General features: G+C 43.4%; 40 protein-coding genes and 3 long non-coding RNA genes across 95 annotated transcripts in view; 23 read left to right on the plus strand and 20 right to left on the minus strand.

Annotated features, from left to right (window-relative positions):
* The first annotated feature begins 4850 nt into the window (after positions 1 to 4850).
* Positions 4851 to 8190, plus strand: ppp1r27a (protein phosphatase 1, regulatory subunit 27a). The gene is made up of 3 exons (XM_088357714.1): positions 4851 to 6915; positions 6992 to 7142; positions 7428 to 8190. The coding sequence occupies exons 1-3, from the start codon at positions 6513 to 6515 to the stop codon at positions 7546 to 7548; spliced, it is 675 nt and encodes a 224-aa protein (XP_088213840.1). The 5' UTR covers positions 4851 to 6512; the 3' UTR covers positions 7549 to 8190.
* A 506-nt stretch (positions 8191 to 8696) lies between these two features.
* Positions 8697 to 10850, plus strand: mcrip1 (MAPK regulated corepressor interacting protein 1). Its single transcript, XM_088357692.1, has 5 exons — positions 8697 to 8843; positions 9375 to 9439; positions 9540 to 9658; positions 9986 to 10090; positions 10167 to 10850. The coding sequence occupies exons 2-5, from the start codon at positions 9432 to 9434 to the stop codon at positions 10229 to 10231; spliced, it is 297 nt and encodes a 98-aa protein (XP_088213818.1). The 5' UTR covers positions 8697 to 8843; positions 9375 to 9431; the 3' UTR covers positions 10232 to 10850.
* A 656-nt stretch (positions 10851 to 11506) lies between these two features.
* On the plus strand, positions 11507 to 14344 carry alyref (Aly/REF export factor). 2 transcript variants are annotated; one of them, XM_088357689.1, is made up of 6 exons: positions 11507 to 11881; positions 13186 to 13338; positions 13412 to 13559; positions 13646 to 13709; positions 13787 to 13967; positions 14055 to 14344. In XM_088357689.1, the coding sequence occupies exons 1-6, from the start codon at positions 11645 to 11647 to the stop codon at positions 14067 to 14069; spliced, it is 798 nt and encodes a 265-aa protein (XP_088213815.1). In that variant the 5' UTR covers positions 11507 to 11644; the 3' UTR covers positions 14070 to 14344. The 2 variants fall into 2 exon arrangements, with proteins under 2 accessions (XP_088213815.1, XP_088213816.1); XM_088357690.1 differs by lacking the exon at positions 11507 to 11881 and adding an exon at positions 11888 to 12818.
* Positions 14345 to 14833: 489 nt separating this feature from the next.
* On the plus strand, positions 14834 to 22106 carry arhgdia (Rho GDP dissociation inhibitor alpha). Its single transcript, XM_088357691.1, has 6 exons — positions 14834 to 15000; positions 20048 to 20243; positions 20347 to 20430; positions 20770 to 20846; positions 20913 to 20976; positions 21044 to 22106. The coding sequence occupies exons 2-6, from the start codon at positions 20054 to 20056 to the stop codon at positions 21244 to 21246; spliced, it is 618 nt and encodes a 205-aa protein (XP_088213817.1). The 5' UTR covers positions 14834 to 15000; positions 20048 to 20053; the 3' UTR covers positions 21247 to 22106.
* Positions 22107 to 22133: 27 nt separating this feature from the next.
* cdr2l (cerebellar degeneration-related protein 2-like) lies at positions 22134 to 25963 on the minus strand. The gene is made up of 5 exons (XM_088357688.1): positions 25639 to 25963; positions 24078 to 24190; positions 23847 to 23995; positions 23436 to 23600; positions 22134 to 23192 (listed from the first exon to the last, which is right to left on the minus strand). The coding sequence occupies exons 1-5, from the start codon at positions 25715 to 25717 to the stop codon at positions 22322 to 22324; spliced, it is 1377 nt and encodes a 458-aa protein (XP_088213814.1). The 5' UTR covers positions 25718 to 25963; the 3' UTR covers positions 22134 to 22321.
* A 13302-nt stretch (positions 25964 to 39265) lies between these two features.
* Positions 39266 to 46523, minus strand: recql5 (RecQ helicase-like 5). Its single transcript, XM_088358332.1, has 18 exons — positions 46366 to 46523; positions 46084 to 46205; positions 45490 to 46005; positions 45253 to 45349; positions 45067 to 45178; positions 44823 to 44985; positions 44639 to 44721; positions 42391 to 42603; positions 42238 to 42331; positions 41867 to 41903; positions 41731 to 41789; positions 41420 to 41490; positions 41214 to 41301; positions 40980 to 41132; positions 40349 to 40918; positions 40101 to 40286; positions 39943 to 40015; positions 39266 to 39809 (listed from the first exon to the last, which is right to left on the minus strand). Exons 1-18 carry the CDS (start codon positions 46475 to 46477, stop codon positions 39679 to 39681), a joined length of 2880 nt encoding a protein of 959 aa, XP_088214458.1. The 5' UTR covers positions 46478 to 46523; the 3' UTR covers positions 39266 to 39678.
* LOC148384266 (uncharacterized) lies at positions 42208 to 44627 on the plus strand. Its single transcript, XR_015853452.1, has 4 exons — positions 42208 to 43253; positions 43320 to 43427; positions 43626 to 43744; positions 43819 to 44627. It is a non-coding gene; the product is annotated as an uncharacterized LOC148384266 (long non-coding RNA).
* Positions 46524 to 46817: 294 nt separating the features above from the next.
* LOC148384267 (uncharacterized) lies at positions 46818 to 50238 on the minus strand. Its single transcript, XM_088358704.1, has 10 exons — positions 50118 to 50238; positions 49723 to 49834; positions 48962 to 49063; positions 48542 to 48643; positions 48337 to 48468; positions 48122 to 48259; positions 48008 to 48056; positions 47886 to 47912; positions 47771 to 47797; positions 46818 to 47679 (listed from the first exon to the last, which is right to left on the minus strand). The coding sequence occupies exons 2-10, from the start codon at positions 49780 to 49782 to the stop codon at positions 47120 to 47122; spliced, it is 1197 nt and encodes a 398-aa protein (XP_088214830.1). The 5' UTR covers positions 49783 to 49834; positions 50118 to 50238; the 3' UTR covers positions 46818 to 47119.
* Positions 50239 to 50479: 241 nt separating this feature from the next.
* Positions 50480 to 56168, minus strand: LOC148384268 (uncharacterized). Its single transcript, XM_088357935.1, has 5 exons — positions 55779 to 56168; positions 55129 to 55238; positions 53253 to 53345; positions 52815 to 52985; positions 50480 to 51413 (listed from the first exon to the last, which is right to left on the minus strand). Exons 1-5 carry the CDS (start codon positions 55927 to 55929, stop codon positions 51231 to 51233), a joined length of 708 nt encoding a protein of 235 aa, XP_088214061.1. The 5' UTR covers positions 55930 to 56168; the 3' UTR covers positions 50480 to 51230.
* Positions 56169 to 56623: 455 nt separating this feature from the next.
* xylt2 (xylosyltransferase II) lies at positions 56624 to 64635 on the plus strand. Its single transcript, XM_088357250.1, has 10 exons — positions 56624 to 56837; positions 58913 to 59435; positions 59526 to 59701; positions 60369 to 60571; positions 60893 to 60973; positions 61197 to 61413; positions 61586 to 61762; positions 61836 to 62288; positions 62377 to 62710; positions 63033 to 64635. The coding sequence occupies exons 1-10, from the start codon at positions 56706 to 56708 to the stop codon at positions 63353 to 63355; spliced, it is 2619 nt and encodes an 872-aa protein (XP_088213376.1). The 5' UTR covers positions 56624 to 56705; the 3' UTR covers positions 63356 to 64635.
* A 276-nt stretch (positions 64636 to 64911) lies between these two features.
* Positions 64912 to 75179, plus strand: LOC148384270 (ras-related protein Rab-37). Of its 3 annotated transcripts, XM_088357253.1 has the most exons (11): positions 64912 to 64970; positions 65982 to 66158; positions 67517 to 67583; positions 69480 to 69590; positions 71873 to 71914; positions 72558 to 72624; positions 72770 to 72822; positions 73105 to 73170; positions 73783 to 73839; positions 73969 to 74045; positions 74161 to 75179. In XM_088357253.1, exons 4-11 carry the CDS (start codon positions 69483 to 69485, stop codon positions 74264 to 74266), a joined length of 576 nt encoding a protein of 191 aa, XP_088213379.1. In that variant the 5' UTR covers positions 64912 to 64970; positions 65982 to 66158; positions 67517 to 67583; positions 69480 to 69482; the 3' UTR covers positions 74267 to 75179. The 3 variants fall into 3 exon arrangements, with proteins under 3 accessions (XP_088213379.1, XP_088213380.1, XP_088213378.1); XM_088357254.1 differs by lacking the exons at positions 64912 to 64970; positions 65982 to 66158; positions 67517 to 67583 and adding an exon at positions 68188 to 68330; XM_088357252.1 differs by lacking the exons at positions 64912 to 64970; positions 65982 to 66158; positions 67517 to 67583 and adding an exon at positions 68337 to 68774.
* An 852-nt stretch (positions 75180 to 76031) lies between these two features.
* Positions 76032 to 89796, plus strand: nherf1b (NHERF family PDZ scaffold protein 1b). Its single transcript, XM_088357251.1, has 6 exons — positions 76032 to 76920; positions 84753 to 84923; positions 85570 to 85723; positions 87192 to 87235; positions 88312 to 88419; positions 88499 to 89796. Exons 1-6 carry the CDS (start codon positions 76378 to 76380, stop codon positions 88634 to 88636), a joined length of 1158 nt encoding a protein of 385 aa, XP_088213377.1. The 5' UTR covers positions 76032 to 76377; the 3' UTR covers positions 88637 to 89796.
* Positions 89797 to 90025: 229 nt separating this feature from the next.
* Positions 90026 to 105878, plus strand: atp2a1 (ATPase sarcoplasmic/endoplasmic reticulum Ca2+ transporting 1). Of its 7 annotated transcripts, none has more exons than XM_088358394.1 (29): positions 90026 to 90099; positions 91057 to 91396; positions 92468 to 92617; positions 94614 to 95029; positions 95698 to 95820; positions 95910 to 96046; positions 96332 to 96349; positions 96595 to 96677; positions 97692 to 97796; positions 98368 to 98506; positions 98583 to 98663; positions 98723 to 98808; positions 98876 to 99031; positions 99108 to 99249; positions 99322 to 99488; positions 99572 to 99660; positions 99725 to 99827; positions 99893 to 100024; positions 100094 to 100216; positions 100294 to 100512; positions 100689 to 100800; positions 100879 to 101102; positions 101201 to 101421; positions 101490 to 101692; positions 101761 to 101846; positions 101948 to 102081; positions 102204 to 102321; positions 102402 to 102519; positions 105732 to 105877. In XM_088358394.1, the coding sequence occupies exons 6-29, from the start codon at positions 95929 to 95931 to the stop codon at positions 105749 to 105751; spliced, it is 2997 nt and encodes a 998-aa protein (XP_088214520.1). In that variant the 5' UTR covers positions 90026 to 90099; positions 91057 to 91396; positions 92468 to 92617; positions 94614 to 95029; positions 95698 to 95820; positions 95910 to 95928; the 3' UTR covers positions 105752 to 105877. The 7 variants fall into 7 exon arrangements, with proteins under 7 accessions (XP_088214520.1, XP_088214521.1, XP_088214523.1 ...); XM_088358395.1 differs by having other exon boundaries at positions 94818 to 95029; XM_088358397.1 differs by having other exon boundaries at positions 91057 to 91202; positions 91324 to 91396; positions 92468 to 95029.
* On the minus strand, positions 103630 to 108115 carry rabep2 (rabaptin, RAB GTPase binding effector protein 2). Its single transcript, XM_088358411.1, has 12 exons — positions 107892 to 108115; positions 107011 to 107166; positions 106747 to 106817; positions 106346 to 106684; positions 106157 to 106252; positions 105993 to 106091; positions 105743 to 105850; positions 105194 to 105275; positions 105062 to 105073; positions 104800 to 104954; positions 104613 to 104729; positions 103630 to 104548 (listed from the first exon to the last, which is right to left on the minus strand). The coding sequence occupies exons 1-12, from the start codon at positions 107935 to 107937 to the stop codon at positions 104444 to 104446; spliced, it is 1386 nt and encodes a 461-aa protein (XP_088214537.1). The 5' UTR covers positions 107938 to 108115; the 3' UTR covers positions 103630 to 104443.
* A 355-nt stretch (positions 108116 to 108470) lies between these two features.
* Positions 108471 to 111857, minus strand: LOC148384274 (uncharacterized). The gene is made up of 12 exons (XM_088358401.1): positions 111617 to 111857; positions 111125 to 111236; positions 110920 to 111013; positions 110758 to 110812; positions 110554 to 110694; positions 110315 to 110475; positions 110063 to 110161; positions 109835 to 109980; positions 109561 to 109732; positions 109358 to 109470; positions 109130 to 109214; positions 108471 to 109039 (listed from the first exon to the last, which is right to left on the minus strand). The coding sequence occupies exons 1-12, from the start codon at positions 111732 to 111734 to the stop codon at positions 108983 to 108985; spliced, it is 1353 nt and encodes a 450-aa protein (XP_088214527.1). The 5' UTR covers positions 111735 to 111857; the 3' UTR covers positions 108471 to 108982.
* A 154-nt stretch (positions 111858 to 112011) lies between these two features.
* On the minus strand, positions 112012 to 122970 carry nudt9 (nudix (nucleoside diphosphate linked moiety X)-type motif 9). 5 transcript variants are annotated; one of them, XM_088358406.1, is made up of 10 exons: positions 122591 to 122608; positions 121787 to 121872; positions 118438 to 118592; positions 113904 to 114179; positions 113742 to 113831; positions 113563 to 113649; positions 113347 to 113458; positions 113097 to 113243; positions 112845 to 112929; positions 112012 to 112737 (listed from the first exon to the last, which is right to left on the minus strand). In XM_088358406.1, exons 4-10 carry the CDS (start codon positions 114080 to 114082, stop codon positions 112592 to 112594), a joined length of 846 nt encoding a protein of 281 aa, XP_088214532.1. In that variant the 5' UTR covers positions 114083 to 114179; positions 118438 to 118592; positions 121787 to 121872; positions 122591 to 122608; the 3' UTR covers positions 112012 to 112591. The 5 variants fall into 5 exon arrangements, with proteins under 5 accessions (XP_088214532.1, XP_088214533.1, XP_088214531.1 ...); XM_088358407.1 differs by having other exon boundaries at positions 118443 to 118592; positions 121787 to 122970; XM_088358405.1 differs by having other exon boundaries at positions 121787 to 122970.
* mapk3 (mitogen-activated protein kinase 3) lies at positions 115031 to 121445 on the plus strand. The gene is made up of 9 exons (XM_088358402.1): positions 115031 to 115498; positions 116760 to 116942; positions 117026 to 117215; positions 117514 to 117630; positions 117697 to 117811; positions 117885 to 118016; positions 118127 to 118236; positions 118477 to 118605; positions 118669 to 121445. Exons 1-8 carry the CDS (start codon positions 115281 to 115283, stop codon positions 118594 to 118596), a joined length of 1185 nt encoding a protein of 394 aa, XP_088214528.1. The 5' UTR covers positions 115031 to 115280; the 3' UTR covers positions 118597 to 118605; positions 118669 to 121445.
* gdpd3a (glycerophosphodiester phosphodiesterase domain containing 3a) lies at positions 122356 to 126158 on the plus strand. 2 transcript variants are annotated; one of them, XM_088358408.1, is made up of 10 exons: positions 122356 to 122782; positions 122953 to 122995; positions 123162 to 123297; positions 123404 to 123449; positions 123548 to 123666; positions 123923 to 124012; positions 124084 to 124217; positions 124300 to 124359; positions 124519 to 124570; positions 125080 to 126158. In XM_088358408.1, exons 1-10 carry the CDS (start codon positions 122644 to 122646, stop codon positions 125248 to 125250), a joined length of 990 nt encoding a protein of 329 aa, XP_088214534.1. In that variant the 5' UTR covers positions 122356 to 122643; the 3' UTR covers positions 125251 to 126158. The 2 variants fall into 2 exon arrangements, with proteins under 2 accessions (XP_088214534.1, XP_088214535.1); XM_088358409.1 differs by having other exon boundaries at positions 122707 to 122782; positions 123167 to 123297.
* Positions 126159 to 126597: 439 nt separating this feature from the next.
* ypel3 (yippee-like 3) lies at positions 126598 to 129949 on the plus strand. The gene is made up of 5 exons (XM_088358410.1): positions 126598 to 126926; positions 127642 to 127760; positions 128114 to 128157; positions 128598 to 128706; positions 128804 to 129949. The coding sequence occupies exons 2-5, from the start codon at positions 127644 to 127646 to the stop codon at positions 128891 to 128893; spliced, it is 360 nt and encodes a 119-aa protein (XP_088214536.1). The 5' UTR covers positions 126598 to 126926; positions 127642 to 127643; the 3' UTR covers positions 128894 to 129949.
* Positions 129950 to 130601: 652 nt separating this feature from the next.
* atp6v0ca (ATPase H+ transporting V0 subunit ca) lies at positions 130602 to 133361 on the plus strand. The gene is made up of 3 exons (XM_088358460.1): positions 130602 to 130844; positions 131839 to 132022; positions 132248 to 133361. The coding sequence occupies exons 1-3, from the start codon at positions 130769 to 130771 to the stop codon at positions 132450 to 132452; spliced, it is 465 nt and encodes a 154-aa protein (XP_088214586.1). The 5' UTR covers positions 130602 to 130768; the 3' UTR covers positions 132453 to 133361.
* A 410-nt stretch (positions 133362 to 133771) lies between these two features.
* spsb3a (splA/ryanodine receptor domain and SOCS box containing 3a) lies at positions 133772 to 137013 on the plus strand. Its single transcript, XM_088358697.1, has 7 exons — positions 133772 to 133949; positions 134366 to 134560; positions 134646 to 134820; positions 134883 to 135070; positions 135155 to 135257; positions 135375 to 135500; positions 135587 to 137013. The coding sequence occupies exons 2-7, from the start codon at positions 134435 to 134437 to the stop codon at positions 135976 to 135978; spliced, it is 1110 nt and encodes a 369-aa protein (XP_088214823.1). The 5' UTR covers positions 133772 to 133949; positions 134366 to 134434; the 3' UTR covers positions 135979 to 137013.
* A 421-nt stretch (positions 137014 to 137434) lies between these two features.
* On the plus strand, positions 137435 to 146636 carry mrps34 (mitochondrial ribosomal protein S34). 2 transcript variants are annotated; one of them, XM_088358752.1, is made up of 4 exons: positions 137435 to 137559; positions 145525 to 145853; positions 145954 to 145996; positions 146218 to 146636. In XM_088358752.1, exons 1-4 carry the CDS (start codon positions 137538 to 137540, stop codon positions 146514 to 146516), a joined length of 693 nt encoding a protein of 230 aa, XP_088214878.1. In that variant the 5' UTR covers positions 137435 to 137537; the 3' UTR covers positions 146517 to 146636. The 2 variants fall into 2 exon arrangements, with proteins under 2 accessions (XP_088214878.1, XP_088214879.1); XM_088358753.1 differs by lacking the exon at positions 137435 to 137559 and adding an exon at positions 145230 to 145388.
* An 879-nt stretch (positions 146637 to 147515) lies between these two features.
* On the plus strand, positions 147516 to 152686 carry LOC148384282 (uncharacterized). Of its 5 annotated transcripts, none has more exons than XM_088358664.1 (8): positions 147516 to 147764; positions 147905 to 147962; positions 148043 to 148786; positions 148885 to 150086; positions 150152 to 151178; positions 151260 to 151335; positions 151496 to 151565; positions 151818 to 152686. In XM_088358664.1, exons 5-8 carry the CDS (start codon positions 151152 to 151154, stop codon positions 151975 to 151977), a joined length of 333 nt encoding a protein of 110 aa, XP_088214790.1. In that variant the 5' UTR covers positions 147516 to 147764; positions 147905 to 147962; positions 148043 to 148786; positions 148885 to 150086; positions 150152 to 151151; the 3' UTR covers positions 151978 to 152686. The 5 variants fall into 5 exon arrangements, 1 of the variants encoding a protein (XP_088214790.1); XR_015853519.1 differs by having other exon boundaries at positions 147517 to 147764; positions 148043 to 148204; positions 148388 to 148786; positions 150152 to 151335; XR_015853518.1 differs by having other exon boundaries at positions 147517 to 147725; positions 150152 to 151335.
* Positions 152687 to 157375: 4689 nt separating this feature from the next.
* LOC148384283 (uncharacterized) lies at positions 157376 to 165118 on the minus strand. Of its 9 annotated transcripts, none has more exons than XR_015853501.1 (9): positions 163059 to 165118; positions 162861 to 162918; positions 162619 to 162780; positions 162312 to 162434; positions 162036 to 162146; positions 160677 to 161937; positions 159374 to 160611; positions 158501 to 159303; positions 157376 to 158248 (listed from the first exon to the last, which is right to left on the minus strand). XR_015853501.1 is itself a non-coding variant. In XM_088358487.1 (9 exons), exons 5-9 carry the CDS (start codon positions 159555 to 159557, stop codon positions 158229 to 158231), a joined length of 291 nt encoding a protein of 96 aa, XP_088214613.1. In that variant the 5' UTR covers positions 159558 to 160611; positions 160677 to 161937; positions 162036 to 162780; positions 162861 to 162918; positions 163059 to 165118; the 3' UTR covers positions 157376 to 158228. The 9 variants fall into 9 exon arrangements, 1 of the variants encoding a protein (XP_088214613.1); XM_088358487.1 differs by having other exon boundaries at positions 158501 to 158570; positions 159206 to 159303; positions 159374 to 159449; positions 159531 to 160611; positions 162036 to 162780; XR_015853497.1 differs by having other exon boundaries at positions 157878 to 158248; positions 162695 to 162780.
* On the plus strand, positions 164526 to 166765 carry nme3 (NME/NM23 nucleoside diphosphate kinase 3). Of its 2 annotated transcripts, none has more exons than XM_088358486.1 (5): positions 164526 to 164724; positions 165483 to 165613; positions 165686 to 165787; positions 166006 to 166118; positions 166193 to 166765. In XM_088358486.1, the coding sequence occupies exons 1-5, from the start codon at positions 164688 to 164690 to the stop codon at positions 166305 to 166307; spliced, it is 498 nt and encodes a 165-aa protein (XP_088214612.1). In that variant the 5' UTR covers positions 164526 to 164687; the 3' UTR covers positions 166308 to 166765. The 2 variants fall into 2 exon arrangements, with proteins under 2 accessions (XP_088214612.1, XP_088214611.1); XM_088358485.1 differs by lacking the exon at positions 164526 to 164724 and adding an exon at positions 164828 to 164982.
* A 46-nt stretch (positions 166766 to 166811) lies between these two features.
* mapk8ip3 (mitogen-activated protein kinase 8 interacting protein 3) lies at positions 166812 to 203747 on the minus strand. Of its 12 annotated transcripts, XM_088358468.1 has the most exons (36): positions 199724 to 203747; positions 178776 to 178948; positions 178296 to 178707; positions 177829 to 178098; positions 177273 to 177393; positions 177051 to 177121; positions 176898 to 176980; positions 176507 to 176530; positions 176182 to 176329; positions 175168 to 175402; positions 175006 to 175105; positions 174820 to 174938; positions 174449 to 174460; positions 173676 to 173733; positions 173410 to 173562; positions 173267 to 173324; positions 173037 to 173188; positions 172747 to 172803; positions 172494 to 172664; positions 172084 to 172243; positions 171883 to 171933; positions 171639 to 171731; positions 171277 to 171432; positions 170961 to 171126; positions 170684 to 170881; positions 170399 to 170582; positions 170206 to 170325; positions 170053 to 170133; positions 169912 to 169979; positions 169695 to 169843; positions 169452 to 169623; positions 169271 to 169384; positions 168894 to 168932; positions 168185 to 168349; positions 167750 to 167896; positions 166812 to 167682 (listed from the first exon to the last, which is right to left on the minus strand). In XM_088358468.1, the coding sequence occupies exons 3-36, from the start codon at positions 178329 to 178331 to the stop codon at positions 167558 to 167560; spliced, it is 4056 nt and encodes a 1351-aa protein (XP_088214594.1). In that variant the 5' UTR covers positions 178332 to 178707; positions 178776 to 178948; positions 199724 to 203747; the 3' UTR covers positions 166812 to 167557. The 12 variants fall into 12 exon arrangements, with proteins under 12 accessions (XP_088214594.1, XP_088214597.1, XP_088214593.1 ...); XM_088358471.1 differs by having other exon boundaries at positions 172084 to 172210; positions 178296 to 178948; XM_088358467.1 differs by having other exon boundaries at positions 178296 to 178948.
* jpt2 (Jupiter microtubule associated homolog 2) lies at positions 180058 to 183547 on the minus strand. Its single transcript, XM_088358483.1, has 5 exons — positions 183363 to 183547; positions 182375 to 182526; positions 181782 to 181933; positions 181571 to 181607; positions 180058 to 181378 (listed from the first exon to the last, which is right to left on the minus strand). The coding sequence occupies exons 1-5, from the start codon at positions 183416 to 183418 to the stop codon at positions 181047 to 181049; spliced, it is 729 nt and encodes a 242-aa protein (XP_088214609.1). The 5' UTR covers positions 183419 to 183547; the 3' UTR covers positions 180058 to 181046.
* cramp1 (cramped chromatin regulator 1) lies at positions 184090 to 206164 on the plus strand. Of its 2 annotated transcripts, none has more exons than XM_088358481.1 (20): positions 184090 to 184224; positions 185883 to 186232; positions 199737 to 199939; positions 200009 to 200162; positions 200388 to 200471; positions 200672 to 200720; positions 200785 to 200870; positions 201141 to 201264; positions 201363 to 201444; positions 201534 to 202445; positions 202526 to 202703; positions 202815 to 202993; positions 203064 to 203135; positions 203201 to 203282; positions 203375 to 203476; positions 203603 to 203745; positions 203865 to 204051; positions 204129 to 204296; positions 204404 to 204549; positions 204619 to 206164. In XM_088358481.1, exons 2-20 carry the CDS (start codon positions 185884 to 185886, stop codon positions 204730 to 204732), a joined length of 3414 nt encoding a protein of 1137 aa, XP_088214607.1. In that variant the 5' UTR covers positions 184090 to 184224; position 185883; the 3' UTR covers positions 204733 to 206164. The 2 variants fall into 2 exon arrangements, with proteins under 2 accessions (XP_088214607.1, XP_088214606.1); XM_088358480.1 differs by lacking the exon at positions 184090 to 184224 and adding an exon at positions 185275 to 185502.
* Positions 206165 to 206344: 180 nt separating this feature from the next.
* Positions 206345 to 208798, minus strand: dhrs7b (dehydrogenase/reductase (SDR family) member 7B). The gene is made up of 7 exons (XM_088358482.1): positions 208697 to 208798; positions 207978 to 208134; positions 207767 to 207885; positions 207438 to 207648; positions 207221 to 207313; positions 206975 to 207127; positions 206345 to 206853 (listed from the first exon to the last, which is right to left on the minus strand). Exons 2-7 carry the CDS (start codon positions 208129 to 208131, stop codon positions 206648 to 206650), a joined length of 936 nt encoding a protein of 311 aa, XP_088214608.1. The 5' UTR covers positions 208132 to 208134; positions 208697 to 208798; the 3' UTR covers positions 206345 to 206647.
* Positions 208799 to 209492: 694 nt separating this feature from the next.
* tmem11 (transmembrane protein 11) lies at positions 209493 to 211945 on the minus strand. The gene is made up of 2 exons (XM_088358484.1): positions 211792 to 211945; positions 209493 to 210441 (listed from the first exon to the last, which is right to left on the minus strand). The coding sequence occupies exons 1-2, from the start codon at positions 211878 to 211880 to the stop codon at positions 209925 to 209927; spliced, it is 606 nt and encodes a 201-aa protein (XP_088214610.1). The 5' UTR covers positions 211881 to 211945; the 3' UTR covers positions 209493 to 209924.
* Positions 211946 to 212155: 210 nt separating this feature from the next.
* Positions 212156 to 214244, minus strand: natd1 (protein NATD1). The gene is made up of 3 exons (XM_088358497.1): positions 214018 to 214244; positions 213451 to 213569; positions 212156 to 213382 (listed from the first exon to the last, which is right to left on the minus strand). The coding sequence occupies exons 1-3, from the start codon at positions 214115 to 214117 to the stop codon at positions 213266 to 213268; spliced, it is 336 nt and encodes a 111-aa protein (XP_088214623.1). The 5' UTR covers positions 214118 to 214244; the 3' UTR covers positions 212156 to 213265.
* A 505-nt stretch (positions 214245 to 214749) lies between these two features.
* Positions 214750 to 220011, plus strand: LOC148384291 (uncharacterized). 2 transcript variants are annotated; one of them, XM_088358496.1, is made up of 10 exons: positions 214750 to 215115; positions 215420 to 215480; positions 215848 to 216355; positions 216437 to 216540; positions 216621 to 216719; positions 216853 to 219087; positions 219163 to 219384; positions 219489 to 219564; positions 219683 to 219768; positions 219851 to 220011. In XM_088358496.1, exons 1-10 carry the CDS (start codon positions 215096 to 215098, stop codon positions 219899 to 219901), a joined length of 3462 nt encoding a protein of 1153 aa, XP_088214622.1. In that variant the 5' UTR covers positions 214750 to 215095; the 3' UTR covers positions 219902 to 220011. The 2 variants fall into 2 exon arrangements, with proteins under 2 accessions (XP_088214622.1, XP_088214621.1); XM_088358495.1 differs by having other exon boundaries at positions 216853 to 219384.
* Positions 220012 to 220373: 362 nt separating this feature from the next.
* Positions 220374 to 221438, minus strand: LOC148384292 (uncharacterized). The gene is made up of 3 exons (XR_015853504.1): positions 221358 to 221438; positions 221097 to 221212; positions 220374 to 220484 (listed from the first exon to the last, which is right to left on the minus strand). It is a non-coding gene; the product is annotated as an uncharacterized LOC148384292 (long non-coding RNA).
* Positions 221439 to 222228: 790 nt separating this feature from the next.
* kcnj12b (potassium inwardly rectifying channel subfamily J member 12b) lies at positions 222229 to 226969 on the plus strand. The gene is made up of 2 exons (XM_088358174.1): positions 222229 to 222707; positions 224579 to 226969. The coding sequence occupies exon 2, from the start codon at positions 224667 to 224669 to the stop codon at positions 225945 to 225947; it is 1281 nt and encodes a 426-aa protein (XP_088214300.1). The 5' UTR covers positions 222229 to 222707; positions 224579 to 224666; the 3' UTR covers positions 225948 to 226969.
* On the minus strand, positions 223776 to 225695 carry LOC148384294 (uncharacterized). Its single transcript, XR_015853431.1, has 2 exons — positions 225615 to 225695; positions 223776 to 225503 (listed from the first exon to the last, which is right to left on the minus strand). It is a non-coding gene; the product is annotated as an uncharacterized LOC148384294 (long non-coding RNA).
* Positions 226970 to 229114: 2145 nt separating the features above from the next.
* On the minus strand, positions 229115 to 232100 carry tufm (Tu translation elongation factor, mitochondrial). Its single transcript, XM_088358173.1, has 10 exons — positions 232014 to 232100; positions 231478 to 231524; positions 231246 to 231384; positions 230987 to 231153; positions 230655 to 230924; positions 230442 to 230574; positions 230157 to 230261; positions 229867 to 230018; positions 229639 to 229758; positions 229115 to 229511 (listed from the first exon to the last, which is right to left on the minus strand). The coding sequence occupies exons 1-10, from the start codon at positions 232048 to 232050 to the stop codon at positions 229344 to 229346; spliced, it is 1338 nt and encodes a 445-aa protein (XP_088214299.1). The 5' UTR covers positions 232051 to 232100; the 3' UTR covers positions 229115 to 229343.
* A 432-nt stretch (positions 232101 to 232532) lies between these two features.
* hspbp1 (HSPA (heat shock 70kDa) binding protein, cytoplasmic cochaperone 1) lies at positions 232533 to 234786 on the plus strand. The gene is made up of 8 exons (XM_088357356.1): positions 232533 to 232704; positions 232985 to 233108; positions 233195 to 233396; positions 233473 to 233697; positions 233768 to 233923; positions 233982 to 234078; positions 234166 to 234277; positions 234375 to 234786. Exons 2-8 carry the CDS (start codon positions 232989 to 232991, stop codon positions 234453 to 234455), a joined length of 993 nt encoding a protein of 330 aa, XP_088213482.1. The 5' UTR covers positions 232533 to 232704; positions 232985 to 232988; the 3' UTR covers positions 234456 to 234786.
* Positions 234623 to 236942, minus strand: tmem86b (transmembrane protein 86B). Of its 6 annotated transcripts, XM_088357363.1 has the most exons (5): positions 236681 to 236942; positions 236542 to 236593; positions 235620 to 235704; positions 235308 to 235551; positions 234623 to 235223 (listed from the first exon to the last, which is right to left on the minus strand). In XM_088357363.1, the coding sequence occupies exons 3-5, from the start codon at positions 235668 to 235670 to the stop codon at positions 234772 to 234774; spliced, it is 747 nt and encodes a 248-aa protein (XP_088213489.1). In that variant the 5' UTR covers positions 235671 to 235704; positions 236542 to 236593; positions 236681 to 236942; the 3' UTR covers positions 234623 to 234771. The 6 variants fall into 6 exon arrangements, with proteins under 6 accessions (XP_088213489.1, XP_088213487.1, XP_088213486.1 ...); XM_088357361.1 differs by lacking the exon at positions 236542 to 236593 and having other exon boundaries at positions 235620 to 235700; XM_088357360.1 differs by lacking the exon at positions 236542 to 236593.
* On the plus strand, positions 236508 to 238144 carry aspdh (aspartate dehydrogenase domain containing). Of its 2 annotated transcripts, XM_088357357.1 has the most exons (8): positions 236508 to 236625; positions 236699 to 236793; positions 236898 to 237042; positions 237130 to 237214; positions 237284 to 237433; positions 237491 to 237714; positions 237785 to 237924; positions 238037 to 238144. In XM_088357357.1, exons 2-8 carry the CDS (start codon positions 236739 to 236741, stop codon positions 238072 to 238074), a joined length of 837 nt encoding a protein of 278 aa, XP_088213483.1. In that variant the 5' UTR covers positions 236508 to 236625; positions 236699 to 236738; the 3' UTR covers positions 238075 to 238144. The 2 variants fall into 2 exon arrangements, with proteins under 2 accessions (XP_088213483.1, XP_088213484.1); XM_088357358.1 differs by lacking the exon at positions 236508 to 236625 and having other exon boundaries at positions 236669 to 236793.
* Positions 238145 to 238146: 2 nt separating this feature from the next.
* On the minus strand, positions 238147 to 242743 carry gys1 (glycogen synthase 1 (muscle)). The gene is made up of 15 exons (XM_088357354.1): positions 242625 to 242743; positions 242373 to 242554; positions 241620 to 241811; positions 241360 to 241545; positions 241116 to 241260; positions 240891 to 241008; positions 240684 to 240804; positions 240509 to 240615; positions 240337 to 240396; positions 240066 to 240258; positions 239870 to 239996; positions 239705 to 239800; positions 239482 to 239645; positions 239334 to 239414; positions 238147 to 239252 (listed from the first exon to the last, which is right to left on the minus strand). The coding sequence occupies exons 1-15, from the start codon at positions 242740 to 242742 to the stop codon at positions 239004 to 239006; spliced, it is 2139 nt and encodes a 712-aa protein (XP_088213480.1). The 5' UTR covers position 242743; the 3' UTR covers positions 238147 to 239003.
* Positions 242744 to 246172: 3429 nt separating this feature from the next.
* znhit1 (zinc finger, HIT-type containing 1) lies at positions 246173 to 247126 on the minus strand. The gene has a single exon (XM_088357366.1). It carries the CDS (start codon positions 247028 to 247030, stop codon positions 246560 to 246562), a length of 471 nt encoding a protein of 156 aa, XP_088213492.1. The 5' UTR covers positions 247031 to 247126; the 3' UTR covers positions 246173 to 246559.
* pold1 (polymerase (DNA directed), delta 1, catalytic subunit) lies at positions 246608 to 254685 on the plus strand. Of its 2 annotated transcripts, XM_088357353.1 has the most exons (28): positions 246689 to 246721; positions 247280 to 247446; positions 248047 to 248241; positions 248324 to 248437; positions 248505 to 248645; positions 248729 to 248854; positions 248965 to 249133; positions 249238 to 249352; positions 249410 to 249539; positions 249630 to 249796; positions 249874 to 249978; positions 250045 to 250185; positions 250272 to 250382; positions 250441 to 250632; positions 250699 to 250787; positions 250868 to 250984; positions 251063 to 251176; positions 251259 to 251406; positions 251795 to 251890; positions 251959 to 252096; positions 252220 to 252395; positions 253264 to 253416; positions 253621 to 253723; positions 253800 to 253932; positions 254016 to 254129; positions 254210 to 254262; positions 254325 to 254422; positions 254485 to 254685. In XM_088357353.1, exons 3-28 carry the CDS (start codon positions 248055 to 248057, stop codon positions 254570 to 254572), a joined length of 3318 nt encoding a protein of 1105 aa, XP_088213479.1. In that variant the 5' UTR covers positions 246689 to 246721; positions 247280 to 247446; positions 248047 to 248054; the 3' UTR covers positions 254573 to 254685. The 2 variants fall into 2 exon arrangements, with proteins under 2 accessions (XP_088213478.1, XP_088213479.1); XM_088357352.1 differs by lacking the exon at positions 247280 to 247446 and having other exon boundaries at positions 246608 to 246721.
* An 86-nt stretch (positions 254686 to 254771) lies between these two features.
* Positions 254772 to 256055, minus strand: part of ep300b (EP300 lysine acetyltransferase b) — a 19008-nt gene continuing 17724 nt past the window's right edge. For all 5 annotated transcript variants that reach the window (XM_088356897.1, XM_088356898.1, XM_088356895.1 and 2 more), the window contains exon 30: positions 254772 to 256055. This exon is cut by the window's right edge and continues 3531 nt beyond it. The gene's annotated coding sequence lies outside the window, so the exon portion shown is untranslated.

The raw sequence follows: 256055 nt of genomic DNA on the forward strand, positions 1-256055 counted from the left end.
TATTTTTTTATTATATTTATATCATTAGATATTTATATAATATATTTATATTTTTTTAAATATATTTAAAAATATATATTTTTTAAAAAATGTGAATGGCCATATTTGGTGACTGTACTTCAATATCATTGTGCCCTAAGTTTGATTTTGAATTTCGAGTCAATTTTTTGGACACTGTTTATAACTTGAATGTAAATAATATATGTTATAAATTTAAATTCAAACTCAAATGGCACACATACAGTATGCAGTGCTTCCACACGAAAGGACATTTTCACCATGGCAACACGGAACAACACGACTCCCTTTCAAAAGGAACATTGCAGCTCATCTTCACTTTGCTTAAGACTAAACCACAACGCTTTCTCTAATAATAATTAGTATGAAAAATCGACCCACCTTATTGTCAAGCGTAATTGTTGCATAAAATACTCGCATAAATTGTTTTTTATATTTCATTATAGCTCGGCTTGTGTAAGAAGTGAATCCAAAAGAATGTGTCTTCTCTTCAGTTTGTTGTTTTACTGTTGCTATAGTAACAGTTTTGTTATATTCCAGTCAAAAGTCTCTCAAAAGTCACAGTTGTTTATAAAATAGTTGTACTGTGCTTTGGAAACAACAAAAAGCAGCAGTGACATTATCTTTTCATCCCAGTGTGTGCGTTTGCTTGTTTGGTTGCTGGGCTGTAGTTATTGTTTTCTTTATTGCAGAGCAAAAAAAAAAGGCTTTAAAATTAATTGAATTATCATTGAACTCTAAATTGTCTGCAGGTGTAAATGTGAGTGGGAATGGTTTGTCTTTCGTGCCCTGCAATTTGGCTGGCGACCATTTTCTCTCTTACCCAAAGACAGCTGGTATAATGAATAAATGACCTTTAATGAGGAAAAGGCGATTCAAAAGTAATTGTTGGCAGCAAACCTAGCCAACTTTTTATTCTGAGTTATTGTACAGGGAGAAAAAGGGTGAGGGCAAAAAGAAAATTTTACTTTTGTCTGACTCCTCCTGTGTCTTGCGCCTTATTTCAATGTTGCCGCTCACATCCACTTAGCGTTGTAATCTGTCTGCCCGGGGTGACAGTCAAATCCTGCAGTTCATGTGTTCTCTTCCTCTTCTAAATCACATTTTTTCCTTCCAGTGGCTCCTATTCATATTAACCTTGTAGTCAAAGTTTCCTTGAATAAGATATTTATATATTTTTTTTCATTATATATATTTATATTTATTTTTTTTATTGTCATTTAGGAATATAAGAAATATTTTTTATACAATACAAAGTCAAAGTTTTCTTTAATAAAATATTTATATATTTTTATTATATTTATTTTTTATTGTCATTTAGGAATATAAGAAATATTTTTTTAATACAATACAGTAGTGTATTGTATAACAGCTTAGGAAAAAAGTTGTTCCTCCGCCTGCTGATCCTGCTCCAGATGCTCCATCGCCTCCTGCCTGAAGGGAAAGGATGGATGGTGTATGTGGAGTGGCTTTCTATAGCTTTAATTCAAGAGAATTATTTATGTTTAGTTTGACAGTAACCTTTAGTTGAGAGTGTCAATACCGAGCTTGAAGCCTTTTTGTAGACTATTTACTTATCTGATATTGTTGTGTCCGCCTTGTCAAGTCAAAGCAAAATATCCAATCAACTGCTCAAAAATCACGTAAATTGGGTCACCCCATACCTCAATGCTGCCATTTTATTTGTTAAAAACACCAAAAAATGTTTCCTTGAATCCAGATTCTCCTCTGATATTTTAATAAACACCCCCCTGATGAGAGAACGGCGTGACAGTCCACGTCAACACCAGCAGGGGACAAGTGGAGGTTTGTGCTCTGACACACACTTCCGGCAATGCTCACTTTCATGTTCTGCATTACGGAACAATGAGCATGTCCCCTTTCAGTTTGTGCCCTTACAGCAATGCCGTGATGATTCTAACCTACAGAGAGAGTGCCTGCAGAGATTGGTAAGCTTCTTGACATATTCAATATTTATATGTATGGCGTGGCAAAGAATTATAGTGATCAAAGTCTCCTTGAAGCATTTTCAACTAAGTGCAATAAATAGAATATCTGCAACTTGTTCCCTGCAGCCTGAGTTAATTATAAAAGTAGTGATTAGGTGACCATTTGATCACTTTTTTTTTTATGGCACAACCCATACACAATGCATGTCTGTGTGCAACTGACTATGATTCCTGTTTGGTTGGACAAGAGTGCTGACAGCAAAGAGCTCTGAAGAAGAAACATCAATCACAGCGCCCCATTGGACCATCCAAATTTGACAGTGTCAATGTTACTGCCACGGTCACCATCCATCACTCTGTGCCGTGTTACACAGTTCTTAAAAAATAGATGAGAAATATATTTTTACTAAAGTTGACCTGTTACAGCTGAGAACAGCTGGACATAGAATAGACGGCACAAGTATGGCCGTGCATGGAGAAAGCAAAAAAAAAAAAAGGATCAAACCACATATGCAACAATTGCAATACAGTTTCCAGTTTTCCTTCATAGCTATTTTATCATGTACCTCTGTTCTATTCTGATACAATGTGGCTCCAAGCGTCCTAACCCCCCCCCCCTCATTTTTTGTTAATCTGTAGCACCCCTCAGTGGAAATCTCTGCATCTTGCAGGATCATGATGAAATTGAGGCAATCTCATAAAACACGAATGAGAATTGCCTCATGATTAAATTCTAATGAAAAGTTGCCTGTTTTTTACGTTAGAATTTAAGGAGGATTTATTATATCTTATCTTATATTTATAATTTAACAAATGTATGTCCCTTGTAGCAATTTCAAACTGTTTGTTGATATATTAATTTGATGGCAGTGGCTCCTCAATGAAATTCCAAGACAAACCCATCTTCTTAAATTTTTTCATGGAAATGTGTTGCTTAAAAAAATCTATTATTATTATTATTATTATTATTGACTAATGAAAAACTTCCACAAATCTTTGCGGGATAGTGTGATGTGACCATGAAGGAACCCATAAATAATAATAATAAAAAAATAATAATAATTTGAAATTATCAATCTGAATTAAATAGTAAGAGTATTAATCTTAACCATGATGTTCTCACAGGGAAGTAGACACTGAAGTTTAGTGCCATCAGTCATTTTATTTTGGGAAATCACAAGACCTCACAGCAAAAAAAAAATAAAAAATGGAGACGGGGGGCGTCGGTGTGTCACGAGAAAAGATGATCGATGATGACGTAAGACGTTCATGTGCCCTCAGAGGCTATTAAGACTTCTCTTAAAGGAAGACTGAGACTAAATGCCTCTGCATGGTACTAAATAAGGCAAGCGACTTGACTCTGCACACACCATAGTATGAATGATACAACAGTCTTCTGACCCCTCTTTATTTCAGCCCATATGCTGTTCATGTCTTCACCGTGAAACCCAACCCAGGCGTCACCTCTTTCTGGCGCACCACTCCTAAATTGCCACTAGCTGATGGGATAATATTAGCGTATTGACCCCTGTGAAATGCACTCAGGGAATATCTTCTCTTGACTTGGCCTTATGGGGACAAATCTGTTGTCTTAAGATACTGCTCAGTAATGGGGTCATCATTTGGACTTAGCCATTAACACAATGAAAAAGTTATTTATTATTATTATTATTATATTTATTTATTTTTATTATTTATTTTTATTATTATTATTATTATTTATTTAAGTTATTACTAGCTATATCTTGTAATCCAGTTTGGAGCTTTGAAAGGTGCATCAGTACATAACTATTGACTTTATTTAAAAAAAATATTTTTAAAAAAGTTACATTTTGTGAGTACACCTGATTCAGGTCAAGCATATATTATTGCATAAGCACTAATTCAATAACCTTGTCTACACTTTGTTGCCCGACTGTTTAAGGTGATTGTTGAGCCGGGTTATAATTGACATTTGCGCCGTGAAACACACACGCTATTGTGTAATCAGGCATCATGAGGCATAACCTTTCGCCCCCGCTTTGGCATCTTTTTCCACGGATGCAGTTTTGGGCCTGTGTAACCTCATCCTCACACAAGCAGTGAGTGAGAGCTGCGATACTCCCGTTCAAATGCGTGTTAATTCTCAGTCCCCCCGTTCCGGACAGCTGCTGTATCCGTTCCTGCCTTTACTTATTTGCAAGGAAGCTTGATTCAAAGTTGGATAACACTGATTGATTACGTCCATCCAGAGACACCTTGCAAGGACTCCTAAAGTGACTCTTGTGGGACATTTGTAGAAATTGTTTTATTAGATGCTTTAATGTCAAAACATTGGCAAGTTTTTGTGTGTTTATGAGCAGATATGCACGTGAGAGTTCAAAGCGTCCACTTTCTTTGCCAACTTGGCATTAAGAGATTTATTTCTCTCTCTCTCTCTTAGTGGTGCTTACAGGCCACCATAGATGATGCTGGAAATGGTGGTTATTTTTTTATTCTTTTAAATGTTATGCACAGATGATATTAAATCAAAAAAGGAAGCTCCAGGCTGTCATCTGAAAACATATTTATGTTAAAATATACAGTACAATACAAAGGAATTGACTTTGCCGTTCCAATACTTTTGGAGAGGACTGTGCCTTATACATGATCTTCATTCTCTTTATACTTAGAACTTTTTTAGAGCCTCCATAAAAAAGGGGACTTGTGTTACACCCAAAGACTGTTTTGAATTTGATCACTACTTGTATTGGTAACATGCTATGAACGAGCATGCTTGCGACACAGTTTTTTATTTTTAGGGAATGAAGTCACCGAACTATTCACCTTGGGTCATGAGAGTCACTCGTGAAATGCATCACTACATATACTCATTTTGGTAAGGGAGGTGAGTGTGACTTTTTTTTTTTGTGGCTACATGTATTTTACGGTCTAAAATATTACTATAGTAGCTGCATGACTGAAATATAATTTAATCTTGAAAATAGCAATTCTCATATATGTAGTTAGTAGCGGGGTACTAGCAATTACGCAACACTTCCTCATTCTGTATAACTGATTGAATTAAGATTTGCCAAAATTCTAATGTCATATTTCCATGAGACTAAAAATAATATAACTGGTAACTGAATCATAATCTCCTGAAGTGGAGCAGGTATCCCTGGCATGGAATACTGAGAAGTGGCCAGTGCTACTTAAATCCATGGCCTTGACACAAATGTGTCTCTTTTAATGTGTCAAGCCACGAAAGAAAGATTAAAATTCACAAAGCAGAGCCAACGGCCACAAAGGTAAACATCAAAATTATTGGAGACAAAGGGCGGCTGGCGGTGTTAGGTGCATCCGAATGTCAACTGTGACTTCTTGGTAATTTGCACCCCCAAACAGCAGGTGGGAGGTAGGGCACCCTGAACCTATGTATAGAAAGCCGATGGAACGTGTGAGACCTCCATTTGGCACATGACCAGGAGGAGGTTTAACACCGGGATGTAGCAAACAAACATTTTCCAGGTTTCTTCTTGCAGTCAAGGTAGTGTTTTGGGAAGTCAGTGAGAATCAGGGACACCCTTGCAGAACCATATAAGAGGTGCTGAAATCTGAGAAGGCCTCCTTCTCAAGCTGTGGAAATTCCAATTGTTGAAGCTTCTGTTCAGTCTGCACGGAATTAGTCTCCACATTTATCACCTTGCCACAAAACATTTATGGAAATCTTCTGAGTAGTTTTAATAGCCCAAGCATCTAAACATTGCCTTCTGAGATTTTTGGTGGCGGTGCGAGATCATCTCCTGCTGTGATGAGAATCCTTTGAGAGCAGATAAGTTACAGTGGTTGTCAACACCATTTTGAAGTAGATTAAAGTTCCAAATGGTTCTTCTTCTTTTAAACCAGTTATGACCAGCTGATCAGCGAGTCTCGGGACAGCTGGTGCCACCATCTCCATGTTGCAACACGATTCACACGTTCAGAATGTATTTGTTGACCAAATGTTAGCCCGATCATTTTTGTAATATTTAATTATGTAAGGAAATGTAATATTTTGGAGAGCCTGAGAAAATATAAAAAGATGAACCCCATTTTGATCCGTTTGTTTTTAAGATGGTTATACGTCTTTTGCAAGACTTCCAAGGAACATCACGGCAGTAAACATTTTTATGAGCAAGACGTGTGTGCAATTTCATTGGTCAAGTGACTTCACATTGGGTGGAGTTGGACAAGGGCTTCTCATTTTCACGTTGAAGTCATTGGATATTAGACCCAGAAATAGCTCAACAGAAGCTATATAGCTGACCTTGCACAGCTCGCGCCATCTTTCTGCCTTCAAAACTTCCAGTGGAACGAGCCCAGAATTACAACGAGAAAAAAGAAGATCACACAACCTAACCGGGGAATACGGACTAAAGACAATAATGATAAAATAACTTTTATCATACTGAGCAGGTTGGACCCAGGTGGAAGGATCCAAGGACGAAGGAACAAAAAGGATATTTTTTTTTCTGATTTTTTTGTTGTTGTTTGAGCTTTTATATTCTCTCTGCTGTGCTGACAGCATAAAAGAAGACTACAGGAATGAAGTACAACTACCACGTGCCAGTGTCAACGTACACCCGGCATTCTCAATACATCCCAACTTACCACACACCTTCACATTATGCATCCAGTCACTACACACCATCGTACACATCGACATCAAAATACACCCCAACCCAGTATAGTAGTACACATTACACCCCGTCATACTACACACCCTCCTACAATTCTACATCAACATACATCCCATCCCGCTACAGCTCAACGCAGAGTACCCAAAGAGAAAATCCTGCTCCTGTGAGACCTATCATACCTGCTAAGAGGACTGTGCACTTTCCTAATGACATCATCTTCCAGGATGTTGTTAGACGAGGGGAATTGGCGCAAATTGGTCGCTTCATCAGATCGAGGAAGGTTCGTGTGGATACGCTCTTCCCATCAGGTGAGCATGAAAACGATCATCGGTTGGTGAGGGGGATGCAATGATGAGATGGTTTCATGGAGTGTGTGTGGTGCAGGTATGGCGGCGATACATGAAGCGGTGCTGACGGGGAATCTGGAAGTGGTGACGCTGCTGGTCAAGTTTGGTGCTGATGTTAATCAGAGGGATGAGGAAGGCTGGACACCTCTTCATATGGCCTGCAGTGATGGATATCCCGAGATTGCAAGGTAAAACACGTTTTCCTTTTTTATCCTGTGAATTAGCAATTAAAAAGTGATAAATCAAAAAATAATGAAAAAAAAACAAGGTAACGGATAGATGGACAGATGGACAGATTCTTATTTTTATATTGAATTTTGCCTCAAATAAAAAAAAATAATACGTATATTTTGTATGTGTACAAATAAAAAGAACTAAATAATTAACATCACATATGAAATAAAAAGTAAAACATAAATAAAAGTGACAGGGAATTGTTTCCTACAGTGTCTAAAATTGTAAACCCCACACAGCTATCTCCTTGCGCTGGGAGCCAACAAAGAGGCAGAAAATGAGAACGGAGAGAAACCGGCCGACCTCATTGACCCCGACTGCACAGCGTTGTCTAAACTCTTCGAGGCTGGCTGCGTGTAATTAGGCACTTCTTAGTCATAGGAGTGAAGCTTGGAAAATAGTTAATTATTTTCCAAAGGGGTTTTACACAGAACTTGCTACTGATGACAATGAGAATTTGTCATCTTTTTTTTAAATATATCATTTGGGAGCTGCAGCTGTTCTCTAATGAATCACTTTTTTATTTCAATTTCTGTGTTTCTGTTCTGCTGTTAGTAGGTGGCTGACAGTAACTCCCTTTTCCGTTTAACCTTACCAGTATAACGCAATGTCCAAAATGTATCACTGAATGGAAATATTACGAGTTATGTCATGGTGTAAGCACTTTTTGTGAATTACTTCCAGTGTTCTTGAAATTAATTTAAAATGGGGGATTTGAGATGTTTGTCTTCCATTCAGTCGAGGTTTATTTGTGTAAATTCTAGCTGCTGGGCAGAAAGAGGAGCATCAAAATGATAAATTATTACTTCAGTCAGGAAAATCTTGATGCTCTTCATCTACTGCTGTACAATTTCCCCATTATATATAAGTATATTTTTGTCATAAAGACTATGCTGAATAAAACAATGTCAGCAAGGAAAGTCTTATCATTTTCTCCTCAATAATTATTTTTGTACGTTTTCATAAACAAAGATTTTTTTAATAAACATATAAATGTCAGAATTTGTGTTTGTTTCAAATATTTTGTGTGGGGGGTGTATACATATATATATGAATATATATATACTGTATATGTATGGTACGCCTAAGTGTGGCAGTGATTCACTCACCGCTAGAGGGAGACAGCATACTGCTAGTGTTACTGGTAATACCCTTTGAGTATTATTGCAAGATATTACAAGACATTATGTGTGGACCTACCTATTTTGCATCGGCATATTGGAGGATGATGCAGTATATTTGTGTTTGGTAAACATGTTTAAGAGTAAAGTAAATCAACTCAAAATTAAAAAACAGTACAGGATACAAATTATGACGGTAGAATGTGTAATACAAAAAAATAATACAACAAAATGTGTAGATAAATTAAGAATATGCCATTTTTTCTGTTTTGCTGTAAAATCGTGGTTTAAGTGGCCTATTTTACATTGGAGTCACAGTGATTAATCGCTAAAACTATTTTTCCTAGATACTGCAATTCTGCGCCGATACAGTAAGCGGCAGTATGCAGCACATTTGCGTCAAAAACCCAAACAGAGGACGAAGAAGAGCACTTCCGTGTTTTTTACCGGAAATGATTGGTTGGCATTGGCAACGTTTTAGCTAAATCTAGCGTCGTATACAGCATAAAGAAACCTAAAGAAATATTTTTAAAGGTTTGTATTTGAGATTTTCTTTGTTTCATACAAACATACATGCAATCTTGTAATAATTAAATATAGTCCTCATATTGATAAACAATTTGGCTTTCGAAGCTAACGTTACGTCAAGACAATTAACAGCTAGCAATGCGGGCTAATGTTAGCTGAATTTATTGTGTCAGCAAATCTGCAGCGGTTGTTGTCCCCGAGTAATTTAAGGGCGACATACTTAATTAATTGCTACGAATGTTTAACAACCAGTCCAAAGTATGAACTACGTTCTATTGTAGTTTTGGTTGCGTTGGCTGATAGTAAATCTGAATCAAGGAAAGTCCAAATGTAAACAAAGCTCCTTTGTTTACTCAATTTTGCTGACGTATGTCGTGTCTTTGCCACAGAGTTTATACCGCCAACTCAGCATCAACAGTTTTTATATTAATTTAAATATGATCGTTTCTGTTAAATGGCACAGATGGTACGGTTTTGTTTTGTTGTTGCCATTGTGTTTTGACGTTTTACTAAAATTTGGGGACTTGGAAACTGCAGAATTCCTCAAGGATACTCGCCACAGAGCAGTGAGGGGAGAGCAGTATTGTAAACAGGATGACAAGGTAAATTGTGCATTATTCCAACTCGTACAAATACATCAGATTAGTGCATCAGTTCATATTGTTTTTGTTGTTCTGACGTGGTTGTCTCAAATTTCTACAGCTCATCTGCTCCCAGAATGGTGAATAGTTACAAGCGGACTACAAGCCCCAGATCACCTACCAACTGCGGGGAGCTCTTCACCCCAGCACATGAGGAAAATGTGCGTTTTATTCATGATAGTAAGTATCAGTTCACACAGACCAAGTCTTGTTATTGTTCCATATTTATTGAATATTATTTCCATTCTAACTGTTATTTGCTTTTATTATTACCTCTTTTTTTTCCCTAGCCATATTATTTTTTATTATTTTATCTTACAAGAGCCTTTTTATTGTAAGAAAGCAGGGTGGGGTTGAGTATTTCTTTACAACATCTTGCAAATACATACTGGTGGAGTATGGTCGAACAACAAGCCAAGCAAGCTTGCACAACATAAGCATAAGGGTGTAACAGATTCTACCCCAAGGGTTTAAATTAATCAAGTTGTGTTTTTAATTGTTTCACAGCATGGCAGTTTGTGCTCAGAGAAATCAGATCAGCGCAGAACGCAGAGCGTAATGACCGTGGACCACAGGAATATGTTGAGAAGAATCCAAATCCTAACCTACACTGTAAGCATATGTGAAATCAAATGTCAGTCATCAGTAAAAGATTCATACTGACATTTTTCCTTTTGGTGATCATCAGCCTTCACGCCAGTGGACTTGACTGACCTCAAGAAACGTAACACACAGGACTCAAAGAAGTCTTAGTCCTCAAGATGGTCCGAGCACTTTTATCCTCCCCAAGCGTCATCATCGAGAACTTTTCCCCTGACATCCAAAGTCAGCCCTATTTGCCAGTCTGAGGCAGAATGCCAAACAATTTTCTGTGAACTTTGAACTACAGCAAGCCCTCATCTTTACACCCTAGAAGTGACGAAGAGTTCCACTTGTTAAAAATTTGTCGCGAATCATATTGAAGGCCACACAACTCCGCTAATCTATGAAAAAGGACGGATAACCTTTTCTCAGATTTTGTTGGCATCTGATGCTGAGGTACAAACTGTTCCATCGGACACAAAAGACTGCAGTCTTTACTACTACGTACACGATTCTGGGGGAAGATGATAAAGGGCTTTTCTGTTTTGTTTTATTGTTTTTGTAAAAAGGTAGTCGGCTAAATAAGGTGTAGCATGAAAGATGCGACGCATCGGATGCACACTTGAGCATATTTGAAAAGCCAAATGCTATGCCAACGATTTTAATCCGAAATTGTGTTTTCCCTGAAACAGGCTTCATTAAGAAAGCTCCCAAAGTATTCTCAATTGACTAACGCCTCTTCCAAAAGCCTTGCAACAAAATGTTGAATAAAAATAATTTTTACACTAAACCTTCTTGTATTCATCTACCATGGATATTGATGACATGTACTCTTTAGTGTACTAAATATCCCAAGGTCAGAATGCAACAAAATTGAAACCTTTCAGAAACAATCTGTGAATGTCATCTTTCCACATTGTATTTTCTGTTACCTAAATACAAACAAAATGAACTGAGGACATTGTTTAGAACATCTCAGCATTCCATAGCAATGCCCAGATACCATACAAATATCGCCCCTGGGACAATAAACAGAAAAGGAATGAAACAACACTTGTTTGCTTTGCAAATTTGGGAGAGAAATCTCTGATAATAAAGTTTAGATTTATCCTGTTGAAAATTGTTGCTTATTTCTAATGGTTTCTCTTATATCTCCAAGTCTTTACCCTTTTAAATACCCTCGCGAATTTTGTGTTGTTGTGTTTTTGGTTTGTTTTACTGCATGTTTCCCACATCCAAATTTTTCATGAGTATGAAATATTTTTAATGCAAAATTGTAATTTGACGCAATAAAAAACAAAAAAAGATATTCAAAACGTATTAAAAACAGGGGGGTTATTATAAAATATAATATTTGAGAAAACAGCAGTGCTCAAGGTCTGTGACGTAAGTACGTAGTTACGTATGTTGCGTGATGACGTAGGAGTAGCTGAACGGTTTTTTTAAACCCTTTGTGTTTCACTGAACCAGTCGGGTTCGGGCGCGAGAGAAGACAGACGGAGCAAGATTAGCAAGTTTAGGCCAGTGTACTTTTTTTAAAAAAAACAATTACTTTTTCAATTTAAGCTTTTTGAACTCAGCATTATGACCGACAAAATGGATATGTCTTTAGACGACATTATCAAACAGAACAGGCAGCAGAGAGGTGGTGGCAGGGGTGGAAGAGGCCGAGGCCGCGGAGGTTTTGGCGTCGGCCGAGGAGGCGTTGGGCGCCTTGGAATGAGCGGCGGAGGATTTGGAACCCGAGGCGGAGGATCCGGCCCCATGAGGAGCCGTCAAAACACGAATCGCGCTCGAGGCAGACCGACGCCATACAACAGGGTATGAGAATGGGCAGGAAAGGGGGAAAAACCTTGGGCAAACTTCGGAATGCCTGGGTAACATCCTTCTATACTCCAGCCAGCTTGCTAATCAACGAATAAAAGTGATTGCTAGCCGCCAAATTTCTCTCGACGGAGAGCTCTAAACACGAGCGGTTGAGCATTAAAGGAAATTGTATGCTTTATATGTCTGTCCTTTCCCGAACCAACCTTATGTTGCATTCCCCCACCCGCCCCAAGAAGAAGCCCCTTTTTGAAACGGCTAATGTGCTAGCCAACTTGGCCCCATTAGCTGCAGTTGGATCGTGGAAGGTCTTGGCGGCGCCATTTTGAATCTACTACCGCAGATTACATTTTTCCGGCCACCGCCTATATCTTTGCTTTTCATCGAGCGTCTTTGCGGCGGTGAGAGGAGACCCCCCCAAGAGAGAGCATCCACTATTTATTTTTTTCATCTCAGAAGAAGAAGCAATTTGTGAGAGATCACGATGTCCTTTGTCCGAGAATGGCAGACCGGCTCCATGTGAAGGCCTTTTTATTTTTTCAAGCGGTGTGGTGGATGGATCCGAGGACTTCACCGCACCTTTTCATAAAAGTGGCCTCCTGGTAGTTAAATAATCACCGGCCCATGTTTGCGTGCGTCTCTGAACGTACCAGACGAAGCCCAAGTCAAAATGGCGTGGTCTCAAAATGGACGCTCGGCTAAAGCTACGCTTCTGTAAACGCCGTAGCTGAGCTAATTTTCTATTCCATCTACATTCATCATGGACATTTGCCCCTACTTCAATTAAAGCCACTTCCTTGGGCTTAAATGAACTTTTGATCGGCCAAGAATGCTTGTTCATCGCGGGAGGCAAGGCTGTTTCAGCAGGAGACAAAGAAGATCAAGATCATTTCTGGAGAGCCTGTGGTGGAGGAAGCAGTGGGCTGCAATTGCTGTTAGTCTGGGTGGGCCAGTTGACCACCACTAAAAAAAAAAAGAAAAGAGAAAAAAAAGTGGTTGTTTGGAGAAATGTATTAAAAAAAAAAAAAAAGCACCAAACATCAGACTGAGCTAAATAATGCATGCATGACTGGCAGTGCCGCCCACATATACTTATTGATTACATCCTCCTGTAAGGATTGACATGCATTTCGTAATTGGGTGGGCATAATGGGCACCCTTTTGGGGAAGCGGAGCACCCTGGCCGTGTTGGAAGTGGAGCCTCTGCTTGCCCCAACGCCCAGCCATGTGGACTCTGTGATTGACAGAGAGGCAAGCGGATTCCTCAAGTCAGCAGGTGCGTTCTCTTTCGTCTGTTGCAGCCCAAACAACTTCCGGATAAATGGCAACACGACATGTTCGACAACGGCTACAGTGGATTCAACGGCGCAGCAGGTGGCGGCGCTGGTGTCGAAACCGGAGGGAAACTTCTTGTCTCCAATCTCGATTTTGGGGTTTCTGATGCCGATATTCAGGTGCAATTTCATGTTCTTTTGTGGGCAAATGAGGGATTATGGCATTTTTGCTCAAGTTTCCTTTGCTCTGTAGGAACTTTTTGCTGAGTTTGGTACACTGAAAAAGGCTGCAGTCCATTATGATCGTTCGGGAAGAAGCTTAGGGACTGCAGATGTTCACTTTGAAAGAAGGGCAGATGCGCTCAAGGCCATGAAACAGTACAATGGCATCCCGCTAGATGGTAAGTACTGCTCAAAGCCTTTGTTTTTTATTCAATGTTTATTTGCATGCTTATTTTACAAGTCTGATGATTGGTTATCTTTTCAGGGAGGCCCATGAACATTCAACTCGTCACATCACAGATTGATACTCAAAGGCGGCCAATGCAGGGGTAGGTGTCCTTATCAACAAACTGAGTCCCTAAAAGTTCCTGATGTTCATTAATTTTATTTTTTTTACCCCCCTAAGTATGAACAGAGGCGGTGGCATGAACAGGGGCCGCGGGGGCAACTTCGGTGGCATGCAGAGAGGAGGCCGCATTGGAGGTCGCGGCAACTTCAGAGGACGGGGTCGAGGAGGCCGAGGCGGTAGCAAGCAGCCGATATCAGCAGAAGAACTTGATGCCCAGTTAGACGCCTACAATGCAAGAGTGAGTCTGACTTTACTACTAATGTATATTAAAGGATTGCTTTTGTTTTTCAACTGTCTAATGGTTACTCTGGTTCTGTATTCTCAGATGGACACCAGCTAAGAAGTGTTGCAGTTCTCCTTGGTCATCCTTTTTTGTCCTGCACAGAAGGATGCTTGTTACGATAGTGCGAATTGTTTTACACATGGTTGTCCTGATGTGTTTGGTCGTCGCTCCAGCTTCTTAACTGCTCTGAAGTGTTTTTTACCATTCATTTTCTTTTCTTTTTGACAAAAGTGATTTTTGTCTGTAGGTTAAAAGTTGGAATTTCCAAGTTCATTCCTTAAAACTTGTAGTAAATGAAACTTATAATAAAACCTGCGGTGTATATTAATCAACCAATGTTTTGTATTGTTTTCTACATCTGCAGTGAATACTACAGGTGTTCAATTTTTTCTTTATTATTATTTTAGTCAGTCTGATCTGGAATGGAGGAAGATTACCCTCCAAATAAATGCTTGGGAGAGGCAAAGGTTACGCAGTGAAGTTAGAAAGCAAACTCTGTTCTACAGTTGTACCGCTAGGTGTCACTACGCAGCAAATAAGTACTAGAAGGTGAAAAGATTTCAATGTAAAGCAAACCACTTCCGGTTAAACCCAGACTCCTCATTGCTAGTCGGATCGTACGTCAAGATGTCCGCCATCTTGCCACAGTCACCTGTTCTTTCACAGTGGAAATGTGTTATGAAATAAGTAACGGCTCTGGGGGGGCAGTGTTATGGAAGTGCATGTTTTTAGAAGAAATCAGTCGCGTATCTTAATATTTCATGATACTAACTTTGCACACAAAATGTCAAGGGAGTCAAGTTTCAAGCATTGCAACCTCATTTTACCAAATTGAGTTGTGCTTTTATTTTGATAGCATTTCCCGGATGTTGTTATGCTTGTTAACGACAACTCTTTTTTTCCCGTGTGTCACTTGTCTTCCTCGCTTCAGTCGAGCTACTTTCGCCTCCCTGCGCAAGAGCCCGTTCAGTCCGTTAGAGGTTAAAAGGTAAGAATCTATACAACATTTGACAAACTAGTTACTAAGTCTCTTTGTCTTCCTATTATGCGGTGTTTGGTACAATCTGAAAGAAGTATATTGCAATGCAACCCGAAAAACCCCGAACTAGGATGAATATTTAGTTAAGCAAATAGCAACTTCCTCTTGCAGGGGTGTTTAAAGAAACAGTGGGTTTTTTTTAATATTATAGTCTAATTATGTTTTTATATGCTTCACTTTTTGTTAAATCTTGGTTTCGCGCTTCTGTGGCGTGGCTTGAAAATGGAAGAAGAAAAACTTTTTTCATTGCATTTCCGGGTGTAAAATCTGTTCCAACCGACGCTTGCGCGAAATCGCCCACATGTTGTCGATTATTCATATTTATCAGGGGCGTACTTCATGTAACAAGTGGTTGGAATAGTTCGTCCATGAATTTTATAAAGCTGACCACTTTTAATCAAAGTCCGATGTGGCCTTTTTGGAAGATTCCGTGCAACTTCCTGGATCTCAACTTTTTTTTTTTCCCCTCCACCCTCCCTTTCGTCCGAATGTATGAATTTCCATGCATGCAACATCAACACTTGAATCGGTTTTTGGCTGTGTGAAATCTCTCGTAAGCCAGTGTGAAAACATCACACCTGCTTGGATCAATTGTGCTCCAAGTGATTGTGGCTGATAGGTGATTATTCCAAATCCTCCCTTCTGTTTCTGTCTTGCTTCAGCTTTTAAGTGTTGACTTCACGTCACGCAGTATATTTTAGTTAGGTGTGCAGTATGCAAGTTGTCAACACAAATATCGACTTTGCATTTTATGACTAAATGGGTCTGCATGATTTTAAAATGCCTTCAAAGGCCTGCTTATTTTCCAATAAGGTGCATCACCTGACAATATTTAAATTATTCAGCAAACTATTGTAACCTACACTGTTGTCTCTCACGTAGCACGGATGTCAGCAGAGGTCCAAGTGCCCAATTCCAAAATAGATATCCAATTTTAGAATGTGCACTTTTCAAGTGACAAATACCTCCCTATGCCTGCATGCTCAAACTACCAAATTGTTATTACTAAAGTAATAAATACAAATAAGTAAATATTGCATACTGTTTTGTTGGTCTGGGCTTTCTCTTCCACCTGTTTTTTGAATTAGGTTAACCTAAGCATTGCTGCCACTTTTTATATAATGCGAAATCTCATTATGAAGAAATGCCTTGCAGTACTAGGCTGTAACCAGCAGAGGCACTGTTGATTATATCTTAACTGGTTTGCAGACTTAAAAAAAGAACAAGAGGATAACTTTGGAATGTTTAAAATCACAAAGAGCGAGTGGGTGGCTTTCGGGGTTGGTGGTGGATCACTTTATGGGAGGATTAATCCATGACCTTTCAGCTGGGCATCTCGCTATCCCATTCTGTCAGAACTTCCTGCCATTGCCTGTAGGGATTTCTCCGTGGCTATTTTTAACCTTTCTATTTGTTCTGGTCCTTCCTGTCAAAATCATGTCTGTAAGTTAAATATGTCTGATGTCCATATATGTCTGTTCGTAGACGATGAGATTTGGACTCTTGAGCCGATGAAATACCAAAAAACAAAAAAATCAACGGTTTAATCCCAGAGTCACTTTGCATTACCTTCTATAACAAGCTTGTATGTCTAGTACAAACATTTTCTTCTTCTCTTTTGACTGCATAACTTTTTTTTGTCATTGACCGGACATCCGTTGCATCAGTTCTTGCTGCAGCACTTCCTCATTATTTGATTTGTGTGCCAGTGCTATTTGTTCACATACGATAACATGAGCCTTTTTTGTCTGCATTATCAATGTAAAAACTCCTAACAGTCATTTAAGTTGTGTTATGCACATCGGTTGTAAGTTAAAGTAAATTTTGCAAATGTGGTTTAGCAGGGAGGAGGATGTGAATCATCAAGCTCCTGCCAGTTGCAGGTTTATGTAACTTGAAGTGGGGCGGCGGTCCAATAGTGTTGTGACATGGCAGAAATGTTAGCATGCTTGCTAGCCCTCATTTTCAACGGCACTCACTCGAGCTGAACAATCATTGAAATTCAAATGAACACTCTGGTGGAATGGAATCAAAATTTTCAAATTAATCCAACGATTTTGGCTGCAGTGTAACACGCCGTAAGGATCAAAACAACCACAGATGTCTGAAAGGGCAGCTTCAGAGGTGACGTGATGCTTCGGGCAGCTAAATGTCACCTCGGAATTGCTCTAACTATCACTTTGAGCCAAGTGCAGATCTGTCCCTATAAATGATCGCTTTATTATGTGCTTGAAGATGTTTACAGTATATTGTTATGTCGGCTGGGCAGATAATGCACGGATGTCCATAATGACACGTTTGTTTATTGGAGATGTTATGAAACTTAGCACAAGTCAACAATCAAACACACGAAAACAAATCTTGTTTTTGTGTACAAGCTAATTTTCATGACAACGTGGTAAAGACAATTATTGTTGGGCGGAAAATGTTGCGCAACATGCGCATTACCAACAGCTTGACGTTCATCCAAAAGTGACGCAAATACTGATCAGGGTGGCTCACAAGAAGTTGCAGGAATTTAAGGCATGTTCCGGCTGTTAAATACTGAAAATGTGCAATGAACTGAACTTTTTTGGGCTGAAATTCTGAACACAGCCTCATCCCTGGTTATGAGAGGGTGTGCACACTTGTGCAACCAGATGATCTCTTTTAATGTTGTAGGAAACCCCAAAATACAATTGTTTTTTTAATCGTCCAATCAATCGGTTACTGATATTGTATTCTGCCAAATATTGGCAATCGTTTATCAATATGGGTCAGGGTGATTGTACGCAGAGGGAGCGATCAGTGATCTCTGACACTAATAATTCCCATCAAGAGAATCCTCTTTAGCCTGGGAACTTCCCGATCACGTCGCTCAACGCTTCATTGGGCGTAATCCCATTTGCTGTAATCTCACTCTCTACGGTGCCATTGCAAATTTAACCTCCGCCCTAGAGTTATCATCTGTGGAGCGTGGCACAACACCATCCAGCATTTGTTTGGAAGATCTCATGACCTCTGAGTTGTGTCAGACGACGGAAAAATGAGCACAACACGTTGCCAATTAGACAAAATGTGTTGTCTGTGCAGAGTTAACCTGCAAGAATGTGGAGCATAATGATTGCCATGATGATATTGTTATTTATTTCACTTCTATGTTGACCTCAATTTACTGAGTCATGTTTTAGGAGTAACATAGGCCACAAGGTTCATTTTATGTAACATAGTAATTTTCTTAAAGGGCAAAATATGCCAATATCAACTAATGCAGTTTTTGTTTTATTTTTTTAACAGCAAGCATGTCTCACTATGTAATTATCTCAGTTTTTAATCTTTCCCACCAACCGCCGAGATAAGAGTTGGACTTGGCACCTCTAAGTAAGAATCAAGCTAGCCACAAGCATACTTTTGTCTGTTTTTCTGCAAGGAGCGAAAGAGCTCCATAAAATCCCTCTCAATATTATTCTGGGTCCTGCTTAAACAATTTCACGAGAAGCTATTTGAAACTGGAGTCGGATGATAAATAGTCTGGGAGAAAAACGTTTGCGGCAGTCGCTCATCATTCCTAAACTTCACTTTTGGGAAGATGTTAGATTTGTTCAGATTTAATAGTGTTCGCAATGTGATTAATCGAACCGGCCAATGTTGGCGTCAAAAAAAAAAAACATAATCCTATTGGAGGTCGTTCTAGTCTGGTATGTCGCACGTTGCTGCAGTGTAGACTCACTCAAGTGTAGCGGAAGTGCGAGAAGTCACCTCCTTACCAAAAAATACGACAGGCACTGTATTTTCCGGCCTGATTTTCCTGTCCCTTTGTCTCGCTCTACTTCAACAATAAACAGTCGAGCAGCCATTGCAGGCTCTTTTTTTTTTTTTCTTTTTTCAGAGGGCCCCATTTGGAAATGCTGGTCCTACTTGGCTAATACTGCATATTGCGCAACAGCCTTTCCGTTTGCTGCAATGTGATTTACAACCGTCAGCTCAGCGTTAAAATCTCAGGTGTTCTTCTGGCTGAGATTGGGTTGAATTCTGAGAGGCTGCAATGCAATGATGGAGGAATCGCAGCCAACAAGTGGCGACTTTGTTTGTAATGAGAAGTCTGGCGTCCAGCTGCCTCCTTCTTGCTCCAGGTGTTATGTTGGAATGGTTTCACCGCAAAGCATATGTACGCCTCATGTCGTCACCAGACGGCTATGTTATCTCCATTCCAATTTTATGAGCAGGCTTTTCAGAGTTTGTTTAGTTTCACCGTGAGAAAAGAAACGGACCAAGCTCGCAAAGCCGTCAACATATACGATATGCCACAGGTGTCAAACTCAAGGCCCGGGGAACCAGATACGGCCCACCACATCATTTTATGTGGCCCAAAATCAGGCAGTCATTTTGACGAGTCATTAATCAAGGCGAGTACTTGTGTGGCATCCCCAGCCAAGCACTTCTTTGTTCTGCTGTGGTGGGCTCTGCTCAGAGTCTCAGTGTGCTTGCTTCTAATGAGCGGTGACTGGTGTGAGCGTGCAGCTGGGCAATGATGCCCCCCCCCCCTCCCTAAATGTGTGTTTGTGTGAGTAAGAGAAGGAAATAGCAGCTCAACAGCCTGAGATAACATTGCACTTGACAGCCGTGCTGCCTTCTCAGAACCGTTTTTAAACTTGAGGTCATGACAAATAGTTTTGCTGTGATTTTTTTTGAAAGCCGTGACTGATTGAGTTTTGGCATGCTCTTGTCAAGCAGAATGTTAACACTCGCCATTTTGTTCTCTCTATGATCTAAACACAAAAAAAGTTCCAGTTTCTTTATTATAGTCAGTATACAACATAGCTGATTGCAAATTAATTGAAGGACCCTCAAGATTCTGCAAGCGGTCCTCCATGGGGTCCAGGAACCTCAATTTGAGAACCTCTGTCGTCTCTGCAATACACCATGTGGTGTTCAGACCAAAAATGGCCTTGTTTTTTTATCACTTCATTCCATTATGGACCCACCTAACCTCCCTCCCGCCTTTCCCTGGGACCAGCACAGCATGGCGGAGTCGGAACCTACTCCCGAACAGCTGGCCGCACTCGCCGCAGCCAACGAGGAGACGGACTCCACCGTCAACTACAAACCTCCGGCGCCCAAGAGCTTACAGGAGATCCAAGAACTGGATAAAAATGACGAGAGCCTGCGCAAGTACAAGGAGGCGTTACTGGGCAACACTTCTGTGAGCGCAGGTGGGGAATCAAAACAGGCACTTTTTTTTTTTTTGTCTGTTTCTATGTGTCCATCTATTTTATTGCTTTATTCGTGACTTGTCGGGAATGTCGTCTGTCTTAGATCCCAGCGCACCAAACATCCAGGTGACTCGAATGACTCTGGTATGTGATGCCGCACCAAACAATTTGGTGCTTGATCTGCAGGGTGAGTGTGTTTTATGAAGCAAATATTCTTAACTGGAAATTTGTCTGGAGCAAAAAAATATTCTGGACTTAAATGTATTTTGAAGTTTTCCTTGAAGTCTTCCCAAAAATGATTCATGGACTGACTGCTGAAGTGCAAGTTTCACTATACAGTGTGACGAAGAATGCCATCTAGTGGTCAACATCTTTACTACAACGTCACTGATGATGATAATAAAAAATGATCATGACGATAATCGTACAAAATAAATTTTAAATAATGCTTTACCAGGCTAACTTCAATCCAGAATAGTCAATTGGCTTTCTCACCCTGACTTATACTACTGTGTGTCCCTGCCAGGAGATCTGGAGAACTTCAAGAAGAACCCGTTTGTGTTGAAGGAGGGCGTGGAGTATAAAATCAAGGTCAACTTCAAGGTGAGAGCGCAACGCCGTGAAACGCCCGGCGTATGTTCGGTGCACTGATGCACGACGCCTTTGCAGGTTAACAAGGAGATCGTGTCGGGTTTGAAGTACACTCAGCAGTCATTCAGGAAAGGAGTTAGGGGTGAGCACACCGACTTGAAGAGTTAGATTGTATGGCGGTGCTAATCCGTTAACCACTCTCTGACCAGTTGACAAGTCGGACTACATGGTGGGAAGCTACGGGCCAAGACCTGACAAGGAGTACGAGTTCCTCACCACCTTGGAGGAGGCGCCCAAAGGCATGATGGCCCGCGGAACGTACACTATCAAGTCCAAGTTCACCGACGACGACAAACACGACCATCTGTCCTGGGAGTGGAGCCTCGCCATCAAGAAGGACTGGAAAGACTGACTCCTTTAAGACCACCTGAGAAGTAGTCGCCCTCTCCTCCTCCGCTTTCTTTCCTCTCTCTTGCTGTCATTCCATTGTTTCCGATTGAGGTCCTCTCCGTCCACCCTCGCTCTTACTTGAATTCGGTTTTCTGGGAAATGTTCAATTCCTGAAATGGAGATGAAAACATGCGCGATATTTTGGGTAGGAATCAAGTCGTTCCAAATTTTTTTCTATGATTATTTTCTTGCTCTACCCTTCAACCCTGTTATTTTTTTTAAATGTTTTTTTTTTATGATCACCGTATCTGCCTTGGGAAAGTACAGGAGCATCGCTGTATGTATGTGTTGAGTGTGTGGGGCCTCTGTACGGTCATTTTGCATCTTTGCTGGACACAGTTCTTGGACACAGCCCGACTAAAGCCTTTGAGCAGATTTGTCGTCTTGGGAAATTTTTGGGAATTTAGGTCACCGCTTTTTATTTCCCTGGTATGCTGTGGCAAAATGTCTGGTCCATCTCATGATGCTTTTTTTTTTTTTGCAACTTGTGGCCTCTTAACATGAACCCTCAGGACAAGTAGAAAAAAAAACTAACCAAGGATAAATTTGAATATTTTTTAGCATGTTTACAGGAGGCAAATATGCTTCCTGCTACTACTATTAATTATTCCCATCGCTGATCGGCCCCTCATATTCTAAATGCATACACTCAATTTATGTTAAGAAAAATCTCCCAGTAAACATTGGTAATGGCGAGCGGACCCAATTACATTGATAGGGAGTTGCAGCTTCATTCAGATCTTTCTGGTGTTTGGTTGGAGTTGCTCCATGCTGCCTGATGTAATGAGCTCCTGTGATAACATTAAAATGTTGAATTTAAAACATGTCCTCTTTACAGAAAACAAAAACTTGGTAAATGCTTTTATTTTTAAGGAACAGAAAATTTCATCATATTCACCACATCCATAGAATCTGCATTGTTTCCAAGTCAAACAAACGAGAAACTGTCAGAACTTAGTAGAAGCAAGGAAAAGTCAAGCATATTAGAAATGATCCATCTTCTCCTCATTTGTAGTGGCGAGTGAGCTGAAACATTTTCATTTGCCGCTTTTCCTACCCTTGGTGGCGGTCACATCGCTTTTGGTCTTCTGCAGGCGGGAGAAGATCTCCTTGAAGAGCGCTTTGTACTCGGGCGTGTTCTGACTCAGACGTTTATCCACTTGCTCCACCTGCCTGCTGATGCCCTCCAAGGCTTCTGGCGTTGATGGAGTGTCGGTGAGAGAGGGCGGGGAGGCGGCCGCCACCGCCCCCAAGGAGGCCATACTGTACTCTTTCAAGGAAGGGTCCCTGGAGACGGGGCGTGACGTCTGGACCTCGGCGTGGCACAGACTCTCCTCGTCGCGCCGACACTTTCCCAGCAGCTCTTCGTACTTCTCCAGCAAGGCGTGGTACTGCTCATCCACCTCGCTCAGGATGGACATGCCTCGTTTTCGACCCGACTGGCGTCTCCCCGGTGGATCTCGGACCGTGACGACGTTCAAGGCCGTGTCGCTGCAGCTTTTCCTCACGGGACCTCCCGGTTCTCCCGTTTCGCCTCCCGCATCCGGAATGGAGGTTTCATCCGGCGTGTCAGTCTCGGGGCCGTTGCCGAGCATCGACTCGATGCCGTCCTCTATCAGGCAGGCCCTGGACTTCCTCAGCTGCTGCATCTCTTGGAGCTCCGCCTCAAGCTCACGAACTCGGAGCTGGCAGCCCTCGGCTCCGAGCAGACGCTGCTCGAGGCGGTCGAACTCTTGCAGCACGGCGGCGCACTCCCGCTCGGCCCCCTCCCTCTTGGAGCGCTCGGCGGCCATGGCTGCACGCAGAGAGGTTACGATGTCCCTCAGGCGCTCGTTCTCCTCCTCTGCTGGTTCCCTCTCGGCGAGGTCCACGCTGCCGGGGTTTGCCAACAGGAAGCCATCCTCATACCTTCAAAAATGAAATTCAAATTTTACATTTACAAATATTTGTAGATTGAAATTTTATTAATGTAGAGTAAACCTCCTTTAAGGTTTGCAGTCGAGTCATGTGACTTTGCTGATTTATTTTATACGGTTTGAATATTTTGTTCTCTTTAATTTTGTGTAATTTCACTGTTGGCCACTAGACAGCGGCACACTATTATGCTTAGAACATGCAGTCATGACTGTCACTTCTGAAAGAAAATGTAACCTTGGTGCAGTGCAGAGTTCTTTGAGGCAAGGAAACGAGTGGACCGTCTTGCGGCGCTCCTTCTTCTCGCGAAGGACCCTCAGCTCCTCCAAGGTGCGTAGCTCCTCTACCCGACCTGTCAGACTGTCCACCTGACTCTGCAAGGTCTCCATCGTGCCAGTCAACCTGCACACGCAAACATGCAGAGAGCTTGTTATGTCATCAGTATGGGAGATTTTACTTCTCAGCATACCATGCTCGGAGCTATACAAAGATTTATTGTTACCCACTCAAGTAGCCGATTTAGAACGGCTCTATTTGCAAGCTTGATTCGTAGCCTTGAGCACAAGATTTCTCAGGAAGGTTCAGCTGGCTTATCGAGAATTCATGAAGTGATATTTTCAAAAGGTCAGGCTGGCGTGAGGTGCTCACCTGTCTATTTTCTGCTGTGATGCTTTGCTTTCCAGTACCAGCTTCTCATTGGTGATCTCCAACTCTCGGGCGGTCACATCCAGCTGTTCGTAAACCTTCGCGTGCTGCTCATTCATCTCCCGTAGCGTCTCCAGCTGCTTGGACAGGTACTGTGAAAATACATATTGAAAATCAGCTCAGACATCTGCAATGTGACCAGATTTTTTTTTTTAAAGCAGTTTTTTTGTGTACCTCTATTTCATGCACTTGCTCTTCATTGTTGATGTACATCTGCTGAAGGGAATCCTCCAACTCCTTGTTCCGCTCCAGCAAGGTTTTGCCGAGCTCCGCTGCCAAGTGTAAGTCTGATGGGAGGTGAGGAACCGGGCCGACGATAAACAGTGGGGAAATGGTGGATCCAGGAGAATGCAATTACAAGAAGATCAAATACACAAAGCTGCAGAGCACCTAATAAGGCTTTCCAATGTTGTTTATTTAGCTTATCCTGTGCAGGATCATGAGGGGGTGACACTGGTCACTCGGTACTTACAGTCAAGATGGATAATAGAAGCAAGCTCAAGTGTAATTAAATTGTCATCAAGACACTTGCTGAAGGACAAACAATTCATCCATCTGTTTTCTAGCACTTATCCTGATCTAGGTCACAGATGAATCCCATCCTATCTGATTTACAGTGAGAGGCTAGACTGGTCGCCAGCCAATCACATGGCATATGTAAAAAAAAAAATACTCACCTCCAAACTAGAGTATAAATAAAATGCATGTTTTTCAAATTTCATACTCAAAAAGGCCTTATTATCAAAAGTGTGAAGAGAACTTCACACACTAGGAGGTGTAAACGAGAAAGCGTGAGAGTTGTTGGTACATGAGCGCACATTATATCGTGCAAATTATATTAGGCTGGGAAATATGATGAAAACATTAACAGTAACAGCTGAGGTCCCAAGTGGCTGAAGCACTAATGAGCTTGTAAATTATGGAGCTTCCACTCATCAGCTCTATTTCTCATGGCTGCAGCATGCCCTGTTATGTCATTTCACACTGACGTGAAAATATAAGCCGAGCATGACTTGTCATCGTTGTGATGTTTTTAACGCTAGATTGGGCACAGTTCTACTGCTACCGTATTTTCTTGTTGTCCAGTTCAGATTTCTGCCACTGTTGACTTAAGCATAAGAATTAGCTCATATTGTTTGCATTTATCTATATACCACAAATAGTCAAATAATTTAAAATGCTCAAAATGATCTCATAGCACAAAACATTATATAAGAGCTGAGATCCTGGAGCAAATGCATGCATGACTACAGAATGGAGGTTGTGCAAGCAACAGCAAAGATACCAAGGTCTGGTCTGGACTGGTCTGGGGCTGCCTGGTGCCTAATCAGATCAAGCCAAAGGGGGGGCTTAATGATCTCAGACTTTAGTGGAGAAAAATACTGAAGTGGGATGTTCCTGGGTTGCAATGATGAGCCATAAAGCTGCTTTGGCGCTTTGGGTCAGCAGGTAATCAGGAGCTGGGGGTGATGCTGAGGCCAGCAGATCCAATGAAAGCCATCCATGGATTAATTAAACTCACATTTTGCATGCAATAATAATTCATTCGGAAATATTTGCGCTAACTAGCCTGCATGTCGAGCTCATAAAAATGACATGGTTGATTTATTTTGGGGAGAATTGCACAGAAATGCTTAAAATAATTGGCAGCATTGGAAGACAAGGCGGCTGCACACACAATATGATACATTTCCACCCCCGTCGTGAATCAATAACCACCTAGATCAAAGCTTACCTTGCTCCAAGTCATGCTGGTCGTACCACGGCTCCTCTTCCTCCGTGACAAACTCCTCCATCCTACCCGCACGGAGCATCGAGGCTAATTCACCCCGAGGCACCCCCGGAAGTGACAAACTTTAACCCTCCGCAAGGGCGTAAAAGCCTTTGGGGGGGGGGATGAGAAAAAAAAAAAGAGCGGTGCAATGATGGAGGAAGGCTTGGTCAATGAGTTGACAACAGTGGGCCTCGGTGATTCGAGAGAACAGTGGTGCTTCTCATGTGTTGGTACCACCGGGCTTTGATGAGCATCATGCACGTCTGCTCTTACCGTGCAGCTTGAGACGTTCAAGGCGCTTGGGAAATACGAAACGCCAAGGCCTCCTTTTGGAGAAACTTTCATTTACATTCACAGTAATGAAACATGCAAGCTAGTAAATTATAGCGTTTTTTTATTTAACGTAGTTGTATCGATCTGTTTATTGTAGGCGAGCTTGTCATACAATGGAAAACGTTTCTGGTAGGAAGGTCTAACGAGTGTTATTTTACATATTACTTACGTTAAGAATTTTAGCTATAAAATTGTTCAACAAGATGCCTGCTTGTTTTATTACATCCAACAAAATGCGAATTGTATTTTATGGCTTTTACGAGGAGTCTTGAACGTAGCACAATAGGGGGTGACGTCACCGTCAACATGACAGCGCAAACAGCAGCGCCCTCCTGCTCATTTTTATTGGTTAGTACCTTTTTTACGCACGGACAATGTATGATTTATTCATATAAAGGCCGGTCCGCAAAAATATTTCTGACACGTAACCGGTCCGTGATGCAAAAAAAGGTTGGGGACCACCGAGCTATTCACTTGTGAGCTGCTCGATAAAACCATATATGTTCATTTCAATACCAGCGAAGGTTCCATAGTATAGTGGTTAGTACTCTGGACTTTAACCCCTGCGACTCGGGTTCAAATCTCAGCAGAACCTTAAAATCTTTTATCATGGAAAAATTTGCAACACAATTGCTTGTGCGTTGCCCCATAAAACCATGTATGTTCCATGCAATTGGAGGAAGGGTTCCATAGTGTAGTGGTTAATGCGCTGACCTTAACCACCAGTGACTCAGGTTCGAATCCCAGTAGGATCTAGAATCTTTTATCATGTAAAGAGTTTTAACACAGTTGCATGTGTGCTACTCCATAAAACCACAAATGTTCCATGTAATAGTGGCGAGGGTTCCATAGTGTAGTGGTTAGTGCTATGGACATTAACACCAGCGACTCTGGTTCAAATCCCAGCATGACCCATAATATTTTATCATAGAAAGATTTGCAACACAGTTGCTCGTGCGCTGCCCCATAAAACCATTAATGTTCCATCTAATAGGAGAGAGGGTTCCATAGTGTAGTGGTTAATCCTCTGGACTTTACCCCCAGCGACTCGGGTTCACATCCCAGTAGGACCTAAAATATTTTATCATATAAAAATTTGCAACACAGTTGCTTGTGTGCTACTCCATAAACCCACATATGTTCCATGCAATAGGAGCGAGGCTTCCATAGTGTAGTTGTTAGTGCTCTGGACTTTAACCCCAGCGACCCCGGTTCAAATCCCAGATAACCCATAATATTTTATCAGGGAAAAATATGCAACACAGCTATGGTTAGGGTCAGGGTTAGAGCCAGAGTTAGAGCTAGTGCTAGGGTTAGGTTTAGTGTTAGGGTTTGTGTTAGGCTTAGGCTTGCTTTTGCTGTGCTGAGGCTTAGGGTTAGGCTTGCTCTTGCTGTGGTTAGGGTTAGGGTTAGGGTTTGTGTTAGGCTTAGGCTTGCTTTTGCTGTGCTGAGGCTTAGGGTTAGGCTTGCTCTTGCTGTGGTTAGGGTTAGGGTTAGGGTTTGTGTTAGGCTTAGGCTTGCTTTTGCTGTGCTGAGGCTGAGGCTTAGGGTTAGGCTTTCTCTTGCTGTGGTTAGGGTTAGGGTTAGGGTTTGTGTTAGGCTTAGGCTTGCTTTTGCTGTGCTGAGGCTTAGGGTTAGGCTTGCTCTTGCTGTGGTTAGGGTTAGGGTTAGGGTTTGTGTTAGGCTTAGGCTTGCTTTTGCTGTGCTGAGGCTGAGGCTTAGGGTTAGGCTTGCTCTTGCTGTGGTTAGGGTTAGGGTTAGGGTTTGTGTTAGGCTTAGGCTTGCTTTTGCTGTGCTGAGGCTGAGGCTTAGGGTTAGGCTTTCTCTTGCTGTGGTTAGGGTTAGGGTTAGGGTTTGTGTTAGGCTTAGGCTTGCTTTTGCTGTGCTGAGGCTTAGGGTTAGGCTTGCTCTTGCTGTGGTTAGGGTTAGGGTTAGGGTTTGTGTTAGGCTTAGGCTTGCTTTTGCTGTGCTGAGGCTGAGGCTTAGGGTTAGGCTTGCTCTTGCTGTGGTTAGGGTTAGGGTTAGGGTTTGTGTTAGGCTTAGGCTTGCTTTTGCTGTGCTGAGGCTGAGGCTTAGGGTTAGGCTTTCTCTTGCTGTGGTTAGGGTTAGGGTTAGGGTTTGTGTTAGGCTTAGGCTTGCTTTTGCTGTGCTGAGGCTTAGGGTTAGGCTTGCTCTTGCTGTGGTTAGGGTTAGGGTTAGGGTTTGTGTTAGGCTTAGGCTTGCTTTTGCTGTGCTGAGGCTTAGGGTTAGGCTTGCTCTTGCTGTGGTTAGGGTTAGGGTTAGGGTTTGTGTTAGGCTTAGGCTTGCTTTTGCTGTGCTGAGGCTGAGGCTTAGGGTTAGGCTTTCTCTTGCTGTGGTTAGGGTTAGGGTTAGGGTTTGTGTTAGGCTTAGGCTTGCTTTTGCTGTGCTGAGGCTTAGGGTTAGGCTTGCTCTTGCTGTGGTTAGGGTTAGGGTTAGGGTTTGTGTTAGGCTTAGGCTTGCTTTTGCTGTGCTGAGGCTGAGGCTTAGGGTTAGGCTTGCTCTTGCTGTGGTTAGGGTTAGGGTTAGGGTTTGTGTTAGGCTTAGGCTTGCTTTTGCTGTGCTGAGGCTTAGGGTTAGCTTGCTCTTGCTGTGGTTAGGGTTAGGGTTAGGGTTTGTGTTAGGCTTAGGCTTGCTTTTGCTGTGCTGAGGCTGAGGCTTAGGGTTAGGCTTGCTCTTGCTGTGGTTAGGGTTAGGGTTAGGGTTTGTGTTAGGCTTAGGCTTGCTTTTGCTGTGCTGAGGCTTAGGGTTAGGCTTGCTCTTGCTGTGGTTAGGGTTAGGGTTAGGGTTTGTGTTAGGCTTAGGCTTGCTTTTGCTGTGCTGAGGCTGAGGCTTAGGGTTAGGCTTGCTCTTGCTGTGGTTAGGGTTAGGGTTAGGGTTTGTGTTAGGCTTAGGCTTGCTTTTGCTGTGCTGAGGCTTAGGGTTAGCTTGCTCTTGCTGTGGTTAGGGTTAGGGTTAGGGTTTGTGTTAGGCTTAGGCTTGCTTTTGCTGTGCTGAGGCTGAGGCTTAGGGTTAGGCTTGCTCTTGCTGTGGTTAGGGTTAGGGTTAGGGTTTGTGTTAGGCTTAGGCTTGCTTTTGCTGTGCTGAGGCTGAGGCTTAGGGTTAGGCTTGCTCTTGCTGTGGTTAGGGTTAGGGTTAGGGTTTGTGTTAGGCTTAGGCTTGCTTTTGCTGTGCTGAGGCTTAGGGTTAGGCTTGCTCTTGCTGTGGTTAGGGTTAGGGTTAGGGTTTGTGTTAGGCTTAGGCTTGCTTTTGCTGTGCTGAGGCTTAGGGTTAGGCTTGCTCTTGCTGTGGTTAGGGTTAGGGTTAGGGTTTGTGTTAGGCTTAGGCTTGCTTTTGCTGTGCTGAGGCTGAGGCTTAGGGTTAGGCTTGCTCTTGCTGTGGTTAGGGTTAGGGTTAGGGTTTGTGTTAGGCTTAGGCTTGCTTTTGCTGTGCTGAGGCTGAGGCTTAGGGTTAGGCTTGCTCTTGCTGTGGTTAGGGTTAGGGTTTGTGTTAGGCTTAGGCTTGCTTTTGCTGTGCTGAGGCTTAGGGTTAGGCTTGCTCTTGCTGTGGTTAGGGTTAGGGTTAGGGTTTGTGTTAAGCTTAGGCTTGCTTTTGCTGTGCTGAGGCTTAGGGTTAGGCTTGCTCTTGCTGTGGTTAGGGTTAGGGTTAGGTTTTGTGTTAGGCTTAGGCTTGCTTTTGCTGTGCTGAGGCTTAGGGTTAGGCTTGCTCTTGCTGTGGTTAGGGTTAGGGTTAGGGTTTGTGTTAGGCTTAGGCTTGCTTTTGCCCTGCTGAGGCTTAGGGTTAGGCTTGCTCTTGCTGTGGTTAGGGTTAGGGTTAGGGTTTGTGTTAGGCTTAGGCTTGCTTTTGCTGTGCTGAGGCTGAGGCTTAGGGTTAGGCTTGCTCTTGCTGTGGTTAGGGTTAGGGTTAGGGTTTGTGTTAGGCTTAGGCTTGCTTTTGCTGTGCTGAGGCTGAGGCTTAGGGTTAGGCTTGCTCTTGCTGTGGTTAGGGTTAGGGTTAGGGTTTGTGTTAGGCTTAGGCTTGCTTTTGCTGTGCTGAGGCTGAGGCTTAGGGTTAGGCTTGCTCTTGCTGTGGTTAGGGTTAGGGTTAGGGTTTGTGTTAGGCTTAGGCTTGCTTTTGCTGTGCTGAGGCTTAGGGTTAGGCTTGCTCTTGCTGTGGTTAGGGTTAGGGTTAGGGTTTGTGTTAGGCTTAGGCTTGCTTTTGCTGTGCTGAGGCTTAGGGTTAGGCTTGCTCTTGCTGTGGTTAGGGTTAGGGTTAGGGTTTGTGTTAGGCTTAGGCTTGCTTTTGCTGTGCTGAGGCTTAGGGTTAGGCTTGCTCTTGCTGTGGTTAGGGTTAGGGTTAGGGTTTGTGTGAGGCTTAGGCTTGCTTTTGCTGTGCTGAGGCTGAGGCTTAGGGTTAGGCTTGCTCTTGCTGTGGTTAGGGTTAGGGTTAGGGTTTGTGTGAGGCTTAGGCTTGCTTTTGCTGTGCTGAGGCTGAGGCTTAGGGTTAGGCTTGCTCTTGCTGTGGTTAGGGTTAGGGTTAGGGTTTGTGTTAGGCTTAGGCTTGCTTTTGCTGTGCTGAGGCTTAGGGTTAGGCTTGCTCTTGCTGTGGTTAGGGTTAGGGTTAGGGTTTGTGTTAAGCTTAGGCTTGCTTTTGCTGTGCTGAGGCTTAGGGTTAGGCTTGCTCTTGCTGTGGTTAGGGTTAGGGTTAGGGTTTGTGTTAGGCTTAGGCTTGCTTTTGCTGTGCTGAGGCTTAGGGTTAGGCTTGCTCTTGCTGTGGTTAGGGTTAGGGTTAGGGTTTGTGTTAGGCTTAGGCTTGCTTTTGCTGTGCTGAGGCTGAGGCTTAGGGTTAGGCTTGCTCTGGCTGTGGTTAGGGTTAGGGTTAGGGTTTGTGTTAGGCTTAGGCTTGCTTTTGCTGTGCTGAGGCTTAGGGTTAGGTCCATAAAACCACATATGTTCCATGCAATAGCAGCGAGGGTTCCATAGTGTAGTGGTTAGTGCTCTGGCCATTAACCCCAGCCACCCCGGTTCAAATCCCAGATAACCCATAATATTTTATCATGTTAAAATTTGCAACTAACACAAACCCTAACCCTAACCACAGCAAGAGCAAGCCTAACCCTAAGCCTCAGCACAGCAAAAGCAAGCCTAAGCCTAACACAAACCCTAACCCTAACCCTAACCACAGCAAGAGCAAGCCTAACCCTAAGCCTCAGCCTCAGCACAGCAAAAGCAAGCCTAAGCCCAACACAAACCCTAACCCTAACCCTAACCACAGCAAGAGCAAGCCTAACCCTAAGCCTCAGCACAGCAAAAGCAAGCCTAAGCTTAACACAAACCCTAACCCTAACCCTAACCACAGCAAGAGCAAGCCTAACCCTAAGCCTCAGCACAGCAAAAGCAAGCCTAAGCCTAACACAAACCCTAACCCTAACCCTAACCACAGCAAGAGCAAGCCTAACCCTAAGCCTCAGCCTCAGCACAGCAAAAGCAAGCCTAAGCCTCACACAAACCCTAACCCTAACCCTAAGCACAGCAAGAGCAAGCCTAACCCTAAGCCTCAGCCTCAGCACAGCAAAAGCAAGCCTAAGCCTCACACAAACCCTAACCCTAACCCTAACCACAGCAAGAGCAAGCCTAACCCTAAGCCTCAGCACAGCAAAAGCAAGCCTAAGCCTAACACAAACCCTAACAGTAACCCTAACCCTAACCACAGCAAGCCTAACCCTAAGCCTCAGCACAGCAAAAGCAAGCCTAAGCCTAACACAAACCCTAACCCTAACCCTAACCACAGCAAGAGCAAGCCTAACCCTAAGCCTCAGCACAGCAAAAGCAAGCCTAAGCCTAACACAAACCCTAACCCTAACCCTAACCACAGCAAGAGCAAGCCTAACCCTAAGCCTCAGCCTCAGCACAGCAAAAGCAAGCCTAAGCCTAACACAAACCCTAACCCTAACCCTAACCACAGCAAGAGCAAGCCTAACCCTAAGCCTCAGCCTCAGCACAGCAAAAGCAAGCCTAAGCCTAACACAAACCCTAACCCTAACCCTAACCACAGCAAGAGCAAGCCTAACCCTAAGCCTCAGCCTCAGCACAGCAAAAGCAAGCCTAAGCCTAACACAAACCCTAACCCTAACCCTAACCACAGCAAGAGCAAGCCTAACCCTAAGCCTCAGCAGGGCAAAAGCAAGCCTAAGCCTAACACAAACCCTAACCCTAACCCTAACCACAGCAAGAGCAAGCCTAACCCTAAGCCTCAGCACAGCAAAAGCAAGTCTAAGCCTAACACAAAACCTAACCCTAACCCTAACCACAGCAAGAGCAAGCCTAACCCTAAGCCTCAGCACAGCAAAAGCAAGCCTAAGCTTAACACAAACCCTAACCCTAACCCTAACCACAGCAAGAGCAAGCCTAACCCTAAGCCTCAGCACAGCAAAAGCAAGCCTAAGCCTAACACAAACCCTAACCCTAACCCTAACCACAGCAAGAGCAAGCCTAACCCTAAGCCTCAGCCTCAGCACAGCAAAAGCAAGCCTAAGCCTAACACAAACCCTAACCCTAACCCTAACCACAGCAAGAGCAAGCCTAACCCTAAGCCTCAGCCTCAGCACAGCAAAAGCAAGCCTAAGCCTAACACAAACCCTAACCCTAACCCTAACCACAGCAAGAGCAAGCCTAACCCTAAGCCTCAGCACAGCAAAAGCAAGCCTAAGCCTAACACAAACCCTAACCCTAACCCTAACCACAGCAAGAGCAAGCCTAACCCTAAGCCTCAGCCTCAGCACAGCAAAAGCAAGCCTAAGCCCAACACAAACCCTAACCCTAACCCTAACCACAGCAAGAGCAAGCCTAACCCTAAGCCTCAGCCTCAGCACAGCAAAAGCAAGCCTAAGCCTAACACAAACCCTAACCCTAACCCTAACCACAGCAAGAGCAAGCCTAACCCTAAGCCTCAGCCTCAGCACAGCAAAAGCAAGCCTAAGCCTAACACAAACCCTAACCCTAACCCTAACCACAGCAAGAGCAAGCCTAACCCTAAGCCTCAGCCTCAGCACAGCAAAAGCAAGCCTAAGCCTAACACAAACCCTAACCCTAACCCTAACCACAGCAATAGCAAGCCTAACCCTAAGCCTCAGCACAGCAAAAGCAAGCCTAAACCTAACACAAACCCTAACCCTAACCCTAACCACAGCAAGCCTAACCCTAAGCCTCAGCCTCAGCACAGCAAAAGCAAGCCTAAGCCTAACACAAACCCTAACCCTAACCACAGCAAGAGCAAGCCTAACCCTAAGCCTCAGCACAGCAAAAGCAAGCCTAAGCCTAACACAAACCCTAACCCTAACCCTAACCACAGCAAGAGCAAGCCTAACCCTAAGCCTCAGCCTCAGCACAGCAAAAGCAAGCCTAAGCCTAACACAAACCCTAACCCTAACCCTAACCACAGCAATAGCAAGCCTAACCCTAAGCCTCAGCACAGCAAAAGCAAGCCTAAACCTAACACAAACCCTAACCCTAACCCTAACCACAGCAAGCCTAACCCTAAGCCTCAGCCTCAGCACAGCAAAAGCAAGCCTAAGCCTAACACAAACCCTAACCCTAACCACAGCAAGAGCAAGCCTAACCCTAAGCCTCAGCACAGCAAAAGCAAGCCTAAGCCTAACACAAACACTAACCCTAACCCTAACCACAGCAAGAGCAAGCCTAACCCTAAGCCTCAGCCTCAGCACAGCAAAAGCAAGCCTAAGCCCAACACAAACCCTAACCCTAACCCTAACCACAGCAAGAGCAAGCCTAACCCTAAGCCTCAGCCTCAGCACAGCAAAAGCAAGCCTAAGCCTAACACAAACCCTAACCCTAACCCTAACCACAGCAAGAGCAAGCCTAACCCTAAGCCTCAGCACAGCAAAAGCAAGCCTAAGCCTAACACAAACCCTAACCCTAACCACAGCAAGCCTAACCCTAAGCCTCAGCACAGCAAAAGCAAGCCTAAGCCTAACACAAACCCTAACCCTAACCCTAACCCTAACCACAGCAAGAGCAAGCCTAACCCTAAGCCTCAGCACAGCAAAAGCAAGCCTAAGCCTAACACAAACCCTAACCCTAACCCTAACCACAGCAAGAGCAAGCCTAACCCTAAGCCTCAGCACAGCAAAAGCAAGCCTAAGCCTCACACAAACCCTAACCCTAACCCTAACCACAGCAAGAGCAAGCCTAACCCTAAGCCTCAGCCTCACCACAGCAAAAGCAAGCCTAAGCCTAACACAAACCCTAACCCTAACCCTAACCACAGCAAGAGCAAGCCTAACCCTAAGCCTCAGCCTCAGCACAGCAAAAGCAAGCCTAAGCCTAACACAAACCCTAACCCTAACCCTAACCCTAACCACAGCAAGAGCAAGCCTAACCCTCAGCCTCAGCACAGCAAAAGCAAGCCTAAGCCTAACACAAACCCTAACCCTAACCCTAACCACAGCAAGAGCAAGCCTAACCCTAAGCCTCAGCCTCAGCACAGCAAAAGCAAGCCTAAGCCCAACACAAACCCTAACCCTAACCCTAACCACAGCAAGAGCAAGCCTAACCCTAAGCCTCAGCACAGCAAAAGCAAGCCTAAGCCTAACACAAACCCTAACCCTAACCCTAACCACAGCAAGAGCAAGCCTAACCCTAAGCCTCAGCCTCAGCACAGCAAAAGCAAGCCTAAGCCTAACACAAACCCTAACCCTAACCCTAACCACAGCAAGAGCAAGCCTAACCCTAAGCCTCAGCCTCAGCACAGCAAAAGCAAGCCTAAGCCTAACACAAACCCTAACCCTAACCACAGCAAGAGCAAGCCTAACCCTAAGCCTCAGCCTCAGCACAGCAAAAGCAAGCCTAAGCCTAACACAAACCCTAACCCTAACCCTAACCACAGCAAGAGCAAGCCTAACCCTAAGCCTCAGCAGGGCAAAAGCAAGCCTAAGCCTAACACAAACCCTAACCCTAACCCTAACCACAGCAAGAGCAAGCCTAACCCTAAGCCTCAGCACAGCAAAAGCAAGCCTAAGCCTAACACAAAACCTAACCCTAACCCTAACCACAGCAAGAGCAAGCCTAACCCTAAGCCTCAGCACAGCAAAAGCAAGCCTAAGCTTAACACAAACCCTAACCCTAACCCTAACCACAGCAAGAGCAAGCCTAACCCTAAGCCTCAGCACAGCAAAAGCAAGCCTAAGCCTAACACAAACCCTAACCCTAACCCTAACCACAGCAAGAGCAAGCCTAACCCTAAGCCTCAGCCTCAGCACAGCAAAAGCAAGCCTAAGCCTAACACAAACCCTAACCCTAACCCTAACCACAGCAAGAGCAAGCCTAACCCTAAGCCTCAGCCTCAGCACAGCAAAAGCAAGCCTAAGCCTAACACAAACCCTAACCCTAACCCTAACCACAGCAAGAGCAAGCCTAACCCTAAGCCTCAGCACAGCAAAAGCAAGCCTAAGCCTAACACAAACCCTAACCCTAACCCTAACCACAGCAAGAGCAAGCCTAACCCTAAGCCTCAGCCTCAGCACAGCAAAAGCAAGCCTAAGCCCAACACAAACCCTAACCCTAACCCTAACCACAGCAAGAGCAAGCCTAACCCTAAGCCTCAGCCTCAGCACAGCAAAAGCAAGCCTAAGCCTAACACAAACCCTAACCCTAACCCTAACCACAGCAAGAGCAAGCCTAACCCTAAGCCTCAGCCTCAGCACAGCAAAAGCAAGCCTAAGCCTAACACAAACCCTAACCCTAACCCTAACCACAGCAAGAGCAAGCCTAACCCTAAGCCTCAGCCTCAGCACAGCAAAAGCAAGCCTAAGCCTAACACAAACCCTAACCCTAACCCTAACCACAGCAATAGCAAGCCTAACCCTAAGCCTCAGCACAGCAAAAGCAAGCCTAAACCTAACACAAACCCTAACCCTAACCCTAACCACAGCAAGCCTAACCCTAAGCCTCAGCCTCAGCACAGCAAAAGCAAGCCTAAGCCTAACACAAACCCTAACCCTAACCACAGCAAGAGCAAGCCTAACCCTAAGCCTCAGCACAGCAAAAGCAAGCCTAAGCCTAACACAAACCCTAACCCTAACCCTAACCACAGCAAGAGCAAGCCTAACCCTAAGCCTCAGCCTCAGCACAGCAAAAGCAAGCCTAAGCCTAACACAAACCCTAACCCTAACCCTAACCACAGCAATAGCAAGCCTAACCCTAAGCCTCAGCACAGCAAAAGCAAGCCTAAACCTAACACAAACCCTAACCCTAACCCTAACCACAGCAAGCCTAACCCTAAGCCTCAGCCTCAGCACAGCAAAAGCAAGCCTAAGCCTAACACAAACCCTAACCCTAACCACAGCAAGAGCAAGCCTAACCCTAAGCCTCAGCACAGCAAAAGCAAGCCTAAGCCTAACACAAACACTAACCCTAACCCTAACCACAGCAAGAGCAAGCCTAACCCTAAGCCTCAGCCTCAGCACAGCAAAAGCAAGCCTAAGCCCAACACAAACCCTAACCCTAACCCTAACCACAGCAAGAGCAAGCCTAACCCTAAGCCTCAGCCTCAGCACAGCAAAAGCAAGCCTAAGCCTAACACAAACCCTAACCCTAACCCTAACCACAGCAAGAGCAAGCCTAACCCTAAGCCTCAGCACAGCAAAAGCAAGCCTAAGCCTAACACAAACCCTAACCCTAACCACAGCAAGCCTAACCCTAAGCCTCAGCACAGCAAAAGCAAGCCTAAGCCTAACACAAACCCTAACCCTAACCCTAACCCTAACCACAGCAAGAGCAAGCCTAACCCTAAGCCTCAGCACAGCAAAAGCAAGCCTAAGCCTAACACAAACCCTAACCCTAACCCTAACCACAGCAAGAGCAAGCCTAACCCTAAGCCTCAGCACAGCAAAAGCAAGCCTAAGCCTCACACAAACCCTAACCCTAACCCTAACCACAGCAAGAGCAAGCCTAACCCTAAGCCTCAGCCTCACCACAGCAAAAGCAAGCCTAAGCCTAACACAAACCCTAACCCTAACCCTAACCACAGCAAGAGCAAGCCTAACCCTAAGCCTCAGCCTCAGCACAGCAAAAGCAAGCCTAAGCCTAACACAAACCCTAACCCTAACCCTAACCCTAACCACAGCAAGAGCAAGCCTAACCCTCAGCCTCAGCACAGCAAAAGCAAGCCTAAGCCTAACACAAACCCTAACCCTAACCCTAACCACAGCAAGAGCAAGCCTAACCCTAAGCCTCAGCCTCAGCACAGCAAAAGCAAGCCTAAGCCCAACACAAACCCTAACCCTAACCCTAACCACAGCAAGAGCAAGCCTAACCCTAAGCCTCAGCACAGCAAAAGCAAGCCTAAGCCTAACACAAACCCTAACCCTAACCCTAACCACAGCAAGAGCAAGCCTAACCCTAAGCCTCAGCCTCAGCACAGCAAAAGCAAGCCTAAGCCTAACACAAACCCTAACCCTAACCCTAACCACAGCAAGAGCAAGCCTAACCCTAAGCCTCAGCCTCAGCACAGCAAAAGCAAGCCTAAGCCTAACACAAACCCTAACCCTAACCCTAACCACAGCAAGAGCAAGCCTAACCCTAAGCCTCAGCCTCAGCACAGCAAAAGCAAGCCTAAGCCTAACACAAACCCTAACCCTAACCCTAACCACAGCAAGAGCAAGCCTAACCCTAAGCCTCAGCACAGCAAAAGCAAGCCTAAGCCTAACACAAACCCTAACCCTAACCCTAACCACAGCAAGAGCAAGCCTAACCCTAAGCCTCAGCACAGCAAAAGCAAGCCTAAGCCCAACACAAACCCTAACCCTAACCCTAACCACAGCAAGAGCAAGCCTAACCCTAAGCCTCAGCACAGCAAAAGCAAGCCTAAGCCCAACACAAACCCTAACCCTAACCCTAACCACAGCAAGAGCAAGCCTAACCCTAAGCCTCAGCCTCAGCACAGCAAAAGCAAGCCTAAGCCTAACACAAACCCTAACCCTAACCCTAACCACAGCAAGAGCAAGCCTAACCCTAAGCCTCAGCCTCAGCACAGCAAAAGCAAGCCTAAGCCTAACACAAACCCTAACCCTAACCCTAACCACAGCAAGAGCAAGCCTAACCCTAAGCCTCAGCACAGCAAAAGCAAGCCTAAGCCTAACACAAACCCTAACCCTAACCCTAACCACAGCAAGAGAAAGCCTAACCCTAAGCCTCAGCCTCAGCACAGCAAAAGCAAGCCTAAGCCTAACACAAACCCTAACCCTAACCCTAACCACAGCAAGAGCAAGCCTAACCCTAAACCTCAGCCTCAGCACAGCAAAAGCAAGCCTAAGCCTAACACAAACCCTAACCCTAACCACAGCAAGAGCAAGCCTAACCCTAAGCCTCAGCACAGCAAAAGCAAGCCTAAGCCTAACACAAACCCTAACCCTAACTCTAACACTAAACCTAACCCTAGCACTAGCTCTAACTCTGTCTCTAACCCTGACCCTAACCATAGCTGTGTTGCAAATTTTTCCCTGATAAAATATTATGGGTTATCTGGGATTTGAACCGGGGTCGCTGGGGTTAAAGTCCAGAGCACTAACCACTACACTACGGAACCCTCGCTCTTACTCCATGGAACATATGTGGTTTTATGGAGTAGCACACTAGCAACTGTGTTAAAACTCTTTCCATGATAAAAGACTTTAGGTTCTGCTGGGATTTGAACCGAGGTCGCTGGGGCTAATGTCCAGAGCACTAACCACTACACTATGGAACCCTAACCCTAGCTCTAACCCTAGCACTAGCTAACACTAGCTCTAACCCTGACCCTAACCCTAGCTGTGTTGCAAATTTTTCCATGATAAAATATTATGGGTTATCTGGGATTTGAACCGGGGTCGCTGGGGTAAAAGTCCAGAGCACTAACCACTACACTATGGAACCCTAACCCTAACCATATCCTATTGCATGGAACATTTGTGGTTTTATGGAGTAGCACAACTGTGTTGCAAATCTTTCCATGATAAAATATTATGGGTCATGCTGAGATTTGAACGAGGGTCACTGGGGCTAATGTCCAGAGCACTAACCACTACTGTGCGGCTTGGTGGCCCGGGACCAAGTGACCCAGGGACCGGTACCAGTCCGCGGCCCAGTAGTTGGGGACATCCGGGTTAGTACATCGCTAGTTAGTGGTTAGTGCATGGTGAACCTAACATTATTTTAGCATCCATGTGGATAGCAAAATACAAAAAACACAGAGGTCTCCACTGTTCATATAACAACCACTTTTATACCCGAATTGTCAATCTGGACATTAACATGAACAAGTAAGCACTGAGGGGTGGCAATGCTCTTTGGCTTATCTCCATGTACAAAATATACAAAATATTTACAAATAAAAAAAGGTCCAAGAATGAATCAGTAATCAACAGAACATTTCTTCAATAGAAAATACTTTGAATGGTCTTCAACAATTGAATGCATTTCTGACACTTTTGAGCCAAAACAATAGCATTGTGTATAATTCATATCCATTTCTCCATTGGAGATTTAAGAGCAGAACATTATGGCTCGAACATTTGAAGCTGAACCTCGTCAGAAAGTGCGTTGAAGCATGAGGTTAAGTGAAAAAAAAACAAAACAAGGCACTAATAGAGAGAAATTCCATAAATCATTCTTTTCTTCATAGTCGTTGCTGATTAGCTGAGTTTTTACAGTAGTCCGGTCTTTTAAGATGTTTCCAGTCCGCTTCACTCTCGCAGCGTTTGACCTTGCAGAAGAAGTGCTTGATGAGAGACTTCGCCTCTGTTTTCACTGTGGGCCAACAGAGACAGATGAGAGGAAGCAAATGTCCATAAGTGGGATATTCATAAAGTTGCAAAAAGGCACAGGGGCTCCTTTGTTTATGACAAAAAAACAGTACAGTAATCATTAATAATCGTTTTACCTTGTCCCTTTTTAAGAGTCCCCCCCTCTGCAAGAAGGTGGGACAAATAGCGAGCGAAGGACTTGAAGAGGTCCTACCGACAAAAAAAAGGAGGAGTTAGCACAAAGTTCCTTTTAAGGAATCGTAGACTTGCTGAAGAACTTGCTCATCTGGCACACCTTGCTGGCAAACTTCCCCCGAGTGTAAAAAGGGTCCAAGTAGCGGACCACCACATCAGCCGCCTCTTTCAACGTCACAGTCTCCGTTGGCTCCTTTACGGTTCTCTTCCGCACGTTGCTCTTGTCCACCAGACGGCTTCGTTTTGCCGGAGGAGGCTCCTCTGGTATTGCTTCTTCAGCGTGGGCCTGTTTGGTAAAGTGAGATAATCAGAGTGGGACGAGCATTTTAAAACCTGACGGAGACGTACCTCTTGTGTCGCGGCTGCATTGTGCTCTTCTGTTGTGTTATGTCCGAGTGGATTCAGTTGTGACGTTTGTGCAGGCGTCCCTCCTTCATCACTGAATTCATCTATGACTATGACTCCAAGTCTGGTCTGTGCTGGCATCACATCCCCAATAACTGGCTCAATAGCACCACCTTCAGGAGAGATCTGCTGTGGGTCAAGGTCTTCATCTGAAATCACGATGCTGGTCTCTTGGCTTTCCTTAATTGTTTGAGACTTGGCAAAATAGTGAGAAATGCTGTGAGAATGTTTTGCAGCTTCCTCCAGCTTCTGCTGCTTCTTGCTCCAGGTTCTCTTTGTGGGGCTGCTCAAGGAGGCAGAGTCGGCGGAGTTTGTTCTCGCTCGGATGGATGACGTCACAGGCAATGGTTTGTCATATTTGCTGAGCAGACTCTGTTGAATCCCGCCAACTGAGCCACCGTTTGATGTTTCCTGGACAGACGCGTTGTCCACCGCCGAGCCTCTCGGCTGTTGTTTTTCAGCTAGTGGGTTGGACGAGCCACAATAACCTGCTCCAATTCTCTTTCGTTTCATCTGGAAGAATGGCAAGAAAATGATTATATGTGAATTCAGTGTGTGAGATGCTCCAACTCACTGAGTAGACTTCCGATGCAGATTTGAACCCATGCAGGTCTTCGGAAAAGGAAGTAGAAGGGGAGGCTTTGTCTTCCTGTGTTACCGTGGTCTCACAACCACCGATGCTCTTCTCCTCGTCTCCTCCGGCTGGTGCTTTCTTCAACTCAGACACCTTGATTGCAAAGTGATGTTTGTCAGTCTCGTCCAAACCTTGTTTTATAAAGCAACATAAGAATGTAGGTGTGCATAAAACCTTCTTCAGTATTGCCGCTTTGTACAAGTTAGACGACTTGCTTCTCTTGAACACCTCATGTTCTATATCCACAGCTAAAGACAGACCACTGCAGTGAAAAGAGGAATAATTCAATATCATTAATAAATTTATAATATTGCTTTTTTTTTTTTAACTGAACTTCAAACAAACCATAAAAATAGGGCAACAACACAAAACATATTTACCCAAAAGAGTCGTCTGCCCCCTGGTGGCCATACAGTGCCTCTTGCAAGAGTGTCAGGCAGTGCTCTCTAGCCTGAAATGCAATTTACATGACTGAATATTGTCCTTGAACAGAAGGCTGAACATTAAAAAAAAAAATACACATAATAGTTACATGCCCCAAAAAGCAGTGGACGACTAAAAGACAGTTGTATTTCTATTTGGCTACATTTGTTTGCAATCTCTATCTCTCAACTTCCGACACATGAGTCACTGAATTCCAGCAACGATGCTAATTAATGCCATAGCTGTGCGGAATGGGTTTGTGGTGTACCTTTACTGGAAGCTTGGGGATCCGCTGACTGTTTGCCTCTTTCAGTGGGCAGTCAGCATCTACAGCAGAATTAGCATAACGCAAAAAATGAGCCTGAGGGGTCCTCATAATAATAATAATAATAATAATAATTTACCTGGAGGAATAAAGTCATCGTTCCCATAGTCATGTCCCTAAAAATAAAACAAACTATGAGATGACTGCAGATAATTAAATGCGAAAATGGCCGACTCACATATCCACTGTCAACTATTGTGTAATATTTGCACTTTGAATCATGAATCAAGTGAAGCTGCCCACAAGTTGCAAACTGTCCGACCCAGCTTCAGTTGTTAATATTTTTTTTTCTCCGTTTACCACAGCTGGCTTCACTTAAGGGGCCCTAAAATGCCAACAGCCGCTGAAAATGTGTTGAGAAGCAAAACACATCCACTCCACACACAGACAATTCCAGGATGGGATCCTGCAAACATGTAGTTGCAAAGTATGTAGTTGCTTCTCAATTACCTTCCTCATGCTCATCTGCTTCCTGAAGAGGTCAGAGAATTCCTTTTTCCTCTTGGCGTCGTCGTCAATAACACTTTCTGTGATTTCGTCATACCTAAGAGGTGCACACAATGTCATCAAATGCAAAAATCAGTATCACAAAAGTCAAGCTACCTCTCAAAGCCATATCCCTTCCTTCCTCCTCCGTAAAGCTCTTGATCGAACCCGAACGGTTTCTTTGGTTCTTTGCTTGGAGCAGCGAAGCTGGTGCTGTAAGCCGCTTCCAGCTGAGCTCGCACACCTTTCGGGTTGGAGCAATAGTCGCAAGCACCCGCGCAGTCCGGCGGCTGGTCCCCGAAAAACTTGGAAATGGTAGCATGGCGGCAACTAATGAGAAGACAGGAAACATATTGAAGAGTTAATATAATTCTGACCTGTTTTGTTGATATTGGTAAATCAGAAACACAGAGCGTATATAATACTCTCTTTTTTTTTTTTAAATGCCGTCTTTGTTTCCTTCCCATTCCACTCAACATTCCATTGTAACGTGGGACTGACTTTGGGACAATTGACAACAGGCAGTTAAGCTCCGCCTCCATTCTGCTTTGGAGTGAAGTTGCGCTACCAAGTGGGGAAATGTTTATTTAAAAAAACCTTCAATCAAAATTGAAAGACAGCTCAAGTACTTTTTCTTGGACCAATAACTAATACTTATTAGTAAAAAGTGCTTCCTGCTTTACTAAAAATTTTCCCAAAATTCCCTAAACTTTGAATTAAGGAAAAACAGGCAGCACGTGTTATGTAACAAGCGCTCTTCACACAGCGCACACGTACACATAAACAAAGGCGGTGCTGGGAGCCACTTTTAACAACATGCAGACTACCTTGCGAGAAAGCGGGACGCTGTTAACAAAGCCATGAAAAAAAACGAGAAAACGCTCCCACGAAGGAGGTGGGGAAAGAGAGACGCACACAAAAAGACTCTTTGCTTCTCCCTGCTTGGACTGAAAAACAGCTTCGGAAGAAAACAAACTACAGTAAGTCGTATTATACTCACAATTCAAACTAAAGTAGGTGAAGCTTTTGTGAATTTCTCCTTGCAGATATAATTGATTTCTCCTGAGATCAGTATGAGGGCTAATTTTATGCAGCACCTGAGGAATTTTGGATGATGAGGTTCTTGTGCCGGCAAGAAAAAAAATAACACTCAGGTAAGAATGTCTGGGAGAAATGTCATGTCTGCTCACGACTGATTTGTGGCTTTTGAAGAACGTCTCTTTCCTGTTTTGCTCTCTCACAACGAGCATCTGATTTTCCCTTTTTTTTTTTATATATATAAATGATGACAGAGAAGGAAAATAAACTATTTGTAAGCATTCCTACAATGCCGGCTTTGTTTATCTCATAAGGATGGACCCCAAAGAGCAAGCAGTGAGTCTTCTAAGCAAGATTTGGGCCAAGCTGCAGAATTTGCCCAATGCCGACCCCGTCGATCTGGGAGCTTTCTTCATCCTCTTAACATTCATCTGTGAGTCTCCGCTCTCAGGTGTGAATAAGAATCTGGATTGTAGTCAAGCTGATTGTTTATTTGCTCTCCTGCAGTGGTGGTTGTTGCCATGGCCGTCCTGATCTGCACGACGTATTGTTGTTGCTGTTGTCGCAAGGCTAAAAAGGAGAGGACTAACCTTTGAATATCTAAACTACACCCAGCTATTATGTGCACTACTTATCCTCATTAAGTTACTTTCAGTCGCTTGTAAAACTTAAAAACTGGTTGACTCTCACGCCTCAGCAAGATGACCTGTTTGCAAATGTGGCCAGGCTGGGTGTGTCCGAGGAGCGAGAAGAAGCCCAGCCCGTTTTAACAACTCAACTGACAGCGAAGTCCTAACTTAGTGCCAAGCCACTTGATGGAGCTGACTGTCAGGACAATCGACATTCCTTGAATCAAATGTCTCCAACATTTGGTTGGAGGACAGGACACATCCAAACCATAATTTAACATATGTTTATTCTGTTTGATGGGACATGGCGATTGAAATGAACATGCCTTTTTTATATTTCAAAACACAATTTATATTTTACTGTCTGCTTTAACCTCATTTGTAAATAATGTTTATTGTACTGAGCTACTGTTAGAGGACAACCTCAAACTACAATTTTTGCTCATTGAGTGGTCAAGTCTGCTCTCTGCTGTACATAAAAGGAAATGAAACCAATTTCTGACTAAACCTTATGCAGCATTAATGGGGAAGTTAACCCAAGATGTTCTTTGTAAAGATTGCTGGTGACTGTCCTGAGCCGTAATTGGCATACAGCATATTAGCCGAAAGAAAATTTGGGGGTTGACACGACAATGTATAAAGCAAAGTGGACATTTACTGGAATAAAACGCTATGAGCCAGTAGACATCATCACTTACCTTTCCTGCTCACAAAAACGAACCATGGCGTCAAAGTCTGTTATGGCCGTGTTGTCCGATTCCTTTGCATAACCTCGTTTGTCCTGCAGGTTTTAAATGATGGTGAAAATATGGTGACATCAATAAAAGTTCAGCTTCTTTTTTTTTTTTTTTTAACTGCAATATTAATCGCTGCTATACTGACCCTTTTCCGTGCCACCTCCTGATTGATGAGGAACAGAATTTGATCCTTATCTTTCCGGGAGTAGTAAATGCGACAAAGGGACGGCAGTCCATCTCTGCCTGCTCGTCCAGATTCTTGATAGTAGCTGGCCATGGATTTTGCCAGGTTCCAATGGGCGACAAACCTGTGGTAATGATGGACAGGGAAATTAAGCTACAGCTAACAAACCAAAAAAAATACTCAACCTAAAGATTTACTGCTTTACCTTACATTGGCCTTGTCGACACCCATACCAAAACTAATAGTGGCTACAATAACAACCACTTTTCCCGCCATCCATTCAGCCTGGGCCTCTGTACGATCTCCTGGCTTCAGACCTGAACATAAAAAAAAATAATAATAATAACTCACAACTTAAGTCTCTGCATGCCGCCAATAGTGGAAGACTTACCAGCATGATAAGGCTTTGCCAGGACACCGAGCTTGGTAAGCTGGTAGGCTACAGTTTCACAACCTTCCCTTGTCCGACAGTAGACAATACCACAACCCTGTCCAAAAACATAAGTCAAGTTTCTGCAGGATCAAACGCATTAATTTCCCAAATCATGCAAATTTGGACCATTATTATGGGTGATGAAGAGTACAGCTCTTGGAAATGTCTGTGTGTATTCATGAATTAACTACCAACCTGTGCTTTTGAGACACCACCAAGTGCTTTTTTAATGAAAGCATGGAGATGATCATAGGGTTTTGGAAGAAGCTCACTGAAGATGACATCATAGTGCAAATTATTGCGAAAAACTGGCGTAGTAAAAGACAGCGGCTGATGCAGCTTCAGGGACTGAGCAATGTCCTCTTGGACCTTTTTAGGAGCTGTTGCTGTGAGAGCTATGCAGGGAATGCCTGGCAAGCTAGCACGCAGTTCGCCCAGTTTCAGATAGTCTGGTCTGAAATCATGACCCCATTGGGAGACGCAGTGAGCCTCATCCACTGCCAGGTAGGACAGCAAGCCCCGGGAGCACAAGTCAGTCAGGTAAGGCTGGAATGATGGAGAAGCTACCATCTCTGGTGTAATGTAGAGTAGCTTGAGCTTTGGGTTTGCACTCTGCAAATCCGTAAGAATCAGCCGGCGCTCACCGACTGCGAGCTTAGAGTTGATGGAGCAAGCGGGGATGTTTAGAGCTCTCAAGTGATCCACTTGGTCCTGGAAAGGAAATATAAAAACAGTGGTGAGTGGGAAATAATTCTACCAGATTTATGTGGATGATGAAACCAAACTGACCTGAATAAGAGCAATTAATGGTGAGATAACCAGAGTGATGCCTGCAGCCAATACAGCAGGTAACTGGAAACACAGGGACTTTCCTGCGCCAGTCGGCATGCACACAAACACATCCCTGTCGCCTACAAGAAAACACACCTTTAATCATTCTAAGAACATCTTGACATAAATATTTCATAACCATCTTTATACTTTAAGAAACTATGCAATTCCTCCTTTGTATTGCAAGGGCTAATATCGAGCAGAGATTACTTCACAACTTGCGCTTGAGTTTTAACTTACCTCGAATAACTGCATTGATAACATTTTCTTGCACTTTAGACCTGAAGCCGTCAAACCCAAAATGGGTATTTAAAGCTTGTTTTAATGTTGTTGTCGTGGCTCGCGCCTCCATTAGCACAACACGGTGGCAGCGTCGCACATTGATGACATCATAGTTGACCTATATATAACCTATTATTTTTTTTAAGTTTTTTTTTCGAATCGGTGAAGGATTTAAATTAAATCATTCTAGTAATTAAAAAATAATCACAGGACTTAATAATGAATAAAAAAAATATGGCAACAAAAAATAATCAATCTAAAAGACGTTTTGATTACACTGGTCAACAGCTAATTTTAATCAGAGACACTGATTTATATATGTCTTTACTTATCCCCCTATGACTTTTAGATATGCTTTTTGACAGCATGGTGAAACACCTGCAATCTGTTTACATAAACAAGAGACGGTATCATCATCATTAACTCTTTTTTATTTATTCAGTGTATGATGATAATTACAGTACATGACAATGTAGATAGTACAGTTTTTCTTCCAAACACCAAGTATGTGAGCACACCTTTTAATTTGGAGGAAGGAGAGTAGCAGCAGCAGCAGCAGCACAGAGAGTGGTCACGCCTTGAAACTATTTGAAAGCACAAGAATGTCAGGATCGCTGATCCCTCCCAGTGATTTGTATAACCTTGTCACCTTTTTATTCCTTAATATGATATCTACTGGAGATGTTGAAGGAAAAGTTGTCCAGGTACGAAATCAACCCCACAGGCAGGATGTGGCGCAAAGACATTGGGGATTGGCGTCGAGGGTCCTTATCACCAGATCATTAATGATCTCCACTGTGCCAAACAGTGGGAAGAGCTTCTCATTGAAGCGCTCATTATAAGTATAGATGTGGGCACGCCGGTCCACGTCATAGAAGGACAGCTGGCCACCTTCGTAGTCAAGGTAGATACCCACTTTTCGAGGGATGAGGCCCGCCGGCAGTGCAGTGAAGGGCACGGTGAGTGCCTTAAGCTCAGTGCCTCTCTCCAAACGCAGGGTCAGATAACCCGTGTCGGTGTTGAGGGACTTGAAGCCTTTCCTAAGAGCGGACTCCTTGGCCACGCCCAGGCGCCAGTCTCGCTCACCCACCTCCGCCTCCCAGTAATGGCGGCCCGATTCATAGCCTACCATTCCAACAGCGCACCACCAGCCATCAAAGCGCTGGTGGTAGTTGGGAATATCTTTCCTCTCAAATCCACAACGCATCCTCTTATCATCACCAGAGATGAGAAGATCAGGATTGGCTGTATCTTGGTTCAGAGTCACTTCGACTGACACAAGACATACAATTCTTATATTAACAGCAAGATAGGCTGGGTAAGGTTTACAGTGATATAAACACTGATAGAATTAACACTCTACCTGCAGCGTTTGTGATCCAATCCCACACTGCCAAAAAAAAAAGAGAATTTTATGTATGTGAATTGATGCAGGTTGAACATTTGAGGTGGTGTTATAATAACAAAAGGCCACTGACCTGGCTGAGGAACATAAGACAGAGCACCTGAAACAAAATAAATGCAACAAATTAAAAGCTGGGAAAATAATCATGAAATATATATTTTTACTCAAATATTAAACATAATATTTTGGTTTTACCAATTTCTGTTTTCTGCTTCCAGATCAACCACTTCTGTGGTATGATATCCTGCAGTTACAAAATAAAAGCTCAGTCCTTGCTGGAGATGCTTATCCATTTAAAGATATACAGACCTTTTCTGAATCCTGCAGCATCACAGTCCACATGAGTAGCTCCATGGCACTCAGAAGGTTTGGCACACGGCCCCAACGCCAGGCTGACCTTAAGTCCTCTAGAATGTTTGCCACTGTTTCTCCAGGCTCAATGCTTTGCTACATAACAATCAATAATAATGGTTAATTTCTGTGAGGGGGGGGTTATCTAACTATGGGAGGATCACGCTGCTTGCCTCAGGCTGAGCTCTCAGTTCTTTCATCCATTCAAGGAGGCCTAACTTGGCCTTCTGCATGTCCTGCTGCTCAGAGAGATCACACTTTTTGTCACAATCAGTTTCTGGCCAGCCATCGGTCTGCAAGGCCCTCTTCGGTGGATAAAAAAAGTCATGGTATTGTGAGTAGCCCATATTGCAATGTACGTTTTACCCAGACAAGTACCTTTTTTTCAAACATAGAAGCCCACTCAAGAATAAAGAACCAGCAGAGAGGAGTTGGCCAGATCTCATGCTGGTTCCAGATGAGCTCCAGGACTGATGAATCCTTCATTGAGCACAACAGAGAAACAAGTCAGTGGTGGCTTTGGTGAAGACAAAAACAATCTGAAAAGATCTATTTGCCCAAAATAGTGTTTTCTATACTTTGATTTAATATGTGATTTTATGAATTAATGAGTGGTCATTAATAATAGTTATCATAGTAATCATAGAAAATATAACAAAAAAAAATATAGCTGTGAATGATTGATATAGACGAAGCGACAAAACTACATGATGATTTATTGTTTTTGCACCTTTGAAATATGTTGTCACACATTGCTTGTAATTACTATTACTACATATACAGTACGTTTAATTGCACCTGGCATACTCGACCAAGATCTCTCGCCAGTTGAATAATCAATAGCTGGTCTTCATCCAAGTTGTCCGTCGTCTTCTTTTTCTTAGATTTCACATTTGATCCCTAAGAAAAAGCTTAGATTTAATTGAGATTTATCTAACACACACAAACACCAGTATGTTTTTACAGTTACGAGTGTTTGTGTTTTATCAAGGTGGAAGTTAGTGGGGGAAAATCAAGTTAAGCCGCCTTATCGTGTCAATAAGAAGTATTTTGGTTGACTGTGTTGTAATTGCTGCCTTACATTCAAGTCAAACTGGATAGGATGCATTAAGGATTCTGATTGTAATGATTACTTGTCAGCAGAGAACAAAACCCATCCCCTCTAGGATTTGTGCCATGTTACACCTTGTCACTTCATTTCACTACCTCGTCACTTGAGATGCAAAAACGCCTTCTATTTTTTTGTTTGTTATTTTAAGAGTCAACTGGCATGCAATGCATTGAACTTAAACTGCAGTGAAAGCACCATTTCGCAGTTTTAAATGGAAATCCAAAACTGACACTTGCTTGTTTAGTTTTGAATTGTCACAATAATTGTCATAAAAATATTTTAGTAGTATGCCATTGTGTTGTCATGGTTTAATCGGAGTGTGGGTTTTAGTTTATGAAATCCAATTATAAGTTACCGAACAGGGTTAAATGCATCAAGGTGACCCATGAGCCCAAAACAAATCCAGTTTACATATTAAACACTGGTGCACCTTGTGAACTTGAGTTACCTTTATTTGAAAGGCGATGTTTTTGATAGGTTCCACCATGAAGTGAAAACATTGCAACATCTTGGTTCTCAGTGATGGGAGACGCACACGTAAGATTCGTAATGTGACGATGCTGAAAGAAAATACAAAAAATATATTTGCATATACTTTTTTTGAGAAATCAAATTCGGGAATGCTCGGATTAAAAACACATAATTCTTATTAATGTGGTAGGAATTACGGTGCAGCTTTGTTTTCCGTGCCCGAGCGATGATTGCAACGTCAACGCACCTCACTAGTTCACTGCACCAAATGCGCAGTTTAAAAAAAATGCAATTCCTCCACACAATGCAACATAAGACTTGCACAAATGACATTTACGATGCAAATTAGGTACCAAAACACAAATAACCTACCTGTCTTGTCGCACAGCAAGTGAAGCAGCTTCCTAACCTCGCCCGAAAGATGAGGAGTTGCACGATTTGAAGTCCGTCGACTGCGCTGCAGCGGGTGTCCTTGTTTACACCTACTGACACAGGTCTTCGGAGAACTTCGGCTTTTTCCGTCGATTTCCGACCTGACTGTGGGCGCAATCGGCAGCCATTTTTGTAAGGTCGCCACCGGGACTGTGCCAGTATTGTACTAATTTAAAAGTATATGTAAATATGTATTATAATTTCAAATTTTTTCATCCTCCTAATTATCCTTGTTCTGAATGGGGCAGAAAATGTTTTGGAATGACCAATCCATCTTGTTGTCCCAATAAGACCAGCTCTAATGTTATACCATATTTTTTATTAAAAGGTTTACATTTAATTTGGTACATTTGTATTTAAAAAAAAACACGATGAATACTGAAAGGGGAAAAAAAGAGGGCTAAACAAAGTGTCTGTAAACTAATGTAACAATGACAGGTCTAAAAAGAGAATTATGGATGTTTTTATTAACTTTTCACTGATACTTGCTTTATACCTATTTGTCATGCAGTGTAAAATGTAGCTGAAATCAACGTCAAAAATACAACGTCAAAAAACTCAGTTCTCATTGTTTTTGTTGGAAATTAATTGCATGATGTAAACAGTAGAATCCCTAATTTATCAACATCTAGCACATGCCCTATTTGTTTTATGAGCAGTTATAGGTTGAGCCCACTCAAAAATACTCATAGACTTGGAAATCAGAAAAAAGTGTACAAACCGCAAATCGAAACCTATCTTTCACTGATAACAATATTTTTATGACCCACCTCCAAGAAAAAACAAAAACCTTTTTGGCATTTCAAATCCTTCAGTTCACAGTTTTCATGCAGTCTCTATTTTACCATCTTATTCAAGTTGTACCAGCATCATTAAGTCTTTTTTTTGTGTGTGTGTGTTGCACAAAAATGTGTGCAGCTCTTCTTTGGTTACGCAGCTTCTGACAACCAGATGTCAGTCTTGAGGTATTTCAATCAACACAATAGTTCCAAACCATTTCATGGTTTTAAAATCCACATTTGTCCAGTGGTTGACATTCATCCAGCGTGGGTGTCATACAGGAAGAACATTGTCGCTGCTCTCACAGCTGACCGGAGGAGGTGGCGGCTCACTTTGAACATCAGCTGCAGAGTTGGTGTGCTCACCCAGCGTGGGAGAAGCATCCAAACTTGATGAGAGGATATTGTAGGGCAGCACCACGGACTGACGAACGCTCTCCTCATATGATGGAGGTGGCTGTGAAGAGTGTTGGGAAATAAAATATCACAATTTGTACAAACTCATTGCTTGAAATTGAAAATATTTCCTAGGAACCCATTATCACTTTCCTCCTTATAGCATCCCTGGTTTCAAATTACGCTATTGATTGCGTAACTAGTTGGCCTTATCATTGGAGGGATGCATTTATCGACGACATCGGCCTTGTTGTCAGCAGCAAGTAATTTATAACAAGGCTCTAGTGAATAAATGAATCTGTGAATGGGGAATAGGAAAAATGAATAATTTATTTCCGCTCTGTTGGGTTTGGCTTGTAAAGTGGTTAATTATTGCTTTGGGGAAGAAAACAATCCAGAATGTTGTAATGATTGTACATTGTTGCACAAGAGAGATATTTTGTAAATAAAATAATTAAGGAGATTATAGTGAAGTGAACAGCGCTATTTACTTAAAAGTTCAAGATAAAGTAAAGTGATCTGACATCAGTAGAGTGAGTCTGAATTTTTTTTTTCTGTTATGAGGTGACAGTAAATTAGCACCATTAATTCACTCACTACAATTAACTACTTATTGATTTGCTGTCTCATTAGAACTAAACCTTGGGTTATCGTTTTGGAGGATTTCTTGATTTCTAAGGTGTTGAATGTGATAATAAATGATATTATTACATTTGGTTGCAAATTTATTTACATTAACAGTTCATCTATTTCAAGTTAACCACCTGGAACATGATTGTTTTTATCTCTCTGAAGTCTGAACACATCTGGGATAGTGAGTCTGGCTTATCTTTTAATTGCTCAGGGACCCTGGAGTCACTCTACAACATCACTCTTTATCATCACACACATTGAAGGCTGCAACGTTTACTGTTATCATACCTCGGGCCAAAGGACAAACAGGGGAAATTACGGAACCAATTGAAAGTCTAACCAAGTCTGAAAATAGGGGGGGGGGGGGCGTTCATTTGGATGACCAAAGACAAAAACACGTGGGTGTGCATGCTGGTCAATCATATCGAAAAAATATAAGCAGTCACGCTTGGGATTGTTTAATTACGAAAAAGGAGAAAAGGTCAAAGCGGTAAAAACTGAGTACAAAGCAGTTTTTCCTCTGACATTGTTTGCGTTCAGGGTGCTGCCTTTAATTATGTTTGATGTGCCTTTCTCTCATTACTTTGTTTGTTGAAGCGAGTCAAAAGCTCAGCCAAAGATCAACACTGTAAAACCTTGAAATGTGGTAAGTGACTTAATAGCATGTTTTGTGTATGCAATATGACTTCATGAGCTGTGAATATAATATGTTATGATATTATTATCAACCCTTTTAATAGCATAACTGAGGACCTGTCAGATAAGCTTGATGGAGTTAACATCATTGTTATCTAGCATAAGTGCCTATTCCAACTTTTATGTTTCCTACCTCCGTCTCAATAGGCCCATTGAGGCCAAAGCGGTCTGCAATCATCATGTGGATCTGCCTCTGGCGATCCTTTTTTCGGACACTCTCGTAGGAGGGAAGCCTGGGCAGGGGGGCCTCCAGAGAGGGCAGACTGTAGCTGGAGGGTAGGCCGACATAGAACAGCTGACTTCCCTGCGCATATTATCACACAGGCCATAAAACACAGAGGGGTCATTATTAGGGTCAATCTATAATTGCATACAGAATTTGAAAATAACGATCAATTTTTTGTTTTTGTTTTTTTATATGTTGCTATGGCTGCATGAGCAATGCTGAAATATAATCCAATTCACTAACTTGTTCAATAAGTTGCACAATGTTGAATTAGACTCTGCTTTTTACAAACAGAAAGTAAATTCTCACGTGTTTCCGTGCAGATTTTCATCACGGCTCACTTACATCGGCATTGTTGCCATCTAGAAAATGTGTCGGCTCTAAACATGATGATCCCATCAGTGTCTGTCTGCTGCTGTAGTACTGAGGAGGAGCATCCTGTAAAACAAGAAACTATAAAATCATGAAAAGGCATTTGTCAGTCAATAAGCTTGGCTCAATTAGTCACATGTGTGTTTCCGATTTTCATGCCTTGTTTAATCACTGGTTAGCAATACCATAAATTATCTAATCAATAAGCTCCTCGCACCCCCCCTTTTTACAACACAACCTGTCAACGTCTCACTGTATGAGGTGTCGGCATCTCGGAAGGGAGGGGGAGCCTTCGAGGAAGACAAGGTAATTGTCTTGGGTCTAAATGAGTCGCCTTTGTTTGGGGAACAATATGGCGTCCTACTGTGTCATCAGAGTCCCTAGGCAACAAACCACACAGTTTGGCCTTTTCAGCATCTCTTCATTCCCCTTTTTAAGCGCTTAACGAGCACACTCCACTACACATTATGACCTCGTTTGTCATTTAGGGCGGCGTTACAACAAAGTCAATTTGTTACCCGACTAAATTTAGCAGGAGAATAAAAGGGGTACTAAAATTTGAACACACACAGGTTGTATTAAATTATAAAACTTTTCCCAGGCCACAATGCACAATGACATCACTTATATTTTAAGAGACGCACACAAATGACCTTTGCCACAGCATTTCAGGGCGACACTAAAAACGTGATGTCAGGGGTCATTTTGCCCTCACTGGCTGGTAGTTTGAAGAAGCAAAAAAAAAAAAAAAAAAAGGAAGGAGAAAAAAAAGGAGCGTTGTCCTTTTGTCCCAGCCATTGACTCAGCTTGTGTGAAAAAGCACAACCGTGTAAAATCAGCACTGAAGTCGGGGGAGGATCCCAAGGGCAGCGTGCCTTTTTTCACCAGCGCAAACTAAAAAGGAGACCCATTGTCTCGTTGCGTCCCCAACACCCACCGGAGGGTCTGTCAGCTATTCATGGTGCAAAGTGAAGCAGGGAAAGGTATGTGACGATGAAGTTGAAGACATGCAAATGTCCCGAAGCAACACAATGAACAAGTGCGTCTGTTCTTAAACTTCACTTTTCTTCCAAAACAATGCTGACAGTGAAACTCTTTTATCAAATTTTAAAAAACTCTTGACCAGCCTCTTATCTTATCAACCACATCTGGCCCAAGCTTCAGTTCAACTCAGTTTGTTCTTGGTGAAACGCTTCGTTAAGTTCTTTGGTGGTGTCTCCGTTAAAACTGTAACTGAACTGAGTTTCCTGTCAGTTGTGGTGAGAGAGCTATGAGTCATGCCCCTGCAATAAGAAGATAACAGTGAAACATCACCCCATGGGACTCACGGAGGTGAGGAAGAAGTCAGGAAGAGGAAGCAGAAAGAATGAAAATGTTACCTCTTTGGTGTGTTTACATTTCACTATCTCCCAGCAGCTTTTCAAATTCATTATCTTTAGTTGATAGTCCATATTTGGCTGAGATTATGCCCCTCACATTGTTGAAACAAAAATAAATCTGCATACATGCCACTGCTTGGTGAACTTTTGAACTCCAGATTGAGTTTTGGAATTCTATCGAGGAAAAATGACATCGCTGTGAGTGCCACGTTTATTATTGTCAAAGCAATTGACTGTGGCAAATCCATTAGGAGACGATGATCATATCAGGTTTAATATAGAACTTCTCACACCGCTGTGCAAATTGAATGTGACACTTGCTAATTGCGACACAGTCGGATCACATGGTGTGGTCTTTTCTCATTTTCTCAGTCTCATCTCAAAAGAGAACATGTAGACCATGTCATAAGACTACTCAGCACAAAAGTTATTTATTTAGCTTTTTTTTTGTTGTTGTTGCAAGGACTTACCATATCAGCATGTGGGCCTTGATAGGAGCGCAATCTGCAGCACTGAGGATCTTTGCGGTAAATGATGGACAGGAGCACCAAAATAACAACAAAAAACACCAGGGAGGAAACTGTGAAAGAGAAAAAGAAAAAGGTTTCATCTCAGGCTTTTAGTTTGTTGTTGGAACAATTTGAAAGACCAATGATTAAAATACTGAATATAGTTGACTCAATTGAAATTGAACTGATTGAAAGTCTGTTTATAGACAACACTTGTTGAACGTGGTATTTTCTGTGATGTATCTGCCAGCCAAGAAATCATTTTGTGTTGCCTCAGAAAGTAAATCTGAAGCGCCCACTTCCTGTTTCTGGTTAAATGTTGATAGAAAATGTCATTTTTTTCCTCACTTAAACTGGCTGGGCAAACATATAAACTGGTTTTAGAAGCATTTAATTTCATTGAGCATTTACTTTCGCACATGACATCCCATTTTCCATGATTTCCGATTTAAAAATTAATACATTTTAAAATTAATGCTAATTCATCTGAGAAAAAATATGTCCTCCTGCCACACAGTGAAATATAATATGAAAAAAATCAAAACTTTCTCATAATACAATGAAAGGACGAATGTTTGAAAATAAAAGAGATATTTTACAAATATACTCACAACAAGCAGCGACCACGGTGAGTTGATCCGATGTCATCTGAGAAGAGGGAATGGTTGGACTTGCAGTTGCAGACATTTCTGATGTATAAACAGTTAATGTTGCTTTCAGAGATGTCCCCGAACTCATCAGATTTAACACTAAAGCTGTCATCTTCTTAAATATGAGCGTCTATACTGGAGGCAAGCTTGGTAGCTCTTCCACATGGTGTAATCCAACAAGCTGACAGTCCACATGCGCTCTGTAAGCCGGATCTTCAAGTGTCCGGCGCTCTGTAAACACACCACCGCGTTTACGAGCCGCTGAAAGCGCACTGACGTCACCAGAGCAGCGGTCAGACTACAGACAGCTTACTGGTTGGGTGACTCCCCCTCAAAAAAAAAAAAAAAAAAAAAAGAAGAAAAAAGTACATTTGCATATGTTTTACATGCTCAACACAAGACAACAGTCATTAGTTTTGACGTTGCACATGTAATAGTAAGATTAATGTCATTCCTGTTTCCTCCACGGAGGCACCCCAGCATGGAGGTCTGAATGCGTGGAGTGGTTTGCTGTTACCCTGGAAACGGGGGTCCCGTATTGAGATGATTTGTATTCAAACAAGTAACCAAAGTAGAGAATTAGTCATCATGGTTCTACTTTCACACTTAAAAGACAATTTCATGAAATCCAAGATGCTACACCAGTAATTGTGCCTTGGTATACAAAAATAGTGTTTCTTTATTTCTTTATTTCTTTATATCTTTATTTCTATATCCCTGGTGTAGTTTGATTGGTTCAATCAGTACTTTGAATTTTAATGTTTAAAAGCGTTCAAGTAACAGTCGTTAACTTTATAAGACATGCGCGCAACACAGGCGCGTACGAGTGCGCGCATCTCCGAATCTTCCATCCGCGCGCGACTTCAAAGTTATTGAGCTGAAGAAAAAATGGCGGCCAGCGCGAGGGTGCAGAAGCTCCTCCGACGATATAAACTAGCTATCGCCGCTGCCTTAACCATCCTCCTCATCCAAAGTCTTGTCGTGTGGAGCCTGAAAAGTCTGGAAGAGGGCGAGGCGGAGGTGAGCGACGGCCCGCTTGTCACTAAGCAGGATGACACGAATTCCTTTTGGGCTTATTTCTAGCGGTGATATAGCTGCTAACCGCTAGCTTAGCTCAACGTCACTCTAAGGCAGACAGCTAGCTGAGGCTGTTTAGCTGAGAAGAAGCTTTGTTGGTACTTAATAGAACCAGACCTGGGTACTTTAGGATTAACATACTACAGATAACTCTTACAACAAAAAACAAATTATATTTTGGCTGGCCGAGGCGGGGATGAATAGCATCATTTCGAGTACTCGAGCAGTCCCTCTTGAAGTCTTGATGTACTTTCTAACTGTTATCACAATTAAGATAACGTTGCCCATAATAATTATAGATCAGTTTTATATAGTGCTTTTCTTAGTACTCAAAGCCGCTTTATATAGAAAAATGTCCACATTCCTAAACATGTAAAGTACTTTGATTTGAAGATTCCAAAATCACGTATCCAATTTCATAGAAATAGTCCAAAACTTATTTAATACAGAGACAAAAAGTTTCTTGACTTAGTTGTGGGGGGATGTTTTGCCCCTTGATGAATATTAAAATATATGTCCTGCAGATTGAGAAGACATTCAACCAACATTTGAACTCAATTGTATGAGATCTGCAAAGAACACCTGGAACTCAATTACTTTTTGAGGCAGTGCCGCCGTGGCAGGTTAACTTTTGGATCTATGCCGGCAAGTCCGGACACAATCGCTATGTATCTCTCATTCTGACACTGGAATGTGACGTGAAATGTGAGATAAAAACTATATTTCTGTGACTTGTAAAAAGTTTGGCATGTTATTCATTCTAGCCCTTGTTGAGTGTGTGTTTGCCAGACCAAAAAAGGTGCAGTTGAACTTCCAAAACATTTTAGGTTTCAGGATGTGGATTTTATTTCTCAGCTCAAAAACATCCCCCATCTTCATATATTACATGCAGCAGAATTATGCTCAACAAAGCATTTTCGAACTCTCAAATTTCACTTGGCCCCTCTTTAAAGTCCTCATGTGGGTGTGTTTGACTTGAGTGTTCCCAGCTTTTTGGATTTCGCATTAACTTGCTTTCTTTCATAATCTAATTACGCTGCGACACGCCTGTCAATTTTCATCGCACCCTAATAACACCAAGTCATCACAATGTGTTATATTAAAAGCTTTCACATAAGAAGGGAAGGACTGAAAAGACTGAAAAGTCGTTATCAGCGGTGGCTGGAACTTAACGCTCGCTTCTGCTGCTTCACAGAATGGCGATGCTGATACGGTTTTTCTCCTTGTTAATTGGAAGCAAAGAGGCTGGCTAACTTGGCTTTGAATCAATACGTTTTTGACAGGATGGTGTTAATTAAAAGCTGTGCAAACGCCTGATAAGGAAAATTGGAACGTTAGCTACAAATTTAGGATGTTCGTCTTTTGCATGAGAGCGTTTGCTCAGGAGAGTGTGTCGTACATTTTAGGCAAATAGTCTTTCAGGCTTTTAGAACAATTTCCAAATAATGAAAAATTCCAGGGTCAAACTGTCAAAGTCATAAAATGAATGAGTGGAATCTGAATAAGCAGAACCATTCTAGTAACAGTTTAGGGAAGTAAGAATTCCTTTTGGTTACGTTAAGTGGCAGCTGTCTTATGCACACACATAAATCGTGAAGCGCAGTAATTCAACCTCAAGGCTAAATGTATTCAAATTGTGGACGTCTTTGAATGTGGAGCTCCCCGATTTTTTTTTTTAAGCCGTTAAAATTTTTGAGGTTTGCATGCCGTTTTCATGCGTGTGTGGAATGTGCGCAAACACGTCACCAGCGTATGGTTTTCCCCCTCAAATCTCTGCCACAGTTTTCTGGAGTGATCCATTGGGTTTGTTATGTCTTTCAATGCTTGTGCAGATTAGCTGATTAAAAAGAAATAATCAGCCAAGTTAAAAATAACTTTGGTGATGCCTAATGTGGACTTTTTACAGGAACTGGCGTCATCAAAATCTGTTATCAGTTCTTTTCTGTTGTGTTTGCAAGATTAGATTTCGAATGTCATGGTTTTTCCTCTTTTCACTCACTCTTAGCTTTTCTCCTTAGAAAAAAGCAAGACGATCTAAACTGCCCGACAACAACAGCCAGGATCAGAGGAGGGATGCCACGGTTTTAGAAAGACACATTGCGTTGTCTGGAAGTAACAAGGGCAGGCTGGAAAGAACCGGAGGCACGACAACCAGCGCTCTTAGAAAAGGGGTTGGTCAAAAACAAGGAAAGCCCGGAGTCAGGCTGAAGCCTCCCCCCGAGCAGGGGCAAACCGGCACCGAATTGGACGGTGTAGCACCCCACGACCCATCCAGTAACCTCAGTGAGATGCGAGGCGCCGCTGATGTGGTGGCCAAGTTAACCGGCGCCTTGCCAGGGGAGCCAGGCAGCGTGGACGGGGCACGCCAATCCCCCAGCAGTGATTTTGAGCCCAAATGTGACATCATAAGTAAGGATGCGTGGTCTGCTCTGCATCGTGCTAGCTCACAGCAGTGTCGCCAGGAGATCGCCAACCTTGTTTGCATGCATCAGGCCGGGCAGCTCATGCCGGATGACCTTCCGCAATTCTGCCCTCAGCCAGGTCACAAACCACCATCTGTTTATTTCACATTGTCTCTCAAAGTCACAAGCCCCAAAATATATATATATATTTTTTATCCTCCTTCATTAGGCATATTGAGTGCTGCTCAGTCAGTTGGCGAACTAGACAACAGCCTGGCCAAGGTGGAGAACCCTGTCCGTGTGGTTTTCGTCTTGATGGTCCACGGCCGCTCTGTACGGCAGCTCAAGCGTCTCATTAAAGCCATCTACCACTCTGATCACTACTACTACATCCATGTAGACAAGGTAAGACGACGAGGACTTAGTGTTGGCTGCACTGAGCTGAAAAAAAAATGTCTACCTTTCCTCTGGCGTAGGTTACATTTATCCTACGGGTCTGACAGCATGGTTGAGGGGATTAGAATAAAGCAATGTTATTCTTAGCAGCTGGATTTAGTGAACGCCACCCTCACGTGCTGCTGAAGTTCAAAAGGTCAAGCGACAGCATTAAACGTCGCACTCCACCTTTCGAAAGACTGCAGTATTTTGTTTTAATTTGATAGAGGGGAAAAGAAAATCTACTTTTGTCTGGTGCATTCAGACTGTCGAGCTTGACTAATCAAGTGGTGTCCTCAAATGATTCATTTCTTTGAACCGCTTATCTCACCGGAAAGTTTAATTAGGTGTGTTGGTCTGGAAACAAGCCGCTGCTAATTCAGCAAATGTAGCTATTTATTTTTAGTTGTAAGTCATACAGTTGGAAGACAGTGGTTACACATGGATGATTGTTCCCCTCTTATGCGTCACCCTTGTTGAGCAGTTTCTCCTAAAATTTGACAAGGGTGTGCACTGTAATATAATTATAGATACATGACTTATTTATAGCATGATTTGTGCTCGATGTTGTAACATTTTGTTTTGTGTGCTCGTCACCAAAACGTGCCCTCATTTACACTTTTGAACCCGTGTTCAGCGGTCGGGCTACATGCACCGGGAAGTCCTCCAAATAGCCCAGCAGTACCCAAATATACGTGCCACGCCCTGGAGAATGGTGACCATCTGGGGTGGTGCCAGTCTGCTGAAGGCGTACCTACGCAGCATGCAGGACCTCCTGGCCCTGCTGGATTGGAAGTGGGATTTTTTCATCAATCTCAGTGGCACAGACTTCCCCACCAGGTTGGTCAAGTTTATCAAAACAATGTAGACCAAATACACAGTAATTTATATATGACAACCACTGCATGATGCATTGCATTGTTTTTTCATGTATGAATGAACATTTCGATCGTGATGCAACTTCTCATTTTGGAGTCCAAAATTAGCCGAGGTACAAGTTTAACAGATTTTTGGGGAAATTTAGTCACACTCGTGTTGCGCTTTCCATGTAAAAGTTGTTCCTTTCATGATGTGTGGTCACTTCCACATTCCAAATAATTTTTCTGAGATTTTTTTTTAAGAATTCTACATTTAATACTTGCTCTTTCTGTTACCCTGCAGGACTAATGATGAGCTGGTGGCCTTTTTATCACAACACAGAGACAAGAACTTCCTCAAGTCCCATGGCAGAGAGAACACCCGGTGAGACTTCTTGTCATGTAATACATAAAAAAATGTAGTTAATAAAAGGTTGCGGCAATTGTGCAACCATGCTGGCACACTAACTTGGCTTGGAATTGGAGAGTGCCGAGAAACTAGCATAACATGCTGCTAATAGCGTATGATTGGTAGCACGCTGATTAGTTAAAACTCACAAATCCTGGTGAAATTTCCAAATGCTTCATCCACATGTTTTGTGTTGAAGGTTTATTAAAAAGCAGGGCCTCGATCGTCTCTTTCACGAGTGTGACAACCACATGTGGCGCTTGGGAGAGCGCAAAATTCCCGATGGCCTGGAAGTGTCGGGTGGATCCGATTGGTTTGCGCTCACCCGCCGCTTTGTGGAGTATGTCATCAATTCCCAAGACGACCTGGTTTCGGGACTGAAGCAGTTCTATTCCTATACTCTGCTCCCTGCTGAGGTGAGTCGGCCTGAGGTGGACCCTCACAGGAGATAAGGTGACATGGCGCTGTGCATTGTGCTCAGGATAAAAGGAAGCTTCACCCGTGTCATCTAACTGCCTGCTTTTGTTCCCAGAAGTGTCAGGATACGTTTATACTCATAATCAGATTGTAACTTTCTTCTCTTCTCAGTCTTTCTTCCACACTGTGCTCGGAAACAGTCACATGTGCGACAGCCTGGTGGACAACAACCTCCGTGTGACCAACTGGAATCGTAAACTGGGCTGTAAATGCCAGTACAAGCACATTGTGGATTGGTGCGGTTGCTCTCCCAATGACTTCAAACCCCAAGACCTCATCCGCATCCAGGTGCGTGACTCGAAACAAGACATTAAATTAGTACCACTAATTGTGTACCTTTTTTTTTTTTTTCTTACCACAGCAATTATCCCGGCCCACATTCTTCGCACGCAAATTTGAGTCGTCAATAAACCAGGAAGCCATTGAAATCCTGGACACGCACCTGTACGGCCAGTACGCACCAGGAACTGCTGCCGTTAAGGCGTACTGGGAGAACCAGTTTGAGCAGATGGATGGCATAGGCTCGCTGAGTGATGTGATGCTCACCGCTCATGCTTCCTTGTTTCGCCTGGGCTTGAAAAGCCTCGCGACGCCTCAGGGCAAAAAAGACACCTGCAGGTTTGAACCTATCGGCTACCCTTTGTCAGTGCACTTGTACTTCTACGATGACCGCTTTCAAGGGTACTTGATACGTCAGGAAGTTCAGGCTGTGGGATCAAAGGTCAAGGAGTCAATAGAGATGTGGGCTGTGCCCCAGACGGCATTGGTCCTTGAGAAGAATCTTAAAGAGTTTGAAAGGCTCAAACACTTTGAGGTGAGCATACTCTGAGGGGATAATTGGTTTAAAAAAAAAATACAGAAACAATCAGGTCATTTAAACCCTCCATCCTTTTCCCTAACAGATCAGTACAGAATGGGATCCAAAGGAAAGAGTATTTCGTAATTTCGGCGGGATCATCGGCCCTTTGGATGAACCACTTGCGGTTCAGAAATGGGCTCCCGGGCCCAACCTCACCGCCACCATCGTGTGGATTGACCCGGCTCAGGTGGTGGCAATTTCGTATGACATCACAGTGGATGCAGATACAGAATACACACATTACAAGCCACCCCTGCAGCACCCCCTACGGCCTGGCATTTGGACGGTGCGTGTATTGAAACAGTGGCAGCGTGTGGCCCAACTTCATTTCCTGATCGTACCTTTGAGCTTCAAAGATAAGAAGCCACTGCGCAAAGGTGAGAATTAAATCTTATTAATTATCACGTTCACATCAAATGCCGTGGAAAGCCAAAAGTAACTCTTGCATACATGCACAATATTTTGAGAGCTAAGCTTTGCATGTCAAAAAGCTGCCAAACATGTTTTGGTGTTGTTAAGACTGAAGTTCAGAAAAGAACCACAAGATGGCAGAATGCTCTTTACAATAGCAGCTTGTTTTCCTGCAGGGCCAACAAGTGCATATACTCCTCCCTTGGATTTGACTGCAATTGATCATCTTAGTATATTTTAATCACGAGCAAAAAAAAAAAAAAAACAAGTGTCTGTCATTTCCTACAGATAAGGACAGTTGGCTGCATGCAGGCCCACCTGGAAATTTGTACGTGGATCAGAGCTTCCAGCACTTGAGTTCCATACTGAAGTTGCCACCTCAAGAGCCTGCCACGCTGGAAGCGCAACGAAACGCCCAGTTTGTGGGCCCGCCCCTTGACGTCTGGGTTGACTGGAGTGTGTCAAATTTTTGGGTTACAGGAAACCTGTGCACAGCGCAGACTTCATCTTGCAAAGCTTTGGTGCCGTGCTCCAAAACTACTTGGAGCTCCCTGTCCCCGGACCCAAAGTCTGAACTGGGCCCGGTGAAAAGTGACGGGAGAATCAGGTAGCCCCAGTGGTGGGGCGGACATAAAGGAAGTCTGTGCCGGAGGCTGCAAGCAGCCATGACAGCTCCAGGAGAACTTTGTGTGTGGGAGGTTTGGCTCAAAGCTAAAGGCCACAAAAACAATGACATCTTGCACTGAAAAGTCACAACGTTCTCGGTAGAAATGACTTGGTGAATGCTGGAAATTTGCACATTGACATCTGCGAGCCAAGAAGCTTTTTTCTTGGTTTGCAGGATAATATGAATGCCTGATACATTTTATTTGTATTATTCTTTTTTTTGCTGACAGCAGATGGGTGAGTGAAGCACCAATCTTCACAAAATAGTGACTTTCTCTCTACTTGGGAATCAAGATACAGTTTGAACTCAGCTAAGTCTCTCACCGTGTTTTGTTCACATCTGAAGATAGAACAAAGCTCTCGTTATGCTTATTTTGAAGCATTTTATATCGGACATGGAACAAGTGCACTATACTGTTAGGTGACGTTACGCAAAATTCAGTTGAGGAGGAGCTGAAAAAAGGTCAGTTTATTTGCTATTGTGGGTCACATATATTAACAGTCATTCCTCTTTTTTTTTTTTTTTTTTTGGCAAAGCATTAGTTTTACACATGTTGAAAATGTTCACAAGGCTAAAAGCTTCATGCTCCCAGAAAGTGTCTGGAAACTGCGGATAGCTTCATTCAATGTCCACGTGCTCTTAAAATTTGTGTTAATGTCTTTTATTGCCACTGCTTGCAGAGAGGAAATTCAAATTACAGTTACATTTCATGCTGCGTGTATGTTTGTGTAGATGCCGTTTTTTTATTCCTTCCTCATAGGTCTGGTCTGCGCTCCACTCAAGGGAGAAACACTTCGTGACCACAAATGGTAAACACTGTATAATTTTCTTTTGGGTTTATTTTAAGAATATTACGATAAACTCAAAGCTGCCTTTACTTAGCTGAGATGACTTGTTTACTGCAGGATTAAAGGTTCCCAAGATGTGCAATTTTAACACGTTTAATAGGGTCTTTTATGTTCTTAGAAATTGTGTTTTTCAAGTGACCTTGTTTACCTTGCACAGAACAGTTGCTTCAATGAAGCCCCATGTCTGCAAAAAAAAAAGAACTGCAGATGTTATTTTTATACTGTGTACTGTTTGAATGTGGTATACCTACATTTTATTTCCTGATCAGTGATGGAGAGGTTGAGCTTTCTGTCCTTGCTGCTGTGGTAAACTAACGAGAGGGATTATGTCAACAAGAAACATGGACATCAATAAAAATAAAAAAAAGGACACGGATATCAAGGTTTGGGTGTGTTTGTTATGTAAACGTATGCCGGATGTTTTGCCCTTAAGGTTGCTGCAGACTTTCTTGTCACTTCCTTGTTGAAATGGTCAACATGGTTTCTGCATATAAATATTTAGTCAGGTTTGTTCCTCCCTATCCACAGGGTAGCCAAGCATGCAAATCAGGAGTGAAAGAGGAATTGAGGTGAGCACAGTGAGGAAAAGGATGGGTGAGACGAAACAGGAAAGATGATGTGAAGATGGTTTCCCTTGACAGTGCACAACTCTGAGTGTGGCCTGACACCTACATTCAACATCTCACCTATAATGAGGCCCGGATACATGAGGTGATATTAAATTCAATGCATGATGCCATTTTGTTTTTTTTTGCTGGTTTTAATATAGACTGTGATATTTACCAAGGGAATTTACCAGCAAAATTAAATCGTTCCACCAAAAACAGCGTGTACTGCATTTTCCGGTTAGCTGAGTCACCAGTGCTAAAATAATGCTGCAGTTTATAATTTATTATAAATTAAGATCGTTCTTAACAATTAATATAACCAAGTGAATCTGTTTCTCTGCTGCATTCATTAGGACTGTCATTATGTGAGTCATTATGTCGCTCTTAAATGGCCCAAACAATTCAGAATAGATGGCAAGCTCTTGAGGAATCTTATGTTGCCATGGAAACATCCGGCATCTTAGGTGCTGAGAATACACAATGAACCCAAACTCTACATATAATATTTTTTTCCCCCCAGAGGCTTCTTTGTGATAAAAAATGCTACCTGATTTCCAAGTTGACGTTTTACTGCAAGAAAAGAGGAAGCAATTATGTTTAAATATTAAAGGAAGCATAAAATAGAGTTGCCTGAACTGGTCACGTGACATTCCCAGGGCAGTTCACTGACTAAGTGAAGCTATTATTGCTAAAACCGGAATTAAGTACTTTATACAATACAAATCTCAAACAGTTTCAACCCGAGTGTTGCGGGAAACATAATTTGGAGATCTAATCATCTTGTGAGGAATTTTATTTTAGTTTTAGGTTAGCTTCTTTTTAAGGTTGAATGACCATTAAGTATGTTAAAATCTTATTTTTAAATTTTATGACAAATATATTGACAGTTCTGCCCAGGGGGCTTCAGAATCACTACTAGTAAGATTTATTTTATTCATTTAAAAAATGTCATGTTAAAAGATAGTTATTGATTTGGACTGCTCCAGAGGATTGCACAATCATGTGCTGTTATGGATTTTTGTATGTGTTGATGATTTGTATAATTGCGACATGCACTAGTAATTTTTTTTATTTTTTTGGGGGGCTGTGTTTTTTTTTTTTCCTTGAACTGCAGGAGAAGGCCAAAGAAGGAGGTGCTAATAAATGTCATCTAAAGACATGAGCATCTGCTACCAATGAGCTCCGGGCGCAATGAAACCATAACCATGGCGACCATACTGATCGTTTCCTGCATCCTGCAATGTTGTGTCAAAACACTTCATTACACTTGCCACAATCCAATAAGAGAGAGGTAAAAATAAAAAATCACACCACTCATTTTTTTTTAAATAGCTTTATTATTGCGAGGCTGTTCAGAAGTGTTTGAATATAATGATCATTTTAATTATGTTTCTGCAGATCATTGTAATTTCATCCTCAGGTCCTGCATGGGTTAGTTTGAGAGTGAATGCACTTTCTGCCATGCACCCACTCACCAAGAGTTGTTTTGCAAGATAAACCCCCCTCCCAACCTTCCCACAAGCTGCTGCCTTCATCTGAGTGATGAGAAGGGCACAGGCATCACGGCGAGCTGTTTGTACTCAAGTTGTGACATAACGAGGCCTTCTGGTTTTTTTTCCTCCCAATTCACTGTGCAATGCTGGTGGAAGAAGCTTCTTCTCGCTGGCATTCAACATCCTGTGGGGGCTTTTCTTGATAAGGATAATTATGCTCCTGTCATGATGAGTACTGTGACGGTGAAGAGTGTGAGAGCAGTCTGTTTGCTTCTGGGTGTTGGCTCCATTGGTGTTTTAAACAAGGATGATATTACGCTTTGTGATGTGGGGGAGGAGGAGCGGACGTAAGTGGATGATGTGGCACTTGGCTTTATGTCGCTGCGTTTTATAGAGCGGCATGGTGGAGTCTGGGAGAATGTAAAGAGATTGCCTTTGCCATTTTGATGAGATTGAAGGTGCTCCATGTGCATCAGCATGCATTCAAGGGCATGATTGGACCTATAAAACTGTCTTGGGACTATTTGTTTATTGTATTGGCGTGTTTGCATGAGAGGATGAATTATGTAAATAATGGATGCCAACCAAAACACTGCTCAGTAAACATACACAATCTAATAGGATCCAAATGGAGACCTGCGATGAACATGCAGTCCCGTATAAAGATAAAACCTTCCACAAGTGTTCCTAATATTGTGACTGGTGACCATCTGCTGCTGGCATTTTCCTGCATAAATATTTGTCAGTGTTGACATTTAAAGATCAAGGTCTTCTCTTCATCCTGACTTACATTTGGTGGCTTATCTCGCAAATTATTTGGAGTCAGGTATAAGGAAGCTCTTCCTGGTGTTTGATTTTTGTGATAAAACATATCAGCATTTAAATGTGATAGTAAAATAACTTCAGAGTTTTTTTTTTTAGTCTACTCTTCTTTTGGATAAAAGATATCAGCTTTATCACCTGCTACCACTAAAATTGGAGAGTCTGGAAAGAAATATTTCACAGCCATAGGGAGCAGTTTGAATTTGAATGTGACATAAAATGTTTACGTGTTTAAAGGAATAAAACCTAATAAGTGATTTTAATATTGCATTTCTAATGCTGTTAACATGTTCCATTCTAAATAAAGCAAGCATTTCTGACCTTCTCTTTAAAGGTGACTGATATGGTTCAATGAATCAGTGGTGGCTCCACACAAGCGTGAAACAAGACCACACATCAAGGTAAGCAGAGCTGCACTGAGGTTAATTGGATGCACAGAATAGTATTTGCTCACAGTGTTTGATCCTGATAACTATGTTGGCCCTCTGAACTGATTGTCTCTGTTTGTACACAACTGTCATTCAAAGAGCTTTAAGGAGATGCAATATATAAGTGTATATTTGTCGATTTTGGAATTTATTATTATGGTTTGAGGTGCGGCTGGATTTTTGGTGGGATGCTAGGAAAGAAAAGTAAATAGGCATCGTGAAGATAAAATACAGTTACTTATTATGAACGCTAGGGAGCGCCAAACACTGCAGAACAATGCTTGCATATTTAATTGTTAAATTACCTCGCGGTGAAACGATTTGACACGCGTGACATGTTAATTAAGCAAACGAGTCTTCTTTTTAGATAGAATCATCTGTTCTCGACAAGAGCAAATCTTGGTGATCGATTGTCTTAAGAAGGAGAAAAGAGAGGGGAAAATTACATAGAGCAGAAATAAACGATGCGAGATTATAGCGGTAGTCATGAATGAAACGTTCTAACACAAGGGGCGTTCAATTGAATCAAGTAAAAACAAAAACAGGCGATTGGGTGCTGTATATAAGGTATAGACAACACCTGTGGCACAGATGAGTCAACTACGTCACGTCTGACCCCTGTGGCTGTTTAGGGTACAATTAGGGGGGCTGGACTAAATGAGGTTTCACTCATGAAAACACGCTCACGCGCATACACGTGTGCGCGCACGCTCACACACAGTAAGTAGACGCTGCGTCTGCCCACGCCAGGATGCAAAGCAGAGAAATGTTTCCGCCTGTGTGTCATTTTCTGCTTTCATGACTGCCGGATGGTTCTAAATTGGCTCTTTCATGTTTTTTTTTTCTTTACTTTTTTTTTCTGTAAACGCTGAAGGGTGAGCTTTTTCCATTTTTCTCCCTGGTGATTATTTTTTTTGTGAGCGCACAGCATGCGAGCAAAAGGGCTCGAGACTGTCGGAGACAGAGCCTGAGATACACACAACACGTATTGTGTGCGTCTCTACTGGACTACATCTCGGACGAGACTCCGTGAACGCATCATTTGCCATCGCGATGTCCATCAGGAAGACATCGTTGACGCAAAAGCAGTCTAAAAACGGGACTTCTAAATATGTGTTGGAGCGGTGCGCTTCTATTAACGAGTATTATGATATTGCCTTCAAGGTGTGTATTTTTGCTTTATGTCTTTCAGATTAATTGATCGTTTTGTAGATTTATAGCCATCACAACATGCCTACGTATAGTGGCGTTGACGTGGTGTGTTTTTGTGTCTTGTTTCAATACAGACTCAAAGTTTGAATTGTGATTTCCAACAAGTCAATGTGCGACTGTAAATCTTCCTTTTGTCCACATGTGCCGATGTAAATATTTGTTGAGGGTGTACTTGTTGCACTCCTTTCATTTCCTTAAAGCAGAAAAGACACACCTCTTATGTCGTGAAGCTTAAGTTAAATTGCACCAAGCAATTACCGCCGTTTGGCTGCAAGAGATTTGATCGGAAGTTAACAAAAAATGTATTTTGTTATACCTGCAACTGCAGTTTATCTTAATGTTTACATCGTTTTGCCCCTCAGGCAAATTTAATGCAGTTCATATTTACGCACAATTTGAAACCATCTAATCCACCTGACAGTGTCACATGGTGTCACCTGGGTGCAGTCTTTTATATTCATCACATTTCCCAAAGAATCTCATTTTAGAGTTGTGCAACAGCGTGTGGCAAACAAAATGATTCATGCAACCCGCAGCGTTCGTTTCCTCCCCGGAATAATTGCACTTGTTATCAAAAGCATCGTTGCGTTTAATTGTAACCTCACCTTTGTGCTTTCGCTCCCTCCCTCGCCTGACACTTTTTGTTCTAATCGATAGGTGATGCTGTTGGGAGACTCATCAGTGGGAAAGACATGCATCTTGCTGCGATTTAAAGACGGGGCATTTGTGGGAGGCAACTTTATTGCCACCGTTGGAATAGACTTTAGGGTGAGTGAGATCCACTCCCACCTTTCCTCACATTTGTCTCCTATTCCTGTTACTCTGACAACTGTCAAGCAAATAACGAGCCATTTCTGAGTGTGCCAATTATCACCTCGCTTCCATCAGAGTGATGATAGCACCCAATGTACAAATCCTGTCAGTGGAGTTCACAGCCCACTTGTGCTGCTAGGAGCCGCCGGCTGCGCCTTACATGGATGCACGCCCACATCCTCGTCTCCTTCGCTCGGCGCTGTTGAAGTTCCTAACTCATCCAACAGCTGACCTCTGAGAATTCTCCACGGTAGTCTTTTCTAGTATTGAGCCAAGACACAGTAGAGGTGTCAAAAGTAATCCATTAATCGACAACAAACCGATCAAATATCGTATCGTCTATCATAGACCTATACATTGAAATAATAATAATCTCATCCTTCTCATCAGGTGGAAAATCTGGGCACGTGTTGTTGGACACAAATCTCTGAATCACAACAAATGGACAAATTGTATCTTCCCCTATTTGGTGGAACAGATTTAAATTATCATTATAAGCATCGCTGGCATAGATAGATGTATTATTTGGATTAACTAGCTCATTTCCTCTCCCACAAACCTCATGATGAGCTGCACAGTGTTTTGGAATCCCAAGCACCACTGTGATGAACACAAAAGTGTTTTTTTAATAGTGAACCCGCTTAACCTTTTTGTGTCCCTCCAATCGACACAAAACACTCCAGCTAATGCTCGAGACAACTCTAGGTGGTCTTGGACGGAAATTGTTGCATTAGCCAGAGTGATGCATTGTCTTGACGAGAGAGAGTGTAATGGCGAGAGCTTTTCGGAGCATCTCTCCACTGAGAACAATTTATTTTTCCCCAGCACTCAAGAAAAAAGCAACAGGTCTCGTGCTCGGGAGCCGCAGATAAAAAGGACAGAAGAAAACGATGCATTCACTGCCGCGCCGTTTATTCCCCGTCATGCTTCGGGCTTCTTGTGGCGGGCGAAAGAAAGGTTAAAGCTGCTGGAAAATGGAGTAAGCTAAGCGAAACAGTTGGATGCTGAGGTTGTTATTTGTGCATGAAAAGGCAAGGCAGTGCTGTTGTGTCAGCTTATAACGTAGCAGGGCTATTTTCGGCACGCTTTCTTGTAGCGGTTACTCAGCATGCAGGCTCGCTCACATCATAATTGGGGGGGAAATGGAAAGCCATGGCAACTAATGCAGGGGTTGAACCATGTCCATTCTGCTATGGCAAAAGATTCAGCAGGTGGCTTTTGCTGCACATCCTCAGTTCTTTCCTAACCGTGTTGTTTTTCACACACGCATTTGGGATGCGTATTCATATTCGCACTTGCCTTATCTGTGAATTACTTTCTAGTGTGGAGGTTATTGTAGTAAAAGGTTAACAATGTCCTGATTCCATGTGGTCATAGGACCTGAAAAGACTTTCACATTATTATTTTTGTTTACATCATGCACTAAATAAGACTGGTCAAACGCCACTTTAATGTCGTTTATGATGCTCCACTGTCCCTTTAAGAATTCTACAGAATATTTTATGTACCGTATTTTCCGCACTATAAGGCGCACCTAAAAACCTCCAATTTTCTCAAAAGCCGCCTTATAATCAGGTGCGCCTTATATATGGAGCAATATTGAGCCACTACAGCAGGCGTGTCCAAAGTCCGGCCCGCGGGCCAAATGTATATATCGTATATATGGAGAGTTTTAAAATGGGCCATTCATTGAAGGTGCGCCTTATAATCCGGTGCGCCTTATATATGGACAAAGTTTTAAAATGGGCCGTTCATTGAAGGTGCGCCTTATAATCCGGTGCGCCTTATAGTGCGGAAAATACGGTAGATCAAAGTTTGATTCCCAAACAAATAAATTCTGCTCTCTAGATTTGGATACGCACTCCAGCAATATTCTATATTTTAATTTGGTTCTCAGGTGGAATTGTTTTCGTTCCAACTTTCGCTCGGGAAATCAGATTGCCGCCCTGTGAGTTAACAGGAAATGAACAGTGGGAGTCAGTTGATATTCTGCCCATTGTCCTACTTACTCAGCGACGTTGCCGTGAGCGTTTTGCAATTAACTTTGTCTGGCAGCGTTTACAAGCCACTTGTACTGGTCTCTTTTCGTCAGCCACATGCTGAGCCTCTCTGCTTATTTAGTCCCCTCAAATGCACGTCATTCATTTCCGTACCATTTCCTCTCAGCATTCTGCTCTCTGTGCATGTCTCATTGTTCTTCTTACTTGTGCCCCCCCCCCCCTCCCCTCCCTCCCCAGAATAAAGTGGTCGATGTCGACAACCTGAAAGTCAAACTCCAGGTGAGCGAGTGCACCTAATCTATTTCGCACCACACATGTTCACCCATACATCCGACGGATTATGTCAAACTCATCTGTTCGGGTTTACAAACTGGAGGGACTTTACCGGATTTCATCACACAAAGGCGCCGAGTCGTCTTTCCTCATAACCTGTTTGTGAAACAGGAATGGGAGTTGACAAAATTAGATACCTCTGCGGTCGCTTTGGTGGAGCTTTGACCTTTTATCCCCAACACGGCAAGTCTTGCGTCATATGTTGGCGTGATGCAAAATTAGATGTCTACGAAGAGTTTAAATCATTAGTGAAGCAGTTGGATGACCCACATTTATTTGAAATTGGCTACGATTTGGAACTGGAACCATGTGTTGGGTTTTAAATTTGATCACGGTCAGTACACATTCACAGTAGAACAAATAGAACAGTTAAAATATTCTTATTTTAGCACAGACTGTTTCAAGTGGTGCGAAATTAATCCATGATGATGCCAAAAATGATGAGAACAATTCAGTGGACTGATTTTACGTAAACAAGTTGGCCTGTACTAGAACATTTTGTGGCCTATTTTTCTGTTGGTGGTTTGACTTGTTCAGTACGGGAAAATTTCAGCTTGCGACATTGTGTAATTATCTTTCTGTTTTCTAGATCTGGGATACAGCCGGCCAGGAAAGATTCCGAAGCGTGACACACGCCTATTACAGAGATGCCCAAGGTAACCTTTACGTTAAGATTATTTCCTCATACTGTTTATGTGGGTGTGACCTTTCTAAGAAATGCAATACTTTTCATAGAGTTGTGTTTAAGCATGTGTGTGTTATCCATTGCATCACAGATGTCTCTCTTTCCCTTTTTTACAGCATTACTTCTGCTTTATGATATCACCAATAAGCCATCATTTGACAACATTAGGGTAAGATTTTTAAAGACTATTTGTATGTCGAGCTTCCTGCTTTTAAAACGCCCTTTACAAATTATGGGCTTATGTTCCCGCCTAGCCTACCGGAAGCAACACAATGTTGTCAGAGCAGCCCGGTTTGGATAATGAAAAGACGTAAAAGTGTTCCTCGGTGGCTGGTTCTCACGGCGTTTGATTGACGGACGTGTCCCCGGGGGCGAGCACAATGCAGGCCTGAGATATTTGTTACTCAATCCCACATCAACTACTGTGTCTTTCTGCTCGTTCCTTTTAAAGGCTTGGCTGAATGAAATACACGAGTATGCCCAGAAGGATGTGGTCATCATGTTGCTCGGCAACAAGGTGAGCAAACCTTCCTTTACTTTTGTGTTCCATAAAAAGATCAGGGGGGATAAGAGCACCATCGCGTCCTTCTCAATTGCTTTCTCTGAAAAATGCTCTGTTATCAACACATCCCAGTTAAACATGAAGCTTATTTTATTTATTTTTTTGGGGGTGTATTAAAATCAGATGACACTCAAAACGACCCCATCATAAATTCAGAATCTCTCGCTTCAAGCTTGAAACCATTTTCTGCACAATGCCTCTGGTAATGAGTCTCCTTGCTGCTAGCAACAGTCATAACTAATACGTCAAAGAGCTCCCTCTGGTGGTTGAGAGAGGACTCGCTGCTCAGGGGGGGTTCATGTTATGTCAATGAGGCTTATTTGTGCTGAGAGCAGCTGGGATGGCGGTGTCAGTCCTCCACCGGAGGTGAAATTTGTGACACCTATTCACTCAGCAAGAGCTTTGCCTCGGGAATATCCTCTTATCTGGCTGCCAGTCTTGCATGGCTACTGGATAAGAGGATGAGTCATGTGCATGAGCTGACACTGAGTGAATTTAACCTCTGACCTCCAACCTTGGAACCCATGTCTTGTTTTGAAACTAGATTTTTACTGTGATGCTTTACAGGCAGACATGGCCGCTGAGAGGGTGGTGAAAAAGGAGGATGGGGAGAAGTTGGCTAAGGTATGGTTTTAAATCTCTTATTAGGGCAAACGTTTTGGGACACACCTCTTAATCAATTAATTTCTCAATTAAAGATGTGCTTCCCATATATATATAATTCATAGTCTGCATCATTTGTCTTTGTTTTAGGAATATGGGGTGCCATTTATGGAGACCAGCGCAAAGACCGGCATCAACGTGGAGCTAGCCTTTCTAGCTATCGCAAAGTAAGTGTAAAAATTGCTTAAGAGTGTTTTGGCATAAGGAATAGGATAGGACAGCACATGTTTTTTTTGTTTTTTTTTTAAACCTTCATGATCTAACGCTTTGTCTTTCTATCAGGGAGCTGAAGCACAGAACCACCCAACAGCCAAACGAGCCCAAGTTCCAAATACACGACTACATCGAATCTCAGAAGCACAAGACTGCTTGCTGCAGCCTTGTGTAGCTAAACCCAACACTGGGCCAGGAGACACGCACACACACACACACACACACATAAAAAAGGGGATCAAGACAGAGGGAGGTGGGGTAGGGGTAGGATAAGTAAAGCCAATCCCGGCACTAATCCTAAGAAGTGAGCGTCAAGCTCTTCTCCACTCAAATGAACGACAGTGAATCCGATTGCCGTCCCTTGTCGAAAATGTGAATATCATTCTGTAGAAAATGTGTTGTGGTCTTTGTGGTGACAGTTGTGATCAAACGGAAAAAAAAAATAAAAAGCCAGGATTTACAAAACGAAGTTATCTGCCGTCTGCAGGGACAATGAGGAGCATGTTTGCTGTGCGCTTGGTTTAGTTTTATATGAACAATCAATATGAGCGTTGCTAGGGAATATAACTTTGTTTTCATGTCACTTTTTAGAGGCTGCGAACTGAATCTCTTTTGGACTTTCAGTCTTTCTCTTTACCGAGTGTACATAAACAGCCACAAAGTCGGACATAATTCACGTGTGGATAGCTGTTAGAATAAAATCAATGTTGGAGGCCTCCTGCCCGTTTTGTGTTTGTGTCTGTACGTCAACTTGAGGGCCATTCTTGAAGTTCATTCAAGGATCTTTTCACTGTTGCACCAGAGATTACTTGTATTTCCTGGCCTGCTTGGAAAAATCCTCAAAACATGTACATTCTCATTTCATACGCACTCCGAAACGTAAACGTGTCTCTTTGAACAATGTTGTTGTGGAGACTGTGCAAAAAGCTGTAATTGTTCCATGCACTGTATCGTCTTGAGTTATTCAATGTCCATTTTCAATGTTTTTGGTCACATTTGTTCCTTCTCGGAGGTGTCACGGTGATCACAAAGTGCCATGAAAAAGTGCTTTGTTATCATATTATATATAAAGTATTTTTTGTAATGTATCTTGGTGCTGTTTTATCAAAGCTGCTTTGTGGGAGTTGTGTGCTGAAGTCAATAAGCCACAGTGTGGCAGCACTGAGTCTGTTTATTATTTGTACAACCCCTAAAGTGTATAAATGTTCAGTATTTATAGGCCACAGTGGTCATGTTACATTTTCTCAATAGCTTCACATGATGCCAGATATCTTTTTTACGATTTTGACATTGATTCTATACTCTGAAGTGAAGTGCTTGAGTTTATAAACACGGCGCACATCTGTGATTCACTGTACCAGCCTTCACACCTCCTCCTCCTCCTCCTCTCACATCTACTCTATGAGTCAGTCAGTGTGCATCAGCTTGCATGGACTTTCTCAATCCTTTACCTCAAGCTGAACCAGGAGCTGCACAGCTTAAGACACGTACTTATCAATGCTGATACTCCAACAGCTTTACAGTTCCTCGTTGGGGGGTTAGTGCGCTTGTCTTTCTCCACTTATTAGCTCTTTGAATGACAAATATATATTTTTAGGACTTTTGCAATGTCCAAAACTTTATTCTGCAGGGAGGTGTGAGAGTTCTGAGTATTTATCCATCTATCTTTCCATATAATATCAAAAAGTAAAATTAAAAAAGTATTAACAAATATAATTTAATAAAATCCAAAATAAGATAATACTGCTGTTACAGCGTGCAACCCCCAGAGGTGTGTTTATATCAAATTATTTAGGTTACACCACGTGACGCTAGAATGCTTATAAAACAAAAAGCGGAATTGAACATTTATTCGCATCATTAACTTTTGTATCGGATCCGCTTCCGTTGTGCAAGTGTGCCTATTGAAATATCCGTTGACCCGTTTCCCATAGCTTTGCGACTGCTTTGCATGAAGAGGCCAGCTGGGCTGGTCCGTGAACGCACCTCCCTCTTCCTGAGTGGACTTTCTACTTGGGTCGTGGAGAGTGCTGACGGAGTTTTTGGAACGGGACTTTCGCCCCACGCTGCAAGCGGGTCACGCAGAGGACCACAGCCCCCCAGTCAGACTTTGAACCCGTTACTCGGTAAAAACTGCGCTCGGGTATTTGTTCGCCGCGCTCGCACTTTTTCCTTTGACACTCCCCACTCAGGAGAAGAAGCAGCATCCCTCCGGCTCCGCTCTTCGAGTCTTTTCCACGGGTATTGAGCAACAGGTTGAGCCTCGGCCGAGAGAAGCAGCCGACCATGCCGAGTAAAAGCCAATACTTACGGCCCCGGCTCTGCACGCTGGATAAAGGCGACAACGGCTACGGCTTCCACCTCCACGGGGAGAAGGGCAAGACTGGCCAGTTTATACGGCTGGTGGAGCCTGACAGCCCGGCTGAATCGTCGGGGCTCCGCGCAGGGGACCGCCTAGTGTTCGTCAACGGGGACGACGTGGAGAACGAGAGCCACCAGCAAGTCGTGGGCCGGATAAGAGCCACTTCGGGTCGGCTGGAGCTCATCGTGGTGGACCCGGACACGGAGCAGCTTCTGAAGAAGCACAACATGAAGTGTCTGAAGGAGTACGTCAATGACGGGATCCCGTTACCTTTTGAAGATGAAGAGGAAGCTGAGACGCACCGACAAGAAGACGAGGACAAGAGGTCAGAAAATGGAGATGAGCGGCGAGCCCACAGCGTCGAGGAGGAGCGAGGTGGGGGGTCCAGAGGGAGCACACCCGGACCGGACAGAAACGGAGAGATTCACGGGATCGTCCAGAGGAAGCTGAGCGTCAATTCAGACCAGGTGAGTTGCTTCAGGAACTTCAGGTACACCTGCACTCTCATTCCAATGACATCATTGCCAAAAGTCCAAAAGTACTGACAGAGAAGAAAAAAAAAGGCTGTTGAAAGTAAAAATACAGAAGTAAAAATAGCAAAGTATGCACTTTGAAATATGCAAAAGTAAAATGCGTCCAAAAATAGCTGTGATTTACTAGGAAATATTACAGAATTATTTGAAAATGTGAACAGTTCTAGACATTTATAGAAATAAAGTGTAGCATATTGGAAAAAAAAAAAGAACAAACAAGAGTCTGGTTATCTCGATTCAACCATATTGTATCCAATCCAAAACAACACATCTTTATTTATACAGCACTTTCAAAACCGTAACAAAGATAAAAACTCAGCTTATCTGAATTTCTTATTTGTCATATCCTGCAGGTGTTGCCACTGGTGTGTATACATGAAACACCCAAGCTGACAAAGTAGATCTAGAAAAGTCCTCAGGTGACATTTTCGAGTGAACCCTGCAAATGAGATTAAACGCTGAGAGCGACGCGAAGAATAGCTCCTCTGTGTCACTCAACGTAGTGAGCTGCACCCACATGCTCTTGGCCGTGGGCAAGCTGGCTGGACATTTGCCGTGGGTGCCCAGATAGGACAAACAGAGAGGTTCAGATCACCAAAACAGAACAAAGGCCCATCAACTTCCTCCTCGCAAATATTTGATTATTGTCCCCTGCCAATGACTGCCAACCAGTCCAGGCTGCTCCATGACCCGAATCACCAAACGTGATAGACAAAACCAATAAAAAACAAACTAAAAGAGGACAAGACACTCTTATTGCCTTCCTGATCTCCTTAAATCACACTAAATTAAATTTTTGAGACTTTGTTTGGGCTTCTTCTCCCACCGCGGTGTGTGTGAGGCTGCCAACGCAAAATCGGGGTTCATTTAAAAGGCACTTGACGAGAAGCTTCTGGATCCACATCTGCGTTCCACTAAATTGTCAATGTTTACCCCCCAGGCTGTTTGTGTTTGTCTGTGTGAGCCCCCCCGCTTGCTTACATGGATGAGGGGCCAATATGTCTACAGCCAGAGGCCAAATGTGTCCTTTCCTCTTTTGACAAACCAGCGTAAAACAAGTTTGATGAAGCTAACAAACTACGGATTGAGTCAATATTGAAGTGTTCGAAATATATTTAATATATATTAAAATACTGCCTTGCTACCTTTTTGCACTCGCCTGCGTAGGGCGCTAATCGCTTTAGCACCTGATAAGCAAGCAAGAAAACGACCTTTGGAACTAACTGCGTATATTTTTTTGCTTTGTTTGATAATGACGACACATCCTCTTTTATTTTTCGGGGGGGCGGGTCAGCTCTCCACGCGGTCACCTATAGTACATTTAAATGCACGCCTCACGCAGTGTCATCGCATCTGCGTAACCACGGCAACCGTGTAAGATATCTCCACGGCTTCCGAAGAGGGCGTTGCTCTTCGAACCCTCTTTTGTGTCGTTTCAAAGATCAGGCCCGTCAGGCGTGCTTGGTTGTCAGCCGCGACACAAGCAGTGTGTGCGTGTCACCCGGACTAGAGCGTAGGGTTCGAGGAATGCCAAACAGGATGTTGGGGGAAAAAAATCCCGAGCTGAGATGAAGACACGCCACTGTTTGAACCTTATACAGCACATGGCAAGAACGTAGAGCCAAAGTCAATTAATCGTAGCATGAGATCATCTGCACAGTGCGTCAAGATTAAACATGGCAACAAGCGGTGTGTACATAAGCAACATCACCCAGCAGAGTTTTTGTATTTTTAAGTACTATAACACCTGCACATTTGAGTTATTTATTATGATTACGCAACAAAAATGTGGAGAGGGAGAACACATAGCTTTTTATGAAGTTTTAGCTCTAGGCTAGCATTTGTGTTGAGGGAAATACACAACATGTGATTCCCTTTATTTTTGTGTGGTTTACTGTAAACCTCAACTGGGAGTGTCCGTAAACAGGTAAAGTATTTGTGTAATAGTCTCGGTTCAAGTACTTTAAGGTCCCATGATGCGATGCAAATTTTGATCTTTATGTCGTGCATCGCATGACCTTTCTGTCCGAATCTCCATGAGCTTCTTATCTGAACTTACCTTTTTCACTTTGCCGGAATGCCTCAGGGAAGAGTTAGATAAGATACGCAAATAATAAAGGGCACATTTTAGTGTTCATTCATCAGTTAGTGGAGATTAGCAGCAGCTTCAATAAGGATTTGAATCTGGATATTTTCAGCCTGTTACTGTCTGGGAGTTTCGGGTCTCCAAGGAGTACAGAGAACATTTGCGCTGGTTTCCTGTCATTGTTTTCGCTGGAAGGTTACCCCACCTTGTCTTCTTGATTGTCCTCCTACATACTTTCATCACAGAGATTCTTTGCTGCCTATTCAGATGTTTCATAATCCGTCTCAAGAGTTTCAATACGTACATTATATGACATCCAATAAATGACTAAGAGCATTTTGCTGATTTTATGCCTGAGATAATGCAATGTCACAAAACAATAAAAGCCGATATCAACAGGTTAAATATTAGTCAGGGTCCAAAGTAAACAGAAATTCCAGCTAATGACGTATTTCTTAGTTTGTGTATTTCTCAAGCTGGTATTTTTCACGTTGCATGGCGAGCGTGTGTCCTTTTTGTGACTTCACGTACGCGTGATAACATTTAAGAGTCACCCTTTCCGCCTCTAACCTTGGATGGCTTCGAGAGGAAACGGTCCACTGGAGGATGTTGTAGCATTGAAAATGCAGCCAGCCCCTTTTATAAATTTCCCCATGCTGCATTATTCATAGATAAGTGCAAGCATGTAATAAAACACTTTGCATCGTAGGAGAGACGTTGTTATGGTTCTCTCTCACCACCTTAGAATTCGATTCAATTGCGACTCCGGTGGTTCGATTCTGATTACCGCTATGTCTTTTTGACTTTTATGTAAACACGCTAAGAACACGCGTCACTAATCTGCACCAGATTAATAAAAAGGGAAGCCAAGCAAATAAATGTTATTTCCACCAAATGTCATCCAGCTATTGCTACCTCACCCACACACAAGCTAAATCAAGAGATCGCCTTTTAATAGACCAAGGAACCATATTTGGTTGCTTGTGTGGGTTTTCAAAATGGACTCCATGTACTGGTATGGACTGAAATGGCATTTTGGGCAAACAAGACAACCAGCAAAGCTGTGCACAGCATCACACAAATCCGAGTAAACGACGAGGCTACAATTGTCGCTGACCAAAGTCACGTTCACTTGCAGTATTTAATATTTCATTGTCAAAGCCAGGTTCTCTCTGTGAAGTCGCTACGAGATGTGAACTGTGAAAACCCTTTCGGGCTTACTATTATGAAATGATGAAAAATAATCTAGCGATAATACGTCAAGACAGCTTCTCAAAGGCCACAGATTAGTCATGAAATATAATGATGCTGTTCACAAAACAATTTATTGCTCTCAATTTGTCACGTATGCAAATCACGATGTATCACTAATAAGTCTTAGTGACGCCAGTCCAAACAACAGCTCCACTGTACTGTCATGAGTCCAAGGCTAATGCTGGTTTGAAACCTAGGCCTTGTGTCCATGTGTGTGTAAAAAGTGGGCGGGTGTGCCCTCTGCATGGTGATAGTGATTTTGTCGCAACCCGAGCGAGAGTCCACAATGCCACATTCCATTCTGGTAAAGGTTCACCACCCCGGCCGGACAATAAGCGGGAGGGCCGCGCCCTGCCGGGGGGGTGGAGGGGGAAATGACTTGCTGCTCACCCTGAAATAGCCTCAACCCCTACTTGTCCTTCTCCATTCCCACCAAGCATTTTTTTTGGGGGGCACCTGACATACAGTCCAACTTAAGTTCCTGCTGTCCCTGTGAGTTTGTGAGCTTGAAGGTGAGAGCAGCGGGGGTTTCTGCAAACAGACTGGCTTGGAAGATTAAACTTGTTGTTTGATAAGGCTCAGCGGCAGGTCATCTAGATGTTTAAAAAAAGGAAGACGTGCTTTTGACTCTGGCCAGGATCTGCAAGAGGATTTTCAAGATAGCTCAGACTGTTAATCACCCCATTTTGTCTTATCTTCGTCCCCCCCCTGCTGTGTTGACGGACATTGTTTGTCAATCGTCCCCCCCCCCACCGCCCGATTGCAATGGGAACCTCCTTGAGAATGTAGCTTTGGTGTCTTTTGTGGAGTTCGGGATGGAAGTCTGGGACAGTAGCTTTCTTTGTTTCCCCTCCTCTGCCTGCCTTCCAGCTGGTCCAATGGTCCTGCTTGAAATCCAACACCCCCGTCCTGCCTGGGAGAGTGGTGCGCTCCGTGCACTCTGGATCACAAAACCTGCAGTGTGGTTGGGTAAAAGGGGACCCGCTTCACAATAGCTAGGCCATCAAACATTTACCGCCTTCGTTGTTAATCTGTGCCCAAAAAAAAAACGACATATGACAATCACAAGGCCCACTAGGCCGCCTGATTTGTCACGTCACCGAGTCACCATGGTGCCCGGCGAAGTGTCACCGCGGGGTTATTCTTTACGCTTGATCAAAGGAGGCAAATTTGTGGGAGCGTTGCCCCCCTTCTTAGTGAGAGGGTGGGAATGAGAGGAGAATAAGCCAAATAGAGACTTGAAGGAGTGACCAGCTGAGCGTGACAGCACAGAAGGAGGCCAATTTATATTATTAAAAAAAAGAAATCTAGTTGGACATGGACGTGGAAAAGTTGTGTGAGACGTGCAGGAACGAAAAGAGCCGGCAGCCAGAAGTGCTTCACATTGTGGGCATGGCAGGCTCGCGGTTGCACATGCAAGTAGAACGAGTGGCAGTGACACACACAGACACACACACTCCTTGACACTCACACAAACCACAGACTGTCTCCTTGACGGGAGCCTTGCAGTTAAAACACAACACAATGTGTTCTGTCATCAGCCGACAGATGATCAGTAAAACTTTTTGGGGGCGATATTTGTCATGTTGTATATTGCTCAAATTTAATTTAATTGGAATACTCATAGTACAAATAATTTGTGATTGTCTCTGTGTTCTTTAGTTGGAAAGTTAATTTGTGATTCATGATTTATGATTCAACAGACGGGAGTTACCATTTTTCTTATGGGGTGTGGACTGTTCCATTGATGCCATATTCCCATGCCATGGGCATTTTACTTAACGACTCGTGTAATTATTTCTCACATATTTGTGCGCACTCAGAGATGACAATATGAACTTTAGCTCCTAAGTAAGGAAACACTAAGAGCAGCAACTCAAGCGTTCGATTCAAAGAGGCAATCTTGTGACTCGCGTGTTCAGAGAATATAAAATGAGGCTTGGCATTGTTTCGGAATAATTGGTATTCAACGCTATTTCTCTGGGTTTTTTTTTTTTGCCAAAGGCTTGCAGAAGCAGAGATTGAAAGTACACACTCTGCTTGAGTTGCCTAGGCTGCACTTGTGCACTCACTGGTCACTTCATTAGGTACACCTTCACATTCTAATGCACTGTTTTGAGTGTGATTCTCCACATTGCTCCATTTTGCTTCCTGCTAACAAACAACTAGCAAAGGACGGTGAAAATGTGACCTCCTAGATAGTGAGTGACGGATTAGAAGCGGATTAGGAAAATAATCAGTCAGTTGCAGCCTTAATTGGATTACTTGTCCACCCAGATGTTGTCTGGTGCCAGTCAGGACATGTTGTGGGTGTTTGTTTTTAAATTAGTTTAGAGGATTTGTGTTTAGATTTCGCTTTGATGTCAGGAAGTTGGTCAAAGCGGAGGGAAGCATCTTGAGAGAAGATGTGTCGACAGTTCCTGTGTTACACCCTCCTTAGAAGGGAGGTTTGTGTCACTGGGAGGTTGTTCTTCTTGAAACAATGCTCTACTGCACAATGGACACCTTCGATACATGGCATTGAACTTAAAGAGGAAATCAAAATTTTCTTGGCAATATGTTCTGTGCAGCCCAACTAGTCGAATTAATGTTTTGTTTGTGGAATATGAAATAACCAGGCAAAAGCAACCTGTTTTAATCCATTTCAGGGGCGGCCATTTTGCCACTTGCTGTCGACTGAAAATGACATCATAGTGGCCGGGTCACAACCAATCACAGCGTAACAGTTTTCTGAAGCTGAGCTGTGATTGGTTGTAACCTGAGAGCTAACAAGTGTGATGTCATTTTCAGTCGACAGCAAGTGGCAAAATGGCCGCCCCCTGAGAAGGATAAAAATGGGTGAATTTTGCTGCTTAAATCATATTTCACAAATGTAGAATTAATCATAAGTGGGTATTGTGAGAAAACTTTGGGGTTGACTTCCTCTTTAAGGCAGTAGATACTTTGTTGGTCACATAGTTGCTATTGAAACAAACTTTCATAGAAGGCTCTTTGGTTGTCCCTGTCATTTTATTGAATGTGAACTATTTACACTCCCTCAGTCTTTTGTAATTGTAGCTTTTACACATCCGGTACATCCGAACAAGTTCTTTTTATGAGATTGTTGCTGCGCAATGAGCAACTCAATAAAGATAACAAAAAGGGTAATGAGCGGCAGAAACACGTCAACATGTCACCTTTGTGGCTTTTGAGTTTTCAGCAAATTCCACTTATTGCAGTCCTGCTAAGGTGATCTTTTAAAATTTCACTCATAAGAAGAGCCCTATTTACCATATCTTAAGTTTTATGCTTTTTTATCCCCAGCGATGTACTGACACTGAAAAAAAAAAATGGTTGAAAGTATCACAAGCATTTGAGGCGTCGGTGTTGAGAGAAAAAAAAACCTCGAAGTGACACAGAGTAACTTGCGGTGAACTGAACTGCTTGACTTACCAACTGACAGGATGTGCTGTCTTACTGTATGTCGTAGATACAATTCCTGAGATGAGAAAGCGAACAAACATGGTGACTCAGGTAAGTTAAACTGAACATTAACTCAATGAAGATAGGAAAAAGGCGAGCTTTGTCACTTTGGATTCAGTAAACAGCCCTGCTTGGCTCTTAAGGTGGAAGGCTAGCAAATCATAGAGAATCGCTTTTGTGTAATGATTGATTGGGCATGTTGAAAGTCCAAAGTTCTTATCAGGTTTACATCTGATCAGCACAAAACATATCGCGCTCAGTCGATAGACAAAAAAAAAAAGCGACTCGTGGCTCCTCATGCCGGCTTTTCTATAAAAGAGTTATGAGTCAGTTTGATATAATTAGAGGTTATGAATTTTTCTCTCCGGCAGTAGCTCGGTCCGGTCACAGTGACAAAAGGTCAACCTCCAATGCGTTTAGAACTCATCTTATGTTCTGATTGCTTCAATTCAAAATCTATTAACTTGTTCCCAGCTAAATAAAGAACCAGCTTCATCTTTGCAACGGAAGGGAGGTCCAGGGATTTTTTTTTTTTTTTTTTTTTGGATGACAATAACCCGTCCCGCCATCCCGGAGGGGGGGGCTGGACGAGACAAGGTGGTTAGAGGTCAACGCCCAGCAGCCATTGTCCTCCTTAGCGCTCGAAACACGCCGGAAGCGGTCCCTTCCTCAAGTGCCCCCTCCTCAAAACTTCCCTCCAATCACACACCCCCATTCAAGAACCGCTTCCTTCCTGGCGAGCAGCCGGTGTGACTCAAAGTGCACTTTTGGTTGATTTGAGACTTTTACAAACACATTTCTGAGCACATCAGTATGCAGCAAGCACCTGCATGTTTGACCCGGGAATCACAATCATGCATCTTTGTGCCTCTTATTCTTCACCAGCACACCCCCCGTGGATGCAGAATTTACATTTCATCAGGGCCTGGCGTGCACAAAAAATATCTGCTGTGTCCTCTTGCAGGAGGTGATCCCCGAGCTGCGGCCACGGCTCTGCGTGATTCGGCGAGAAGCGAACGGATATGGCTTCAACCTACACAGTGAGCGGGCGCGGCCTGGCCAGTACATCCGAGCTGTGGATGAAGACTCCCCCGCAGAGAGGGCAGGCCTTCAGCCTAAAGACAGAATAGTCCAGGTACTTATTTCCACCCACGCTTCAAAAAAATCTAAATCTGCCACTGAGTGTGAATGCAAGTGTGAAAGCACAGTTTTATTTTGAAGTCAACAAAATGGTCTAAATTAAAGAGGCTGTATAGAATGCAGGGAAGGTTGCAGGGATTTAATGTGAGGGGCTTCCAGTCCCCCCTCCCAAGGGCCCCCAGACAATCTTCACCACCCACTGAGGAGTGGGCTTTGAGGGGAGCGGGCCGCCATTGTTGCTGCTATTACTGGCCGAGCTGCTATTGTCCGGCTTCCTCTGTGGGACTGGCTTAGACAAGCAGGTCCACCCTATGACGTAATTACAAGGGCACATTCACACACTCAGACATTTCTCACATGTTCGGGTTTGATCCCAGAAAAACAACCGAGTAGAAAGTTTTTGACGATAGTCACATGAGAGACTGGACGGGTTTTATTGAATGGATATCAGCAACATATGTATTTGTGGTTTCTCCACGTTGCTGTTTACAAGAATGCGTGTACATGCATTTGTGCTCAGACTCCGGATTTCCTGACCTCGAGGAGACAAAGTGATAATATTAACAATGAAATCCTGTGTGGGAAACAAAGAAAACCTTGGCGGCATGTTTATTTTCTGCGTTTCTGTGCACGTTCCTCAGGTGAACGGCGTGTCGGTGGAGGGCAAAACACACTCCGAGGTGGTGGCGGCCATTAAAGCCGGCGGGGACGAGGCCTGCCTGCTCGTGGTCGACCCCGAAACGGATGCATTCTTCAAGAAGTGCCGAGTGATCCCCACATTTAACCACCTGACTGGTGAGAGGGCCACGCCCCTTTTTTTGCAAAATTGCACCATCATTTTTTTTTTTTTACTCAGCGAGTAAATGACTGCTTTTATCTTTGAATGTTCCACCTCAGCTTTATTATCAGGCATGTTGTCAACAGGTTGAAGGCACGAAAAAAAAAAAAAACAGGACTTTGCCTCCTGCTGGCTCCTAAAAGCTGCTGTCGCACTCTCTCTTTCTTCCTCTCTCTTCATCCGGCTCGTGTTTCTGTCTTCCATCTTCTTCTGCCAAGAATCACAGCCAGCGCAGTGATTTTCTCAGCGCTTGCAAAAGTGCTTTTTAATTAAGTAGTCTTCTTAGAAAAACAGAAGTACTGATTAAACACTTTACTCAAGTAAGCATTAAAAAATACACACATTAAAAATCCCTGAAAACGATTTTTTTATTTCAATTAAAAATCCGTTTTGTAAACATAAATAAGGTTGTGGATTGGGAATAATATACCTCCCTATTTCAAGATTTTTTAAGACCTAAGGGTGACTAACTTTAATTCAAATATACTTTAGCTTAGTTGTTCCTGCCAAACCCCCTAGGGGGAGCCCTTGCACAGTCAGGCATACGTGCACTGGTAATCTTGCGCGTCCAAATCGTGCCACTCTGTTCCAAGACACTCCTCGTGTATCCACCGTGCTGCCAGCTGTTGACATGGCAACCCATGAGAAAAAGAAAAAAATGCACTCGATTAAGCAAACATTTATTCAAGAGATATTAGACATTTTATCATCACGGCAGAAGCAGCCGATTACAGGCTGAGTGAGAACCGCCAGTGCCTTTACTGAGCCATCGTGCCAGTGTTTCATAAACTTCTGGAGTGTTTCCATGACGCTCACTCGCTCCGTCTTTCATTAAAACTACAAGTGCACTGCAGGGGAAGATATTCCAGCGAGGCGTTTCCCAGGTAACCGGCTGTTTTTCGCACGCCGCCTACTCGGGAGGGCACCTGCCTACGCTGACTCTTAACTCCGCTGCCCTCACACGAACGCTTGTTGGCCAGTCAGCCCCATTGTTTGGTTTCCAAGGAGCTCACTCCGAGTGGCCTCTCAGGCTGGAGCTGTGCTAGGGCATGGAGAGACTCCTTTCTAAGAAAACACATAATAATCCAGCACACACATACTACCAAGGAGAACAGATTAATACTGAAGGACTAGTTATTATCTCCTCTAATAGGCCATCATAAAGAAATGCAAGGTAAGGGATGGCTGCAATGTTGTGTATGAAAAAAAAATTGGTCCTACATAAAATAAGTTCCTCGGCCGAAAAAGCTGTTGTGTAGCATTTCGGTCGCCATTAGGAATAAAGGAGCTAAGCAGGGAACGTGAAGATGTGAATAATAGATGATGTGGTCGTACCTGTGCAATGTGATAGAGTCGCTGTTGGTGGAGTTAAAGGTAAGCAGAGCGGCAAAGCTCTCGGAGATAATGCTATTTTTCTGCCTACAGGTCCATTACCTGAGCCTGGCGTCAATGGAGGAATGGAGGAGAAGGTGAGACTTGCTAGCATGGTGGGAGCGTCTCATTCCTTCGGGAGGAGGTCAATGTTGCTTTTACATGTGCTTTGCTACTACGGAGAAGTGGCGTTCTGATGAGTTATTAATCACCAAATTCCACTCGGACTGAACGTACTTTCCTGTGATTGTCTTCGATGTGGACTCCGCAGCAGAGAAGGCTCCACCCTAATTGCTGTCGAGTAAAAACGAGCGGAACATTCGAGAGGAAGCATATTTGGTAACATTCAAAAATGTTTCCCAGGCAATCAGCATTTTTTTTTTTTAACGTTGGTGTTAAATCCCACGCAAATAATGGAGCATAGTTTGCATTCTTCAACAAACCAGTGGAAAATTAAATGAGCTAGTGAGCAACCAAGCAGATAGGCACAATGGAGCTTTCCTCTCACTTAGGAACTGTATGTACAGAAATAAAGGTCCTCCATTGTTACATAACTCAAAGTGATTAAATAGCATAGCGGTGTTGCACAAGGTCATGTGTCAGGTGGACCTTGTAGACTTTAGACGGGTGGTGGTTTGGGTTAAAAATTCTTGAAGTCGGGCGGGTTTTACAAGCTGATGTTTAGTGGCTTGTATACGCGGCAATGCAAAGTCCTCCCAAAGTCATCACATCAGCTCATTTTGAGTAATGAGTACCGTAAAAGAACGGAAACATGTGACGTTTGGAACATTAAATCCTCAGGGAAACACGTGTCGTGGTGGTTTTCTGCTTTCATGAATTTTAGTGACATTTTCCCCCCTAAGGACTTCCAATTCAAGCACACAGATGGTTTAAATTTCAAATGCACAATAATTAGTAAGTCCCACACACTTCTCCATCCTGTCATTTCCACATTCGTTCTAATGCTTGTGTATTCTTAGTCTTCTTTTTTTATGAATGTTTTTAATAGAGTCATTATTTGGAAAAAAAAACGTTGACAGCTGTTAAAGCTGTTACAAGCACAATGTTGCCCTCTTGTGGTGGTATTTGGTACTTCAACGCAATCATTGAATAGATGAGTTGTGAATCGTTTTTAGCCAATCAGGTGAAGTAATGTTCTTCTATGTGTTGCCAGGTGAACGGCAGAGGAACTGAGAGGGACTCCAAGCTCTCCGTCAGCCCTTCTTCATCCAACGCCTCATCCAACGCCTCACTCACGCCAACCACAAGCACTCCTCCAGAGGTGTGTAATTTCTAGACAGCGTTGTGTTTCTTTTTGGATTAATATCTGATGGATGACAAGCACCGTGTCGTTCCTCCAGGGCGTAACAACGGAGGCCATCCCAGCTCTGAACATGAGCCTGCAGCAGGTGAAAGAGCTGGCCCGTCAGAAACGTTCCAATAAGAGAGCCCCGGCCATGGACTGGACCAAGAAAAATGAACTCTTCAGCAACCTATAGGGTCTTCAGCTCACTTGACACACACAAAAACAACACAATTTGTGTTGCAGTGATTCTTACAGAAAGACCCTTTTTTAAAAAAAGTTATATTAGTCACTTCATTACTATTCGTGAAAAGATATTCCACAAATTATCTAATAGTAATGTACTACTAACCATGAACGATGACTGGACTGTTGAAAATGTGTGTGTGTGCGTGTGTGTGCGTGCCTGCTGCTACACTCACCTGACAATCAGTTTATCGTGTATCGTTTAGTTTATCAGGTAATCAGTCAGAGTGAATCAAAAGTCTTAAAATTGTATTTCTGAACTCTTGTTAACAATATTTTTGTGTAGATATTTACGTCTAATAGCAGCACATCTAATTTTGTCTTAGCACAATTTTGACAGAAAAAAAAAGGGTTAATGTCATTGCTGTCCTTCAAGAATGGATTTTTAACTGGGGAAAAAAAAGCGCACTGATGGCTTTAAACAGGAATGATTTTAAAAGGAGTTTCTCTTATAATGTATATATCATATATCATGTATATTTTTACATTTTTGATAGAATCAAGTCCAGAATGAAGCTCACATCTTTTTGTCTGTGATTGACATGACTCAACTTAGACAAGTTTTAAACGTGTCTTATTTGCTCGGGTTTAAAAATTGTCACCTTTTTATTCCGTTCTAGTGATTTGTAGTTTGGGATTGTTGACGTCTTAAAGAATGTTTGCGCTTCTCTAGATTGTGCGCTTTTGTCAAGTATTGCGATTGTTTTCCAAATGAATGATGGACTTGTGATAAGTTGTAGTACAAGCCAGCTTGTGTAAACAAAGTGAAGAGTCTCTATTGTAATAAAATATATTATGAATGTCATGTTTCTTTACATGGCTGAATATATAATATTTCCTCCTGCAGTAGTATCAAATAGCGGTCATCATGAAAGGTCTCAGTGGCGCTAGTGTGCAGAACGCTGCACACCAAGGTTGTTTGAATTGGTGGGCGTGACGTCAGTCTGCAAGTGCTGCAAGATGGCGACCGCGTGGCCTTTTTCAGCACATATGTTGCTTCCTTGTTGTTCACACTTTAGAGATACAAGATCACAATTAAGAAAATTGTTGTGTTTTATTTAAGCACTTTATTTGTGATCATCAATAAAGAAAAGTAACAAGCTACACAAATATTTGTCACGTGTGCGTCTTCAATTTCAAGTTGACAAACATTCCTCTGGTGACATTATGAAGTTAATGGCAGTGTACAATATTTAAAGTACTTTCTGAAAACATGTTAGAAAGTTTCCTATATTGATGTTGAATATCAATGTATATTTTTTTGTTGAACGTTGAGGTAGAAAGTTACGTCACCACGCCTTAAATCTCGCGTGATTTATATCAGCTTATCGCGATTGTTGCAGTCGGCGCGAAGTGGTAAATTGCAGATGCGGCAGTTAAAATGGCGAGTATCGTGTGCGTATTTGCCAAAAAGTGAGTATATATATTTAATTGTTACTCCTGTTTACTGTTGTGCTGTTTGTCTGATATTGTTTCGTGTGTTCGCTGTTTGGTTGGTAGGTTCGGCGCGCTCCTTTAAGTTTTCCTCGCATCGTACGAGTAGCCGTTAAGTAGCTCCACGGCGGCTAACGGTCGCTAGCAAGTATGTTTTCTTGTCTCGATAATACATATATATATATATATGTATATGTGGTTTTGTATTTATGTTTTTGTAGTCAAAACAAATAAGACCTGTTCATTTAACCGGAAGTGTATGGTAACCGAGAAAGCTCAATTCAAATGAACAAAAGCGTGACAACTTCTTAAAATTGTTTTAGAATTAAAAAAATAAATAAAAAATGAAACGGTCATACTCTTTCCAGACAACAAATGAAAAATAATCCTGTATTTATTTTTTTTCAATTTTGGTATTTTAATATTAGAATGAAATATAAAAATATTAAATATTGTAATAACTTTTTAAAATCACTGCTCATAACGTAGTGTCCAATGATCAAAAGAGACACAAACCCATAAAGATCACCTTTCACTTAGCAAACAAGAAAATGCGTCACAGGATCTGATGTTTTCACATCTTTGTCCACTTGAGCGTCCGTCTGCGGCCCTCGTGTGTCCTCCAATGAGTCAAGTGTGTCTCCAGCAGCTGTCTTGTATTAATCGCCACGACCTTGCTGCTACTCAGCTCTCCTTGGAGCTGCCGTCATTACCAGGATAGCTCATCGCACAGCCTTCATTAGCAATCACTGTGAATCTTTACACTTCATGCTTATGTATCTTCTTAAGCAATTAGCGGTATGAGAGGGAATAATCACAATTATCATTTTACTGAAGGGAATATTTGTATCATTTCATCTCAACCAAGCTTAGCAGTGTAATGAAATGTAACTGGAAAAATGAAAAAAGAAACTCTCCATCTGTGTGCTTTCTAAGCTCCAACACATGATATGAGGACCAAATGGAGGAGGATGGATGGTGAAGATGATGGAAGGGCAGGTGCAGGTCATGTGCTGGACATCCACAGCTGAGTCGCAAACACGGCAGGTCACCTAGCAACCGTGTCCACCCTGGGGGACCTTGTAAGGGCCGAAGCTCGGGTGAATCGAAGGGTCAACCCGGATCTACCTTCAAACATCACAGTGTGCTAAAAATAGGCCAACGTGCGTGTGCACGCATGCGTGTGTATGTGTGAGTCTGCAGTGGAGAAAATGACTGCCTGAAGCAGTTTCATGGAAGAAGTGACATGGAGAATACGTCGAAGGAGGAAGGAGAGGTGAGACGTAGGCCGACGGGTGAAGTGTGACGTACTATCCGTATGCTACTGGAACACAACCTTTTTTTTTTTCTGCCTTCTAGAAATCCCTTATCCCTTTTTGTCTTGCTCCACAGTACACACCACATCTCCTTTTATAAAAAAATACTCAAGGACAGTCGTTACTATTAATAGGATGTCTTGTCAACTGGACCTTCTATTCTTCTGCGTCTCATTGTAGACCTGACTCTCTTTACGGGTTCAATATCAGCATTTATTCTTATTTTAAGACTTTTTCCTGCAGACATAGTGTTTTATTTCCTGAAAGTCCACCGTCATTGTTTGTCATGACTTCCATAAGCCACTGCTGAGGATGCTTTCCAAACATCACTGACAGACTAAGTGTTACTTGGCTCTTCTTTCACCACTTTGGCTCCTGCCCTGGAGCTCCACGAATGCCGCCGTTAATTTATAATGGCAGCCATTATCAAATGTCTCATTGAGGCCTTAGAGCTCATACCCAAATCAGTGTTTCTTATGTTCATGCAGTATGTCATTAATACAGTCATACTCGTGAACGCTCGTAATTTAAGATAATCATTAGGAACTGTTGCACAATTCAGTTCAAAGCATCATTGTCACGTGTGTGTGTGTCCCAGGAATAGGGCTTGGTGGGACAGTACTTAAAGATTAGCACCATTCCAACTATACACCTGTTGCATGCAAACATCCTTAAATGTACACTCACACTTTGTCATACACACACACACACACACACCTGTTTGATGCATGCCATACACTCAAGTCAGTCTGACTGTCTGAATAATTGCCTGTCTGGTTGTTTTTTTTGTTCTGTTTTACACTAACATTTGTATAAAACTCAGTATTTACAAATATGCATTTTAAAAGGCACTTTGCCAAGATAGTTTGAGAAGTTATCAGCAATGTATGCTAAACCTTCATGATGCTTGAGTGTGTAAACAACACAACAGTGCCCCCAGTTGGACAATAAAAAAAGGTGACAGGTGATAATCACTGGTCATAAAGTGTTGTCCCCCGCTCACCTCCGTGTCTCTTTTAACTTTTTCACAGTGGTGTTCTTCAGTTTCACCCAACGCTCATCAATCATCCTGTCATCACGCCCTGTTTCTTGTGCCCAGTGCATCGTGTCATTCCCAACCCTGCCTCTGCGATCCGGCCATTAATGGGACTGGGAAGCCATTTGGGTAAAGCCCCGCATCAGTGAGTACAGCCAGTCATAATACGGTATTGCCATTCTACTCCCAAAAAGGTATCAAATATTTATTCCACTCATTTCTCTCCGGCAACTAAGACTTTCGGGCTTGACTGTATTTCCATTACTTCTATGAAAAAAATTAATTAGTTAAAAATAATGAGATATTTAATAAAGACAATCTAAAAAAAAAAATTGGGATAGCTACTAAGACTACTTCTTGTAAATGCTTACATGAGGAGCAACTTGAGAGTAAAAAAAAAAATAGCAGCCAATAAGAATTAAGCTAGTGTGGATTTACAGAGTGCATGGCAAATAAATAGAGAGGGCACAAGCTGCTAATGAGACATTCACTGATGTCAGAAGCTCTTAAAAGGCGGAACAGGTTCCTGTAAACAAAACCACAACACTTGGAAGAGACACCCTGCACTACCAACGTGTACTGTATATGAGCGTGTATATTTAGATGTGTTGTGTGTTTTAACTTGGGACCTTCTGGATCAGTTTCATCACAAAGCCCAAACACATCTTCTGTAGAGGAATTGGCACTTCATCAGTTTACAATTTTCCCACCCATGAAAGGAGGGTCCAAGTGTGTCCTTGCTACCACTTCTGAGGGACACTCACGCTTAGGAGCGCATCCATACCCGGGGGGTCACATTCCAAGGGCACGCGGTGGAAAAGTAGTGTGGAGAGGACAACTATCATAAGCCAGAAAAATTCTTAGATTACTATTAGCATGCACTGGGATTTAACCTGTCACTATTATAGTAATTGTATCTTAAAATGATGACCATGAAAAAAATTTTTTCCGATATTCAATATCGGGTCATCTCATGTGTGTTTATTTTATGTCGACTGTAAGTGCGGCAAAGACTTTTTCGTAAGTCACTTAGAAGAAAAGCAGAGCCTGAAATAACCACCTGAAGGTGTGAGCACCAAGATGGCCGCTCTGTGCGAGACTTTGTTGTGACCTTTTGCCTGCACATTCAACATTTAATATCATCATATGATAAAATGCCTCAGCACACTTTTCACTCTGTACCTTAAATCAAATAAATCCAATTGCCCACTGTCATGACATCACTCATAAATGCAATGCCCACCTTGATGTAACCTTCAAGACTCGGTAAAGCACCTGGGGGGAGGGGCTGAGCGCTTCGAGGGGTGTCCTTGCTGGCAGGGTGTCACATTCTCCAAGCTCCCTGAAAGAACAGTGAAATTCTGCCATTGTGTCATAACTGCCTGCCCACATGCCCACGCCACTATATTTATACCAAAGGAACACAACTGCTGTTCTCGGTTCAGTTACAGTGGAGTACTTCAAACCGCAGCTGCCCGCCTTCCCTCCCTCCGTTCATGATACCACACAGACTAAACACATTGTTGCTATTCTCCTGCTAAGGACTTCCCGGATCCATCACGATGATTAGCCGCCGACACGGGTGTGACTTACATACCCGCCTCCACCCTGCCTGGTTACATCACATCCAGTTCAAGCTCCTATTTATTATGCACATAATCATTCAATGCAGAAGCAAAATGTGGAATGCAAATTAGAATTTGACATTTGACAAAGCAATCAAATGAGTCAGCCAACAAGTTTCTGACTTACACATTTGGGGTTTCTAAAAAAATTGTTTTTTTTTCATTGCAGGATGTTGACTGGTGACTATACTATTCGCTTGTGAGCTGCTCCATGAAACCATATACGTACCTTCCGTGCAAAACAAGCGAGGGTTCCATAGTGTAGTGCAGGGGTCCCCAACCCCCGGTCCGTGGGTCACTTGATACCGGGCCGCCAAACCGCACAGAAAAAAAATATATATATTTTTTTATCAACGATCAATTAATTCAGGTCAAGACGCTTGTCCCGGTCATGTGAGATGTTTCCCCAGTCAAGCCTGCAAAAATGAGTAAAAATTTATTTTGAAAAATGTTTAAAACAAAAATGGGCGTTTCTCTCCCAATTACATCCGTCAGTGCACCTGTGTCTCTTGACAGGTTAATTCCGGTCAAGACGCTCATCCCAGTCACGTGACGTGTCACGCCAGTCGAGCCCGCGAAGCAAGCAAAAATGAGCAAGGAACTGAGATGTTTGGAAAGCTTCTTTGGAAAGGGAAAAAAGCCCAAGAAGAAGAAGCTACGACTTCTAAGAAAAGCTGCATTTTCTGGAGTCCTACTTAAAATATGGCTTTATCCCCACAGGTGACTGACGAGCCAAGCCCACTCTGCATATGTGGCGGCGACAGGCTAGCTAACAAGGCAATGAAGCCTTCAAAACTGCTTCGGCACATGGAGACCAAGCATCCTGCATTCAAAGACAAACACTTCGGGTGTCATTGTCTCTGAATACGCCTAGATGGGACCGGCTCGTTTCTGACAAACAAGCTCAGTGCTCCCACTAATTCAACGTAATGGTGAGTTTTACTTTTGTGTGGTTTATACTTGGTTTTGTGCCATTTTATTTCATCGTATTTATTAGAAATGTATTATTTATTCATATAAATGTATTTATTTATATAAAGGCTGGTCCGCGAAAATATTTCTGACACGTAAACCGGTCCATGGCGCAAAAAAAGAACCACTGCATTAGAACACACAAGATGCAGCTAGAGTTCAACACTCCAAATAATAACCATTATTATATTTAAACATCCATGATAGCATCAATCAAAATGACTTACTCCCTCTCAAAAATGCATCTTCCCAAATCTTGCAAGATTAAAGTCACAGGTCAATTGCAAGGCACATTAAATCAAATAATTCACAATTGTATGTCTTTCTGTTCATCCCCAGCTAAGTGAATGAGTGCGAACACGTGCACGCGCTTACACAAAGTAATTGCACGTGTCCATCAGTTGTCCCCTAGGTCTCATTCAGAAAGTGTCACCCCTCCTGGTTGTCTCTCTTTTACACATCTTATTTCCAGCAGACCCCCTCTGCAGTTGTTAGCCTCAACCCCCTCCCCCTTGCGGTGTTATCGTCCAATGACGAACGAGCGCATGGTGAACAGGCACCAATGAGAGAACTTTTTCACACGTATAAAACTTTTGAGAGCACTTTGCCAAGTTGCACTTTCTGTCAGTCCGGGGCTTCTGGAGGAGAGCGACATCCCATAGAGAGCGTGAGAGAGAGCGAGGGGGTCGAGTCAGTGTGAACGCAGAGGGGGGGTTGCACCTTTTTCACTCCCAAACACTTGAAGAAAGTGGTGGGTGAATTTCCTTCGACTTTGCAACATCAGATCAGCTGATGTGAGTATGGCTAAAGCGTGTTTAACGTCTCCGTGTGTTCCCGAAGCCTCTCCGCTTCAGCCGGGATGGAGAACGCACACGCCAAAGAGTCGCAGGAGGTTCTGGCCTACTTTGGAGTCGCTGAGGACAAAGGCCTAACGCCTGAGCAGTTCAAGAAGAACCTGGACAAGTATGGCTACAACGGTGAGAGTGTGACACGGATGGAGGGATGAGCAGAAGGATAGAGAAATCAAATGTAGTGAGAAGGAAAGTGGTCAGGATTTTAATATCCAGGAGGAAACAAATGCGTTTGTATGATAAAATGACCAAGCACAAAAGGTCACAAAAGGTCGTTTAGTAAAGCCACTATACAATCGGTGGTGCATTGAGTGACTCGTGTCACTTAATGCAAGCAAAAATATCAAACGGTGCAGTAAATGTAGTAAAGTTGTCATTTGGGTTTGCTAATCTCTCATTCTTCACCCACAGAGCTGCCAGCGGAGGAGGGTGAGTCTGGCTTTCTGTCATCCATCTTGAAGCATAAATGCCATACGCTGACAAGCGAGACGTACATCTAACACCCTACCATCAGTTTCTGCTGTGCATGGGAAATCTATCGCACTTGCATGCTCAAAAACAATAAATCAACAATATAATAACATGAATCTGAATGCAGCTGAAATTAGTACCATGTTCCACGCAACCCTCAATATGCATGTTTAATTTAATTCATTTTAATGCATTTCTTCCAGGTAAGAGTATCTGGGAGTTAGTAGCGGAACAATTCGAGGACCTGTTAGTCCGAATCTTACTGCTGGCCGCCTGCATCTCTTTTGTGAGTTGGATGCCTTTTCATTTTGTAAAAGATCACATTTGTACTTGCTAGACAGGCTGAAATAAATGTAAATCTTAAATTTAATCAACTGTCCAATTCTCAATTGGCATCAACAAGTTTACATCAAAACCTTGATAAACCCTTCCTGAGTTCTTCAATTACATTACAACTGGTGGCCTCACTCCCACCTCTGTTGTTCTCTCCAAAACAGTTTAGCAGAGGGAGGCGGCACACATTGTCTTAATCTCCCATCTCTACCCTCTGGCCTGCCTACACAGCTGTCACCATGGCCTTAGAAGGCCCGATGGTGCCGGTGTGTATGCATGCGTGTGAGAAAGAGAAAGGCGGGCTGAAAAAGAGCGCGCCCCACTATGTGCGTGCGTGTATGTACATACACATGGCCGGAGCTTTATTTTAAGAAATTCTCAAGCCAGGAAGAGAAACTGTATCCTTGGACAAAGGTCAGGGATGGAAGGAACGAGGGGCGGCTTGCAGCAGCAGGAGATTGAGACCCAGAAGGGTGCTGGGGATTGGGTTGCACAACACCATTGTTTGTTACGATGACAAACGGGAGCAATAGATTCGGAGTCGTGTATGCTTTCTAAAAGAGAGAACAATAAATACTGGGAATACACGGCTCCCCTAATCATACGCACAGGAATATCCCGCCGCTGCCATGTGCTGACAGGCTTGGAATTTTCTGGAAGTCGATTGTCTTTGATTGGAGGCGAGGTGAAAGAGCAAAAAAATACAAGTTCGATTCTACCAAAGAGAGATGTCAGGATTTTTTTTTTTATGGCTGGGAATTTGCGCCACTGGCCTGAAACTAATCGGTGTCAATGTCAACATGACATTAGCCTATTCCAAAACAGACCCCCATGTGTAGTCGCACGGAGCTGTCACGCACAGAAGCACACTTCAGTGGAAAGGAGCAATAATGATACAAATTTGACAAAATCACAAAATTATTTCCACATTGTCATACTGGTTACTTTTTCTCTCTCACTCTCTCAGGTACTGGCTTGGTTCGAGGAAGGTGAGGAAACAGTCACAGCCTTCGTCGAGCCTTTTGTCATCCTCCTCATCCTCATTGCCAACGCCATCGTTGGTGTGTGGCAGGTCAGTGATTCCACATAAACACACACAGGAACAATCGCAGGCAGTCTCAAGGACACATACCTGGCCCCGCAAAGGCCGTCTTTTACACTCACCTAAATAGACTCATATTCTTAGAACCAGTCACACATAATAAATTATCAGGTCGCCGTTCTTTTGTCCTTTGCGGCGTGCTCCTTCCAGAGCCGCGGCGAGAGCTTAAAGTTCACGTCGAGCCGGAATGAGCGGCATGACATCAGCAAAGCGGTAAGGGGGGGTGAAAGGTTAAGCCCGGCTTGCGGAGGTGCAGAGGGGTATGGAAGAATTACAACCGACCTGCCTTGAAGACTCGACACGTAAAAATACTTAGAATGATCACGTTACCATCCGTGTTTGACGGAGGAGTGGAGGGCATCAATACGCTGGCAGTCATTTGGAAACTATGCACGAGGATTCACACATGGGGGGGTATGAGAATGGAGAGGGCTTTACACGTTGAGGCAATGAGAGGAACGGGGTGTCAACTTCTGTTTGGACTGATGTAGTGTTCACCTGAAAGATCCCTATAAAGTTTTTTTGTATCTATTTTCCGTAGGAGCGTAACGCAGAGAGCGCCATCGAGGCTCTGAAAGAATATGAGCCGGAGATGGGGAAAGTTTACCGGGCGGACAGGAAGAGTGTGCAGAGAATCAAGGCCCGGGAGATTGTTCCTGGTGACGTGGTGGAGGTCTCTGGTAAGTTTATTATTTCATAATCTTCTCCAGTGAGTTAAAATCCATAAGCATACTTGATCTATTTTTTTTTTTGTAGTTGGTGACAAAGTACCAGCAGATATCAGAATCATTTCCATCAAATCCACCACTCTACGTGTAGACCAGTCCATTCTCACTGGTAGGTGTTGTCATACATGAACTTTGCAAAGAAGTGTTACTGATATTCTGGTTAACCAGGTGAGTCAGTCAGCGTGATCAAGCACACCGATGCCGTCCCGGACCTCCGAGCAGTCAACCAGGACAAGAAGAACATGTTGTTCTCTGTGAGTGTCTTACAGTTTTACTTCAAAACAAACAAGAAAAGGTCATGGCTTAAATCTCTACATTTAGGGCACCAACATTGCTGCTGGAAAAGCTACTGGCATCGCCGTAGCAACTGGCGTCACCACTGAGATCGGGAAGATCCGTGACCAGATGGCTGCCACTGAGCAGGAGAAGACCCCTCTGCAGCAGAAACTTGATGAGTTTGGAGAGCAGCTCTCCAAGGTGGGAGCCCCAAACAAGACATTAAATAAAATCAAGACAATAAGGCCGATGACTATTTCAAAATTGCCCTCTCCAGGTCATCTCCCTCATCTGCGTGGCAGTGTGGATAATCAACATCGGGCATTTTAATGACCCAGTCCATGGTGGCTCATGGTTCCGGGGTGCAATCTACTATTTCAAGATTGCTGTGGCTTTAGCTGTGGCTGCCATCCCTGAAGGTAAACTCCAACATGAGGTCCAATATCCATGACTTCAGGCCAGACTAATATATATGATTAAAACCATCCCAGGTCTGCCTGCCGTCATCACGACCTGTCTGGCTCTGGGAACGCGCCGCATGGCCAAGAAGAATGCCATCGTCAGAAGTTTGCCCTCTGTAGAGACCCTGGGGTGCACCTCAGTCATCTGCTCTGACAAAACCGGTACCCTCACCACCAACCAGATGTGTGTGACTAAGGTACATTCTCATTCTTAGTGTATATTTCCGGAGGAAGAATATTCATTTCTGGAGAGTTGAAGCAAAAATTGTTTTCCTCACAGATGTTCATTATCGATAAAGTGGATGATGACAATGTGGCTCTCGGTCAGTTTGACATCTCTGGTTCCAAATATACACCTGAGGGAGAAGTGTAAGTAGATTTGTGTCCATGTAATGTATAAAATGAACAAATTCAAGTTGTTTTGTTTCTGTAGGACAAGGAGGGGCATGAGCGTAAAATGTGGCCAGTTTGATGGATTGGTTGAGTTGGCCACCATTTGTGCTCTTTGCAACGACTCTTCGCTTGACTACAACGAGGTCGGTCGAGCGCTACAGAGATCACAAGCGTCAAATCATCTAAAATCCTTTTTCTCCTTTTGCAGTCGAAGGGAATTTATGAAAAAGTGGGTGAGGCCACTGAGACGGCTCTGTGTTGTTTGGTGGAGAAGATGAACGTGTTCAACACCGAAGTGCGTAGCCTGTCCAAGGTGGAACGAGCCAATGCCTGCTGCAGTGTAAGTCCAGCAAAATCCGGTTCACTGAGACAAATCAATTTTCATTCATTTTCGACTTTTTTCTGACAGGTGATTAAGCAGCTGATGAAGAAGGAGTTCACACTCGAGTTCTCCAGAGACAGGAAGTCCATGTCAGTCTATTGTTCTCCAGCAAAGTCTGGAAAAGCCCCAGGAAACAAGATGTTTGTCAAAGTGAGTGAATACAAACTGAGCAAGTCACCTCGGAAGAGAGCCAACAAAATGATGCCACATTGTAATTGTGTTACCAGGGTGCCCCTGAGGGTGTGATTGAGCGTTGTTCCTACGTTCGTGTGGGCACCACTCGACTTCCCCTGACTGGGCCAGTCAAAGATCACATCATGGCAGTAATCAAGGAATGGGGGACAGGGCGAGACACTCTCCGTTGTTTGGCACTGGCCACCTGCGATTCCCCTATGAGGAAGGAGGAGATGAACCTGGAGGACTCCACCAGGTTTGCAGATTATGAGGTGAATGACTGCTATGATATAATCTTGGATTGAAAATAGGGGTAGCCCAGTTCAAATGGATCTTGGCAGTGAATGAGTTAATAGAACTTCTTTTGAAATCTTGATTGTACACACGAACTGATTTCAAGTTTTTAGCCGTGATGATCAATAATCACTTTTTTTTTTTTTCTCATTAGACCAACTTGACCTTTGTGGGCTGCGTTGGTATGCTTGACCCTCCACGTAAGGAAGTTATGAGTTCCATCGAGCTGTGCAGAGCCGCTGGCATTCGTGTCATCATGATCACCGGTCAGTGGTTCACAAGATCTCCCTCAACTTGAGTTTTGGGAAAAGACAAGGTCAGTTATTCCGCTTTGGTCTCCTCAGGTGACAACAAAGGCACGGCAGTGGCAATCTGTCGTCGAATCGGCATCTTCTCTGAGGATGAGGACGTCACTGGCAAGGCCTACACCGGTCGTGAGTTTGATGACCTGTCTTCTTATGACCAGAAGAACGCAGTCCGTAAGGCTTGTTGCTTTGCCAGGGTGGAACCATCCCATAAATCGAAAATTGTTGAGTTCCTCCAAGGCTTTGATGAGATCACTGCCATGGTGAGGAGACAAACATTCCCTGAACTTGGAATAAGCTTTCCAATTGGTCCGTGGAGGTCACCTAATATCTATCTATGCTCCTTGCATAATTAACACAGACCGGTGATGGCGTGAATGATGCCCCTGCCTTGAAGAAGGCGGAGATTGGTATCGCCATGGGCTCTGGCACTGCAGTTGCCAAGTCAGCCTCTGAGATGGTCCTAGCCGATGACAACTTTTCTTCCATCGTATCTGCTGTCGAGGAGGGCAGAGCTATTTACAACAACATGAAGCAGTTCATCCGCTACCTCATTTCTTCTAATGTAGGCGAGGTCGTCTGGTAAGTACTTGATGATGATTTGACGAGGTCGAGAATGCTCAAGCTAACCCTTTTCCATATTTCTTCAGTATCTTTCTGACGGCAGCTTTGGGCCTGCCCGAGGCTCTGATCCCAGTTCAGTTGCTTTGGGTCAACCTTGTGACTGACGGGCTTCCTGCCACTGCTTTAGGCTTCAACCCTCCAGACCTGGACATCATGGGCAAAGCCCCTCGATCACCCAAGGAGCCCCTGATTTCTGGTTGGCTCTTTTTCAGATATCTGGCCATCGGAGGTAGGAAATCGTTTCACTTGCTTCCCTTTGCTTGCCAAATCAACTTCAACGTGGCAAATGTTTTGCAGGTTACGTTGGTGCTGCAACTGTCGCTGCAGCTGCTTGGTGGTTCCTGTATTGCGAGGATGGACCGTTGGTCTCCTTCCATCAACTGGTTAGTGTTTAAATGATTAGAGACAACTCTGCCCAAATCTTTGATTATAGACATCTACGGATCTGCCAAATAACAATTTTGAATGTTTTCTTGGACTTTAGTCGCACTTCATGCAGTGCAGTGATGACAATGAGGACTTTGCTGGAATCCACTGTCATGTGTTTGAGGCATCTCCTCCAATGACCATGGCTCTGTCCGTGCTGGTCACGATTGAGATGTGCAATGCTCTAAATAGGTAGGACTAATGAAACAGTGCTCCCACAAATTTTTGGGAGTTGCATAGAAGAAGAAAATTGCAGAATGTTTCAAAACTGCTCAAACACCAAAGAACCTTGAGTAAATCTTTTCTGCCGCCAGCTTGTCAGAGAACCAGTCCCTGATGCGCATGCCCCCTTGGAGCAACCTCTGGCTAGTGGCTGCCATGACCCTCTCCATGTCTCTTCACTTCATGATCATCTATGTGGACCCCCTGCCCGTGAGTCTGACCTCCGCTTCTACTGCCTCTCTCATCTATCTCCTCCTAATTGGGAAAAAATGTTTTCGTGCTTCCTGTAGATGATCTTCAAGCTCACTCACTTGAAAGTAGACCAGTGGATTGTGGTATTGAAGCTTTCCTTTCCAGTCATTCTAATTGATGAGGTCCTCAAGTTTGTGGCTCGCACATATCTGGAGGGTAGGTTTATATTTTTTTAAGAGTATTTGTAATATTTTTTATATTTATTTATCTATTATGTATTTATTTATTATATATATATTTTTTTAAAATATTTTGGAAATATTTTCAATAGAATGCAGAAAAAGAACTACCCCTAATTATTTATAACATATTAAAAAAACATAATCTCTTTTTCCCTTCTTCTTCCAAATGACACTTTCATATGCTTCCTATGATGATATCTAATTTTCCTCCCTTTGAATGCTTTCTTTTTAACTGTTCCCCTCTTACAATCCAGTTTAAACCTGCCCCCCCTCCTCCAAACCCTGTAACAAGACAAGGTATTGCTGGCCCCAAGGTTTTAGCATCTTCAGCATTATGCATGTCTAACATGAAGTTTCATGTTAGTCTGTGTTTCTACCATGCTTTCTGCATAGCAAAGTGGAGCTCGTGCTTTTTTTTTTTTTGCTTGCTGCAATCGCTGCACTATTAGGTAATAAATCAAGTCGTATTAAGTTAACAAGTATTTAAATATTTAATAGTATAAAGTAAGATGGAACAGTTCTTTCTAAATACTGAGAATGGAAAACAAAAAACATCTCAAAATGCATGTTGGGATTCTACACGGCATTATTTACAGCATTAAGGCCTGAGTGCAAATGTAAAGCTTTGGAAAGCCGTTATGACAAATGCTTTTTTCATAAATAGTCAGCCGAGTGTCGCATGACAATCCCAAACTGCTCGGCAAAAGTGAGCCAAATAATTTTAATTATTTTTCTTTTGTTTTCCGACGCAGGGAAAGTCTAAAGACAAAGTGCACCGACATTGAGCTGCCACAAAGCGAGGATGAACGAAAAAGCGACTGAGCGCTCCAAATGAAAGAGAGCTAAAGAGCGCGCTAACAGTCACTTGACGTGATCTGATAGAAGAGAACATAAATAAGCCATCTGAAAATACACCAAGCTGCAAAATATTTTTTTTTTCTGTGTATGTACTGAAATTAATACATAGGTCAGAGTTAATAATGATAGCGTTCTATTCTTAAAGAATAAAGATATTTAAAGAATGTTGGATAGCTGTTTAGTTTGTGGGTTTTTTTTTCTTCAATGACATACAAGGTAGACTATATAAAAGTTCATAAGTAAAGTTTATTGCTGCTCACTGACAATATCCAGCTCTTATGCATTCATTATGTATTGTATTTTAATGTAGAATTAAAAGTGACATTTGAAGATATCTCTTCAAATAGTGTTTTTGACAAACAAAAATGCTAAGTGTCATACATGGTGTCCATGTGTTTTCTGCACAAACACAAAATGTTCAATATTGAAGGTACAACAATCATTTGCTGGAAATAACGTTTTGGTTGATAAGACAAAAGTTAACAAAGTTAAGACAAGAATATTTTAGAAAAACACATGACTAACACTTCAAAAACTTGGATCACTTCATAAACCGTTATTGCATTGCGTCCTCTTTCCAAAAAGATGGTTACAAAATGTTTATACATATGAAAACAATTTGAAAACCATGTTAAACTCTATGAAATTAATAAAAATGATTAGAAAGCCATCACTGGATATGTAGTGGGTGCATTGTCAAAATATAGACTTTGGATGTTTTAAATAATGAGCTAGTGTGGTTTGTTGGTTAGGCATCATTTACAAAGTTCAAACATAGATTAGCTTTCGAGCATTGCTGAGCTGCCTCGGGCTTTAATGAAGTGGAAAAAGGAGAAAGAATCACTAACTTTCTAAATATTTAATGTTAAACCCCTTTGAGGTTTTATTGTTAAAATATATTATCTGTCCTAATAACATGGTTTAGTGTAAGACTGCGTTTATGTGCAGACATTGTTGTCGTTCTCTTCAAAATTGCACATTGCTGTTCTTACTTGAGCATCATTGGTCCATCTTTTGGCTTGGTCAGTGTGATAGCAGAATCATGAGGCGTCTGCAGGCGAGGAATCGGCATCACTCATTCCCTCCTCCAGGATCTCCCTGACTTGTTCAAGAGATTCCGCCTGTCGTATTAACTCCAATTTCACCTAAGGGAGAAAGCAGAGTCAAATACAGCACTGGTTTTAAAATCATTTAAGATTAATTTCATACCTGCAGTGATTGAGAGAGCTGAACAAAGTCTCTCTGGACAGTCTGGCTGGTGTCCACCTGAGAGCGCAGGCTGATCACTTGACTGCGGAGCTCCAGGCACTGCTCATGTAAGGCCTCCTGCCAGACACAAATATAAAACTCATTATTATTAGTTCCGTTGCTTCTATTGATCGAGAAGTTGACTCACATTATCACTATTGAGTACTTTGTTGTTGCCCTGCACATGAGAAAGCGCCACCCGCAGGGCGGCCAGTTCAGTGCGGCAAGCCATTAGCTCTTCCTCAATCAGGTCCTTCTGGGCCTGGATCTTCTCCGTCTCGGTTTTTAAACTGGAAAACTGAACTGTGGAAGATAAGCACAAATAACCTCATTTGAAAGTGCACTTTTATATCATGCCTTAGGTTTGTTAATCATATTTAAAATAAATCCAATGTGTTTCATACGCTTACCTTCTAGCATTTCTGAAGTGGTTCCGTGTATGAGCAGGTACATAAAAGAGAATAAATCCAAAATATGTTAGTCAAGCAGAAAATAAAGCTTTGAATATTAACCACAAAACCAACTATAATCCTATTACAGACCATTCTCCTCTGCTCGGATGTCAAGCCGCTCCCTCAGGTTGACAATCTCAATACGGAGGCGCTCCTCACAGTGCGCCGCCTGCTGGTTAGATAAGAGCTCACTGTACTATTTTTTCCCATCATAATTATATGTACACGAGTAATTATTTTAAAACATTCTCAGAGAACAGCTGACAAGTGGAATGGTGAAAAGGAATGTTTACTACAAGAACACACTGCCACCTAGTGGCCATTGTAGTTATTACATGCGGCCATAATTAAGCCTTGTGAATATTTAATCAGAGTTACTGCTCATAAAATGAGCAGCTAGAACATTATGCTACATTTCTGCTGCAGACAACTCCTTATTGAAGAGTGGTCATGACATCACAGACATTTTGGTCAAATTCCAAACATTGCTGCTTATAGAGAACTTTGAGGTACCTTTTGAGGTTCCTCTGCACTTTGTTATACTTGATTTGTTAATTGTCTTCGTGCATTTCAAACTGTTGGTGTCAAAATGGTGTCCTGCAGCATTTTTTTTTTTTTTTGTAAACAGTAATACGGCACCTGCCGTGATGCTGGGAGCGATGAGCCTGTTACCTCATCCTCAACCGGATCTCCTTTCAGCCTGGACAGCTCACTGCACACCTTTTTCTGGGACAGCGACAACTCGGACTAGGTTTGCACACAAACATCACACACTTTTAAACATATGTACCATTTCAACACCACATGTAATACTTGATAAGGTTCAACATTTGTGTATTGAAAAATGGAGAATGTGTGAGACCAAATGAAGTTCATCATCATCACTCACTAGTCGACTCTGGACTGACGTTTGTGACTGGCTGAGGGATTTCTGTAATTCCTGAAGCAGGGCCTCTGATGACTGGATCTGAGACTGAAGCACTGATACCTGAACACACACACAGATGACATCCTCACATAACTCAATTTGACTTCTGCTGTGTATAGGTCTACCTGTTTGTGTGTGTGGTTGGTCTGCGTTGCCAGTTCTTTCTCCAATTCCTCCTTCTCTTCCAAGAGTCGAGTCACTTCTCCTCTCGACTCTGACAACTGTCCAACAAACGATTGTAGGCATGAATGTCAACAGTTGCTAGTCTATTATGTGCCCTGTGATTGGCTGGTTGGTCTCCTTCATGTTCTCACCTGAGCATTGAGTGCATCCCAGTCGCTATGAGTAACCAGCCGGTGGCCGGCTGGCGGCAGGTAGATTGCTTCGGGCACCAGAGTTCCTGTTGAAATCAGGGAGTCTGTGTCTTCTTGAGCGTGGAGCTTTCTAGGTAGGGAGGGGGTGTCTATGGAGAACGAGGACAACGAGGCCGAGTCGCAGTTCCGCAGTGAAAAATATCCTTCCGTAACATTCGGTGGGGCTTCTCCCTCCGGTACAAGTTCAGGGTCTACTTGTTGGCCGTGTAACCTGTCTGGTGATGTTTGAGAATCATTGCTGGTGGCCTCTGTGTCCATTTTGCCCTTCTTTCCACTCGCCTATTAGATGAAGAAAATAGTGGCATTGAATCTGATCAACTTGAAATTTAGATAACGCTTACCTCATTCTGGTTACTTGCTCTCCTCCCCTCAAGTAGAGAGGCTATCCTGGATTCATACTGTGCTGCTGTTTCTGTGAAAACATTATGGAATTTGTCCACAATGGGTCGAACTTGGTGGTGGTGCTTCTCTTACATCAAAGTCTTTCTATTTTTATTGCCGTTTGTTTCATGGGCCCACCCATGTGTTTAGTTAGATCAATTGTGATACACATACTAGACTAAAACAAATGACTTAGGCACATAGTGTGTATATTACGCACTGACCCCTGAGAGCCTCTTGAAGAGACTGGATCTCTTGATCACATTGTTTTTGTAGCTCTGCCAGTTCCTCCCGTTTGCTCAGTTCGCAGATGGTCGCCACACCCTGCCAGTGTTCGACTTGAGCTCGACACTCCGTCAATTGGGCTTGAAGGATGCCTTCTAAAAAAAAAAATCCAAATAATGATCACAACAATATTCATCAGCATCAAAAATAGTTTGTGTTCATTTTATGCAAACCTGTTATGGCCTGGAGGAAACTCGTGCAGAAACAGGGTGAACAAAGCTTTCGTTTCCTGCTGATCTATCAGCTTGAGTGGCTATTGTTTATGTTGTGCCTCCGGATGCTATTTCAATAATCAGATCTTTCCTATTCGTCGACAATTTGCATGTTTATGCATTATTCCAATTTGTTACAAACAGTACAAGTTGACTAGTACTATTAGCAGTACTAAAATTAATCCCGAGGTGTATGGTTAAGAAAGGAAATAGCCTACAATATTGTCATGTACAAAGTACAGTACAGGTGTAACCTTACGATCTGTGACGTCATAATATTAAAGACAATGTTACACGAGTAGCAGAACTGATGTATGACGTAATTTATATAATAATATTACAAAAATAACAATTCCATATTATTATATAAGAAGTGAAATGATCGAACAATCTCAAGTAGAGAGAAATAGTTTTGTAAAAGTATTACTGGGCAACCGGTGAGCTAGTGATGCTAAATGCTAACACAGTCAAGTTAGTTGCAGCTTCAGCAGGTTTCATAAAAAGTGAAGTGACAAGTTCGGTTGTACATGAGACGATCGTTTTACATCCACCGCGCTTACATGCGAGACATGTCACACATCCCAATGCAATATTTTATTTAGTTGTACCTGTGTCTTCTGTCGTTGAGCTCATGCTTTGACCAGACAAGTCCATCAGAAGACGAAAAATGTCACAACCAAAACCAGACGGACGATGACGATGAACTTGCGCAAGGCATTTTACAATTACTAAGAGTCTAGTGTGGAAATGATCACTCGTACAGCTTCAACTTCAGGAAACAACTTTCCCCGGTTTAAGCCTGCGGAAATCGCGTCAACCTCCTTCCTGTGTCCACCTCGCGCTCTCAGTCTGGAATTTATTTACGATGGCTGAAGTTGAACAGTTCTTTGCAGAGGGAAGAATACAATTTAAAAGATTTCCCCTGCAATTGCAATCTAAACTGCAATTGTAGAAATGCATGTTGTGCAATTTTTATAAACATAACATTAATGATATATTGCGTCTATTGATCACATTCCACAAATTCTTTTGCATAACCATTTTCGTCATCATCTGACATTAGGTCTTTGCTCCAAGAAAAATTACACATTCTGGAATTTTAAGCTATTTAAATCTTTGGGCTTTTGGGTCCTTGACATTTTCATGGGTGTAAACTGTAAACAAACAAGCAGCAGAGACAAAGGAAATGTTTTGTAAGTTGAGCATTTTATTTCTTTTAGTTAAGCTTTTGGGGAAAAAAGGGAATGTAAAAAGCTGAAATTAATACAGTATTCAATTCCTCCTAACAAAACACTATATAAAATTCTGGTAAGTGTAAAAAAACAAAAGAGCAGTAACTAATACTAAAGCAGTGCCATATAATTATTACCCCAAAATTCAGTACCATTGACAAAGAAATACTATAAATGCCTTGCAAAAAATATTCTATATACTGTAGAGTGGTATCAATGTGACAATCGTGATTCAGTCGACAAATATAAATTGTCCATAGATAATGAATAAAAAGTCATAAGACCTGTTTGCTACGAGGCCTTTCTCTTCTCAGGTAATATTTCACAGAAGTAATATCTAAATCAAAAAAGTCTATGGAGGACATTTCCGTGGGTGTAGTTCAAACAAAATCTCATCACAAGTTATTGCTGTATCCAGGTGGCAGTGTTGTTGATTTATGTTTGGTCCGAGTTGTCTATTTCAGTCTTTAATTCATGTCATGATCGCTGACACTCTGCCGCAGATAATCTTCGTACAGCTTTTTCTGCAAGACAAAAGAACAATTTAATATGCTTAAATGCTGTTGTTTATTCTGATACTATTACAAGAAACCCCAACTTTCCACACGCACTACCTTTTTGGTCTTTGCCACCTCCTGAACAAAGTCCAACTTTTCTTGCAACTGTCTTTTCTGCTTTCCTGACATAGTTGGTTGAGTGCTGCAAAGAGTAAACACTAATTAATTCTCCTTCTGCATGTGTAGCAAAAGATTGTGTTTTAATGTTCACTTCCAATATGCAATTAATATTATATACTATTATGGGTGAAAAATATAACTGGAACAGAGATGTAATTGCGGTACCTGAAAGAGAATCGTGAAATAATGAGTAGGAGGAAAGAGGCCAGGATCATCCCACCGCAGCCGTAAATCTGCTGTTCTCGAGGCATCGCTTCAAATAAACGTATTGCGGGAACCTAGGGAGGTCACAAAGCCACAACCGTTTCAGAACTGACAGCTCAGTCAACAGAAAGAAAATTGGCACGCCATGTACAGAGGACACCAACCAAATAAAGAGACAGGGCTTCGATTCCTTTGCTGCCCAAAGCTATCTCCAGAACCTCCTTGGACAGAGTGCCCAGTAGCAATACAGCCAAAAGAGTCATGGGGATGCTGAAGCCCAGTAGTGTCAGGAAACAGCTCTTGCAGCGCGCCCTTCGGTTCTCAATGCTGACCTGCCTTTGAGATAAAAAAAATAACGACGTGACACTTAACCTATAGTCCAAAATTGTTATTACAAAAGAATATTTTATTATTATGACTGTTTGTTTTGTGTAGTACCTGTCATTGGTTATTTTATCAGTGATGGCTTCACTAATGATGTCACAATCCTTTTCCAGAGAGTTGAGTGTATTCTGAACTGTCTGATTGATGGTCTTGTCGATGGTGCGACACACCTCCTCAATCTGGTTGACACAGCGGCTCGGCTACAAATAAAAACAAGCACTTCAGATGACAGGATAATTTGTTGGATGTAAGGCTACAAGGTGGACAGGCATTGAAATGTACCTTGTTTGGATTTGGAACGTAGATGGTGGGCATGTCAAAACCGCATTTGTTCAGTCCTGGTCGTTTACAGAGCTCCTGGACAATCTGCATCATTACTCTCTGAAAGAATACACATGAAGGATCTATAGTGAGAGTGAGCACAAAGACATATGATATTTTGATATTGATATTTACTACTTGACTTTATTTAAAAAAAAAAAATCTATTTAGCTGACTGCAGGGTGGGGGAAGGCCCATTTACTTTGCACCTACCTGTCGGTCAGACTCTCCCCCGGCCTCATCCGCCTTACTGAGGTAGAAACGCAGACGATCTCCATGTTTGTCATTCAGGGCCTCCACAATGTTCAGGGTACGTTTGCACAGAGCCTGACCCATCGGGTCAAAGAAGACCAGAATCAAGTCACAGAGATCACCTGAGTAGGGACATGAGGAAGGCTATTGTTTTTACCACACTGCATAGAAAAGAAAGATACGTTGAGGTCTTGACGCACCTAGCCACAGGACAACTTCATCCACGTTAAAGGGATACTTCATATCACCATCCACCAACCCAGGCGAATCCACAAAAGTCACCAGGCTGAAACGTTTCTGCCGTGACGTGCAGATTTCTGTGCTCAGATACTCTGCTACGCCTAGAAAGCAAACAATAGGAATAATAATATAGATACAAATGTCTACTTTTTATGAAAGCTCACCTTTAAACTCTTGCAGAGGCTTGAAGTGGGGATATAAATGAAGGGTGGCATTTCCCTAAAAAAAAAAAATACAGCAAGTATTGTTTGAAGATTTGTTGGCATGGTTTGGAAAGTGGGTTTTGTTATTTTGGGCTCATATCAAAATTTTAGAAGAGATCTTACCGTGAGGGATTCTCTCTTTCGTCCACTTGTAACAAAACTAAATCCCTGGGTCTCGATAGCAACACCAGTGCGCTGAATATGCTCTTCAACATACCTGAAAGCCAGAAACACGAAATGATCACCACTCAAATTAGAAAAAGGAGTCAATGACGATAGGTTATGGAATCAAATTTAGTTTGAACGACCAGGGTGAAATATGATTTACCAGTTGATGAATGAGCTTTTCCCAGCAGAGTGATTGCCCATCAGCATGACAGTAATTTTCTTCCTGGGGGCCAGCAACTTTACACCCACAGATTCAGCTACAGCAATCAAACCTGAATACATCCATAATTGTATTAAGAGTAATTGAAATAATTCCCCGCATAGTCGTAGTTCAGCATAGGAGCATTTGCACACTTTTGAAGATAATTTTTATTGTAATTATTGAATATCTAATATGTGATTGCATGTATAGTGTTATTTTAACATTAATAATTAGATTTATGGAATCTAGAATTTCTTTCGTCGGCTATGTTTAAGGCAGACAGTGAAAAGCTCGCCCGCCCATTGAGTGAATTTGAGATAAAATAATCGAGCAATTATGATAACGATCCCCAAAATCAGCTTAAATTATCTAACTACTGGTTAGCTATCTGCAGATCCGACCTCAGCTTGCTAGCATGTCCGCCGGCTAACTTTTTCTGAGCCAACTCACCACTATCGGGTTCGGTGTACAGTTGATGACAATCCCGCAAAATGCGCTCATCGCATGTTACACCGCTAGATTTTAAGTCGGCATTTGCTGCGCTCCTACTTTTTCTTTTTCCAGACATTGTTCCGTTCACAGATATTCTAATAAAGCATCTGCAGCCGCAATTTCGAGTTACAATGAGCGAAGGCTCCTTGTTTAGTTTGAATCGCCCCGGTATATCGAAACGCAGGAAAATGACGTCATAACCAGGCCACGTCGGCGACTTGAGCGGCTTTTTGTCGCAGTCACTTGTGGGTAATGTAGTTTTTAGCGTACAAACTGACCAATCGTGTTTTCTAAAATGAAGTCAGTTCATTTAATATAAACATTACATTATTTAAAATATAATGGAAACGTGATTTCAGTGCGCACTTTATAAACATTTGTATTATTTTTCTGCATTTTAATTCAGGCACAGCTAGAAAAATAGCTACAGGAGTAGAAGATTGATTACTCATATTAATACAATGAACCATTTGATTGGACTAAATTAACAATAGTGAATGAAAAATCATCAAGACAGACATAATGTACATACATTTATTGTGTGAGAAAAAATAAAAACATCGTGTTCAGTCATTTATATTCACATGTAAAGATCAATCTATGAAAGTTCATTGTGGTTGTACTCGTATCATCTTTAAATTAATTAAGCTAATTGTGTTGTTCTCGCAAGACCACATTGGGTTAATGTGATCCTTGTACACAATGAATATATTTGCATAATTTTCTCTGCAACAGAAATAATGTTCTCCTTGTCCTGTCGCATGTTAAGCTTCCCCCGGATCAGATGTTACTGCACGGTGTGTGCGTGTAATACACACACAGAAGAGACACTGGCAAATCTGATTTTGTTTCTTACCAAAAAGAAATCGATAGTTGTATTTCATTTCGAAAATACACTTCAAGATCTCAGTGCACAGATTTTTCCTACATTGACTACCAGTGGGATTTCCTCTCTTTAGCAACAAGCTCCAGTAAATGAGAATGGCTCGCATAGAGTGGGAAGGACGTGTCCACATCAACCCACTGTACTTGGCCTGCGTCATCGCCAGCTTGCAATGGCAGCTCGCTCACACTGTTGCCTGCGTATAAACAAAGAGAGGAAAAAAATGGATTCACTAAACATTGCAATTCAGTGTCCAGCAAATTAATGAAATAAAAAACACTGTATTCTTCAAATCATGCATACCATTTTCATCATGGAAGTTGACTGCAACAGTCTCCATCCAAGCATTATCAGTGTTTCTAGGGTCATCTACATATCCCTTAAAGACCTGCAGAACAAAAACAAAGTATTTTTCTTAAAAAAAATGGGGAAACTTACAAATCACATTTAGCTTATATTCTACGTTCATCATTATGTTCACTTGTAACTCATGTCAGCATTTTTCTGTTGACAAACATGCTGGTGTTTTATTTTCATCATTTGTCAGTTGCAAACCTCAAAACCAGATGATTTGAAGAGTTGGGTGATGCGCTCATGAATTTTTGATTTTTCTAATGGCGGTACTCCCAGCGAATTCAAAGCCTCTTCAGAAAACTCTCGCTGAAGTGTGAGAGAAACCTGCTCCCCTGGATCTACCATCCCCTAAAAAAAAAGACTGAAAATGTGAGTTTCGTCCTCGAGAATCGTGGCAGAAGTAACATGAACAGGAAAGTGAAGAACACAAAATGTGGAAAAAGCCACCCACGCCTGGAATGGCCCACTCCCCGCAATCTTTTCTCTTGATGGATACAAATTGCAGGATGGGCTTTTTGGAGACATGATGAAGAACCTTTTCTCCTTTGGCATCTACTTTCCATCTGTCAGACAATGACATCCAAGTTGCAACAGGCAGAAGGTTAGATTTAAATTTAGAAGAGGGGCAATCTGAAAATTTGATATCGTAATAGGTAATAAAAAATACCTTGTGACAATAGGATCTGCAGCATGATTGGGTCCCCATCGCCCCAGCAAACCTCTACCGATCATCCCCGTGCGTCCATGAGGATTTCTAGAGAAGAATAAAAAAAACAAATGACATCTTTGGTCGACTTGACGACCAGTCCAAACAGTATAATAACATCTCTCGCTCTAAGTACACACAGTGGCTTTCCATCTTCCACTTTGTAGCAGCCCTCAAAGCTTCTTCTGTCCACGGACCCATCCAAAGTATTGAACTGTGGAGAGAATAAACTTCAAGAGAAGGAAAAATTAATCAAATTTGAAATGCATGCAAATGACACTGTTCAAAATACTGATGCTCACCCAATTTCAGGATCTGCCCATATTGGCTTCTTCGCCACTGAAGGATGAGTATAGTTGATTGGCTCATATCCTGGGAAGTTCTGACTCCAGTCCACCTGGGAATCACTCACTGGGAAGCGTTTGATTTGGGAGGCTGGGTACTCGGGGCATCTGGACTTTATGTGTGCTGAAGCTCTCATTGTGCAGGCACTTTTGGAGCAGTTGGAACTTGAACTGATGAGAGCGATTGATGGATTGACTCTGAAAGGATGGCCAACTGAGCAGGGGATGACAGCCCTGCAGGAAAGGAAACTTACTGAATATAGATAACAAAATCAATGGTAATGCAAACTGTAGCAAAAATAAAAGCCACCCGATTGCAACAATAATATCCATGATTTACGACTCAAAAGTAACATAATGTATCTCCAACGGTTTCCATTACTCAAGGCAGCTTTAAGTATTTATGACTAGAATCCAAACCTGACTCCGTAAGTGTTGACTGTATACGGGAAGTCCAAAATGGTGAGCGCTAAACGAATCGGACTAGTCCAGTTTTGTCGCAGTACAAAACGGATCATTCCTAGACGAAAATATTCAATAAATTCGTGCTTTTTCTATAAACACCTTGTCGCGTACCATTCGCGATGTAACCAGGAAGTACACTCACTGACTTCGTCATGACGCAACCAGGGAGCGTGGTCACAGTTGCACTGGTTTCCATAGAGATCCATTTATTTTATTCATTTGGAGGAAAATATTTATTTGTCTATTTCTTTTATCCATCTATCTATCTATCTATCTATCTATCTATCTATCTATCTATCTATCTATCTATCTATCTATCTATCTATCTATCTATCTATCTATCTATCTATCTATCTATCTATCTATCTATCTATCTATCTATCTTTGTACATATACATATATTGAAAGTAATAAAATCAGAACTAATATGTCCATTTAGTATATCTATTTTCGTGGAATAAATCAGCAACATAACTGGACACGCCCACCCAAGGTTGCGCTATTCAATGCAACACGTTTGGTTTGGTGTAGTACACAGAGAAACTAGACAGGCGGTGCTTGTTTCAAGAGATGGGAATTGGACATAACTCCGCCCGGCTAAGTAGACATGATTAGCAAATCTAACGCAACTGCATCACCGTAGCTCAGCACGCGCATTTACGCTCAGTACTCGGACCAAATCCCAGCTCGCGCACGCAATCCGTTTACGCTCGAAGAGAGGCCCCCGCTTCCCTTTGCTCCGTCTATCAAACATTCCAGTCCGTCAAAGCCTTAACTTGAGACGTGAAACCTTGCCGAGAGCGACGCAGGTCCCTCGGTGAAAACTCCCTGACAGAGAAGGAACAGGCAGGCGCGGCTTGGAGAGGAAGAATGGCGGATTCGAGCAGCACCGCAGCGGTCGGGGCCGCAGCGTCAGCCTCCAACAGCGCGACTGCTGCTGGGGCGGCTGGCACTGTTGCGCATGATGGAGCGCCGGGTGCTACGGGGCAGAAACCCGCGTCAGAGTCTGTGAAGGGCCAGATCTTCGACGTGGGGCCCCGTTACACCAACCTGTCTTATATCGGGGAGGGGGCATACGGAATGGTGTGGTGAGTAGTACTTCTTCAATCAGTTGGTTTTCCCCCAACATCGGATAGTTGGTTGTTGCTACGATCAGCGAGTGTTACAGCCATGTTTTCCTGTCCACGTCGCCTAGTGTCAAGCGTCAGAGCGTGGCTTGATCGAAATCAGAATGTTTTGTGGCTAGCAGGTTAGCAAACGAGCTACAGGCGTGGCTATGAGCTTTACAGGAAATGCTATAGAGAAGCTTGGCGCAGGACGCAGTTTACTGTCCTTCTCCAAGCTTACCCAAGTAGAATTCTCCGCTGTTTCAAGTTGCTTACCGATTGTATGCAAACATACTCCCATGGTATTAAGAGCGATCGCTAAAGATAATCGGGTGTGCAGAAAAGGGTTTTGCAGAGGACGCAATGGGGATTTGCACCGAGGCCTCCCCTCTCCTGTTATCGCTGCTGGTGATCTGCAGCCTTGTGTGGGCACGTTGAGGAAAACCTGTTGCGCACGATGCGATATCACTGCCAACTCACTGCTGTGATTGCAATGGCAAGTCATTGCTGAGCTGTGAACATGACCACAAGTTACGTGGGGAGCATTTGGCCTCACGCCAGTCACTATACAATCATCTCCGAGAAGTGCTGACGACATTGAGGTCTGTTTTGGTTGGTGTCATTGAGATCATACGATTCTGCTGTGGATATTTTAGGCACACTTGAATGACTAGCCTGGTGGAGAAAGTACTCACACAAATACTTGTGTAAAAACATTCTGGTTGAAGAAGTGAAACTAAAAAAAAAAACTTCTGCTTCACTTACATCTCTGCCCTCATGTGAGATGATGTGTGAGAATTTGTTCTGCGTGTTCTCAGAATTCTCATGCACATACTGGTACTCGAGTCTGGTCCAGAGATTGTGCTTTTTTTTATGTTAGCACATACTTGGGAAAAAATGTCAAGAATTTTTTTCCGTATCAGCTCCATGGAGCAAAGAAGACTCCTCAAGTTTTGGTTAGTTGATGCTAAAACAGTGTTAAATGCATTTTGCGTCCCATTTAATGCACCATCCAGTACTTCTGAGCTCTACCTGGTCACGTCTTCACTTCTACACCTACTCCAAACGGTGTAGGTGTAGCATACACCTCCAGTTGTCCACAGCAAAGCGATGTGTCACATGCTCAACTCTGCAGCTCCGACTTCTCCAACGCCCCATCATCAGCCTCGCTCCTGCTATCGTGTATGAATCCCGCAGTGTGTAACATGAGCCCTGTTTTGTGCCCGCTCTTCTCCACATCCAGCTCTGCCCTGGACCACGTGACCAACCAGCGCGTGGCCATCAAGAAAATCAGCCCTTTTGAACACCAGACCTACTGCCAGCGCACACTGAGGGAGATCAAGATCCTTCTGCGTTTCAACCATGAGAATATCATCGGTATCAATGACATTCTAAGAGCTCGCCACATCGACAACATGAGAGACGTGTATCCTTTTTTCTTACCATGCTGTTACGTAATCTAAATCGGCCGCTCTCCGACTCCGCTCCTTGACTCGAGTGTACTTCCAGTTACATCGTGCAGACGCTGATGGAGACAGACCTGTACAAGCTGCTCAAGAGCCAGAAGCTGAGCAACGACCACGTCTGCTATTTCCTCTATCAGATCCTGCGAGGACTCAAGTACATCCACTCTGCCAACGTCTTGCACCGGGACCTCAAGCCCTCCAACTTGCTTATCAACACCACTTGCGACCTCAAGGTCAGCCCTCACGTACATGGTTGTCGTTGTTTACAATCAGGTCTCCAGTAGGAAACACGTACGGCCTCACATCACACTTGTGAGCTCTCATTAGGCAGACTTGAAGCCTCGGATTAGCCGATCATGTGGGAAGCGGAGAACAAAAGCGGCACCTGTTGCTGTGGCTTTCTGATGCGTTTTACTCATGCACAAAAATAGCTATGATCACATTTGCATGATGTCAATTTACAGAATGGATTCACCATCCAGTGAATGCAGGAAAAAAAAAAGTTTTGATGACAATTCGTTTTGCCCTAAGATTTGCGATTTTGGACTGGCACGGATCGCTGACCCTGAGCACGACCACACAGGATTCTTGACCGAGTACGTGGCTACGCGTTGGTATAGGGCTCCAGAAATCATGCTGAACTCAAAGGTGAGCTGTGCCTGTGCATGTCTTAGGCTGACTGAGTAGATTGTTAACCTGTTGCGTATGCCTCAGGGCTACTCTAAGTCCATCGACATTTGGTCAGTGGGCTGCATCCTGGCTGAGATGTTATCAAACAAGCCCATCTTCCCTGGGAAGCATTACTTGGATCAGCTTAACCACATTCTGGGTGAGTTCTCATCCTTGTGAACACCTGAATAGCCATTTTAAAAAATAATATTGCTAATATCTCCTCTATGTAGGTGTCCTTGGATCTCCATCCCAAGAAGATCTGAACTGCATCATTAACATGAAAGCCCGAAACTATCTGCAGTCCCTGCCTGAAAAACCCAAAATCCCTTGGGAGAAGCTTTTCTGCAGGGGCGACTCAAAAGGTCTAATTTTTTTTTTTTTTTGCATACATTTAAATGATGTTTAACAGACCTGATTATTATTGGCTTATTTTTTTTTCTGCTGATCAAATGCAAATGTTTAACTCATACAGCTTTGGACCTGCTGGGCCGCATGTTGACCTTTAACCCCAACAAACGTATCAGTGTTGAGGAGGCACTGGCTCATCCTTATCTGGAGCAGTACTACGACCCCACGGATGAGGTATACTCACAGAGTAACACAAATATTCTTTTCAAATTTAAATTCTATTGAAAATTGACTTTGCATGAATTTAGCTGTAACGTTGAGCGGCTAACATATTGCTAATCGTGTCTCAGGAAGTTATGTAAAAAAAAATGTGAGCAGTCCGCTACGCCGATTAAAACTGCAAGCCTGTCAATAAAATTAAAGACTTTGGCCAACCTCACCAAATAATAACACAATAATTGTGTTTGTTTTTAGCCAGTGGCCGAAGAGCCCTTCACTTTCACCATGGAGTTGGATGACCTTCCCAAGGAGAAACTGAAGGAACTCATATTTGAAGAGACGGCTCGCTTCCAGGAGACCTATCAGGGCTCCTGAGACACACAGGTAAATTAAAAAAAAAACTTTTTGGGTTAAAATCTTGAAAGTAACCCTGTTTTCTTCCTTTAGTCTAAAAGGGTCTCTACGCCAACCACAGGATTGGAACCTGAAGCCCCGCCCCCCCTCAGATGACATGCTTAAATACAAGAAAATGCATCCTCAAAAATCCAAGGAAAAGATAAAAACTCAGAACATTGGCTGCTTTTCTTTCCATTTCCACCGCAAGAAAGCTAAGTGTTTGAATTTGATTTGCGTGGTTAGGTGGGGCCGTTGCGGCTCTTCGCTCTTTACTCTCCTCTGCACTCTTCAGTTTCCTCTGTCCTGGTTTTTTCCAGCCCTTTCTCCATCATGATCTCCTTTCATTACCCGATCAATCTCTTCTTCGTTGTTGGTTTTTTTCCCCCCAGCTCTCTTGCACACAAATATTAACGACTATTCCTTATTAATCAACACCATTACTCTGTCTTGCTACATACGTGTACAGTAGAACATACAAACGAGGGCTAAAAGAACGGGGGGGTGCTTGTTGTGTGGGTTTATGTACATTACATACAAAAACTTTAAAACAAAAAAAAGCTTTTTTCTTTTTAAGGAGGCTCGTCATAGCTTTCATTCATACGCAATTGTTTGCTTTAAAAAAAAAAAATCAGCTTCCTTGTATTTATGTTTGATTGATCTGTGCAAGTCATTTTAAACGTTTGACATTCAGGCAAATGTTTTCACTGGCATGTTTACAGTTTTTTTTTTCTTTTCTAAATGATGTTCATATGAATGCATGCGTTCCTGAAATTAACCAAAGTGGATGAGAGATGCAAGAAAGTGGGCAGCGACCGGATTGATCAACGTGTTATGTTTTTTTTTGAATGTTTCTGGAGCTGCTCCAGCTCAGACAAAGGCAGATTGAACTCACCCTCTTATTTGTTAGTCACACTAAGGTGTGGTTTAAAGCAAGTCAGTCATGTTGCCAAGTCTAACAAAAGCTCCAGAATACGCTCGGATGCTTTCTGCAATGTGCACCTACTCGGTTATTATTCTTCATTTGAGGTTGTATGAGCAGTAAAAGCACAAGTACAGTACATAAAAGACAGTCGGCCAGTGAGATGAACTCATTTCCCCTCCTCCGCTCGATATTAACACCAAGAAAGCCACCACGGCATCCTGTTACTGCTATCTCATTTGGCTCGCTTATCTCCATTGCTCAAGTGCATGATAAGGAAGCATACACTACTTAACATTAGGAATGTTTCGAGTAAAATTTCAGGACGGACCTCAAAAATGGAAGTCGAACTTTGTGAGGGGAGCACTTTGGTAGGATCTTACAACCGAACTGTCAGAGGAAGTCTTTTCAGGTTGGAATCATATTTGCCTCAGTAAACGTGTGAGTGTGTATGTGTGTGTTGAGTCGTTGGACAGTTTTTTGTTTTTTTTTTCTCCTCCCCCCAAGAGCGGCTCCCTCCTGTGACTACTGGTGAAACTGCATGTGACTTAAAGCACCCAAAACGTCACATTCAACTCTTTTGTGTTGCTTTTGTGCGCCCATCTTCTTTGACGTTGTTTATCCAGTTGCCATAGTGACCCGCCTAACAAGTGGCATTGTTTCTCATTGTTTTCTAGTGTGTGTGTGTCTTTACGTACTGCTACTTGGGGGGAGCGCCACCCCCATGCGATCAACTCAGCAATCGCTTAGGTGGTCCGAAGCGCTTTTTCAAATGTCGTCCAAAGCTGTCGCTGTTCTTTCAGAAGCCATAGCCAGCACTATGACTGTCCCAACAATGGGTGTGAGGCTTTTTTTGTGCTCGTGGTGAAAAAATCCATCGATGAATTCGCCTTCCCAACACTTGCCACGCTTTACTCAAAAGGGCTGCCTCCGTCCCTGCCTCCCTTTTTTCCTGTGTGCACTTCTTTCCAGCCACGACTTTGCCAATCGCCACCACTTTTTTCAACCCAATCAGCACGTCTGCACTTTTTTTTTTTTTTTTTTTTTTGTTTGGTCCTCAGTCTTTTCCATCTGTCTGATCCTGCTCACTCAGCTTTAAGTGTCATGCTTTGTGTATGTGTGATTTCAGTGTGTATCTATAGTAATCATTCAGCCAAGATTTTTTTTTTTTGTTCTCCTAATTTTGCGTGTTGGCTTGGACACCATCTCTATTTGTGCGTTTTCATAAGTGAGATTGTTGAGGTCTTACAAAAAAAATTTTCATTTGAGTATCCATCAGCCATCAGTACGCCAACCCTGCTTGCTTTTTTTTTCTCCTCTGACGTGACATTAGATTAGGTCGCCATGGTTCCCAAGCAAGAGGACAAGGTTTTGCAATCGCACACACATACACACTCTTTAACTGAGAAGTGTATCTGCGTGAGTCTGTGAAATGTTGCACTTGAACATGTCATACACATTCACACAGTATTGATGATTCTAGTGGCCCGTCTGTCATGCGGCCTGGTTCCAGATATCGTTGTTTTTAAATGGTTGTTCTTATTATTACCGTTGTTATACTGGTGAGTTTTTTTTTTTTTTTTTATTTAAAAGGGAGTTAAAGTTGTATCATTTTTTTTTTTTTTAATAATCAGTATCATTTATTTGTATTTTTTTTTCTTCTTAATTTGTCTTATGGGCGTGATAATTATTGATAGTCTTTTCTGTATTTTGGATTTTTTTTTCTTCTTGGATTTTTCCCTCCAAGTTCTTTTTAAGGAATTATTTTTAAGGAGTTATTTGTCGATTGTCAAAGAGATATGAGTTAAGGGTTGTAGTATGTATATTGTATGGATATTAATTAAATGATTAACAAAGCAACAAAATTATATTGCATATAATTGAATAAAAATTTCCTGATACTGTTGCAGTTATGGTTAATTCTTTTTCTGTTTTTATCATTTATATTTATCTGTATTTATGAAATAAGTGTGATTCAGACCTGGGATGATTACTTGTTTTATTCAATATAATAATCATTAGATAAAAAAAACCATCTATTTAAATCAGAGCTGGGCAAACTTTTGTGCTCAAGTAAAAAAAAAAAAAAGTATTTTAGTAATATTTAGTATTTATGTAAAATAGTTTAAGTAAAATACAAAGCCCAGTTTAATTGTATTGAAACATTTAATAATACAACAATATCTTGTGAGGAGTTATTAAGCAACAAAATCCGTGAGTTTGACAGTCCGCCTCTCACTTTAATCCAACCTGTTTATCCAGCCGCGCCACTTTCACATCCTCCTTTCCAACACGTCTCGACACGCTACCGCCCTTCCTCTCGGACGTTCTCTTGCCTGGAAATAAAATGACATCATCATCATAGCAATTAAAATAATTCGTACTGTACTTTCATTGTTTGGTTAATTATAGCCACATAACCAGAATCATGTAGCCAAAGAGTCCAAACTGCTAATGTGGGAAAATACTTATTTTGCATTGATTGGTTTGCTTTAGCTTGTAAAAACAAGCTTGAATCGCTTCATAGTGGCTTAAATATGTCACACTATTGTTCGTCACATTCCAGTTTTCTAGTTGATAGTCTCATTAACATTCCCGTACTGCACTCAGACATTTACGGTAATACATTTGCACACTGTTAATCAAAATGCATTCAAGTTAATTAACCTGCCACTTGTCTTTTATAAATAGATTGTATAGTCTCTGTTATAATGCACATCCTGTTAATCACGGAGACCAAACAATTTTCAAATAGTCAACCTCCAATGTGTGTTTTATACAAATAGCTGCCCAGTGCTGTTTCAGGGAGAGGCCGGCCGTTAAGGTAAAGGTGAGCTGTGGGTCAGCTGTGGTGCTTCATTAACTCATTTATACAGCTCCACTTCCAGATATCTTTACGGCAAGACTAGGAAAGCTAGTGCGCCAACATTGTCGAACATTAACAGCAATACCTGTCTGTCGAGATTTTCTTTTAGGTGGCTAAAGACAATAGGTAGTCTCCTACTGAGATAGATATCGCTCTGTTAAAACTCTCATTTTTTTCCAGCAACTTACCACTTTGTTAATTCAAGCCGACGAGAGAGCTTGCGGAGATTTTTTAAAAGAAGATGAGCTGTTTTTGGTGTGTCGCTCTCCCGGCGTTGGGTGGGTACACCCTCACCTCGTTATACCTGCTGAAGAACCCTCAAATTCTTCATAAGAGAAAATGCACAAGCTTCTATTGTACACACATTTCCCACAGAGGAGGTAAGGAAGAGAATCATTTATTGGAGTGTAACTTTAGCCTCGTGTCTTTCATAGCAGCAAAAATGAATGTGTTGTTAAAAGTAGCTCATAAAGCAGTAGCAATTAAAAAGTATGCAAGAGCTCAAACTAAATAAAATTCTTGTTAAGATAACTGTTTACTATCTTACCAGGATGTGGAGAGCGGATAGAAAGCACCATGGAGGCCTTCAGTCAGTGAGTAATATTTTTTTTGTGTGTATATATATATATATATGTCACATATTTATTTTAAAACCATTTTGGTAATGTATAAAGGTCAAATTAACAGAATACTTCTGGATCTAAGTCATAATGAATTGACTCCATTTTTGGAACTAACATTAGTTGCCCTAATTTTTAGCGCAGTGGCTCAAGGAACGCAGATGTTGGAGCTGGATTGTCACTTGACGCGTGACGGATACGTGGTTGTGTCACATGATGAGAATCTTTTGAGGCAGACAGGTCATGATGTCACCATGTCTTCAGTCAACGTTCAGGTAGGGGGGGAATAGAGAACCAGATATAGTTTTAATACAAGCTCCATTTATTTATTTTTGTACAGGATTAATATGGATAAATATGTTCTTCCTATGGCTTTTCTAGGATTTACCCTTGTACAAGGAAAAGCTTGAGTTGACATTTTATCAAGGTGAGACACTCCCATGTAGTAGATTATTCACAAGTGGCAAACAAAAACAATTCAAAATAAATGATGTCACTTTTGTTATCATAACTTGTGTCCACCAGGTCACTACAGCAGTGGTTCCGACAGGGAATTTACTTTGCTGGAGGATGTGTTTACAAAGTTCCCAGAGATGCCAATCAGCATTGAGATTAAAGAGGACAACAGTCAGTTGATGGAAAAGGCAATGATGACACACACAAAAAAAACTTTTATATAACTTTTATAACAATTTGTTCATTGTATGGCAGCATAACCTTTTGTGTCCTACCTACTTAAATTCCATCCACGATAAGATTTACAGATTGTCTTCTCCCAGTTGAACATTTGCACTTTTTTACAAGTAACGTGCTTGGAAGTAAATCACACGTGTTGCTTTAATTAAGCCAATAACGTGTTTGATATTTGCCTTACTTTGATTGTAAACATTTCTGTGTTAGGTGTCTGAGCTGGTCAAACGCTACCATAGAGAAAAGATCACCGTCTGGGCATCTGTGAATTCCAAAATCTTGAGCAAATGCCGCAAAATGGTAAATGAAAGAAAATTGTTTTAAGTTTGCAATGTGTGAATCTCAATATCTTTTGGTGTCTCTCACTCTAGAATGGAGCCATGCCGTATAGCTTTTCCTTATATCGAGGTGTGCTCCTGCTGTTTCTCTTCTATACTGGCCTACTGCCCTTTGTTCCACTGGGAGAGAGTTTACTCCAGTTCTACTTGCCACGCATAATCAACAGGTGGCCAAGTCAAGATGAAACTGGCCTGTTTTTTTTTTTTCTTCTGGAGTGTAATGTTTGCTCCATGTTTCATGTGTTGCAGGACGTTTATTCCTGAGAAAAACATTTTGAGGAACAGATTGATCATCACTTTAATAGAAAAGTGAGAGAATGGTTTTCTTAAACACTCTTGTTTTACATGCTGGGACTGACAACCAGTATAGACAATATTCTTTCATATTAATTTTGAAAATGTTTGTAAATGAGTTATTTTCACAATCTGTGTCAGAATTGTTGACTTTAAAATTTCTCATGATTGTAGAGTTACTATGAGGAAGAGTCTCTTTAAACATCTTGCAGCCCGTGGAATTCAGGTATGAAGCTATTGTCCATTTTATCCTCTATTGGATAAACTGAAATCTTACTTATTCTCAAATAACATGGAATGCATGACCTTGAAACACCCCCCCTCCCCTCCCGCTTAAGCATTTAATGGGTGAGTTCATCCAAACTATATAAAGCACACACCACCACAGTGAATGTTTTTGCTCCATCCTGATGTCATTTCTGCTGGGATGAGCTCACCCCCGTAGTTAGACCATGAGTGGACTTCCTAATTGTTTTAGTGTGAAAACAATTGATAGCAAAATGCCATCATCGTATTACATCTGGCACATTGGAATGAGATGATTTCAAGAGAGTATAAAAGAGGACAAAAGTCCAAAGCTTGCTAATCGGAAGGATTTGATAACTTTTGATTGAATGACCGATTGTTACTGATAATCAGCAACATCTTGTGTACCAAATGGTGAGTATATCGTTATGAAATTGTTAATGAAAATGTCAAAATTTGAGATTTTTTTTTTTTTGTTTAACTTTGCAGGTGCATTTGTTTGTGTGCAACACAGATGAAGACATAAGAGCGGCATTCGAAGTGGGGGCAACAGGGGTGATGAGTGACTATCCCTCACGTCTGTCGGGCTACCTCCTCAGAAACACTAATTTCGGTAATAGGGGACTTGATGTCTCCACATTTGAACACAGAAACTCATAAATGGCAGCTTTTTGGTGTGCAAAGATTGAAATAGACCAAAAGCAAGAAGATCATATTAAGTGTCAGATCAGTCTGACAAATCTTTCAGGATTACACATTTAGAGTATGTCTGATTCGTTTCCATGGTCTCCACCAATCATCCTGGCACAGCTCAGTATTACATTCATTTTCCCGAGTAACATGACCTCACAGCTCATTCCTTACAATAAAGACTGTGATTACTTTGTCATTAGAATGAATTATCTTCATAATTACCAATTGTATGTTTCAATGTGATAAGTAAATATAGAAAGAAAACAGTGTGTTCACTTTGTCAAGGCATGGTCAAAGTCTGACCACATTATTGTGGTACTAATCAAACAGTCTCTCTCGAGAGAGGGAGAACAAAGGCTGTATTTTTCTGACCCGATTAGCTATGCTTTGCATTGGGACAAGTGGGTAATGGAATATGAATGGCTCATTGACGTCAACACTTTCAAGGAGAAAAGGTACTCATCCAGCAAGCAAATTCAGCTTTCTTGTGGAAAAAGATTTTAAAATATAGAATGATGCATTGCCAAGAAATATATACATGTGTATTGGTTTGTAGGGTCTGATCAAGACCCAAATAGTTTTAGCAATCTGGTGTGAAATGTAAACTGCAATGGGTCGCTTACGTAATGTAGCATATAACAACAAATCACATTTGTTGAGCAAGTTTCACCTCACGAGTAAGTTCTAAGATTAACCCACTCAGTTATGGAATATTCTTCTTTGTAATGTTGTAAAAATTGATCATTTGAAGATATAAACACGATTTGTAGAAATTAAGTGTAGCATATTGAAATGACTACCTGTATTAATCATTAAGATTGGTGTACTGACAAATATGGATATCATTAATTATTAATAATAAAATAATTAAATGTAATTCGACCATATTTGTTGTTTCAGAAGTGTGTGTGTTCCCAATTACTACCCAAAAAGTAGCCCTCATTTTTAAAAAGGTTGGTGACCCCTGGTTACGTAAATTAAACTTTGAAGAAGAAAAAAACATTTGATTATGCACTTATTTCGGTTATGTTTATAGAACATAATGCCTAACACAACAATGATACTTTATGATCACATCTTACAGCAAAATATTTTTAAATATAATACTAGGCATTTTTTTATGTTTTAAAACAGTATAGGACAGTAAATTCCCACAAACCAAAAAGCAGGAAATGATTAGCCACTGCTTAGGGAACGAGCTCACGTGACGTTCAATCTGATTGGTTGACCCACATTCTAAAGCTTATTCCGAGGTTCCTATTGGTTGAAATCTTTTGTTTTGCCCTCCCATGTGCTTCAGACTTCCCCCCAAGTATGTTTTCATAAACAAACCACATTTTTCATCCGTCTGCTGCGCGATTAGTCACGAATGTGTCAAATTGCTCCCTTTGTCGACTCTCTCTTTTTTTCGTAACAACAAATATAGTCTTTGGACTCGATTACGTTTTGCAAAGAAACGCGGTACCGCATGTCATAAACAGAAGCCGTTTGTATTGTCTTTATTGTCCAAGACGTCAACGCGTGGTGGGCTTCTTGGTGTGAGCCCGATTTACGCTTCGTACCGTTTTAGTCTTCTTTTTTTCCCACTTGATAATCACGCTGATCCACAGTGTGTTGGCAGAAAAGATACTTGATATCGGGAGGTAAGTGGCTAAACGCGGGAAGAAGCTGCAGTGCGCATTTGAGCTGCTGCAATGTTGTGACAGTGCGGAGATAGCCAACATGCTAACTTAAACCAGGCTAGGTCCGAGATAATCGATCAGATCAAGCTGCTCCACTTTATTTTAAATCCAGTGTTGTTGTGTTTAATACTAAATTTGAAGTGGTGGTGCTTTTTTTCTTTTTATGTTGAAGCAGGATGCCACAATAGACATGTCCGAACATAACTCTTGCTCTACGTGCTCTGGCTGAGCCATTAAATGTGACAAAGAAAGCTAATTATTACGAACATTTCAGATCTGGTTTTTTTTTTCGTAGTATTGATTCTATTAGCAGATATAAATGATCATTGATTTATGGTTTGCAAAACTAGCAGAGGTCTTTTTTTTATGTAGTTGTAAAATAAAACCAAGTTTTTATCAAACAAAACAAAGGACAACTCCTATGTCATTGGCATGGATAAATGAATCAAGAAATGTAATTAAGTGTAATAAGGAAATAATATTTTGAAAAATAAAGTTGAATTGTATCATTTGCACCCATGGTGACTCATGGGCACCCTATTGTGCCATGGCACCCCAGTTGGAATGGTTTATTCAATAAAATATTCCCTTGTCTAAGATCATCAGTGCATATACATAAGTTTCTTTGCAAGAACCTGATGAGCAAGAATAATGTGGCATCTCTTTCCTTGCTCAGATATGGTGAAGTTGACAAAAGCCAAGACGTTCCAGGCTTACCTGGACTCTTGTCACCGCCGCTACAGCTGCGTGCACTGCCGCGCCCATCTAGCCAACCATGATGATCTAATCTCGAAGGTCAGCTGCCACCTTTTTGTTGTATTTATCACATCACATGGCGTGAGTATTTCCAAACGCCAACTACTGTTGCACTATCCCCGAAATTCCGAGATTTCTTCACAGTTCAAGTGTTTGTAAACAATGTACAAGAAGTATTGTTTGACCTTATAATGCCCTATTTTTGTTTTTGGGGTGGTTAGATTATGAACATAAGAGAGTAGGGACATCCCTTACTATAATAATTTTTAATTGTGTGGTGAAACTGGTAAAACTGCACTGACATAAAACCTCAACAATCTGGGCTCGGCTCCAAGATAGTCTTGGGAGGGTTCCTTGGTGGTTGATTTGTCTCATTTGTGTTTCCATAATAGTCGTTCCAAGGGAGTCAAGGCAGAGCTTACCTCTTCAACTCTGTGTGAGTATTTTGATTTCAGTTTTACTTTGTACTGACAATATGCCAAACTGGTTAATCTCCATTTAAAAGTCTTCTCATTGGACTAATTCTACATGTAGGTTAAGGATAGAATTGTTATCCCTTTTCATGTAATGTTTGAATGAGTCCAGTTATGGCATCAACAGTTTCCCGGTATCAGTATTGACACAAACCTGATACCGTACAGATAATTTGATTTACTCGAGTGGACCTTGAAGTTGGGTGTTAGCCATGCTACTGTTGGGTTAGTAGGTCAGTAAAACACAGGCCGTGACCTTAAGATTGGATGTAATCACTGGGAATAACAGTATTTAGTTTCAGGCTAAATTTATTGAGGTCTGAAAAGTGTCATTGTTTTAGAGACACACAATCACATTGTTTCAGCAACATGTGACGTCTATCTGCCGTTTGATGATTTTCAGGGTGAACATCGGCTGTGGTCCTGCAGAGGAGAGGCTGCTGCTCACGGGACTTCACGCAGTGGCTGATATCTACTGTGAAAACTGTCACACTACCCTGGGCTGGAAATATGTAAGTGTCCACACAAGTCAGAAGTTACTGTTAGGCCGGATGAGTTTGAAATTGCAAAACATTTCCTGTCCTTACAACCGACATCTCCTTTTGCCAGGAACAAGCCTTTGAATTGAGTCAGAAGTACAAGGAAGGAAAGTACATCATCGAGCTGTCCCACATGATAAAAGACAACGGCTGGGACTGAGCAGGAAGTCTTCATTGTTCTCCATGACTTTTGTTTTCCAAGTTGCATCTCCCCTCGTCTTAGCAGGGCTCCAGTGTAGCTTCCCTCATCCCGCGTTGGACCCGTCGCTGTGCCACACTTTCACTCTCCATGGCTTGGCCATGAATAGCATGTGATGCCTTATCTTCCTCCTTTCTTTGTGTGTTTTCCAGCAGCCACAGCAAGGTTTCTGATAATGCAATCTTAATTGCTAGTTGTGCTTGGTGTAGGTGAGAATGACTCTAGGGTTGGTTGGTTATTGGATTTTTAGGCGTGTGTTTGAGTGATGAACCTCTTACCAGTGATCTATAATCAAAGTAGGGTAAAAGCCGGTGCAAGTCATGCAAAAGTGACCCCCCCCCCTTAAGTTTACAATGCCGTTTTAGATACATCTGGCCAAGGTGCAGATTCTACAAATGAAAAAATGAAGCAGCATTTATTTTTTAACAATTATGATCATTTCTGGTTTTACATGAAGATAGGAACTTCAGAGTGTCACAAATACAAGTTGGTGAATAGTAATGGTAATCATGCCCATGCACATTCCCTGCAGGCAATTTTAAACCTGAACTATCTTCTGCTTTTAGGTATGTGAGTCTGTGTGTACATGTGAACCTGTTTATTCAGCTCTGTGGGAAATTCGGGAGGCCAAAGAGCACATAATCAGTCAAGTGTGGGCGTGTCAAAAGCAAAACTGGCTCTCTGGTAGGTGTCAGATGCTTGAATTTGATCATTTGATTTTGAGTCAATGTGTCTCACAGGGATTGAATTTCAAAAGTTTGTTTGCAGTGTATGCCTGGAGTTTTACCTGCACAATTAGGATATCCACTGCTTGCTGACATTTTAGAGATCAAGCCTCTTGTGTTTGTGTGCAGTGTAACACTTGAGAGGCCCTTGCAGCTTCCATTTACTCAATCATGTTTGAGCAATGCGTGATTAGAATTACAGCATATTTATGGTGATTTTTTTATTGTCTGCTTCTTTTCATTAAAGCATAATTTTAATCTGATCTTTCATTAAAATACAGTCCATCTGTAATGTGTGGTGCTGATTTCCTCATTGATTAGCATGTATGGAATTTGAACCAATGTCAAATACACAGATACAAATTATACAGTTAGTCACAGATGAATTTGGCTGGCACATTTTGAAAAAAAAGGCTGATCCAAACACCCCACTGAAAGGCAAAATTGCTGACTAGAACCCAGAACCTTCTCGGTGGGTCAACACTAGGCTGCTAAACTGAAGCTTTTTATTGAGTTGTATAAAAAAAATTGCATGTTAATAGAACTCAACTAAGCAGAAAGGTATAACGCATAATTAACTGACCAATCAATTTCAACAGTTATATAAATTAGTTCATTTTTTTACCACTAGGCTCATGCTCTCTATAAAGTTTATTAAAAGTAGTATTTAAAACAAATGTTAACACTACTGGCCAAACTGCAGGTATGCACTTGCAGCAGAATATACCACTATATAAACACTGTTCATTCTACTCACCATTTAAAGTCGTACATCAAACTACTCTAACTAAAGGTATCAATTCAAATCACAAAAAAATTGTATTATTCTCTATTATGGTTTACACGGTATCCATTACCGCCATTAAAATACTGCATTTCCACAATTGTAGCATCTAGCACCCCCGAATCCATACAAATGGTTCCTTCCAATTCAGGTGGTCATGTGATTTTTTCCGTTTCGCCATTTTCCGCTTCTGCACCGGTCCTTTTAGCACTCTGTAGCCTATAGCAACGCTCCCTTTTAAAACCTGTCCGAGGCTGACGGTGGGATAGAGGTAAACGGTAAGAGAACCATCTCCCGTCGCTTCTTGGGCCCGTAAATACTGCGAGAATGTCATCCGAGGAGATCCCCGAGTACTCGTCTTTCTTCGCTGTGATGGGAGCCTCTGCGGCCATGGTCTTCAGTGGTAACTACAGCTGCTTCTTCATTTGACATTTGATGAACGTCTGTAGCTTTGCCTGTCGTGCAGCGCGGATCGATGACCTCCAAAACTGAGCTCCGCGTTTAGTTAAACACGATTGAATTGGTGGTTACGCTTCCTATACTCGCCGGGGATACGTGTCATTAGGCGGGGGGCGGGTTGCTGCCAACCGGCCTTCATCGAATAAGCGAGCGACCACCAACTGATGCTAGCTCGGCAGTCATCGGATGATCACGCAGAATCAATCGGCATTCTGTGATCATGACGATATAGTTCGAAATAATGCAATTGGATATTTCTATACCAACAGATCGGAACCTCCCAGTTTTGAATGAAATCGCACGCTCTAGAGAGGAGGCTGTTTGAGGCCTGATATATTCGGTGTATGACAGTGAAGGAGAAAACCACACATCCATCCCCTCATTCATTCCTGAGGGCCTCATGCTTTACATGCATTGGGCGAGGAACATGGGGTGCACCCAGTGTGCTTCATCCAACTGTATAGAAAGTGGAGGACGCCTTGGATTTTAAAGTAATATTTTAGGCTTTAACTCAGGGGTGCTTTACTAAATGAGTCCAACCATCCATGCATTCTCTGTTAATCCCACCTGACTTTAGGCAATAGATGGATGGGGTCCAACCTGGAGTAGTCATCAGTCAGTCTTAGGACTGACACCATAAAAATGTGCAGTGACTATATATTCACGATTATAACATTGTTGGGCTAAATTGGAGTTTACTGTTTTCTGCCGCAAGCAATAAAAACAGATGATGAGGGGATGCAATGCACATTAATTAACAAGTGAACTGAAATTATATAATTCCTCGTCCCACCGCAGCAACTGAGAAGGTGTTATTTGCTTTCAGTGTGTCTAAGCTATAATTTCACTTTTCACACTTTAGTGATCACAATGTGTTACATTGGGATTTAAAAAAAAAAAAGACTGTTTTAACAGTTTGCCACCTCTTTCTCCTTAAGCTCTAGGCGCAGCTTATGGAACAGCAAAGAGCGGTACTGGCATCGCTGCCATGTCGGTGATGAGGCCAGAGCTCATCATGAAGTCCATCATTCCTGTGGTCATGGCGGGTATCATCGCCATCTACGGGCTGGTGGTGGCGGTGCTGATAGCAAATAACATCACGGAGAAGGTCACTCTCTACAAGTAAGATTCATCACGTACATCTGCTGCTGTCTGTAGACAAGTTGTTATGTTCACTTTTGTCGAGAAGCATGTATGACTCATCTCCAAACAACCACAGTGAAGATGTTGCTGCACTTCTCAATCAAAATTTAGCATTATGATCATTGGTTGCTCTTTAAGCACACTGCCATGGTCTTTACTGGTTTATGCCATGTTGTCACCTATCATTTGTGTTTCCTTCAACAGAAGCTTCCTTTATCTAGGCGCCGGTCTGAGCGTAGGCCTGAGCGGTCTGGCGGCCGGCTTTGCCATCGGGATTGTAGGCGACGCCGGCGTGAGAGGTACGGCCCAGCAGCCACGCCTCTTCGTGGGCATGATCTTGATCCTGATCTTCGCCGAGGTGCTGGGGCTTTACGGCCTGATCGTGGCTCTTATCCTATCTACGAAATAAGCGTCCGCTCCAGCGTCATTTCATTCATTCCACATCGAAGCAGCGAGAACAAATAGATTTTCACCAACTTCCATAAACACCAAGAGGGCCTGACAAGATGGGATGGCAAGTGAAGGCGTGTTGCCGTTGGACCTGGCAGTTGTGTCATCAATAATTGTGATCTGTCCAAATTGTATTTTCCGAGCCATCCGGTTGTGTCAGGTGCGGTGTACAGAGTGGGCATGAAGATGAAGTGTTGGTTGTTGTGGGATGATGTGTGGACAGTCTGCCTGATGTGTTGTCTGATCTTATCCTGTACAGTGGTCACCCCCTTGTAAATGTAGTAATCGGTCTGTGCTGTGCTGAGTATCAACGTTCACCACCACCCCCCAACCCCCACCCGACTTTAATTTCTGCTTACGTCACTCTTATCCGACACTACAGCGGAATTGTGCACATCAGTATTTTTTTGTTTTGTTTTAATGTTCTTTTTTGGGGACCATTTTTTGAATCACAGCAGTGAAGAGCTGTCAACTATTTTTTTTTTGCTATTTATGGAACGCTATGAAGATTTAATGAAATTGTCTAAATGGAGTACTGTTTATTAAATACCCTATATACATTAAAAGATATAAATTATCTGTGTATAGTTAGAGTAACTGCACTGTCGGTAATTGTTCTAAGTGCTTGAAATTCCTCTGGATGTAGTGTGATTTATTCATGGAGGATGTCCACATGTTAATATGAAATTGAAAGTGTGTGTGATCTGACTGCATCATGTGTGCAAGTGAGTTTATGTTTACTATGGCATCTTCAAATTCTATTATTGTCAACCTGTAGTGCTGCTGTCTTGATTTTGTTTGTTTCAAGGTCACTGTTCAACTGTGCTATAGTCAGATTTCCAAATAAAACTCATCCTCCTACAGAAAATTGTGGTCAAGATGTTTACTTAAAAAAATTAGTCACATCAAGCCTTTGGATATTTAAAATATTTTTTGGAAAGAACACAAGTCTGTCTGTAAATGATTTTTTTTTTTTTTAAATTATCAGATAAAATTTACCAACAAAGTAGTTTTTGCTGTAGTGTGTCTGAAAGGAAATATAGATTAACTTGTTTTGCTCAAATTGTGACGTTAACGATCACTTCAGAGTCCCGGAATACGATATTAATATATTTAATATCACACTGATTTCCCTTTACACTTTAGGTCAATTATAATACATTATATTTTAGGATGTACGACCAATTTATGAAGACATATTACTATAAAAATATATAATAGTGCACATCAGAATGACTATTAAATTTATATTTATTTACGTTTCATTTCCATTGAAAACATCCGGAAAGGGAAGACGCAAAGTGATGACTGCGTTCCATATCCGCTTGCATGTTATTGTTTGCGATCACGCTGTAAGAAAATTGGGTCACGCCAAAATAGAAAGCATATAAATTCCTTCGTTGTCTCTGGATATGTGCTTTTAATGAAGATTCTTACGTCAGTTGCCAACAACCAGGTAATGTTGATGCTACGATGCTAGTAGCCCACCAAAGCTAACTAGCGTGTATGTTTGCTCTGCATGTTCATATTATATGGAAAACGAATCACATTACGAATAACATAGTTTAGTTCGCCTTGCACAAATTTACACAACTCAAATGTGCTTATGTTACATTTTAAAAAGCTTCTATATCTCATCGAAATGATTGCGAGTAAGCGATAGCTGCTCACTCGGTTCGATGGTTGTAAAAATTTGGGAAAAAAAACCATCACGTCAAATCGTCGTTGTTCGGAGTCACAATGTGTCAATCATCCAGAACATTTGTGTCGTGAAATAATTTCTAAAATTGCAATCACGTAAATGCAAACGATTAATTCAAGCACGATCAGATGATTAACATCATGATTAAAAATCATCTGCTCTTGCGACAGCTGGACAGATGCTGTTTGACACCTTTGCATCTCCATTCAACGTGACCGTCAAGTGAAAGTCAAGCTGCCATGTCCAGACGAGGCAGGAACAGCCGCGCTTGGCGATATGTTTGGGGTGGAATACGTCGAGATGCTGATGCAAGAGCGCTTGTCTTGGCCTCGGAAAGTGATGGATGGGGCTATGAACGCCTGGAGGTTAGCACTCATGTTGTTTTCTACAGCAGCAACTGAAAGTCCGAATTATGGCATTTATTATCTCTGTCTCTCCTACGCTCTCAAGTACAGCGATTCGGATTCGGAGGCCGACTACTCGGCGGTGATGGTCCCTCCGGTGCCCAGCGCTGTGCCTGTGACGGGAGAATCTTACTGTGGCTGCGACTACCAAGCTGAGACCATCCATCATCGGCGAGGTTTTTACCAAGTCAAAGACTGTCACTGTGGAGAGGATGATCAAGGTATAGTGTAATGTGAGATGCTTTTTGCATCATTTAAATTTGGACTGATTTGACTATTTTAGATTTTGACTGGGTTTGGGATGCCAGCAGCCGATCAACAGCGACGTTACTGAGCTGCGACAATCGCGAAGTCAACTTTCACTCCGAGTACAGCTGCGGCACGGCTGCAATTCGGGGTTCCAAGGAGCTCGCGGAAGGGCAGCACTTTTGGGAAATCAAGATGACGTCCCCCGTTTATGGAACAGACATGGTATGCACACATGCTGGAATAATCATAACCATTATTTTATTATGAAGCCTAAGTGGGTTTGCTTTCTATACTGTCACTGCCCAGATGGTTGGAATCGGTACTTCTGATGTCAACCTCGACAAATACAGGCATTCGTTCTGCAGCCTTTTGGGGAAGGATGTGGACAGCTGGGGTCTGTCTTACACTGGTAAAAACCTCCATTCTGAATAAACGTAATACAAGCATGCATATTGATTGAGCACAAAATCCAACCTATCAATAGTTCTTGATACAGGTATAAATGTCTAATGTCCTATTTTGACAGGCTTGTTGCATCATAAAGGAGACAAGATGAACTTCTCCTCTCGGTTTGGCCAGGGCTCCATTATTGGGGTTCATCTGGACACGTGGCACGGCACGCTTACATTCTTTAAAAATCGCAAATGCATAGGTAAGTTGACGAAATCAAAGTGGGATATTTTGTGTGTGACATCATTCAATAAATCATAAGACAGGAAATCTTTATTGTCCAACTAGGTGTTGCTGCCACAGATCTCCACAACAAAAGGTTTTACCCGATGGCGTGCTCCACAGCAGCCAAAAGCAGCATGAAGGTGATCCGATCCTGCTCGGCGCCCACCTCCCTTTTATACCTGTGCTGCGCTCGCCTTCGCCAGCTCCTGCCAGACTGTACAGACGCCCTGGACGTCTTACCCCTTCCCCCGGGGCTTCGTCACCTGCTACACAACAAGCTAGGTTGGCTCCTCAATATCCACGGCGGCGGCACAGACGAAACCGCAGATACCCCCGAACGTTCCCCGTGCTTGCCCGTCCCTCCCTCGGCCGGCCCGTCGTCCTCTGAGAGCGACTCGGAAGGTTGTACGTCCGACCCCGAGGCCTGCCAGAGGAAGAGGTGCCGCTGGACTTGACAAGCGGCGTGAAAACAAGGCAGTAACTGTTACTCCAAGTTGAAAATACTTTGCTTTCAAGTGTGTTGCAGTATTGAAGAACGTCACCGGAAGGGAACGATCTTCTCATGCCATCACTCACACGGGATCCAAAGCACTGTAGCAAAAGACGTCAACTGTAGATATCTCTTGCCATTCGTGAACAGGGATTTGTTTTTAATATGAGGACGTACTGTCGAGTGTAACACTGAAGTCTCAAACATGGCGATATTTTGGTGGCCATTTTGAGTGCTTTCCGCAAAACGTGTGTCGCTCGGATTAAGCCATGCAGCTATCTTTTTTGTGTGGTATGCAAATAGTGCATATTATTAAACTCAATGCAATCATTTTATCAAAATAATCATCTATCTTGCCATCTGGAAATTTTGTTATATTATTGGTCAAATTAAGACTAACTTTTGAGTGCACTTCGTTTAAATGTTCCAAATGAAGGACCAACATATTTATTACTCTGGTCATAAGTGTTGCAATCATCTACCTTTATTTACTGTTGCATCTTTTTGACTTTTTAATTTTTTTCTATACACTTTGCAAACACCTTAGTCACCCTTTTAGCACTTAGGTCATTTTTTTTCTATAAACCCCTAAAAGCTGTTGCACTTAGGTCATTTTTTCTATAAACCCCTAAAAGCTAGAATATTCTGTCACTTAAGGTTCACACGTTTGTGAACTAGAAACACTCAATTTTTTAAAATTGTGAAATAGTTTGCAAAAAACATTTAAAACCGAAAATGTATGTATATGCCTCAAGACCAGGGGTGGGCAATTAATTTTTACAAGGGGCCACATGAAAAACCTGAGTTGTGTCAGAGGGCCACACCTACGATAACTTAAACCTGCTCAATTTTCTTCCATTGTAAAATGCACTAAATTATTTATTTTAAATAGTTGGTACTGGTAATTAGAAGAATACAATTATTCTCTTTATGTTTATATTAAGCTATGTAAAATTGTGGTGTAAAGGTCAAATAAAAAAACAATTATTAATCAGTTCAATTTATTCTTAACTTCTTTAACTTTTCCTCAAATGACAAAGCCGCTCCTCACGAGTCTAGTGGCAGCGGACGAGGCTATTTGGCGCCAAATAATATTGGCCGCCCGGACATGTGACGTTAATGCATTTCGGCCTCACGACACCCACCCACCCCGCCATCCTCACGAGTCTAGTGGCAGCGGACGAGGCTTTTTGGCGCCAAATAATATTGGCCGCCCGGACATGTGACGTTAATGCATTTCGGCCTCACGACACCCACCCAACCCGCCAACCTCACGAGTCTAGTGGCAGCGGACGAGGCTTTTTGGCGCCAAATAATCATGACATGTGACGTTAATGCATTTCGGCCCCTGAATTTCCCGCGCTCCCCTGTCCATTTAATATGCACTTGCTCGGCGCGCGTTACACCCCTCAGTCAAAAATAACAGGCTGACTGAAATGTCAGCGTTTACCTTGGATTATAATGATCGCGGGGATTTAATCGATTCTCCGCCCGCCTGCCGTCTCTACGGACGGTGGATAGCAAATGCAGCTGAAGCCTGAACGCGGTAAAGGCGTTATTCTATTTATTGGGGGATACGCCGCGCGGCGACGGCGTCGCCCCGTTCAATGTTGCTTATCAGTTGACGCACGGAGGCGCAGCTGCCGTCGGCGTTCAGGCCATGGCCAACGCTACATCACAGTCATGAAAAAAATCCTAAAACAAATTCAAACATGCAGACACAAATGAGAACTAGTGTGCTACTCCACGCTCTGCTAACGGTGTTTGCCCCTCAGTGGCGGATTCCATGATGTGTTACCTCGCTGGGGCAATCCTAAAACAAATTCAAACATGCAGACACAAATGAGAACTAGTGTGCTACTCCACACTTTGCTAATGGTGTTAGCAGTTTCCATTAGCTGACTTTGACTTTGACATTATGTAACAATGTTCAAGATTCAAGGGTTTTTATTTGCCATGTCTGAGGCTGCCAAACAAGGAATTCGACTTCAGTAAATCACAGCCTCTGTTCAACATTTAGGTGACTAACAACAACACTCATGACATGGGAAAAATGGCAAATATTCTCAAACATCCCCTGATCTTAAACTCCCAAGAGGGCAAGGAAAAACTCAAAACTCCCTTAAAAGACCACAGATGGGAGGGTCCCTCTTCTAGGATGACCAGGCTGCAATGGATGCAGTATAACTAAGACGGATAACACATCCGTTCTGGACTGGAATGTTCTTTTGATGCACTTGCCTTGCCTTGCGTTGCCTTGCCTTGCGCTTGCCTTGCGCTTGCCTTGCGCTTGCCTTGCCTTGCGCTTGCCTTGCCTTGCGCTTGCGCTTGCCTTGCCTTGCGCTTGCCTTGCGCTTGCCTTGCGCTTGCCTTGCGCTTGCCTTGCGCTTGCCTTGCGCTTGCCTTGCGCTTGCCTTGCGCTTGCCTTGCGCTTGCCTTGCGCTTGCCTTGCGCTTGCCTTGCGCTTGCCTTGCGCTTGCCTTGCGCTTGCCTTGCGCTTGCCTTGCCTTGTACTTGCCTTGTACTTGCCTCGCCTCGTACTTGCCTCGTACTGGCCTCGTACTTGCCTTGCTTTTCCTTGACTTGCCTTGACTTGCCTTGACTTGCCTTGACTTGCCTTGACTTGCCTTGTATGTGTACTTGCCTTGCCTTGTACTTGCCTTGTACTTGCCTTGAACTTGCCGTGCCTTGTACTTGCCTTGTACTTGCCTTGCCTTGCCTTGCCTTGCCTTGCCTTGCCTTGTACTTGCCTTGCCTTGCCTTGTACTTGCCTTGTACTTGCCTTGTACTTGCCTTGCCTTGCCTTGCCTTGTACTTGCCTTGCCTTGCCTTGTACTTGCCTTGTACTTGCCTTGTACTTGCCTTGCCTTGTACCTGCCTTGTACTTGCCTTGTACTTGCCTTGTACTTGCCTTGTACTTGCCTTGTACTTGCCTTGCCTTGCCTTGCCTTGCCAGCCTTGCCTTGCCTTGCCTAGCCCTCACATGGCCTTGCCTTGCCTTGCTTCGCCTCGCCATGCTTTCGCCTTGTGCTTGCCTCGCCCTCCCTTGCAGTGCCTTGCCTCGCTTTGCCTTGCCTTGCCTTGCCTTGCTGTGCCTTGCCTTGCTGTGTCATGCCGTGCCGTACCGTGCCGTGCCGTGCCAGCTTGTGCTTGTGCCTGCCTGTGCCTGTGCCGTGCCGAGCCTTGACGTGCCGTGCCGTGCCCGTGCCTGTGCTTCCGCCCGTGCCTGTGCCTGTGCCGTGCTCTGCCGTGCCTGTGCCTGTGCCTGTGCCTAAGCTTGTGCTTGTGCTTGTGCTTGTGCCCGTGCCCTCGCCGAGCCGTACAATACTGTGCCGAGCTTGTGCCTGTGCCTGTGCTTGTGCCTGCTTGCGGCTGCGCCACGCCTGTGCTTGTGCTACTGCTTGAGCCTGCAAGCTTGTGCCTGTGCTTGAGCTTGTGCCAGCGCTTTGCCCGTGCTCGATCCTGTCTGTGCTTGTGCCTGTGCTTGTGCCTGTGCTTGTACCTGTGCCTGTGCCTGTGCTTGTGCCTGTGTTTGTGCCTGTGCTTGTGCCTGTGCTTGTGCCTGTGCCTGTGCTTGTGCCTGTGCTTGTGCCTGTGCCTGTGCCTGTGCTTGTGCCTGTGCTTGTGCTTGTGCCTGTGCTTGTGCCTGTGCTTGTGCTCGTGCCTGTGCTTGTGCTTGTGCCTGTGCTTGTGCTTGTGCCTATGCCTGTGCCTGTGCCTGTGCCTGTGCCTGTGCTTGTGCTTGTGCTTGTGCTTGTGCTTGTGCCTGGCTTGTGCTTGTGCTTGTGTCTGGCTTGTGCTTGACTTGACTTGACTTGACTTGTACTTGCCTTGTACTTGCCTTGTCCTTGCCTTGGACTTGACTTGACTTGACTTGCCTTGACTTGCCTTGGCCTTGGCCTTGGCCTTGGCCTTGCCTTGCCTTGCCTTGTCCTTGCCTTGTACTTGCCTTGTACTTGCCTTGACTTGACTTGACTTGACTTGACTTGACTTGGACTTGCCTTGTACTTGCCTTGTACTTGCCTTGCCTTGCTTTGCCTTGCTTTTCCTTGTACTTGACTTGTACTTGACTTGCCTTGCCTTGCCTTGCCTTGTACTTGCCGTGCCTTATACTTGCCTTGTACTTGCCTTGACTTGACTTGACTTGGACTTGGACTTGCCTTGTACTTGCCTTGCCTTGCTTTGCCTTGTACTTGCCTTGTACTTGACTTGCCTTGCCTTGCCTTGCCTTGCCTTGCCTTGTACTTGCCTTGTACTTGCCTTGTACTTGCCTTGCCTTGCCTTGCCTTGTACTTGCCTTGTACTTGCCTTGTACTTGCCTTGCCTTGTATTTGCCTTGTACTTGCCTTGCCTTGTACTTGCCTTGCCTTGTACTTGCCTTGCCTTGCCTTGCCTTGCCTTGCCTTGCCTTGCCTTGCCTTGCCTTGTCCTTGCCTTGTCCTTGCCTTGTCCTTGCCTTGCCTTGTACTTGCCTTGCCTTGCCTTGCCTTGCCTTGCCTTGCCTTGCCTTGCCTTGCCTTGCCTTGCCTTGTACTTGCCTTGTCCTTGCCTTGCCTTGCCTTGCCTTGCCTTGCCTTGCCTTGCCTTGCCTTGTACTTGCCTTGTACTTGCCTTGCCTTGCCTCGCCTCGCCTCGCCTCGCCTCGCCTCGCCTCGCCTCGCCTCGCCTCGCCTCGCCTCGCCTCGCCTCGCCTCGCCTCGCCTCGTACTTGCCTCGTACTTGCCTCGGCCTTGCCTCGGCCTTGCCTCGGCCTTGCCTTGCCTTGCCTTGCCTTGCCTTGTACTTGCCTTGTACTTGCCTTGCCTTGCCTTGCCTTGCCTTGCCTTGCCTTGCCTTGCCTTGCCTTGCCTTGCCTTGCCTTGCCTTGCCTTGCCTTGCCTTGCCTTGCCTTGCCTTGCCTTGCCTTGCCTTGCCCTTGCCCTTGCCCTTGCCCTTGCCTTGCCTTGCCTTGCCTTGCCTTGCCTTGCCTTGCCTTGCCTTGCCTTGCCTTGCCTTGCCTTGTACTTGCCTTGCCTTGTACTTGCCTTGCCTTGCCTTGCCTTGCCTTGCCTTGCCTTGTACTTGCCTTGCCTTGTACTTGCCTTGTCCTTGCCTTGTCCTTGCCTTGCCTTGTACTTGCCTTGCCTTGCCTTGCCTTGCCTTGCCTTGCCTTGCCTTGTACTTGCCTTGCCTTGCCTCGCCTCGCCTCGCCTCGCCTCGCCTCGCCTCGCCTCGCCTCGCCTCGCCTCGCCTCGTACTTGCCTTGCCTCGCCTCGCCTCGTACTTGCCTTGCCTTGCCTTGCCTTGCCTTGCCTTGCCTTGCCTTGCCTTGCCTTGCCTTGCCTTGCCTTGCCTTGCCTTGCCTTGCCTTGCCTTGCCTTGCCTTGCCTTGCCTTGCCTTGCCTTGCCTTGCCTTGCCTTGCCTTGCCTTGCCTTGTACTTGCCTTGTCCTTGCCTTGTCCTTGCCTTGTCCTTGCCTTGCCTTGCCTTGGCTTGCCTTGGCTTGCCTTGCCTTGCCTTGTACTTGCCTTGCCTTGCCTTGCCTTGCCTTGCCTTGCCTTGCCTTGCCTTGCCTTGCCTTGCCTTGCCTTGCCTTGCCTTGCCTTGCCTTGCCTTGCCTTGTACTTGCCTTGCCTTGCCTTGCCTTGCCTTGCCTTGTACTTGCCTTGCCTTGCCTTGCCTTGCCTTGCCTTGCCTTGCCTCGCCTCGCCTCGCCTCGCCTCGCCTCGCCTCGCCTCGCCTCGCCTCGCCTCGCCTCGCCTCGTACTTGCCTTGCCTTGCCTTGCCTTGCCTTGCCTTGCCTTGCCTTGCCTTGCCTTGCCTTGCCTTGCCTTGCCTTGCCTTGTCCTTGCCTTGTCCTTGCCTTGCCTTGTCCTTGCCTTGTCCTTGCCTTGCCTTGCCTTGCCTTGCCTTTCCTTGTACTTGCCTTGTACTTGCCTTGCCTTGCCTTGCCTTGCCTTGCCTTGCCTTGCCTTGCCTTGCCTTGCCTTGCCTTGCCTTGCCTTGCCTTGCCTTGCCTTGCCTTGCCTTGCCTTGCCTTGCCTTGCCTTGCCTTGCCTTGCCTTGCCTTGTACTTGCCTTGTACTTGCCTTGTACTTGCCTTGCCTTGTACTTGCCTTGCCTTGCCTTGCCTTGCCTTGTACTTGCCTCGCCTCGCCTCGCCTCGCCTCGCCTCGTACTTGCCTCGGCCTTGCCTTGCCTTGCCTTGCCTTGCCTTGCCTTGCCTTGCCTTGCCTTGCCTTGCCTTGCCTTGTCCTTGCCTTGCCTTGCCTTGCCTTGCCTTGCCTTGCCTTGCCTTGCCTTGCCTTGCCTTGCCTTGCCTTGTCCTTGCCTTGTCCTTGCCTTGCCTTGCCTTGCCTTGTACTTGCCTTGCCTTGCCTTGCCTTGCCTTGCCTTGCCTTGCCTTGCCTTGCCTTGCCTTGCCTTGCCTTGCCTTGCCTTGCCTTGCCTTGCCTTGTACTTGCCTTGTCCTTGCCTTGCCTTGCCTTGCCTTGCCTTGTACTTGCCTTGTACTGCCTTGCCTTGCCTTGCCTCGCCTCGCCTCGCCTCGCCTCGCCTCGCCTCGCCTCGCCTCGCCTCGCCTCGCCTCGCCTCGCCTCGCCTCGCCTCGCCTCGCCTCGTACTTGCCTCGGCCTTGCCTTGCCTTGCCTTGCCTTGCCTTGCCTTGCCTTGCCTTGCCTTGCCTTGCCTTGCCTTGTACTTGCCTTGTACTTGCCTTGTACTTGCCTTGTACTTGCCTTGCCTTGCCTTGCCTTGCCTTGCCTTGCCTTGCCTTGCCTTGCCTTGTCTTGTACTTGCCTTGCCTTGCCTTGCCTTGCCTTGCCTTGCCTTGCCTTGCCTTGCCTTGTACTTGCCTTGCCTTGTACTTGCCTTGCCTTGTACTTGCCTCGCCTCATACTTGCCTTGCCTTGCCTTGCCTTGCCTTGCCTTGCCTTGTACTTGCCTTGTACTTGCCCTGCCTTGCCTTGTACTTTCCGTGTACTTGCCTTGCCTTGCCTTGCCTTGCCTTGCCTTGCCTTGCCTTGCCTTGCCTTGCCTTGCCTTGCCTTGCCTTGCCTTGCCTTGCCTTGCCTTGCCTTGCCTTGCCTTGCCTTGCCTTTTACTCGCCTTGCCTTGTACTCACCTCGCCTCATACTTGCCTTGCCTTGCCTTGCCTTGCCTTGTACTTGCCTTGTACTTGCCTTGCCCTGCCTTGCCCTGCCTTGCCTTGCCTTGCCTTGCCTTGCCTTGCCTTGCCTTGCCTTGCCTTGCCTTGCCTTGCCTTGCCTTGCCTTGCCTTGCCTTGCCTTGCCATGCCTTGCCTTGCCTTGCCTTGCCTTGCCTTGCCTTGCCTTGCCTTGCCTTGCCTTGCCTTGCCTTGCCTTGCCTTGCCTTGCCTTGCCTTGCCTTGCCTTGCCTTGCCTTGTACTTGCCTTGCCTTGCCTTGCCTTGCCTTGCCTTGCCTTGTCTTGTACTTGCCTTGCCTTGCCTTGCCTTGCCTTGCCTTGCCTTGCCTTGCCTTGTACTTGCCTTGTACTTGCCTTGCCTTGCCTTGTACTTGCCTTGCCTTGCCTTGCCTTGTACTTGCCTTGCCTTGTACTTGCCTTGCCTTGCCTTGTACTTGCCTTGTACTTGCCTTGCCTTGTACTTGCCTTGTACTTGCCTTGCCTTGCCTTGCCTTGCCTTGCCTTGCCTTGCCTTGCCTTGCTTTGCCTTGCCTTGCCTTGCCTTGCTTTGCCTTGCCTTGCACTCGCCTTGCACTCGCCTTGCACTCGCCTTGTACTCGCCTTGCCTTGTACTCGCCTCGCCTTGTACTTGCCTCGCCTCGCCTCGTACTTGCCTTGCCTTGCCTTGCCTTGCCTTGTACTTGCCTTGCCTTGCCTTGCCTTGTACTTGCCTTGCCTTGCCTTGCCTTGCCTTGCCTTGCCTTGCCTTGCCTTGCCTTGTCCTTGCCTTGCCTTGCCTTGCCTTGCCTTGCCTTGCCTTGTACTTGCCTTGCCTTGCCTTGCCTTGCCTTGCCTTGCCTTGCCTTGCCTTGCCTTGCCTTGCCTTGCCTTGCCTTGCCTTGTCCTTGCCTTGTCCTTGCCTTGCCTTGCCTTGCCTTGCCTTGCCTTGCCTTGCCTTGCCTTGCCTTGCCTTGTACTTGCCTTGCCTTGCCTTGCCTTGCCTTGCCTTGCCTTGTACTCGCCTCGCCTCGCCTTGTACTTGCCTTGCCTCGCCTTGCCTTGCCTTGCCTTGTACTTGCCTTGTACTTGCCTTGCGCTTGCCCTTGCCCTTGCCCTTGCCCTTGCCCTTGCCCTTGCATTTGCACTTGCCTTGTACTTGCCTCGCCTCGCCTCGCCTTGCTTTGCCTCGCCTTGTACTTGCCTTGTACTTTTCTTGCCTTGCTGTGGCTTGACTCGTACTTGCCGTGCCTTTTACTTGCCTTGTACTTGCCTTGCCTTGCCTTGCCTCGCCTCGCCTCGTCTTGCCATGCCTCGCCCTCCCTTGCCTTTCCTTTCCTTTCCTTTCCTTTCCTTTCCTTTCCTTGCCTTGCCTTGCCTTGCCTTGCCTTGCCTTGCCTTGCCTTGCCTTGCCTTGCCTTGCCTTGCCTTGCCTTGCCTTGCCTTGCCTTGCCTTGCCTTGCCGTGCCGTGCCGTGCCGTGCCGTGCCGTGCCGTGCCGTGCCGTGCCGTGCCGTGCCGTGCCGTGCTATGCCAGCTTGTGCTTTTGCCTGCCTGTGCCTGTGCCTGTGCTGTGCTGTGCCGTGCCTGTGCCTGTGCCATGCTCTGCCGTGCCTGTGCCTGTGCTTGTGGCTGTGCTGTTACAATGCAACAAGAGTCGGCAATAGTACCGGAACGCCTGTTTCCACTGTTTGCTAAATGATTATTTCCCCCTGCAGATCTGATAGGTGTTATTTTTGTGTTCTTTAACTCTATTTGTCTTTTATTGATGCATCCATGCACTTACCATTGTGTAATGTGATAATTAAAAACAAGAAACGCACCGTTCTTACTTAACTATTAAGATATTTGAAGGTCTTTTACTTGCATGATTTTCAGATGAAAATAAAGTGAATGCTGAATATGCACAAACGTGTTTTCTTTTGTGTACAGTAATTATTACAGCCATCTACTTTCCATCGTTTGTATGTTTTATGTATGTTCCTAAGAGTTAAAAATCTATAATTAATTGTTGAATCACGGGGATATATTATGGTAAACGGGAGGGGGCGGGGACACGCAATAACACAAGTATCAGGAGGATGGCAGTAATGCACAGCAAGACGGTTGCTCGCTGCACCGGAATGTAAAGAAGAAGCATAGGAACCAATGTTCGTTTCCTGCGGAGCATTTTACTGACGGACCAAGATTCCGGAAGTCACGCGTTATGTTTGCGGAGGTCAATTGAGTTGGTTTTACCCATCACAAACATCCAGGTAATTCGCTTTGAATATATAGTTGATTAAAAGCGCATCATGGCTCCATAACTAACAAACGAGTTTAGATGGAGATTGGTGCAAAGTTAATATTTTGCAATTATTAACAGACTGCTGTGTGGCATCTCCTCCACAGGTCACACAACCATGGTGAAGAAAAAGCGTGTTCGTCTCATAGCAGAGATGGCTCGGAAGATCCGCGCCTACCGCGAGCTGAAGAACCGACCGCGGGACTCGCAAAAGTACTCCCTCGATTACGACACCATGAAGCGTCCTCACACGGGGAAGATGCTCCCCGTACTGGCTTGGCAGGATGTCCGCCGCGAGAGTCGCTTGTTCTCTCTGCTGGCGGGTATGCGGATGTTCGGAGTGGGCCGTGTGTTCACTCGCAAGTCGTGGCTGGAGGACCACACGGAGCCCAGTTACTGGCAGATCACCAAAGTCAAGGTGGACTACACGGCTGAGGTACGAGCATTCATCTCATTTAGTCTTGTGAGAATATTGGGATGGACTGTCAGAAGTGCTGACCCACATTTTAAACATGTTTTCCAATTCAATCATCTAGGACATGGATCACGGAAAAGCCTGGGGCGTCCTCACTTATAAAGGTAAGTCATCCAAGTATTGTAAATTCAAGTTATAACACATTTGCCAGTCAAAATTAGCTACTTCTATTTATTGCACATCCTTTTAAGCACCTTTTCAATTGAAGTGGTGCTTTACTGATTATGTTGCTTACATACTGCATACATTTATGGCCAAACATTCATATCACAAATCATCCTCAAATAGACAATAATTCATCTTAATAAAAATGTTTATTTGACAGGAAAAGAGGAGAAAGAGGTCAAAGAAATCGACAAAGTGATGTACCACGACTGGCGCCTGGTCCCCAAGCACATTGAGCAACAATTTAAGGAATTTGTGCCCCTTCCTGAGCCACCCGTGCGCTATGTCCCTTACCCTCCGCTGCTGCGTGCCATGAAGCTGGCGCGGTACAAGCAAACGGAAGGCACCATCCTAGCGGAGGAGCCTCTAATGCCTTTGGAAAGGGAAGTGGTGCTCACCAAAGACTTTTTCCGGAGTCAAGACCAAGGAAAGAAGGAGAGACTGGAGACAGCTGTGTGATTTCCACAATTGTCAAAGTGAAGGACAAGAACCAATTGTTCTACCATCAGAAACAAAGGTAGCGCTGTTTCATGTGTAAAATGACTTGTTAAATATCTTAATAAAATGTGATTAAATGTTGTGTGTAGTAAACTGTGTCTTTCAAAATCATGTTCAAACAGATTTTACCAATTTACGAGTGTGTGGAAAGAGGATGGGGATGCATCTCAAAATGGAATAGATGGAGCACGTGATCTCTTAAAAAACGAAAGTCTTACGTGTAGAATAAATTGAAATTCTGGGGGGGAAAGTTATGTAAAATAATTGCAAAAACTTCAAACTACTGCAGCTTGTTTACCCTGCCTGTTGATCGTTTATTAGGCTCCTGCAGAACGTGAGGATGAACTGATCATTTGAATCAGGTGTTTTTAACGAGGGAAACTTGGAAAACATGTAGGAATGCGGCCCTCGAAGACTGGACTTGGACACCCCTGCCTTACACTGAGTGCCAAAAGTCCCAATGATCGTGAGCAGCAGGGGGGGCCCCATTTCAACCCCTTACACTGAGTGCCAAGCAGGGAAGAAATGGGTACCATTGTTATAGTCACTGGTATGACTCGGCACGGGTTTGAACCCACAACCTCCCAATCTCAGGGCGGACACTCTCCTCTTAGGCCACTGAGCTGGTAAGCACTTGTATCGTAGTATAACACTTAGAGTCGTTTTTAAATAACGTGTATACCTATATACGCCTAAATATTGTTATCCGATATATCTACTGCAATTTCACATTAGATTGCTGGTTTGAAATTTGCTTTTAATATTATTATTTTTAATAAACATTTATGTTAAAACTTGTCTGGCGTCTTATTCCTTGTTTTTATATCCGCCAATTAAAACATAAAAATCAGACATTTGGTATGTGGAGGTATACTACACGAGGTTAACGAGGTGGCGTTAACCACTCGACGAGAGCCTGCTCGGAAACAAAAGGAGATTTGGTCCTATTGATAGGGTATCCATCCAAACATGTTCGGTGTTCAAAGTTTCATCGGATAGTCCGAAGCAACCCTTTCCACAGTAGTCACCATGACGGGCGACCACCTGGCGGCGTCAGTGTGCGGAGCGCCGTTGGACGATCAGGAGAAGAAGATTTGAATTGACGGATGTGACGTCAGGGCTTTCGGTAAATTGAAGACAGGTGTGCTCAAGGGGAGTTATCATATGCAGGTGCCACCGAGCGCGTGGCGGCGGCGGACGGTTTCTCAGGTAAGCGAGCATGCTAGCAAATGTTTGTCGTCTCCTGCCGTTTTTCACGACGGACGCCGTGTTTGTTGCACGATTGGCACGCTTTGTTGCCTTTTCTCACAAGCCTTTTTTAATTTTTGTATTTATTTTGTTTGTCGCAGGATTGTCGTACTCTCGTGACTCGGCCACGTCACGTCCACAGCGCCGGTGGGCCTGGAGGTAAATTGTAGGCCGCAGGCCATTTAGCCCGTGAGCAAATGTTTGCAGTTTCCTACGATGCCATTTATTATTTCTTGCAGGATTTTCGCTGTCCAGGGAGTGCTTGGGGTTTCGGCACGGCACGCCACGCCACAATCCACTTTGCGTCGCGTCGTTGCGCGTTTTGGTGGTATTTTAAATGTCTTTCGCGGTTGTGTTTTTTAATGCTGGCCAGCATTTTTTCATTCGTCTGTCTGTAGAAGGTTCGTAAATGACGCCGCCGATAAGCGCGTGTTTGTCGGACTATAGGAAATGTTAGTTTGACTCTAGTCAAGTAAACCATTTATATTATTATATAACTAAATTATTTTATATTATGCGTGTGCCATTTCCGTGTTATGCAAACTGCTAAATGTAACGAATTTGTTACGTCACGTCCAAATCAGAGCAAATCCATTCAAAGATGGCGCCCGTCCGCCTGCTCTCGTTCCATTACGCGACAAATATTTGCGCGGGTTATTTTCTCCCGTTTTGGACGCCGCCAACCTGGATCATCTGTCCAATGTGAGGTGAGTTGATGAATGATGAAATGAAAATATGAATTATAATCCTGAATAATTATTATAATTTACTACAATATAATGATGTATTTTTTCAACTGCAAAACTCTACTTAGTATGTATAAAATTAAAATATCTATTTTTGTTGCAATAACTTTTGTTTGTCTTTTGTAGCCCTAGAAAAGGCTGCCCAGTCAGCATCCTTCTATACAAGGCAAGCAGGAGGCTCTTGAGGAGCTATTTCAGTGATGCTGAGGACACTGAGGAAGAGAAGTCCTAAATCAGGTGAAAACCTGTTTTTGTCAAGTTTCAGCTTCCCAACACAATGGTTGTCGAGTTTTAGCTTCCCAGCACACAATTAATGACTGTCTGTGTTATTGTAGGCTGCAAGAGGAGCCGAATGGGAAAAGTATAATTCCACATGAAAAGGCGCAATGGCCTATCCAAAGGCGCAATGGCCTATCCAAAGGAGCAATGGCCTATCCAAAGGAGCAATGGCCTATCCAAAGGCGCAATGGCCTATCCAAAGGCGCAATGGCCTATCCAAAGGCGCAATGGCCTATCCAAAGGCGCAATGGCCTATCCAAAGGCGCAATGGCCTATCCAAAGGCGCAATGGCCTATCCAAAGGCGCAATGGCCTATCCAAAGGCGCAATGGCCTATCCAAAGGCGCAATGGCCTATCCAAAGGAGCAATGGCCTATCCAAAGGAGCAATGGCCTATCCAAAGGAGCAATGGCCATATCCAAAGGAGAGATGCCATATCCAAAAGAGCAATGCCATATCCAAAAGAGCAATGCCATATCAAGTCAAGAATCAAGCAGCACGCTGCAAAAGTCAACATGTGTGGATCATGTTCCCAGGAGGGGGCAGTGTGGTTGCCTTGGGTTATGGGTGCACGAGGGAAAGGTTGCAGGTGTGGACAGTGTTTGGGGGTCTGACGGTTGGTCTTGCTTGAGAGGTTGTGGCTTATCTGGATCCAGCGGTGTCTTGTGCTTGGTTGCCATCGACGGCTCACTTGGGGGAGGACGTGGTGACTTGGATAGAGACAAACCTGAACTTTGACTTGGAGCCCAATGTCCAAGCTTGCCATATGACTTGTACCATTTTGTCTTTTTCTAACCTGCCACTGTCGTGCTTGCTGCGTTCTTTGTTCTCCCCCATCGGTGTAGGGCGGCGTTGGAGCGAGCCGATCCCGAATGTCCAATTTTGCAATTTGACTTGTAGCATTTTGTCTTTTTCTAACCTGCCACTGTTGCACTTCATCTAACCCTAACCTACCACCACTGTGGTACTTGCGTTCTTTGTTCTCCCCTAGGTGTAGGACAGCATTGGAGCGAGACGGTAACATTTTGTCTTTTTCTAACCTACCACTGTCGTGCTTGATCTAAGCTGTGTGTCCTTTGTTCTCTAGGTGTAGGGGGCGGTGTTTGGGCGAGCCGGTCCACGAGGAAGACGTAATGATGCGAGCAGCGCCCAACTCATTGCATGTTCTGCCATTTGCAGGCCGGGCGCAAAAGGGGGGGGGGTGCGCACGGCCCGATCTGACCCGGCGACGGTCACCAATAGCTAGCCGCTGTGATCAAGTAAGCAAGTGACCGACAACTTGGGGTGCTCTTTGAGTTTCTAACATTTGTTTCTGTTTCTGCAGATGGCGACCGGGATGTGACACGATCTGATCAGAGGTGAACGGACCGCTGTGGCATCGCTCTGAAGTCGCCGAGTTTTGAGGCAGACCCGCTTCCCTGTAGGCGTCGAACTGCGCAGCTTCGTGTGAAATGGATTTTTTTTTTTTTTTTAAATTTACACCAGCGGTGTCCCAATGTCTGCTTGAGGGCTGCATACTGAAACAAATTCAGAATTCTTTGACGCAAATTCATTAAATCAATCACAAAATGTTACCATTGATATTTAGTGCTACAAAGCAGTGTTGTGTTCATTCGTGCGGCGTGTTGATCAAGTTGCCCCGAGGCTGCCATTTGGACACCAATGGTGACGTGTGTAGGGCTGCACGTGTATTGGAAAACTGCCATATGGTGGTCTAGGTTATTGACATGCACTTTAAGACAGCAAAGATTTGTTTTTTCATGTCTCAAATGAAACATTTTCTTGCCTAACTATTTGTAATGAGTTAAGACGATAAGTCATCGATGTAAGTTAAAGTTAACTAATCTATCTGATCTCATTGCGATCAAATAGTTAACCTCCATCCAAGAATTTTTCACAACTTGCCTCAGTGCAGTGGTCTGGCCCAATACTGCCATATCATTGATTTTCCAAAATGTTGTGCAGCCCTCATTGAGTGCCAAACGCGCAGCGATGGCAAGCGACCGCGCAGCGACGGCAAGCGCAAGCGACCGCGCAGCGACGGCAAGCGCAAGCGACCGCGCAGCGACGGCAAGCGCAAGCGACCGCGCAAGCGACGGCAAGCGCAAGCGACCGCGCAAGCGATGGCAAGCGCAAGCGACGGCAAGCGCAAGCGACTGCGCAAGCGACGGCGCAAGCGACGGCAAGCGCAAGCGACTGCGCAGCGAGACTTTTGTGCTTGTCTTGCAAGGTGGAAGGAGCCGGTGGACGGAGGCCACCAGACCCGCGATTGAAGGAATCACCCAAAGAAAGCAGTCGCCAAGTGTTGAAGAGGAGCCTGATGCATGACTGGCCAAGGCTGGCCAGAGGCGGTGACACGGCAATCCAATCTGCAAGCGTAGTGTACACACTTGTTGGTTTTAATTTGATTTCCTTACTTTTCTGCCTTTCAGCTGGCAGCGGATGGGGCGAGCGCCAGCCTGCACCGAGAGGGACTGGGCTGCACCCACAAGACCAGGGAGGGGGCAGGTAATGAGTACGTTGACAGAAGTGAACCGCATGCAACTGAGTGCCGTTTGTCTTTTTGCACTTGTGGAAGGCGGGTCCAACACCAGCCGGAGCAGGTGTTGGGGGGGGTGCTAGTGGAATTTTTCCCCTTGCCAAAACCACCACAATGTCTGCCTTTCAGGATTGCTGGGGCAGTGGATCGGACGAGTGCCTGCACAGAGAGGGACTGGACAGGACCGCGAGACCAGAGGGTAATAATAAAAAACTTTATTTGTAGAGCACCTTTCATACAAGAAATGCAGCTCAAAGTACTTTACGACAAAGAAAGAAATTATAAGCGTAGAATTCTTCATATAGGAACAGACATAAAAAGAAAACAAAGTTCATGTATGCATACGCAATTAATAAAGGGAGCTTAAAATAGGCGCAAGCTTTAACAGACAGGTAATGAGTACGTCCACAGAAGTGAACCGCATGCGACAGTGCCGTTTTTCTTTTTGCAGTACCACGAGGCGGAGGATGAGTCCAAACGTCGAATACCGGCCGGGCGGGGAGGAGCCTACCATCGGCCGACCTTCGCCTGTGATGAGCGACCGACACGAGACGGACGGCTGCGGATGCGGCGAGGGCAAAGCGCCCAGCCAGCATTTAAGGAGAGTATGAGTTTGTTTTTTCTTTTGTCCTTTCGTTCTTTCCCTCCTTCCACTTTTTCACTGGGTGTGCACACTGGCCGTCTGCATGAGGCCTCTCTCTTTCTCAGCGCTGCGTCATTTTGCAATATTGTTGTTTTACTGTTTTTTTAATCATGAAATGAACTGTTTGTACTTTAATTGTGTGTGTGTACCACTGAACTGCAATTAAACTGTGAACTGAATTCAAGTGGTCCATTTTAAACATTGGCATTGGCAGTCTATCGTGCATACAAACTGGAATCATTTGAGACATTCTCAATGACAAGACAATTGTAAAGTCAGGCTGAAACAAAATTGACTTGTTAAATATGCAGTGTCAAGCTTTTTTTTTCCAATTTTTTTAACTACACAAAGAAAAGCTGGATGCATTCTAAATGGTTGACAAAAGCCAAGTAGCCAGACACCCATAGATGGAAACGACAAGCGTACAAACGGTCTCTGTTGCGATCAAGAAGTCGTCTTTGGCAACCCTGCTTTAAAATGGCCACCGAACCCTGAATCTTGCAGAATGTTGGTACATTTTTCTGTATGAGTAAAAGCTGTTTTAATGTGGTCAGAGCCATTTTTTGGTTTGTTTTGAATCGTCATGCATTGTGGGCATTCTTGTGAATAAAATGCACAGTGGTGTGTTTTCTTCCTGTTGGTGGTCTTGTAAATAAAGTCAACTTTGGTGTCAGTCATCATTGGCGATGAGCCTCAATTGAAGCTGCATCTCTTGAATGTGAAACTTCTTGCATGTTTTGTTGCACGGCTTGGCGTCCCCATTGGCTGTCTGACTACAAAGAAGGCTGTTTCTGTACAGTCCAGGTCGTTGCTGAGGTCAATTGAATGTATAAACATAGCGTGTAACGTTTAGGACCTTGGCTTTCAATTCAAAGCACAGTTGCTGAACTACACGGCCAGCCTCTGTACATGTACTGGGTGATACCACCCAGTTCAGAGTGAAGTAAAGGGCAGAGTGTTCGTCTTCCTACCAGCATCCTCATGAAATTGACCATATCAGACAGGCTAGATGAATTCCAAGTGCTACCACCGGGTGGCAGCATATTTGCCTCAAGCTGTCTGGTGCTGGGTTAATGCGTTTTCGTTGTTTTGCCCAAAGCAACCGAATACACATTTGCCTCAGCCTGTCTGACGCTCCATTGAACTGTATGCAATAATTTTTAACTTGAAACAGCTACATTACAAATAATAGACGTCTTTTGCGGTTTGTTTTGCCCAAAGCAACCTAACAAATACGCATAGGTACTGCCGCTATCTCGTCAATGTGTATGTCTCTACAAAGCAAATTCATTTGCGTAATAAACCACATGCTAAAAAACATATTCATGTGATGCAGAAAGTCGTCTTCTGTGGTTTGCTAAGATTTGCCAATTTGAGCAATGCCGTATCTGAACCCGAGGCTGGGGGTTGCCCGTCCATGTGCCTAATCGCTCGGCCATTGATACATCAGCACTGCTTCTTTCTAGGTCTCATGTCCTCAGCACTGCAAACCTTTGTGCCGGTACACCATATGAAGTAATGAATATGTTTTTTCTTTACACCTCCTCTAATGTGTATCAAGCATACCAGATGGTGTTTTAGAACAGCCTAGAATATTAAGTTACAAAAAGTTTAAAAAAACTTACTAAAGTTTAAAAAAGTTATTGATTATATATTTGCTCCAAGGAGGGAGTATTGACAAGTGTTACCTCCAGGGGGCGCAGGTAGCGTGGGGGGGGGGGGGGGGGGGTAGTGGGCGCAGGCGGCACGGGGAGCAGGCGGCGCAGGTAGCAGGCGGCAGGCAGCGCAGGCGGCGCAGGCAGCAGGGGTGGGGAATCGAACCCTGGATCTCAGGTGTTCGAGCGCAGCGACGGAGCCACTCGCCAAGCGTGGCGAGCTCGGCAGTGACCCCGCTTTCACTTCGAGTCATTCTTATACGTTCAGTATTACGCTCCGCGCGTGCTGGGTAAGTACAAAAGAGAACTGGCGGCCGCCGATTGCCAGGTCACGCTGGCCGACCGGTTCGTGACACGGCCTCATGCCCCGTACAGCTCTGGTTCGATCCCAGCGGTGGGAACTTTCACCGGCCCACTTTTGTGAGCGTCTGAATACATGCATATAGGTTGCATGTCGACGCATTTATTTATGTGTAAACGCCCAGTGTGGCCCCGCCTGCAAGTGGGCGGGGCGATGCAGCTGGCCCCGCCCCTGGCCCCGCCCTACAAAACGATAGTAGGGCAGGGGGCGGGGCCATTTCGATGGGGCCCCGCCCCCATCGAAATGGCCCCGCCCCCTGCCCTACAAAAAGACAGGAGGGTAGGGTAGGGACGAAGCCCCGCCCCCTGCCCTACAAAACGACAGTAGGGTAGGGGGCGGGGCGAAGCCCCACCCCCTACCCTACTGTCTTTATATACAGTATATATATATACAGTATATATATACTGTATATATATATATACTGTATATATATATACTGTATATATATGTACAGTATATATATATATATATACAGTATATATATATATACAGTATATATATATACAGTATATATATATATATATACAATATATATATACAGTATATATATATATAGTATATATATACTGTATATATATATATATACTGTATATATATATATACTATATATATACTATATATATATACTGTATATATATACAGTATATATATACAGTATATATATACACTGTATATATATATATATATACACTGTATATATATATATATATATATACAGTATATATATACTGTATATATATATATATACTGTATATATATATATATACAGTATATATATATATATATATGCATGTATATATATATATACATACTGTATATATATATATATATATATATGCTGTATATATATACAGTATATATATATACAGTATATATATACTGTATATATATATACAGTATATATATATATACAGTATATATATATACAGTATATATATATATATATACAGTATATATATATACAGTATATATATATATAGTATATATATACTGTATATATATATATATACTGTATATATATATATACTATATATATATATACAGTATATATATATATACAGTATATATATATACAGTATATATATATATATATACAGTATATATATATATACAGTATATATATATATAGTATATATATACTGTATATATATATATATACTGTATATATATATATACTATATATATACTATATATATATACTGTATATATATACAGTATATATATACAGTATATATATACACTGTATATATATATATATATACACTGTATATATATATATATATACTGTATATATATATATATACAGTATATATATATATATACTGTATATATATATATATACAGTATATATATATATATACATGTATATATATATATACATACTGTATATATATATATATATATATGCTGTATATATATACAGTATATATATATACAGTATATATATACTGTATATATATACTGTATATATATATATGTATATATATATATATATACAGTGTATATATATACTGTATATATATATACTGTGTATATATATATATATACTGTATATATATATACTGTATATATATACAGTATATATATATATACTGTATATATATATACAGTATATATATATACTGTATATATATATACTGTATATAAAGACAGTAGGGTAGGGGGTGGGGCTTCGCCCCGCCCCCTACCCTACTGTCTTTTTGTAGGGCAGGGGGCGGGGCTTCGTCCCTACCCTACCCTCCTGTCTTTTTGTAGGGCAGGGGGCGGGGCCATTTCGATGGGGCCCCGCCCCCATCGAAATGGCCCCGCCCCCTGCCCTACTATCGTTTTGTAGGGCGGGGCCAGGGGCGGGGCCAGCTGCATCGCCCCGCCCACTTGCAGGCGGGGCCACACTGGGCGTTTACACATAAATAAATGCGTCGACATGCAACCTATATGCGTGTATTCAGACGCTCACAAAAGTGGGCCGGTGAAAGTTCCCACCGCTGGGATCGAACCAGAGCTGTACGGGGCATGAGGCCGTGTCACGAACCGGTCGGCCAGCGTGACCTGGCAATCGGCGGCCGCCAGTTCTCTTTTGTACTTACCCAGCACGCGCGGAGCGTAATACTGAACGTATAAGAATGACTCGAAGTGAAAGCGGGGTCACTGCCGAGCTCGCCACGCTTGGCGAGTGGCTCCGTCGCTGCGCTCGAACACCTGAGATCCAGGGTTCGATTCCCCACCCCTGCTGCCTGCGCCGCCTGCGCTGCCTGCCGCCTGCTACCTGCGCCGCCTGCTCCCCGTGCCGCCTGCGCCCACTACCCCCCCCCCCCCCCCCACGCTACCTGCGCCCCCTGGAGGTAACACTTGTCAATACTCCCTCCTTGGAGCAAATATATAATCAATAACTTTTTTAAACTTTAGTAAGTTTTTTTAAACTTTTTGTAACTTAATATTCTAGGCTGTTCTAAAACACCATCTGGTATGCTTGATACACATTAGAGGAGGTGTAAAGAAAAAACATATTCATTACTTCATATGGTGTACCGGCACAAAGGTTTGCAGTGCTGAGGACATGAGACCTAGAAAGAAGCAGTGCTGATGTATCAATGGCCGAGCGATTAGGCACATGGACGGGCAACCCCCAGCCTCGGGTTCAGATACGGCATTGCTCAAATTGGCAAATCTTAGCAAACCACAGAAGACGACTTTCTGCATCACATGAATATGTTTTTTAGCATGTGGTTTATTACGCAAATGAATTTGCTTTGTAGAGACATACACATTGACGAGATAGCGGCAGTACCTATGCGTATTTGTTAGGTTGCTTTGGGCAAAACAAACCGCAAAAGACGTCTATTATTTGTAATGTAGCTGTTTCAAGTTAAAAATTATTGCATACAGTTCAATGGAGCGTCAGACAGGCTGAGGCAAATGTGTATTCGGTTGCTTTGGGCAAAACAACGAAAACGCATTAACCCAGCACCAGACAGCTTGAGGCAAATATGCTGCCACCCGGTGGTAGCACTTGGAATTCATCTAGCCTGTCTGATATGGTCAATTTCATGAGGATGCTGGTAGGAAGACGAACACTCTGCCCTTTACTTCACTCTGAACTGGGTGGTATCACCCAGTACATGTACAGAGGCTGGCCGTGTAGTTCAGCAACTGTGCTTTGAATTGAAAGCCAAGGTCCTAAACGTTACACGCTATGTTTATACATTCAATTGACCTCAGCAACGACCTGGACTGTACAGAAACAGCCTTCTTTGTAGTCAGACAGCCAATGGGGACGCCAAGCCGTGCAACAAAACATGCAAGAAGTTTCACATTCAAGAGATGCAGCTTCAATTGAGGCTCATCGCCAATGATGACTGACACCAAAGTTGACTTTATTTACAAGACCACCAACAGGAAGAAAACCCCCCACTGTGCATTTTATTCACAAGAATGCCCACAATGCATGACGATTCAAAACAAACCAAAAAATGGCTCTGACCACATTAAAACAGCTTTTACTCATACAGAAAAATGTACCAACATTCTGCAAGATTCAGAGTTCAGTGGCCATTTTAAAGCAGGGTTGCCAAAGACGACTTCTTGATCGCAACAGAGACCGTTTGTACGCTTGTCGTTTCCATCTATGGGTGTCTGGCTACTTGGCTTTTGTCAACCATTTAGAATGCATCCAGCCTTTCTTTGTGTAGTTAAAAAAATTGGAAAAAAAAAAGCTTGACACTGCATATTTAACAAGTCAATTTTGTTTCAGCCTGACTTTACAATTGTCTTGTCATTGAGAATGTCTCAAATGATTCCAGTTTGTATGCACGATAGACTGCCAATGCCAATGTTTAAAATGGACCACTTGAATTCAGTTCACAGTTTAATTGCAGTTCAGTGGTACACACACACAATTAAAGTACAAACAGTTCATTTCATGATTAAAAAAACAGTAAAACAACAATATTGCAAAATGACGCAGCGCTGAGAAAGAGAGAGGCCTCATGCAGACGGCCAGTGTGCACACCCAGTGAAAAAGTGGAAGGAGGGAAAGAAAGAAAGGACAAAAGAAAAAACAAACTCATACTCTCCTTAAATGCTGGCTGAGCGCTTTGCCCTCGCCGCATCCGCAGCCGTCCGTCTCGTGTCGGTCGCTCATCACAGGCGAAGGTCGGCCGATGGTTGGCTCCTCCCCGCCCGGCCGGTATTCGACGTTTGGACTCATCCTCCGCCTCGTGGTACTGCAAAAACAAAAACGGCACTGTCGCATGCGGTTCACTTCTGTGGACGTACTCATTACCTGTCTGTTAAAGCTTGCGCCTATTTTAAGCTCCCTTTATTAATTGCGTATGCATACATGAACTTTGTTTTCTTTTTATGTCTGTTCCTATATGAAGAATTCTACGCTTATAATTTCTTTCTTTGTCGTAAAGTACTTTGAGCTGCATTTCTTGTATGAAAGGTGCTCTACAAATAAAGTTTTTTATTATTACCCTCTGGTCTCGCGGTCCTGTCCAGTCCCTCTCTGTGCAGGCACTCGTCCGATCCACTGCCCCAGCAATCCTGAAAGGCAGACATTGTGGTGGTTTTGGCAAGGGGAAAAATTCCACTAGCACCCCCCCCCCCCCAACCTTGAGGTAAGTTTGAATCAGGTAACTAGCGGCACGCACAGGCTGGCGCATGTCTCATACGATCCTCCCGCATTGGAGCGATCCGGGTTATGAAGTGTTTAACCCCTTACAAAAAGGGAAGAGGAGGAGATGAGAAGAGGCTTTGGTGCGCACTTAAGCGCAACCGGCCAGTTCCCCCTGAGTAGAGCTCGCTTGGCCGAGAGGGAAAAAAAAAGAGGAAAACGTGACGTCACGGAAAGCGTCACGGAGAATCTCCTCGTCCTCGACACCGTCGACGACACTGGGACCCAGGCAGGCAGACATTATACCCTGGTATTCCACAAAGGGCAAGGTATAGCCACGTTCCACCCTGAGCGCACCAGGCCATGCAGGTACTGCCGGGCACATTGGAGAAAGAGAGCGAAAGAGAGAGGGGAGGGAGGGAGGCTGGAAGGGAGGCAGGGGGTGTCTACTTTGCCAATTCGTATCTAAAGGGTCACAGCAACCCAAATGCCCGTGCGTGCTACTAGTTACCCTATTCAAACAGACAGGGGTAGGGAAAGCACAAAAGAAAAAACAAAGTCATACTCCCCCGAACCGCTGGCTGCATCTGCACCCATCAGTCTCGTGTGGGCCGCTCGTCACGGGCCAAGGTCCGGGTCTGCTCCGGCCGGTGTTGGACCCGCCTTCCACAAGTGCAAAAAGACAAACGGCACTCAGTTGCATGCGGTTCACTTCTGTCAACGTACTCATTACCTGCCCCCTCCCTGGTCTTGTGGGTGCAGCCCAGTCCCTCTCGGTGCAGGCTGGCGCTCGCCCCATCCGCTGCCAGCTGAAAGGCAGAAAAGTAAGGAAATCAAATTAAAACCAACAAGTGTGTACACTACGCTTGCAGATTGGATTGCCGTGTCACCGCCTCTGGCCAGCCTTGGCCAGTCATGCATCAGGCTCCTCTTCAACACTTGGCGACTGCTTTCTTTGGGTGATTCCTTCAATCGCGGGTCTGGTGGCCTCCGTCCACCGGCTCCTTCCACCTTGCAAGACAAGCACAAAAGTCTCGCTGCGCAGTCGCTTGCGCTTGCCGTCGCTTGCGCCGTCGCTTGCGCAGTCGCTTGCGCTTGCCGTCGCTTGCGCTTGCCATCGCTTGCGCGGTCGCTTGCGCTTGCCATCGCTTGCGCGGTCGCTTGCGCTTGCCGTCGCTGCGCGGTCGCTTGCGCTTGCCGTCGCTGCGCGGTCGCTTGCGCTTGCCGTCGCTGCGCAGTCGCTTGCGCTTGCCGTCGCTGCGCGGTCGCTTGCGCTTGCCGTCGCTGCGCGGTCGCTTGCCATCGCTGCGCGTTTGGCACTCAATGAGGGCTGCACAACATTTTGGAAAATCAATGATATGGCAGTATTGGGCCAGACCACTGCACTGAGGCAAGTTGTGAAAAATTCTTGGATGGAGGTTAACTATTTGATCGCAATGAGATCAGATAGATTAGTTAACTTTAACTTACATCGATGACTTATCGTCTTAACTCATTACAAATAGTTAGGCAAGAAAATGTTTCATTTGAGACATGAAAAAACAAATCTTTGCTGTCTTAAAGTGCATGTCAATAACCTAGACCACCATATGGCAGTTTTCCAATACACGTGCAGCCCTACACACGTCACCATTGGTGTCCAAATGGCAGCCTCGGGGCAACTTGATCAACACGCCGCACGAATGAACACAACACTGCTTTGTAGCACTAAATATCAATGGTAACATTTTGTGATTGATTTAATGAATTTGCGTCAAAGAATTCTGAATTTGTTTCAGTATGCAGCCCTCAAGCAGACATTGGGACACCGCTGGTGTAAATTTAAAAAAAAAAAAAAAATCCATTTCACACGAAGCTGCGCAGTTCGACGCCTACAGGGAAGCGGGTCTGCCTCAAAACTCGGCGACTTCAGAGCGATGCCACAGCGGTCCGTTCACCTCTGATCAGATCGTGTCACATCCCGGTCGCCATCTGCAGAAACAGAAACAAATGTTAGAAACTCAAAGAGCACCCCAAGTTGTCGGTCACTTGCTTACTTGATCACAGCGGCTAGCTATTGGTGACCGTCGCCGGGTCAGATCGGGCCGTGCGCACCCCCCCCCCTTTTGCGCCCGGCCTGCAAATGGCAGAACATGCAATGAGTTGGGCGCTGCTCGCATCATTACGTCTTCCTCGTGGACCGGCTCGCCCAAACACCGCCCCCTACACCTAGAGAACAAAGGACACACAGCTTAGATCAAGCACGACAGTGGTAGGTTAGAAAAAGACAAAATGTTACCGTCTCGCTCCAATGCTGTCCTACACCTAGGGGAGAACAAAGAACGCAAGTACCACAGTGGTGGTAGGTTAGGGTTAGATGAAGTGCAACAGTGGCAGGTTAGAAAAAGACAAAATGCTACAAGTCAAATTGCAAAATTGGACATTCGGGATCGGCTCGCTCCAACGCCGCCCTACACCGATGGGGGAGAACAAAGAACGCAGCAAGCACGACAGTGGCAGGTTAGAAAAAGACAAAATGGTACAAGTCATATGGCAAGCTTGGACATTGGGCTCCAAGTCAAAGTTCAGGTTTGTCTCTATCCAAGTCACCACGTCCTCCCCCAAGTGAGCCGTCGATGGCAACCAAGCACAAGACACCGCTGGATCCAGATAAGCCACAACCTCTCAAGCAAGACCAACCGTCAGACCCCCAAACACTGTCCACACCTGCAACCTTTCCCTCGTGCACCCATAACCCAAGGCAACCACACTGCCCCCTCCTGGGAACATGATCCACACATGTTGACTTTTGCAGCGTGCTGCTTGATTCTTGACTTGATATGGCATTGCTCTTTTGGATATGGCATTGCTCTTTTGGATATGGCATTGCTCCTTTGGATAGGCCATTGCTCCTTTGGATAGGCCATTGCGCCTTTGGATAGGCCATTGCGCCTTTGGATAGGCCATTGCGCCTTTGGATAGGCCATTGCGCCTTTGGATAGGCCATTGCTCCTTTGGATAGGCCATTGCTCCTTTGGATAGGCCATTGCTCCTTTGGATAGGCCATTGCTCCTTTGGATAGGCCATTGCTCCTTTGGATAGGCCATTGCTCCTTTGGATAGGCCATTGCTCCTTTGGATAGGCCATTGCTCCTTTAGATAGGCCATTGCGCCTTTGGATAGGCCATTGCGCCTTTGGATAGGCCATTGCTCCTTTGGATAGGCCATTGCTCCTTTGGATAGGCCATTGCTCCTTTGGATAGGCCATTGCGCCTTTTCATGTGGAATTATACTTTTCCCATTCGGCTCCTCTTGCAGCCTACAATAACACAGACAGTCATTAATTGTGTGCTGGGAAGCTAAAACTCGACAACCATTGTGTTGGGAAGCTGAAACTTGACAAAAACAGGTTTTCACCTGATTTAGGACTTCTCTTCCTCAGTGTCCTCAGCATCACTGAAATAGCTCCTCAAGAGCCTCCTGCTTGCCTTGTATAGAAGGATGCTGACTGGGCAGCCTTTTCTAGGGCTACAAAAGACAAACAAAAGTTATTGCAACAAAAATAGATATTTTAATTTTATACATACGAAGTAGAGTTTTGCAGTTGAAAAAATACATCATTATATTGTAGTAAATTATAATAATTATTCAGGATTATAATTCATATTTTCATTTCATCATTCATCAACTCACCTCACATTGGACAGATGATCCAGGTTGGCGGCGTCCAAAACGGGAGAAAATAAGCCGCGCAAATGTTTGTCGCGTAATGGAACGAGAGCAGGCGGACGGGCGCCATCTTTGAATGGATTTGCTCTGATTTGGACATGACGTAACAAATTCGTTACATTTAGCAGTTTGCATAACACGGAAATGGCACACGCATAATATAAAATAATGTAGTTATTATATAATAATATAAATGGTTTACTTGACTAGAGTCAATCTAACATTTCATTGTCAGACAAACACGCGCTTATCGGCGGCCTCATTTACGAACCTTCTACAGACAGACGAATGAAAAAATGCTGGCCAGCATTAAAAGACACAACCGCTAAAGACATTTAAAATACCACCAAAACGCGCAACGACGCGACGCAAAGTGGATTGTGGCGTGGCGTGCCGTGCCGAAACCCCAAGCACTCCCTGGACAGCGAAAATCCTGCAAGAAATAATAAATGGCATCGTAGGAAACTGCAAACATTTGCTCACGGGCTAAATGGCCTGCGGCCTACAATTTACCTCCAGGCCCACCGTCGCTGTGGACGTGACGTGGCCGAGTCACGAGAGTACGACAATCCTGCGACAAACAAAATAAATACAAAAATTAAAAAAGGCTTGTGAGAAAAGGCAACAAAGCGTGCCAATCGTGCAACAAACACGGCGTCCGTCGTGAAAAACGGCAGGAGACGACAAACATTTGCTAGCATGCTCGCTTACCTGAGAAACCGTCCGCCGCCGCCGCCGCCACGCGCTCGGTGGCACCTGCATATGATAACTCCCCTTGAGCACACCTGTCTTCAATTTACCGAAAGCCCTGACGTCACATCCGTCAATTCAAATCTTCTTCTCCTGATCGTCCAACGGCGCTCCGCACACTGACGCCGCCAGGTGGTCGCCCGTCATGGTGACTACTGTGGAAAGGGTTGCTTCGGACTATCCGATGAAACTTTGAACACCGAACATGTTTGGATGGATACCCTATCAATAGGACCAAATCTCCTTTTGTTTCCGAGCAGGCTCTGGTCGAGTGGTTAACGCCACCTCGTTAACCTCGTGTAGTATACCTCCACATATTGTCATATAAAGCAGTTAACCAAATGTCTGATTTTTATGTTTTAATTGGCGGATATAAAAACAAGGAATAAGACGCCAGACAAGTTTTAACATAAATGTTTATTAAAAATAATAATATTAAAAGCAAATTTCAAACCAGCAATCTAATGTGAAATTGCAGTAGATATATCGGATGACAATATTTAGGCGTATATAGGTATACACGTTATTTAAAAACGACTCTAAGTGTTATACTACGATACAAGTGCTTACCAGCTCAGTGGCCTAAGAGGAGAGTGTCCGCCCTGAGATTGGGAGGTTGTGGGTTCAAACCCCTGCCGAGTCATACCAGTGACTATAACAATGGTACCCATTTCTTCCCTGCTTGGCACTCAGTGTAAGGGGTTGAAATGGGCCCCCCCCCTGCTGCTCACGATCATTGGGACTTTTGGCACTCAGTGTAAGGCAGGGGTGTCCAAGTCCAGTCCTCGAGGGCCGCATTCCTACATGTTTTCCAAGTTTCCCTCGCTAAAAACACCTGATTCAAATGATCAGTTCATCCTCACGTTCTGCAGGAGCCTGATCATTGGGTTGAAAGGCCTGAGCACTAACCACTACACTATGGAACCTCGCTCATATAACATGGAACATACATGGTTTTATGGAGTAGCACACAAGCAACTGTGTTGCAAATGTTTCCATGATAAAATATTTTAGATCCTACTGGGATTTGACCACAAGTCGCTGGGGTGAAAGGCCAGAGAATTAACCTCTACACTATGGAACCCTCGCTCCTATTACATGGATTTTACATGGTTTTATGGGGCAGCACACAAGCAACTTTGTTGCAAATGTTTCCATGATAGAATATTTAACATCTTGGTGAAATTTGAACCCGGGTCGCTGGGGGTAAAGTCCAGAGCACTAACCACTACACTATGGAACTGTCGCTCGTATGGCATGGAACATATATGGTTTTATGGAGCAGCTCACAAGCAAATAGTGGTAGAGTGTCCACCGTGAGACTAGCAGGTTGTGCGTTCAAATTCCGGCCGGGTCATACCAATGCCTATAAAAATGGGACCCATTGCCTACCTGCTTGGCACTCAGCATCAAGGGTTGGAATTGGGGTGTTAGATCACCAAATGATTCCCGGGCGCGGCACCACTCCTGCTCATGAAAATCACACGGGGATGGGTTAAATGCTGAGGACAAATTTCACCACACCCAGATGTGTGTGTGATCATTGGGACTTTTTTAGAGAATAAGGTCCCGGAAGATCAGAAAAATCTAATGTCGAGTTACGGGAATGTTATTATACAGAGCAAAGGTACTTCTATTTTTTTCATCATTTGATTTATCTTCATTATGATTAATATATTAAGTATGGGGGAAAAGTCGACAAATTCTAAGAAATAGTCTACGTGTACTTATCTTGCTGCAAGGACTCCAAACACACGTCAACCAGTGTCTGCAAAGAAAAGCAAGCGTGCGCCGAACTCCGGTCCTGCTTGCTCGAAGTGAACACCGTCCACAGCCACCATGATTGGCTTTTTTCTTTCTTTGTTTTCGCAAATCTTCCAGTCAGGTCAGTGTTGTATCAGTTTCGACTCTCCAGTTCGTCACCGCGTGCTTGTTTGCAGCTGGTGAGAAGCTCATAATCGTGCCGAATGCTAACGAGCGTCATAGGTGAAGTTAGTTGCGAATCGCGTGGCATTGTGGGATGTGGCTGCCATTTTGAAGCTAGCAGTTTCCATGGTGAATGTAAACAAAACTTTGCGGATGCTGCGTGACGCTGATTCGTTGGTTTTGTATTGGTGCACTGCCCTCTGCTGGCCAAATTATTGAACTTCCAAATCCAACGGGATTAAATCAATTTAAAACTGACAACGTTTTGAGTTTTTGAATTTCGTAAATGACATCCTAACATCCTTATTTTTTCATAAAAACAAAATAACCCAAGAGATGTTTATTGTCCAAAATCCTGTGACTTTTATTCTTCAGATGAAACATCCAGATGTTTATTGCAGTCATTTTTTTTTCATTAATAAATGTTTACTCAGTAATAAATTATTTTATTTTCTCCAGGCTGGATAGGTGTGAACGAGTGCACCTTTATTGCTATCAAACCAGATGCCGTGCAGCGGAAACTGGTGGGTGAAATTGTGCAGCGTTTTGAGAGAAAAGGGTTCAAACTGGTGGCACTGAAACTTGTGCAGGTATAAAAGCGCACCACCTACAATACATTGTATTTTTCTTATTTCCATACATTAATTATATGCATGTCTCAGGCTTCAGAGGATCTTCTTTTGGATCATTATTGGGATCTGCGGAACAAGCCTTTTTTCAGTGAACTGATTCACTACATGAGGTCTGGTCCAGTGGTTGCCATGGTGAGATGTTCTTGTGTTAAAATGGTACTTATATTAAACTAAGTTAATGGCTCCATTATGTTTTTCTATTCACTGAAGTGGAAGCCTATTAGAAACTCATTCCTTATTTGCATTTTTGTTTGCGACATAGCTGTATTTTCATGAATTTGATGCATACAATAATAAAAATTACATGAACCTCTCTTTGAATACACATAATAATGGCTGTGTTGATTCAGGTATGGCAGGGTCTTGATGTGGTCAAGACAGCACGCAAAATGTTGGGCGAGACCAACCCGGCTGAGTCTCTCCCTGGGACTATTCGTGGAGACTACTGCGTGGATGTAGGAAGGTAAGAACAACTGAGGTAATAAAAACTATTTTAAAAAAACTATATAAAAAAACAAAACTGTTTGCACACTGCAGGAATGTGATCCACGGCAGCGACTCTGTTCAGAGCGCCCAAAAGGAAATCTCCTTGTGGTTCAAGAAGCAGGAGCTTCAAATGTGGGAACGCAATAGCATGCCCTGGATCTACTGAGGACGACGACGCGGATTCTGCATTTCAGTTTTGTCATCAGGATCTGGCGTCGGTCACCTGTTCCGGTGTTCTTAATTTAGTTACAATTTTGAGGGTGAAAAAGACTTTAATTAAACACCAGCTTTGTTATTAATAAATAAAAGGCTGCGAGAAATGACACATAGTACCAAACACTAGCTGGCTAATATTCCATTTAAATAATGAAAATGCACTTTGCTTCTATAGCTCATGCATTCATGCTGTGAGCATCGTGACCAAATTAGGAATAAATAATTGTGTCCATTGTTTACTTGAATAATTGTTTCAGTATTACTCTTTTGTCCACTAGATAGGTAAGAAAAGGAAAAGTGAAAATGTCAAAAAGCAACTTGTGAATTTAAACATCCATCTTATCGATTCGTTTCGTGATGTTACTTGTTTTACAGTTGCTCAGATAAAATATTTCTTCAGTCGCCTGATGCTCTTGTATTATGATATATTGCATATACACACAAAGACCTCAACTTTGCTGTTTATCAGCACACGTATGTTTAATATAACCCACACTGAGCTCAATGCATGAATTTTCCATCTTGACCAAAGAGGGATGGGCTTTGTAGACATTTACAGCGACCTGTACACACAGTAACAAGAAATCCACCTGCTTTTTTTAATCACCTGAAGCACCGCATTGACATCAGATCTTTAATTTACATCAGGGAGCTGCAGGTCCTCTCAACTGTTTCTATTGACAAATATCTCTTTAGGTTTGAGGTGAACATGCCTTCACCATCTAATCCATCCATTATTAATAAAGTTCAATTGTTAATATTCCCACAAGGGTATTGGATGAGAGATAACTATTGTCTACTTGAAATGTAATTGTCAGTCATAGTATCTTTTAAAATATTTTTGGTACATACAATAGATTTTGGGGAGCTGGAGAATTCTGGGTTCACTGGGTGGCGAACTAAAGGAAGAGAAGGAACCATGGGGTTGATGCAGGACTAGAGAGTGCTTGAAGGGTGAATACACGACAGAGAAAACGGGATATTTATGAAGCTGAGTTACGAGGCCCACAATGATATTTGGAATGCCCTGATGGGGACGGTAAAAGCAGGGCAGGTAGATTAGGAACGTACAAGGCATTAAAGGTTAGTAGTTGACGGGGCACAAGGGACGATGCACAGCTTGTACAGTACTGGATTTAGAAGGGAGAACTTATACGTGACCAGGGATTTATATTACAGAGGAGATAGTGAGGGGAGAAGTCACTCGGGTATGTAAGACACCTGCCACACGATGATGTGGCTCCGCTCTGCTTTGCACAAAGCGGGTTTGACCTGTGTGGTGTCGTCGCTTTCACCTTCCTCTGTCTCATCATCCTCGCCATCCCCTGAGGGAAAAAACAAAAAGATTTTCATAAAGATGGATTTTTTTTTTCTTGCTGAGTGAATGCTCACCTATGCGGAAGTCAATGTAACCTTCTCCACCACTGAGTACCAAAACATTTTGAACACTTTGGGCCTCCGTCTCCGGGGGGGCTGTGGAGCCTGGACCTTCTGTCGGGCTATCTAGCACGCTGCCGTTCAGTGTGGCTAGAACATTGCCTTGTAGAAATAATAAAAAGGGCATAAGAGTAGGACTAAATGTGTCATGAGAGATTCAAGAAATGTCTATACATTAAAGAAAATAATTGGTACAAAATTAATGATGTAATGTCTGTTGTTTAAAATATCAAAACCCAATTTTTAAATGCATCATATTTGAACACACAAGATGTTAAGAAAATACTAAAAAAAGAATACTACTAAAAAAATAAATAAAAAAAAAACACTAACTTATACAATTTATAATAGAATACTGCACATTTAATTAACCGCAGCAACAAGGCCTACCGGGAACTGTGACGAAGAACTTAACAGCATCACGGTGTCCGTGGAAACATAGCTGCGCCTGCGCCATGGAGCAGTAAGGGATGAAGCTTCCGTTGCTTTTCTCCGAGCCGTCGTCACCGTACACGTGGATCACCCCCCCAGAAGATGTCGGAGATACTTTATTGGCTGAGGGGAATCACAGAAAAACTTGCCAATGTGAATAAGGTTATTTCATTGAAATATCCAAGCAGCACGTGTGTTTAAGAACAGGCCCAAAAAAAAAAAGAACTTAAAAATACCAGGAATCGCAAATTAGAGTGATGGGATTTCCGCACACCGGCATGCAGTAAGCCACACCAACAATATCCCACTGAAGTCATCAATACAGTGTAGCAAAGATGAACAACATGCAAAGCAACCAGCAACCAAGGGAATGTCATGAAGTTCAGATAGAAACCAAATCAACCACTATTAAGACAATTGGACTTATTGAACCTGAATGCTAACATGCTATTAAATGCAACATAGTCAATGCTGCCATGTTGCAGCCAATGGCATTGACCGTTGCTACTATTTGAGTTAGCATGTTAGAAAGCTGATGCAGAATTAAACATCAGAATCAATATTTTAGACAATCACCTCCTTTTTTAAAATATTTTTCATTTTAGTCTTATTAAAGGGACACATAGGCAGGTGAAGAGGAGCGGGAGGAAGGAGCACTCCCACTTACCCCTCAAACCCAGGAGTTGTCCCCGGTGAAGGACCACGGCTACAGGAAGAGGAGGAAAGGGAGAAGGAAGAGGATGATGAGGAGGAAGGAGAGCAGAGGAGAAAGTAGAGAAACTGTCGGAGAAACCCACTCGGAAACAATACTTACACTGTTCGAGTGAATGAAATTATCCCTGAATTTATAAAAGCAACCCAAAATGTTCTCAACCTCGACAGATTAAGGAGCTAAATGATGGTGCTGCAATGTAAACACACTAAACTCACAACAAACGGATGACAAAATAAAGATTGTAAGAGCCCCCGAGCTGTAAACAACTGTTGAGATGCTATTTGTTATCACTCGGGTCATTCTGCACATCTGATGCAAAACACACTCACTCTCTGTTAGTGGGATGGAGACGATCACGCCATTTCCAGTCCCCACCCATAGGCGATTTCCACCAATCAGGAGAGCTGTGATGCGTACGAATGAGAAGCCCAGCTTGCCGGTGCCTGTGGAGGAAAAGATGAGATTCAGGCAGAATGTCCTATCTATCCATCTATCTGTCTGTCTTCTGACCGAGCATCTTGCTGACGTAGGGCTCGATGTCCACATCTTGAAGATGTTGGTGCGTATGGGCGTGGTAGAGTCGCAACGTGGAATCCAGCCGGATGGACACCCAAACGCCATCGCCGATCCAAGCTAACTGGCGCACCTGGCTCTCCCTCCGAGGGTGGGCGTCGAAGGACTTCTGTGGGAGGTGAAGCGAGCACGTGACTAACAGTTTCACGGCGGACAAAGAAGGGAAAAGACGAGACTCACCTCAATCTGCATGCTTTTGGGCTGAATGACGTGGATCTTGTTCTTGTAGCCGCACCACACTTTATCGTGCACGACGGCCATACAGCGGATGGAATGATGAGGTCGGCCCAGGTCCATGAGGTGGTAGTTGGACAAATCCCATTGGCCGTCTGCATGAAGGAAAAACTTCAGTGAAAAATGATCTGAATCACTGACCTACATTTAAAACATGCATTACCCTCCGATCTGTGGAATATGGCGAGGGTCCCGTCAGCCAGAGCCACCAGCACACGACCCTTCACGTGCCTGCAGTGGAGAGAAAGCACGACTTGGTCTCACTGGACAACAGCAACCCAAAAAATCATGGAAAGGTTCTTACACCAGGCTGAGCACAGAGTCTTTGAGTTTGATGGAGTGGAGACAATTTTTCCAGTTGCCAACTGCTGAGTGGACATAAAGCCTGGAAGGTGACAGAGAAGAGTCTTACATCATATCATGTTTGATGCATGATTAACCTGAAATGCATACTGACCAGCCGTTCTGAGCCCCAAGCCACATGGTGGGTGCCATACTGGTGTAATTCTTCACCTCTTCACCAGCATCTTCAATTTCTGGTGGCACTGACGTTTCCTCTTTGGACTGCCCGGCGGCCCTGTGTGGACAGAGAGCATGCAGAGCTCCGTCTCCTCTTCACCGTCTCTGCACGTTCACGCTTTTGATTCCACCTGTCAGTGGCATCCGCTGAACGAGTCGGCGGATCGGTGAACACGTGCTCCATGAACGGACCGGAAGGAGCCGATCTGAGTTCTGTTTGACTGGACGTTGACTCTGGAACTTCGGTGGCCTCTGTGGCCTCCTCGGCCGACTGGGTCGGGAGGATCTTGCTGCTTGCGGGGGGAGCGACGGGGGCTAAAGCGCATGATTTGAAATTAACGTGATATCTGACAGATTGGACATTGTCTCACCTCCCTTGCGGTTAATATTAAAAAATGTATTCGCTATGTGCCCACCTTGTCCTTTGTCCATTATGGGAGTGTCAGTGCGTGAGGAGCAGTTGCTACGGGCAACACTGCAGTTAGTGGCGCAACCCACTAGCGTGATACCAGCCAACATACCCTCCACGCTGCCGGCATCTTCGCCACCCCCTGCACCACCATCACCTGGATCCAACACAATCTCACCAGCCGGATAGTCGCTCTCACTAGCAGCTGGATACGCACGTAATCAAAACATTTAAAGGAGACGTCAAGTCCACGACCGCCGTAAAAGTCGGTGAGAGAACCTAACCTGGCACACTGGAGATGCAAAGCACGTGAGCATTGCAAACGTTGAACTGGTCCACCAGCGAGCCCGGCTGGTTGGCGTCGATGATCACCACCTTGCTGGCTGAGTGGGTGCTGGTGAGAATCCAAACACGGCTGCTCATGGTGTCTGCTTCCTGCAGCTCCTTGGACTGGAGGAGGAGAGGAAGGTTAGAGGAGCAATAATACTCATCGTCTTAAATTGAACCTTTTTTTAAAAAATGCAGCTACTAGCACTACTATTTTTAATTCCCACCAATGGGAGCAACTGAGAGGCCATGATCACTGGGAAACAGTCTGACCTTCCTCTTCTCAGGAGAGTTGTGGTTGCTCATCTTGCCTCCTTCATTCTCTTCTGCTTGCAGAGGGTCGCTTCCACTGGAGATGGCTTTTAGTGCTTCTGACTCCTGGCTGCAGGCTTTCCATCCTGCCAGGTCCACTCCGGCAGCACACCAGAGCTGAGGTAAGCACAAATAGGAGCATTCAGACTTGTAGGTGGAACGTTTTATATGAGCTAGCAACAAAAATGTTTTACATTTTAACAGTTCAGCTCTATTGCGTGGTAAAATTTAAGCCAGAAAATGTTTGATTGATTGTCAAAGACTCAAAGTGTAGTGGTTAAATTTCCTCTGGATCTAGTTAATTAGAAAAAAAAAATCCTCACCTTTCTATTGGGGTCTTTCTCAACCAAAGGCCGACAGTAGACAGGGACGGGAACGTTCTTCATGCGGTTGTCTTCTTTCTCACCAGCGGTGGTCTAAAAGCAAAATGGAGCAATACAAGCCAAGCAAAGTATTTAATTGCTGTGTTGATGGCCACGACATAAAAATAAGATAGTCTCGTAAGTCGGATTCTGAGACGATGCACATAATGGGTGTTAAAAGGACGTTCAAGCCTCCATCACTTGCCTGTTGTCTTTTCAGCTGGCTGTCCTGAGCGCTGTCCGTCTGACCACCAGTCTGGATAAGAATCATGAATCGAATTTTTTGTTCAAAGGATAATTGATTTGACGTTAAGGCCTTATCACGCGGCTAAAGGATCTGGAACCATGACTAGCTGCCAATGAGGGGGGACACAGCAGAACGTGGGACCCTGCGGGTTGGGTATACCTGTTTGAAACGTGGCGGCACGCTCCAGCCACAGGCTTGCATGATGCCGTCGTCACGGCGCATGTGCTCGCGCACCTGCCGGTACTGTTCCCGCCGTTGCTCTCGGCGGGCCAACAGTGCCGAGTCACTGAGGAGAGACGCAACACCGTTACTGGCCAGTCTGGAAGCAACGGCCAGGCGGCGGGAGCGAGGAGAGAGAGAGCCAAGCGTTAGCGAGCAGCCACCAGCCAGTCACACAAAACAGAAATAAATCGACACATCACGGCTCATCATGATATCATGTAAATTCGAATGATCGCTCGAAATATTTTTTTCACTTTATCGTGCATGAAGAGATTCAAATTAGCTAAAAGCCAGCAAAGCGGCGAGGCGTTGACGCGGAACGGAAGGCAGCCAGGGTGCTTGCTCACTCTTCTGGGAAGAATTCCAAGGTGCGGTTGGAGGTGGAGATCTGACACATGGTGTGGCTGCGCCGTTGAGGGAAGCCCGCCGGTGAGGGAGACTTGTAGTGAATGTTGACGCTGTAGTACGGACGCTTGACAGGCGGCGGACTGGACGATGAGCTGAAGAGACGTGCAAAGCTGGAGGGATGCAGAAATATTACCGTTTATTCCATTTTGGGTAGCACGAGATTGTAAACACATTTTCAAAGCGCAAACTTACAACTGCCAGATGGTGGACTTCTTTTTCTCTTGGATTGCAGGACTCTCACGGGAAGCCCTGGAGGAAAGAAAACAGTATATATATAGTATATATATCATTTGGATTTTTAAATAATTTCATTCATTGGCATACTTAAATTATCTCTCATAAAACCTATCTTTACATATTGACACGTATCGCTTTGGCGCCATCTTGTGGCATCTTGTTGCAGATAAATGAGGTAACGAACTGTGAGTGTTCCATCATAATAGTCCAACTTTTTTTTTTAATCTTTTCTTTGCTCTCCATACCTTATCATCTCTGTCCACCGCACAGCCTCCTGCAGCTCCATCAGCCTCTCCTTGTACTGGTTCCTCTCCATCAGCACCCTCGCCATCTCTACCCTGGTAAACCGCCGCCTCTGAGTCATGGTCATATCGCCATCTTGTATGGGAGATGAAAACTGGACGGAGAGAAGCAAATGTTGAATTACACTCCAGAGCTGTTTTACAATTCATAATGAGAATTGAGGAAGACTCACGTCATCGTTTCCTTCATCCTTGGAGTCCCGAGATGCCCCAAGAGCCTCTGCCCTTAACCTGCATATATTAAGTGTTTATATTACCAAACTAGGTAAGAAAATATTCTTTCTTAGGATCCCTTTTAGTTCACAATCATTTTCACCTCCGTAGTTCTTCTTCCAGCTCCTTGACTCTGGCGTCCATTTTGTTTTTGGACTGCCGCAGGGCCTCCAGTTCCTCCCGAAGCACCTCGTGCTCGCTGGACAGCTCGTCCACTTTGGCGATAAGATCGTCTTTAACGATGTTGAGAGCATTTCTGTGAAAGAGGAACAAGAGTTAGAGTTTTATGGGAACACATTCGAGGCTAAAAAATATGAGTCTAAAATGGGATGCCCGAAAGTCTGATAAGGGCAATTCTACGTTTCTCACTTGGTCTCTAGAAGCTGTTTGTTCTCTGTGAGCAGGTTCTCCACCTCCTTGCCCATCCCTGAAGCAAAAATGTGTTCTTAAGATAGGCCAAGAAATTTTTAATCAAAAGAAAACAAGTGAGTGACCTCACTAACAGTATTTCTTTTTAAGATGAAAAATTATACAATGGCCCCACATGTCATTTTATTCAATAAAATATGTTTAACTGTGTTTTATGAAATGCAAAGAAGGCAAAATATGTAAAAAAGCCACACAAGTGGGCTATTAGCAAATATGAGCGGAAGCAAAGCGCCTTACCAAAGAAATCATCTCGGACTGCAGGCAAAAGAAGAAAGGAGGGAACGGAGAGGAAGGAAAGTAGATGGATAGAGAAGGAAAAGGGGAGGTTAAGGTTGGAGACGGAAAACGCTGTTAAAAATTCATCAAGTTTAGATAAGGACGGTTAAAAAAAAAAAAAGACATCAAATTGGCCAAAATTACCTGCTGATAATTTTTAAAAACAATATCATTAGTAAGATTGCTATAAAAAAGGAGTGTAATATTTACGCAATATATTTTATTTAACAAAAAATATTACAATGTTATAATTCAATATTAAAAAATCTTTACTGCTACATTTAATGATGACTAAACAATTGTTCCGAACCTCTGATGTTAATTTTCTATTAGAATTAGAAATAAATAACTACTCATTAAAATTAAGGGGAGTTTTGCCGAGCAGCAAGAGGTGAGAAGTGAGCGACAGGAGGAAAAGAACATGTTCCAATACACACCTGAGAACTCGCCTAAAGGTGTCACCGGTGGAAGCACAATAAGAGACAAAAGGAAAAAAAAAAAGTGCCATATTAACAGAATATAATAAGCATTTCCTTCAATGTCAGCATTCCAAATAGGAAAAAATTCAACTTGATTTTTCACATTCCTTTTTCTCTTTGTTGTCTTTGCACAACAGAAGCATAAACAAAAAAAAATAAGACAAATGAATGAAGCATTGTGGGTAACAAAAGCTGCCAGTCAGGATCCCGGCAAGACTGCAGTGATGCATGAATTGCCGAGCTGCAGCAGCATATTTTATATTTCAGCCCACTGACTCTTTTCTGACGTTAGCGTGGGAGCATTTACATGATCGTTGTGATTTCCATACCAAGAAGCTCTGCCCCGGCATCGACGTCTCCGATGATGTCCGACTTGGCGTCTTTGATTTCGTGGTACAAAGAATCCGTGTTGATTCCAAAGGCTTCGTTGACTATTCCCTGCGAGGGGCTGCGAAAGCGAAACATTTGGGCACCTCCAATGACTTTTAAGACACCCAGCATAATTTTTTGCTCACCTGTTTCCTCCATACACTCGAGGGTCCACACACATGTCCAACTCGGGAGTAGAATCGATGATCTCCTGAAACTCTGACCACTCATCACTGCTTCCCATACCTGCCAATCAGAAAATGTCAGCTGTGCAATGCTTGGCGGATTCTAGTTTTCATTCGCCTTACCGATGCTCACGTTCCTGGTTTCCTGGGAAACCTGGACTTCCATATTCCGGCTGAGCCGCTTAGCGTTTTTTCTGCCCCGGTTGCCGGCCCGCATCGTATCAAACTCGGAGGCGGGAAGGAAGCCTTCGTTGATGGGGGTGACAGTGGCGGAGGGGACGGAGGAGGTGGGCGTGTTGGACTTGCTTCCAGTGCTGCTGGGGGTGGCCGCCACTGAGTCAGACTCCGATCCGTCCTCCTTTTGTGGATGTGGCATGAGAGAAGCGAGAGACAAAAATATTAAATAAGAGCATTGAGCAGTGATGAAACAGCTAAAACATCGGCATGACCCATTTTATCTTAAGAATTGGAGTTTTAACATATATCAACTTTTGGACATTATTTCATTTTTTTTGGTATCATTCTTGAATAGCAGAAAGAAGGGGCCACACCAAGACAGCTCTAAAATGTTTAAAATTAACCCAAAAAAAAATCATACATAGAGCAATATTACATAAACATATATAACGAAAAATATCAAAAAGCCTTGACAAAACAAAAACACGAGTACACAAGGCATCTTTATGATCACAAAAAACGATCACAAAGCTAAAAAGAAAAACCATCAAAAAGGACCCCAGCTTGCTTGAGTCAGCAGAGAAACAAATTGTTGTTTTAGAGTTAATGAGAATGACACTGTTGCATCAAAAGTGACACAAGCAGGCATGAAGGGTGGTCCTTGGAGGCGGTAAGGCTGGCCACGCCCCACAACAGCCAGCAGTTGCCAGAGGTGGGAGCAAGTCCTAAGTTTCAAGTCTTAACCTTGCAGTCTTAACTTTGCATAGAAGCCATTTTGCACTTGAGTATCTCTACTCGTCAAGTCCTGCAGTTCAAGTCAAAGTCAAGTCTTGCCTACGTTTTAGCGAGTCCCAAGGTCCTAAAACTGGCGACTCCGGTTTGACTCGAGTCAAGCCGTGTGACTCAAGTCCCCCACCTCTGGCGGTTGCGGCGAAAAAAGATGGCCGCTGTCTGTCCCACCTGATAGGCCGAACTGAGGGTGGACTGGCCGAGCTCGCTGACCTGCCAGATGTCTTTCCCGGGCATCATCCTAGCCCCCCCGAGACCCCCACGTACCATGCCATCGCCGCTGGGGTACAGGCTCAACGATGGCGGCCGCTCTGCTTTGCTGTTGGCGGGGGAACACACAAAGACCAAACGTGAGTTGTGCTTTCAGAATATCAACACTATTTTTTTTTTAATTATTATTATTCTCAGGATGACTTTTGACAGACTGAAATGCAAGCAGGAAGATTTAGGGAATTGAGAGAAAAGGTGGGGTAGGGCACTTGCATGTTGGATTTACCTTTTCCTCCATGTGTGACGGTGACTGTGCACACAGCAGCACAGACAGCAAGCCAGCAAGACACACAGTCTCAGATTAGCGAGAGACACACGATCGGAAAATGACAAGACACATGAAAGCACACTCTTAAATGTCAGATGACGAGCCAGTCGATTCGTCTTTGCTAGCTTTTTAAAGCTGGAGGTATTTTATATATCTTTTATTGTTTTGCTAAATGCCCTATCCCTTGTCATCTCAGTTTGTACGTGTGATGGACCCTGACAAACAAATGGTAGCAGCAGTGGAGTGAAGATATGAGAGGCCTGATACATATAAGATGAAACAGAAAATATCACATTTGAAATCTTCACACAAATACTCCCACGGCAACATGTGCACACAAACAACTCACGTTCGTCCACTGCCGTCTGATTGGCCGCTTCCCGTCTGCTGTAATTTGGAACGCTCGATATGCTCCACGTACGTCTGGATCATCTTAAATAATAGAGTGAGACATCAAAAAGATGAATAAGTAAATATTGTCACCCTTTTTATTGGCATTTACCTCAGTGTGGCGCTGGTGCAGAGCGTTGTATTCTTTCTTCATGTCAGACTCTCTTTCCTCCAACCTTGTAACTAAAAAACAAAAAAATCATTTACATTGTATTGGTGCATATGATATTTATGTAAACAGAATTTCACGATATATTTTTGGATGGATTTTTTTTTTTAATTTTAAAAATTACAAGTGAGTTTGTGCTTGGAGTGAGATTTTTACTCTACTCACTTTGGTCAGCATAGTTCTTGGACTTCAGCTCCAGTTGTTTCCCCTGCAGCTCTAAAAATTCAACTTGCACCTGGAGTTCCTTCTTATCTTCTTCTAGCTCATCCTCAAACTCAATGAATTTCTAGAGGAGATGATAAGTGAGCACACAATCCAAAATGATGAACATGAAAAAAATCATTTTACAACAATCACCCTGACAAACTCAAAATAATTGCAGATCTTGGTAAGATTGTCAGGTAAGAGACATTGAGGTTTTTTTTTTTTAGCATTAGCGTGCATCTATTAACCTTGTAATCTGAGCCGCTCTTTGCTGCTCTTCATAGTAGATGTTCTTGTTGCACTATTTTTACTTCTTGCAAGCACAAATCAAATTACAGTGCCAGACCCATTCATGATATTGATTTCTCATGATGATCTCCTCCCCTCCCCCATTGTGGCCCTTATGATTATCGCCTCCTCTGTTTTTGTCTTGCATTTGTGATCACGGGAAATGGAGTTCTCAAATGTCACAACAAACAGCGGTTGATCAATGTGAGGTTCGAAAAGAGTGACTCACTTCCTCGGCCTGCTTGCGCAGCGCCTTCTCCCTCTCGTACTGTGTGATCAGCTGCTCGTTGTCCTCCTTCAGGAGCTCCAGCTCCACCTCATGTTCCTGGTTCTCCAACAGCACGGCGTCCAAGTTCTCCAAGACGTTCACCACCAGCGGCATCAGCTCCTTTACTACCTCCTCATCGTAGCTGCGGATCAGCCTTTCAAACTCCCGGTAGATGCTGTTGGCCAGGCCCGACACTCGCTCCGACATGACGGTGCAGGAGCCATAGTCGTCCTGGTAGTAGGGTTGGAAAAATCCAGGAATTGTTAAAATATCGTATGGATGTTTGTGTGTGAGCAAACAAAATGGAGGTGAGGTAAACAGCAGCAAGTTGGACCAACTAAAGACTCTTATCCAACATATTAAAATGATGTGATGAAAGGAGAGGTTCCCAAAACTCTCATGGAGATTTAACCCCTTTGCAATCCTACCTGGTAGACCACCTCGTCTATCTGTAGCTCCATCATCGTGGCTGCTGCAGCTGGCTGCGGTGAGCCAGATGAGGACTTTCAAAAGGCCTTGTGGACTGTCGAGATGTTTTTGGATCAAGTCAACGCAGAAGAAACGTGTAAATCCGCATAACAGTCGACTCGGGGAAGGGCACGAAAAATATACAGAGGGCCACTCCTCCTCCTCCGCCACCAGCACGTCGTGTCACGGCCCAGCTAGTTGACTCCCTCCGAATAACACAATGTACCGAATTCAGCGACGGTGGAACCGTGCTGTTGTTTCTCCAATGGATGTGGTATCACCGGCGCCATGGCGAGTGATAAGCGAGAGATGCCTTCGTCGATAATGCCGCACCTGCCTCTCAGCAGCCGCAGCCACCGAGCACAGCCATTGCTGGCTCGGGAAATAAAGACATAAATTAATAAATACAAGAATAAATAAGACAAATAACGACGACCTACGTCAATGTGAAGACATTGGTGCCATTTTTTTCGGGGTCGGGAGGTGATCGTGATGTCTCCCAATGGGAGAGGTTCTCGCTCCCGTTCGGATGGAGGAGACAGCTGACACGGCGGGGATGACGTCACAGTTGCTGCATCAAGTTAGCACAAGGCACCGGAAATTTGGGTGAATGCTGAAAGTTTAAAATGAAGACAAGTTAAACAAAAACTACATCTGTAACTACTACAAAAGTAAAAATATGTATTCATTTAATACATATACGTAAACTGTGCACATAAGTGACATATTGTTGACGTATAAACTTATTTTGAAGCACACGTTCTGTGAGATCAAGTCTCATGAAGCTCATGTTTTAATTTTGCAGGCTAAAACCGGAAGTTGACTATTTTCCAAAGCACTTGGCCTGAAAAGTGGTTAGTGATACAATACAATAATAATGACGATGCACTCTGAAACTGATGCTTCTCTGTTCAGACAAAGACAATCGCTAAAAAGGCTCGGTGATAACCCAGCAAGCCACATTTATCAGAAAAGTGATTACTAGTATGCTAGAGCTTATTGTTGAAAAAGAAACGTGGCAATGCAACAAAGAAAACATTGAAGATATGGTGGAAAATCAATTTCACGCAAGATGATTTGAAATTGATTTGAGTCACAAGGCCTTGCACTGGAGCACAGCCTGCAGTCATATGGAGAAAATAATTAATACACACAAAGAAAACACTGAGGAAGGAAACGTGAAAAAAATAAAACTTACCAGTAATTGATGACAAATTTACCAGTAATTGATGACATTTCTACCTTATCACTCTTGCTGATGTGCTCATTAACCACTTAACTGTGACGTATCGTACCTAAGATTTAAACAAATTGCTTTGGTAACAATCTAAAATGAATATTCTTGTTATGTTGTGACAAAGGGTGACATTACAGAATATTATTTTTGTACACTACAAAAGGTTACCACAAGGTGGCAGTATCTATTGGCCAAAAATCACAGGTAATGATAATTTAATTAAGTACTGCAACCAGTGGTAAAATATGCATGTTTTTCCTATTGACTGCAATTGAACAAGAAGGATTTTGGGGAAAGTCTGAGGGTAACAATACTGTGAGAGTAAGAATTGTCTAGAACGCTGGAAAACAAGACCTGCTCTGTGTGCTGAATTCACACTGCTATAAACATTCAGGGCATGCGCAGTATTTGTTTTGCAAGTGTCTCACCATTTTCATAGTTACCAGTAAAGCTCAAGTATTTACAGAATGACGTCCAGTCGGGTATTCAACTGCAAAAAAAACATTTTATTGCAATACACAGGATTGAATTCTGCTGGACTCATTGCTGCCACTGCCAGGCACGTCAACACACAGGGGGACTAGCCGGTGCCGGAATACCTTCAATGTGGATTATGAAATGGGTGAAGAGGTGATAACTAATCAGCTCACCTTGATTCAGGCGCCACAATTTGTTCAGAGTTTCCCTGTCACCAACTGTTTTAATTTAAAACATAAACAGAGGCCAACCCCGAGGCGGAGGGGAGGAAAAAAAAAAACTAACGGCATGTTCTCAGATAGCAAGCAATGAAGGCAAAGCAGAAAATACACATTGGTATAAAAATCACCATGGAATTTCTTAAGGGGACACAAACATTTTGGAGTAAACAATCGCTTTCGTCTTTGATTCAATATAATTTTTTTGGTATTATTTCTTTCTACTGAAAAATCAATTCTGACCCAGGACCGTTTGTATCAGGCACATGTTTGGATGACAGTAAGAGGAATACGAACGAGACCACAGATGAGAGATCTGCTCTCATTGGTGGTCTGAACTAAGCCAATGACAAAATCAAAGGTCATTTTAAAGGCCACCCTGTTACTTGAAAAAAAGGCAAAACATGAGGGGCTTGTGCACCCTGCAATTTGAGTAAGGGTCTAGTGTAGGAAAAAAAGAACAGTATCGCGATGGAACCATTTCACAGTGGTAGTGATTGTTGATTGAAAAGGCTAGTGATTGTATTATGCCGGTTAATGGAGTGAAAGAGGAATAGGGAGGGGAGGACAAGGCGCTGGAAGTTAGACTGAAACTGCAACAAGATGACGACAACAGATCAGTCCGCGTTTGCTTACAAGACCAACAGATCTTGATCTTCTCATGTCAGACAACCGTGAGGGATGGTTAGTGGTGGAATGAAAGGAGATGCATAGGGGAGCAGACAAAACATGGAGAGCGAGAGGAGACCCACACAAGGAGCAGGGGTGGGGTCGGCAGATCAGTAGAACACAACACTGGACTTTCCTCCCGGGGGGTTAAGGACCCTGTTGTGAGAGCGGGGCTTGGGTCCCAGGTGAGGCTCGTGGTTCTTCTTGTCATCAATGGGTGGGGTGGATGAGGAGCCTGAGGAGTCGGGGGCAGGCTCTGGGGTAGCTGGAGCGGCAATAGGCTCCTCCTGAGCTGGCGCAGCGACTGGTGAGGCAATTTGCTCTTTAACCTCGGGCTGGCTTACGTCGACTTCGGGCTGGCTGACTTTGACCTCGGGCTGGCTGACTTTGACCTCGGGCTGGCTGACTTTGACCTCGGGCTGGCTGACTTTGACCTCAGTTGCTATGAGATGAAAGATATTCATTATGAAAATGCCAATAGGGAGTCTAAAGCTGTGCTTGTGGAAGGGTTAGTTAAAAAGGTTCAAACCGAGTATAGTTGCTTGTTGTTTATATGCTTGTTGTTTATATACAAAACTTTTTTTAATGTTGCAAAACTTCAAAATATTTTAATAGCTTTGTGCAAGACGCTCACCTTGTGATTCAGGTTCAGGTACTACACTTAGATTGTCCTGCAAAAAAAAACACAAAAAAACAATTATGGCCAATTTCCAACAATCTATTGATTCCAAGTAAGCCTGCAGCACTGCACTAGCACACTCATCATATTCCGAATTCAATCATGTAGCAGGTCATGGTTAGTCAGCAGAGAAAGGCGAAATCAAAATAAATCGAGTGGACTTCACCTTTGGCTTATTTGGGTGACTTCGGCTTGGACTGTGAACATCTGCACTATCTCCTGAGCCAAATATGTTGCTGGATGGTCCACCTGGAGGAATGGGTCTCTGTGGTTGAACTGGAGGTTCAGGTTCCCCAAATATTCCACTGCTCTTACCACCTACAGGACACCAGAGATGTATTATACTGTTGTTTGTTGTCCATTGTACACAATCATGTCAACATTCTTAAATAAGATGTTTGACTACATAAGCATGTTGGTTACAGATCATGGCCCATTTAAAAAAATAAATAAATAAAAAATTATGTAAAGTAAAATATTATTTTTCTTTTCTTAAAAGCCAGCCTATGTTCACTTTTGGTTTGATATGACGAATATGACTTTTTGAGTATTCGTCATATTAGGTCACACCTTGCACAAAGTCTTTTATTGATGAGTCACAACTCAAGGCTGGCATGCTTAACTTTGGAAAGGCTCAGCAGAGAGGCAGATTACATTCAAAGGAGGGAACAGTGAAGATGTCTATGCAGAGTTCATCGCATGAAAGTAACAGTTTTCACACGCTAGCCCTTTCCCACATCCATCACACGCTTATCTTACCCGGAGGGTTGGAGCGCCTGGGTGCAGCCTGAGGCTCCTCTGGAGAGCCAAACAGGTTAGAGGCCATTTTATTTGGTCTTCTAGATTGGGGGGCTTCCTCTTCATAGCCACCAAACAGATTACTGGAGGCACCGCCGGGGGGTCGCAGCACCCTGCAGATTAAATGCTCTTAGCACAACTTTAATGAGAATTAAGTTTGCAATCCAATTATATGAAATCTGTCTTTAGTGCAGAATCCATATAGAACTTAAAACGATCTGAAACGAAGTGCACCATTTTGTTTGTTTGACACGAGGATTATGTGACCTACATTGGAATATTTTTATACACGCGCAGAATAATTAAATGCTCTTCCACTGCCAACAAATAGATTCAATCCAAACTGTGCACTTTTTGTTTGACAGTGTGCAATGAGGTTTTTTTGTGCAAAATATGGGCGTTATGTATGCTACACCGCAATACTAAAGCGGAATGGACATTCAACGCACCACAGTCCACGCTGACAGACAACATGATCATATGGTCGCAAAGGGCGCCATATCGTTGCAAAAACTGAGAGACTTTCACAAGTTACTAGAAACAATCGCACGATTTAAATCGTGCTGTTTTACAGCAGACAACAAAATTGAGCAACATAAATGGATTTTAGGAATCACTACGTTGGGTACACACATTATTAAAGGGAACAATCATGTAGCCGAGTAGCGGATGAGCTAGCACAAAGACGAGACAAGAGCTTCACACTTCCGCAGGCGCAGAAGACAACGCCTGCTCGCTTAGCGTCAAAGCTAATTCTCAAAATGTATTCGTCAGGGCAATTTATAACACGACAGTTTCAGATTATTCAAACTGATGATGACTTGAAAGGTTCCTGCTGACATAATTGACGGAAAAAAAACTGACGCCAAGAGCTATAACGTATGTTTAATTCACATGACATACGCTAGTCGAGCAGTTAGCTTAAAATAATCAAGAAACTCATAATTACCTTGAGCTTGGTTTTGACCCAGTGTCCAACCCTTGAAACATGTTCGTCGAAGTCATCGTGAGTTTTGTTGAAAGTCTTCAAATTTCCGAAGACAACTTCGTCACTCTGCCAACTGGACGACTTGGAGGTTCCTCCTTCGTCGCGTCTGATCCCACCCAAACTCCTTTGCGAAGAGTGTCAGTCGGAGCGAGAGTGACACCGCGGGATATATCTGGTCCGTTGCCGAGTTGCTGTGATGGGATGCGCTTGTTTTGTGTCGCAGGATAGCCCGCTGGGACGATCGGTAAATCAGTTTTTTGACCAAAGTAAGCAGGAAAAGTACATTTATTTTCAAATGTTGGAAGTAAAAGTCAAAAGTATTCAGAAAATAGATACTCAAGTAGAGTAGACTCCTGAAAAAGACCGAAACGTATCATTTTATGCCAACGCTGTGAGGCAGTAAACAGTGTGTACTTGGGCGTAACTCTTCAATATAGCTGCAAATGTAATTCCAAAACTAAAATTGTAGTCAAATAAAATTAGCTAAACAAATTATTTTACTTTTAGTGCGTTTTGGTACCTAAATCATTAGGAGTAGAAAACGTTAAACTACGTGACAGGAAAAGAAATACAATTGGTCCTTCACCTGGCGTTTCAGATTACCGATTGGTAGAACGCCACGTCAATCAAGCTTTATCCGCGCTCCTCGTGGATTTCCAAACCAATCACAGGATTTGTTTTCGAGTTGTAGTGGGCGTGCCTACGCGCGTGGATGAGCGAGCCACATGAACTGTCATATGCAGCCAAATTGGAGGCAAACTACTAACGTGCATGGTTAGCTTGGACCTCGAATAGAAACGTCACTTTTGGGCCTTTACTGCAGGTAATTCCCAACTATTCATGTTGTTTTATATATATATATACATCTCCAAACAAATGCTTCAAGGGATAATAAACGGCATGACTTCAAATAGTTATACAGTGTGCAAACGCTAGCTGGTGATGTTAGCGGTTTTGCTAGAAATCACTTTATGAATGGAAATGACTGTTGTATACTTTTGTTTACTCTTATTTATAACAATGAGCTCGTCAACTGATCGTCTGTCTCCCTCAAAACATTGTCTCGTTTGTAAAATACAGAATTGGTGGATGGTTGTTTATTCTCCTCACGATCAGTTACTACGTGGCAATTAGCATTCACTAGTTTGTATTTCTTTATTGCTGTGACTACAATACGTTAGAGTAACAATGTTAGATTAAAGTCAACTGAAGTCACAAAGAGCATGTTAAAAAGTGCATGTTATGGCACGTTTTTCATCTTGATTCCATAAATACCCAAGTTGTTGTTGTTGTTTTTGTGAAATGAAGGCTGGACCTGCAGTTTGTGTCCGTAATAAGAGATCTTTTGAGTTATTACTCACTTATAACACAACAAGGTTGTAATGCTGTAATTTCTTAGCATTTTCAACCCCAAATCCTCATCACAATCTGCATTTATTATATCTATTAATACATTCTTGTCATCACTAAGATGTAATACTTCATTCTGAAAATATCCACATCTCAGCTAAATAACTGTGTGAACAACTTTTATCAAGCTGTACTTTAGGAATCAATATAACTGTAACCATCCCAATGCAATACATGATGCTCACACACATAGCCCTTCCTTTGATTTCGAAACAGGAATAAAAGTGTCAACATTAGAATTAGAAATGACATTGCAATCACCAAAGCAAAAAAATAAAATACACGATATATATGAAATAAATGTGATTTATATACTGCACGTGTAGACAGTGACGTAGAAACGTGTGAAGTGCACTAAGATTTATTAAAGTATTATCGTGGCAAATAAGCACAAATGACCGCATGAGTGAGGAATATTGTTGGCGGCATGGGTCAAATATGACGTTCTAGTGTTAGGTGGAAAACTTTGATGAGTTTTATGATCGAAGCATTGAGTATATTACCGATAGAGAACAGTGGAACTGCGCTGAGTTCGTCTCAGTTGAAGCTGGACAACGACAGAGCAGCAGGGAGCGACGACACCGTGGTGGATTTATTATGCCCAAATTGATCAGTTATTACCAGTCGAACCGGTCATACCCATGGTGAAGAGAAAGAAGACGTCGCCCACTTCCGAAGATCATGAAATTGGGTAAAATTGTGTTTAAAAGAAACACTTTAAATAGAGGTCGAATGCACCGACGGGTTCTCGTTGTCGTTTCTGCAGGGCGCTAAACTGAAAAGCGCTTGCATTTGAATTTAGTTCATATTCAACCTTAATATTGGACAAATCAAACGCTGGGGAGGCTAGTAAACACCCCGACCCGTTCGCGGGATGTGTCGGTGGTTAAGTTAAATTTATTTGATTGCTGTAAATGAATATATTTTGTGTTGTTTTGTCGGGACTGGAGAGGGGATTTGAAACAAACAGCGGCGGCCATGTTGAGAGACAGCAAACGTCGTGTTTAGAAGTTAATTTTGCTCATCGCCTTAGTCCTCATGTGTCTTTTTGGACTCTGTGTGTTGTGGCAGCATGACACCGGGCTCCAGGGAGGGGATCGGTGTCGATGGGACGGCGAATCCGTCCAGAAAAGCCGACGGTTGCGACGAGGAGGAGAGCGGAGAGCAGGCGACCGAGGAGCGCAGTACAAAGGGAGACGAGCGAGTGGAAATTCTTAATCCAGCACCCGCTACTCTCAGCCCCGGTTCGGTTCAACCCGGATCGGGTTCCAGCCAACAGACCCATCCCTCGGTGGAGCCCAGTACCCCGTGTCACGACCAACATCATTTTCTCCGATCCAGCGTTCGACCTCCAAGCAAAAGGATCCGGAAGGATTCCATCGGCTCGACCATCAACGGCCATGGCGTGGCCAAATCGAAAGGTAACAGCAAACGGGAATTTGTTTTTAAGTGTTTTTTTCATTTTATTTTAAATCCCGTCCATTTGGACTGGTTCCGAACATGCTCTCTGTTTTGACAATATCCATGACAAGTCACAGTGACCCAAAACTTGCATTGTCACCCCACTAGTTTGAGACTACATGTTAGAGGGGGGCCATAAGAAAATTCATTTAAAATATTTTACTCTTATTATTACTCAAACAAAAGGTGTCTGTCTGTAGAATGATTGTCATAAAAAGATAAAGGCAGTGTCTTTATCTTGCAACAAAAACAATCTTGGGGGGAAAAAAATACGTGACTGCTGGATTTTCATGCCGCACATTTGCAGATTCTTAAGATAATTTTACAGCCACATTTTTGATGCGTATTGTTGGATTTTGCCCACAATTTAGGGAGCGCGTTATCTGCGCCTCACGGCAAAAGCCTTTGCCAATCACCTGTTATTCAATTTACTCACTGCGTGCTCGTTTGATTTCTTCAGACTTAGGAAAATGCAAAGACACTGAAGCAGAAATTAGACTTACACAGGTTGGTTGAGTTCAATCACAATTCTTGTTCAAAAAGCTCTGTTTTCAGGAAAGTACAATACAGCGCTGGGCCCTTCAAGAGCGGAAAGTCTCCATTCAGAAAAGGCAAAGTCCAAGGTTGTTAGATCAGTTTTATATTCAGTAGCACATTGTGGGCTGGGATTGATGGGCGATGAGTCTTCGGGGTGGGGCAAGTTCGAAGGAGAGTCTGTTTCCATGGGAGTGGTGCTGGTTATGGGCGATTCGGTGTGTAGGTGGGGGCCGTTGGTGTGTGTGTGTGTGGAGGAGGCTGTTGTCTTCCATCCCGTCTCTCGGCCTTGGCGATCATCTTTGGCCGAATTCTCGGGTGGGGGCTGTTGTCTTCCATCCCGTCTCTCGGCCTTGGCGATCATCTTTGGCCGAATTCTCGGGTGGGGGCTGTTGTCTTCCATCCCGTCTCTCGGCCTTGGCGATCATCTTTGGCCGAGTTCTCGGGTGGCTCTTTCTGGCACCAGCTGGTTTTATCTCCACGTGGCCTTCCTGTGCACATTCTCCTCCAATCTCGGACATACACTATCGTACCGCATTCTTCCAATTGTGTCGTCTTGTGCGAATTTATGTTAGCTTTTGGTTGTGACATCATTAATCTATTGCTCTTACCTGGCTATGTAAAGTTTGTGCTTTTGATACTTCATGTCTTGGTTTACGTCATTATATTCTTAGTTTAATCATGTTTCCAACCGTATCTTTTCTTTGTTAGGCCAAGATATTTCCCTCTGTGCAGAACGTTCAGTAGTAATCAAAAAGATGGCGTCTCGCATTAGGCAACATATGGCGTTTAGTCAAAACACAAGTTATAAAACACAAGATATAATCAAATACTGAACGGTCACGACGACTGTGGCCGTGTCCATGATTTAGAGAAAACATCAGGCATGCATCACACAGTTCTCTAAAGGTCATTCAGCTATTTGGGCAATATATCAAAAGACATTTATTATGCAGTGCACAGAAATACATATTGAATCATGAAGTTGTAGCAACTTCTGTTATTATCGTATTATCAAAGAATGTCTAGTTATGTCGTCTTTATTGGTTGATTACGTGAATATACTTGTCTGCTTATATACTTTATCCAAAGAGATGTGAGCCTATCTGTTATCGTGGCTATGCGGGTTTTTTGTCTTTCGACCCTATCCCTTCACTCCCTCTGTTGACCTCAGTTTAACTGAGGTCACCAAAAATCCGTATGTGTGCATGCTCCCTCTGTTGACCACCCCCCCGTTCCAGCCGTGCGTCTTTCTAGCTCCATCACAATTATAAATGCCTTACTGTGGGTCCTCCGCGGCCACCTCAACCAGCCTCAGTACCGCCTCCGGATTCATTAGTAATGTGGACATCATGTACCCGGGGGGCTGTTCCTGCCTCCCCACAATGGCCGTCACCATCACCTTCTGGCAAAGGGAGCGGATACACGGAAAACAACAACAGCCACAAAGCACAAACACACCCATAGTTCCCACTACTGCCGTTATCGCTGACCCTATCATTCCCGCGTATCTACCAAACCACTTACTCACCCACTTATCCCACCAACGCACACCCAGGCCCGAGTTAGACGACATTTCCAGGGAAAGGGCCCTGAGCCCGCGGAGGGCTCTAGTGAGTGTGCCGTCTGGGGCCGTATTGTTAGGAATGTACGTGCAACACTCATCTTTAAACATGGAACACACTCCTCCTCTCTCTGCCAGCACCATATCTAGTGCTACACGATTCTGGTGGGTCATCAATGACGTGGCGGCCAACTGCCCATGAATCGCTGTTACTGCCTCTGTCGTAAAGTTAGCCAGCCTCTGCTGATTATAATGAACATAATTAATTCGATCCACATTTTTGTTTGGGGTCACCCAGAGAAAAATAGACTCAAAGCCCGCAGCTACCTGGTCAGCCAATTTATACTCATCTGGGACTCCACGGGGAACTCCAATAGCGTCTATGTAAACGGGGGAGGTGGTACGCGTCACATCTGATAAATAGTCCCTACGGACCCTCCTCCCGTACTGCCTCCTGGCGGACCAGCCCGAATAGTCTGCAAGGTCGCCGCCTATAGAGAACAAAGTCACAGGGGAGATCAATGACACCAGAGCACAAGTCCCTTCCCAATGTGGGGGCAGCCATCCCACCAAACGCCTACCGCCGCACCACCACCAGATATCTGCTCTGCTCTTCACCAACCTTTTCGCGCTCCGATTTCCTGTCAAGTTCACAAAGTGGGTACACAATTCCAACGGTACCCTCCCCAAAAGCAGAGCGTCAGATGTCCTCAAATCTCTCACCACACACGTATGATTTCCTACCATAGGGACCTGGAACGTTGGTGGTTCCATGTCGGGTGCCAAGGGAAACACTTCATCATAACCCCGACACAAAGGGCTCACATTATCTTTAGACATTAACTCTATTAAACAGTACCAATCCGGTTTTGTGGCTGGTTCAAGGTTCTGGCCCGTGCCTCTAGACCTCCCGAACGCGGAGGGCACTACTCGTAACAATGGTCTGGGGGGAGCACACACAATACAATTACTAGCCTGTGTGCGTTTAGCCACATCAGTTGCTGTTTGCATCCATACATTAGTCATGGCATCTACCCCTGTGGATGCTAGAAATCTCTGCGGAAGCGTAAGACTGTCAGTATCAAAGACCTTAACTTTTGCCGTGGGCAGCAACAATTTGTCCGCCGGGGGCGCACTAGCTCCGGGAGTTATTAATCGAATCTTGATCAACCCCAGGGGATCAGTCCCCTCTATATCGGCCCCAAAGAAAAGATAATAGCCCTTCGGATCCCCCCGGCATGCTCTCCATGTCTCAATTTGTCTGTAATTTGGGTCAGCATTGAAAGTGGTTATTGTAAGTAAAATTTGAGTGTCTGTTTCTGCCTTAGTCAATTCCCCCCTTGACAATTCAAAATTTTTTATCGGATTAGTTGGGACCCACGAGCCAGTATAAGCTACTACAGAACCCCAAGTGTCGCACTCAGAAGGATCGTAAGGGCACAAATACAGATCGCTAATTTTAGCAACTTTTCTGGACACTCCCCTCTGTCCCGGAGTTGTCTGACAGACGAAAACTTGGCACACATCAAACTGATAGGTTCGCGTGGTGCCCAGGGTGTAGTCCAGGGACAGACCTCTAAATCGTTCCAAGCACGTGTCAACCTGTTTGAGTGGCGGCTGTTCCCGACGCCACCTTAATGTCACTTGTGTCTCTCCTCTCGTAGGTTCAAAAATGCCTTGGAATTTGAAAATGTCTGCGAGCGGTACTACAACAATGAGTGTTATGATTAATACCGTACAGGACAGTGTCATCCAATGCATCAGTCGTCGTCCTGCGCCGCTTCCCCGCAGTGGGCTGGGGCGCACTGGCTCAAGTGGAACCATGTTGCCCCTTTTCCCCTCAAGCGGAGGGCGTGGGACGTCCTCTCGGTTACTTCGTACGGACCGGTCCATCTTGGCTCGGCCCACTTTCTCTTCAAACTTTTCAAGTAGACCCATGATGTAGTGAGAGTCTCCACCGGGTTCTCACTGCTTTTCTCTGTCGTGCTGACCTGTTTGGAGAATAATCGAACAAGACGGTTGAGCGCCTCGAAGTACGGCTTATACCTGAGGGGCTCCATTTTTTCCTCCGTCCCTGTTCCTGCTGCTGGTCCGGGGAACTGCTGTCCTCTAGAGAGCTCGTACGGTGTGAACTTGGTCTGTGAACTGACTGAGCTTCGAATGGACAACAATGCTAGCGGCAGCGCATCCAGCCATGTCAATTTGGTTTCTGCCATTATTTTGGCCATTCGGTTTTTTAGGGTCTGATTCATCCTTTCGACCTTCCCTTGTGATTGTGGGCGATAGACGGTTCCGAAAACATGTTTGAGTCCCAGAATTTTTTCTACCCTTTGAAGATCTTTGTTTTTAAAATGCCGTCCGTTATCTGATCGAATACGCCGAGGAAAGCCGTGAGTTGGAATATACTGGTTCACCAAGGCCTTGATGACAGAGGCCGCGTCCTCGCGTTTACATGGATATGCCTCGGGCCATCGTGTGAACGTGTCCACAATCACCAGCAAATATCGCTGTCCTCTCACCCGATCAAGCATATCAGTAAAATCAATTTGTATTTCCTCACCCGGTTGCCGGGGCAATGGAAACGTCCCTTGGAGAGGTTTCATAGTTGGCCGAACATTGTGCAATTGACACACCTGACAATTATCCACCACCCTGTCAATTGTGTCTCGCATGTGTGGGTGCCACCAGTGCAAAAGTGATCGTGTTATTTGCTTCTTACCCACGTGTGCTGCCCCATGGGCCTCCTCTACCAGGACACGGAGCCGTCGAGCCGAGGGAATAGGACGTCCGTCTGGATGCCGCCACAAGCCAGTGTCATCCTTGGACGCTCTATTAGCCTTCCAAGCTGTTTTTTCTTCTGGGGAAGCCTGTTTTTGGTCTTCTAACAAGGTCTCTACCGTTATCTTTGGAAACATTTCGACCGGATCTACCTCGGTGCTCATCATTTGGTATACCGGCCGGTACCCTGCTGTCTGTTTGGCTGCCTGATCCGCGGCCTCATTTCCTTTCTCTACCCAAGTTGTGCCCTTACTATGTCCTTTGCATTTGATCACCGCGACCTTGCTGGGTTTCATCAAGGCCTCCCGCAACCTCATCACTTCTTCCTGATGTTTAATTGGCTTCCCTGTTGCTGTCAAAAACCCTGCTCTAAGCCATTGCATCAATTCCACATGTACAACTCCACAAACATATGCCGAGTCTGTATACACATTCACACTTTTACCTTCTGCCAGTTCTAGCGCTCTTACCACGGCTCTGAGCTCTGCCCGTTGTGCTGATTGTTTCCCTTCCATTTTTTCTGTTTCTTTGACTTCCAACTGACCCTGCATGTTTTGCTCCACTATCGCATAGGCGGTCCGTAAGCCTCCTGCGTTGGGATCTCTGAAACAACAACCGTCAGTGTACAAATTCATTTCCGCATCCGGGTATGCGTCCCCTTGTAACTCTGGTCTGATCTTAGACTGCTCCACTGCTCTCCTTTCGCACTGATGCTGTTCCCCTTCCAAAAGCGCGTCTGCCATGTTGATGCCCTTGTGTGTGTATGTAATATGCGGTGCACTCACAATCTTCTCTACCCGGCCTTGTCTCAATGGGGATAGTGTAAATGCTGTAGATGTTACGAACGCCATTACACTATGTGTTGTGAGTACTGTAAGTGGGTGAAGCATCACAATGTGTGCAGTTTTCTGCAAGATTTTTGCCAGTCCTGCCACGTATCTGGTGCATGGTGGGTGTCTTTTTTCTGTCTGGTCGAGCTGTACACTTGTGTACATCAAGACTTGTCTGTCCCCTCCCCCCTTCTGAAAAAGAACGCCGCCAATTGTGGCGGTCTTTTCAGACACATCCAAATAGAAAGGCTTTGTGTAGTCTGGTCGGTGTAGCTCTGCTGCTGTAGCCAGCGCCTGTTTGAGCGAGATGAACGCGCTCTCGGACTGGGTGTCCCAATCTAAAACTGCAGTTCGGTTGCGCATCCCCTTCGCCGCAATCAGGGCTCGCAAGGGTGCTGTCAGTTCTCCATAGTCTGCCACATAATTACGACTATACCCTGCTAGTCCCAAAAATGACAGGATGTCTCGCACAGTTTGTGGTCTGGGGTGTGATAAAATTGATTCACGGTGTGTCGGTGAGATGGCGGTCCCTGTCCGTGACAACATTCGTCCCAAAAAGGATACTGTCGCCCGGCAACATTGTAATTTCTCCCTAGAAACCTTGAAACCACACTTGTGTAGATGTCGCAATAGCAGATCAGTGGCTTCCAGACATGTGGTGTCTGTTGGTGCCGCCAGCAACAGGTCATCCACATACTGAATCAATACCACGCCGCTAGGCAAGGTGAGTGGAGACAAAAGGTCTTTCAACACTTGATTAAAGATTCCTGGTGACAGCAAAAAACCTTGAGGTAATCTGGTGTAGCGGAGTTGTTCCCCCTCATATGTGAATGAGAAGATATCACGCACTTCCTCAGCTAGGGGAAGGCAAAAGAATGCGTTTGCCAAATCAATCACGGTAAAGAATGCATGTGTGTGATCAATTATACTGAGGGCCGTAAATGGATTTGGTACAGGACTCGTTGGAGTAATGACAATGGCGTTAATGCGTCTGAGATCGTGTGCCATACGATACCCTCCAGCTGCTTTTTCCACAGGCAGGATGGGAGTGTTCCATGATGACTGAGAGTACTCCAACACCCCTGATGCTTTTAGGCCCGCGATAGTCTCTCGAATTCCCTGCTCTGCTCCCTGGTCCCGGCGGTACTGGTTCTGCCAGACTGGGGAAAGAGTGGAGACGGCAAACACCACCGGGGCGACTGCCGCGCAAAACCCAACATCCGTCGGGCCCCGCGACCACAGCCCCCCCGGTAGTGACACAAGCATAGACTCGGCCCTGGGATGATCGGTTTTCTCGCACCCGTGATCTCGTGAAATTTGTTGATGTTCCAAAACCGAAGAATTCAATGTGTTTGCCGGAATTCGATAGGCTGACGCAGACACAGAATATTCGACGGACGGCCAGGAAGTTGGGACCCAATCTTTAACTTGTACACACTGTTTTACCATAGGTCCCAAATCCTTTGCCTGATGTTGTGCCCCAATTGCAAGCGTGATGTGTGGCTCCGCGAACGCGCTCATCTCATACCAATCCCCCTGTTCAGGCGTCAAGGATACATGCGAGGCAATGCCTTTGATGGTTATATACACAAAATCAGACACCAATTTCCATTGGTGTCCCTCAATTTGTTTGGCAAAAGCCTCTTGATAAACCAGATTGGATGTGCGATCATAGTACAATGTACAATGCAGTGGGTCCGCTGGTTGATCAAAGGGGTACAAGGTCAACAGCCAGGGGGACCAAAGTTGAAACAGCGCGCGTACCCCAACCTCAGCCGGTGACTCAGGGTTCAGGACCGCCCAGTAAATGTCAGCATATTGTTCTTGTTCAGCCGTCGGGTAGGTGGAGAGCATGGTGTATGCCTTTCCGGACCAGTGTGCACACTCATACTTAGTTCCATCAGGAAAAGTCACTTGCAGTCCTTTTGTTGTACACCAAATGCAAGCTCCACATTTGATGAGCAGGTCTCTCCCCATGAGATTTAGTGGGCACTTTGATGAAAACACAAAAGAATGTTCGAGTCTTTGTTTACCCACCTCAACGATGGCAGGGCCGGTTAATGGCAGAGAATCAGGCAGTCCCGAGAAGCCGACGAGAGTGACGGTGTGGTTGGTGACACCGAGGCGTGGAGGAAGTTCACAAATTGTAGAGTACCTTGCTCCCGTGTCCAGCATGAACTGGAGGGTCTGTCCTTCCACCATCACCGGGATGCAGGGATCTGCCAGACCCTGCATGTTGAGGCCACTCGGGCAGCCCTATTGTTGTATAGGGTACTGTCCCGGGTACGTCAGGGCCAGTTGAGCACCTGGTATTGTCGGTGTCGGCGCTGGGGCTGGTAACGCCAGTTGAGTCGGTGGGGCAGGCAGCTGGGGCAAAAACTGACTTTGTGCCGGTGCCATTTGGAAACTCCCTTGCGGCGCCATTTGCCCTTGTGGATGATACTGGGCAAATCCAGATGTTTGCGCAGGCGGGTAGGTAGTTGATAGGTACGGGCAGTCCCTCACCCAGTGCCCCCAGCCTCGGCAGTAATAACACACACCGCCCCGAGCACCCGGTCCCCCTCCACCCCGACCCCTCTGTCCACGCCCCCGGCCCTTTTTATATCCCTGATAATTGGGATTTGGATTATTCATGAAACATTGTGTTGGCATTGCCTCACCTGGTATTTGCGCGTGAGCAGAAGAAGAGGCCTGTCCTGAAGTAGCCAGTGATGTTTGTTGCGTCATTTGCCGGTCTTTCTTATAGGCAGTATTCGCCCGTTTCGCTTCCTGCACCTGTAATTGCAAAAGTTCTATTCTCATTGCCTCCTCTTTATCCACATTTGCTTTTTCTTTCTCCTGAAATCTTGAGTGACGGTGTAAAAAATGTGTTTTCCACTCAGCCTGATCAGCGTTTGTTAGTGACGGATCATCTCTTAGCTGGTCAGCCACTTCTACAGGGCTGCCTTTCAAAACCGCTTCCCGATATAGCTGCGTCATCAACAGGCTAGCTGATGGATCCATCCCAGAGGCCTCTGTCCACTCGCGTCGGGTACGTGACAAATATGCCAAGCCTGTCTCACTCCTCCCCATCTGAAAAACACAGCTCGACAAAAGCCCCAGAGGGGCAGGAAACATTCGTCGCATGGCGCTACCGACCTCGCGTAGAATCGCGCCCGTAAGCGGGAGCTCGTCCCGCAAGTTGTTAGTGCCGGCAAGCTCCTCTAGATTCCTCAGCTCCTGAAAAGTTAGTTTAGTCCCACAAATGGCCCTTAAATCGCCCATTGCCAATGCCAGTCCTTGTGTTGCGTCTGTAAATCTCTGCATGAATATTGCACCGCCTCCACTAGGAGCGGGCAGCTTGTCGGTCAGACAAGCGCGGTCTGTGAGGCTAAAGGGGGAGTAAATGCGGGTTTGAGGGTCCTGCGGTGTTGTTAACAATGGTGCCTGAATTTGGGGCTTTGTGGCTGATCGAGTTTGATATTGTACAATGTTTGTTTCTGCCTTGTCATGGGAGGTTGTGTGTGTTTCGCCTCGTCCCTTATCGCTGTCTGCGTTTGATAAGGTTGGCCAAGTTCCCAGAGAGGGGCCTTCTTTCTCCTCCTCCTGCTGCTTACCCAGGGCCCGTGCCTGTGGATCCTCTGTCTCTATCTCATCTTCAAACTCAGAAGAGAGTACATCATGTACCGTTTGTCGTACCCCCTGGGCTACTGTATCATAAAGTTCCTTTTTCCAGTATACTCCACAACCCTGTGCGTGGTTATTTTTAGCAACATACGCTCGTGGCTTGCAGCGGTCTTCCCTAATACTCCAGCACCTCACCAATTCAGCTTCCGGGTCCAACTCCCCCCGCTCGTCGGGCTCCGCGCCTGTAGAAGAAGATAATCTCGGCACATAATTAGCGGAAGCCCCCCCTCTCGCTTTACCCCTGGGCGGGCGGTCAGTTACCTCATATTGTACTGTTCCCCGAACAATTTCAGCAATCGGGGCCTGGATCTCTGCTCTCTCTTCCCCCATAGCTGCTGATTTGGCAATTTGCATAGCGGATGACGTCGGTGGATCTACCGGCCGTGGAGGGGGAGCCCGAGCTATTTCCCCCTTATCTGGCCTCTCTCCAGATCCTGTCACTACTGCGACATTGTCGCTCCGTGCTAATTTTAATGCCGCCGCCAATTGAAATAGGACAGTCATCATTTTTGCCACTTTGCGGCGACGTGCTTCACAGATACGTTTTTTGAACATATTTCTTTTATCGTTTTGCATTTCCTCCAATTCGCGTGCCAATTCCTCAAATCCAGCCATAATTATTGCCACTGCCTTGAGTACGTCAACATGTTCCGAATCTCGCGGGAAAAAACCACATTTTTGCCCTTGATCTATTTGCTCACGAACTTTTCTTAATAATTTTGTCTTTTCTTTAGCCTTATTTCCAGCCAATTCTCCCAAACAGGGCCACACAAGATCCAATTGTTGTCGCACCGTGATATTAGCTTTTCCAAATTTCTCCACCTCCACTTTTAGAATCTCTTCCTTCCACTTAAATTCCATGCTGATTCTTTTATAAGTTGTCTTTTCTGACTCCTCTAAACGTCCGTTTAATTGTCCCGGTTGGGCCCGTCTTCTATCGCAATAGTCTGTTACTTTATGTCAGTCTCAGTCTCAGTCTTTCTCCTCCCCGTTGTCTCAGCAAAAATTTGACACTGCCAGTTTCACAAGCATCACAATGTGCTCCACCAACTGTTATCACCCCGTTCTTTTGACAAAACACAGCCAGAACAAATAAATACAGGTAGCGGAAGAAAAGGGATAGTAGGAAACAAGAAATACAGTATGAACCCCGCACTCACCCCTCGTCTCTTTCACTCGTTCGCTCAGAAGCCACCGATTCAGCACCCGCGCAGTTTTGCACAGAATCTTCACAGAGATACACTCTTAACCCCGCTGCTGCCACAATATAAACAATAGGACCTATTATACATTACCATTCTCACACAATCACAATAATATATTTTACCGCGACTCGGACATCCCAGATGTCCCTTGCCTTAGACAGCCCTATAATGTTCTAAGGTCACACTATTGGAGTCGCTAGGCATCCGTCCTGCTATATCAGCGACGCCTTCACCCTTTTTTTTTTTTTTTTTTTTTTTTTTTTTTACGAGTCCCCGACCCGTGTGGTGGCCTGGCCGAATCAATCGACCTTGACCTCAGGCGACAGTACAAGTCCCCGAGCGTCTCCTATTGAGGCCACTCCGGGTGCCCATATGCTAGTCACTGGCACCCCACAAGTTCTCTACGGTGTGAGCGCCCTTCGTTGATCAGACGAAGTCCTCACCACCTTTCTCTTTCTTTCTTTTTCCCAAAAATCACTTTTACCAAGTTCCACACAAGCCTAAATATCTAACAACACACAACTAAGCAACAATCTTTCCTGAACACACAGCTGAAATTATCATTCCCTGCATTCCGCCTTTACTCCACAACATTGCTTGAACTGGGAGAGAGAAAAAATGTCCTCTTACCGTTTGTGCCAATCGGGCTGCAATGTTGCTGAGCAAGAGCGGACGAGGAATAATCCTTTCCTGGAGCCTGCACTCTTCCTTCTGAAGAAATCACGTCAGGGTCACCATTTGTTGGATTTTGCCCACAATTTAGGGAGCGCGTTATCTGCGCCTCACGGCAAAAGCCTTTGCCAATCACCTGTTATTCAATTTACTCACTGCGTGCTCGTTTGATTTCTTCAGACTTAGGAAAATGCAAAGACACTGAAGCAGAAATTAGACTTACACAGGTTGGTTGAGTTCAATCACAATTCTTGTTCAAAAAGCTCTGTTTTCAGGAAAGTACAATACAGCGCTGGGCCCTTCAAGAGCGGAAAGTCTCCATTCAGAAAAGGCAAAGTCCAAGGTTGTTAGATCAGTTTTATATTCAGTAGCACATTGTGGGCTGGGATTGATGGGCGATGAGTCTTCGGGGTGGGGCAAGTTCGAAGGAGAGTCTGTTTCCATGGGAGTGGTGCTGGTTATGGGCGATTCGGTGTGTAGGTGGGGGCCGTTGGTGTGTGTGTGTGTGGAGGAGGCTGTTGTCTTCCATCCCGTCTCTCGGCCTTGGCGATCATCTTTGGCCGAATTCTCGGGTGGGGGCTGTTGTCTTCCATCCCGTCTCTCGGCCTTGGCGATCATCTTTGGCCGAATTCTCGGGTGGGGGCTGTTGTCTTCCATCCCGTCTCTCGGCCTTGGCGATCATCTTTGGCCGAGTTCTCGGGTGGCTCTTTCTGGCACCAGCTGGTTTTATCTCCACGTGGCCTTCCTGTGCACATTCTCCTCCAATCTCGGACATACACTATCGTACCGCATTCTTCCAATTGTGTCGTCTTGTGCGAATTTATGTTAGCTTTTGGTTGTGACATCATTAATCTATTGCTCTTACCTGGCTATGTAAAGTTTGTGCTTTTGATACTTCATGTCTTGGTTTACGTCATTATATTCTTAGTTTAATCATGTTTCCAACCGTATCTTTTCTTTGTTAGGCCAAGATATTTCCCTCTGTGCAGAACGTTCAGTAGTAATCAAAAAGATGGCGTCTCGCATTAGGCAACATATGGCGTTTAGTCAAAACACAAGTTATAAAACACAAGATATAATCAAATACTGAACGGTCACGACGACTGTGGCCGTGTCCATGATTTAGAGAAAACATCAGGCATGCATCACACAGTTCTCTAAAGGTCATTCAGCTATTTGGGCAATATATCAAAAGACATTTATTATGCAGTGCACAGAAATACATATTGAATCATGAAGTTGTAGCAACTTCTGTTATTATCGTATTATCAAAGAATGTCTAGTTATGTCGTCTTTATTGGTTGATTACGTGAATATACTTGTCTGCTTATATACTTTATCCAAAGAGATGTGAGCCTATCTGTTATCGTGGCTATGCGGGTTTTTTGTCTTTCGACCCTATCCCTTCAGTATCGCTAAAAACAAAATATACACAGTGCAACTGCAAAATTCTGACCCGCAGCTCAAGTGAAAGAGCCAATAAAAAATGTCTTTGCGATGAAAATGCAGTTTTGATTGTCAATCTAACTATTTTTGGTGTTATGTTTGCAGTCTTGTAGAAATCCCTCAAACTAAGATTTGAGTTTCCTATCATGTCACTAAATAAGGCAACAGAAATATTAGGGAAAAAACTCTCCCATAAATAACAATATAAGTTAAAAGCCTCTCCGACAGTGCCAATTGAAGCAAAGCTTTGTTTTCTTTGTATAGCTAGTTAGTGTAAATTTGCCTTTTCACAATAATAATGGATTTGTATTGACAGTGAAGTAGCCAAAGCTTCATCATAAATTGTCTTATATCTTAAGTTGTTGGCAAAAATAAATTATTTTGCAGGATTTCACAAATATCATTAATTGACCAAGCTATGTACATTGATGCTATTTTTGAGCTCATCTATTTTGAGAGAGAGAGAGAGAGGCGCATCAAGGTTAGTGTCTCTGAGATGCGCAACAAACTAACAACTCCCTCTCCGTTTGTTTTGATACCTTCTGGCACAATTGTGCTTTTACGTTTGGCCATCAGAGCCCACCCGGAGTTGATTTTGGATCTGCGTGCCAGAGAATTGGCCAAGGAAAGTGGTTTACTTTTCTTGGTTCTCTGCCAAAACTAAACGCCAGCTTGAAAATCTCTGCAGGTTCCGTGCTTTGACAACCTCACACAAATACACCATTTTGTTAGAAGCTTGGGTGATGTGTAACTGACCTGTGTATTCCAGGTGCAGAGAATGGCTCATCTTCCCAGGGTGCTTTGGGACAATCTGGACCTGCGGCTGGATCTTCTGGGGGAGTCTCCAAGACCACAAAGGGCCAAGGATCCACCGAGAAGGAGGAGCAAGCTGGTAACCAAAAGCGAGCTCGTCGGCAGTGGGAGTCTTGGAGCGCGGAGGATAAAAACAGTTTTTTCGAAGGGCTTTATGAGGTAGGAGGCGGAACTGTTGTTTTATGTTAAACGGGGCCTTCTCATCTATATATCGTTAACGTTCTACAGCATGGCAAGGATTTCGAGGCCATCCAGAATAACATCGCCATGAAGTACAAGAAGAGAGGCAAGCCGGCGAATATGGTGAAAAACAAGGAGCAGGTCCGCCATTTCTACTACCGCACATGGCACAAGATCTCCAAGCACATTGACTTTGCTAACGGTACGTTTTCTTGTCTTGTCTAAAAAAAAGGGCGAATATTATCCCAGAGTTAGTTGATGCTTCGAATTGTCTTAAATGTATGGGATTACAGCGCCACCTGCTGCTTAGGAAAGTGTTTCGGCCGTGACACTCGTGCCTCACTGCACGTCCTCCATGATTACTGTCTCAATTTTTTTTTTTGCATGTCGTACGTCTCATCTGACTCTCGTTTCCTCTCCTCCTCAGTGTATACTCGAGTGCTGAAAAAATCTTCTCAGGAGCTGTACGGTCTCATCTGCTATGCTGAGCTCCGCAAAAAAGTTGGAGGGCGTAAGTAAAAGTTCTACACACTTTCCCTAAAACATGTTTTGAGCCTGTGGGGTCACGAGGGATGCAATTAAACACGGCATGCAAACAACCTGCTCCACCCCAACCCCCCCTCCTCTTTGCAAACACACCTTTTGGTCTTTTGGGGAAAGCTGCTCTGCAGGAACAAACAATTGCTTGACTTTGCATTTTGTCTCATACAGTCATGGATGACAAGAATGTGGCAAAGCTGAATGAACTCATCCAACAAGGGTGAGTTGCGTCATCAATGTAAAATAGCTCCGATCAATTCTCACTATTCCATCTGTTTGAACAGGGCCACCACTGTGCGCTCCAAAGGGAGGAACTTGCGAATTAAAGCACCCATGTGTCGTGCGCTGAAGAAACTTTGCGACCCGGACGGTGAGCACGCACACACAAACACACAGCTGCAATAGGCAAAATGCTTTGTAAACAAACAAAGCTGCTGAAAAGTGTGTCAATCATGAGGCGCCGGAGTTTGATTGGCGGGTTTTTAGCAATAACAATAGCAATGAGGGGGCTGTTGGTGTTGCCATAGTAACACCACAGGAGAAAGAGGCTGTACAAGGGAGACGTTGTAGGTGATTGCACCGATGAATATGAATTGTCACATTATCAATGATATTCACAATTTTTTGTCACACCCTGCAGGAGTAAGTGACGAGGAGGACCAGAAGCCGGTGCGGTTACCCCTGAAGGTGGCGGTGGAGCTTCAGCCACGCAGCAACTATTCCTGGGCCCGCGTTCAGAGTCTTGCGCACAACCCTCGCCTCAGGTCAGTAACGTTCATGTTATTTGGATTTTCTATAAATTCCCATGAAGCAAATAAAGCATCTGGCCATAAATCAATAACTGTGTTTTTATGCGTACCAGGATGGTGGTGGAACTTCACCGAAAGGTTTCCAGCCTCATCGAGTACCTGAAGCAGAAGTGGGCCTATCACGACCAGAGAATTGTATCCGTCAATACGATACCAGATCTTGTTTTAGGAATCTGCTAAAAATTTCACAAGTCTCGTCAATTTCCTTGACTCTGCTCTTTTAGATAAAAAGTCTGATGGAAAGGGAAGCTTTAGAGGTGTCCAACGCCACTTCTCCAACCAAAGCCCCGCCCGAGGAGCTCTTCCTTTTCCCGGCCGAGAGCAGCTCCCTCACCACGCTACCCGGCGTGGCTCGTGTGGTACACTCCAAGGCCTCGTGCACCGTACACTGGCAAGAAAGTGGCAAAGCCCGGCCCAATGCCAAAGAGCTACCCGCCGCCCAGATTTTGGGTATTCACACAGCTCCAACTTCACGGACAAACAACAAATCTGGGCGAGGAAGCACGGCGTCAACCGCTTCGGTGCCCCCGCTGAGTGACACTGGTCAAACAGAGCCCCCCAGTCTTGAGCTGTCACCTGATGCTTCTGCCAAGGTAGAGGAGAAAAGGCCATCTCCATCTGCACTTCCTCAGCAAGTGGTAATTCTTAGAGAGGAGGCAAGTGAGGGAGGACTTGTTGAAGGGAGCAAAACCTGCACTGCTAGCGTGGAGTCCTGTGGAGGCCTAGCAGGGACCAAAACGACAGATGCATCATGTGGTGCCGCAGAGAACTCACAAGAACCGTGCAAGGAGGAGCTGAGCGCAAACTCCTCCTCGGACTCCATCCAGACCGCTCCAGCCAAGCTCTCCGTGGTCAACCCAGAGGAAGGAGCGCCGCAGAGCTCGCCCCCCGCAACCAAAGAGCGAACCGTCGAGCAGATCCGAGGGGAAGGCTGGAACATCCGAGACGCCGAGAACGTCACGCTGGCAGAGTTGTACTTAATGTTCGGGAAGCCCGGCAAGCTGCAGCTGGAGTACGAGTGGCAGGCCAGCTCGGACCTTCACGAAAAAGGGCAAGCGTCGGCGCAGCACGGGAAACAACGAGTGCTACGCTGTCTGCTAAGACTGGTCACCACAGAGGTCAACCCAAAACCTTTGGTAGGCATTTGGCGGTTCTTTACGCATTGGCGGCAAAACTTGCAGCATGTCTGATGCTTCTCGCCATCATTCACCTCCAGGCTCCGGAGCTTTGTTCCACAGCCACGTCACCCCTCAAGACTCCTCAGGAGGATCAAAACCAGGCCCTCACACCCCCGGGAAAAGGCCCCATTGCTGGGGTCCGTAGCCCAAGTTTTGGCCGGCAGCCCGCCTCTGTCCGAGGGGCCAAGTTGCACCTGCCAAACGTTGGAGGCTCAGGTATCAGTAGATCAAATATTCAATGGGTTGGATTTGTAGTCACTCCCTTTTCTACCGTATTGCCGTTCTTCATGTCAAATACCGCATGACATAAAATGGCGTCCTCCTCAGGTGCACGCAACCTTCCCCGCTCTCTGCTGGGCTCATCGGGGGCAGCGGGCAGTGACGCCGAGGGCAACGTGTTTGCAGTACCCACCACCCTCCCCCCGAACAGTTCCCGCCACAATCGAATGTTCTCCCCCAACAAAGAGGCTGAGCTGGCTCTGAGGCAGCAGCTCGACTCCATCAGCGTAAGACGTGTGCATTCCAAGCCAGCGTTGCTACACAGTCCTATTGATTGTAAATCTCTCCTATTCACAGATGCAGTCAGATCTTTTCCTCTCACGTCCAAGAAAACCTCGAAACAAACTCCGGAAGCCGCTCGTCGTTCAGGTGAGTTCTCGATTTGAACGCACCACGTCCGACAACCAACTGAGCCGCTCGGTTCTCGTCCATAGCGAACTCTCCTACCGCGAACTACAGGGGACACGTCGCAGCACGTTTGCTCCCTCTCCATCCTCTCCAACTCTTCTGCCACAGGTTGGAAATGACTCTCGCTGTGGAGTTATCAAACTGGGTCACAAGTGTCCAACTATTGTTTGTCCCGCTCACTTCCTGTTTTTCCACCTCAGGAACTGGATCTTTCCGGCCAATTCAAACCCGGCTTGCCCCTGGCTCCCTCCCTCTACCGTCCAAAGCTGCTTCTTCAGCTGCAGTAGCCAGCCAACTCTCCAGTATGTCATTTGCGGTTTTTAACTATGTCCAATGGTTGTCAGGTTTGCGTAAACACAATATAGTAATTCCGGCACATAGAAAGAAAAGACTTACCCATTTTCACATTACCTATTTTTTTTCCTCAGGTGCAATTGACCTCGCGGCAAAATCTGCAGGCATCATTCCAGGAAGTCCTCGTCGGGAACCAGATTCTCCTGCGCTGGGGGCCCCTGCTCCGATTGTTGACGCTGAACCGGACCCTCAGCTCCTCCAGCACAATATCTCTGAGGTCAGAAAGATACACCTTGGCAGATTAGATTGACATGACTGGATCCTAATTGGACATTTCACTGATTAAAAATATTAGAAATGATGTCACTGCAAATAATAATGGTGTTTCTTGGACAGAATGGTCTACCGCCGCCATCTCCCGGAGTAACAGGGGGTGGAGACTCGCTCCTTTCCCCGCCCAGCGTCGCCTCATTACTGGACATCTCTCTACCGGGCCCACCTGAGGAAGCTATGACCCCAGGAGAGAATCAAACACACATCAGTGACTCCATCATTGAGCTGGCCATCAATTCTGCCAACTACGGTGCGTTAATGAGAATTACTTTTAAATAGTAATAATTGAAGCATTGCATAAATGATTTGATGGTTGTCATGATACAGGTGAGGAGGCGGCGCTCTCCTCAGCTAAACTGAGTAGCGGCGACGGCTCCAAACTGCTGACTTCGTCTCCCTCCGTCAGCCCGTCCCGAGGATGGATTCCCTCGCCCAGTCACGACCCGCAGTGGTATCCCAGTGACTCCTCAGACTCCACTCTGGGATGCCTCCTCTGTGAGTTTGTCGATCTTCTAAAGTAGTTCTTCTCAAACGATGGGTTTGGATATTAGTGCAAGACAAATGGGATGACATCCTCTTGTAATGTTGTCATGTCCTTCCAGCTAGCATGGTGTCTTCTGATAAGGGCAGGCGGAGCACCCTCACCCCCACCGGCCCCTCCAGTGGCACAGCTTTGCTGGGTCCGAGCCTGCTTGACTGCAACTCCCATGATTCCTTTCAGTCACGTGGACTCCCTGATGTGGCAGAGGTATGTTTTCCAACTTTTTTTTTTTTTAAACATCTCTTGAGGTTATATTAAAATGTTATGCGCCCGCAGATGGACTCTCAGCTTGCCTGCATGATGAGCGAGAGCAGCGTGGACTACATCGCACGCTTCAACGACCTGGCTCAGGAACTCGCCGTGGCCGAGCCTTCGATTCCACCACCCTGAGGGGGGGGAGGCGGGGCAAGCTTCGCCGACACCATCTGGACAAAACAAGTGAGCGCAGTCTACCTGCTATCAAAGACAAGTGCGGCGATAGACCACAAACCGAAAGCCATCCCTGCCCTTGTTTGTTAAAGTGCAATAATTCATGTTGTGAGAGCCACATTGTTCAAAGACACGTTGGCTTCACTGAACTTTTTTTTGCAATGAGATGAAAAAAGTCCCTTTAAAAGACTAACGTTAACAAAACACAACCTCATGTACAGGAAATTACTTTGCCATATCGGAACAAAAATGTCACTGATCCGTTTTTTGTCTTTTCCTGCTTTTTTATGTTTGTCCCCTAAAATGTGCATATCTGCCAAAATGCCTAGTTATACTGCTCATAAAAAAAAAAAAAAGATTCAACACTAGAATCCCAGTCATGCTACCGTTGAAGTTGCCTTTTACTTCACATTTATTTCTTCTCCATCCATTCCGTTTGATCAGTTGAGTGAATATTTGCAGCATGAATTCCGTTTTTATTTTTTTTATTAATTAAAGGCAGTATGCAATATGGCAGCTTTGGTCAGTAGAAAGTTTAACTTCATTTCAATTTGGTGCTGAAATGATATTTTAAATCATTGTAAATATCCGGCTGCTTGATGACCTAATTGTATCTGATGAAAAAATATTTCTGGCTGCATTAACAGGTTGAAAGAAGAGCTGTACATTTTATAGCTTCACATTTTAATTTAACCAATACACAATCATTTTACTCTATAGACGTATTTTCGTTTTTTAAATTAGCACTCCAATTAACTTGACAGAGATGAGTGTAATCAATATATTTACCTTTCATTAAATAACATTGGACTGGTTGTGTTGAACTGAACACTTGTGCCAAAGTCACTATAAAGAGCGACCGCAGTTTTTATCTCAGGCTGCTCTTTGTATGTTGATTTTATGAAATGGACCCATCCGACACTCCCCCCCCCCCCCCCCCCCCCCCCCCTTTTTGGTGCTCAGTCATTTCCTGCAAATACATCTCAAAAGTCCGTCGTCATTGCAACGAGTGGTTTAGCAAACCATTGTGTGAATTTCACTTGATTGGATTTGAAATATCCTGTTTGCAGGAATGTGGGGGAATAGGAAAAGGAGAAAGCACTATGCTATCATTAACATTTAAAAGTGAGATTTTTTTTTTTGTTAAAGAAAATTCTGATATGTTTTGTTGAAGGACTTCTTTGTACAAATGGTGATTCCAGTATTCGCTGCGCTTTTGTAACATAATGTAAATTGTTATTTGGAATATTTATTGTTAACATTTCTAAAAAAGTGGTTCTCTTTAACTTAAGACTACGTTTAAGAATGGAACAACCTGTTAAAAATTTTCATTGGTTAAAGGTGTTTTTATTCTGTGCTTAAAAGTTCGCTATAAAAAAAGCTTTCTTTTGTATTTGTGTCTTTTCTTACCACAGCAAAGTGAGGTCATTTTTATTTATAAATTGCAACATTCAAGTTGGAAATGTGAATAATACATTTTATTTTTCTTAGGTTCATGTCTGAAGTTGATGGGTTTTTTTTTTTTGTCTGCAAAAACTAAGCTCCAAAATATTTAGGTGCACAAATGCAGATGTAGAATCACTATAAATTTATTACATACACACATAAATTAATACATAACTATGGTTTAAAATAAGCTCTGAAATAAGTAAAGGAAAATAGTCAACAATTGCTCATTTTAGTACAAAATAAATAAAGAGGTTTTGTGACAAAATAGAAATAGCTCAGAAATGTATCATTGTTTTCAGTGCCCATAATGTAGAGTTCAGAAATAAACGTGAATGAGGAAAGACTATACAAACAAAAAATTTTATTTACTCACCGGTTTCCTGGCGTATTTCTTAGACAAGCAACACCATATTTGTCCTTTAACGGTTCAAGTATTTTTGGCTTTGTGCTCCTTACGAGCACGAGAGGACATGAGTTTAAAGAAGAGGGCGGGCCACAACGTGCGGAGATAAATGGCCACTGTGGGCAAAGGTCCTGCCAAAACAACATCTTTGCTCTTGTGTTGCACAGCTTTGACAACTGCCTGAGCTACATCTCCTGGATCCCGACCTGTCGCCGTGGTCGTGTCCACAACTAAAAAATAGCAACAAGAACTTGTCAAGACTACTAAAATATGGCCCCTGATAACGATACTTTTTTTTTTTTCCTCTAGATCCAATTACATATTTAGAAATGCCAAATTAAGAAACCTTACCACCATACTTTGAGCCGTCTCCCGTGACAGCATTGACGGAGAGGTTTGTCCTGATGTATCCCGGACTAATGACAGTCACTGGAATCCCGTAACGTTCCACCTCAGCCCGTAAACAATCAAAGTAGGCCTGGGTGGCGTGTTTGGATGCTGCATCTAAATACATAAGATACAAAGAAAAACATTGTTTTAGTTTGATTCGAAATAGGGAAAAAAACATTGAAAATAAATAGAATAAAAAATACTTACAGGCTGATCGGTATGGGATAGCAATCTTGCCCTGAACGCTGCTTATGACAACAATATGGCCACTGCGCTGGCGAACCATGGAAGGCAGAAGAGCTGATGAAAGGAGAAAAAAGTTTAACTTGTGGCAACTTTGTCCAGCTTAACAAATAAATGGAACAGCAGACGTGCTAACCAACCACAAGCCCACCGAGCTAACTTCCTCCTCCTCCTCACTGACCTTGCGTAAGAGCCACTGGCCCGAAGTAATTTGTTTCCATAACATCCCTCTGGACCGATAGGTGAGTGTCCAGTATGTTGCCACGGTAACTAATTCCGGCATTATTAATGAGGACGTCCACTCGTCCGTAGCACTTCAAGATGTCCTGTGCCGCTCTGTCCATCGAGTGTGTGTCGCTCAGGTCGAAGATAACGGTGCTGGGAACGTACGTCTGCACGTTGAACACAGAAAGTTAATCCACGAGCTGTGACAAGTTTTTAATTGAATGTAGCTGTTTGATGCACAAGTAAATTGAATTGCAGATGTCCCGAATGAGTGTGTTTGAATACCTGCTGCTTTCCATCCTTTGCATTTGCGATCAGCTCCTCAACCACCTGCTGCAGTCGACTTGCATCTCGGCCGCACAGTATCAATCGAGCCCCTGCACTGTGGAACACACGTGCACATTCTACAAGAGGGCGAAAAACACATTCAGCAAACAAATATAAATTGATTATGTCAGCTGAAGTTGAGAAGATATAACCAGAAAGCTCAGCTGACCTTTTCCCAATCCGGAGCTGGCGCCCGTGATGACCACCACTGCATCCTGGAGAGAAGCTCCACCTCGTAGTCGGCCAAGTAGACGATAGAGAAGTAAAACTCCCGCACTTGCGAGGAGCAATGCCGGTAGCGCTCCTCCGGTGACTCGCTCCATCACCTACACATAGAAAAATCATTGTTTATATTAGTGCAAGTCAATTGCTGAATGGCTGTAAAATTGTCACACACAAATATGGCCTCGTTTCAATAACCAAAAATCAACTATACAAAGAGTCCAAAAATACACTTGGCACCTTATTTATTCCTTATGATGTAAATTAACAACTTAGTGTTTGTGCAATCGTGACTCTTCTTTACTATTTTAAGCATGGTGTCTCTTATTAAAAAAAAAAAATACTTGAATTGTCTTTTAAAAAGCCTGTCTGATGATGCTAGTTGCGTAGACGTCAATGAATAGTGCTGAAGGAAATTCTCCAATTTACTGAATTGGTTCTATGTGATGTCCACTAGAGGGCAGACAGTGCCATTAAATTGCATACATTTGCCATATTGTACCTCAGTCCACTCTATTCCGTCGTAACTTTTAGTATCGTCGTATGACGAACCTGACTACCGTGCCATAGTATCGCTATGACAGAAAACGTTCAACCCGGACATAAAATTGCAAAACCTGCAAAATCGCTCCGTTATAGAGAAAAGATTAATAATGCAGTACTCACCTCGTTTTGCAAAGCTTTTCTTGAGTTCAGACTCGTACTGTTCACAAACACACAATCACTTCCTTGATAACACACCCACGCAATTTACTTCCGGGTTGTTTCTCGCAAAGGCTCATGGGAATTGAAGTGTTATTTCGTTTTACATGTACGCACGATTAAAAAACGTTGACTTTTCTTGTTTTATATTTTATTGGTTCTGAAAGATGTGCTTGAAAAAACGAATTACACATTCAAAGAGTATTACACTGCTCCAAGAGTTTGCATTATTTTCAAATACAATTGCGATTGAAAGGTGAACATAATTTATTTTCAGTCGAGTAGGTCCTGCTCTTTGAAATTGCACCTTTATTAGATAACTAAAAACAAAAGAAAAAGTCCAAAACGATTGCTTAAAGCACAATTTAAATGTTAGGTGTTTACATTTTCCATTAAATCAGCTGCTGTTTTCGTCAGATATATATATTTTTTTAGGTCTTGTGTCATTTTGACGAAAACATCACCAAAACATTTTTATGAGAATCCAAAAATCAGGCAAAGCTGATTTGTTTTGACTTGAATTTGGTGTGCGAGTGCAAGGTCAAAAGTAGGATTTGATCAAAATTGTACATCTGGAAATGGGAAACATATTTTAGCATGGATTAAGTTTATCTCTATACAGCAGATTCCGGCATCTGACACAAGACACGGAAATTGGTAGGTTGACTTGTCACGCTATTCTGTGTTGGACAATACTGCAAAACATCGCTGGACTATTATCTGTTTGCTTGGGAAAAAAGTCAGATAGAGAGAAGCACGCTTTTCAAATAGCCTAATGTTTAATGAAAGGTGAAGTACTGATCAGCAAGTAAGGGAGTACAGTAAAACTACGAGGGAAAAGGTCAAGCTCAAATCACACGTGTCCATCTCAACCACGCAGCTTCAGCCTTTACACGAAGGTCAAGTGTCAGAATGCAGGGAAGGAGGCGCAAAGGTAATACAGAGAACAAGTGTGCTGTGGTTGTCACTATAAGAAAACAAATGCGAGAAGAAGAAAAAAAAAAAAAACTTCCTTCTAGTTTTAACTATATCCCTCTGATCAAAGTTCAAAGCAGCCACCACAAGTGTTGTGGGCCCCATTGTGACCTTCCACTTTTCACACACCAGACTGTGGATAGGTTTGCTGTTATTCTTCTTTTTTGTAGTTTTATCTCATTTTCCTGTCGGTTCTTAAATGGTCTTCAGAGTGCACTCATACAGCATAGAGTTCGTAGATCTTCTTGACGCAATACGCCAGCGCGGCCATTGCTATCGTGTTATGGAGTCTCTTTCTGTGGATGTCATCCCTGCGCACCAAGACCACGGGCGTGGAGGAGGTGAGTGTGTGCAGGGGTAGCCGCGACAGTTTTTGGCTGTCATATTCCACCTGGTACTTGCAGCAGGGGTCAAACTGCCATGAAATCCCGTAGAGGGCGGCGCAGGCCACGCTGAGGGCGCCGGCAGGCAACGCCACGTAACGCGTGTATTCTGGAGGCAGTGAAAGCGGCGTCAGGAGGCAAGCGGCCCCCGACAACACGGCCGTCTTGTGCAGGCAGTTGCCCACCGTAATCCACCGGGCCGTCTCGTCGCCGATGCGCGTGGGTTCGATAACAATGTATTTATACTGGGCCTCTAGTGCTTGCTCCAACTCATACTCAAACTGGTCCTGCGCGTTCTCCCCGTTGTAGATCTCGTGAACTATGTAGCAGTCGGTCGCCGCCATCACTCCCCTGCAGAAAGGGTGACAATGACGACCGAAGAATTAAACACCACTCGATGTATATATACACTGGAATGTCTGGCTTCACACTGCCCCAGCTTGTCCCAGTGTTGCCAAGCCTATATTAGGACACTTGTATTGTCTTGAGTTCTTAGTAGAAGCTTGAATTGTGGAATATAAATATCGCTATATAAATATTGATTTTGGGATGATTTGGTTTCACTGAGTCACCTGGTATGGATTCATAACGAGTACAATTCTCATACTTTAGTGGGAGAAAAAAAAAAGTCTAAACTATCATACATCAAAAAAGCACAATAGATTAAGAAATCATGTCGCGATTTTACAATAGGGAGTTAATGAAGCATTCATTTTCTGCGTTTCATCATCAAATCTACGTAGGTTGCAAGTCACATTATATTGCCCTCTGGTGGCCGAGGCACATACATCAAAATGAGCAGCACAATGCCATCTGAATTATCATGTTCAAAATGTTTCATGCTTTAATTCCTTTAAATTATGTATTTACAGAATGCTATTCAAAGGACAATACAGTGCCATTTTTTCTTACTCAAAAACGAGCAACACTTTTATTGGCTTTCTGGGCCACTGGAATAGATTAAAGGCATTTCCATTCGTTTAAATTGAGAAAGGTGATTGGAGAGACAAATGTTTGAAGTTAGAATCGTGGTCACGGTATGAAATAAGTTTGCAAGTCAAGACAGCACTGAATACCAGAGACATGATTGCTGCAAATAAATATTTACATTTGCCTCATTATTCATGGCAGTACTTCTGCGCAGATAAACACTACATGGTCAACATGGAAGTATTTCTAAATCAATTTAAACGACACTAGAATGCTCAAGGTTGTTACGATAAAATAGGCAACAGGTAGCTTGTTGTAACACACAGGACACAGTGTACTCATGCGAGGCTAACTGGCTTCTAGCATGGAAGAAACTTATGGTGATTGGCCAGCTAAGTTAGGAAGAAGGATCCATGTCATCAGTGGAAAAACGTAACATATTCGAGGCAAAACACACCAAACAAAGTCTATTGCGCAACTCCCCGCAAACGCAAAATTCATGACAACTTTCCCAGTCTCTGATCGGCTGATATGAAATAACCAAAACATCACATGAGCCACTAGATGGTTTCCTTGTTAACAGTGGCTAGCAGACACGTTAGCAAGTTAGCATGCTAATGTTAGCTAAGCATTAGATAAAATTCTTCGTGAGGTTCTCGTTGCATATTGGAAAGATAAACACGTTATTTGTCTGACGTTAGGTGGCACAGACAAACGTTTCAATATGAGCGAAACATTTTGGTAGAACATGAAAGATGTAAAGTAACTGACCTCTCCCTGCTTACTGGGACACCGCGCCTCCTTCCCAGCGACGCCATGATGGAGATAGAGCCGTTGTGGCAAGTGACGTATGGCGCCATAAGGCGTCCTGGGTAATGTAGTGTTCGGAAAGTGACTTACAGAAACTCCTAGCGGAATTAAACTACATTTCCCACAATGCATTAACATGCGTCATTCTGACGTATTTTTCATGATCACGTTGACGTATCGCGAGGTCAGAAGAAAATACGTATGACGCATTCAATGTAACGTATTTCAGCGGAAATATGATAATTCAAATTCATGATATGTATTGTATATCAACCACCATTTTGTGTGGAGTATATTAATCAATGTAAAATAAATAGTGACCATATTCATGTTAGTATATTTTATTACTTTATTCATACAATAAAGTGTCAAGCACAAAACATTTTCACAGTGAAGTGAATGTTTGAAATGGTTTAGTCATTTAGCTTTCAAGAAAATGTACACATACACACATATAAACAAGAAATGAAATATTGCCTATTAATAGGTGATTTCCACCCAGTAAACTAATGTTTTCTGCATTTAAAGCAGTCAGTCAGCCCAACATAGTTCTGACAGAGTGTAAGGAATTTCCTGAGGTTTGCTTCTCCTCAACACGGATTGTCAACAGCAAAGGAGCCAAACTAGGGGAAAACCACAGTGAAACATTTCAGAGATTTTTATTTTTTTTCCCCTAACACAATGATATCTATCATTGTGAAATCCTAAAGCACGATTGTTCGCGGTGCCAAAGAAAGAAAATGACACACGATCGGAACGTAGTGAGTAAACTTCAGCCATCCAGTTTCAAGCTCTAGAATAAACAAAGGATGTGGTTGAACTTGAATAAAGATGCCCTCAATGCAGCTGTGTTTTTGTTTTTTTTAAATACTGGTTTATCCATTTGCACACATGACATTTGCACAGATTTCTGATCTCTTTGAATTAAAAAAGTGGAAGGTTGTCTTGCATCATTGACTTTGTATGCTGCCAATTTTCATTATTACTCATTGTGAGTAATTATTGAAATATTACCACATCAACACAAAATGGCAGTAGGGGGAAGTTCAAACAAACGTCAAATGTCATGAAAAAGTGAATTCTGTCAAACAATTATGAATAAAAACAAAGTGGCAAACCCCTTACAAGCTCTGACTTCTACCTGAGCGCAAATCAAATAACATTTGTTTACATACAGGTGAAGAAGTCATCCACATCCTGAATCTTTTCTGTCTGATAAGAGACATTGGACTCAGTTGATTGGTGTCCTATTTTCCGTTGAAGGAGATTCCCCTTGTTGTGAATAGATGTGACCAAGTCATGTCAGCATCCAAAGTTCCTTTCAAGGAGATCAGCTGGCTCCTTTAAACAATGCCTGGAGGAAGGTCCTTTGTTACATTTCAGTCTTTAATTTCAAAGAATACCTCACTTTTGAGTCTCTTGGTACCATGTGAGGTCATTGGTAAATATGTTCAAAGTAATGAGGTTGCGGATTCTCTTTGACGTATTTCTGAATGTACCAACAGGTCAGATGAGCTTTCAGATCTTCTTCCACCACAAAGTCCATGGCCGCCTGTGTTCACAGAAGCATACTTGTAGGAAACTGCAACAATGAGGTCTTACTAAGTGACAAAATGTTACCTTGGCCAGGTGTTTGGCAATTCCTCTCCCTCTGTAAGCATCTGGAACTTCAGTATGTTGCAGGTCCACCGTCTTTTTTCCAACGTATTCATAGAGAAGGACTGCACGATCATGAGACCCTGAAGGACATCAAAGTCAACACAGTTACTAGCTCCAATTCAACCATTTTGCTAGTTGACATAAGTTGTCCATCTTCAGATCACTGACAAAACACCAATGATGAGGATAAGGACTAACATTAAATGTACCAGACATAATACAGAGAAAAACTCAAGTGACAATAACAACAATGCAATTTGACATTTTAATCTATGAGAACCAATCCAGAGAAATTAATAAAATTCAAGAATAACGAAATATTACAGAGTAGGGCTGCACAAAATATTGAAAAATATAGATATCATGATATGCAATATTTTTATGCGTGTTTTCCCATACTGCAACACAACATGTGTCCAATGATTTCTGGTTGATGAAGTCCACGCTAAATGAAGCTAACTAACAACAAGCTCTGCGCTAGCATTAGCCAAAAGCTACCAACCACCTCCAACATCTCGTTGATCATACCGTTTAATCGAATGACAAATTGTCGACGCTTTTTGTCGTGTTCCACTTGGATTTGAGGGTTGTTGGCGTCGAAGGAATTTGCTTGTGCCGTATGAGCCATAGTGGTGTGATTTAAAAAAAAAAAAAAAAAAAACCGACGACGATTGATGTGAACAGGACTGAGAAGCGAATCCAAGCAGAAATGGCTCCAGAGAAGACTACACGGGAAGCAAAACACTTCATGCAAGGAAATCAGCTGGAGGGTCACGTGACGCCCGGCCAATCCGCATTTGGCTTGTGGGTGGGAGCTAAAATGGGTAATAAATATTTTTTTCTTTCTTTCTCTCTTAGAAATGACTTCATGATGGATGAGATGATGACGCATTGCCAGTTATTACCTTATAACATTCAAAATACTGCACTGAGGAACTCAATGGATGACGTCAGAGCACTGAGTGAACGCCTTGTCAATGCTGTCAATGTGTACTGCCGCCGCCTGGTGGCCTCTTGGTGCATTAATAATCTAAATCATTTAATTGCCGTATTGAAATTGCCATTTGATATGCAATTTGTTTTTTTCAAGGGTCTCATGTATTTTCAAACAATTATAAGCAATACATGAACCTGCATTGCAACAAGTAATATATTTTTTAATATATATTACATGAATGTTTTGATTTTATGGGATGGGTTTAGCATACACTTAAAAAAAAAAGGCAAATTAACCATGACTCAAAATCAAAGACACTTTATCTAAGACACAACACACAACATGATGAACCTTGGTGATTTCAAAGAAGAAGTATTTGTCTAGTAATCCTGTTAATCTTTTGACCTCATTCTTCAAAACTAATGGAGTTTGTCAACTCTGTCGAGGATTACGGATGTCTAACACTTCTCCAAACAGCTATTTGTGATTTGTCCCTTCATTTGGTGAGCGATAGCACAACTGTTTTTTGCAGTCGGATAAATAATTTAGCCGCGTCTCCCTTTTGCCTTAACATTTTTACATTAATTTTAAGGATTATCTGATGGGTTCGCATTTTTTCCTGCTCTGATGTGAAAAAAGTTGGATTTTTATTCAGTACATTCTCTGAAAATGATGTCCAAGGCACCAAGGTAAGAAAAAAATTGGCAACACCATTTCAGTATACAAATAAGTCCAAAAATAATGCAAATTGTGCAAGATTTTATTTGTACTTCTGAAAGTGGTATGTGGTCTTAATTTTTTTTTTCAATGTGTTCATTTCTTGTGGTTGAAATTCCTTTCATTTTATAAATTTGTAAGAAAAAACAATTTGTGACGGGACTTACCTGATGCGAAACTGTGATTCAATGCATTTAACACTGTCCGACTGCCTTTACATGTACTTCAAAAGGTTGGCAACTTTAATTAACATGATCCACGTTGTTTAAATATTAGATGGCCTGAGGTCCTGGTTAACACCAAGATTCCCAAACCTACACTAAAAAAAGGAGGAAAGGTAGGTTACCATAATTCAATCATTTTTTGCACATACATTTGGGGGAATTAAATTTCAAATATGATTTTTAGTTTGTAGGTCATGTGACGGTCACAGCCGCTTTGTGTAATCGATATATTACTATTGCATGTTTGTGTGTCTAAATGTGTGTGTCTGTGATCACCGAGTGAGTCAGATGGCGCTTAATCGAATTAAAAGCTCTGATTCGGATTTAACAGTTTGCGACGGTGTTTATTGGATTGAACAAATCAAGGAGTCCAACTTGGAATAGAGACAGATGCTACACTATAGATTGTTTAAGACTTTCCCTCATCAGAAGAAAAAGTACCAATAAAATATTCGATTTGTTTCTCCGTTTCTCTGAAAGGAGGCGTCATTATCATCAGCGGCCGTATCTACTGGAGGTAAACAAGCTAGCAGCGATGCAGCTAAAACCAGCCAGCAAGGTCGTGGGGGTCACCGGGTTTCCAGGCCATCATCTCGTCCGTCCAGACCCGCTCTGCAGCTTTGTAGCAGCCGGAGCTTTTCATCCCTCCACACCAGCTCCCTCACTACAGCTCCATTCACGAGGAGCAGTCGTTCTCTCAATAGACTTGACCAGAGAGCTACTGGATGTGATGTGGACGCAAATGCTCCTCACAGCAACAAATCAAAACTCAATATTAAGAATGACAACAAAGTGGAGTATCATGACAACGGCTCGCAAACAAACACATGCTGTGAAGGTGCAAAAGAAGAGATCAAGCTGCAGCAAAAGATGGAGGAAACATCTGCTGACATAAGCTCTGTGTCGTCTCCCAGCTTGTCACCCATCTCCTCACCCTGCACTGACTCGCCATTATCTCATTTCAGTCCGACACAGCAAGCGGAAGAAGGTACGGGAATATTACATAATTTGGAATTGACTCAATGATATAGTATTTATAACTCCTTGAATTTGTATTTATGACATTCAGTGGGCTCTCCATATTCATCATCATGTGTGATCCAATCAAATGAAGACAGTTCTGATCAAGAGCGTCGTCCTTCTGATGAAGACAGAGAGCGACTTGTCAAAGAGGTGAGACGGATGTAAATATTTTGGGGTGGGAGAAAAAAAAAATCGACATTTAAATTAATTTGTGTTGTTTTCATCTACAGTTGGAAAAAACACAGATGGAACTGTCTCGGATTCAGCAGCTAAACAGAAAACTGCAAGATGAAATCAAGATGCAAGATGAGATTCATTTAAGCGAAAAGGTTATTTAAAAAAAAATATATTTAATTTAATTTAATTTAATTTAATTTAATTTAATTTAATTTAATTTAATTTAATTTAATTTAATTTTATTTTATTTTATTTTATTTTATTTCATTTTATTTTGCATTGCAGAATGATCTTCTGTTCAATTCTAACGCATCATCAGATCCAGCTTTGGCGTTGCACCGACTGCAGAAGATGAACCGCGAGCTCCGTGTTGATTTGGAGGCGCAAAAGAGAATACAGGAGGAAGCCAGGGAAGCCGATTTACGTCAGCGAGTGGAGCTCTTAGCTCAACAAGCCCAGGTGCTTGTGACAGGAGATGCCACGGCGCTCGCTCAGGTCCATCTAGAGCAAGAACGTAGATGGTTCCATGAGCAAAAGATGGAGTGGGAACGTTCCCTCACTTCTTTGAAGAACCAGCTGAGCTTCAGTGAAGACAAGAGGAAAGAGTTAGAGTTGCGCATGACGCAGCTACAAGAGGAGTCGTACAGTCACCAGGTTCTCCAGGATGAGGCTCAGGAGCTGAGGAAGGCTCTCCAAGAAGCCACGACGCAACTCCGCACCAACGAGGATGCACAAGCTCAAAAAGAGACACTCCTGCAGAAACATCTCATGCTCCTTCAAGCAAGCCAGGACAGAGAACGGAAGAGTTTGTCAGCCAGCTTGGCGAGGGCGGAGCAAAACTCTCAAGAACTTCAGAAGAGATTGGATCAAGCTGAGGAGCAAGTGGAGAGCTTGACTAAGGTGTGGAGTAGGGACATTGAGGACACCCGAGAACAACTCCGAGAGGAGCTAGCTTCTTCAGCAGCTGTTGTGCAAAAGTATCAAGATGAAAAAGAGCAGATGGAGCAACAATGCCAAGAGCTGCAGAATCTTCTGACGGAGGAACGTGAGGAAAAAAGCAGGTTGCAGGATTGTTTGGAAGCAGAAGAGACATATTATCAGGATCTTAAACATTCATATGAAAAGATCTCAGAGGAACTGCTGACGGTTTTGGAGAAGGCGCAACAAAGAGAAACTGAAGTTCAGGAAATACGAAACGGCTTTGAGAGGCTCCTGGATGAAAAGGAGCAAGAGCTGAATGAGGTGTTGCTGAAGATGGAAGTCTTAGGTAACAGTTTGGAGGAGACGGAAGCACAACTCAATGAAAAGCTCAAGGTTTGTGGCTCTTCTCATGTGGAGGAGGAATCTTTGGAGGCCGTCCCACACGAGGAGGAGGAGATGGTGGAGCCTGCAAGTGAGAACACATCAGAGGAACGAGACCAGAACCACCATCATCACGCAAGAATCCGATCCTACTCGCTTGGCCCATCGCACCAGTACATCATCACCGCAGGAGACGACCCGGAACGCTTTACATCGGCCATCCAGCTACTTGAAACAAAACTTTTCGTAACAGAAGAGAAATTACGGGAAATCACCGAGCGACTGGAGGAGCACCAAGATCACGAGACCAACCCGGACCCTCGTCTTAACTCCCAGCTCACTCACAGCCGAGCCTCGGCCCAGCATCTCGCTCTGCTGCTTCACAGCCGGGCCAGTCAGAACCAGCGCTTCGCTCAGGAGACGGAAAATCTCTGCAGGCTTTTGGCCGGCCGCTTTCAACTTGCCCTAAATATTCTCCAAAGTTGCCGAGAGAAACTTCAAACCAGCCACGCGATTGAATTGACTGACTTTGAGGGGAGACTAGCAGCTGTCGAGACGTGTCTTCAGCGAGGACGGAATGACGCCGAAAAACAGCAACATGCATCTTTCGACGCCTACAAAATGGAAGATAAAATCCCATGTGATGTCCTGGCTGGAGTTGAGAGCAGCGTTGATGAAGAAGACCTTGAAGTCCCTCACGCAGAGGACATCATAAGTGTTGGGAAATTTTTAAAGAGACAATTAGTCCTAGTTGAAAAAATGTTGGCAGCCCTGAAGAGTCCAAATGTGCAACTCAGATTTTTAGTGCCAAAAGAAGAAGATATGTCCGTGGCCTACAGGTACAAACTCATCATCTCACAAATTCTGACATTAAAACAGACTCAATTCGAGGAAGGCGGAGCTCGGGAGGACCACGAAATCATCATCAGAGCCTGCATTGAAGCAGAGTTCATCTATGCTGCCTTCAAAATCCAACAAGAATATCAGAAAGACAATCCTGGAGACTCTAGCCATCCAATATTTGGTTTTAATGAAGATCAGAAGAATAAAAAAGATCAATCTGAGGACATAAAAAATCCCCCGTGGTTAGAGCGACTCATAACGAGGCTGCAAAGAAGAGCTAAAGTCATGTGGCAGCTCTATCAGGAGGTGACGACTGAGGAGGAGAACATTTGTGAAACGGCCTCTGGAGTGGACCTGAAGTGGATGCAGGAGCAAGTAAAGCTTCTTTATTTGTCCGACAGGCTCCATTTAGATTTGGAGCAGGAGCAGCAACGATGTGTGATGTTGCAGGACAAATTATGCAAACAGCAGGAGGCCTCATTAACGGATGAGCGGGAGGTGTTTAATCACACCTTAAATGAACTCCAGGAGGACAACAAAGCACTGAGAGAGGAACTAGAACATGCCGAAGACGCCTTGATATCTATGAAGTCCGGAAATCAAAACAAATGGCGAATTGAGGAATATCAAAAGGAAAAAATACAAAGACTAGAAGCAGAGTTTCAAATGAAGGTAAACAAAGCTAGCTAGTAAACAAGGCTAGCTTAAAATCTATAATAAAAAAAAAGAACTTTGATATTGTTTGGTAACACTAAACTGATGATGAACATTTTCAGGATGTCAAGGTACTAAATGATGATGTCAAGTTTGCCACTCTGCCTTCTAGTAGAGTCACACCTCAATTAAATTCTGGTAAGAGAATGCTAAAGTTGTTTGGCTAACCCCTCGTGAACTGTTTAATATTTGATGAAGTGATGAACATTTATTTTTATAGTTCACATGAACACTTGATATTTTATTGTCTTGTCAGATGTCAACGCGGCCAATACTAGTAACACAGTGAAGAAAAATAACAAACCGTCTCTTCTACGTCGATTTCGAGCGGTCAGGTCAAAGGTAAAATCTGATGCTGCAGTACACAGTGTACCTCTATTAAAAATATGATTTTTTTTTGGTCAATATTCTGTTTACCTTGCAGAGTTTGAAAGAAGGTCTTTCTGGCCAAGAAAGAAGGAAACTGTTTGATTGACTCTAATCAAGATGATAACCGACGCTTCAACGTGGGTGACAAACATACGGCTCGTGGGTCCAATTCAACTGGCATAAAAAACACATTAAATGCATTTTTTTTTCAATAAATGTAACTTTTGTTTTTAATTCTGTCCCCTGAAGTTCACAATGACGCCTACATAAATGAAATTCTGAATCTTCCTATTTAGTAAATAGATATTGGCAAAAAATAATTAAATAAATACCTGCGATGAACATATTTTGCCACTAGATGTAGCATGACACAAAATTTTGTGATTAACTTGTAATACAGATTTGACACCACAGCAGGTCAGTATCACCCAAACATAAATCTAATGGACTCAGATCTCCCTCAGTTGCTCCGTATGCAATTTTGGATTGACCTGAGATGATCCAGGTTTCATAATTATAATCATTTGATTTATATTCAATAATAATTACAAGTGCAAAGCTGTCATTAATTTGTACCTTATAAATCAGCGTGGCCCTTGCAAAAGGTCTTGTTTTTGATTGCTGCTCACTTCCATGGAGTCGCATTTCTCTTGAGGAACATCGCACCTCATTAAACCTGCGCTCCCTTCCTGTGAATCCAACGTGAGGAGCTCTGGTCATGTGAGGCAACATTTTCAAAAGAGCAACGCTGCTTGTTAATGCTATACATCATTCATACGGTGAACTTTTCATGCTCCGTCACAGAATCATATTTCATTTAAAAAAAAACAACAACAAAAAAAAATTACTTGTGCAGCAATATTTCAATCAAAATAACAACAACTAAAACGTGTTGGATATCTTGGTAACTTGACTTAAGCAGACATGGAGGAGGGCAGTGAAATGTTAAATAAAGATCAGGAGGAGGCATCTCCAACCTACACGAGATGAGGAAGACGAATCTGCTTTGGTGTTTTTATTTAGTTGCTCATATGAGAGGAAAAAGAATCAAGGAATCGGTTTGTTAGCTCTCATAAGGTTAGCTAAAAAGTGTAAAAAAATAAAAATAAAATAATAATAAAATAAAATAAACATGCTGTAGATGTACCTCAAAATTATATTTTATACAATAATAACAATCATATTTTATTTGCAGTGATTTTTATTTATACTTGATGTAAACATAATGTCATACCTGTCTATTGGCAAAAGTGGCGGGCGACTCAAAGCTATTTTTCAAATGTGTGTATGAGGTCACTTACATACTTTTGTGTTTGGGCGCCCGTGGGATTCCTTCGGAGCTGAGCTGGCCCACAAAAGCTCCCGGGCTTCATGACTGATCATTGGCTGATACACAACCACCAGCATCCAGGCGCACCTGCACGGGATACAAAAATAAATGTCCTATTTAGTCATGCAAAGATCAACGACTGCAAAATGCAACAACACGAGAACAACACACTACGCTTTGCGTGGCCGCGGAAAAGACGACAACTCATAACGTGACGTGGCGGGTGACCCACCTGCATCCTCGGTGCTCTGAGCAACATTTTGTTTCCATGACAATGGAAGGCACAAGTACATTTTGCAGGCACCAACATTTAACATCTCCAACCTTAGCAGGAAAAAGGAAAAATTATATACATTATATTTCTATTTATTTTAAATATAAATTTCAAGCATAATAGCACAAGGTTTCCACAGAGTTAAATGAAATCTTTTTATGCTTTGAAGTTCAGTAGATGTTCCAAGTGAAAATTTAATGAAGTACCTAGAGATTGTATTAATTAGAACAATAACAAACACAAAGTCCGGAGACACCCGACAACAAAACATGACCAGCATGAGATCTGCTCAGATGGGCCTCACCAGATGGTTCCACTCTTGCGTAATACTTGTCTACCTGCCACATGAATCCAAACACAGGCAATGCTCCTCACCATTAAAACATGATTGACAGCTCCCCTCACAAACGACCCCAAAATGTGGATCCGAGTTGGGTCCAGGCTGGCCCACTTTGCAGACTTTAAATAACTTGCATTGGCTGTAACCCTCACATCAAGCCGGCCATATATTGGCAGCATTTGTAACCCATTTTCAAGTTGACACCACAAGCTCACCACTTTATTTTAATTATAGATGGCCCATATGAAGCTTGACATTATCAATTTCTTTTTAAGTAAAAAAAAATGTGACTCATATATAAAACTGACACTTGACTTTGGATGTCGAAGTGATCATGTGACACCAACCAAGTATTGGGAAATCTGATTATTTTTTCAGTGCACATATAATTTTACGTATTTCTAACGGGGTGCCACACTTGGTAAGACAAGACTGCTCAGCCTCTAAATGCCAAGTACGTACCATGGCATAGTGGAAAGGGAGGGAAGGGGAGGGCTAAGCGATACGCACTATTTGCGTGGATGTGAGATACAGAGTAGGATCTTCAGCAAAAACCATCAGACAGCACACATGGAAGAAGATGATGCCAAAATTTTCTGCGCTGGATTGATTTTTACTTCTCTTTGTATCGTTGAGCCCACGCAAGTCCAAATACATCAACTTTGGGAGAAGAGAGAAGCGGTGTTGTAATCAGTCAAGCTGGAAAAAATCAAAGCTTTGATACCTTGGTTCAAAATTTGTGGTTGTAATGCTTTCCTCGGTGAGCAGAGCAAGAGGAACAGGTGCATTCAAACTTGCGGGGATGAACGTGTTGAGTGGCGATGCACTTTTTTGCCTCACGAGGATAAAGTGGTTCTACCCTTAAAAGAAAAAAAAAAAACGAAGCCTTCAGAGAACTATGCAGTAGTGCGGCCAAAAGACGCAAAGTTCTGATCGTGACATTTTGCAACATTTAACCAGCAAACAAGGTAAGCCATTTTATATTTATTTAGCAATCAGAATTAAATTAATTTCTACTCCAGTTTTAAAATCACAGCAGCAGGCGAGTGGACAGTTATTCTTGCATATATTAGATAATAGCGCGCCTCGGACACTCATCATCATCCTGACGCCTAGCAACTAGAGCAGTGTGAGGCAGCAAGTGTGAAGTATACACAACTTCATACACAAACACAATATTCAAAAGTGTATTCATCGAGGTTGTAAAGACACAATTAAATAGGGGCCGGCAGCTAATTGATGACATAACCGGTTGAGGAAGAAAATAACTGTACTGTTAAGATGCCAAAAGCAAAAGTAATACGCTTGCAGCTAAGTGCCAAGTATCGTGTCATTTTGCACTGACCCACTTAAAGTCATGTCCTTAGGGTCCCTGCAGCTTAATGGAGTAAAGTTTTTATGACGTCAAATGAATTGAGTTTCCATGGAAGGGCAAGTTAGGCTGCTGCGTGTGACTTAATCTTTAAAACACTAAATTAGCATAAATGAATTTTGGATTTGTGTCCCAAACGTTCAATTTCATGCATCCCTGACTTTTAATCTTGTGGCTGGCCAATTATGACTAAACAGCAGACAAGAAATAATATTAGTCTAAATCCTTTATCAGAAACCAAGGCGGGGTATAACAGTCTGATTTCCCTCAGCCAATCAGCAGAAAAATAAAGACACAAAAAATAGAGAAAATTAAAGACACAAAATAAAATGCATTAAAAAAAGACACTAAATAAAATGCAATTTTATCACTAAGTAGTATCATGAAAACTTTTTTTTTTTTTAAAATGCAATTGAATATTCACTTATATTTTTTTTTCTCGTCTCAAAGTATTTGGGCTTGATTTTATGCTGCACTTATCTTTTCATTTTTTTTTTTAAGCCAGTGTTTTCCAGCACATTCTCACAAGGGAATCACACAGGGCTGCGGCCTAATAGTTATGCCAGCTGTGAGAAACAGATGATACGTCACATAAAGTGGCAGCGCATTCGATTAGTCGGCTATTTCTGTACCTTGTCCGACAGAAAAACTGATTTTCTATCACTGAAGTGAAGGTAACTTTATTTTCCATTTCTATCGCACTTTCCCATCTCGACTGCAACTCCGGTATGCATTTATCTTGTTAAATGATTTATCAATTGTCCAAACACAAATGTTGTTACCGGGGAAACCATTCGGGAGCTGAGATTATTAAATCATCATCAACCATTACATGTGTACAGTATAGACAGGAAGAGAGAAAAAAAATATAGAATAAATATATAGAAATAAAATATATATAAAATTAATATATATATATATAATAAATATATATAAAAATATGTGTACTATATATATATATAGTACACATATTTTAAAAAATATTTTATATATATATATTTATTAAATATGCACCTTTGCTTTGACCCAATTAAAAGTAATGATATGATTATGACTGAGCACATAAATCTGACATCCTAGTACGCCTACAGTATTAAATCTCTCCTGCTATTTTTTTTTTTTTTTTAATGCAAAGCTGCACAGGTGAACTCTTGCAAGCACATCTCTCAGCTTAAAAGTTCAAATTTCCTGCTTCAAAGTATTAACGGGGAGCATATCTTTGGCGACGCAAGAATTAAAGTCACTTTTTGAAAAACATGTGGCGAGAGGGGTCGGAAAAGTTTCTAAATATAGCCTCCGTATTGCTAAGCTGTCAACAGTGACAGCGCTTGTGTAAACCAGCTCCTGGCTGTTGGCAGCCGTGTCGTTAGGGAAAAGAGAGCACGTCGGGCCAGCCATGATGGATGAATTGGACTTCCATCGGCATCTGATATGATTTTCAACCTATCCCGATGGGTTTCTTTTCAGAGAACTATCTATCAGTCAACGTTGGACGGAGCCGGGCCTGCCTGTCAGCCTTGATCCCGTGAATCTGCGTGGCCTTCGTCGCTGAGGCATGAACGTGGGAAGGACCCACCAGCACAATTTCCTATCGTGTGAAGAAGAAGGTTTGAGACTGACCAGCATGCCTGCCGTGGGGAGCTTCGGCAATGGCAAGATCCACACCAGACGTCAAAGGCACGGCCGCTTCGTCAGCAAGACGGGCCAGTGTAACATTCACTTCTCCAACATGGACGACAAGTCCAGTCGGTACATATCGGACATGTTCACCACTTGCGTGGACATACGTTGGCGATACATGTTCCTGGTCTTCAGCTTGGTGTTTGTGGTGTCCTGGTTGATGTTCGGCTTGGGCTTCTACGTCATCGGCCTCCTGCACGGCGATATGGACCGTCCCGCAGACGATGACACTTTTGTACCGTGCGTCACACAGGTGAACACCTTCGTGGCCGCGTTCCTGTTCTCCATCGAGACCCAGACCACCATCGGGTACGGAGCTCGATGCGTGACGGAGGAATGTCCCGCCGCCGTCTTCATGGTGGTCTTTCAGTCAATCGTGGGTTGCGTCATCGACGCCTTCATGATTGGCGCCATCATGGCGAAGATGGCCAGGCCGAAAAAGCGAGCGGAGACTCTCCTGTTCAGCCGAAACGCCGTCATCTCCATGCGTGATGGAAAGTTATGTCTCATGTTCAGGGTTGCCAATCTAAGAAAAAGCCATATAGTGGAGGCTCACGTCCGAGCCCAGATGGTCAAACCTCGTTACACGGAGGAAGGCGAGTACATCCCACTGGATCAGATCGACATGAACGTCGGCTACGACAGAGGCACCGATCGGCTTTTCCTGGTGGCGCCGATCACCGTCATCCACGAGATCGACGAAGACAGCCCCCTGTTCGGTATCAGCAAACAAGATCTGGAGACATCCGACTTTGAGATTGTGATCATACTAGAAGGTTTGGTGGAAGCCACCGCCATGACCACCCAGGCGCGCAGTTCTTACCTGTCGTCGGAGGTCCTTTGGGGTCACCGCTTTGAGCCGCTGATCTTCGAGGAGAAGAGCCAGTACAGGATCGATTACGCCTATTTTCATAAGACCTTCGAGGTACCGTCTACCCCGAGGTGCAGCGCCAGGGACATGGAAGGCAGGAAGTTCCCCACGTCAGGCGCTAACTCCTTCTGCTACGAGAACGAGCTAGCTTTCATAAGCAGGGATGAGGAGGAGGAGGCGGACTCTGACAAAGAGGACGACAGACAATGTTCTACGGCCCTCCTGGATGATCACGCCACTTCTGAACGGGATCAAAAATCATCTAGCGTAGAATCCGAGATTTGAACTTGACATTTACAAAAGTTCACCACACAAACTATTTATAGCACCATTGCATGCATGACTGCAAAGTTGATAGCGTTGCAAAAACCCAAGTGGAATTCAAATGCGAATAAATAAACTGTAGATTGAAACTTTATAGTTTATAATTTACATTAACTCCATAAGTTTTTTCCTATCATTTATGAATAGTAACTGAGAAAATAATCCTAATCATTACCGTCAATACATTGTAGCAGATTGTGGCCGAGGGAAAAGCAAATAAATATTTATTTCTATGAAGGCCATTATGTCCCCTGGCAAATGTAACAATAACAATAGTAGCAGTGTGTTATATAATATTCCGACATTTGTGTCAGCAGCCCTGAACCAAAAGTGTAAACGTGTGGCGAGAATGAATTGTTTTTGTTGTGTTATTTGTGTGGCTCACCTAAAGACATTTGGCTGCATGTTGTGGAGCTACAAATCCATATTTGAGGCACAATGGACTCATTTGAATGACAAATGTCGCAGCCAACACAAAAGACTGAAAGAGCATAACGAACACGGCAGTAATGAGAGTGGCGAAAAAAAACTGTACATCACTTTTGAAGCGATGACCTTTTCATTTTATAGTTGAAAAAATACGGTAGACACAACTTGGATATACTGTATGGTATAGTAACAACTGGAATTTTCAAAGTCTAATGGGAACGTAGAAGTTAAAAAACCTTTTAGCGGGAAGAGGAGAGAATACATAACTAAAATAGCGCATAAATAAATGGCCAAAGGTCATTTGTGTTCTTTCGTGTGAGTTGTTGCAGCGTGAGTGCACCTGAATGCCGTTTCAGAACAACTTTATATATTTACATTTGGGAGCTTGCTGACTCGTGCTGAAAATAGTCAAGGTTTTTGTCTGAAAAATGAATGCTTTTTTTTTTTTTTTGTTGACATTTGTACGGGAAAAAGCAGAATCCAGGATGCAAAGACGACAATGTGTGCTAACATCAGTCAGGTCTGTATTGTAAATAAACCTGCTTTTTTTTTTTTTGCTGTTTGTTTTTGGTTATTGTTTCTATTTACATTTGCATAGACTGAAGCAACTTGCAATTAAGTAAAGGCTAAAATAAGAAGTCATTTGTTTTCCCCTCGGAGGAATCGGACAATCAGAAGACGTGAGAATTTTTGGATGCCCGTGTCCCTACTGGGGCCAAAGGTTTCTTCTTTCACTCTTATGCAAGCCTTCAGAAACATCTTTGCTATGGCTACACTACACTCCAAAGTTCACCCTAACCTGTGACCTTCATAGCAGCCCTCAAAGCAATTGCAAATATTTGCCAACTGTAATATAATGACTGATGAGTATTCACAAAAGTTTGAGGTCACGGCTAATAATTCTTTCTTCCCATGAGAACGTTGACTGTACTGTCAGATGATGTAAGCATAATGTGGAGAAGATCACGAGATCCATCCCACCCACTCCACCAGGCCGGAGGAGGAGAACCAGTGGAAAGTCGGTATTGCAACATGAAGAGTGGGATGCAGCCTTAATTATCACAACCCTTCCTTGTTCTTCACTGCCTGTGTCAGATGGAGGTGGAGGCTGAGAAAAAGTAGCAATATTCGACTGAAATACTACTTCAAGTTATTAACTCATTCAGTACCAATGACGGTTATAAACGTCAAAGATATTATGATGAGTTAAACGTCTATTTAGGATCATTTTTTGCATGATGGCGGCGTTTTCAGAGCATTTGGACTAAGCGAGGCCGTTACGTAATAATGTTATCACCCTGCAGCACGATTTTTCTTTGTTGTGGCTACTGGAGTACAATTAGCACTTTTCCAGCGAGTGATGATAACAAGGACATGCCAAATTCTCTCTTGAGTTGAACAATAAAAGACACTGATGACATTTTGTTTTGGTTTTTGCACAGCAAAAAAAGTTTCAATGGGAATGAGCTGACAAAATATCAACCAATGTTTTGGGAAATGAATGCCCTCGTTGAAAATGTCAGGGGAAAGTCATCTTTGGCCTGTAGTTGTGAGACGTCAAGCAATCAATCTTCACATCTTTTCCCATGTGAGAGACTATTTCTTGATATAATAATCACACTTTTCTTTTCCATTCACATCGGACAGCTTGGTTTTTTTTTTCAAGGGGTGCAGACAGTTTAACGTTTTGAAAAACGGGAACATGGGAATGGGAGAGATCAGCGGGACAGGGGGAGAGGCTGAGAAAGCAAATTCGGCAAATTTCTCTCCACTCATTTTCATTTTCAATCACTGTTATCCAAATATGACTCTGCAAATATGACAAAAGCCAAACATTTGGACTCAGCAAAAAGAATCAAGGTCACTGAAACATAAGGGTGTTTACTGTCCGGTTATATCATTTTACTAGTTCATGCTTATGTGCAGCTGAGCACATCACTCAACGATACGGGCAGATATGCGGCGTCAAATCCAGTCCACAAGTATGTGATTACGGCAACAAGATGATTGGATTACAGGACGAGGTACTGATTCAAATACCGCCTGTAAACACTGTTGATGAACTTCCTGTGCGGAAGGCCGAGTACACCAGGGGTGACAGAAATCAACTCGCACTTACTTGAAATAATGGATATTTTTTGCTGCTTTGTATCTGTTGGAAAAAGTAGAAAAGGTATTGAGCGTTCAATCAGATGGTGTCATTCGTATTAATAGCTCCTAAGTGGCTTGTAGTATTTTGCATGATATCAGGGGATGGTTATGGTATGCTGTGCTGTGGTGATGACATTAGGGGAAGGAGGTCAGGACTCACGAGATGATGCTGTTTTTCCATTCTTTTTCTGCTGCTTGTCGTCAGCGGGGTCATGGCAAGGAGATGAAGGCTATCTCAAATGACTTGGCGCGAGAAGTCCAGCTGATCATATATTGAAGTCTACAAATCAGTTCTACTATCTTGCAACTGTAGCAACTATTTTTTTAAAGCAGATATTTTTTCAACATTCAAATGTTGAAATGAACTTGGGTTTCTGATTTTAAACTAACCAACCTGCATTTAAACAAATCTACACTAAGATAGCAGTATTGAAACACTTGTTTACGATTCCCAAAGCCTTTTTGCTGCCCTCTGCTGTTAGCTTAGTGCAATAACACTGTTATTTGAGCATTTGCCCATAGGTGGGAGGTAAAAAAAAAAATTGAAGTTGTTATTAAATACATTTTATTACATAAAGATCATGAAGTAGTCTGGTGCTTTCCCATAACCACAGTTGCTTAACTTTACAAATATTTTGGTTGACTGGAATATCGCAACATATTGGATGATGCTGTGTGTAATCTATCCTGTGTATTTGCAACTTTGTAAGGTTACGGTTTTTTATGCGACCACCTGCCCTTACAACCCCAACCCACCCCGGTTCCCCACACACTTTCTTATAAGCCCAAACTATCTTCCTCTGTCACCGTCAGGATATCTGTCACCAGGCCGGTGCCGATGGTTTTGTTGCCGTCTCTGAGCGTGAACCTCTGACCTTTCTCCAGGACCATTGGTTGCCTAAGCGTAAGCGTCAAGGTGGTGTCCTCGCCTGGCATCACCATTTCCTTGAAAATACCCAGGTCAGATGGCGTGGTTACTAACTAGCAAAATATTGAGTTGTAACTGTTCAAAACGCCTGTAAACAAAAAAGTGGACGCCACAACGTAAATCAATCAAATCACAAGAACATACCTTGTCAGTGGGCAGAGTGACTCTGCAGGCCATGTCCCAGGTCAGGGAGAACATGACAGGCATGAAGTTGGTGACAAAGGGTTTGTGTCGACCTCCCTCCTCTTTACTCAGAATGTAAACCTGCAACACACGTGACTCATGAAATAATAAAATCTGATAGTGAGGGCGCGCCCTAGTGGTGAAAAATGAGAGCAGTTACGGCTCTATCTATATAATTATTTTCCAAACCTGAGCCTGGATTTTCTGGTGAGGCTTTATGGATCCTGGCTTGCACATCACCATCCCTCTCCTCACATCCTCCCTCTTCAGGCCTCGGACAAGAGCACCCAGATTGTCTCCGGCCTCGGCCCGATCCAGAGATTTATGGAACATCTCAATACCTGATCCCAGCGGAGAGGACATCACAGTTACACTCAAATGTATCATTATTATGGTAATTATTTTTGGTTGACTCTTGTATCATATTGAAGTCTCAAATAAATTAATTGATTGATAAATTGATCTATTTTGTTTCTTACCTGTAACCACAGATTTGGCGCTGCGATTGTGACCCACAAACTCACAGTCGTCCCCTTTCTTGATGATGCCCCTCTCCATGGTGCCGGTCACGACTGTCCCCCTGCCTGAACACAAACACAAAAACTATAATAATGTAATAGGGTGCAATGTCTAATTACAACCAGCAGAGGTCAGCATTCTGCGCCTTACAAGAGACTGCAAGGAGAGGCTCTCAATCTAAAATCTAACAACCAAACACACCATGTGATCAATGTTTGAATAATCGACCAGTCCATGGTTCATACCTGGGATTGAATAAACTCCTTCAATAGGGAGAAGGAAGGGCTTTTCCAGTTCTCTTTTGGGCAACGGAACATATGAATCCACAATGTCCAGCAGTTTCAGGATTGCATTGATGCCAAGCTCCGGCTCACGACCCTGACATGAACCATCACAAACATTCAGTCAAGACTCAAAAATATATTGGTGTGATCAATTACTGGAATTATGTCGCTTACCTCCAGAGCACAGAGAGCAGAGCCTATCACAACAGGCGTGTTGTCGCCATCATAGCCAAATTCGGTGAGAAGCTCACGGATTTCGATCTCCACCAGCTCCAACATTTCTTTATCGTCCACCGCGTCCGCCTTGTTGATGAAGACTACCACGTGCTCAACGCCGATCTGCCTCGCCAGTAGCAGGTGCTCCCGTGTTTGAGGCATCTGACCGTCGGTGGCCGCCACCACCAGGATGCAGCCGTCCATCTGAGCAGTACCTGTGATCATATTCTGGAAAAAAAATAACTCCAATTAGTTTTGATTTTGACAAGTCTTCTCACAGAAGACTTTACCTTGACATAGTCAGCATGACCAGGGCAGTCTGTGTGGGCATAATGTCTGTTGGCTGTTGTATATTCAACATGAGAGGCATTGATGGTGATTCCTCGGGCCTTCTCCTCAGGGGCGTTGTCAATCTCCTCATACTTTTTAAAGTTTGCACCGCCGGCATCAGAAAGAACTGAAGATTTAAAATAAAGATATTAGGAAACATTTTATCTGGAGCCTGTCCCAGCATTGTCCAGCATCCCAGAAAAGCTGTTGCACCCTTACCCTTTGTGATAGCTGCAGTCAAGGTGGTCTTGCCGTGATCAACATGCCCGATGGTCCCTACATTGACATGGGGCTTTTCTCTAGTGTAAGACTTCTTAGCCTCTGCAGCGAAGGTCCGCCGACTTAGAGGCACAGCACACTACAATATAATATACCATAATATAATATAAAGCAGTAGATAAATATTTAGACCGTTTGTATTATCTTCAGGCTAGTTTGTGTGCATACTCACGAGCTTAAAGCTGCTCTGCACCAGGCTTGGTGTGGTTAGATGAAGAGCTGGAGACAAGAAAAGCAATAAAACAGATCAAAATCATTTAAAATAGATAGGCAATGCAATTTTGTTTTAATCAATGCATGCGCAAAATCACGTCTTCAGCCAACTCATCTGACCGAGAGGATGTGATAAAATAGCTAAGCAGGTCTTGGAAAAACTATTAGCTTACCAAACACACAGGAACAGGAAGTTTGGTTAAAATATGACTCCAAGTTAATGGAATATTGCCTGTCCCAACTTAATAATAAATTCAAATTCCAGTCAATAATAATGTATCACTTTTTCATTGTGATTAGTTTGATTGTTAGCTTGCGACTATCGGTAACGTGACCTTGCACTGCTATGAGCATGGACAGCATCATCCCCTTTTGTTTAAGTTGCAATCATACACAATAGCATGTTCACAACGAGACAAAGCGATGCAAATGAAACGAGGGAATCACAAATACAGCATCACGCGATTAAAGAATTAGAATATTACACAATTTTACCGGAGACACACGCACGCAGACCCAAAAGCGCGGCCATCTTGAACACTCAGAAAACCAAAGACAAACAAGTCGCCAAGAGAGTAATATCGAGTGCAGCACATTTAGGGGCATATTGTCTCCTATTCCTTGTTCCTTCTCCCAAGTCCCAGTATGGTTATTTGTTTCACCCTGAATCAAATCAATATTCTATTTAATCTTTTGACATCAAATTTTTTGTAATTAAACAATGACAAACGTTGAGTAACGTTTGAACAGGGAACACTATAACTCATCTCGCTTCCACTAGTACTCTCTGAACGCTGATCAACCCTTACGTCATTGATTCACTTTAAATCCGCTAATAGACGGGCAAAAATGTTTCTTAATTAAATTGTAAAATACATATTATAAAGTACAATATTTATATCACTGTGTGGATTATTCTATAGTTAAAAATAAATGTAAAACTTGACTTGACTATAGACAGACTGGGGAGACAGCTGTTAGTACCAAATGATATTTGCGGTTATAGTTTTACAGTTACGGTAAAAAATGGCAGCTTACTCAAGCGCTTGCTTAAGCTACTAGCTAGCTAGAATGTTCTAGCGCTTACATGTGTCTTTGGGGTTTAAAGAGGCGTCAACCTTCAAGATTATTAAAAAGGATCTGTGATCACTTTTTTTTTTCAGTATTATTTCATGATCCTTTGAAGGTAAGGTGGATTTAAACATTCTATGTAGCCTAATGTTAAAGGTAGATCTAGGAGGGATGTTGCTGCCTTGTACTGAGCATGACAGTTTGGGGTTGTATTTAAATCAGTAATCCTAAACTAGTGGTTCTAACCATTAAGGCCTATGGACCATTTGGTGTGTCCAAACTTGTGTTTAAAATCTTATCTCAGTCACATACAATATATACATAACTATTTTCTGGCTGGTTTTAAGCAATGCATTTTAATTGTTCTTATATCAAATTGTGTTGCCCCCTTTAAGCGACATGGCTGAAGACAGACAAGATCGAAGATATCCCCAGAACCTTCAGGGGGTCCTGCAGATGGCAATCGATGCTGGCACCGGTGCAGAGGGGCCTGCCCCTGTCGAACCCATTTCAGAGGAGGTTAGTGTTGTGAAAAATGCATATTAGAAGACTTTGACAATTAACCAATGAACTGTTGAAATCAATCTGACTCTTTTGTTATTCAGAGGAGTGCATGGCTACGGGACGCTCTCGCAGATGTCTGCAAAGGGCAGATGAATGAAGTGGAGCAGATGAAGCAGTGCCTGGCTGTCTTGAACAAGGAGGACGTGAACGGCGAGGGGGATAGGGATGATGACGATGAAGATGAGCGAGAATCAGCCTTTGAGTTGCTGTCAGATTTGTGTGAGAACCTTGACAATGCCAGAGGTTGGTAAATAGTATATGAATTAATTAAATGAGAGTAATAAACAAAAACCTAATTGCGTATCTTCACCTCTTACAGACTTGATGGTTCTGGGAGGCCTGGATCTGTGTGTCTCCAAATATTTGTGTCACGCCCAAAGTAGTTTGAGGTGGAACGCTGCTCAGTTGATCGGTACCAGTGCCCAGAACATGCCTCAAGTGCAGGATCATTTACTAAAAATAAACGTTCTGCCAAAGCTTCTGCAGCTGACAGACTCGGACCCCCACCCCACAGTCAGAGTCAAAGCCCTGTATGCCGTCTCATGTGAGTATGTGATAATAAAACTCTTCAAATGGATTATTTTATCGTCATCCGTCTCTTGTTGTAACTTCAGGTCTGGTTCGAGAGCAAGATGCGGGACTGGAGGCCTTTCTGTCACATGATGGCTTCTCGGTCCTGATGAGAGGCATGCAGTCAAAACATGAGAAGCTTCAGACTAAGTCGGCGTTCCTTCTGCTCAACCTGCTGACGTCACACCCTGAACAGAAAGGTATGGATGAGGATAGACGTCCTTAGATGAGTATCACTGTCTTTTATTCTTCTTGCAGATGCAGTGGTTTCCATGGGGATGGTGCAGCAGCTGGTCTCGGTCCTGCGAACTCCACACTCGCCTTTTCATGAACATGTGCTCGGCGCTCTTTGTTGGTAAGACAATTTGTGTCTTCAACTGAGGGTCAGTGACAATGAAGCCTAAGTCAACCTGGTTATGATGACTCATTGCTTCTCCTCCAGCCTGGTGGAAGACTGTGTGAAGGGGCTCAAAGATTGTAGGGAGCCGTCTCTCGGCCTTGAAGAGTTGCTACGACTGCGAGCCAAAGAGCTCCAAGGGAAGGAGGAAAGTCTGGTGAGTCACTTACTGTTTTCGAATTTAAACTAGCACAGCAATTTCCATTTCACCAAATATTGGTTTGAGAGCAACTTGGGTTTTCCTCTTTCAACAGGAAGTACTGGAATTCTGTGAGCGCTTAAAGACGGCTTGTTTTTGTGGACACCAGCCAGATGACCACGGAATGGACCGCTGACCTCTCATGAATTCTGTTTGTTTTTTGCATGTCATTTAACATGTTATATCAGTTTTGGGGTCATGCATCTCAAATAGAATGTAAAAAAAAACCTTTCAAATTGTCATCAATGTCAGTACACGTGTAAGGACTTTTAAATTCTTTGAGGAAGACTCAGACACTGTATATTAAAATGTCAAAATGGGTATTTTTATACATGTTCATCTTGACAACTTTCACTTAAATATGAATATTACATTGTCATATTAAATATGGCAATACAATTATTTCAAAGCAATTTGCCATTTGTTAATTCATAGTAATGCTAATAAACTAGCTAGGTCCGCTTCCATTTTGCAAAGTCATTTTTGATCTCCGCTGCCCTCGTGTCCCCAACACTAATTAGTAGCTGTGCTAAGTAATATGTCACCATGACAACAGTGTTACCGTGTTGCACAGGCGCCGTCACCTTAAACTGTTGCAACGCCAACGAAAGGTCAGACACCATAAAAATCAAACTTCCCAATAGTGTAAATCCACGTCGGGTTCTAGTGGCTAATATTCCCATCAGTGTGATTACGACAACGTATCCCCCCACAGCGGGAACTAAAAGGTCTGAGTTGGGGTCCTTTCGTAAAAACGGAAACAAATATGTGTAGAAACCTCCTGCGATCATAACCAGGATCAGATATAGTAGGCCGGTCCACGAGGAGGAAGAATACGCCTCGTAACGAGATGAAAGGAAGGCGAGCGAGTAGAGAAGATGGGCCAAAGCAAAGGCAGCCATTCCTAAAACACATCACATATTCCCGCGACATTATTAATTCAGTAAATAAAGTTTAACATGCAAAAAATCCCTGACGTGTTTCTTACCATGAAGGAAAAACTCCGGCCATACCAGGCAGCAGTCGCCCACAGCTGAGAAGACAAGTCCTCCCACCACACCCAGGACACTCTGACCTCCATTCCAGCTCAGCACCGCCACAGCCAGGAGGAGCGTCGGTGCCGATTTGACAGCCGCTAGCGTGATGGACGCTGGGTAGTGTGGCGTCCATAGATAGAAGTACACGGCTGAGGCCAAAAAGAAAGGCATCAAAGACAGGAGCAGAGCACAGGACTGAAAGAAAGAGGAACAAAAATTATAGAACAATATTAAGAATGATTCAAATGTAAATTAGACAATACCGTGTTTCTTTTCTGCCGTCTGTCATAGGCATGCGTCTCAAGGATGTCCATGTTGTCCACTGAGCTCCAACTCCTGTTCTGCTGCCTGAGAAAAAAAAAAATATATATATATATATAAAAAAGCTCCTACTTGTTCTGCTGTTCCCTGTGAAAATGAAATCTGCTGCTGTCTACTGAGCCATGAACTTTAGACTGATCCTTGCTTTGTGATTACACCACATTATCAACCTTCTTCTTGTTTTGAGTCATTGTGACAAGGAACTTGACCTTTGACCTATCCAGGAATGCATCAAAACATAATGCAAAGTTGGTGAGTCTGGTTCCATAAAATTGTCAGTTTTTTAGTTATTATGCTAAGCACTGCTGATGTTCTTGCTTCTCATACAAACTCAGCTTGAATGTTTTTGTTTTATTGTTTTCCTGCATTCATTTGTATTACTTACGTTATACGCTAGGTGGCGATGCAGAGAAAGAAAAGAATTGACAGATTTTAATCTCTTGTTTTTCACCAATCACACGTCATTAAAATACAGCACTTCCGTGAGAGTGCGAAATTGTTGTTTAGTTGGGGTTACGTTCAAATAGTTTTGGTTTGAAAAGTTGACATGTGATTTTGGTGCTCTGAATACTGGGGCAATTAATTGCAACAAGGGAACTGCTATTAATTTACAATGCAACATCTTTGTGTTCAACATAACAGACCCATATTTTAATTATTATAATTTAATTATTAATTTAATTATATTCTTTTTCAGTAACTATTTTTAGCAATTTTTTTTTAGCAAACTTTTGACAATGTCTGAAAATCTGAGAATCAAAAATAAGTTTGTCATACTTTACAATACAATAGTTTCAAGAGTTATTATACCAATCCAATTGCTGAAGAACTAACAATGATTAACTTTGGCCTCTGTGGTCAAACCTTGTACTATGTGCTCTCCCATGACTCCATGGTCAGAGTTGCTTGATTCGGACTGGGAGACACAAGAAAGGTGTGGGATTATCGGTAAGTGGAGCCATAACGCTGATTGTGGGAGTTGTGATATGAAGTTAATACTTACACGTGTTTATATATGCAGGTGAATTTTCCAAAGCTATTTGTGTCCACTGCGTGGAAAAATGGCAACGCATTCCTCTCCCCTGCGAATTGGAATTGTAGGATTTGGACATCTCGGTGTGAAATTCCTTTTACGGCATGAAAACTCACTGCCAGACACCTTCATGAAGCTCCTTGAACACAAATCTGAGAAAACAACTATTGTTTGTTTCACTTTGTAGGACAGTACTTGCTGGAGAGAATCATTAAAGATGGCGCCTCTGTAGGCTTAACTTTGGCTTTTGTTTGGAACCGAAATCCTGAAAAACTGGAACGTTTAGTCCCGGATGAACTTGTTTTGGATGATTTGTCATCCTTCGCAGAAAGGTGCGACATGAACATTTCATTAGAATTGAATATCATTGTCAGACACTCGATGCGTCATCTAACTTCCGTTTCATTAATGTTCTTCAGGGAATGTGATGTCATTGTGGAGGTGTGCCATCCTCAGGTAGTGAAAGAATTCGGGGTCCGCTTCCTGTCCCACTCACATTTGATGGTGAGATCTTTCAATTAACTAAAAGTAGGTCAAATTAGGCAATTTAACTTAACAGTGTACTTCCTATAGGTTGGTTCCCCCTCCGCCCTCGCTGATCATGACCTAAATACAAAACTTCGTCAGGCGGCCCAAAAGAATGGACGAACCCTCTACATCCCAAGTGGCGCCTTATGGGGAGGTCAAGACATCCAGAAGTTGAACGATAGCGGGACCTTGCAGGTAAAATTCATACAGTTGACTAAATGAGCCCCCCCCCTCATCACTCTTTGCTTGCAGGCTTTATTCATAAGGATGTCCAAGCATCCATCCTGCTTCCGTCTGACTGAAGATGTGCTCTCAGAGTGGGCAGAGGAACAGGGAAGGCGGGTTTTATTCACAGGCTCTGTGGCGGAGCTGTGTCCCCTCGCTCCCAACAATGTCAACACCATGGCGGCAGCGGCAGTGGCTGCAGGGACGCTCGGTTTTAACGGTGTTCAGGGAGAGATTGTGGCCGACACGGCGTGAGTTATTTTTACGACAAAGGTAACCTGGCACGGCGTTTAATGTGATCACGCTTTTTCCTCGGGCCAGGTTGAGTGATTATCATCTCGTGGAGGTGCAGGTGACAGGGGTTGGAGGTTTCTCAGTGCACACAGTGAGAAGGAATCCAGCCCAACTTGGCGCCGTAACTGGTAGTGCAACATACAACTCGTTTTGGAATAGTCTAATTGGTAAGTTTCAAACTTTTCGTTTTGGAGTAGTTTGACATTTTGTGGATGACTGAGAATTTGCATAGACAAAAGCGATTATTTAAAAACGGACTTTTTCATGTTTTCTTTTCAGTCTGCAAAGGTCACGGGGGTCGAGTTTATTTATGCTGAAGTATCTGATGGAAGATTATTCTAGAAGGTGAACAGTGGACATGCCCAATAAATCACATGTAAGCAAAAAGCTGTTGTCATTTGTAAACCTTAGACAGGTCGTCTTTATTATAAGTTGAATTGTGCAAGGTCGGAAGAAATGATAAAACTCTCACAGGGACATACATAAACATACATCTTGCTTCCTTCCATTTTCTAGCTCCTATTCAAAGCTCATCTCACACGTGCAAACAGTTGCAATCACCAAGACACGTTCACATTTTTTTTTTTTCCCTACCGCTGTCATAAATACTCGTCAATACACAAGCTGATACACGTTGGGGGGGAGTGTGCATGTGAGGTGGTTCACAGTACTAAGCAAAAAAAAAACTTTTAAGGCTTGGGAGTAAAATTAAAACGCAAAAACAAGATGGAGAATTTTTTGGCAGCATTGAGTGTGTAATGTACTGGTGTGTTTTTTAAACTGTTTTTTTTTTTTAAAGAAATAAGGCATTTGAAAGACAAAAAAAATCCTATTATTGACTACAAAACAGTGTAATTGGAACTTACAGCAAATGATGCTATTTTTTTCCCAATACGGAAAGTAGAAAATGATAAAACAGTAAAAAGGAGGATTTGATTGTTTTTTTTTCCTGCTCTATAAAAAAAAAAAAAAAAAAAAAAGTTTTATCCTAATTCAGTGTTAGTAAATACAGCAGTTTTGACTTTTCCCTTTGTGATGTGCTGGTTACACTTCAAAACAAAACCACTTGTAGCACTGCTGGTGTGACTGAAAGGATTTAAATTGACTAGGTATGTTTTTATATATTTGGCTGGGAAGAAAAATCCATTTTGCTTTCAATTGTTTATATGATTAACTCGCTAAATGTGTGGCCGTTATCCGAAATCTCACAAGCGTCATTCAACATGTTCAGGCGTGTTTCCGTGTGTCAGTTTTTCTCACTTGCGACTCCGTTGCCGTTCCCGTTGGGCTTGTTAGCAGCAGAAATCTTGTTTTTGAACGGCATGGTGAAGGGCTGGCGAATGTTCACTCTGTCCTTTTCCGCCTCCAGATCTTCGTCGTAGCGTTCGTCGTCATCCTCGTCGTCCTCCACGTCGCTGTGGTGGGGGGAGGAATGGCGGGAGAGGGAAGGAGAAGGTGGAACGGAGGCGGGGCGGGGGTAACGGAAACCTGACGTCTGAGAGGGGGGATAGGAGTTTGATCAGAAGATTTAGGATGAGCTTTTCTTTATAGATCAATTAAACACAGGTTAACTTACCGAGGTGGGGTCGTGAGGTTCGTACAGGAAGGTGTCAGGGAAGGCTTTCGCCAGGGCCATGTGACGTGCGGCTACGTAATACTGATGGCAATCGAAAAATATCACATTGGTTTCCAAAAGAAGAAAAGGAATAAAACTAAAGTCATACCCTGCCGAGGTATCTCCAGTCCAGGAGGTCACTGAGGCGCTCCGTGCGGTTCCTCTGGATGATCCTCTGGCGTCGGCTCTGCTTGCAGAACTGGAACAGGAAGGAGGTGAGCTGATTGCACGACTCGTCCACCCCTCGGAACCGCCGGTCCAGGATGTAGATCCCTGCAAAGGTCAAAGGTGTCAGAAGGAGTATTTTGTTTTTAGGCCAAATAGAAAGGCACCGTATGCTGAAGGATCCGCTATGTGTTCCTCCATGAAACAACCAAAGCCAGACAGGTTTGTTGAAATGGACGGGATTCCCATGACGGTGCACTCGGCTGGAAACGACAAGAACTTTAGTCCACGTTTGACACTTTCATTTTGAGTCCAGCACGCATGGATCGAACCTGGCGTGTAGCCCCACGGTTCATAATAAGAGGGGAAGACGCCCAGGTGGCAACCTCTTACAAATTCCTCATAATCCATCGGAAGCAGAGGAGAAGTGCACGACAGGAACTCGGGATGGAAGATAATCTGGATGGAAAGAAATTTGACTGAGCGAATCAATGAAAACAGATTATGGTTGAGGTGATCTAAACGCACCTTAACACGGTCAGCGGAGCTGTTAAATAGGCCGATACGGCGCACAGAGTTCAAAATGGGGTCGCCGTTGTCCTCCAACATGTTATGAGTGCACACCGGAGGCTGGCATTGTCTTTGAGTAGCAAAGATGGCTCGCTTCATCATGGTGAAGTCTTCTTTGTCCAACATCTTTGACACATCTGGCAGCTGTCCACTAATAACAATGGGAAAAATGACTTTTGTGTCATCCAACATGGAACATTACAATACAGGAAGATATGAAAGAACTTACACGAGCAGAGACTCATAAAGTTTCTTTCCAAAGCGCTCCTTCACTGTGTGAGCAGTATCCCTGTCAGTCATTAAAAATAAAAGTAGAATTATCGTAAAAAGTACATCCACAATTATTGCCCGGTGTCCCAATACTTATGTCCATACACTCCATGTAGAAAGTGCAGCCTCACCAAAGTTGCTTCCTGACCGCTTGACCCTTTAAGGTCTCCACGTTGAAGTTGTTTGTCCGAGCCGGCATGATGAAAAATGCAATGACGGTCACATCGCTGTGATTGACCTGCAAAAAAAAAATATATATATTAGAAAAAAAAATGCACATATTTACAATACACCAAATGTACTTACTCGAAGCAGATAGTTGAGTCTGGCCAAGGCCTCTAAGAATATGTCAGCTCCTTTGTTGGAGAATTCATATCTTCCAGCGATGAAGAGGAACAAACACTTGTCCAGGTTGAAGTCAAGGTGCCTGATGGTCATGACAAATATCGGCAATATAAAAAACAGAAAAATAACCTACTGCCAAGAATTATTTGGATAGCTTAAGTTTCCGACCCATAAAAGTGTCCCCTGACAAACTCCTGAATCCGATTCTTGCTCTGCGCGTGGAGGTTCTGAAACTCATGGACTGCTGAGAACTTCTTCACGTTGAGTCCATTGGGAGTAACAATATCTGAGGAAAACATTCCATAAAGCAAAATAATGACTCAGCATAAATGGTGCATTTAGGACGGCTGGGAAATTACAATATCGAAGAACTGTGCTAGGTTTTCGCCACACCTGGTTTCCTTTTGAGCAGGTTTTCCGCCTCGATGGCCGTGATCTGGGACACGGTGGTGAAAACGTGTGCGCAGTGGGCAGCCGCTCGCTCCAAACAATAGCGATGGTAGATTTGTCGATCGCCTGCTTCCTTATCCACGTTGAACTGAGGAACACACACAAACATTTTTATGAACCTATTTTTATTTCATATTGGTGATTAGCAACTGCTTCAAACACAAGTGAACTCACTCAAAACACAAACCTCTGAAAGTTTGTTGTAGAAGTCGACATTTCCGGCGCACAGGTAGCGTCCCAGGAGCGTAGCGTGAGTGGTGAAGATGGTCGCTATGGACAACTGCCTATGTCTACACAACACCAAGCCCAAACCGGCCAGCCACTCGTGGAAATGGGCCACCACGTGAGGAGTCTCGTCGCACTGGGCCGTGTACTGCAGATGAAGGTCAAATATAAAGACATTGAGATGAGACAGATTTTACAATTTTAAAATCTGGAAGTTCTGACCTCTCCGAGGAGCCAAGCGGTCAGGAAGCCAAATAGCACGGCGTCGTTGGCCTCGCGGTCGAACCAGGGAACCCCGATGTCACAGAGATCCCACAGCTCACTCTTCCACTTGTCCAGAGACCAAGCGGTGAAGCCCACGTCGATGAGAACCACATAGGGGCTCCCCTCGATGAGCCAGCGACCAAAGTACACCTGCCGAAAATTACGATTCATTTTTTCCTTGACTGGATGTGGCAAAATATTTTGTTTGTTGCTAATTTAAGCTACCTCGAACTAATGAAGACAAATTCCTTGTCTGTTTTTCCATACTTGACCAACAGAGATGATTGTGATTCAAAGTTTGCTAATCAGACACCATTTAGAATATAACCGGTTCGACCAATTTGTTCGTTTACGCGCCGTTGCACTACTTTTAAGCGAGTGAAACTGAAACACTAGGTTGGGCTCTTATTTTGTCCTGGCTGGTTAAGTGCTACAACATGGGCTTGTTTAAAAATATCCCTTTAAAATCAAGCCGCCATTTACAGCTGCACAGCGTCCAAAAAAAAAAAAAAAAAAAAAGTTTATGATGTCCTCTGCACGTGTGTTTGAGTCAAAGGTATTTCATATAGCCTCTAACCTTTACGAAGAAATGTCACGGGATTTTAGAAGCATGATCTGGTACCGAAGGCTTGAATAGTAACAGTGAGCGGGCCTGTTCTCTCGTGGGACATTGAGTTCTAACTTTGGCATGTGTGTTTGGCGGTACTTCACCTTACACCCGCTGGAGTTCATCTTGTCAATGGTTCTCTTGAGCGCAGGATTTGTGGGCTCGATGAGCTCCACCTGTGTGCGCACGTTGCTTTCCACGTAAGGACCCACCAGGAAATAGTTCTCCCCCCATTCTTCTGACGTCAGCCGGGCTTTGGTTTGGATGACTGTGTAGATTCCTCCGACTGCACAAAATGTCACTCAGATTGTGAGTGGAGTGAGTTTAGCGACAATCATGCCATGCACGTTGCAAACCTTTGTTTGCGACTTCCCAAGCTATTTCAAAAAGTACAGCGTTCTCCAAATCAAAATCCTCATCCCACTCCTCCAGCCCGGGAAGGGACGTGACGGACAAGCTGCGAGCCAGCGGCATACTGTGAAGACATAAAGGTCACAGATAATTTGATTTTCTTTTTTGTGCCAGTCTAGTGGCACTCAATAAAATCACAAGACTCAAGATTAAAAATGTGTTGAGTATTTATTTTTCCTCAGGATATTTAACTTTTTCTCCTTCCATTTGAATTCATATCTGCATTATCAAAATAGGCTAAAAAAATTCCTTGTCTGTGTGATTTTTTTTTTTCCTGCTCAGTATGAGCCCTATGCAACATTTTTATTTTTAAGACTTTTTTTTTCAGTTGGGCTGAGTTATCAAAATAGGTATTAAAATTGTGTCTTTATATTTGTACTTGATTATAGTCTGTATTTTTTTTTTCATTTCTCTTAATGACAGATGAATCAATATTTGTCATTTTAGCATTTTTCCTAAACACCCATACCTGTATTTCTCCTTAAGTACTTCATTTAATTATGTAAATATTCTCAATATTGAACACCTAACTACTCCTAGTTTCTTTTTCTACACCTTTAGACAAACTATAACGCCCGTCAATAACTACTAGTATCTTCTTGCACGAGCTCACCCTGGCAAGCAAATACGGATTGCTCAAATCAAGATTGACTAAGTTTGTTATGAAAGTATTTGTCAAGAGATAATGACTCCTTCAACTAAAAGTCTTGTTGCCCTTGAGGGTTTACATCAACTGTCACTGAGGATCTTATTTCAGTACTTGTGAGAAACAATTTAAGGGAATAATTGGCAGTATTGATCTTATCACAGAGCCTCGTTCAAAAATATAAAATCTTAATTCTGTCTACATGAGCTGATAGACACACTATTCTATTTTCTGTTTATTTATTTATTGTTAGACACTACTGTGCCATTATTAGGAAATGCTTAGTAGACGTTCAGCCAGCCATTCCTAGATCTTTTGTATCCTCACAGGGGTCTGCTCCTCTGCTGAATTTGGGTGAGAGGCCCGGGTACCCCCTTCTGAAAAGGATGCCAGCCAATCACGGGACAGATATAAACAAATAACCATTCACGGTAACTGAATGGCACGAAAAATACAATTGTGATTGCCATGAACACCCCCCAGCTCATTTGAAGTGCATTATTCATGAGTTACTAAATTTGGGCGGAGCCATAATAGTATTGCATAGGGGTATAGTGGCTTAACTGGACTAGTGGCTGTTGTGACAGATGGTTGCTAGCGGATGAACTTGACTTCCCTTTCCTGCAGCGTTACACAGGTGAAAGAGTCCGATTGAAATCTTTGCAAATATCGTCTTGGGGTTAATGTTGGTTTGCTCTTCTGCAGTTTTGCACTTGACGTGGTTATTTTTGTTTGCTTCAAAACCTTTGAAGTAGTGGATATTTCATTTGAGGATTCAAAATACAAAGACTCTTCTGTTAGGTTTATAAAAAAATAAAAATAAAGGTAAAAGCTCAACCACAGTCTGCCCTCCCCATAGTTAATTGCGCAATTTAGGGCCACTATTCTGTTTGTGCATGTTTGGGTGTGAGTCTTTTATAGAGCCACTTGGGAAGGCAGCCAGAAGAAGCCCTTTGACCAGCTTAGATTGTATATAGAGCAAAAACACAAACACACAGTGTGCTCCAACCCCCACCTCAACAACCACAGAAAAGCTATCAATCACTGAGTTCGACACTCCAAATATATAAATACAAAAATAAAAAGATGCATTAGCTGCATTTTGTTGTCTTATAAAGGAATCTCATTTAGGGGTGGTTGAATTCCTGGCACTAAGATTTAGAACAGTTTTGTGTTTAGTTCCTGCTTGCACAAATGCTGCAATCTGAGGAACAAACGGTACAAAAAAAAAAAACCCCGCAGATGTGAAACAAGTACCACAAAAAACTGGATCAAGTATTAACATGATTTACTTTTAATGACACATCAAATGTGAAATACCTGACATGTTTGTCATAAACCACTGGGTATGGTTAACTTTGGAGCTGATAACAGACCGCCATAGAGTTATGCTTGGCTGGCGGCACTAAACAAAGGTGACACTGAGCAAACAGGCTCGATGTTGTCTAGTTGTTGAACATGATCCGTTACAACCTTAAATAGATTTTGCCGGTCTTTTTAGGGTCACATTAGAAGGGGGCATGTTTAGATATTTAAAAGGTGATGGGGCTTTGTTGAGGCAAACATATAGGGCAACATTTGAGTCAACCTAGTAATTGATTGGAACCTTTAACAATTAACTGATTATCAAATTGATCTTTTTATGAGAATAGCACAAATGCAAGGATTTCAGCTTCTTAATAGTAAATATCCAATTTTTGTATTTCTGTAGTCCTCCATGAAAGTTTTTTTTTTTTAGGGGGGATAATCGGATTGTTCTATTAATCAATTATCAAAATGTCTAGTTGCATCATTAGTATGTTTTTCTGTAAGGTTGAAAGTACTACCCGAGTGACAATTTAGTAAATCAGCAAAACTAGAGTGCCTCTGAGACGCTCAACTGAACCCTTGCCAAAGCACCATTATCATCATCTTCATCGTCATCATCATCATGCCCTTGTCCACTTGTTGTCCACTAGTTTCATTCCAGGAAACATCAGGCCTCAAGAAAAAAATGAAATCTAGCAACGTTTGCACAGAACACGAATTCCATCATCAACCATGTCAGCGTTGACTTGCACGTATGCACGTCTTTGATGGAGTTCAACGTCACCACTATCGCTTATTTCAATCCACGCGAAGGACATTGCGAATTTGAAACACACCGGCGTCGGATGAGGAAGCAATTCACTCTTGTACATTTGTAAATAAGAAAGGGCTTTATAGACTCACCCTTCGGCTTGAACTTCAAGTGGTCAGGCCACACATTGCCAGCTGTCGCAGTCAATCTAAAGGAGAAAACAGTGGGAAAAGGGGGCGGTAGCGTTTGCTAAATGTCATCCACGCACATTGGCTACGTGCATTTGCAGGCCTACGTCAGGGATGGTGCGTGCGTTACGTGAGTGCTGTGTGATACGACCGTAAAAACGGTCCGTGAATGCCTCTTGTTGTTATACATTATTCATGAGCTTGATTTGACTCCGCCTCTGTATGTGACGTAATGGGAAGTAGGCGGTACCCTTAAAGCTACAGGGTAGTTAAAGGGACTCGCATAACGTTGAAAGCACATTTTCACTGTGCATTGAAAAATAAAAATGACAAAAATATAGATTTGCCATTATGATTATTGGCCATGAGTTTTTTCTGGGAACTCAGGAAGAAATAATCACTCAACACTTGATTATGGCTTAATTAATTTTTTGACATCCGATAATCTGACCTTCACTAACTGAAGCCCGAATATTGATATGCACACACCTCTAAGGCTGCATATTTGCCAAAGAAATACCTTTGAGGTAACCCCTGGAGTGGGAAGGTGTTCACGCAGTTTACCAAATACTAAGCAGCACAGAATGTTTGCTTCAACGGTTGTCATTCCCAGTGTCCATGCAAATTTATTATTACAAAATGTTCAACCAAAGCATGTAATTTCACCTAAAGTCCACTAGCTTGATGTCATCATACAATGTGAAATGACAGATGAAAAAAAACAGAAATCAGTATAGATGTTACATTAATTGCAAATAACATATTGAGTAACAACACATACAAGCAAAGCATATAAACTGATCTGCCTTGAAATGTACTTCCTTGAGTCCAGCCTCCCCAAAAAAGTGATGGAAGATATGAATTTGCAAATAAGTGGGGAATTACTATAAAAGTGTTTGGTTGTTGTTGTTCTTGGGGCTGTTTCTTGCTTCCCTCCTGACAAGGTGAATGACTGAATGTGTTGCCATGGCAACCAGGTAGCGTCCGTCACAGCGTCCACTTGAGACATCTGGTTTCACGGTGTGTAGTCAAGCACTTGACGCAGCAATACCGCCCCCCGCAGGTCGTGCAAGTGTAGTTTGACGGGAAGCCGCACACACAGCAGAAATGGCGTGGTGGAAGCGACGAGGGAGGAGCCAGCGCCGAGAGGTAATTGGGCTCCGGTTTATCCGCCAAATTCTCCTCCTCGAGGAGCGCCGTGAAGTTTTTCCTAAAGCGCATCTTGAAGTGATCGCCTCGCGTCTTCCTCTTCTTCTTCTCGGGTTCCTCTGTTTCACTGAAGGCGGGTAGGCGAGCGGTCAAACCTGCCGGGGGTAGCGAACTCAGAGGATCGTCCTGGAAGTTGTCTTTCTCCAAAGCCTCGAGTTGCCGACTCAGCCTCCTTAGTCGGGTGGCATCATCAAGAACCCTCCGCTGGCCTGCCTCCACGCGAGCCGAGCTCTTCTTTTCGAGCACCATGTTGCCTCCTTGTTTGCGGATGTTGGCTCGACAGAGCCTACACTGACTTCCGGTTTTACAGATACGATGAACTTTGAGAAAGTGCTGCTAGGCGGCGCTGTCGGCTGTGATTTGCGTTTGAGAGTTCGACAGCAAGAGCGAAGAAGAACACGTTAAACACGTTAAAAATTTAAAAAGATTTAATTGGAATGTATAAGTGGGTTAGAGTTTTAGGGGGTACTTATAAGTACATACATGTGTGCTTCACAGAAATTCTGTCGTTGTCGAACTCGAGACCCCGCCTACTTATGACGCAATTTCCTTTTCGTTTGTGGAATGGGACGGGCCAGTAACCGGAAGTGGTCTTGCGCACTTTCTGCGGGAAATTAAAGAGTGGCGGGAGTCGTTGTCAGCTCAGGCCGCCTTTGGAGAAAAAAGTAAGCTAACTTTCATTATTTCAACTACATTCTGTCAGAAACACGGCCGATCTCAGCATTACCACCGAAACGTTTGTAAATATAAATAAAATCAGCGATCGAGCAATACTGATGCGATTGTTACTTAGCTTGTTACTGTAGCACACTGTTGTAATTTCGAACTGAAACATGCAACGCATGAAGAGACTCGGTTGATCAACATTGGTATGTTATGGTAACATCAATTGAACTATTGATTAGAATAACGTAACAGCATTAAACTGACATGATTTAACCACGAGTTCTGTACTGCTCCTCCATTGTGGAGCTTATAAAAGAATCAACAGATCATGTGTTAGTGGTCTTTCATTACATTTTGATTTTTGCCAGATTATGTGGCAAATCAATACCTTGATAATAAACAACCCTTGAACTCTTCATCAATGTTTGCAAGAATACACATTGGAAGGCATAATGTTGAAACGAACTGTCATGTAATCAATAACCCTGATGTTTGTAAAGTCTGCTATGAATAAAATAACTTAATTTTTCATTGGAATATCATTTTGTTTACCTTGACGACCAAGCCAGTGTTGAGATAAGTGTGTTTTTGTTTCTCAGTTGTAGTCATGGAATATAAAAAGCGCAATGGCGGACCTTTCACGGGTGGCATTTCCCAAGCCAAACGCAACAAGATGGCCAGCGAACGGGAAGACAGTCCCTCGCACTTTGAGGAGGAATTATCCATGTTTGATGATGTGGACATGGATTCAGAGGAGTCAGAGGGGCAAGCCGGGCATGACGTTATCCCCGTTGGTATGTAGGAAGTGTCAGAATTGGAAGTTTAATCCAGTATGTTGTTAAATGTACCACTCTAACCCTTCTTTTTGTCTGGCAGGTGACCTTTTTTCGACAGACCTTAATCCTCGCTGGCATAGACCTCATGCTCCTTCGCTCGACCCATCCTCTGATTCTTTGGTGTTTCAACAGATTGATCTGGACTATTATTTAGGTACACTTAGCCATTTTATTCTGTGAGGGTGTGCTGTAAATCTAAATCTTTTTTGTTTTGTTTTCAGGAGCGACCATAAAAGGCATGCCCGGTCAGTCATTTGGAAGAGTCCCCATCATTCGAATGTTTGGAGTGACAGACAGTGGAAACAGCGTGTGTTGTCACGTTCACGGGTTTGCACCTTACTTCTACGTCCCGGCCCCAAATGGTGAATACTTTTTTTTTTTTTACCGTGTGCATGTCGGTGAATGCAATCCATTCTAAAATGTCCTCTCGGCTCCTTATGCGAAGGGTTCACACCAAATTACTTGGGCGACTTCAAACGAGAACTCAACGCCGCTGTGTTGAAGGACATGCGCTCCAACAAAGACAACATCTCGGTCACCGTGCTGGCTGTGGACATCACCCGCAAAGAAAGTGAGGATGTGAAGAGCAAGCAGATTCATTTGATAAAGCCGAAGCAAAATCGATTAATTTTTCTAACGATTGTCAGCCTTCATTATTGTGATCGTTCACGCTCTCGCCAGATATGTACGGTTACCACGGCAGCAAAAGCGTGGATTTCTTGCGGATAACCATGGCCATGCCTCGTCTCATCGCCCCCGCCAAGCGATTGCTGGAACAGGGCTTGAAGTTTGGACCTCTCCCCATCCAGTGTTTTCAATCCTTTGAGGCCAACATCGATTTTGAAATAAGGTGTGTGTTTATGTTACGTTTGTTTACGTGGGACACCACAGTGCCCCGGTGTTAACAATGATTTATTAGAATGCATAATCCTCATGATTATTTTGCGTTGCCAGATTCATGGTGGACTGTGATGTGGTGGGATGCTGCTGGATCGAACTTCCTAAAGGCCTATACAGAGTCCGCGAGGAAAAAAGTGCAGTGGACATGGATTCCAAGCAGCCGGGCAAGGTAGGCACTTTTGGAGATTGCTGTGATTGGCTAATTTAATGTTGGGCTTTATTTTAGGAGTCCTTGTGTCAGTACGAGGTGGATGTGGCGTGGACTGACCTGATAAGTCACCCGGCAGAAGGGGAGTGGCAAAGGATCGCGCCGCTCCGAGTCCTCAGCTTCGACATTGAATGCGCTGGAAGAAAAGGCACGTGTCATTATTTGTAAAAAAAATATATATATATTTTACTGTCAGTTATATAGAATATTTGTTTAAATAATTTTGCACAAAAAACAGGGATCTTCCCAGAGGCTGATAAAGACCCGGTGATTCAGATTGCATCCATGGTGCAACGCCAGGGCGAGACGGAGCCCTTCATCCGAACGGTCTTCACGCTGCAGTCCTGCGCCAGCATTGTGGGCTCTCAGATTTTATGCTTCACTCAAGAGAAGCAGCTTCTGCAGGTAAACACTGGTATAATTATGCAACAATTAATATTTTCTTTCTATTGTCTCAATGTGATATTTTTGTGTCCGAGCAGAGCTGGGCTGAATTCCTCAGAACAGTTGACGCTGACATCATCACCGGCTACAACATCCAAAACTTTGACTTCCCTTACTTGTTGAACAGAGCTGCTACTTTAAAGGTTTGACGCATCATTTAGTCTTCATAAATACTTCAGCTCTTTCTAATGACCTTTTTGGTTGAGCAGGTCGATCTGTTTCCGTATTTGGGCCGTGTGAGAGGGATCAAGTCGGTGTTGCGAGACCTCAACTTCCAGAGCAAACAGATGGGCCGCAGAGAGAACAAGATCATCAACATGGAAGGCCGAGTTCAGTTTGATCTGCTGCAGGTCAGCACGGAGCTTTCTCAACTACGCTGTCAGTCCATTCATTAAAAAATAAATAAAAATTGGACCCTCACTGTTCTGTTTGTCAGGTTCTTCTCAGGGACTACAAACTGCGCTCCTACACACTGAACGCTGTGAGTTTCCACTTTCTGCAAGAACAGAAGGAGGATGTGCAGCACTCCATCATCACTGATCTTCAGGTAACACTTATTTGTCAACCATCTTGCACAATTATGCTCACTCAAAATGTTTCCTCAGAACGGCAACGAACAGACCCGGCGACGTTTGGCCGTGTATTGCTTGAAAGACGCCTATCTGCCGCTGAGGTTACTTCAGAAGCTGATGTGCGTGATCAATTACATGGAGATGGCCAGAGTGACCGGAGTGCCTCTTACCTACCTGCTGTCCAGAGGCCAGCAGATCAAAGTTGTCTCGCAGCTACTGCGACATGTGAGAGATGCATTTATCTGCGGAGTCATGAACTCATCCCTGTCTAATCAATATATTTGTGTTTAGGCCGCCAAGCAGAACTTGGTGATGCCTGTGGTGAAGCCACAAGGAGGAGAAGATTACACTGGAGCAACTGTTATTGAGCCAGAGAAAGGGTACGTTGCTCGCCACTACGACAAGTGTCGTTTTAAGTACACGCATTTTATTCTCTATTTGCTGCCCGGCGATTATTCAGCTATTACAGCGTTCCCATCGCCACCTTGGATTTTTCCTCCTTGTATCCGTCCATCATGATGGCTCACAATCTGTGCTACACCACCTTGCTGCAGAAAGGTGCCGCTGATAAACTGGGGTGGGTTTGTTTAAAATAAATAAATGTCCTCCAGGAATAGTATGACGCAGGACTCATTAGTGGTTTTGGAAATTTTAGGTTGTCACCAGCAGACTTCATCAAGACACCCACGGGTGATCACTTTGTGAAGAGTTCTGTGAGGAAAGGCCTACTACCCGAGATTCTGGAGCACTTGCTGTCAGCCAGAAAGAGGTTTGAATTTGGACTCTTGTTGCATAAATGTAAAAGAAGACCTGCCATCCTGACTCCTTACGCCTGCTCTGTCTGTCCATAGAGCTAAAGCAGAGCTGAAGAAAGAAACGGACCCTTTTAAGAAGCAGGTGCTGGATGGTCGACAGCTGGCCCTCAAAATAAGTGCAAACTCGGTCTATGGATTCACGGGGGCTCAGGTGGGCAAGCTGCCCTGCCTGGAGATCTCCCAGGTAAGTGCGGCTCTGTCAGAAAAGTAGTCCCTGAGTGTTAGTCACAATTATATTCTTCAAATGTTGTCAAAGCATGTGGTCACAATGAGCAAAGATTAAGTGGAGGCAAGGAATGAGAAAATAATAATAACAATATGTTTTAGCAAACCAATGAGTAGGGACAAAAGAAAATTTCACCGGAATGGCTTTTTAAAATTAAATATGGAGCTTATTAGATGGTCCTCAAGTAACACATTAATATCCTGTTTTGGATTTTGACTAAACCAGCGCTTAGAAAGTCACTTTACTGCCTCACGCTGAACTTTAATGTGGACTAAAAGAGGAAATGAAAGGCGTGTGTGCGTGTTAGATTGAGGAATGACATTTTTTTTTTTTTTTTTACATGTAGAGTGTGACAGGGTTTGGAAGACAGATGATTGAGGAAACCAAACGCTTGGTGGAGTCCAAGTACACCATTTCCAATGGTTACCAAGGCGATGCCAAGGTGAGGAACATTTGGATCCTCTCATTTCCTACACTGTCAGATGATTGTTGACATTTTCTACTTCAAAGGTCATCTATGGAGACACGGACTCTGTCATGGTAAAGCTCGGTGTCGCCACGGTGCAGGAGGCCATGAACATTGGGAGAGAAGCTGCAGAATGGGTGTCTTCCCATTTTGTAGCCCCCATCAAATTGGAGTTTGAGAAGGTAAATTATCGATGAGTTTGCTCACTTGTGTGGTGGAATAGATTCTTGTGGCGCATCTTTTCATTCCATTCCAAATATGGACCAAACAGTCTTGAAATGAAGTGTTATCGATCATCTCTCCAGGTCTACTTCCCCTACTTGCTGATCAACAAGAAACGCTATGCCGGCCTCTATTTCTCCTCCAAAGCAGACGTTCACGACAAGATGGATTGTAAAGGCATTGAAACAGTCCGTAGAGACAACTGCCCCCTTGTGGCCAACCTTATTAACACTTGCCTGCAGAAAATCCTCATAGACAGGTGTGCTCCCTAACAGTGGTCCCCAACTTTTTTTGCGCCACGGACCAATTACGTGTCAGAAATATTTGAAATTATTTTAATAAACAATACATTTATAATAAATATGTAAATACGATGAAATATAATGGCATAAAAGTAAAACTCACCATGACGTTGAATTAGTGGGAGCGCTGAGCTTGTCAGAAACGAGCCGGTCCCATCTAGGCGTAATTGGAGCAATGACCACCCGAAGTGGTGAAGGTTTGTCTTTTAATACAGGATGCTTGGTCTCCATGTGCCGAAGCAGTTTTGAAGGCTTCATTGCCTCGTTAGCTAGCCCGTCGCCGCCACATATGCAGAGTGGGCTTGGCTCGTCCGTCACCTGTGTCGATAAATCCATATTTTAAGTAGGACTCCAGAAATTTTAAGTCGTAGCTTCTTCTTCTTCCGTCTCCTCATTGGGCTTTTTCCCCGTTCCAAACATCTCAGTTTCTTGCTCATTTTTGCTTGCTTCGCGGTCTCGACTGTCGTGACGTGCCGTCACCGGGACGAGCGTCTTGACTCGAATTAACACAGATGCACCGACGGATGTAATTAGGAGAGAATCGCCAATTTAAAAAAAATATATTTTTCAAAATAAATTCTTACTCATTTTTGCTAGCTTTACGGATTCGACCGGGGGGAACATGTCACGTGACCAGGACGAATTAATTGATCGTCGATATTAAAAAAAAAAAAATCTGTGCGGCTTGGCGCTGTCCCGCGGACCGGTCCGCGGCCCGGTGGTTGGGGACCACTGCCCTACAACACTGACACCTCCTGAGGAAATTATTATTTTTTGTTTGTAAATGAAAAGGCAAGTGTTGACAGTGGTGTTAAATGTCTTTAGGGATCCCCAGGGTGCAGTGACGCATGCCAAAGAGGTGATCTCTGACCTGCTCTGCAACCGCATCGACATCAGCCAGCTGGTCATCACCAAGGAGCTGACCCGAACGGCGCAGGAGTACGCTGGAAAGCAGGCCCATGTGGAGCTAGCTGAGAGGTGTTTTGCTTTTTTCAATATCCTTTCCTTAAAATGCAAAGGGCTCCAGGGACACCAATTATTATTATACCATATAGTGAATAACACTCATTGTAAAATAGACACATCATCTCTGATTAAAATTTGCTATTGACTAGCGTTATACTCCTATTTGCATACAATCAATAAAAAAAAGTCAATTACCAATTAATGTGTAATTGTCAGAATGAAGAAGCGAGACGCAGGAAGCGCCCCTAACCTGGGAGACCGAGTTCCTTACGTCATCATCAAGGCAGCCAAAGGAGCCGCAGCATACATGAAGTCAGAGGTTTGTCCCCCAGTAAAAATGTTCCCCCATACTTGCTCTGTATTTACACTGGTGACATTTTCTTTTTTTACACTAGGACCCCATCTATGTTCTGGAAAACAACATCCCCATTGACACACAACACTACCTGGACCAACAACTATCCAAGCCCTTGCTGAGAATATTTGAGCCCATTTTGGGAGAGACCAAAGCAGAGAGCATCCTCCTCAGTCAGTGATTTTTCTCGATTTTTTTTGTGTACTATTTGGTTGCTGCTCAGTTGAATGAAAAACATAACTTACGTTTATTTCAGAGGGCGACCACACGCGTTGTAAGACAGTGTTGACGTCGAAGGTGGGCGGCCTGATGGCGTTCGCGCAGAAGAGGAGCACTTGCATTGGCTGCAAGGCTGTCCTGAAAACAGACAGTGCGTGCATTTTATTTATCTCGAGGAGCTTTATATGGCACAATGGTGTAGCGCTTAGTTACCTCTTGTCTCTTCTGCAGCTGCTGTGTGCGATTTTTGTAAGAAGAAGGAGTCGGAACTGTACCAGAAAGAGGTTGGTCAGCACAGCACAACTCACTCGTGTTCAGTTTTCACGAATTGGGTTCAAACTTACAGATTTTCCATTTAAACACCCTGGAGGAGCGGTTCTCTCGACTGTGGACTCAGTGTCAGCGCTGCCAAGGCTCCCTCCATGAAGAAGTCCTCTGCACCAGGTGGGTTATGGTAACGCCTCTTGCGTCGTTTGTTAACTCAAGCGTCACGCTGTACTCCTCAGCCGTGACTGCCCCATCTTCTACATGAGAAAGAAGGTTCAGAAAGATCTGGATGATCAGAGCAAGCTGGTGTCTCGTTTTGGATGGTGAGACGACGTGGTTCAGTTCACTTCTGGATTTGTTACATCACTGTTTTTGGGATGATTGTAAAAATGCACAATTCTTTGTATTTTCTTATATGAATAAATTGATATCCTTTTCAACCTAAGTCTTTTTTGTCATTTTTATGTAATATATTATGAATTAAATGAATAATGTGACATGAGAAAAACAAATACTAAAGCTGAACTAATGTTCATTTTCATTTTATTATAAAAACAGTATTTGAGTCCACAGTTTTTCCTTTGTACAGTAAAAAATATTAAATAAACTCCCAAAGTTCTTAGCAGAAAGATAGAGGATGGACTTTGGGAAAGAGCAACTCTCCCCCTGGCAGAGGCAATTGGGGAAGGGGAGGAGGGAGGGGGGGGAGTCCAAGGGAAGCAGCAACTGGGATGAGGCAGAAAGATGGAGAATGACTGTTCATATCTCCTGCATTCTCCTCTTTTCTGTGCAACGCAGTTCATTTGGATCGATATTCTCCTTTTGACTCCAACTGGAGAATTGTAATAAACAATACAAAAAAAAAAAAAAAATACAAAGAGCCCATCACGCTCACGTTTCGCATCCCAGCCGATGTACTCGATAGATTACAGGCACACAGGTATGCAGCCCCCCTCCCCAAGTCTCCCACGCTCCACGATGAGTGTCTTTTAAGGAAGGAGTGCACACACATTCGAGGGAGAGGGCCTGCATGTTTGCGAGGGAACGTTCCCTTCCAGCATGGCGGATGTCCGTTACAACGTGTCCTCTCGACTTGTCAAACTCACAGCAGCAGCACTGTTGACAAACTGCAAGAAAACACTGACATCTGAATTTTTTCCGCACACACAACTAAAATACATGAAAAGTGAAAACAAAAAAAATTATCCGCTAACCCCCCTTCAATAACAAAAATAGATTTCTATAGGAAATGTGGCGCAGTCTCAAGGTACATCACGCCCCCACCACAAAAGAAGACAATAAATAAAGCAAAGCCAAACATTTAAAAAAAAAAAGAAGATATGCATCATGTTTGGATTGACATGAATAATAATAATAATACAAATTTCATCTGCAAAATAAACAGACTGAATGGTGGTAAACAATCGAATAATTAAAAAAAAAAGATTATTTGCATTATTTCACTTCCTCTAATTCTTGAATACTTAAAAACATTTCTTAAAAAGGCATTTCCCCCTTAACCCTCCAAAAATATTACCTTTCACTGTATTCTGCAAGACGCGGGGGGTGGCGACACATCCGCCCCCCCCCCTTATCCACAATTGGCAAAAAATATATTAAACAGCAATAACTTACAATTCATTTACTCTAATTTATTTAATGACTGCTTGATTTATTGTTCATCTCCCATAGGAAGTTCAGCTCAATGCATCTGTATTGAAAACGTTTTAAATAACATTTAATTATACGTATATAAAAAAAAAAAAGAAAGGCTAAGTAAAAAAAAAAAAAAAAAAAAAAGATAGATAAC

The sequence above is a fragment of the Syngnathus floridae genome, chromosome 17 (genome assembly GCF_059516105.1).
Source record: "Syngnathus floridae isolate MCC-2025c chromosome 17, RoL_Sflo_1.0, whole genome shotgun sequence".
NCBI lineage: Eukaryota > Metazoa > Chordata > Actinopteri > Syngnathiformes > Syngnathidae > Syngnathus > Syngnathus floridae.

Bases quoted from the DNA above. Each gene is read 5' to 3' on its own strand.
- ppp1r27a (XM_088357714.1), top strand. From the start codon at position 6,513: ATGAAGTACAACTACCACGTGCCAGTGTCAACGTACACCCGGCATTCT. The intron at 6,916-6,991 runs GTGAGCATGAAA...TGTGTGGTGCAG, and splicing joins GGATACGCTCTTCCCATCAG to GTATGGCGGCGATACATGAA. The intron at 7,143-7,427 runs GTAAAACACGTT...AACCCCACACAG, and splicing joins GGATATCCCGAGATTGCAAG to CTATCTCCTTGCGCTGGGAG.
- mcrip1 (XM_088357692.1), top strand. The intron at 9,659-9,985 runs GTAAGTATCAGT...ATTGTTTCACAG, and splicing joins TGTGCGTTTTATTCATGATA to CATGGCAGTTTGTGCTCAGA. The intron at 10,091-10,166 runs GTAAGCATATGT...GGTGATCATCAG, and splicing joins TCCAAATCCTAACCTACACT to CCTTCACGCCAGTGGACTTG.
- alyref (XM_088357689.1), top strand. From the start codon at position 11,645: ATGACCGACAAAATGGATATGTCTTTAGACGACATTATCAAACAGAAC. The intron at 13,339-13,411 runs GTGCAATTTCAT...TTTGCTCTGTAG, and splicing joins TTTCTGATGCCGATATTCAG to GAACTTTTTGCTGAGTTTGG. The intron at 13,710-13,786 runs GTAGGTGTCCTT...TACCCCCCTAAG, and splicing joins CAAAGGCGGCCAATGCAGGG to TATGAACAGAGGCGGTGGCA.
- arhgdia (XM_088357691.1), top strand. From the start codon at position 20,054: ATGGCGGAGTCGGAACCTACTCCCGAACAGCTGGCCGCACTCGCCGCA. The intron at 20,431-20,769 runs GTGAGTGTGTTT...TGTCCCTGCCAG, and splicing joins TTTGGTGCTTGATCTGCAGG to GAGATCTGGAGAACTTCAAG. The intron at 20,977-21,043 runs GTGAGCACACCG...CTCTCTGACCAG, and splicing joins ATTCAGGAAAGGAGTTAGGG to TTGACAAGTCGGACTACATG.
- cdr2l (XM_088357688.1), bottom strand. From the start codon at position 25,717: ATGCTCCGTGCGGGTAGGATGGAGGAGTTTGTCACGGAGGAAGAGGAG. The intron at 24,191-25,638 runs GTAAGCTTTGAT...ACCTCCCATCAG, and splicing joins CCAGCATGACTTGGAGCAAG to ACTTACACTTGGCAGCGGAG. The intron at 23,601-23,846 runs GTGAGCACCTCA...TTGCGTGTGCAG, and splicing joins TCACAGCAGAAAATAGACAG to GTTGACTGGCACGATGGAGA.
- recql5 (XM_088358332.1), bottom strand. From the start codon at position 46,477: ATGGAGGCGCGAGCCACGACAACAACATTAAAACAAGCTTTAAATACC. The intron at 41,790-41,866 runs GTAAATTATTAT...ATTCTGCTGTAG, and splicing joins CGATGACTTTATTCCTCCAG to ATGCTGACTGCCCACTGAAA. The intron at 41,491-41,730 runs GTACACCACAAA...ATTGCATTTCAG, and splicing joins TCCCCAAGCTTCCAGTAAAG to GCTAGAGAGCACTGCCTGAC.
- LOC148384267 (XM_088358704.1), bottom strand. From the start codon at position 49,782: ATGTTGCAATGTTTTCACTTCATGGTGGAACCTATCAAAAACATCGCC. The intron at 48,057-48,121 runs GTCTGTATATCT...TTGTAACTGCAG, and splicing joins TGCTGCAGGATTCAGAAAAG to GATATCATACCACAGAAGTG. The intron at 47,913-48,007 runs GTAAAACCAAAA...ATTTTGTTTCAG, and splicing joins GAAGCAGAAAACAGAAATTG to GTGCTCTGTCTTATGTTCCT.
- LOC148384268 (XM_088357935.1), bottom strand. From the start codon at position 55,929: ATGACAGCTTTAGTGTTAAATCTGATGAGTTCGGGGACATCTCTGAAA. The intron at 55,239-55,778 runs GTGAGTATATTT...TCTCTTTCACAG, and splicing joins CACCGTGGTCGCTGCTTGTT to TTTCCTCCCTGGTGTTTTTT. The intron at 51,414-52,814 runs GTAGGAAACATA...CACTCTTCACAG, and splicing joins ATGGGCCTATTGAGACGGAG to CCACCTCCATCATATGAGGA.
- xylt2 (XM_088357250.1), top strand. From the start codon at position 56,706: ATGGCGGCCAGCGCGAGGGTGCAGAAGCTCCTCCGACGATATAAACTA. The intron at 61,414-61,585 runs GTGAGTCGGCCT...TTCTCTTCTCAG, and splicing joins ATACTCTGCTCCCTGCTGAG to TCTTTCTTCCACACTGTGCT. The intron at 62,289-62,376 runs GTGAGCATACTC...TTTCCCTAACAG, and splicing joins AAAGGCTCAAACACTTTGAG to ATCAGTACAGAATGGGATCC.
- LOC148384270 (XM_088357252.1), top strand. From the start codon at position 68,664: ATGTCCATCAGGAAGACATCGTTGACGCAAAAGCAGTCTAAAAACGGG. The intron at 69,591-71,872 runs GTGAGTGAGATC...CTCCCTCCCCAG, and splicing joins CCGTTGGAATAGACTTTAGG to AATAAAGTGGTCGATGTCGA. The intron at 72,823-73,104 runs GTAAGATTTTTA...TTCCTTTTAAAG, and splicing joins CATCATTTGACAACATTAGG to GCTTGGCTGAATGAAATACA.
- nherf1b (XM_088357251.1), top strand. From the start codon at position 76,378: ATGCCGAGTAAAAGCCAATACTTACGGCCCCGGCTCTGCACGCTGGAT. The intron at 87,236-88,311 runs GTGAGACTTGCT...ATGTGTTGCCAG, and splicing joins ATGGAGGAATGGAGGAGAAG to GTGAACGGCAGAGGAACTGA. The intron at 88,420-88,498 runs GTGTGTAATTTC...TCGTTCCTCCAG, and splicing joins CCACAAGCACTCCTCCAGAG to GGCGTAACAACGGAGGCCAT.
- atp2a1 (XM_088358398.1), top strand. From the start codon at position 95,929: ATGGAGAACGCACACGCCAAAGAGTCGCAGGAGGTTCTGGCCTACTTT. The intron at 98,809-98,875 runs GTGAGTGTCTTA...CTCTACATTTAG, and splicing joins AGAAGAACATGTTGTTCTCT to GGCACCAACATTGCTGCTGG. The intron at 102,322-102,401 runs GTGAGTCTGACC...TGCTTCCTGTAG, and splicing joins TCTATGTGGACCCCCTGCCC to ATGATCTTCAAGCTCACTCA.
- rabep2 (XM_088358411.1), bottom strand. From the start codon at position 107,937: ATGGACTTGTCTGGTCAAAGCATGAGCTCAACGACAGAAGACACAG. The intron at 107,167-107,891 runs GTACAACTAAAT...TTTTTTTTTTAG, and splicing joins CTCAACGACAGAAGACACAG to AAGGCATCCTTCAAGCCCAA. The intron at 105,276-105,742 runs GTGCCGTATTAC...TTATCTAACCAG, and splicing joins CGCTCCCAGCATCACGGCAG to CAGGCGGCGCACTGTGAGGA.
- LOC148384274 (XM_088358401.1), bottom strand. From the start codon at position 111,734: ATGTCTGGAAAAAGAAAAAGTAGGAGCGCAGCAAATGCCGACTTAAAA. The intron at 110,813-110,919 runs GTAAGATCTCTT...TTTTTTTTTTAG, and splicing joins GAAAGAGAGAATCCCTCACG to GGAAATGCCACCCTTCATTT. The intron at 109,471-109,560 runs GTTGGTGTCCTC...TGACCTCCCTAG, and splicing joins AAGCCCTGTCTCTTTATTTG to GTTCCCGCAATACGTTTATT.
- nudt9 (XM_088358403.1), bottom strand. From the start codon at position 114,463: ATGATCCGTTTTGTACTGCGACAAAACTGGACTAGTCCGATTCGTTTA. The intron at 113,650-113,741 runs GTGTGTACTTAG...ATTCTTCTCTAG, and splicing joins GTGGAAGATGGAAAGCCACT to AAATCCTCATGGACGCACGG. The intron at 112,930-113,096 runs GTTTGCAACTGA...TTTGTTCTGCAG, and splicing joins TCAAATCATCTGGTTTTGAG to GTCTTTAAGGGATATGTAGA.
- mapk3 (XM_088358402.1), top strand. From the start codon at position 115,281: ATGGCGGATTCGAGCAGCACCGCAGCGGTCGGGGCCGCAGCGTCAGCC. The intron at 116,943-117,025 runs GTATCCTTTTTT...GTGTACTTCCAG, and splicing joins ATCGACAACATGAGAGACGT to TTACATCGTGCAGACGCTGA. The intron at 118,237-118,476 runs GTATACTCACAG...GTTTGTTTTTAG, and splicing joins ACTACGACCCCACGGATGAG to CCAGTGGCCGAAGAGCCCTT.
- gdpd3a (XM_088358408.1), top strand. From the start codon at position 122,644: ATGAGCTGTTTTTGGTGTGTCGCTCTCCCGGCGTTGGGTGGGTACACC. The intron at 122,783-122,952 runs GTAAGGAAGAGA...CTATCTTACCAG, and splicing joins ACACATTTCCCACAGAGGAG to GATGTGGAGAGCGGATAGAA. The intron at 124,218-124,299 runs GTGGCCAAGTCA...CATGTGTTGCAG, and splicing joins TTGCCACGCATAATCAACAG to GACGTTTATTCCTGAGAAAA.
- ypel3 (XM_088358410.1), top strand. From the start codon at position 127,644: ATGGTGAAGTTGACAAAAGCCAAGACGTTCCAGGCTTACCTGGACTCT. The intron at 127,761-128,113 runs GTCAGCTGCCAC...TTTCCATAATAG, and splicing joins ATGATGATCTAATCTCGAAG to TCGTTCCAAGGGAGTCAAGG. The intron at 128,707-128,803 runs GTAAGTGTCCAC...TCCTTTTGCCAG, and splicing joins CTACCCTGGGCTGGAAATAT to GAACAAGCCTTTGAATTGAG.
- atp6v0ca (XM_088358460.1), top strand. From the start codon at position 130,769: ATGTCATCCGAGGAGATCCCCGAGTACTCGTCTTTCTTCGCTGTGATG. The intron at 130,845-131,838 runs GTAACTACAGCT...TTTCTCCTTAAG, and splicing joins TGCGGCCATGGTCTTCAGTG to CTCTAGGCGCAGCTTATGGA. The intron at 132,023-132,247 runs GTAAGATTCATC...TTCCTTCAACAG, and splicing joins GAGAAGGTCACTCTCTACAA to AAGCTTCCTTTATCTAGGCG.
- spsb3a (XM_088358697.1), top strand. From the start codon at position 134,435: ATGTCCAGACGAGGCAGGAACAGCCGCGCTTGGCGATATGTTTGGGGT. The intron at 135,258-135,374 runs GTAAAAACCTCC...CTATTTTGACAG, and splicing joins CTGGGGTCTGTCTTACACTG to GCTTGTTGCATCATAAAGGA. The intron at 135,501-135,586 runs GTAAGTTGACGA...TTGTCCAACTAG, and splicing joins TAAAAATCGCAAATGCATAG to GTGTTGCTGCCACAGATCTC.
- mrps34 (XM_088358752.1), top strand. From the start codon at position 137,538: ATGCAGCTGAAGCCTGAACGCG. The intron at 145,854-145,953 runs GTACGAGCATTC...TCAATCATCTAG, and splicing joins AGGTGGACTACACGGCTGAG to GACATGGATCACGGAAAAGC. The intron at 145,997-146,217 runs GTAAGTCATCCA...TTTATTTGACAG, and splicing joins GGGCGTCCTCACTTATAAAG to GAAAAGAGGAGAAAGAGGTC.
- LOC148384282 (XM_088358664.1), top strand. From the start codon at position 151,152: ATGACTGGCCAAGGCTGGCCAGAGGCG. The intron at 151,336-151,495 runs GTAATGAGTACG...TCTGCCTTTCAG, and splicing joins CAAGACCAGGGAGGGGGCAG to GATTGCTGGGGCAGTGGATC. The intron at 151,566-151,817 runs GTAATAATAAAA...TTCTTTTTGCAG, and splicing joins CAGGACCGCGAGACCAGAGG to TACCACGAGGCGGAGGATGA.
- LOC148384283 (XM_088358487.1), bottom strand. From the start codon at position 159,557: ATGACTGGCCAAGGCTGGCCAGAGGCG. The intron at 159,304-159,373 runs GTAATGAGTACG...CACTTGTGGAAG, and splicing joins CAAGACCAGGGAGGGGGCAG to GCGGGTCCAACACCGGCCGG. The intron at 158,571-159,205 runs GTATGACTTTGT...TCTGCCTTTCAG, and splicing joins GCAGCCAGCGGTTCGGGGGA to GATTGCTGGGGCAGTGGATC.
- nme3 (XM_088358485.1), top strand. From the start codon at position 164,937: ATGATTGGCTTTTTTCTTTCTTTGTTTTCGCAAATCTTCCAGTCAG. The intron at 165,788-166,005 runs GTGAGATGTTCT...GTGTTGATTCAG, and splicing joins CTGGTCCAGTGGTTGCCATG to GTATGGCAGGGTCTTGATGT. The intron at 166,119-166,192 runs GTAAGAACAACT...TGCACACTGCAG, and splicing joins TACTGCGTGGATGTAGGAAG to GAATGTGATCCACGGCAGCG.
- mapk8ip3 (XM_088358468.1), bottom strand. From the start codon at position 178,331: ATGATGGAGCTACAGATAGACGAGGTGGTCTACCAG. The intron at 176,531-176,897 runs GTGAGTTGTTTG...CTGTGTGCACAG, and splicing joins TCAGACGGCAGTGGACGAAC to TCACCGTCACACATGGAGGA. The intron at 171,934-172,083 runs GTATACCCAACC...ATTCTTATCCAG, and splicing joins TGCCGCCACGTTTCAAACAG to ACTGGTGGTCAGACGGACAG.
- jpt2 (XM_088358483.1), bottom strand. From the start codon at position 183,418: ATGACTTCGACGAACATGTTTCAAGGGTTGGACACTGGGTCAAAACCA. The intron at 182,527-183,362 runs GTAATTATGAGT...TTTAATCTGCAG, and splicing joins GGGTCAAAACCAAGCTCAAG to GGTGCTGCGACCCCCCGGCG. The intron at 181,608-181,781 runs GTGAAGTCCACT...TTTTTTTTGCAG, and splicing joins GTCACCCAAATAAGCCAAAG to GACAATCTAAGTGTAGTACC.
- cramp1 (XM_088358480.1), top strand. From the start codon at position 185,453: ATGGTGAAGAGAAAGAAGACGTCGCCCACTTCCGAAGATCATGAAATT. The intron at 201,265-201,362 runs GTCAGTAACGTT...TATGCGTACCAG, and splicing joins GCGCACAACCCTCGCCTCAG to GATGGTGGTGGAACTTCACC. The intron at 204,297-204,403 runs GTGAGTTTGTCG...ATGTCCTTCCAG, and splicing joins CACTCTGGGATGCCTCCTCT to CTAGCATGGTGTCTTCTGAT.
- dhrs7b (XM_088358482.1), bottom strand. From the start codon at position 208,131: ATGGAGCGAGTCACCGGAGGAGCGCTACCGGCATTGCTCCTCGCAAGT. The intron at 207,649-207,766 runs GTATTCAAACAC...TTCAACGTGCAG, and splicing joins CAAAGGATGGAAAGCAGCAG to ACGTACGTTCCCAGCACCGT. The intron at 206,854-206,974 runs GTAAGGTTTCTT...GCTATTTTTTAG, and splicing joins AGACGGCTCAAAGTATGGTG to TTGTGGACACGACCACGGCG.
- tmem11 (XM_088358484.1), bottom strand. From the start codon at position 211,880: ATGGCGCCATACGTCACTTGCCACAACGGCTCTATCTCCATCATGGCG. The intron at 210,442-211,791 runs GTCAGTTACTTT...CCCTTTCTGCAG, and splicing joins GTCCCAGTAAGCAGGGAGAG to GGGAGTGATGGCGGCGACCG.
- natd1 (XM_088358497.1), bottom strand. From the start codon at position 214,117: ATGGCTCATACGGCACAAGCAAATTCCTTCGACGCCAACAACCCTCAA. The intron at 213,570-214,017 runs GTATGATCAACG...GATGTCCTTCAG, and splicing joins ATTTGTCATTCGATTAAACG to GGTCTCATGATCGTGCAGTC. The intron at 213,383-213,450 runs GTAACATTTTGT...CTGTGAACACAG, and splicing joins TTGCCAAACACCTGGCCAAG to GCGGCCATGGACTTTGTGGT.
- LOC148384291 (XM_088358495.1), top strand. From the start codon at position 215,096: ATGATGTCCAAGGCACCAAG. The intron at 216,356-216,436 runs GTACGGGAATAT...TATGACATTCAG, and splicing joins GACACAGCAAGCGGAAGAAG to TGGGCTCTCCATATTCATCA. The intron at 219,769-219,850 runs GTAAAATCTGAT...TTTACCTTGCAG, and splicing joins TTCGAGCGGTCAGGTCAAAG to AGTTTGAAAGAAGGTCTTTC.
- kcnj12b (XM_088358174.1), top strand. From the start codon at position 224,667: ATGAACGTGGGAAGGACCCACCAGCACAATTTCCTATCGTGTGAAGAA.
- tufm (XM_088358173.1), bottom strand. From the start codon at position 232,050: ATGGCCGCGCTTTTGGGTCTGCGTGCGTGTGTCTCCG. The intron at 230,925-230,986 runs GTAAAGTCTTCT...TTTTTTTTCCAG, and splicing joins GTCATGCTGACTATGTCAAG to AATATGATCACAGGTACTGC. The intron at 229,512-229,638 runs GTATGTTCTTGT...GGTATTTTCAAG, and splicing joins TCACTCTGCCCACTGACAAG to GAAATGGTGATGCCAGGCGA.
- hspbp1 (XM_088357356.1), top strand. From the start codon at position 232,989: ATGGCTGAAGACAGACAAGATCGAAGATATCCCCAGAACCTTCAGGGG. The intron at 233,109-233,194 runs GTTAGTGTTGTG...TTTGTTATTCAG, and splicing joins TCGAACCCATTTCAGAGGAG to AGGAGTGCATGGCTACGGGA. The intron at 233,397-233,472 runs GTTGGTAAATAG...CACCTCTTACAG, and splicing joins GAACCTTGACAATGCCAGAG to ACTTGATGGTTCTGGGAGGC.
- tmem86b (XM_088357361.1), bottom strand. From the start codon at position 235,670: ATGGACATCCTTGAGACGCATGCCTATGACAGACGGCAGAAAAGAAAC. The intron at 235,552-235,619 runs GTATTGTCTAAT...TCTTTCTTTCAG, and splicing joins GACGGCAGAAAAGAAACACG to TCCTGTGCTCTGCTCCTGTC. The intron at 235,224-235,307 runs GTAAGAAACACG...GATGTGTTTTAG, and splicing joins GCCGGAGTTTTTCCTTCATG to GAATGGCTGCCTTTGCTTTG.
- aspdh (XM_088357357.1), top strand. From the start codon at position 236,739: ATGGCAACGCATTCCTCTCCCCTGCGAATTGGAATTGTAGGATTTGGA. The intron at 236,794-236,897 runs GTGTGAAATTCC...TTCACTTTGTAG, and splicing joins TGTAGGATTTGGACATCTCG to GACAGTACTTGCTGGAGAGA. The intron at 237,925-238,036 runs GTAAGTTTCAAA...TTTTCTTTTCAG, and splicing joins GTTTTGGAATAGTCTAATTG to TCTGCAAAGGTCACGGGGGT.
- gys1 (XM_088357354.1), bottom strand. From the start codon at position 242,742: ATGCCGCTGGCTCGCAGCTTGTCCGTCACGTCCCTTCCCGGGCTGGAG. The intron at 241,261-241,359 runs GTTTGTGTTTTG...TGTGTTCCTCAG, and splicing joins TCTACAACAAACTTTCAGAG to TTCAACGTGGATAAGGAAGC. The intron at 240,616-240,683 runs GTAAGTACATTT...TTTTTTTTGCAG, and splicing joins GACTCAACTATCTGCTTCGA to GTCAATCACAGCGATGTGAC.
- znhit1 (XM_088357366.1), bottom strand. From the start codon at position 247,030: ATGGTGCTCGAAAAGAAGAGCTCGGCTCGCGTGGAGGCAGGCCAGCGG.
- pold1 (XM_088357352.1), top strand. From the start codon at position 248,055: ATGGAATATAAAAAGCGCAATGGCGGACCTTTCACGGGTGGCATTTCC. The intron at 249,540-249,629 runs GCACGTGTCATT...CACAAAAAACAG, and splicing joins TGAATGCGCTGGAAGAAAAG to GGATCTTCCCAGAGGCTGAT. The intron at 254,263-254,324 runs GTTGGTCAGCAC...TCAAACTTACAG, and splicing joins CGGAACTGTACCAGAAAGAG to ATTTTCCATTTAAACACCCT.